Raw genomic sequence first — 259,547 nt, 5'->3', positions numbered from 1 at the left:
GGTGAACTGTCCCTTTAAAAGGCTCCTGGTTTCAATGATGTGTGCAGCCTGGGGGCACAGGAAGAGGGTCAGAGGGTGAACGTGGTCTTAAGAAGTGTGTTTCTCCGGGAAAATTCAGAGTCACTTTGCACTTTGATAGCTTGTTAACTAACAGATCTCTGAAGCTTTGGCACTCATATTTGGCCTGTAAAAACCTGTGGAGACAGCTGACTACAGTCTTTTAGCTCCCCGCAGTCATTCCCGTCAGCTTGGGCATATTGGCTTTTGGGTTTCTTACTGCTGTACTTCAAATCCTCAATTCAACTTGGGGCACATGCATCTTAATCTATCATCCCCAATTAAGCCTAAATGAAGGGGGCCCCCACCAATGCCAGGCCTAATTTCTGTCTTCCCTGTCAACCTTTTTGATCCTCACAAAAATGTATTGCAATGAAAAGCAACTATCACTGCCATGCACTTCTGCAGTTGTCTACAGTTTGAGCACAAGTTTAAATTAGTCATGTTTGCTCAGGCATCATTACTTCTATTGCTCATAGTTAGGGTTAGAGATTCGAACAAACCCCTAAACCATACTTTGTCACCTCACCTGCCCCACACTGTTTGGCTATGGACAGGAATGATCTGAAATGGTGCAGCTTAATGAAAAAAGGTGTGCTATTAAACAACCACCCAAAGCATCCTAGAACACACTAGCAATCACATAGGATGACACAAGTACTCAGAACTCCTGAGCAACTGCACAGCAATGCCCTAGTAACCACCCCAACCCCTAGTCTCATAGTGATAAGTTAAGCAACACTCAAATTTTCTTCTAAAAAATTTAAAAAAAAAATCTAGTTAGAGTGATGCAGATTCTCAAGACTCCCGAACAGCCTGATGATAATAGTAATGTTTTCGGTGAAATAGTTTTTGGAAAGTCAATTGATAACATAATACTTGTAGAACTAATGTCTACATTGAACTATGCATACAATAAATGTTTAGTTAAAAATCATATGCCTAATGTGTTCTCTTTGTGAACCTAGGATGTTGTTTACTGATTGAATAACAAGTGCACCCTTTCATGCAAAACTATAAACAATCTTGTGCCCTTCCAGAACACTTAACCACCCCAGAAGTAATAAGAATAATTTGGGGCAATGTAAGATGTTTCACTTAGAAGGCCTGTGTGACGAAGCAGGCAGAGAATGAGGATCTAGACACAGCAGTTTATTCAAAATCATAAAGAAAAACTCAGAAACAAGCAAAACAAGGGAGACCTGGCAGAGAGCATCAAAAACATGCAAGAACTAACAAGGAAACGAATCGGTTACTAACGTAACCTCGGTTCTCTCTAGATGAGGGAACGAGTATTGCGTAAGCTAGCTTACGCTACGGGAAAGATTCATCTTTTCTGAGATATTGAAGCCAAAAAATTATCCTTAATTTTGTATCCATTGTCAACGCAGTGCGGCAGCTGCAGACCTTGAGCGGGCTAGCTAGCGAGCTCATTGGTTGCTCTGCGGCAACTGCTGCAGCCTATAGACGAGCTTGGGCGAACTCGCATCCAATGAGAGGCGTCCGCGCTCACTGCATCAAAGCCCGCCAAAAGGGCGTGACTAGAGTGCATATAAGCGTAGTTCATAGGCTGGAACCATGGTTTTCATTGAATGAAGCGAAAAATCGCTCATGGCGCGAAGCACGGCCGGTTACGCAATACTGTTCCCTCATCTAGAGAGAACCGAGGTTACGTTAGTAACCGATTCGTTCTCTTACGAGAGGTTCTCTCGTATTACGTAAGCTAGCTTACGCTACGGGAACCCTTTGTCAACGCCGTCGCGCCAAGCATCCACTGCATGAGCCCCAGGGAATTAAGGGGACCCGGGGAGCCCTTGTGAGTGGGGAATTAATATTTGGCCGGCAAGAGTGCGGGCCAGTGTGTGTGTAGTACATAAGCACATAGACAGAGCGGCGGTGCCGGTCTGTGTGGACTGTGTCCCATTAATGCAGCTCACCAGGGGAGCTGTAGCGTATTAAACCGCTAGCAGTTTAGCCTGCAGAGCGGGTACTTCCAGATTGCAAAATCTGACAAAGGTGGAGGGGGAAGCCCAGCCCGCTGCCACACATATGTCATGAATGGAAATCCCGCTGGACCATGCCCACGAGGAGGCCATGCCTCTAGTGGAGTGAGCCTTAATGCCTAGCGGGCATGGTAGGTCTTTTGACGCGTACGCGGCAGCAATAGCGTCCACTATCCATCTGGACAGTGTCTGTTTCGAGGCAGCGAGACCTTTGGTGCGCCCTCCGAACGAAACGAAAAGCTGCTCGGAGCTTCTGAAAGATGCGGAGCGCGTTGTATACAATCTCAGTGCTCTGACTGGGCAAAGGAGATTGGCGTCGCGTTCGCTATCAGATGCTGGTAGCGCCGACAAGGAAATGATCTGTGCTCTGAAAGGAGTACCGACCACCTTGGGGACGTAGCCGTGTCTAGGCTTTAAAATGACCTTGGAGTCACTTGGTCCAAACTCAAGACACGCAGCGCTGACAGATAGCGCGTGAAGGTCTCCCACCCGTTTAACTGATGATAGGGCAGTTAGAAAAACGGTTTTAACTGAGAGGTGTTTCACATCCACGGATTGAAGCGGTTCGAAAGGGGGGGCTTTCATAGCTTCGAGAACTATAGAAAGGTCCCAGATAGGAACCGATGGGGGGCGCAGAGGGTTCATCCTTCTAGCTCCCCTGAGGAAGCGGATGACCAGCTCGTTTTTACCCTGTGACTGGCTGTACAGGGGTTCAGCGAACGCCGCGACGGCCGCCACGTACACTTTGAGCGTGGATGGGGATCTGCCCTTATCCAGCAGCTCTTGTAAAAACACGAGCAGCGGCGACACCCCATATGTCCGTGGGTCCAGGTCTCTGTCGGTGCACCATTTTGAAAACACAGACCATTTTGACGCATAGAGTCTTCTCGTGGAGGGTGCTCTAGCGTGTATGATGGTGTTTATTACTCCTTCTGGCAAAGCGACGGGTAGTCGTTGATCACCCACGCGTGTAGCGCCCAGCGCTCTGGGTGGGGATGCCAGATCATTCCGCGAGCTTGCGAGAGGAGATCTGCTCTCACTGGGATGGGCCACGGCGCTGTCAGTGACAGCTGCGTAAGCTCCGGGAACCATGTTTGATTCTCCCAGCGCGGGGCTATGAGGAGCACCAAGTGGCGCGTTTCCCTGATCCTCTGCATTACCTGTGGCAATAGCGAGACGGGAGGGAAGCGGGCGAGTCCTGGGCCAGCGCGTCCTCGCTTTTCGAGAAAAATATTGGGCAAATAATGTTTGAGCATGCAGGGACCATTCCCCTGGGGGAATATTGTCTCTGGACAGTCTGTCTGGGCCGTCGTTCAGGTGGCCTGGCACGTGCGTCGCCCTCAGCGAGCACAGGTGGCGCTGGGACCAACTCAGTATGCGTTTCGTCAGATGGAAGAGGTTCCTGGATCTGACACCGCCCTGACGGTTTAGATAGGATACCACAGACCTGTTGTCCGAGCGGACCAGGACGTGGTGACCCTGAATGATCGGGAGGAAGCGCCGCGGCGTACTCAACCGCTATCATTTCCAGACAATTTATGTGAAGGAGCTTTTCCTGAACTGACCATAGGCCAAAAACCGGAGAGCCCTCGCAGACCGCGCCCCAACCCGTGTTGGACGCGTCTGTCGAGATGACTTTTCGGCGAGATACAGCTCCCATCATCACTCCCCGCTGATACCACTCGGCCACTGCCCAGGGCTGCAGAGCTGAAATACAGGTCTGAGTCACTCTGATTGGCTGGCGGCCTGTGGCCCAAGCCCGGCGAGACGCGCAGGTGTTTAGCCAATGCTGAAGCGGGCGCATGCGCAGTAAACCCAGTTGAAATACTGCTGCGGCTGAGGCCATGTAGCCTAGCACTCTCTGAAACTTCTTCAGAGGTGTGAGGCTGTTCATCTGAAATGACGCGGCTAGTCGCTGCACACGGCGCGTGCGCTGTAGATAAGCGAGCCGTCATTGCCACTGAGTCTAGTTCTATTCCAAGGAAGGAAATTGTCTGACTGGGCTGTAGTGAGCTCTTGGTCCAATTGACTGCAAGACCCAAACTGTTCAGATGACTGAGGAGAACTGTCCTGTGAGACAGAAGCTCCGTATGTGATTGTGCCAAAAATCAGCCAATCGTCCAAATAGTTCAGAATTCGCAAACCCTGACTCCGCAGGGGTGCGAGCGCCGCGTCCATGCACTTCGTGAAAGTACGGGGTGCTAAGGACAGGCCGAACGGAAGGACGGTGTATTGATAAACCTGGCCGTCGAAGGCGAATCTCAAGAATGGCCTGTGACGGGGATTTATCTGAATCTGAAAGTATGCATCTTTCAGATCGAGAGAAATAAACTAGTCCCCATGGCGCACATGCGCGAGGAGTTTGCTGGTTGTAAGCATTTTGAACTGTCTTTTTGCAAGCGCTTTGTTCAAAACCCTGAGATCTAATATTGGTCTGAGGCCGCCGTCTTTCTTGGGGACAAGAAAATAACGGTGTGGCACCGGGGGCATGGTCAAGCGCCCGTCCGGGAGAGAAAAGCGGTAAGGGCGCTCACACCTGAGCTAAATTATGTCTAACACCTGTGTCTAATTGCAGTAAGCATGAGGAGAGCGGCATAAAAGAGCAGCAGCCACAGAGCCTAGAGAGAGAGTGCCTACACCCAGACCAGCAACTAGGAAGAAAGTGTGCTGTACAATTGTGTGTATTGTGTGTAGAGTGTGTTAATTAAAGAACCTGACCTTGAAGCAGACGCTGGTTCGCGTGTCTTCCTTAGTGGAAAGCTCCACACTGGTGCTGAAACCCGGGAATTAGCTGGAAAAATTCCTGCAAATTATGGAACAGGGTCGCCCCATAGAGTCCTCCCAGCTGGCGGAAGTCCTCCAGTCCCTCGCTACACTCCATCAGGGCCACCAACAGTCTCTGCTTGAGCTCCGACAGGACCAGGATCGTCGGTTCTTTGAGATCATGCGGGCTCAGGCAGAGGACCGACTTGCCATCCGGAGCCTCCTCAGCCAGGAGGCTGCTCCAGTCGCAGCTGCGACCCCGGACACCCGTGCCACACTGCCCCCACCCGCGCTACAGAAGATGGGGCCGGCAGATGATCCGGAGGCATTCCTGGACCTCTTCGAGCGCACGGCGGAAATTTGGGGTTGGCCACGCGACCAGTGGGCAGCCCGCCTCGTCCCTCTCTTGTCCGGGAAGCACAACTCGCGGCACAACAACTTCCGGCGACAAGTCTCCTGGTCTATACCGACTTGAGGCGAGCCATCCTGCAGCGGGTTGGTCGGACCCCGGAAGAAAGTCGCCAGCTCTTCCGGGCCATGAAATTGGATAAATCCGACCGCCCGTTTGCGTTCGCCCAGCGGCTCCGTGATGCCTGTCGGAGGTGGCTGCTTGCGGGGGACCGCGACGTCGAGGAGCTCGTCGATCAAGTGGTACTGGAGCAGTTTGTCCAGCGTTTGCCCCGGAAAATGGCGGAGTGGGTCCAGTGCCACCGCCCGGCGTCGCTGGAGGAAGCCGTACAACTCGCGGAGGACCACATGGCGGCGATTCCAAGGGCGGATGAGCCCTCTCTCTCCCCTTCCCCTGTGTCTTCCCCTGTTTTCCTCCCCTCTTCCCGCTCGCTCTGCTCTCTCCCCAGGGTCCGTTCCTGCCCCCCGCAGGCGCGGAGGGTTCATGAGACCAACTTCCCGGCCGTCGGAGAACCCGCCTACCCCTTCCCCGTCCTTCAGCCGCTCTCCTCCGCAGGTGGGGGCGCCTGCCAGCATGGGTGCGGCCGTGGCGCCTGGGCCGGTCTGCTGGAGGTGCGGAGACTGACCACTTCCGGGATCAGTGTCCGCTGATGGAAATAGGGACGGTGGTGCGGGTCTCCGACTTCCCGCAGGCTGCCCCCGATCGGGCTGGAGCGTACCGTATTCCTGTAAGGATCCAGGGGGGTACATACCAAGCATTGTTGGATACCGGCTGTAACCAGACCACCATCCACCAACGCTTGGTTCAACCCGGGGCTTTGGGTTTAGCTAAACTGGTGAGGGTGAGGTGTGTGCATGGGGATGTTCACAAGTATCCCATGGTGACTTTGGCGATTAAATTCAGGGGAGAAAACCATAGTCTGAAGGCAGCGGTTAGTTCGCGCCTCACCCATCCGCTAATCTTGGGTACTGATTGGCCGAATTTCAAGGATATTTTAGAGGGGATTTGTGCGGATGGGCCCTGCATAAAGAGGTGTGCGGTGTGCAGTGCTTTGGCAGGGGAGGCGGAGCCTGGGCCGTCCTCGGCTGCTCGGAATGACGAGGGAAGGGGCGAGGTGGCCGCCCCTCCTCTCAGGGAATTCCCTGAGGGGGACTTCCCTCTAGAGCAGTCGCGGGACGAAACCCTTAAACATGCTTTTGACCAAGTGAGAGTAATTGACGGTCAACAGCTCCTTCCGGGATCAGTGTCCGCTGATGGAAATAGGGACGGTGGTGCAGGTCTCCGACTTCCCGCAGGCTGCCCCCGATCGGGCTGGAGCGTACCGTATTCCGGTAAGGATCCAGGGGGGTACATACCAAGCATTGTTGGATACCGGCTGTAACCAGACCACCATCCACCAATGCTTGGTTCAACCCGGGGCTTTGGGTTTAGCTAAACTGGTGAGGGTGAGGTGTGTGCATGGGGATGTTCACAAGTATCCCATGGTGACTTTGGCGATTAAATTCAGGGGAGAAAACCATAGTCTGAAGGCAGCGGTTAGTTCGCGCCTCACCCATCCGCTAATCTTGGGTACTGATTGGCCGAATTTCAAGGATATTTTAGAGGGATTTGTCGTGGATGGGCCCTGCATAAAGAGGTGTGCGGTGTGCAGTGCTTTGGCAGGGAGGCGGAGCCTGGGCCGTCCTCGGCTGCTCGGAATGACGAGGGAAGGGCGAGGTGGCCGCCCCTCCTCTCAGGGAATTCCCTGAGGGGACTTCCCTCTAGAGCAGTCGCGGGATCGAAACCCTTAAACATGCTTTTGACCAAGTGAGAGTAATTGACGGTCAACAGCTCCTGCCGGGCATCGCCATTGCATACCCATATTTTTCACTTATTAAAGATCGGTTGTACAGAGTGACGCAGGACGCTCAAACAAAGGAGGAAGTGACACAATTATTGATTCCACGGAGCCGCCGGAAATGGTTTTCCAGGCGGCTCACTATAATCCTATGGCCGGTCACCTAGGGGAAAGAAAGACACTTCTCCGTCTAATAGCCCGTTTCTATTGGCCGGGCATTGGCGGTGACGTCCGCAGGTGGTGTGCAGCGTGCCGTGAATGTCAGTTGGTAAACCCACCGGCCACCCCAAAAGCGCCTTTGCGCCCCCTTCCATTGATCGAGGTCCCCTTCGAAAGAATTGGAATGGACCTCATCGGGCCATTAGAACGGACAGCACGCGGACATCGCTTTGTGTTAGTCCTAGTGGATTACGCAACGCGATATCCGGAAGCAGTGCCCCTGAGCAACATCTCAGCACGTAGTGTGGCAGTCTCCCGGGTGGGGATTCCGAAAGAAATCCTCACCGATCAGGGCACAACGTTTATGTCACGTACACTTCGCGAGCTTTACGAACTATTGGGCATTAAGTCGATTCGCACTAGCGTTTACCATCCGCAGACTGATGGCCTAGTGGAGCGATTTAATAAAACACTAAAAAATATGATTCGTAAGTTCGTGCACGAAGACGCTAGGAATTGGGATAGGTGGCTCGACCCCCTGTTATTCTCAGTACGGGAGGTCCCACAAGCCTCCACGGGGTTCTCACCGTTCGAGCTACTGTACGGGCGACGCCCACGCGGGGTCCTCGACGTCATCCGCGAAGCTTGGGAGGAGGGACCTTCTAATAGTAAAAATGAAATTCAATACGTTCTTGATCTTAGAGCAAAACTCCACACACTGGGGAAATTAACACAGGAGAATTTGCTCCAGGCCCAAGAACGCCAACGCCGGCTGTATGACAGGGGTGCTCAGCTACGGGAATTTGCACCGGGAGATAAAGTGCTTGTATTACTCCCAACATCGAGCTCGAAATTACTCGCCAAGTGGCAAGGACCCTTTGAGGTCACACGACGTGTAGGGGATCTCGATTATGAGGTTAAACGTACCGATAGAGGGGGCGCGCGTCAAATATATCACCTCAACCTCCTGAAATTGTGGAGAGAAGAGGCGGCCTCTGTGACGTTGGCAACGGTAGTTCCGGAGAGGGCGGAGCTCGGACCAGAGGTAAACAAAGCCCGCAATCTCAACACCCCGGTTCCTTGTGGAGACCACCTCTCACCGCGCCAACTCGCAGAGGTTTCCGAATTACAAAAGGAGTTTGCAGACGTGTTTTCTCCTCTACCGGGCCGCACAAACATCATACATCACCATATCGAGACCGAGCCGGGCGTGGTGGTACGTTGCCGCTCCTATACGCTTGCCCGAACATAAAAAGAAAGTAGTTCGAGAAGAATTGGATCGCGATGCTTGAGATGGGAGTAATAGAAGAATCCCACAGTGATTGGTCCAGCCCGGTCGTCCTTGTTCCCAAGAGCGATGGGTCTGTACGCTTCTGTGTGGATTATAGGAAAGTCAACGCGGTGTCTAAATTTGACGCGTACCCAATGCCCCGTGTTGATGAACTGCTCGATCGGTTAGGTACAGCTCGATTTTATTCAACCTTGGATCTAACGAAGGGTTATTGGCAGATCCCTTGACACCAATTTCCCGTGAAAAACGGCCTTCACCACGCCGTTCGGATTACACCAATTCGTGACGCTTCCTTTCGGGTTGTTCGGGGCACCAGCCACGTTTCAGCGCCTCATGGATAGGATCCTCAGACCGCACTCTGCTTACGCCGCTGCCTATCTAGACGATATCATCATTTATAGCAATGATTGGCAGCGGCACATGCAACATCTGAGGGCCGTCCTGAGATCGCTGTGGCGGGCGGGCTCACGGCAAACCCGAAAAAGTGCGCGGTTGGGCGTGTGGAGGTACGGTATCTGGGGTTCCACTTGGGTCATGGCCAGGTGCGTCCCCAAATTGACAAGACCGCGGCGATTGCGACTTGCCCTAGACCCAAGACCAAAAAGGGGGTGAGGCAGTTCCTGGGGCTGGCGGGCTATTATAGAAGATTTGTGCCTAATTATTCGGATGTCACCAGCCCGCTGACTGACCTCACTAAAAAGGGGGCTCCAGATCCGGTCCAATGGTCGGAGCAGTGCCAACAGGCGTTTACACAGATTAAAGCTGCACTTTGTGGGAGGCCGCTTTTGCATGCACCTGACTTCTCTCTCCCTTTTGTTTTGCAGACGGATGCTTCAGACAGAGGGCTGGGGGCCGTACTCTCGCAGGTGGTGGAGGGAGAGGAGCGCCCGGTGCTGTACATTAGCCGGAAGCTCTCCTTGAGGGAGACTAGGTACAGCACCGTAGAGAAGGAGTGTCTGGCCATCAAGTGGGCGGTCCTCACCCTCCGATACTACCTGCTGGGGCGGGCCTTCACCCTCTGCTCGGATCATGCCCCACTGCAGTGGCTCCACCGCATGAAAGATACTAACGCCCGGATCACCCGTTGGTATCTGGCCCTCCAGCCTTTTAAGTTCAAGGTGGTCCACAGACCGGGGTGCAGATGGCTGCCGCTGACTTCCTCTCCAGAAATGGGGGGGGGGGGGAGTAGTAGGCAGGCCGGATGACGCCCCGGCCTGAGTCGGGCGGTGGGGGTATGTGGCAGCGGGGGCATGGTCAAGCGCCCGTCCGGGAGAGAAAAGCGGTAAGGGCGCTCACACCTGAGCTAAATTATGTCTAACACCTGTGTCTAATTGCAGTAAGCATGAGGAGAGCGGCATAAAAGAGCAGCAGCCACAGAGCCTAGAGAGAGAGTGCCTACACCCAGACCAGCAACTAGGAAGAAAGTGTGCTGTACAATTGTGTGTATTGTGTGTAGAGTGTGTTAATTAAAGAACCTGACCTTGAAGCAGACGCTGGTTCGCGTGTCTTCCTTAGTGGAAAGCTCCACAAATGGCTGTAAAACCCCGACTCGCTCAGGGGAGGCGGCACTCTCTCTATGGCCCTTTTGCACAGAAGGTTCGCTATTTCTGAACGAAGCATGCACGCTGCTTCCGTGTTCACAGTAGTATCGAGCCGCGCTCTGAAGCGAGGAGGATGGCGATCGAACTGTAGCAAATAGCCCTGTTTTATTGTGCTTAACACCCATTCGGATATCCCTGGAATATCTTCCCACGCTTTGAAGCGTAATGTTAGAGGGTGAGTGGCCAAATCGCTCTGATTGCCGCACACAGCACGCTGAACAGAATGTGTGAGCCGCTTACTGTGCTTATGCTGGACTGCTCGCAGACAGCATGGACAGGCTGTTCTGTGAATGACTTCCGATTGAGGTGAATGGGGAAAGAGTCACGTCTGTTAAGTGATACGCAAGCATAGTCACGGGCATGGGACTTACATACAGAGAAGTGTTTGCTGGCCGTGTGACAGAGCGGGCAGAGAATGGGCGCGCGACGTATTCGTGAGCGCATTTATTGACTCTAACACTCGAGTGGTTCAGTAACCGCTTTTGAGTGTGCTCTGATGGGGACACGGAACGTGTAATGCTTGTGTGTAGAGGTGAACACTGGATTGTGGGCACATTTTCTACACATAAGGCTGGTCGTGTGACAGAGCGGCCAGAGAATGGGCGCCGCACGGATTCGTGGGTGCATTTATTAACCCTAACACTGGAGCGGTTCGTAACCGCTTTATGTGAGTGTGCCGTGATAGGGCCACGGGATGTGTAATGCTTGTGTGTAGGGGTGAACACTGGATTGTGGGCACATTTTCTACACATAAGACATGTTTGCTCTCTGGTATGGACACGGGATGTGTAATGCTTGTGTGTAGAGGTGAACACTGGGTCGTGGCCACATTTTCTACACATATGGCATGCTTGCTCTTTACCAGATTTATTTGGGTCGCCGTGAAAATGCTGTTTGAGCGCAGGCAAGCTGGCGTTAACACCGGCTTGTTGGCTGCTGAATCTACCACTGTAGTAGCCTGAAGGAAGGGCACTGACAGGGGGCGAAGCTTTGACGGTGGTCCGGCCGCAGCGGGACTGATCCATCATTTTGTCAACAAAGCTAGGAGGACTGCGGTTGTTCAGGTTTCAGCGCAATTCTAGTCCGAGGCCCGCGGGGGGGCGGCGGTCTGCGGCGGCTGTCTGAGCGCGATCGAGGGCGGCCGCCCTGTCGACGCTGAGAAGTCTGGCTTTGTTGAGCTGGGCACTGTGAAGAGGCTCGTGCAGGAGGCTCACGTGGGCGGCCTGCAGAGGAGCTAGCGCGACGAGGCAGAAAGAGATTCATGGCTTGTGTGGCTTTTTGGACCTCTGAAAACCGGTCAATGATACCACTCACCGCGGAGCCGAAGAGACCGGATGGAGACAGCGGTGCGTTGAGGAACGTAGAGCGCTCTGCTTCTCCCATGTCGGCTAGCGTTAGCCACAGATGTCTCTCGGTCACAGTCAGCGTGGCCATGCACTTCCCTATAGCTTGGGCTGCAGCTTTGGTAGCGCGGACGGCGAGGTCCGTAGCACTCCGTATGTCTGCAACCGCCTCTGGATGCCTGCTTTCCTCATCCCACTCCTGCAGAAGGTCCGCTTGGAGGATCTGTAGGACGGCCATAGAGTGCAGAGCAGATGCAGCTCGGCCGGCGGCGGAATAGGCGCGGCCAACACAGGCTGAAGTTGTTCTGCAGGCCTTAGACGGGAGCACTGGTTTAGACCGCCATCTCGCGGAGGGCGGGCAAAGGTGTGCTGCTACCGCATCCTCGACCAGAGGGATGGAAGCGTAGCCCTTCTCAGTGGCGGCGTCCACCGAAGCAAGAGAGGTGGAGACGTGGGATCGGACCCTGGCCGAGAAAGGCGCGTTCCATGATTTGGAAAGCTCGGCGTGGAGTTCCGGCAGGAAGGGAGCGGCCCGGGTAGTGGGTGCTGTGCGGCGGCGGCTCTGTAGAATGCAGCCGTCAAGTCTGTTGGGTGCCTGCTCAAGGGGCGGTGACCACTCGAGCCCGAGGGCCTGTGTGAGGTTGACGGCCTGTGTGAGGAGGCGTGTTAGTTCCCCTTCGACTCCGGCGCGGGTCCTGCTGGATTCCTGGGCCGAGGAGGAGGCGTGTGAGCCTGACCACTCCTCGCTGTCCGAAGCCATGATGGAACAGCCCTTATCCTCCGCTTCTTCGTCCGAGATGGCAGCAGAGCAGCCGCTCGGCGGCAACTGCGCATCCCGGGTGGGCGGGGAGGGTGAAGGCGATGCTCGAGGGATGGGCTCCGGCGAGGCAATCGCTTCTACCACTGTTTCCGGCAGCCTTTGAGAGCGGCGTTTTTTTCTGCGCGGCTGAACGGAAGGCGGCGCGGCGGCTGCCTTCCGCGAGGGCGAGCTCTGCATGCCCCAGTCCCAGGCAGAGAGCGCAGATGATGTGGCGGTCTCCGGTGCTGAGAGGAGCGCGGCATGAGGCGCAAGTGGAGCGAGGCATCTTAAAAAAGACGCTCGTACTCTTTTGTGAAGTTCTTTAAGAACTAGCTTGCTTTTAAAAAGGATACGTCGCCGGATGGCGTAGCTCGCAGGACGGCTGAAGGTGGCGAAGATGGCCGGCTTCTTCGAGCGCTGTCCACGCTTGCTTGATGCCCCTCGAACGGCGACGCAGCTTCCGGTTCAGCGATGCGAAGAGCTTCGCTGAAGAGATGAAAATCAGGGTTCCAGCCTACGAACTACGCTTATATGCACTCTAGTCACGCCCTTTTTGGCGGGCTTTGATGCAGTGAGCGCGCGGACGCCTCTCATTGGATGCGAGTTCGCCCAAGCTCGTCTATAGGCTGCAGCAGTTGCCGCAGAGCAACCAATGAGCTCGCTAGCTAGCCCGCTCAAGGTCTGCAGCTGCCGCACTGCGTTGACAATGGATACAAAATTAAGGATAATTTTTTGGCTTCAATATCTCAGAAAAGATTAATCTTTCCCGTAGCGTAAGCTAGCTTACGCAATACGAGAGAACCTCTCGTAAGAGAACTAAATGGGCTTATATACAAAAAGGAACAAACAAGGGAATAAGGAACACCTGGGGAAATAATCAGGGAATGAGAACTAATCAGGGGAAAACCAATCATAAAATGAAACTACAAAAGGACTAAAAAAACCGAACAGGAAACAGGAACTAAACTTCAAAATAACAGCACAAAAACAAAAAGACAACAGAGAACATGACAGAGCCCCCCGCTTTAAGGAGCGGATTCCAGACGCTCCAAAAAAGCTAAATAAAACAAGAAAAACAAAAAACAAATTGTCCAAGGGGGCAAACAGGCAACCAAGGGGGCACAGGGGGCAAACAGGCAGTCCAAGGGGCACAGGGGGCAAACAGGCAGTCCAAGGGGGCACAAGGGGCTGACAGAGCAGCCCAAGGGGGCACAAGGGGCTGGGAGGTGGCCACAGGATGGGGACTGGGTCAGGGGGCCTGGGAGGAGGCCACATGATAGAGACTGGGTCAGGGGGCCTGGGAGGAGGCCACAGGACAGGGACCGGGTCAGGGGGCCTGGGAGGAGGCCACAGGACTGGAACAGGGTCAGGAGGCCTGGGAGGAGGAACCATGGAAGGCCCTGGAGGCGGAGCCGTGGGGGGCTCAGGAGGCGGAGCCGAGGGAGGCTCAGGAGGCGGAGCCGAGGGAGGCTCAGGAGGCAGAGACGTAGGAGGTGGAGCCGTGGAAGGCTCAGGAATTGAAGCAATGGGAGGCTTGAGGGGCGGAGCCCTGGGAGGCTCGAGGGGCGGAGCCCTGGGAGGCTCGAGGGGCGGAGCCCTGGGAGGTGGAGCCGTGGAAGGCTCAGGAATTGAAGCCATGGGAGGCTCGAGGGGCGAAGCCCTGGGAGGTGGAGCCCTGGGAGGCGGAGCTCTGGGTGGCTCGTGAGGCGGAGCCCTGGGAGGCTTGGGAGGCGGAGCCGTAGGAGGTGGAGCCGTGGAAGGCTCAGGAATTGAAGCCATGGGAGGCTCGAGGGGCGGAGCCCTGGGAGGCTTCGGAGGCGGAGCCGTAGGAGGTGGAGCCGTAGAAGGCTCAGGAATTGAAGCCATGGGAGGCTCGAGGGGCGGAGCCCTGGGAGGCTCGGGAGGTGGAGCCCTGGAAGGCGGAGCTCTGGGTGGCTCGGGAGGCGGAGCCCTGGGAGGCTCGGGAGGCGCTGGCTCTGGGGCGGTCGAGGCTACTGGCGCTGGCTCTGGGGCGGTCGAGGCTACTGGCGCAGGCGCTGGCTCGCTGACCGTGGCTACTGGCGCAGGCGCTGGCTCGCTGACCGTGGCTACTGGCGCAGGCTCTGGCTCGCTGACCGTGGCAGGCGTAGGCTCTGGCTCGCTGACCGTGGCAGGCGGAGACTGGGGAGCAGAAGTTTTTCCTCTTCTCCTCCTCCTCCGAGCGAATGGAGCTGGCAATGCTGGCTCGGTGGCCGTGGGCTCTGGCTTGCTGACCGTGGCAGACGTGGGCGTTGGCTCGTTGGCCGTGGCAGGCATAGGGGGACGAGCCATGGAAGTCTGGGGGGTGACCTCAGTGGGAGGAGATGATAAACCCTCCTCCTCTACACCCACAGTGAACGGCGAGCCGCTCACTCGTAGAGTCTCCTCCACAAACTCAAGGAGCGTCCAGTGAGGTTCCGCCGGAGGCAACAGCTCCTTTAGTGAACTACAGAGACCTGCTCTGAAGAAAACCACCAAGGAAAATTCTGGGTAGTCCACTAAATTTGCCAGATCTAAAAACTCACGAACGTGAACCTCAACTGGACAGTCCTCTTGACTGAGGAGGAGAATTCTGACAGCTGCTAGATCCATAATGGTTGTTTAGTTCTTCTGTGACGAAGCAGGCGGAGAATGAGGATCTAGACGCAGCAGTTTATTCAAAAACATAAAGAAAAACTCAGAAACAAGCAAAACAAGGGAGACCTGGCACAGAGCATCAAAAACATGCAAGAACTAACAAGGAAACAAGGAAACTAAAAGGGCTTATATACAAAAAGGAACAAACAAGGGAATGAGGAACACCTGGGGAAATAATCAGGGAATGAGAACTAATCAGGGGAAAACCAATCATAAAATGAAACTACAAAGGACTACAAAAACCGAACAGGAAACAGGAACTAAACTAAACTTCAAAATAACAGCACAAAACAAAAGACAACAGAGAACATGACAGCCTGTCCTGGGATCAAGAACAAAGTTCTGTCCACATATGAATGTCAGATGTGGTGATAAACTTTCTCAGGCTAACATTTAGATGCTGGACCTCAGCTACTTGCAAGCATGTCAACAAGACAACTCTTTCATTCAGGACATACAGTAATTGTGCAAATGCCGTGATCTGAATCTTTCTGAAATTATCTGCATGGCAGTGTGGCTTGGTGGTGCAAACTCATTGACTGATATCACATATACAAATAATTTTTGTAATTTCACAAATGTAATGAGCTATTTTGTAGGAATGCACTGAAATTCTGGCCAGCAAAATGCAATAAAACAACATTTTGGCCAAAAGAGAAAACTTTTTAAGAAATTTTATTCAACCCCGTTAATGGTTTAAAAGAGCATTTCAAAGTTACTGAGATTCCATATTTGTGCTTAAACATTGATTAATAATGCATTGGAAGACATGACCTCACATAAAAGGTTGTGACCATCACTAATTCCACACATCGTTAGCTGTCAATGGGCCTTTACTTAGCTCCCATGCTATGCCAGTTGCACCCTGAGCTGAGAAAATCTGTGTGACTATGTGGGATGTTCACTGGTCTAAGGAACCTAATCTTTCCCAGCAGGGCTCCCAGCAACTTTGGAAGTGTATGAATGGAGATAATATCTCAGTAATGAGGCCTGTTTTGTACAATCAAAGTCGTCCAAAAGGGCCTGAAACCTGACCTCCCTTTTTGCACTGACGATCTCCCCCAATAGTTCCCATTATTAATTGTTTTCTCTCTCCTGCTAACATGTGGACTCTCCCCCAACCCCTCCTGCATAACCCCCATTCAGGCAGGTCTCAATCTCACATTCTGGCTCTCAACTACTTTAACTGACATTTAAACTATGATAAACGCCATCATCCTACATCTTACACACACACACACACAAACACACATGCACAAACACAATTATCTTTCTTTAATTGCTTTCATGATGTAAATTCTGTGGCCTGTACATTTTCTTAATATCTGCAGTAGCTTACATGGACACTTAATATTCTCTCATGATTTACCCTCCTGTCATCCCAGATGTGTATGACTTTCTTTCATCTGAAGAACACAAATTTTAGAAGACTATTTCAGCTCTGTAGTTCCTCACAAATCAAGTAAATGGGTGCCAAAATTTTGAAGTTCCAAATTCAGAATCAGAATCAGAATGAGCTTTATTGCCAAGTATGCTTACACATACAAGGTATTTGTCTTGGTGACAGAAGCTTCCAGTGCACAAACAATACAGCAACAAATACAGAGATAATAATAAAAAAAATAGAATAAAATAAAAAGTGAATTGAAAATAAAGTATATATAGAAATACACAATAGGACTATATATATATATGTATATTGTACATATATATATATATATATATATATATATGTACAATATACAAACGCAATTCTGTTATATACAGATGCGAGGGAATATATGGCAAAAGAGGTAGGGTATGTTGGATGAATATAAATAGACTAAGCTGTGTATTACACATTCATTATTGCTCAATGGGGCAGTTTTATCTGTTCATGTGTTGGATAGCCTGAGGGAAAAACTGTTCCTGTGCCTGACAGTTCTGGTGCTAAGAGCTCTGTAGCGCCTGCCAGAAGACAACGGTTTAAAAATGTAGTGGGGTTGGTGAGTGGGATCCAGAGTGATTTTTCCAGCCTCTGGAAGTGTACAGTTCTTGAAGGGAGGGCAGGGGTCAACCAATAATTCTCTCAGCAGTCCAAACTCTCCTTTGTAGTCTTCTGATATCCGATTTCATAGCGACACCAAACCAGACAGTTATAGAAGTACAGAGTAGAACTGGATCAGCAGCGCCTGTGGCAGGTTGAACTTTCTCAAATGCAAAGGAAGTCCAACCTCTGCTGGGCCTTTTTCACAAAGTCAGTGTGGATCTCCCACTTCAAGTCCTGTGAGATGGAAGTGCCCAGAAACCTGAATGACCTGAATGACTGCACTGCTGCCACAGTACTGTTTAGAACGGTGAGGGGGTCAATGTTGGGGTGTTCCTCCTAAAGTCCACAATCATCTCCATTGTTTTGAGCGTGTTCAGCTCCAGGTTGTTTTGACTGCACCAGTGAGCCAGCTGTTCAACCTCCCTTCTGTATGCAGAATCATCATCATCTTGGATGAGGCTGATGACAGCAGTGCCATCTGTAAACTTCAGGAGCTTGACAGATGGGTCCTTGACGGTGCGGTCACAGGGAGAAGAGTTGTGGGGAGAGCACACATCCCTGGGGGGCACCAGTGCTGATTGTACATGTGCTGGAAGTGATTTTCCCCTGCCTGTCTGTCAGAAAACTGGTGATCCACTGACAGATAGACATGGGAACAGAGAGTTGGTGTAATACACATTTCCACAAAATCCACATAAAGGGAGCATAAATGTAATCCATATGACCCCAGTGGTAACATCAATATGTTCAGATGTGATAGGTGTGGGTGAGAAACAGATCAATGTTTAAGTCAGTTTTTACCATAAATTATCCTCCCTGCCCCGTAGGGGGCGATTTGAGTGAAGAATGTGAATCACCATAAATAGAAGAAGAATGTGAAAGTGAAGTGGAGATTGACTGAGGATGTATGTGGATTTAGGAGCTTCAAAATTTTGACACCCATTCACTTGAAATTGTATGAACCTACAGAGCTGAGAAATTCTTCTAAAAATCTTTGTTGGTGTTCAGCAGAATAAAGAAAATCATACACATCTGGGATGGCATGAGTGTAATTAAATGATGAGGGAATTTACATTTTGGGGTGTACTAACCCTTTAAGGTGAGGGTTCTCTATGTGATACTCTTCAGTACAGTCCACTGTTGCCAATTTAGCAACTTGGCAACTCTAAACTCTCCATTTAAATGAGAAATGTCAGCCTACTATACAGTGATAGAAGAGCATTGAGAATTTATCTAGCAGCACAAGAGAGAGAGAAAGGAAATTAACCCCTGATCTATTATAAAGTATAGAGTTTAGTGAAATTAACATATGATGCGTCACTGTCAGAAATCATTGTGACACAGTAACACTGGCCAAAATAATAAACACTGATGGTTCAGCATCACACAACAGATATGTTAAAAAATCTGATATTTTACATATTATCTCCAAAAAAGCTCCACGTGAGGCATTATTACATGTGGATCTACACTGCCATCCAAAAGTTTGGAATAATGTACAGATTTTGCTGTTTCAGAAGGAAATTGGTGCTTTAAGTCACCAAAGTGGCAGCACCATCACTTTTTGAAAAATGTCATTTTTGATCAAATCTAGACAGTCCCCATTTCAAGCAGCCATCACTAAATTGCTAATTTGGTACTAGAAAATGACTTTTTATTATATCAAACACAGTTGAAAGCTATTTGGTATCTTAAATGAAGCTTAACAAGTCTTTGTGTTTGTTTTTGAGTTGCCACAGTATGTAATAGACTGGCACGTCTTAAGGTCAATATTAGGGCAAAAATGGCTAAAAAGAAACAGCTTTCTCTAGAAACTCGTCCGTCAATGATTGTTTTGAGGAATGAAGGATATACAATGCTTGAAATTGCCAAAATACTTTTCATGCAAATGTGTACACTACAATCTTCAAAGACAAAGGACAACTGACTCTAACAAGGACAGAAAGAGATGTGGAAGGCCAGATGTACAACTAAACAAGAGAATAAGTACATCAGAGTCTCTAGTTTGAGAAATAGATGCCTCACATGTCCTCAGCTGACAGCTTCATTGAATTCTACCCGCTCAACACCAGTTTCATGTTCAACAGTAAAGAGAAGACTCAGGGGTGCAGGCCTTATGGGATGAACTGCAAGGAAAAAGCCACTTTTGAAACAGAAAACAAAAAGAAAAGGTTAGATTGGGCAAAGAAACAGACATTGAACAACGGATAACTGGAAAAGAGTGATATTGGTTCTTAACCCCATTGAGCTTTTGTGGGATCAGATAGATCCAGCTTGTTCATGAATGTTCATTAAAATAGTTTTATTACAAAACACGCATAAAAAACACACAAACAAACAAATAATAAAAAAATAAAAAACATCTATCCCACTTGCTGAATGTTCAATTAGTGACAGCTAAATGATTAGTAGTAAAGTATTAGTTGTTAAATGATTTGTTCAATAAAAAATAAAAAAACACATGATGGTTCTTCAACACTACACCTTCAATTGAAAGAATTGACGTAGCTCTTTACGCCAATTAATTTACATATGTTAATTTGATGTCTTACATAATAAATCACGTCATCACATGATTTAGCTACATTTAGTGACATTTCAGAGAGCCTTTGGTGACTTCCCATGAGAAATAGTTGGCAACACTAGTACAGTCAATGGCAGACGCATGTGCTGATGACGTGGACTGTCCATGTCTAGACAGTCTAGAAAAACTGGGCCGCATGTACACACAAATTGTCCAGTGGCATGTGGAAAACCAAAGCATACTTTGGTCTTTAAATGGATTATGGGTGAGGACAGACCAAAATTTCCCTCCTTTTTCACTATAAATCATGACATCAGCACTTTCCTTGGTGACCATGATTTCAAGCTCGATTAAACTTTATAGTGCCATCTAGCACTCTGCATATGTTTCATGCGCTACGATGAGCAATCAAGCTTGAAATCATAGTCATGCCTAGAGACTGAAAAATATGTACACTGAAAAAGGAGTGACATTTTGGTCTGTTCTCACCCAAAACCGATTGATTAGCTTCAGAAGACATGGATGAATCCACTGGATTACTTTTATGCTGTCTTTACGTACTTTTTGGAGCTTCAAATTTCATTCCCCATTCTAAGTTTCTGTTTTGCAAAAGAGAAAAAGACATACTAGATTTAGACAACATAATGGTGAGTAAATGATTAGAGAATTATAATTTTTGGGTGAATTAATTATTAGCAATCAATTTCATAATAACATGATAGTCCTGAATCTCATAACAGACTGAAGTTATGCAACAATACTATAAACCTCTCATGTCAATCATAGACTTCCTGCTAGATTTCTCCAACCCAGGTGGCCAAGATAACCAGTGTGCCACACTGTGCGGTCTCCTCCATAAACATCCGTTTCTCATTCAGGATCTGTCCGCTGCCGCCACAACTGGAGATCAATCTACAGTAAGCCCATTTGAATTTCCTGCTTCGTGACCATTGTCCATTGTAGCTGAAATCGGTGATAAGTGTGTAGTCTGATCTGATCAACAGCTCATGAGAGTCTTCATCCTCTAGGGAAAGTTGAGAGAGATTTAAGAGTGATATCACAGACCGTTACATTTTCAAAGAAAGTCGATAGTCAGCGTGATTGATCAAACACTCATTCAAACACTGGAGATAATCTTGTTAGCGATAATCGGAGAGAGATATGGCTAGATGTGGGATACTTTCGGTGCTTACTGTGCAAACTCAAGCAAATCTGTCGTCCAGTGCTGTGGTTTTTTTGTTTCTTCAGATTTTTTATGCATATTGACTGAATTATTGGTATTGACAGGTACGGAGAGATTTTCCTAAATGTGTTGCATGAGGGTATGCTAACCTACTGTGTGGTTGTAAATTATACCAAGCATTGGTGGGTTTGAAGTACCAAAAAAGGACTAAATTCTGAGAGAGTATTTTTTCCTTTCCCAGGATTTTTCATTTTCCCCTTTTCCACAAGCCTCAACATATAACACTGTGTGTGTGTGTGTGTGTATATATATATATATATATATATATATATATATATATATATATATATATATATATATATATATATATATATATTAGAATAGCTAATATCACCTAATATTATACTGAGAAGAATAGCTTCTCAGTATAATATATATATATATTATACTGAGAAGCCATTCTTCTTACCACAATTGTACAGAGCGATTATCAGAGTTACTGTAGGCTTTGTCAGTTTGAACCAGTCTGGCCATTCACCATTGACCTCTCTCATCAACAAGGCATTTCTGTCCACAGAACTGTCGCTCACTGGATGTTTTTGGTTTTTGGCACCATTCTGAGTAAATTCTAGAGTCTGTTGTTTGTGAAAACCCAGGAGATCAGCAGTTACAGAAATACTCAAACCAGCGCATGTGACACAATCATCCATGCGATTATCTAATCAGCCAATCGTGTGGCAGCAGTGCATAAAATCATGCAGATATGGGTCAGGAGCTTCAGTTAATGTTCACATCAACCATCAGAATGTGGGAAAAATGTGATCTGTGATTTGGAACATGGCATGATTGTTGGTGCCAGATGTGCTGGTTTGAGTATTTCTGTAACTGCTGATCTCCTGGGATTTTCATACACAACAGTCTCTAGAATTTACAGAAATGTCTTGTTGATGAGAGAGGTCAACAGAGAATGGCCAGACTGGTTTGAACTGACAAAGTCTACAGAAACTCAGATAACTGCTCTGTACAATTGTGGTGAGAAGAATACTATTCTGAGATGCAGGTTGGTGCTGTTTTGGCGGCATGAGGGGAACCAACACAATATTAGGCAGGTGGTTTTAATGTTGTGGCTGATTGGTGTAATCAATCAAGAAGCTTTCATTGATGTTACACCGATGTCTCATAAATCAAATTGTGCCGTTTTTTTAATGTGTTTTAGATTGTTTTTCATGACGTAAGCGCATGTAATACAATGAGCAATAATGAGTGTAATAGGATGAGACTTTTCAGTACGAGAGTGAATCTGCACTGCATTTACAGATGATTGTACTATATTAAACTGTAAATAATGCTGAATATAATTTATAATAATGCTAAGGATCCTAATATTTGAAAGTCCTCCTGAAGGTGCCAAATGTAATGTCTAATTTCACAAGTAAATTTATACTAATGTATACTGGTACACATTATTTTACTGGATAAGCATACACTACCATTAAAATGTATTTTTGAAAAGAATACTTTAGAAAAATGTAGTCAGTGACAATACTATTTAAAAACCTGCAATATTAATTTTAAATACTTCAAATTTACATAATCAGTGACGTTGTACAAGGGTGTGTGTCTGACATAATTATGTATTTTCCAGCTTGGCAGAATTTCTATTCTGGTGTCACCATTGCCCTCTGCTGGGCTGATTTTTGTCCCACTCCATCCCTGATGGATAATTTTACTCTTTAATGAACAGTTCTTTTTGTTAAGTTTTACAAGTTAAAGGAAAGGAACTGTTTTGCATATGCCCTGAAAGTAATTTAGGCTAATTCAAAATTCAAACTTACCTTTTCAGGATTCAAGTTTGTTCAACGTTTCATGAGAGTACATAATTGTGAATTCATTACAGTAAATCAAACCAAATCTTTACGCCCTTTATCATTTCAGGTTTTTTTTATTTTTTATCACATTTTAATAAAATACAAGAAATAAAATGTAGTTATTTATATGATTAATCAAATAAATAATCAAAGAATAATTGATATTCAAAATAATAATTAGTTGCAACCCTATATTTCAGTGCTTTATTTCTTTCTTTCTTTTTTACAATAAATCTCCATTTCCAAACAGCCCTCATAAGCGCTCCATAGACTGCATCAGTGCCCTGCCCACTTATTCAGTGCCTGGGTTCCGGAAGTATTTTTCCCAGTAATTTCTTCCATATACTTTTCAAAAAACCCTCCATTACATAGTTGTAAAGCATGAACCAAACCAACAAGCTCCAAGGTAAATCGCAACGCTACAGACTTTATTTGAAGACAAAAAATTATTTGAAAATCCAATAAAAAAGTCATATATATATAAAAGTGTACTTGTCGTCTTTTACAAGGGTACGAACTACAATCCCATGAATCATTGTGAATGAGATTATTGAATATAAAACTATAGAAATGTATAGAACTATTTATTTTTGGTTGTTGATTCTAAGTATAGAAACAATATAGTTTATGATTATTGCGAAATATTCCGATATACACAAATATATAAGTGCAGAGAGATCGACTCGTTTGTGTCAAAACAATTATTTTCCATATACTAAATACTAAGGGGAATTAAAAATAATAATAATTTTTTTATTATCAGTCTGGGATATGTCAATGATTAGCAAAACATTGATTTTGATACATTATTATTTTTTGTGAAGTGTCAGATTTAAAATAATTAAAAACACACTCAGGGCATTAAAGGACAAAAATGTCCACGTCACAAAATTGCCATAAAAATATTAGATATTAATGTTATTTTCCACTTTCACTGACTTTTTTAACCAACATCAGTACTGATCATTTTCAGGATTTTAACCCATTAAATGCCAGTTTGTTTACATAATGCCATTGTTGTTTTTTTACACACACACACACACACACACACACACACACACACACACACACACACACACACACACACACACACACACACACACACACGTCGGTTTTACTATACTTGTACTTCATTAGATTTAAAGATAAACATAATTAGCTGATCTATGGACCTTTTTTCCTGATGAGGACTAGATAGAAGGTCCTCACAAGTCAGTTTTCTCAAGTTTTACTATATTTGTGAGGACATTTTTCAACAAGTAGGCTATAGCTAAACCTGCTTTTTTTTCCATTACTTTTTATATTACCAGCATACATTTGAATTAAAAGCTTAATTGAACAGTTAACACATTCATTTCATAGTTAGCAAGTCTCGCTTTTGCTTCTAAAGTGAGTATGGACCAGCATCGGAGTGGTTAACGACAGAGTTATTACATTTGACATAAAAAAATAAAGCCCTATATCTTTCGATCTTATAATCAACATTTTCCATTCCCACCCATATAGATTTCTTTATTTTTGTCCTATTTTTGCGTTAGGGTTCCGTTTCCCAAGATCGTTCAACAGGCTTAAGTTGAGCTAAAATAAAAGTTAGTACATGTAATTAACTTTCATGAGATGTAAGGGCTGTTTCGTTCCTACTTCCAAAATATTTGGTTGATTTCATTGTTACGAGAACAAAAGAAGGAAACTAAGAGAAGCTCTTAAAGATTTGATGCTTAACTTCACCTTAAGGTAGGCTACTTCCTTGGAGTAGCATTGTGACAAATAAATGGCCAGTTAATGATATTCTTGAATTTTGTTTTTTTTCCCCACTTCCTATCTCGGCTAATCTCCTGGTCCACACTTCAGTTCAGTAGGTGACGGTAGTGCACCTGTAAGCTGGTTTGCCAACCGCCAATAAACCATCAAGGAAGAAGAACAAGACGCTCGTGGCTCGTTTGAGTAGGACTCAATTCATTGCATCGCCTATGAACTAATCAGGTCTGAACAAACATGGCGGCCTTCTGCACGGGATAACGCGGTTGAAGAAAACTATTATGTCAACATGTCACTTTTGAGACTATGTGCCTATTCAAAGAGTTTAACTCGTGGATTTGCGGTCGAGAGAAGCGTTCGTCCAGTTGTGGATGCCGATTATTGCCGTATGTGTCTCAGAATACGGAATAATGCAGGGAGACAAATGCAAGGTAATAATGAAACAGTCCTTCAAATCACATTTTTTACTTTAGCTGCTACTAATTCATTTTAAATAAGATTTTTTTTTTTTTTTTTTTTTTGGTTTATACATACGCAGAATGTTTGTCAATCGCAACATAATTTAAAAGCTGAATCATTGGCTGTTGTTACATTTTAGTAATGGTGATTATTAATGTTGTGAGTGTCCACTGTCACAACAGGTCACAACATTAGGTGATTTGTATTATTTGGCGCCACGTCGGTCTAAAACAAAAGTAGAGTTGTGTCTGCATTTACTCTTTTATGTATTTGCGTTATGTCTAGATATGCAGTCCAGCTGCAATAATAAAGAGCATAGTTAGACAACTGTTTTATCCCACCCTTTGATCTACACTTTGATCCATCGTTTCTCAGATAACCCATGGGCAACAATTTACCAAAGACACTATTCAGCCATTCCTAAGAAGGAGGATGGGAAGAAAAGATTCTGGGAACAGTCTCAATTGTTGGATGGTATGTATGATTAATTGACTTATATTCACAGATCATCCATAGTTACCCATTAAAGTGTTCTGTATTACAAAATGGCATTTTCATTTTATTTAGGCTATTCAAATTTGCACTGTGGTCTTTGGAAGGATGACATTAAACATTTAAATTTCTGGATTGATTTGGTTAAAGGTGCACTCAGTAACTTTTGTCTTTGTGTCATCTTGGACTTAAACTGACACCTAGCGGCATGGATGCAGCATAATTTAAAATCAATAGTTTTCAGTTTCAGATGACATTATAGAAATGAAGTATTTACAGTCAGCCATGATTACTTTAATCAGTGAGTTAAAGTGTCCAATAGCAGGGCGGTTACTGAGATTAAGCGAGTAGTATTCAGCTGGTCATGCGATTCTAAAATGGCAGCCCCCATGTGCGGACCCTTTCCATGTAGAATAAAACAGCTTTTATAAGGTTACTGATATGACTATGAGTCTTCATATTAATGTGAGTATTAATGAATTCCTATATATATTGCAACATTCATGTCTTAAGAAGTTAAACCTTTTTTTAATTAGGAAAAAATGACATCGTGCACCTTTTAAGTTTAAGGAATAGTTCATCCAAAAATTACATTTCTCTTATCATTTACTCACCCTCATGCCATCCCAGTTGTGTATGATTTACTTTCTTCTGCAGAACACGAAGATTTTTAGAAGCATATCTCAGTTCTGTAGGTCCATACAATGCAAGTGAATGTTGACCAAAACGTTGAAGCTCCAAAAAGCATGTAAAGGCAGCATAACATTTATCCATATGACTCCAGTGGTTTAGTCAGTGTCTTCAGATGCGTTCTAATCGGTTTTGGGTGAGAATCTAGGCATGATCATGATTTCAAGCTCCATTACACTTGGTCCAAGGTGGTGTTATCGAGCTTGAAATCATGATCACTAAGGAGACTGCTGATGTCAAGATTTAGTGAATAAGGATTTATATTTTGGTTTGTTCTCACCCAAATTTAATTTGATAGCTTCAGAAGACATGGATTTAAACTCTGGAGTTTTATGGATTACTGTTGTGCTACATTTATTGCTTTATTGATCTTTAAAATGCACTTGCTTTGTATGGACCTACAGAGTTGAAATCTTCTTCTATAAATCTAAATTTGTGTTCTGCAGAAGTAAGAAATTCATACACATCTTGGATAACATGAGGGTGAGTAAATTATGAATAAAATAGTTTTGGGTGAACAGTTCCTTTAAGGTTAAACAATTACAATTTAATTGCATATAAGTTTGCAATTGATATGCTTCTGGCTAGATGCACAATGCTGTTTTTGTTGTTGTTGTTGAAGCACTTCTCTGACTTACTGTTTCAAAATTGTTCTCACAGTTCTGGACGCCAGAATCCAACAGCTACAATCTGACGTCGTTGTAGGCGTCAAACATTCAAAAGTGCAAATTGTCAAAGTTCAGCAAAGAGGAAAGGAACTTTTACATGGAAATACTCAAAAGAACTTGCCCAGTGACAAAATGGAAATGGCCAAAAGTGGGGCATCTTATAAAAAAGGAAACGCTGAATGTGGCGTGTCTTTCAAAACTCACGCAAGTCGCTGGATGGAGAAACTCAAGCGTGAAAAGTGGAATCAACCCAAGAAACAAACTTCACAAAGGATTCACGATAAGCCCGTTACTAGTAAAAGTAGCAAAGGAAGTTTGATGGTTCCTGGTACTTCTACAAAGACAATCACAACCGGAAAAAAAAGTAAGATAAAAACTAAAGTAGAAGATCCCAAATTGACTGCATCTACCCCAACCACCTCTAAAGACATCCCAAAAAAGTCTAAAAAGAAGATCTCCAGAGTCCCTGAAAGTTCAGCCAGCTGGTTTCCAGTAATGCAGAAGGTCTTAATTTCTGGCAGCGAAGTTGACCGGGTTTCCGAGATGTCTACAGAAGAGGAACTAGTGGTGCATGCAGGAAAAGAATTGGCAGAGGAATTGGAGCTAGATGTAGACCACCAGAGTCTGACCACCCCAGAAAAGCTTCTGGAAGATAAGGAGGGAAACCGCTATGGCGATCCACAGCTCAGAGTACGCTGTTATTTAGAGGCATGTGTGTTCAATGACGATGTTATTCGAGCTCAGAACTGCCTTATGTCTCATCACCGTCAACTATCCAGACGGAAGCAACTGTCTATCAGTGCCTACAACACTATAATGAAGATGTGGGCTAAAAAAGTATGTATTCATATATTGATATTTAGGGTTGGGTACTGAGAACCGTTTCCATTCTTTAAAAATACCTGAAATGTGACAAAATACCATCATGACTAACTACATTTCCATCCAAAGATTTGTTGCGATTCAAAGAAGTTTAGCGCATCAAAAATAAAGCTGATGGAAATGCAAATTATCGCTAAAATGTAACTAGTGCATAAACTCTATGTCGATACTTCAAATGTTGCAAAAAACTGGTTTGGAAACAGTTGGCATTAATGCAACAATATAGTGTCACATGAATTTACCCCAGTTGTTTGTTTGTTCGTTTAGTTAGGAACAATTATTGGATTCCCTTTATGCCTCTAAAAAGTCTTCAAACATTCTTTTTACAAGGATTGTATTACATTTATTTTCTATGTTTTGTAGGGTTCCATCAATCACATTCGTCGCTTGTTCATTCTGATTGAAGAAGCAGGTCTGAAACCCAACGCTGCATCTTATTGTGCTGCGCTGGAGTGTATGGGCCGCATGACTGACTGCTCAACATGGATCATTCACAGGTAACCACTGACAAAATTATTCAATCAACAGGTTCACTTTAATGCGTTCTAATCATAAGCTTTTTTAAGTTGGGGCTTACAGAATGTCAGTCATCACTCGCCAATGCATATTGGTCTGGAGGAGGTTTCTTTTAAGCTTTTTATTCACATCTCATGTTTTTATAGTGATTTGGCTGACTGTGTCATCAGAGCTTACACACAAAAATGGTTGTACTGGTTAATGTGACCAAGAATTATACATTTTACCAGACAAATTGGGAAAACAAATCTAATCTTATTGCAATGTTTAATTTGTGCCATTTTTGCACGGTGGGGATAACAGAACATTTGCAGTTATTTGCCAATTTTTTTTAAACATTAATCGATAATTCCAAGTATTTTCGGTTGATTTCTTTTTTTTGGGTGGAACATGTCCTATCACAATGACTATCAAATGATCTAGAAATGTGCGATGATGAAATTCAGTTTTAGTGTTGAAACACATTTGATAATAAAATGAATGTCTCAATGGTGAATCGATTGATAATTTATACACAGTTCCAGAATGTGTCTCTAGATGTCAGTGTTGCAGTGTGCAATTAAGTCACCTAGAGCAGGGATTTTCAAATTGGGTGAAAGTGAGCCTCCCCCTACAGAACTTGAAGACAGCCGTGACCCCCCAATACTAATATTAGTATTGCTTTAGGCTATGTTCTTCTCAAAATTAGTTTCATCAATATAAATAATTTTTTTATTAAGATAAACTTTTTTATTAAGCTATCAACATTTCATTTTAATTTCAGTTTCATTTTGAAATAGATTTCAAACACGTTTGTCTTTCTTTTTAAAACAAATTGTGAACATATACTTTGCAACACATTTTTACCACATACAAGCAATTGGGAAACGTAAAATTAGCCTTCTGAACAGAATCCTCCACAGTCAAAAAAACAAAACTAAGTATTCTCAACAGCCCTATAACCAAAGAGCCAACAAAATCAGACAGAACGAAATCGGCAAGATGGACAGCTCTATTTTCTGATCACTGAACATATAATCCTCAATGGTCAAATAACTAATTTTGAAACATGTTCATTAACAGTCACAGGCTACTAACATTATCTCAGTTGAGTGAGCTCTTTTAGAGATTTTAGGCTACTTAAGCCAATTCATCTTTGAAAACATCAGACATCAAACAACATCAGTTATGGGCCGCGCTGTTTTGTCACAGTATCAAATGCGTAAAAATCACTTCCACATAGGCCTACGTTAAGCAAAAAATGTTTTTATAAAAAAATCTGATTGCCGATTTTGCCTCTTCAATTTCATCGCCCCTACATAAGTGGGAACAATGAGTCTGACTTTTTGATGTGCATAGGTGATCGATGCGAGGCTGCACGGTAGAAAGGAATAAATGTAAATCGTCCTCCACCTGCAGCTTTGATCTGTATTTGTTTTTAAGCAGGGTCAAAGCGTGAAGGGGACGAGGACTTTCATAGCCTTTCGATAGAGGTGGGGAAACTCAGTCCTATACGTAAAGCAACATGATATGATGCTTCAGTCGCCTTAGTATTAACAGAGATTAAACTCTCTTTTATGTTTGCAACTCTTTCAGCTTTCTGTCAAAAAATTCAGTTGGCTTGGCCTCCAGACTAGAGTGCTTGGCCTCAATTTGACGCCAGAGCTTACTGGGTCTCATACTATCATTTGCTAGCACCTCTTTGCAAATAACACCGTGGCAGTGGCGCATCATCTGGACCGGTCGATGAAAATTCCAACTTTAAATATTTGTGATCGTACTTCATGTTTTTTTTTTGCTTGGCCCAGAATCTGCCACCTCTCCTGTAGACATTTGTATTGTAAACACTACAAAGTGATCCATTTTGCAACACATGTATGCATCACACGCACTTTAACACGCAAGCTAGCAGGACAGATGTGTATGCAGGGGAGGCGTGCCTCACCAATTGAAAACCTCTGACGTAGAACATAGACTACTGTATCCAGTCAAGACTTAGAGAAACTTGTTCATGCATTCATCACCAGTTGGGTAGACTTTAAAAAAAAATATCTTGTATTTTCTTTATCGTTTTTAAGTAAAGCACATTGAATTGCCATTGTGTGTGAAATGTGCTATATAAATAAACTTGCCTTGCCTACCGATAATTCTACTTTCTAGATTCCATTTAAGAATCCAAATTCAAAGTTGCATAAACATTCAAATTTGTAATGGATGTGATGGCGCACATTTATATGCTTTCTTGTGTATATATTTCATGAGCTTATCCATTCATGCACATTACTACAGGATTATTCTAAGCCAGCCTTGACCGTGTCCAAAATTAGAAATGTAAATTGTGGTCATTCATCTAAAGAGCGTTAACTCTGTGCTCTGTCATTTTCGCTCTGGTCATCTATTTGTTTTGTGTGCTGCTCTTTTCATGGAGGAATTTAGCAGAGAATACATACTCCCTGTACCTCACCTTGCATTTTAAAGGAAGCTCCTTGACAGAATGAGGTCAGATAAAAAAATAAAACAAAATTGCTAGACATTTCCCCCCGTTCTTGTCTCACCTTTTATACTGCTGCACATATTATATATTTTTTTATCGAGAAGAGGTGCCTGTTTTAATATTGTCATACAACTGTCTAGTCTGAAGATGATGTCTAGGATTCTTCTAGTAAGCAAAGTGCTGTATTTGCACAAAAATATATACAAATATACAAAAAAAATATGTTGAGATGTTAATCATCTAGTTCTGTGTTGGAATGAATCTGTCAAGAAGCTGCCTGGGTCATATTTTACCCCAAATCAAAAGAAAGAATTGCGCTTAAAGATGAATGTCGCATAAACGTTAAGATTTTTTGCATTGGGACATTATTTTAATTACGTTATTTAATTGAATTAAGTTCCCCTCTCCCCCTTAATTCTCATACAGTAAAACAAATACTGTATTACAGTAATGAGAATCTAATCTATTGAGAAAATATACACTGTTTCCAAACTATAGCCACCAGGTGTGAACAAAATGCATGTTTACATGATTTTACTGTGATAAGATCGCTAACTAAGCTTTTGTGTGTAAAGTTGTATCCAACTTCATTGCCACAATGTTATAACTAAACATTAAGTAGCTAAAACTACTGGAAAAACGTATCGGTTACCTAACGTAACCTCGGTTCTCTCTAGATGAGGGAACGAGTATTGCGTAAGCTAGCTTACGCTACGGGAAAGATTCATCTTTTCTGAGATATTGAAGCCAAAAAATTATCCTTAATTTTTGTATCCATTGTCAATGCAGTGCGACAGCTGCAGACCTTGAGCGGGCTAGCTAGCGAGCTCATAGGTTGCTCTGCGGCAACTGCTGCAGCCTATAGACGAGCTTGGGCGAACTCGCATCCAATGAGAGGCGTCCGCAGCTCACTGCATCAAAGCCCGCCAAAATGGGCATGACTTGAGTGCATATAAGCGTAGTTCGTAGGCTGGAACCCTGGTTTTCATTGAATGAAGCGAAAAATCGCCGCGGTGCGAAAGCACGGCCGGTTACGCAATACTCGTTCCCTCATCTAGAGAGAACCGAGGTTACGTTAGTAACCGATTCGTTCTCTTACGAGAGGTTCTCTCAGTATTGCGTAAGCTAGCTTACGCTACGGGAACCCTTTGTCAACGCCGTGCGCGCCAAGCATCCACTGCATGAGCCCCAGGGAATTAAGGGGGACCCGGGGAGCCCTTGTGAGTGGGGAATTAATATTTGGCCGGCAAGAGTGCGGGCCAGTGTGTGTGTAGTACATAAGCACATAGACAGAGCGGCGGTGCCGGTCTGTGTGGACTGTGTCCCATTAATGCAGCTCACCAGGGAGCTGTAGCGTATTAAACCGCTAGCAGTTTAGCCTGCAGAGCGGGTACTTCCAGATTGCAAAATCTGACAAAGGTGGAGGGGAAGCCCAGCCCGCTGCCACACATATGTCATGAATGGAAATCCCGCTGGACCATGCCCACGAGGAGGCCATGCCTCTAGTGGAGTGAGCCTTAATGCCTAGCGGGCATGGTAGGTCTTTTGACGCCGCACGCCGCAGCAATAGCGTCCACTATCCATCTGGACAGTGTCTGTTTCGAGGCGGCGAGACCTTTGGTGCGCCCTCCGAACGAAACGAAAAGCTGCTTAGAGCTTCTGAAAGATGCGGAGCGCGTTGTATACAATCTCAGTGCTCTGACTGGGCAAAGGAGATTGGCGGCGTTCGCTATCAGATGCTGGTAGCGCCGACAAGGAAATGATCTGTGCTCTGAAAGGAGTACCGATCACCTTGGGAACATAGCCATGTTTAGGCTTTAAAATGACCTTGGAGTCACTTGGCCCAAACTCAAGACACGCAGCGCTGACAGACAGCGCGTGAAGGTCTCCCACACGTTTGACTGATGACAGGGCAGTCAGAAAAACGGTTTTGAGTGAAAGGTATTTCAAATCCACGGATTGAAGTGGTTCGAAAGGGGGAGCTTTCATAGTTTCAGGAACTATAGAAAGATCCCAGATAGGAACCGATGGGGCGCGGGGGTTCATCCTTCTAGCTCCCTGAGGAAGCGGATGACCAGCTCGCTTTTACCCCATGACTGGCCGTGCAGGGGTTCAGCGAACGCCGCAACAGCCGCCACATACACTTTGAGCGTGGATGGGGATCTGCCCTTATCCAGCAGCTCTTGTAGAAATACGAGCAGCGACGACACCCCACATATCCGCGGGTCCAGGTCTCTGTCGGTGCACCATTTTGAGAACACAGACCATTTTGACGCATAGAGTCTTCTCGTGGAAGGGGCTCTAGCGTGTATGATGGTGTTTATTACTCCTTCTGGCAGAGCGACGGGTAGTCGTTGATCACCCACGCATGCAGCGCCCAGCGCTCTGGGTGGGGATGCCAGATTGTGCCGCGAGCTTGCGAGAGGAGAGCTGCTCTCACTGGGATGGGCCACGGCGCTGTCAGTGACAGCTGCGTAAGCTCCGGGAACCATGTCTGATTCTCCCAGCGCGGGGCTATGAGGAGCACCGAGTGACGCGTTTCCCTGATCCTCTGCGTTACCTGTGGCAATAGCGAGACGGGAGGGAAGGCGTAAAGCGGGCGTCTGGGCCAGTCCTGGGCCAGCGCGTCCTCGCTTCGAGAAAAATATTGGGCAGTGAGAGTTCTCTTTGGACGCAAAGAGGTCTATCTCTGCTCTGCCGAATAGGTGCCATAACGTCTGGACTGTTTGAGCGTGCAGGGACCATTCCCCTGGAGGAATATTGTCTCTGGACAGTCTGTCCGGGCCGTCGTTCAGGTGGCCTGGCACGTGCGTCACCCTCAGCGAGCGCAGGTGGCACTGGGACCAACTCAGTATGCGTTTCGTCAGATGGAATAGGTTCCTGGATCTGACACCACCCTGACGGTTTAGGTAGGATACCACAGATCTGTTGTCCGAACGGACCAGGACGTGGTGACCCTGAATGACCGGGAGAAAGCGCACGAGCGCGTACTCGACCGCTATCATTTCCAGACAATTTATGTGAAGGAGCTTTTCCTGAACTGACCATAGGCCGAAAACCGGAGAGCCCTCGCAGACCGCGCCCCAACCCGTGTTGGACGCGTCTGTCGAGATGACTTTTCGGCGAGATACAGCTCCCATTGTCACTCCCCGCTGATACCATTCGGCCACTGTCCAGGGCTGCAGAGCTGAAATACAGGTCTGAGTCACCTTGATGGGCTGGCGGCCTGTGGCCCAAGCCCGGCGAGACGCGCAGGTGTTTAGCCAATGCTGAAGCGGGCGCATGTGCAGTAAACCCAGCTGAAGTACTGCTGCGGCTGAGGCCATGTAACCTAGCACTCTCTGGAATTTCTTCAGAGGCGTGAGGCTGTTCATCTGAAAAGATGCGGCTAGTCGCTGAACACGGCACGCGCGCTGTGTAGATAAGCGAGCCGTCATTGTCTATTCCAAGGAAGGAAATTGTCTGACTGGGCTGTAGTGAGCTCTTGGTCCAATTGACTGCAAGACCCAAACTGTTCAGATGGCTGAGGAGAACTGCTCTGTGAGACAGAAGCTCCATATGTGACTGTGCCATAATCAGCCAGTCGTCCAAATAGTTCAAAATTCGCAAATCCTGACTCCGCAGGGGTGCGAGCGCCGCATCCATGCACTTCGTGAAAGTACGGGGTGCTAAGGACAGGCCGAACGGAAGGACGGTGTATTGATAAACCTGGCCGTCGAAGGCGAATCTCAAGAATGGCCTGTGATGGGGATTTATCTGAATCTGAAAGTATGCATCTTTCAGATCGAGAGAAATAAACCAGTCCCCCTGGCGCACATGCACGAGGAGTTTCCTGATTGTAAGCATTTTGAACGGTCTTTTTGCAAGCACCTTGTTCAAAACCCTGAGATCTAATATGGGTCTGAGGCCGCCGTCTTTCTTGGGAACAAGAAAATAACGGCTGTAAAGCCCCGACTCGCTCAGAGAGGGTGGCACTTTCTCTATGGCCCTTTTGCACAGAAGGCTTGCTATTTCTGAATGAAGCATGCACGCTGCTTCCGTGTTCACAGTGGTTTCGAGCCGCGCTCTGAAGCGAGGAGGGCGACGATCGAACTGTAGCAAATACCCCTGTTGTATTGTGCTTAACACCCACTTGGATATCCCTGGAATAGCTTCCCACGCTTTGAAGCGTAACGCTAGAGGGTGAATGGCCAATTCGCTCTGATTGCCGCACACAGAGCGCTGAACAAAATGTGTGAGCGCGTTTAGTGTGTTTATGCATGATTGCTCGCAGACAGCATGAACAGGCTGTTTTGTGAGTGACTTCCGATTGGAATGAATGGGGAAAGAGTCACATCTGTTACGTGATGCGCAAGCATAGTCATGGGCACGGGACTTACACACAGAGGAATGTTTGCTGGCCGTGTAACAGAGCGGGCAGAGAATGGGCGCGCGCACGTATTCGTGGGCGCATTTATTGACTCTAGCGCTCGAGCGGTTCGTAACCGCTTTATGTGAGCGTGCTCTGGTGGGGACACGAGACATGCAGTGCTTGTGTGTAGAGGTGAACACTGGATTGTGGGCACATTTTCTACACATAGGGCTGGTCGTGTGACAGAGCGGGCAGAGAATGGGCGCACGCACGCATTTGTGGGCGCCTTCATTGACTCTGACGCTCGAGCGGTTCGTAACCGCTTTATGAGAGCGTGCTCTGATAGGGGCACGGGATGTGTTATGCTTGTGTGTAGGGGTGAACACTGGGTTGTGGGCACATTTTCTACACATAAGACATGTTTGCTCTTTACAAGATTTATTTGGGTCGCCGTGAAAACGGCGTCTGAGTGCAGGCAAGCGGGCAGTGTCACCGGCTTGTTGGCTGCTAAATTCACCACTGCAGTAGCCTGAGAGAAGGGGACTGACAGGGGGCGAAGCTTTGACGGTGGTCCGGCCGCGGCGGGACTGAGCCGTCGTTTGTTCAACACAGTTAGGAAGACTTCGGCTGCTCGGGTTTCAGCGTTACCTTAGATCGAGGCCCGCGGGGGGGCGGCGGTCTGCGGCGGCTGTCTGAGCGCGATCGAGGGCGGCTGCCCTGTCGACGCTGAGAAGTCTGAGTTTGTTGAACTGGGCGCTGTGAAGAGGCTCGTGCAGGAGGCTGATCACGTGAGCGGCCTGCAGAGGAGCTAGCGCGACGCGGCAGGAAGAGGTTCATGGCTTGGGTGGCTTTCTGGACTTCTGAGAAGCGGTCAACAATGCCACTCACCGCGGAGCCGAAGAGACCGGTCGGAGAGAGCGGTGCGTTGAGGAACGTGGAGCGCTCTGCTTCTCCCATGTCGGCTAGTGTTAGCCACAAGTGTCTCTCGGTCACAGTCAGCGAGACCATGCACTTCCCTAGAGCTTGGGCTGCAGCTTTGGTAGCGCGAAGGGCGAGGTCTGTCGCGCTTCGTAGATCAGTAACAGCCTCTGGGTGCCTGCCTTTCTCAACCCACTCCCGAAGAAGGTCTGCTTGTAGGATCTGTAAAACGGCCATTGAGTGCAGAGCAGATGCGGCTTGGCCGGCGGCGGAATAGGCGCGGCCAACATAGGCGGAAGTCGCTCTGCAGGCCTTAGACGGGAGCACAGGCTTGGAACGCCATCTCGCGGAGGGCGGACAAAGGTGTGCTGCTACCGAGTCCTCGACCGGGGGGATGGAGGAGTAGCCTCTCTCAGTGGCGCCGTCCACCGACGCGAGAGAGGTGGAGACGTGGGAACGAGACCTGGCTGAAAAAGGAGCGTTCCACGACTTTGCAAGCTCCGTGTGTAATTCCGGCAGGAAGGGAGCGGCCCGGGCCGCGGGTGTAGAGCGGCCATGGCTTTGAAGAAAGCAGCCGTCGAGTCTGTTGGGTGCCTGCTCAGGGGGTGGTGACCACTCGAGCCCGAGGCGGTCGACGGCCTGTGTGAGGAGGCGTGTTAACTCCCCTTCGACTCCGGCGCGGGTCCTGCTGGATTCCTGGGCCGAGGAGGAGGCTTGGGAGCCTGACCACTCCTCGCTGTCCGAAGCCATGATGGAACAGCGGCCCTTATCCTCCGCCTCGTCATCCGAGATGGCAGGGGGGGCGGGGAGGGTGAAAACGATGCTCGAGGGAGAGGCTCCAGCGAGGCAGTCGCTTCAACCACAGTTTCCGGCAGCCTTTGTGAGTGGCGCTTCTTCCTGCGCGGCTGAAGGTAAGGCGGCGCGGCGGTTTCTGCTTTGAGCGCTCGAGTCGAGCCCGCAGGGTCGACATCGGTAGCTCCTCGCAGAAATCGCATCCGCCCTCAGTGAGGGCGAGATCTGCGTGCCCCAGTCCCAGGCAGAGAGCGCAGATGATGTGGCGGTCTCCTGTGCTGAGAAGGGCGCGACATGAGGCGCAAGTGGAGCGAGGCATCTTGAAAAAGACGCTCGTACTCTTTTGTGAATAGTTCGTGAGAACTAGCTTGCTGAATAAAAGGATACGTCGTCGGATGGCGTAGCTCGCAGGATGGCTGAAGGTGGCTGAGACGGCTGGCTTCTTCTAGCGCTGTCCACACTTGCTTGATGCCCCTCGAACGGCGACGCGGCTTCCAGGTCAGCGATGTGAAGAGCTTCGCTGAAGAGATGAAAATCAGGGTTCCAGCCTACAAACTACGCTTATATGCACTCAAGTCACGCCCATTTTGGCGGGCTTTGATGCAGTGAGCGCGCGGACGCCTCTCATTGGATGCGAGTTCGCCCAAGCTCATCTATAGGCTGCAGCAGTTGCCGCAGAGCAACCTATGAGCTCGCTAGCTAGCCCGCTCAAGGTCTGCAGCTGCCGCACTGCGTTGACAATGGATACAAAAATTAAGGATAATTTTTTGGCTTCAATATCTCAGAAAAGATGAATCTTTCCCGTAGCGTAAGCTAGCTTACGCAATACGAGAGAACCTCTCGTAAGAGAACAACTATTTAAACAAATTTGCAGCTCAAATACACAAGTTTTAATAGAAAATTAATGTAAGGGCTTTTGTAAATGTTCCCATGTCAGCCTTTAACCCTTGCATCAATTAAAAAAAGTTACACATAGGTTCATTATGGACAAAAATGGCCATGTCCAAAAACTGTCATAAAAATATTATAGATTTATATTTTTTTCCACTTTCACTGACATAATTTTTTTAACCAGCATCAGCTCTAATCATAATGACCAAACATTCATTCATTTTTGGAATTTTAACCCTTTAAACGCTGGTTTGTTTACATAATGCCACTGTTGTTTTTTTAGGAAAAAATGAAAAATAGTAATTATTTTCAATTTAATAGATGCTAAGCAGAATTTTTTTTCTTTTATTATTAGAGCCTCGGATAGGTCAATGATTAACAACAACATTCATTTTGATGCTTTCATATTTTTTATGCAGTATCAGATTTAAAAAAAAGCTACCACTTAGGTCCATAATGGACAAAAATGGCCATGTCAAAAAAGTGTCATAAAAATATTATAGAATAATATTTTTTTCTACTTTCACTGACTTATATTTTAACCAGAATCAGTTCTAATCATAGTTACCAAACATTCATTTATTTTCATAATTTTAACACGTTAAACGCCGGTTTGTTTACATAATGCCACTGTTGTTTTTTATAAAAAATATAATAATTATAATTATTTTCAATTTAATAAATGCTAAACAGAATTTTTTTTATTTTTATTATTAGAGCCTCAGACACATACAAACCACACTCTGAAATCCATACCAACACACTCACACAATTATATATTCATAATGTATCTAATTGGCTCTATAATATGCATAAGCCAAAAACAGCAGAAAACAATAACAAAAGCGATGATATGCCAAACCTGAAAAAATGGCACGATCTGGTAAAAAGTATTTAAAATGTAAATTTTGAAGCCTTGCCAACATAATGAAAGCATGTTAAACAAGATTGCATAATTTTATAGTTAAATGGCACTGGGATTAAAAATCGCATTTTTAATGGGTTTCAATGTGCCATTTTTGTCCAAAACGACGCTAAGAGGGAGTATTTTGTGTAACTAGTGCAAAAAAATATTTTTTTAAAGAAAATAGGGTGAAATATTAAAATTCCAATAAAAATTCACACCTGTGGAAAATTTTATGCAGTTAGCATTAACACAGACAAAGTTATCAAAAAAACAAAACTGAAAAAGCCAAAAATGTCCACAAGGATGCACAAGGGTTAAACAGTGCAAAAGTTGCCCCATTCTCTTCCATTGTAAGTGCATCACTGTAACATCGATTTTTGCTGCTTTTTTATTTTTTTTTAAAGAAAAGGACAAGTTGAAATAATTTTTTGTGGTAACCGACAATAATCAACATTATGCCACAAATACTGCTGACTTAACTTGTATTGAATATTCCTTTAATAGACCTAAGAATAGGCTTATTTATTATGTAGAAAAATGTTTTTCCTTTCGATTTTGGGATGAAAAACGACATGCACAGGTTTTTCATCATATTCACCCTTCTAAAAATTTATTAAAAGGGGGCAATCAAAAACAATCAATAAAACTTCACAAAACATTTGTTGAATGTTGTTCTAATATCTGATAGGGAACATTTTTGCACATTGGCTATTGAAAATAACAAAAGCTCTACATTGTATGCATACATTACATCGAATAGACGTCTCTGCGACTCTCTGGGATACTTGATTCTGATTGATCAATGATGGCATCTAGGTCTGATATTGCTCAGTAACAACTGTACGTCCACATATCAGACCGTTCATCGGGGTATTTGCCGGCCATCATTCCTGCTTCTTGGATCACTGTGCAATCTCAAAAGTTAAGCTAATAAAATAATTTCTGCTCAAATGTTTCATGTGCATTTAATAATTTTTTTTGCAAGTAGTCTTCTAATAAGATAAACAATGAGCAGTAAGGTGTTAATTAATTACAAAACAAACACCAACAGAACTCCGATGCAAACCGGAGGTGGATTTCAGCTGTTCAGCTATTTATTGCTTCACACATAATTACATTATTTCAATGAAATCAGTGTATGTCCATTTATTCATTTATTTGGCAAAGTAGTCTTGTGATAGGCTGGATAATGAGGAGTCCGATGGTTATTTTCACAAAATAAAGTCCTGATCACCCTGACTCGACATTATGACGGCCTATAATGCCATGTGTATCAAATAAGATACACAATGTTTGATGGCTCCTGTCTCGCTCTCTGTTCAAGCTGAAAAGCAAAAAAACTTATGTTGTGTAAGTTTCACATGCTTATGGCCCCATCTAGTGGTTATTTTGAAAAAATGGTTTCAATCTTTCTATCGATCTATTTAAAATATCAGCGGATTTCCGTGACTTATGTTGGGATGAATGACCGCTTATTTTAATAAATTAAAATTGACAGTAATGATTATATTGTTATTGATATTTTAAAATGAGTGTTTACTGAATATAAGCAGCTCATTCTTGGTTAAAAGTTTGTATATTATTTTATTGAAAAAGCATGTTGAAATTACATGTATCAAATATGATTCTCTAGGCTTTTGATGTATATCTCTCAATCACCATTCTATTCCATTCATTTCCACCACAAAGATAAAAACACAGAGCTTTGAAAATTCTGACATATACTATTTAAAGTGTGAACTAATATTTAAGTATTTTCATACAGTATATGCAGCCTTTTCTGTCATTATTTTACATTACAAGCTATGATGGATACCATCTTACCATGAGTTCCTGAGACCCAGTGAAATTTTTTTTACACTTTCCCTTGTTTAAATGTCCAATATAGTGTTTGGTGCATAAAATGGATATGATAAAAATTATAGATTTTTTTTAAATATTTTATTCATATTATATTTGATGTGCTGAATTTATCTGATATATATATATATATATATATATATCAATCCATATTTATAGACCAAGGAGAGGAAGTTTTCATGGCCAAACTCAAACATTTGGGATCTCTGAAAAGCTCAGGGGGTCCTCTGATAATACCCCAAGATTTACACTGTAGCATGTATGGGCTAAGAAAACTTAAATATCAAATGTCCTACACAAAAATCAATGGTGGGGCTTAGAAGGATAATGACCTTTTATAGCCTAATGTATCAAATATGGTACGTACATAATAAAAAAAAATATGTGCAAGATTTTTTTAACAATTTCTTTTTAAATTTTGTCTAATAGTACAAAAACAATTTAATGTCAAAAGAATTTGAAAAAACAAATGTCAGGCTTTACATGGTTAATTATTCTACTCACACCCTTACCTTCCCTTCTTGAAGAAACAGACTCTACTGTGCATGCATTTCTCCTCCTAAGATTTGTAACCTGTCATTAGCGACTTGTGTTACCATACTGTAACAGGACTTGAAAGAGATCCACCTGATTTTATCAGGCCTCATGTGCAGTTGGTAGATGCTGAAGGTTACTGCTAAGGCAATGTGGTGTCTTCCAATAACAAAACAGAGGGACAGGTGCTGGGTTGCATTTGGCAACTGCTTGGGAGATCGATCGCTGTAAGCTGATAGCAAAAACAGACTGTTCTGCTCTAGAAGTCTTCTTTCTTCAAACCCCACTGGAGCCTTTTATATCCTGTCCTCCCTTTTCAATTTGTCTTCTTGCTCTCGTCTGGCATGGCTGTTGCAGCCTTCGTTGCAATCCAAACTTCCTGATGTGTCTGTCTTTTGGTTTCATTAAGGTCTTTCCTTTTCCTCATTCGCCTTCCTCCCATCTTGCTTGTTGGACCCTAGTCAGTGTTGAAAGCATTATGTGTCACTAGCATCACCAAATGGAATTGGAAAAATTCTGCCGTATGTTGTTGGCGGATAATGTAATGTTTAGCGTATTAAATGTGCAGAAACTGCTGAAAAAGCATGGCTCCATAGTGCCGATTCTTTACAGAGTCGCAGTAACCGTCTTTTGACAGTGCCTCAACCATCAAAGTTTGAGGAGTGGGTAGATGACATGAACCGGTAGCACGAGGTTAGTTACGCTGATATCGTTTACTACTTGGGCCCGAACAAATTTTTTCCCCTACTTACACTTAAAATAGTTTTTGTTCTCCACCTTGATCACCCATTTCGGTGGTTTTTACATTGCTTTTCATGGAGAAAGGAACCAGAAAACAATCCAGCGGCAATCAGAATCGTGGGGCTGTCCAGTGCTTGGTCAGAAAACCGTGGATATGTTGATTGTTCTGCTGATGCAACATTGACAAATATGCCACAAATATGCCTTTCTTACACCATGGGTTTTGAAAATTAAGGGCAGTTAACACTGAACACATTATTGTGTCCATCTGCATAGTCTATTTTTCCTTCTATGTAAAGATTTACTAAATGGAAGTTTTTGACCATTGCGCAGTGTCTCAGCTGTTTTTTTAAATGTCTTGCACAGTAGCGCCACAATTTAGTTGCTATACCAGGTAAAAAAAGAGCATAACTTTTAAAAGCATGTCTCAAAACACTCGTGTTCTGCAGCCTAATCTAATGAAATCTACGTGAACATGAGACAATTTTTGCAATTAAAAATGTACGTGCTGTATAACACGTTTGGCTGCGGTTTTCCAGTGAAATGTCCAGCTGGGAGCGCCAGAAGCAAGTAAAATTGTGTCGTATTCAGAGGCGGTTTTAAGGTGAATTTTATAATATATATATATATATATATATATATATATATATATATATATATATATATATATATATATATATAATTTGTTTTTTAAAGCATTCCTCCCTAACCTAAAGGTTTTGCCTGAACCTAACAGATAGTGTTTTAAAATGCAGAAGCGAAATGAAAATCAAATTTTCTGAAGTAACCACATCATTTTGAACTCTTCTATGACTTTGTCATATCACGTGTCAGCTTGAGTTCATAGCTGGTCTTGAACTGTGGTTCTTCCGTCTTTCAGACCAAAATTCTATCAGGTGAGCTACTGCGCAAGCTAATCGTGTTGGAATAAGTATATATATATGTTGGTGGGTCTGTTGTACAAGCATTAAAATGTATTGTTTTTCAAATGATGCGTTTGAGTAAAAGTGCCGATATCATAAAATAGCAGGGTCTGAGTAATAATATTATATAATAGACAGAAAACAAGTATTGATAAAGCCGTAATCAGCCAATAAAGTCATGATTTGAATGAAAGTGAATAAAACACACTTGGAAACTGCAGGAAATTGTATCTGGAGACAAGTATTACAAGTTTTGCAAAAATTTACTGGTATGTATAGTCACGGTTTCACTATGAGACCAGGTTGGCATTCTACTAAATGTGTTGCGCTGCATCTAGCTTTTTTTTAGCGCAATATATTTTCAGTCTGAGCACCCCCCTTGACACATCTCTAGACATATCTTCATAGGGATATCCAATTGAACAGACTGTACTTCTTTCCCTTACAGCCTCATATTTATTTGCCTTTAATTAAATATGCCGTCATCTCTGCACAGCAATCATAGACATTAATTTGCCAAGTGAAATTAACAAATGCTCCAAAGAGAACCTAAGCAGAGAAGTCAGTTCAGTGCACCCTCTATATTTATCTGCTTTCCTTTTCTCCTGGCAAGAGATCAGCTTTTCAAGAATGATGTTGAATACCATTATAATAGAGTTTTCCACTCCTTCTCCTAATTGCATTTGCATCAGCTAAGGGTTTAAAATTTAAGACTGTATTGAATGTAACCCCCAGGAGGTAATGATGCGATTGTTTCTCAGTCATGCACAACATTGAAATGGTAAAGGATGTCTTCGTTTTCATAGCCTCATCACCGTCCTCGATGAATTCATTGGCTCAGTGTGCGCCCACTAGAGGGCACTGATGGCTCGCCATCTTTGTTCTGCTCCCAAAGGAGGCTGTTACTTTGGAAACCATTGAGGCATCATTACATTCTCAGACAAGCCTTAGGAATAATCAAGTCTGTCCTGCAGCCTCCCAGCAATGTAAAATATCTCTGTGGGTTGCAGGAGAGAGAGAGAGTGTGCTATTTGGCTATTTATTCAATCTGGCTTTGCATTAAATTATCCAACCATATTCACATTGCAAAGTTATGGGAGTTACAACCACATTGAAATGCTGGAGTGAGTCCCCTAATTTTGTGTGTGTGTGTGTGTGTGTGTGTGTGTGTGTGTGTGTGTGTGTGTGTGTGTGTGTGTGTGTGTGTGTGTGTGTGTGTGTGTGTGTGTGTGTGTGTGTACAGAATACAGGAGAAATTCTTATGGTTGATATAGTGATAACCATAGCAACATTTGTGCATCTCACAGCTGTAAATGAGAAGCATGGATGCCAATACTGCCATGCAAAGGCAGAACACAGTAACTGACAAGACTAAGAAAAATTACTTTTTGGGGATTTTGGTTTAAGATTTTGTAGTTTTGTATTTTTTAAGCTCAACTTTCTCTGAATCTGTGCATAATTGAGCCAAACCCATCTGTCAAGCACAGATCATGGTCTAAGAGTCCAGATTTTGGTTGTAACTCATTTTTACAAAATGTGCTGTTACTGTGTCGGCAGAAATAAATGAACCCATTTGGTGTTTGATGTCGACATATAATTTAAATTCTGTTACAATGAGAAGGTAGTTTTTTTGTGATATTTAGGGTTCACACAATCATGGAAAACCTGGAGATATCAGGGAATTTTTACATTGTAATTTCTAGGCCTGAAAAAGTTCTGGAAATTAATAAAATCTTGATTATGTATTTCTTTTTTAATGGTTCATAAATTTGTATTTATTATGCTCTGTCCTAAAATATTGAATCGGGGAGTTACATTGCACTGGATTAAAAACACATGGTGAGGAGTTTAAAATATGTTATTTAGAATACCTGACCAATTAGAGACAACGATGTGCCGCTAATCCCCATTCATTTTAGGATTAACACTATGTGTTTGTATGGATTACATTTCAAATTAAATGTTTTCAGTTGAATTTTTATCAAACAATGATTTATTTATTTATTTTTAACACATTTTTTATTTCTGTGCCATTTTCAGAATGAAAAGCTAAATGTGTGTGCATGGAAATTAGCTTTCAAGCCATGGAAAAGTAATGGAAATTCATTGGTTGAACCATCCAGTTGTGTGGGACTATGACTTTATTCACACATTTTCCATCTGAATAAACACGGTCTTGTAATTGTTGGACATATCTGAAATTATATTGACTACTAGAGGGAGAAGATTATTCTGTTATATTCATAGGTGCTCCATGTCAATGCAAATATTTGGTATTCCGCTCCAACACCCTGCCAGTCTCAGTGTCCAATTGCTGTGGTCGTGGAAAATGTCTCATTATAAAGGTTCCCCACTACCTTTGGATTATCAAAGTCCTTTTTCTATAAACGAATGGCTTGCACTATTTGAAAAACTGGAAATTTAGCCTACAACTGAAAAGAAGCTTGAGTGGATGAGACTTGAGAATGCAGAAGAATACTAAGTATTTTCTCTGAAGGTTAAATATCTTCCACAAGCAGACATGTAAAGGTTTATCTAGCCCTTCTCTTAAGCAGAGTAGACAATATATTTTATTTCATTGCTGACTGAATTCTCTCCTCTGATCCACACAGGTGCCTGGAGCAGATTGTGGTGGATGGTCTGTCAATGGATGATGTTTTCAGAGAATGTATTTTTAAGCAAGATGAGAGAGACATGGTTCTGAGAGCTGTACGAATTGTGCAACCTGACTTCGAACCCCATGTATCCAAAGATCAGCCGATCTGTTCACTGCCACTGGTGGAACAGTTTTATGCTGAGGTACCATTCTTTTCTCACCCACTGTATATTTGTATTGTTCTGTCCAATTCTGTTCTCTATTCTGTTCTGTGCTTTACTGTTTATTTCTGTTTTGTTCTGCTCTGCTCTATTCTATTCTTAATTCTTTCCTATACGGCTTTATTTGTTTATTCTATTCTATTCTGTCCTGTTGTATTCTATTCTGTCCTCTCATGTCCTCTCTACTGTTCTATTCAATTCAATTTATATTCTATTTTGTCCTGCTCTATTCTGTCCTGTCCTATTCTAGAAATAGAATAGGACAGAATAGGACAAATCAAAATTGGAAATGAAAAAAACACACAGCAGTTAGGGTTGTGCCGATGGACGATATCATCGTCCATCGTGATGGCTGACCAACATCACGATGTAGAGCCACCATCGTGATGCCACGCCCCCTTTTGCGAGTCTTGCTAGTGTGACTCACTAATCGTAGTCTCTTCTATAGTTAACCTAAAAACTTTGCAGGGATTGCTCTGTAAATTAAATTGAGAATATAACTAATGCATATATGCTATTTTAAATACTGTAGTATATGCCAGAGACGTGACGTGTTAGTCTGTGAAAATACCGTGTCAGGCAGGCTACACAAATATTGATCTTGACATTGTTAGCTTCTTGTCTTTTTTTTACATGTCTTACACTGTACATTTAGATTAAAATATTTTATGTTGTAGGCTACAAGAAAATAGCCTTTATTAATTAATTATTAGTAGTTGTAGTGTCACAAATCTTGCTCATTGTCACAGCTCTTGTACACTGAAGCGGCAGTTTAAGATAAACCCAGACCAGCGAACGTCAAATAACTTTTGTCTGGTTAATACTTTTAAAGAAAAATTTCCTTGGCCATAAATCCATAATGTCAAATCAAATGAAAGAAACAAGGTGAATATGAATAACACACATTTATTAAAACATAGAAGAACAACAAGTAAAGAACAAGCGGAACAACACTCAGACCGAAACTCGGCATTAACATTTCACTTATAATTAGCAGCACAATTAACTTCAGCACAGGCTACAAAATAAATTATGTTATTGAAATATAGTAAAGCAGTCATATGAACTACACAAATAATAATTTTTTAATAAATTAAAAAATAATATGCAAAATCGAATAGCTCCGCAACGGATGGCGAAAAATGCGTAAAGAAGTCTAATATCTTTCACCATAGACCATGTTTAAATTTCGATGTTTCTGGCCAGAAATACCAACATATTCACTTTATCTGGTTTTAATAAGCTGTGGATTGGAGTAACTACACTACCCGCTGTGCTGAAGACCCGCTCTGATGGAGTACTGGTAGCACATATGCACAGATATTTCCGTGCTAATCTTGCCATGAACGGAAACCTTTTGTCGTTCGTTTTCCACCAAGTCAGTGGGTCCTCTTCCCCATCAATGGCCATTTCCTGCAGGTACATGGTAATTTCTGCCTCAACCTTTTGCTCATCAGTGAGTAAAATAATGAAATTATAGTTTTTAAGTGGAAAATAGTATTTATGTAAAGAGATATATTAAAATAAAACGTGCACAACTCTTCTTAAATGACAGCTAAAAAAAAAAATGCTTCACGTGTCGTGCAACCTACTGATAAAGCGCCGACGAGTCATTAGTTGGGTTAGTAAAATAACGAAATTATAATTTTTCATATAATTTTTGAAAATTATATGAAATTATATAATCCCCCGCCCCACCCCACCGACGATATCATCGTCCATCGCGATGTTTTACTGTCAACATCGTCAACTGCCAATTTAGGGGACATCATCCAACCCTAACAGCAGTCGCTCTTGGGACTCAGGAGGGTAGAGTCTTTTCCAGAGGTGAGCAAAGACAAAACAGGAAAAGCAAAAATATATCGTAATAGGAGCAAGACTTTGTGCTGCACTCAGACAAATTGCCCTTTTGGACCCCCTTAGATGTCAAACATGTCCTTTCTCCCCACAACCTCACAGAAACATGTGCCTCTTGAATTGTACCCAAAAGTGGAATAACACATTCCTAACGTCGAGGTCGCCACACTTGTTTCTCGCTGTCAGTCGGTAGTTCTATGGAAATATGGACCGCTGCTGAGCTGTCCTTATACACAACACTGAATCTTGTGTTCTGCCTGGCTAGGCTGTAGTAGTCATCGCAATGGGCATGATTTATCCCTCCATAACCTTTTTGCTTACTCTGGCCGCTGTCCATGTGATCTCTATTGAGGACAGTTTCAGCAGTCTCTCCTTGTAAGCGTTCTCCCAAAAATGAAAATTCTGAAAAAACTCGCCCTCATGTTTCTTTAAACCTGTATAACTTTTTTGTTTTCCATGTAACACAAAAGGAGACGTTAAGGCAGAAATGTTCTATCTTAGCCCTTCTGTGATGCATTTGGTGATAATTCCCAGATGTCCGTCCTGACCGACAAAGCCTCACTTCAAATAATAAATGACTGCACATGTCAACACATAACCCATGTTAACGTATTCTCAGCATCACTTAGCAGGCTGTTGCTGTAATATATGCCGTATTTACAGTTCATATTTTATGCAGCCACCCATTTGGCTGCCAGCCAGACCATTAGCTTGTTCAGAGAGAAGGTTGCTGAACAGGATTTTCATTAAATTTGATCCTAGCTATGGATCGGCTTGATAGTTTGGTTGGTTCTTTCAAATTTTACATGGTCAAAATGTGTTGAAACCCCCATCTGATTATCAGGTTTGTAGACGACAAATTTTAAAGTGATAGTTAAACAAAAAAAAAGAGAATTCTATCATAATTTACTCATCCTCCTTTTCATTCTAAACCCATCTGATTGTTGTCTGTGGGACACTAAAAGAAAATGTATTGAATGTCCTGGTCCATTGTTTCAGAACAATGGCAGTTGTAAATACTGACTTTAAAGCTTAAAAAGGATCTAAAAGTGTCAAATATGTAGTTAATGCGACTTGTGTGTCGTATTCCAAGTCTTCTGAAGGCATACGATAGGTTGCGCATATACTAGCATGAAGGTGAATAAATGACAACTGAATTAAATTTTTTTGTGATCTATCACTTTAAATGCACTGTAATCATGTTTAATTGGGCCATAAAATGCAATGTCTACTTAGACTGTGAAAGGTAGAAGTAAATAGTCTCTGTCGTAATTGGTGTCTTTGCTTCGGTCAAATGAATGGTCGTTTTTATGTTTGTCCTAATGAGATTTATACCCTCTCAGCTTTCACATCCAGTTATAAAGAGCCAGTGATATTCAACATTGAGCCGCTGGCTGTGTGGTTATTCTCAGCCCTCATTATTTAACAAATCGTCTTGAGCTTACTTATCACTACACACACACACACACACACACACACACACACACACACACACACACACACACACACACACACACACACACAAACTCACTGTTTCTGCCAGAAGGCTTCAGAAAAGCATTATTGTCCTATAAAGTCCAGCCTTTGTTGTAATAACACCCATAAGGTTGCAATGGTCACACAAAAATTGAAATATTAGGGCTTCGCCATGGTATTTCATTTGCGAAAGTTAAGACACCAGCCATGCCGCTGGGGGAGGCATTTAGAGGAGCATTTAAATATTAGGATGCTCAAGACTATATGTAAAACACCAACTAAAATTATATTAATGAGTATTCTAATTCTATGATTATAATTCACACAAGGTCAGTAAATTAAGCAGTTTTAACATATATCTGCTATAGATAATGTAGTTATCTAATTACATTATGATAATGTAGATGTGTAATTTGTCATTTTTTCTTTCTACATTCATGGCGCTAATGCCAAATGTCTTACTATGGGCAGATGTGTGAATGGCTTTCACTGCAGACGACACATGAGTAAAGCAGCATATCAAACAACAGATTGAATGGGCTCTTAAGAATTTTTGAGTACATTTACATTTATGCATTTGGCAGACGCTTTTATCCAAAGTGACTTACAGTGCACTTATTACAGGGACAATCCACCTGGAGCAACCTGGAGTTAAGTGTCTTGATCAAGGACACAATGGTGGTGGCTGTGGGGATCGAACCAGTGACCTTCTGATTACCAGTTATGTGCTTTAGTCCACAGTGCCACCACCTCTCCACAGTAGATTAGTTCCTTTTGAAAGGCTAATAATAAAAAAATAAATGCATTACATGTTCTGGGAAAATGTCTCTGCGTGGACAAACGTACAGATGTAGGTACATTTGAACCAACTCGCTAATAACTTAGCATGCTGGCATTTTCATGTTGACTGATCTTAAATGCCCAAATGGGAATTAGTTGTCAGCCTCAAAGTAGGTCGAGCTCCAAGTCACACCTACCGATTATGTGGACCAATGGCAGCAAGAAGGTGTTTAGCAGCCGGTACAAAGTTTTCCCATAAGATTGTGCTGGCGAAATTGTCACCTGTTCCTGCACCTTTAATTAAGTGTCCTGAAAGTAATGTCCCAATGCAAAAATCTTAATGGTCCTAAATGAAGGCTTCTATTAATAATTGATATATTAATGTATTTAGTTTGTCAATTCACAGCTTGAGTACTGTTATAGTACGTTTGACTATACTAATATTAATGCCTTAATTCCTTGTTGTTGATATACCCTCCCATCTTGTGTTTTAGAGGGAAGGTGCCACATATCCTAAACTGGACTTCAGTCTGAAAGAACTTCAGGATCGGTTTATTCATCAGCTGAATATGGAGAAGGCCAATACCCTCACCATCAACTCAGTGGAGGCCATAAAGCCTGTCACCGAACACATGGCCAAAATGGTATGAAACCAAAAATACATCTAACAGTAATGAAAATCATTCAAACGGTCTGTTTTTCAAGTTATCTAGTTTTTATGAAGGATTTCATCTTATTATTCAGGATGTTAATTAGAGGATATGGGTAGTTCACATGTAATAGTTTTGGAAAATTGAAAATGTCCTGCTATTTTATCATTCTATACTCCATCTAAAATTATTTTAACTATATATTTTAAGAAATGATATTGTGCATTAACATTTAGCTAATTCTTTGCTTTTATGACTGCATATTAATTTAGAGACTACATGTGTAGTGTTAGTGTTTTACTTTTAAAAATGTATTTGTCATGGCGCAGGTCCAAGTAACGGTGAATACATTATTAAAATAAATTACCAGTCACAGCACACGAAATATACACTTTCCCATTTACATTTATAGAAATGTTTACTTAGAATCTTGATATTGATTAAAACAATCTTATGGACATATTATGAAACCGGTGTTGGTCAACCACCCATACAATATTATTTATGTCAGTTTGTAGGCTAGTTTTGATATTCGGGATGTCTAGCATAACTGAAATAAACACAGTGGGAATCTTAAAACATGGGAAACTAGCATAAAGACGCCTTTCATATTCAGATGCTTGTGTGGAGACTCCAAGATTTTTCTTTCAAAAGTTAGCACATCATATATTTTTTTTCAACAAAGTTTTCAACTCATGCATTGCAAGTAGACATATTTCCACAATCCAAATTCTTTTGATGCTGGCATTTACTTCACTACCTTAGGTACCTGTGCTTCTTTGCTGTAGAACAAGGAAGGTCCCCTGTGCTCCTGCAACATTTGCGGTGGAGTTTAATGGAATAGAAATGCATTGTAATGCATTCCCGTGAGCCCTGTGAGAGGGTCACCTTTCCATTGCAGGGTCAGAATATCTGATTTGTGTCATCCGCCTGCTCTGCCGGCCTATCGGGTACAAGAAAAGCCCTCCCTAATAAAGAGATGACCCACTTTCTAACACGCAGCAATGAATACCTGCTAAACCCAATTGCTGTTGTTCATTAAATTCACATCTACATTTATATGAGATTTTATTTTGGAAGCCATAGGCAGCTTGAGATGAGAATATGTGTATGTGATGTAATGTACCGGCCACAAACAATAGCTTTGTGAATCTGATGAAAACAGGTTATATTTCAACCCAAAATCTAAATAATAAAATAAGAATTATAAGATTCTCATTTAAAATAATTGTAAAAACTAATTTATGCTGATTTAAAAAAACAAAACAAACAAAAACTAGTTTATTGTTGCTGGACAGAGTGAGTTTGCAGTTTTTGCATTACATGATCTGTCCCAAACTAGCACGAAATAATAAGGCTATTTCTTCCATGTAAATCTGAGTTTTAGTCTTAACCAACATTTTAGGTCATAAGGACACTAATAGTGTTGCACATATTGTGTGCTCTGAAATAAAGTAAAATGTACGTTTATATTTTCATAGAGATATTTACTATCAACGCAGCGTTCACACTGGGAGAAAGCGCTCCTTCAGGCATTGAAAGAGAAGAAAAAGATATTAGCCAACAACAGCCAGAGGGCCTGGAGCACCTGCTTATACCCTTACCTTTGTATCCTGGATGATCAGGAGTATGTGAACATCATGCTTCAGGTACCTACTGAACTGAACCAAACATAAAAAGTACCTGAAATTGTTCTTTTGCAACTCTTGGGTCTTAACATTAAAGGTGCAAACATACTCAAATTTTCTTACAATTCAACAGTGCTCTTGAATTTTAAACAATTGATTGATCAATATGCTATAACTTGTACTTCTCACCAAATTATAGTTATATGGTTGAATATCTTTCATTACAAAGTGATTAATACATTTAGTGATTAAGAGATTGGAGCTCTGCCAAGCAGCTGTATGGCAGCTGCATCTCTGCTCTGCTTCTGATGAGTTATCTTGTTTAGAGTTTAGTCAAATTATCACCCAGCGGGGAATCTTTACTCATCATGGCGGAAGAGATGGGAACCAGAGTCCACAATATGTACTGCATCCGGCAGAAAAGCCACAGTCGGATGATTGAGAAGCTCGGGAACATCTACAGCTCATACGCTGAACTCCTGGCAAACGATACCAAGGTAAATGCTATGCTTTCACCAGACACGATATAAAATGACTGCTTGTTTTGTCCTGTGGCACATATTGCAATGAAACCATTGTAAAGTCAACAAAAAAAGTCCAAATGTACGGTATTTACTTTCTTAATACACATTCTTGGTCTTAATGTGATTATGAGTCTTCATAATCTTCCATCAAAATGAAGTTTTTGAAATAAAGGTTATTTTTTGATGATGTCACCAAGCAGTCATGCCAGTTGTTACGATCCAACCAATTCCCAATGGATAAAACCGTGCCTGCCCAAAATTCATTGAATGTCTTGTTTCACTCTTTATTCCCTCAATACGCCACAGCAAGAAAGTAAAATATGTTGAGAATGCAATTCAGGTTGATCTAGTATCAAATATTCGGTCTTTCTATCTGGATTAAAATGCATTTGCTCTTACATCGTTTCCTGATTCATTGCAGACGAATGATGTGTTGCCGCGGGAGTTTTGGGCGAGTCTTGAGATTGAGAGGAGTAGCGGCCCCTCTCTTTTAAGCGATGACACTCCTTGGCCACTGGTGCTGATGGTGCAGCTTGGGAGCTTCTTGGTTGACCTTATGGTGCGAGAGCTAAAAGTCCAGAGCAACATCCTGAATCCTGCTCAAGAGGAGAAGCCCATTCCTGTCCTCTACCACATGTACACGTTCCGTAGCAGTCGGAAGGTAAGTGGCGCAGACAAGCCAGAGAGCTGACTTCCTCCTTGACAGTAACTGGATATGAGAGGGATTGATCATTTTGTAGCAGTTACTTTACAATGATCAGCAAACTTGGGATAGGTATTTCGAGTAATTTTGGTGTCATCTGTAGAGGGGAGATGAGAGAGATCGATCCTCTCATTGTGTTTCACAGTGTTCCCAAGGCAAGCTTGCTATTGCTCCAATGATAAAGTCTTTCCATGGCTAGACGGCCTTCATTTGAAACCAGGACTGTCCATTAACAGTCATGTAATACCCCCCCACCCCCAAAAAACCTCTTATGGGCATGCATGTTTTCATGAGTTATGGAATAATATTTCCTGAGCGAGTGATCGCGGGGTCAGCCGAGGAAGACAGATTGCTCCAAAACTAATCTCTTTTTACTGTCCGCTTAATTGCCCAGTTGATTAACAGCCTTTGGATTGCAAAGGGGGTGAGGGCAAGAAAGAGAGGAAAGATCAGGAGAGTTTTCCATTTTGTCCTCAGAGTCTCATTCCTAAAGCCGCTGCTGTGTCTCAGCATGGCCATACTCTCTGACAGAGACCTCCACTATGGGCTTCAAAGACTGAAACTCAATTCCCATTCCTCTGCTGAGCTTGCAGATGGCCCATGCAGCAGGGAAGAACTCTCAGTTTAGCGTGTTTGTGGATTATTCATGTGGCATGAATGCTGTCAAATCTCTGTTATCTGATTTTTCAAGGATAGCGTTTAGCTAAAGCTGAAGTGTGTAATTTCTGTGACCCTAGCATCAACATACGCAATTGCAAAAATAAACATTGTTTTCAAACAGATTTCTGAATATGTCCTTCGTCTGCCTTTGGTTGAGCAAACAGATAGTCCCACCCCCAACTCACACCATCGTTTAAGCCAATGTTGCTATGTCAGGCTCAAATAAATGTATTATCACTTATGCTTGCAACAAGAAAAAACAATTGCCAATGGTGTAAGAAAGATTTAAAAGAAAAACAAGTTTGCAGTATTTTTCTTACCCCATTGGCAAACAGTCTTTTCTTGTTTTAAGTATACACCCCACTAAATGTTGTTACATTTCTCTGAAAACTAGATTTAATGTAATTTATCCTCAAAGTAATTTTTTCTTGTTTTAAGGATGTTTAAATATTTTACTGTTAATTAAGACAAAAATTTGTTAAGTCAATTATATTTTGCTGTTTACAGGGAGTCAATCTACAAATGGTTTACTTATTTTTGTCTCTTATTTGATTTATTATTTGAGGTGTAAAGTTGTCCTTTTAGTGGTGGTACTACTGTTGTAGGCTGATGAAGTTGCGATTATGCGTTACTTACTGACATAATTACAGAGTTTTCTCTGTGTAAACTGATCTTTGTGGATAGATATATTTTCCCGTATAAAGCAGAAATGACAGATTTTAACGGTTTTACATGGTCAAGAGTTGAAAGATTAGCTAGACAAGAAGCTATATAATCATTCTAGTCACATGTTAGCATGTATAATGTTTAAGTCTTACAATACATTCAAAACTGTGTGTAATTTACTATGATTCTGGAGCAATGCTTTGTTCCATAGATTTCAATAGTAAATGTATCACAATACATGCATCTTTTTTAAACTAAATTGTCTGAATTATTTTCTGTTGTTTTCGACTGCAAGCCAGAAAGTTTCTTTAGGATCTTAACTTTGAAACTTGGTATATAAAGTTTCCATGCAAACGTTGATGTTGGCTTGACAAAACCTTTTCTTAAAGTTAAAACTAGTTATAAAATGTTATGTTTGATTATACATTACAGTTAGACAAACAGTGGCTTCCTAGCTAGATAGTCAGACACAGACAGTCTGTCACATAGATAATCAGATCAACCATCATAGAGAGAGAGAGAGAGAGAGAGAGAGAGCAACTTAAAGCAGATTAAATGCCCTTTTATAGATTTGTTTTTATTTGAATTTGGACAGTTGGGGTTTTAATTAACAAGCATTCTGTTGGCCCATTTAAAGGGATCATTCACCCAAAAACAAACATTTTCTCATAATTTTCTGACCCTCATGACATCCCATGTGTATATGACTTTCTTTCTACACTGGAATACATTTGAAGAAAAATAGAAAAATATCTGCACTCTGTAGGTCCTTAATATGGAAGTGAATGTAGATGTCTCTTTTCAAGCTCCTAAAATCAGACATTTAGCATAAAAGTCATCCATACAACACCAGCTGTTATATTAATGTCTTCTAAAGTGACACAATCCCTTTTGGTGTGGAAAAAGATAAATATTTAGGTACTTTGTACTCTAAATCATGCTTCCGTTAAGCATGCACATGTAATCGCATTGGCGTTTTAATCACGCAAGAACTGACTTATGTGCATCATAGCCGGAAGAGCAGAGCTGTTAACAAGCAAGGAGGAGGAACGCTGTACCAGTAGCTTGGTTGGTTTTGGTTTAGATCTTTATTTATCTGTTTCTTTACTCACAATGGCGCATTTATGTGATTATCCTGGATCGTGAACGTGAGATTACTTCGGTATCATGGCAACGCAAATACGTTGCATGAGAGACTGCTTGGACTCCACCTTCTCATGAACCTCAACCTAGGTTGGATTATAGTTAAAAAGTACGTAAATATTGATCTTTTATTTTCCACACCAAAGTGATCATATCGCTGGAGTCGTAGGGATGACATTTATGCTGAATGTCTGTGATTTTTGGAGCTTCAAAAGAGAAATCTCCACTTGCATTTTAAGGACCTGCTGAGCTAAGATATTTTTCTTCAAATGTGTTCTGGTGAAGAAAGAAAGTCATAAACATCTGGGATATAATGTGGGTGAGTAAATAATGAGAGAATTTTCATTTTTGGGTGAACTATCCCTTTCTTTTCAAAACATCGTCAATTCAAGTCTATGAGATTTTTCAGAATATTGATCGCCTGCTGTGTCCAACATTTTTAACAATTTTAATTCTCTCAGTTAAAGTGAACAGATGCAGTGCTCTACCTGTGTGTACTTGGTGCTTATCATTTAAATTGCATGTTGAATTACAAATAGACAGCATGCTTAAGCTGTCGGTTGATTCGCCATTGTGTCCATTTGTATCTATGGTACTGTTTAGTCTAGCCATTAGCATGTGTATATTTGCTTTCTTTTTCTCTTTTAATAGAAGTTGTTTATCTAGCTGTCAAATACAGTTACATCTGTTGTGCTCCATACGCACATTACAAGCAGCACACATGCATCATCTCTTGTTTATTTAAGATGGGTTACAGGGCTGCTGCAAGCCAATGATGGGGGATGGTTATTAATGTAGATCTGTCTTGGCAATAAAAGACATGTTTACTGTCCATTTGATGGCATGCCTTTAAGGTAAGTTCTTGATTCTCATGTATTCTCCTCCTCTTTGTCTACATTAGATTGGTTTTATCAAGCCACACCCTATTGTGACGCAAATGCAGAGGGAGGCGATGGAAACCAAACTTACTTTCGACTCCTACGTCATGCCCATGCTTTGTCCGCCAGTGCCTTGGACATCCCCTAAAAGTGGCGCTTACCTGCTGACTCCAACCAAGCTGATGCGTGCAACCGATGGAGCCATCCAGCACCAACTCCTTCTGGAGAAGAGCCGAGATGAGGATCTCCACGCCGTGCTGGACTCCCTCAATCAGGTGGGCAACTGTGCTTGGAAGATCAACAAGCACCTGTTGGACGTCATCATCTCGATCTTCAACGACAAGGGAAGTGACAAGCTCTGCATCCCACCGCCCTTGTCCGAAGCCCCCGATATTCCACGTTTCAACCCTCACGACCCTACGTACACTCAGGCGGAGAAGGCCTACATGAAACGAGAGGGCATTAAAGCCAAGAAGAAGGTTGCAGAGATGCACAGCCTCCGAATGGATGCGCTCTATAAGCTGTCTATCGCCAACCATGTAAGAGACGAAATCTTCTGGTTCCCTCATAATATGGACTTCCGTGGCCGCACGTACCCTCGACCACCTTATTTTAACCACCTGGGAAGCGATGTGACCAGGGCCTTGCTGCTCTTTGCCGAGGGAAGACCTCTTGGTCCCAAAGGTCTCGACTGGTTGAAGATCCATCTGGTGAACCTCACTGGTTTAAAGAAGCGTAGCTCACTAGCTGGAAGATTGGAGTATGCAGAGAGCATCATGGAAGATATTCTCGACTCAGCAGACCAACCTCTTAACGTAAGCATTAAAAGTATCATCAGTATCGTCCAATGATAGTGTATTTTTTTAAATCGGCTTTGTTTTGAATTTGCCGATATTGGAACCAGATGATATTAGAGAATTTTTAAAGCTAATTTCAGTTTATGCTGTTTTAGATTGGAGCTTTATTTATAAAAACTAAAAAAACAGTAACAGACAAAAAAGTATAGATTGAAAATATGTTGTCCAGATTATAAATTAGCCATAGCCCTGTCCCAGATGGCAACCTAAGTCCTTGCGGTCCAGTCTTTGGTGACGTAACCGACAGATGGGGCGCTAGTCAGACTTCAAGAGTTCAATCAGTTAATGGCATTTTCATACATTACGTTTTTCATTTGCATTCAGTTTTACAACTTATTATTTGAAAAGTCATGACATTGATAGGGTAACGTTAACACACTAACTCTTTGATATTTATATTTTATTTAATAATTCCAAGCAACATACTGACAATAAAGCATTCGATATTTTAATCAAGAACCCTCTAAATATTTACGATGGGATTACGATGTTGTTGCTGAATGTGCACTTTGTTTATCAGAGACAAAGTGCACATTCAACAACAACATAATCCCATCGTAAATATTTAGAGGACAAATAAAAGGATCCAGACACATGGATGGTTACCGGCAGGTGCTTAGAACACAGTCATATGTATAGAAAGAACATATATACACGCCGCTGTAGATTGCAAAAAGCATTAAAAACAATTCACATGGCCACACCTTTTCAGGTTAAATATCACTATTAGACCGAACGCTGGTATATAAATACATTTAAAAATAAATGTATTAAATCCTCTTTGAAACAAGAATAACAAAGGTTTAGTGTTAGGTTTCTTTTATGAACATTACGTTTTTACAGTCAGTAAAAAAGTATTATTAAAATAAATATTTAATCTGCAATTGTCATCGCATCGTCCGCCGTGATTTTTTTCTTCCAGCTCGGAAACTCCAGTCCGCTGTGATTGGTCGAGAGCATCAGCAGTGGGGACTGATTTGTAGTAGTCCACTGTGGAGCTCGCACTGATGCGGGCTCAGCCGAAGGGTGCATTGATGGTGCAAAGGGGGTGCTTGTGAGCTCCCCTCTGAGTGTTAAAATATCAAATGGGACACCCTGCGGTCTTGTAGACTTCACAGGAACACGCAAATGAAGGCCACGAGACCGCAAGTCCACATCAAATGTGCCATTTGGGACAGGGCACATATTAGCCTTAATGAAACGATTATTGGCTAGTGTATCTGCCAAAATATCTACATCAGTGCATCCCTACCAATGACATAAAAATATTATTCATAATTGATACATTTATTTCTATACATTAAATATGTTACTTTGCACCATCTGCTTACTTATTATTTCTGTGCATTTAGACTTTGTAAATAAACTATAATATAATCCATTCTTTGGTATCTGATCCAAATACAAATGCATCACTGGCTTTTAGTGTTAACTGAGCCAGATTTCTTTTTTTTATTAAAATGTTTGTCACACTCCTTGGTGCCAAGAGTCACAGCTCTATTTTACAGGGTCGGAAATGGTGGATGAATGCAGATGAGCCGTGGCAGGCACTGGGTTGTTGTATGGAGATAGCAAATGCCACTCGATCACCTGACCACACCAACTTCATCTCCTATTTCCCTGTGCATCAGGTACTGTCTCTGCTGATGCACTGGCTACTGAATGTATACCTTAATGTGTGCAGTTGTTTCTTCAACTATGGGCTTTTATTTTTTTTAGCCCATTAGCTAATTTTTTTATCTAAGAAATGTCATTTCAAATGTATTTGATAACATTCTGTTTTGGAAATTTGTCTGCGCTACTACATATTTATTACCAAATATTTTTCAATGCCATCAAACATGGTGGATCTGTCTTTTGAAGTCTTATTTGCTTATGCATTAACTCGTTCATCCACAATTACTACAATACCCACACTTTTTCTTTCATGAATCTTATTCTTTCATGAATCTGAAGCTTTTTAATCATATTTTAGTGGTAGTATATGTATGTATCCTTTAAGATAAAATCTGTGACCTTGTTTGTCTTGTTGGCTTTTACTGGCGTCTACTTATAGGAATAATCACATATACAGTATCTCTATGTCTCTCTCTCATTCTATCTCTCTTTCCATTTAGGATGGCTCTTGCAACGGCCTCCAGCACTATGCTGCCCTGGGGCGTGATGTGATTGGTGCTACTTCGGTGAACCTAATGCCCTGTGAAGTGCCACAGGATGTGTACAGTGGTGTTGCTCAGCAGGTCAGTTATACTCTGGCACCAGGGGGCATCAGTTTGTCTTTCTCCATGAGGCAAAAATGTGTATTTTTGATATAGATAATTTTAATGTGTCATCTAAATGTTAAATTAAAAATAAGGATGTCATCACAGTTTATTTTTTGTACATTCTCTGGACAGTTGCAGAACAGTTGCAGCCTGACAAAAATATCATAATGACTTATAATTGAGCTATTGAAAACATGTTCATCATAGATGAATATTAAAGCCATTTTCTTCTGAATTGCATTTTTAATATATGCATTAATGTATCCAGACAACAAAATAAGGGTCTTATCATTGACCCATATATACATGTATTAGGAATATATTTTTGAATATTTTAAATCAATATAAATATAAATATTAACATTAACTTAAATGTATATTTAAAAAAGAAAAATTCAGCAAGAATAAAAATAGTTTATGCTATTCCCCCACTTAATTTACTGCTCTCCTGGTGCATTTGAAAGTTCTAAAATAAAGCTAATTGTAGCTGCTTATATATTTTAAAGGTGTGGATACACACATAAAACCTTGTTCTAGTCCATACACATTGCATTGTGTGTGCATCTAAAACATTTTGATTTTGGAATGCCTATTTTGTGACACTTGCAGTACATGTAATGTATTTAAAAATTTGCAATTATTTCAGTTTGGAAAATATGTTTCTTTCAACCATACTATATTTACAATATATTTCAAAAATATTTTGCAATATGTAACTGCACCCTGCACATCCAGCATTAGCTTTAATTATTTTGATTGTAATTAATAGATTTTATTATAATTGATTACTTATTAGATTTTATTTGTTTATTTAGCTGATTATTGAAGCTCTACTAAGCACAGACTTAACTCATGGTCACAAATCTCCAGTATCCAGTTCTGGGAAGACTGCATATTTTTAGAGAATACCATCTGGGAGGTATTGAGTTACCTATTGATTTGCTAAATTTGGGAATGCAGTGTAAGCGAGTGTAAACTCTAAAATAAAGTAATGAACAATTCTTGCCAAAAACAATAGGTTGATCTTACCATAGCAAGTACAATGCAGATTCTCAATGAACTCTGAGCTTGTCACAGTGCTGATTCAGAGTTTGGCTTAAACACAGCTTCATTGTTCCTTGACTCTTCACGAGCTGAGATCAGACCTTCAGTTTCATGGGGTAATCTCTCAGTAGCCCCAATAAGACAACTTTCACACCTCATGTGTGATTAATGGACCTGTTCAACCCCTCCGTGCATATTAAGCTATTTATATTTTGTGGTTGATAATTGTTGGGGATGCACAAATATGGAATTTCTGGGTTTATAATCAACAGCTTTTTGTGGCTGATACTGATAACCGATAATTGTACTTCTTGAGTTTTAACCCTGTCATCTGGAGCACCTAGCTAATTAGCCAAGTAATTAAAAATCACAAAATGTTTAACAATACACATTAGAAAAATGGGTGTTGTTTAAAAGCTTAGGAACTGAACTCTACAATGCATATTAATCCATAAATCACAGCGCAACATTGAGTGTAGTAGATCTCGAAAATGACCTTTCGCTAAGCTCCTTGGCTACTGATGATTGCTCTGACAAGCTTTGCAGAACTTCCCTTGCTGTGAAGGGTGCGGTCTTTTGAAAAATATTCTCATAAATTGAATTGACAATATTCTTATGTGGGCTGGAATGAAGAGTGAAATTGTAAAGTATATTTATCTCTCATGTTGTGTAAAAGAAATTAAATTACACAGTAATTTGATTGAAAACTGTAAAGACTGTAAATCAGAATTGAGGCAAACCATTATCACAGTCACTTGAAAAGAGAAAAGCATCATTTGATACCGATTGCACACCTGATAACATTAGCATAAGTAAACAGAACTGCCCATAACGTCTCATAGCAGACTTCCCATGATGCTGTGAACTCTATTACTATTGCCTCTACTATGACCTGAATCAGTGCATAAATTAATTAATGTTGATTTATTAGCTTTAATTTATCTGTGACAAATGTACAACCCCAATTCCAAATAAAGTTGGGACAGTATGAAAAATGCTAATAAAAACAAAAAAGGAGTGATTTGTAAATCATATTCACCCTTTGCGAAATTGAAAACACTACAACTACACATTATTTTTTACCTTGTGAATTTCATTGTATTTTTATGTAGAGTAATTTCAAATCAGATGATTGCAACATGCTCCACAAAAGTTTAGACAGGCAATTTAAGACTAATAAAAATTTATCAAGTTAAAATAACAAGGCGATGTGAAACAGGAGATGTTAAACAGGTGAGACTATCGTGTCAGTATATAAGGAGCCTCCAAAAACGGCCTAGTCCTTCAAGAGCAAGGATCATTTGAGACTTGTCAATTTACTAACATATGCTTCAGCAAATAATCCAGCACTTTCAGAACAATGTTCCCCAAAGACAAATTGGAAGGATTTTGGGCATTTCACTCTCTATAGTGCACAATATAGTTAAAAGATTCAAGGAATCTGGTCAAATCTCGGTCACTAAAGGACAAGTCGAAAACCACTTCTGAATGTGCATGATCTCCAATCCCTCAGACGCCATTGTCTTAAAAAACATCATTCATCTGTAATAGATATCATGAACACGGGCTTGGGGTTACTTTAGTAAACCTTTGTTAGTCAACACCACTCGCCGCTGTATCCACAGATGCAAGTTAAGACTTTACTATGCAAAGCAGAAGCCATACATCAACACTGTCCAGAAGCGCTGTTGACTTCTCTGGACTCAGTCTCATCTTAGATGGAAAGAAGAACATTGGAACTGTTTTTTGGTCTGATGAGTCCACATTTAAATAGCTTTTTAACACAGATGTCTTGTTCTCCATGCCAAAGAGGAAAAGTACCATCCAAGCTGTTATCAGCATCAGTTCCAAAAGACAGTGTCTGTATGGGCCAGGGGTGTGTCAGTGCCAATGGCACTTTGCAAGTAATTTTGAGCCATTGTTGGGAGTAATACAAGTACTCTATCTCTCGGTGAAAACTCATATAGTCGAGCTCCCCTGTTATACAGCCAGTATTGACATTCTTGCACCTGTAGCAAATTCTCCTGTGATAGTCGCCCCAGTGTGTGGAGTTTTGTATTTTCCTTCCTGTAACAGTGTAGTACGCCCCCAAAAAACACTACAATTTAAACGAGAGGGAAAAGGCCAACGCGGAGCAGCCGTGAGAGAGAGGAGAGAGATAAAAAAAAAACATGCTCGCCAGTTCTCCGATATGCCATAGCTTTTCCTCGGCCACTCCTCCACCCTCTATCGGACGACAGCCGTGCCTCTCCGGGCAGATCGGAGGCAGACCTCCAGCCCCTGGTGGACGGAACGCCCAGCTGCTTTCTTGGAGAACAGGAGGGGTCTTCCCCGCCGCTGGCAGCTGCTCTCCCGCTCCAGGCGGTCGGCAGCGAGCCCCTCCCAGCTCGCGGTTGGCGGTCTCAGACCCCGCCGCGTTTCAGCGGCTGGTAGGCGGCGACTCCGCCCCTGGCAGTGGCCCTGACCGCGCAGTGGCCCTGACTGCCCCAGACGGTCGGTTAGGAACCCCTTCTCCCCTCGCGGTCGGTGGCCGGACTCCTCGTCTTATTATAAATACTAAAACTAAATGTACTGAAAACTAAAACTAAACTTAGACTAGAAAATATTTTAAAAAGAACTACGCTAAAACTAACAAAAAACGAACAAACAAAGGGCATTCTAAAGTGGATTGTCAAACTGAAAACTATTATTATCTTGGTGTATCCTCTTTAGGTACCTTGTGCCACTATTACAAGTGACTCCGCAACTGTATTATTTTATTTGAATTTTTTCGGTATAATTTCTATAAAATTCAGTTTAAAATTACTCAAACACCATTACTCCAAATGCTTGTCAGAGACATGGTGGGCAGCAGTTGCTAATATATCACGCACCCCTAATAATTGTAATATTTCTGACATCCTTATAGAAGGCAACAGTTTCCACCCACTTTTTTAGCCATCTGTGTTCAGGAACCATTTCCCCCATTAATTTCTTCCATAGGAATTTCATAAAATCCTTCAGAAAAGAGTTCTAAGCCATGAACCAAACCAACCAGCTCTCAGGTGACTCACAACATTATAAACTTTTATTTGAAGCAAAAAGTATTTGAAAATTTGACAAAAAGATAAAGGTAGAAGACTTACCATCTTTCATGAGAGCACAAACTAAAATTGCAGAATTGCGAATGATGTAATCAAATTTAAAGTGATGGAAAAGTATAAAACTATAAATTTTAAGTTGTTCACACACATGTGAAATGCAAGTGCATTGAATTGATTCTCAAAGAGGAATTTGCCTTGAAGACGGTGCTTCCTGCCAGTGCCTGGCTCTATTATAGAGTGTTCTGTCCTGTGTCTCATAGGTGGAGGAGTTTAGGGCTCGGGATGCAGAGAAGGGTTTGAAGATCGCACAGGTGCTAGAGGGCTTCATCAGCAGGAAGGTGGTGAAGCAGACTGTGATGACTGTGGTCTATGGCGTCACTCGCTACGGGGGCCGTCTGCAAATCGAAAAGCGACTCAAGGAAATCGATGATTTTCCTAAGGTGAGTTTTCACATTTTGGTAAAATAACCATAGATGGTGAAATAAACTCTTGGTATACAGCAGGGGTGTCAAACATACGGCCAGCCAAGGAGTCATCTCAGGCTTGCGGGATGATTTGTGGACAAAATTAGTAATGCTTGAAAACATTCACGTTGATTTAGCCTGTAACTTGGGTAAGATGTATACATACTATTACTTTATTTGCAACAGCAGAACATATAAACATTTAAATTTGTGGTGTTGCATGTAGCACTGTTATAGATTCCATGATCAGAGGAATTTATTTTAATTACGCAGGACATTCAGCGCTCGCAATGTCATGCGTATCAGTGAATGCCACGCATGTCTGAAGGTGACACAAGTTCCTTGGCATCACATTCCCACAGTGAATTTTCTCTCACAGAAATAATGACAATATGGACAGGTCCAAGGAGAAATATTATATGTAATAACTGGTGCATTGTTTCCATCCCATTGAACTATTATTCATTTTAAGGAGGTTTCTTGGCATTTATGTTGGTTTTCAGATGGTTTATTAAGGCTAAAGCTCTAGCCAAAGAGTGAGTGGTTCTCTCTTTTAAATATTATTGCTTGATTACATTTAAGTAATTGTGTGTATTTGTGATATAACCTTTGGTTAATTAAATTAGTAAATTCAGTGTTTTTCCTTTTGTTCAGAAAAAAATTAGCACCCACCAACCTTCCAAATGTGGATATTTTATGCATAGTGGTGGGATATTTCTGTGTCGGGCAACTTGTAAAAAATCTTGGTGTGACATATGACAAGAAATGCTGTCAGACACAAAGACGTGTGTTTGAAGAAACGCACTCGATTATATTTTGAAGAAAAGACGAAAGAAAAGCCACTGATTTGCTGTGTATTCAGAGGCGCTCTGCCGCATATAAGCGCAGCGCTTCTCATGGAACATGCACATGCAGAGTGTTTCTGCTGTTTCAGTCATCTGAAAATACAGTAGTGTGCAACTGCAAGAACAATGTCGTCCATGAAAACGCTGCGAAAGATTTCAGACCATCTCAGGGGTTGTTCTAAGTTTAGTTCAATTTCTTTCCATGGAGCAGTTCATGTTTACATGCATTGTGAATTCAACATTACTTAATTCCATTTAAAACATTTGTGGCTGAATACATAACCATACAAAGCAAATTACATGAAGGGACATTAATGAATTGTCATGTGTGTTATCATAATTCACTACTTTTTCAGAAATGGTGTTTTCTATACCATTATGAATAACCAAATGAGCTGGAAAAAAAACAAAAACAAATTGGCTGGTGAAATTGGACATTCACAGCCACTATGGCTGGTGGGCAAAATAAAATTGTATCCTTTCAACCCAGTGTTAGCTATGAAAACAGCATTTTTTCTATTTTCCTGCTCCAATTTTCCTTTGCTCCACCACTGAACTATCAGTGTGAAATATGATAATATATGATGATAACATTTTGTTAAAGATAATTAATCTTTTTAATACATTTAATACAATACATAATTTATTTAAACAAAGTTCAAGAATATACAGTTGAAGTCAGAAGTTTACATACACTTCGTGTCATTTAAACTCATTTTTAAACCACTCCACAGATTTAATATGAGCAAACTATAGTTTTGGCAAGTCTTTTAGGACATCTACTTTGTGCAAGACCAGAGTAATTTTCCAACAATTGTTTACAGACAGATTGTTTCACTTGTAATTGACTATATCACAATTCCAGTAGGTCAGAATTTACATACAGTAAGTTAACTGTGCCTTTAAGCAGCTTGGAAAATTCCAGAAGATTTTGTCCATCCTATAGACAATTAGATTCTGATAGGAAGTGTACTGAATTGTAGGTGTGCCTGTGGATGTATTTTAAGGCCTACCTTCAAACTCAGTGCCTCTTTGCTTGGCATCATTGGAAAATCAAAAGAAATCCAGCCAAGACCTCAGAAAAAAAATTGTTGACCTCCACAAGTCTGGTTCATCCTTGGGAGTAATTTCCAAATGCCCGAAGGTACCACATTCATCTGTACAAACAATAGTACACAAGTATATACACCATGGGACCACGCAGCCATCATACCATTCAGGAAGGAGACCCATTCTGTCTCCTAGAGATGAACATAGTTTGGTGTGAAATCAATCCCAGAACAACCACAAAGGATCTTGTGAAGATGCTGGAGGAAACAGGTAGACAAGTATCTATATCCACAGTAAAGTGAGTCCTATATCGACATAACCTGAAAGGCTGCTCAGCGAGGAAGAAGCCACTGCTCCAAAACCGCCATAAAAAATCCAGACTACATTTTGCATGTGGACAAAGATCTTACTTTTTGGAGAAATGTCCTCTGGTCTGATGAAACAAAAAGTTTACTGTTTGGCCATAATAACCATCGTTATGTTTGGAGGAAAAATGGTGAGGCTTGCAAGCCGAAGAACATCATCCCAACCGTGAAGCATGGGGGTGGCAGCATCATGTTGTGGGGGTGCTTTGCTGCAGGAGGAACTGACTACACAAAATAGATGGCATCATGAGAAAGGAAAATTATGTGGATATATTGCAGCAACAAGACATCAGCCAGGAAGTTAAAGCTCGGTGGCAAATGGGTCAAATGACCCTAAGCATACCTCCAAATTTGTGGCAATATGGCTTAAGGACAACAAAGTCAAGGTAATAGAGTGGCCATCACAATGCCCTGACCTTAATCGAATAGAAAATTTGTGGGCAGGACTGAAAAAGCGTGTGCGAGCAAAGAGGCCTACAAACTTGCCTCAGTTACACCAGTTCTGTCTGGAGGAATGGGCCAAAATTCCACCAGCTTATTGTGAAGAAGCTTGAGGAAGACCACCCAAAATGTTTGACCAAAGTTAAAGAATTTAAAGGCAATGCTATCAAATGACTTACAAAGTTTATGTAAACATCTGACCCACTGGGAATGTGATGAAAGAAATAAAAGCTGAAATAATTCATTTTCTCTGCTATTATTCTGACATTTCACATTCTTAAAATAAAGTAGTGATCCTAATTGACCTAAGACAGGGAATGTTTTCTACAATTAAATGAATTGTGAAAATTTGAGTTTAAATGTATTTGACTAAGGTGTATGTAAACTTCTGACTTGTGTGTGTGTGTGTGTGTGTGTGTGTGTGTGTGTGTGTGTGTGTACACACACAGCCTAATACAGAAAGAACTACATTTCAAATCACCAGCCCTATTGGCAATATTTGCTCAACCAATGGTGTGTTTTGGGTGGAAGAAACTTGTTTGCAAACAATCTTTTTTTTTTTTTTTTTTTTTTCCATTTGGAATTGCTAGTAGTGCAGAAATTACATACTTCACCTTTAAGCTACATTTAGTGGTCTTTATGCTATATAAGATTTACATTGTAGGTTTCTGCATGTGACATGAACAATAAGGATTACATTTCCCTCTGTTTGCGTCAGTCTTGATTTCCCCAAGTGCGATCCTCTGTGGGCAACCATAGAAACAAGTGATGCTTTTCTCATCTCTCTCCCAAGCAGGGATAGAATTATCACCTCGTAGAGTCAGGGGAGATAATATCCACGTACTGCTTGCTAAAGCAAAACCAATGTTGAATAACATTGTAATCATTCAATTGTTGCACTTTTAATGTTATTTTTGGTGATTTTTCTGTTATTTGTATTGCCGTTTCTATTAGCAAACACTTTGTTTTTGAAATCCCAGCCTGATGTAGCTGTGCAATTGCTGACTGTTGCTGGATACACTGTTCAGTCACAGTGCCAATGTGTTCCCTTGGACAAACCAAGCCATCCAAGCCCAATAATCTACCATCACAACCCATTTCATTAATGTATCATATATCTGAGTGCAATATGTAGGGTGGGGCTTGATTTTATCCAACAGGAATCGATTGGATTGTTAACAATTTGGTGGTTAGTGGGGATCTGAAAACGAAAGTTGTTTCAAAGGTGGAGCAAGTTATTGCATTACATTTGAGGAAAGATTACGATAGTGCACCAATTAATTGTTGCAGTAAAATCAAGAGCATGTATTAAGAAAGTAAATAGGGTTGTGCTTTTTAATTGACACTCTTTTGGTTGTTTATGCTGTGTCTAGTAATGTGCTATTTTCTATCCACAGGAATACGTTTGGGATGCTTCACATTACCTGGTGCAACAAGTTTTCAGCAGCTTAAAGGAAATGTTCACTGGGACAAGGGAGATTCAGGTATACAACATAAAATATTGTTTGTCACAAGTTTCCCTTTTATATAGTGTATAAAAACTAAAATTAAAACTCTTGCCACTCCAACACCTTATCCTTGAGTAATCATGCTAATTTGGTACTAGAAAATCACTTGCCATTTTATCAAACACTGCTGAAAGTTGTTAAATGAAGCTTAACATTGTCTTTTTGTTTATTTTTGAGTTGCAGTATGTGATAGACTGGCATGTCTTAAAGGAATAGTTCACCTAATAATGAAAATTTGCTGATAATTTACTCACCCTCAGGCCATCCAAAAAAACTATGTAAACAATGACGCGCTTCCTAACTCCTCCATGTGACGTGTGACCTTACCTACATGCTTGCATCATCCGTCTCATGAGCGTATGTCACAGAGATGTACGGAAGCGAACATTTATAGTTATGAAGTATATAAGTATTGTTTTGTTTCTCACAATAATCAATCGTTTGCGTTCAGAAGAACTTTATTTGTCAACTGGAGTCGTGTTGATTATTTTTATGCACCCTAAATATGTATTTTGGACCATCAAAAAATTCACTTTCATTGTTTAGGGGAGGAGGCCTGAAATGAAATCCTAAAATTCTTAAATTCTGTTTTGATGAAGAAAGAAACTAAGATGCATCTTGGATGGCCTGAGGGTGAGACATTTTCATTTTTGGGTGAACTATTCCTTTAAGGTCAATATTAGGTCAAAAATGGGGAGCAACGGCTTTCTCTTGAAATTTGTCAGTCAATCATTGTTTTGAGGAAAGAAGTTTATGCAAAGCTTGAAATTGAAAAACTGAAGATTTCATACAAAGGTGTACACTACAGTCTTCAAAGACAAAGAACAACTGGCTCTAACAAGGACAGAAAGAGATGTGGAAGGCCAGATGCACAACTAAACAAGAGGATAAGTACATCAGAGTCTCTAGTTTGAGAAATAGATGCCTCACATGTCCTCAGCTGACAGCTTCATTGAATTCTACCCACTCAACACCAGTTTCATGTACAACAGTAAAGAGAAGACTCGGGGGTGCAGGACTTATGGGAAGAACTGCAAAAAAAAAAAAAAAATGAAAAACAAGAAGAAAAGGTTAGAGTGGGCAAAGAAACACGACATTGGACAACAGATAATTGGAAAAGTGTGTTATGGATCTTAACCTCATTGAGCTTTTGTGGGATCAGATAGACTGTAAGGTGCGTGAGAAGTGCCCGACAAGACAGACACATCTATGGCAAGTGCTACAGGAAGCGTGGGGTGAATTGTCATCTGAGTATCTGGACAAACTGACAGCTAGAATGCCAAGGATCTGCAAAGCTGTCATTGCTGCACATGGAGGATTTTTTGATGAGAACGCTTTGAAGTAGTTTAAGTAATTTTTCACATTATTAATGTCCTGACTAGATATTGTGATCAGTTGAATGCCACTTTGATAAATAAAAGTACCCATTTCTTTCCATAAGAGCAAAATCTGTACATTATTCCAAACGTTTGGCCGCCAGTGTAATTAAAGATATTAATCCTCTTTTCTTTTTTTTAATCTTTTAACATGTAGTGATTTTAATGCTTAATGATTTGCATATTGGATAAGAAAAATTAACTTGTTTCAAAAAGAAGTTTTTTTCTTACCCCATTGGCAAATAAAAAAAAAAAAAATTGTGTGGCTCTGATTTTTTTACTGGAAAACAATATAAGTCCTGGAGAAACAACCAGATAGGTAAAGCAAATGTTAAATATCCCCCACTTTGTCTACAGAAACAGCCAGCTTCCTAAATGGGTCAGATCATAGAGAAAGAGAGGGAGGTGGGGCTGGTTGAGCCCAGGTAGTTGGGTAATTCCCTCCTGATACAGAAGTGGTGGGGGGTGGAGGGTAGGGGGCTTCAGGCCCTGAATGTTGGAGAACATACTGATGAATGGATCCACTTCAGGCCCGGCCTGCTTCCAAAGGAACAGAGGAATTTATCTCTCACAGAATGTTCTGGTAGAGCACTTGGGACCTTGCGACTCTGGCATATCTGTGGCAGCCAATCTGTGAATCCAGCACTGTTGCTGTGAATCATCAGGTTTTTTTTAAACTGTTCAACTCTGCAACAACTTCCCACCTGTGCATCTGGATTTTTCCATGCAGCACAGCCGGAGACTTATGTTAACTTTTTTGGGTGGCTACTTTTAGCATGCTATTTTTCAGAAGTTAGCAGAGCGGACAAATAACAGATGGTTTTCTTGTCGCGGATAGTGGTTTTAATTTCAATTTAGAATGCTTGGTGGATGGGTGCAATTCCTTATGCAAATTAAGTTTGACATCTGAAAAGTCTAATTTTCAATAGAATCAAGCTGTTCTGTGTTTTTTGTTTGACGCTGTTGTGACCCCTTATCTTTTTCGTCTCAGGACTGGCTGACAGAGAGCGCTAGGTTAATAGCGAAGTCAGGGAGAACAGTGGAGTGGGTGACACCTCTGGGACTTCCTATAATTCAGCCCTACCACAGAATGAAAAACCAAATGGTAAGTTTAATTATCGAAAAAACTTAATTGAAATGAAATATTTTGTTAGCATAATTGCAGTTTACTATTAATTCCAATCCCATGAATTGAGGCTGTTTTATTATTAAGAAGTTGCTAAGTTGTACTTTCCCCATGAAATCAAAATTGTGGCTTTTAGTCCATATTATTCAACAATTCTCAAATCTGATTGGACGAGCTCTGATTGGACAAGCTGGGTTCCAAGCACGGGGTGCTGATATATTGTCCAACACCACTGGGACTTTTTGATTCATCATTTTGATTTCATTCAGTGATTCCTTTAGTGGATCTCCATTTCTGGAGATTTACTATTTATGGCAGTAGTACAATGTGGCATGGGGGGCGTGGTCGTGTGTCGGTCTGTGGGAGAGAGAGAGAGAGCAGTAAGGCTTGTCACCTGGTTTGTAATTACCTCTAACACCTGTGTCTTATTAAAAGATTAATTTCTCAGTTGTTTCCAAGTATTCACTGAATGATTATTAGATACATTGTTGTCAGTTATGGGTTGAGATGGGTGAGACATGTCTTCACCACTTTTTGAAATCGCTTTCGTCAGGTATGTGTATAATCCACATGAAGCATTTCCAGTTCTTGAGTTGGAGTTTCTATGTCATCTGTGTGTGTGTGTTGACTGGTGATCTGGAATGTACTATTTTGAATGTTATGATAAGTGTTCGTTGCGACTGTTATCAGTGTCATTTAGTGTTGGCAGTTTTTCCACAGCTTGTGCTCTTTTCCGTGTTCCGTGATGGCCTTCTTGGCCGTATTGTTTGTGTGTATGTAGTGTATGTAGTGTATGTGTGTGTAGTGTATGTGTGTGTAGTGTGTGTGTGTGTGTGTGTGTGTGTGTTGTCTTTCTCTTTATCTCCCTCTCTCTTAATGAGGGAGCACACCGGTGCACTGTGTTTCCTCCCTATATAAACCTATGCTGGGTTTCGAATGGCATACTACCATACTACTCATATTATTTCTGCCATACATTGATATGGCAAAAGCAGTAAGAGTAGTACGGCTAGTAAGCCATTCCGAACTCCGTCTGAATGTTTCATGGCTGGGTTGTGTGAAGGGAGACTTTTATTTGTGAACTGTGTCAACTCATTCACAGTCGCTCAGGCACATTCCTTGTTCCCGCTGCTTGAGCGGAGAGTTTGTGGTTGCCGCTGTCTAAATTTCAGAGTTCGCTGTACCGTACAGAAGTTGTGTTACAGTACAGAAGTGTTACACCCATCCACTGACGTACAGATTCAATCATGTTTTATTAATATAAAAAGTTATATTTGAGCGAATTAGAATCCAACTAAAGGCAAAAAGTTACCACTAGATCAATCAATCATGTTCTTAATCCCTGCCAGGACTCCTAAGCAACCAAATTGGCCCAGTTGCTAGGGAGGGTAGAATCACATGGGTTAACATCCTCATGGTCGCTGTAATGTGATTTACTCTCGGTGGGGCGTGTGGTGTTGTGCGTGGATGGCCTCCTATGTCTCCGCGGTGGTGGTTACTAAGTTGTATCCCAAATTCATGGACATTTATAATTTGCCCTTTGACATGTCCTACCTCAACTTCCTGTTTCAATAAGAAATGTCAAGTGATTTCATGGGGTCTTGAACAGGAATGAAATTAATTCAACAACATTTTTCCTTGCAGTAAGAAATGGTAGGTCCTCTCGGTTTACTTTCTCAGCAGAATTTAGCAGAGAATCCAACCTGTCTCCTCACAGCAGGCGCACTCTCCTGCCTTCCACCATGACATGAATCTCAGTAGCATTGCTTGTCAGAAAGGTCAAATGCAGCTGAGAGTGAAACAATGGAGTAATACGATGGAGGTTTTGCATGCAGACGGCTTGAGCTGCTGTCAGATAGCATCAGCAACATAGCTGAGATGGCACAGTGGTGGCCTGTAGTGTATGGGGGAATCCAGCAGAGAGCATCAGGCAACCCATCTGCTTCACAGTCGCTGAGCATTTGCTGCTGCTACTGTTGCTGGGCGTGGCCTAATACCACGTTTACTAGAAACATTAATTTTCAGGATTTATATGTGTGTGTATATATATATATATATATAAGTAAAAAGTAAAACTGACATCAATTTAGCTGAGGTATTATGAATATAGAGGCATGTTAATGCATGGTTAGTGATCTAGCGCAGAATCTGGAAGATTTTCTTTGTGTTCTTCCCTGCCTTTGGAAGTCAGTTACAACACTGACTGTAAAAGGGCTTTACTGATATGCTTATTTGCATCTGAACATCATTTGTACCTGAATGAGTTGGGTGTGCAGGGTTTGTCCTATTGAATATTTTTCGACAGTCACCCAAGCAAAATATCAGTCATTTTAATTGCATCGTATCACTTCACGAATCATTGACTACATGACACAGAACACAAAACCTGAATTTTCTTATAAATTTTTAACAGAAGACCATTTTTAACTCTCAAAATACCCTCAGGTTGCACAGATTGAGGGCTGTGGTCCACTTTTGTGAAGAACCGGACCCATTCTTTCTCCCATCACTCTTGGGAACATGTTTAGTGTCATGTGCCTAGCCTTCACTTTCATCCCTAATGCACATGCAGACAGTGGAAATAATGTGTAATAGCACCCTAATGGCTTGTGTTATCCACAGTTGGGTTCTGCTGATCCGAAGGTGCCATTGATGGCTCCTCCTTTATAAAGGTGTCGATTGCCCTTTTCCCAGTGTTGTCAGTTGTCAGCATCTAAGGGCATTAGCCAAGTTGGAAGGACCCCACACTATTCCATTCTTATTCTCGAAGCTAGCGGACATGAGTGTTGATCCATACTACTGGTAGCTTCTGAAACTAAAGGGAATTATTTGTTTGAATTTTCCAAAACCAATGTAGTAAGGATCTTGTATTGAGAGGATATCCTTGCTCTGTAGGCTATATAGTCTGGTCTTAAATACTATAACCCAGTCCAATAAATTAATGTAATTTCATTTTATTGGACTTTTATGGAATTTCTGATGAAGGTCATCATTAATCAGGGGCTGGTGCACCCTCATAAATTTTCCACTATTTAAGCCATTTTCTTTTACTCTGCAGGAGTTTAGAAGGCCATTTATGGCATTCAGCAAGTAAAACCCTCCTCATCTAACCAGTGGCTGTTTTATGACAATATATAATGAATGTATTCATTGCTTATGTTTCAGCTTAATTATGATGATCTTCTAACTGTAATGGTCCATTTGCTAAATTTAGCATGAAAACACTGGCTTAGCTCAAAATGTATGCAGAGTGGCACAGTTTTGTGCCCCTCCATGTATTTTGAGTTATTACAAAGGCTGGGCTGCTTTTCCTTTCCCCTTGTGCAGAATGTATCGATTGTTGGCAATACTACAGTAGAGATTGGTTGTAATGGTCGAGTAGGTCAACTACTTTATCTATTTTTTTAATTATTATTTTATTATAGATTTTTTTTTATTTTTTTTTTTTAGCAGTAGTGTTTAAATTAGTTGGGGACGGCATGCTGCAGTCCTTTTAGTTTTTAGACCATTTGAACGATAAAAAAAAATAAAAAGTTGCGAAGTGAACATTAACTGAAGCTCCTGACCCATATCTGCATGATTTTATACATTACATTGCTCCCACATGACTGGCTGATTAGATAATTGCATGAATAATTAGATGTAAAGGTGTACGTAATAAAGCACTGAAACTCATCTGATTAGGGTCAGGTGTATCCGAAACCAGACTAATCATTCACAGCTTCCTTAAGAGAGATTTGTCAATTAGGCAACCAAACAATGTAGTTTTGTACATTCCTAACTACACACACACTTACCATGAATCACACACCACTTTATCCTCAACCGATGATTGATGGGTCAAGGTTGATAGTCAATGATGTACAACACCATTTAGAGCATCAACCACACTATAGCTAGTCTATTTTATTTCATCTAGCAGTGGAGACTACCCTTGGTTGGCAAACATACCAGCGTTTTGCAGTTCCCTTGTAAATGTCACATTGACCAGATTAATGTTGCACTGTCAAAACTCCTATTAATCACCACAATGTCCATGCTCTACCGCCACCTGCTAGCCAATCCGCCCCCCTACATGGATGAATCAGCATGATGGATCTTAATGACCCTTAATAGTGTTGTGTAAAGGAAGAGTATTACAGGCACTTTTTTGTGATCTGTTAACATAGTTTTCATTTAGTTATCATATTAAGTTATTTACGTCTGGAGGGGTACTTCTCTTCACACTTCTCAGATTGTCAGTTTTGTGGTTTTAAATAGATCAAAATTCTGTTGTCATTTACTTACATGTCATTTCATACGTTGGCAAAATTGTTTGTTGCTGTTTTTCATGCAGTTACAAGAAATGCGGACAGATGCTTTAAAAAGGATGCAAAAGCACCATAAACGTGCTCCATATGACTTGTTCAATATTAGAAGTTGTAAAAAGGCTTCTGAAGTTATACAATCGCTTTCTGTTAGTCATTTGAAAAACTTGACATCCACCATAGCGCTCCTCAATGAGATCATGAGAGAAGTATCAATGTCATGATTGTGAATGAATCATATCTTTTCAGTGGATCAGTTGATTCAGTTCACAATACCAATATGAACGATTCTTTAAAGAATTGGGCTGATCATGACACAAAAAGCTATAGTATGGCTTCAGGAGATTTGAAATATAGTGCACAGGTAATTTAGGCTTCTTTATTGTGCATTTGTACAAGTCTTTTGTTATCTGAATTTCCCTCACAGTGCTGTTTGCTAATGAGGGTTTTTATGTGTAGGTGTGTTGTGATTCAGGGTCTGGTACGTGAGGAGCATTTAAGAGGTCATATCATGAGGAATTACGATGTCCTTGTTCTTTTGAGATTGAGGTTGATGCACTATGAAACTCAAAACTTTGCAAAAAGCGGTTAAAAAAAAAAAGGTGGTGATTTCAGTGACTATGACGTCACATGGATGAATCCATCAACACATGATGTGCTTGCTCATCAATGATGGCTAGAGAAACTAGACCCATCCAATCAAGATGAGGTAATGAAGTAGTCCAGCTGCAACTATCATTGAGTTAAACTGAAATTCCAATTGCTAGCACAGGCAGGAGTCTCAAGTTTTTTTCCTTAAAAAACTCTACATATTTTTTTTTTCTTTTTGCAGTTAGTCGATTGTATTATAACGTGGTGTTTGGCACATTTTGCATATTTGTTTTTGCTGATACCATTTATCAGCGTCAAAGTGATTCAAAACCTCTTTCACTCAACCTCTCTCTGAGGTTTTACTCCCTGAACACCTTCTTTTGCAGTGTGACTCTTAAAAAATGTATCTCAGCATTTATCTCAACCCCCTACTTCAACTGTTATCAAGGAAATGTTTTCTCATGGTGCAGCAATGAGACATTTCAACTGAGGTCACCTCGCCATGATTCAATCTATTCCAAACCACCCTTAATCTTTCTTTACATGGTAAATGGTGTATTAATTAGATGCTGGGGAAATGGGAGAATGATGCTTTCATAACAAAGTAAACAGATAAGCTAGGGTGAAATCTTCAGGATTTATTCAGGCCTTGTTTCTGTTGAAAGACACTTGGGAGAGAACCAGATTATGGATATGCATTAGTTAAGCTAGCTAATGTAATTGTTTCCTGCTAATCAGTTTAGGGGTCACTTCTGTGAGGCTGAAATTTTTCTTTCACAGACTACACATAAAGTTGAAAAAAACATTCTGTTAATACTGTAAGGAGGAAAATGGGCAGGGAGGAAAGCTATGGGGAATAATTTGTTGCCTTTGCTTAAGTGGCCCATACTTGTGGTACCCTTGGAAAGGGCAAATATGATTTCCCTTGGGGGTGCTGTTGTATCCCCAGTCTACAATCTGATCACAAAGGATGTAGAGCCAATGCTCAGGCTTCAGGCTCAGACACATTTACACTTGCACTGCAAAATTCCATGGGCAAAAGAGTCATCTCAATGGAAATGGGGATCAGGAGTTTTACCTGATGGACGGAAGTTGCTTGGTTTGGCAGTGACCTTTGTTTGGGCAATGCTTTGTGCATTGCTACGCTGAATATTCACAAAGGAAGAGGACATTATTTTAGCGTTGAGTTTCTAGATAACTTCATAGTAAAGTGCAGCATAAAAAAGAGGCTGCTCGGCAAGTAGTTATGCAGGTTTCGTACTCGTTTCACATTTGGTCAGGGCCTCTTCACCTGTAAAATTTCACCAGAAGATTTCCACATCCTGCTAATTGGTTGAAGGTGAAGTTTTGTCTAGTCTGAAAGTTAGATCAAAAACAAGGTTGCCTTAATTATGTATACCACAAGATATTTATTAATATTGTGAGCATCAGGGCTATGGCCTGCATTGCAGTGAAACATGAATCATCCATTTTAATTGATCTTTCAGCAAAAGATGCCGTTGTTTTTGTGGCTGGTGAATACCGTGGAAAAGATTCCCACAAGACTTAACGTTCAAGAGGTCAGCAGTGGTATGGCATGGAGCTTCTCTCTTGAGGATGCTGAATAATTAGAGAATATTGTACCTAATACCCTGAGGCTCAGATGAAAGCTTTCAACAAAAGCCCACTTGGTGTTCCAAAGCTTGGATGCTTGATGGCCTGGCCTGTGACAATATGTCTTGGGTTTAAAGCATTTTTTATTGATTTGTGTTTTTCAGTGGTAATTTACAAAGAATGGACAGTAGAGCGGTTCTGTCATGATGTCAATTTGTTGGCCAACCTGGAAGCTAATTTGTTTTGATATTTTTTTTATTCATTTTTTTTTTCTTTTTCTGGAAGCTAATTAGCCATGAGCGACCTCTGAAACTTCCAGTTGGTTTTTATAAAAGCAGTTTTCAATTTATTAGTAAAATACAGTTTTGTGTATTTCTGTGGTTACCATTTACTTGATGAGACTTTTGTGTTTACTGCTGCATAAATTACCCACCTCAAATGTGAATTTGGAAACTGCTCTATTTGCTGTGAGATGTTACCCCACTCTTCCACCAAGGCACTGTGTTAGTTGTTAACAAGCTGCTACATAAAGACTGCAACGGTTGTTCAATTCAAGCACACAAACACACAACCTTGTGGTGATTAATGTAATGTTATACACCTTATTACATCAAACCTTGATTAATGGAGATCAGAATATTGAGGATCAGTCACAGAGAATGCACATGTGTCACTTTTGTTTCACTGTTGCAACCATTGAAACTTTGCTATATTCATTACTGTGTAATAATGGATCTCTGCGCCAGCATGTTTGATCAGGTGTCCATTACTTTCACCTGTATATGCAGGTGAAATGCAGGGGATTTATGTATTTGACAAGTCTTAGTATGCTGATTTGAAAACAGCCATTTTCTTGTGGCACACTTGCGGTCTTAGCATTTACATTTACTTTAGCATTGTGGGCAAGTAATTTCAAGAAATGTAAATGTTGGAAAACAGTTATATTGCATTTGAGATTTTTAAATGTCAAGACCTATGGTCTATATTTAGTGTAGTATGTCTTTGGATGTAGCTTTAAAAATACAAGTAAATGCCGGAGTCTATTTTTAATTTTTAATTTTTTTTTACGTGTGCTTGTACGTCTTGCACACAGTACAATTGATGCAAATTCCATCTTCAGCACAGTACACGCAAACTGCCCACATGTCTAAAAAAACCTTGGCTGCACACAGACAGTCTGAGCGTACTGCGCTGCACGGACATCCCGGAATATGGAAAATGCTTTTTTGAGTCATTGCCCCATGCACCTGCCATTTACTTCCTTAAGATTATCACCAACCAGTCATAGTGCACATTCGTCGAACATGTCCATGGTTTCCATATGGGTTAGTATACTTTGACCACTCAATCATGCATGAGACCGAATGGGACATGGACAAAAAAGTATACCCTAGCCTGAACATGCAGAGCCATGGCCTACTGGTTAGCACACATATTCCAGACAAATTGAGCTATGGTGCTCATGCGGTTGGGTTAGAATTCAACCTTTGTCTTGCCCTGATCCCATTCCGTCTTCCTCCTATAATTTTCTGGCATCTCTCTACTTTCACTCTCAATAAAATGTTTAAAGCACCAAAATAGTACAAATAAAAATAAAATTGAAGTGTGTTGATCCATTGTTTTGTTTTTGAGGTTTGTGTAAGGTATGTAGGTTGCCTTTATTTGTTTAGACTAAGAAAAAAGAGGGAACAAGTGAAGGTCAATGGTCCTCCAAAGTGTGTTCTGATCAGGAAAATGGTAAGCACAGGCAGCTATCCAAGCAAGGAATTTGTGTGGACAAACACTTCAGATAGGAATCCCCTTTTCACATCATGGGCATAAGCTTGCCATCCTCCCCTTAAGGTGGCAAAGCAAGGTCAAGGATCTTTCGAGGATGTGCATAATTAACTTTGTACCTTTTACATGCACTTTTAAAAGTTTGATTTCAGTCAGACTAAAACAAAAAATGCCTTTTTAAAATGGCAACACTTTAGTTCTTGGGTCTGTTTTTGCAACATTGGACTAGCAGGCCTAGATCATGCGATTTGTAGCTCGGCTTCATCCACCATGTACTGAATACAGATTAGTCCGTCCGATTGGGATTGGTATTGTGCTCATGCTCCGATAGACAGGTGGCGTGTGACGTGTTTCACTGGTATTTCCTCAGCTGATGTCCTTCCTTCAAATAATTAATTACAGACAGAAGACTAACTCAACTACTTCACTTGCTGTGGCTTGCTAATAAGCGCATGTGTAAACATACTGTGTAATCCATACTTTTGTTTATTGTGTTATAATGCCTGCTGTTTCATGTAGCTTTTTTAAAGAATAGCTCGTAGTCTACAGTGTATACTTTACTGTGTGTGGTAAATAGTAAGCTAGTATTTAATTCCACACATAACAAATGCTTCTTTTGGAATTTCTTATTTGGAAGTCTTAAACTAATGCTATAAAAGTTTTCATTGACTGCCACATGTCTCATTTCACCTTACATCTTTACCCCACATCGGAAATCCAGAATGCACACATTAACCCTTTTCAGATCATTCTTACTCTGGTTATGATCTCAGCACGTCCCAGTGAACCTGCAGTCCAATGCTAATTTACCACCAAAGCCCTTTATCCCACTTCCCCGGTCAGCACTTTTTGTACATTGCTCTCTGGTTCATATCAGTCCATCACTGTCCCAGACTTCATTCACTGTCACCATGCACTTAAAGTCTCTGCTGAATTGTACTGAACCAGGACTAACTCCTGGTGCACCGGACAGACTAATCTTAGAAGTAATGTGACGGAAGTGCCCCTGGTGCTGACAGCTCCCATTCCGAGAGCAGTCACTCACTCATATGTTAGTGGCTTTACCTTAGTGTCTACATGATGAACTACTGTCCTCTAATGACACCTGGTCAATATAAGAATTTTTTGGGAACGTTGTTCTTGATTGATTAGCCTCTTTGCTCATAACAGTATGATCTCACTCTGATTGGTAGTCTTACTTGAGTTTCTGTCCATGCCTCGAAGGAGGATCAAAAGGAAACTTGATGGTCAGTGTGGTGCTTTCAGAAAGGGAAGGAGATTGATTGATTGTAAAATTCTTGTTCATTAATTTATATTAGAAGTCAAAGAGGCCAGTTGGATAAAGGCCAACAAACTGTGTGTCTTATTTAATCCTGTATATGCAAATGAACTCCGCAAAAAAAGAAATATGCCTTTTCACTGTATTTTAAAGATAATTTTGTAAAAATCCAAATAACTTTACAGATCTTTATTGTAAAGGGCTTAAACAACATTTTCCATGCTTTTTCAGTGAACCATAAACAATTAATGAACATCACCTGTGGAACGGTTGTTAAGACACTAACAGCTCACAGATGGTAGGCAATTAAGTTCACAGTTATAAAAACATAGGACACAAAAGAGACCTTTCTACTGACTCTGAAAAACGTCAAAAGAAAGATACCCAGGGTCCCTGCTCATCTGCGTGAACGTGCCTTAGGCATGCTGCATGGAGGCATGAGGAATGCAGATGTGGCCAGGGCAATAAATTGCAATGTCCGCACTGTGAAACTCCTAAGACAGCGCTACAGTTGGACAGGAATTATAGCTGATCGTCCTCGCAGTGGTAGACTATGTCTAACATCTGCACAGGATCGGTACATCTGAATATCACACCTGCGGGATTGGTACAGGATGGCAACAACAACTGAATACTTAAAGTTCTGCATCTATTTAGACTTAAAAAATGCCTGAGAAAATACAAATGTGTAATACATGTGTACATCATGTGTTGTGTGTAGCTCAATATGTGTTTGACAGTCAGTTGCATATCATGAAATTTCAGTGTGAAAATAATGAATCCTGTTCTAGATGTATCCTGATTTGTTACATTATCTCTATGATTTATAAAAAATATTTCAAAATGTATTTGATTATTTTCTAATTGTTTTGAGAATTTGACACTATTTTGACATTTTGCCTTCCAATCCATTTTTGATAGAGATTTTATAAGTGCCGGTCCTCTAAAGACCTGAATATGTACTGTAAGAGTGTTTGAGAAAATTCTCATGCATTTAAGACAATGTGTAGGCGATTGTTACACTAGGTTGTGTAACAGACCCCAAATCTTTGAAAATACCTAGAACTTTGCACAATCCGCTTGCTGCTTTCTTCACTCACTAAATATTCCTTGTCTTGTGTTTCCACAGCTCAAGAGCAGCATGCAGAATCTCAACATCAACATCAGCCATGATGCAAATGAGTAAGTGCTGCTCCTATTTCAAACTCCCACATTCTGACCTCTGCATTGATGCTGGCCAGACCTTTGACATCTCCCCATGTTTCCATTCACTTGTGTGATTTGCATTATTTACATGAAACCATTAGCAGATTTAAAGTTATTTATCTACTTTTAATATTGTCATGAAATGTTCCACAGTTATATTCAAATTATCATTTATCCATTCTTTTGACACTTATTCGACACAACACTTATTATAGGAAGAGTCCACATGTAGCAACTTGGAATTAATTCAATAATCGTAAATCATCGCTTGTGGGGTTAAACCTACAACGTATTGCTAACCAGCCTAGATTTTTAAACCACGACTACCACACTGCTTTTCACTTGTTGCTTTGTAAAAGTGAAACTGGTCTCATATCAGTTCAGACATCCAGTTCCCACCTGTGCAGTATCCTTTAAGTGCAAGAATAGCAAATTTAGGAGTAAAAGGAAATATTTGCGTTCTCTAGGCACTTAGAAGGCAGCACCTGTGCCAGACAAGTGTTTTGAAGCTTTGTTCTTAGCCATCAATGTGGCTAGGCAGTATATATGGAAGATTAGCAGATATGGAAGACCCTGGTGAATTTGAAAGAAGCAGAAAGTCCCTTAGATGAGAAGTGGCATTTCATGTTGAAATGTCAGTGCTGCACATCCTGCATGTCATTTACTGAATGGAGGGCCTCCCAGAATGGACAATGAATGAACATCAGCTCTGAATTTATCATCTGTTGACATGCGTTTGCATCAGAGACCAACTATGTTTTGAAATGTTCATGATGGAATTTGAAAATCGTAACTGATTTGCTAAGCTGGACACAATAGATTTGTTTTTATATTTAACCCTTTCCCCGCCAAACACGGAATTTTCCGTGTTTTATGAAAAAACGCTTCCCCGCCAAACACGGAATTTTCCGGGTTTCCGTGTTTTAGGTGTTATACGGTAAGGAAGACCCCTGCGCATGTTTTGAAAGAGTACGCAACTCTTTGATCAAAGAAACAGACTGCGATCGTCTCAAACATGAAGAAATGGAGTATTGAGAAGCTCAAAATATCAGACATAAACATGCCTTTTTCTCAGCTTTTTGTCTGAAATGTTGTTTTTTGACAAAACCGACCTCTGTTCAAGTCGCAATAAAAAAAGAACAAATGAAGATAAAATAAAATAGTTTTTTTTTGCCTAAAAGCAGAGGCTCAGATCTTTATTGTGATATATAGCATCTTCATATATTCATGGAAGAAAATATTCTGCGGGCCATTAAAATTTAGCAAAAATCATCAAAAACCCTGGCGGTGGCTGGCAACTTTTTTTAAATAACGCTGGCGGGGAAAGAGTTAACGCATTATTAAAGGAATAGTTTTCCCACCAATAAAATATCTGTTACCTTTTACTCAACCTCAGCTAATATAAAACTCTTATGGCTTTTTTATATTCTGTGGAACACAAATGAAAAATTTACTGGTCGCAAATGGGGACAGCTGCGTAAGCTCCGGGAACCATGTCTGATTCTCCCAGCGCGGGGCTATGAGGAGCACCGAGTGATGCGTTTCCCTGATCCTCTGCATTACCTGTGGCAATAGCGAGACGGGAGGGAAGGCGTAAAGCGGGCGGTTGGGCCAGTCCTGGGCCAGTGCGTCCTCGCTTTTCGAGAAAAATACTGGGCAGTGAGAGTTCTCTTCTGACGCAAAGAGGTCTATCTCTGCTCTGCCGAATATGCTCCATAACTTCTGGACTGTTTGAGCGTGCAGGGACCATTCCCCTGGGGAAATATTGTCTCTGGACAGTCTGTCTGGGCCGTCGTTCAGGTGGGTGTTTAGCCCATGCTGAAGCGGGCGCATGCACAGTAAACCCAGCTGAAGTACTGCTGCGGCTGAGGCCATGTAACCTAGCATTCTCTGAAATTTTTTCAGAGGCGTGAGGCTGTTCATCTGAAAGGACGCGGCTAGTCGCTGAACACGGCGCGCGCGCTGTGTAGATAAGCGAGCCGTCATCGCCATGGAGTCTAGTTCTATTCCAAGGAAGGAAATTGCCTGACTGGGCTGTAGTGAGCTCTTGGTCCAATTGACTGCAAGACCCAAACTGTTCAGATGACTGAGGAGAACTGTCCTGTGAGACAGAAGCTCCGTATGTGACTGTGCCAAAATCAGCCAATCGTCCAAATAGTTCAGAATTCGCAAGCCCTGACTCTGCAGGGGTGCGAGCGCCACATCCATGCACTTCGTGAAAGTACGGGGTGCTAAAGACAGGCCAAACGGAAGGACGGTGTATTGATAAACCTGGCCGTCAGGCTGAATCTCAAGAATGGCCTGTGACGGGATTTATCTGAATCTGAAAGTATGCATCTTTCAGATCGAGAGAAATAAACCAGTCCCCTGGCGCACATGCGCGAGGAGTTTCCTGATTGTAAGCATTTTGAACGGTCTTTTGCGAGCACCTTGTTCAAAACCCTGAGATCTAATATTGGTCTGAGGCTGCCGTCTTTCTTGGGGACAAGAAAATAACGGCTGTAAAACCCCGACTTCGCTCAGAGAAGGTGGCACTCTCTCTATGGCCCTTTTGCACAGAAGGTTTGCTATTTCTGAACGAAGCATGCAGGCTGCTTCCGTGTTCACAGTAGTTTCGAGCCGTGCTCTGAAGCGGGAGGGCGGCGATCGAACTGTAGCAAATAGCCCTGTTTTATTGTGCTTAACACCCATTTGGATATCCCTGGGATAGCTTTCCACGCTTTGAAGCGTAACGCTAGAGGGTGAATGGCCAAGTCGCCCTGATTGCCGCACACAGCGAGCTGAACAGAATGTGTGAGCGCGCTTACTGTGCTTATGCATGACTGCTCGCAGACAGCAGGGACAGGCTGTTCTGTGAGTGACTTCCCGATTGAGGTGAATGGGGAAAGAGTCACATCTGTTAAGTGATGCGCGAGCATAGTCACGGGCATGGGACTTACATACAGAGAGGTGTTTGCTGGCCGTGTGGCAGAGAAGGGGCGCGCGCACGGACTCGTGGGCGCGTTCATTGACTCTAACACTCGAGCTGGCTGTCCCCGCTTTATGTGAGTGGGCACTGATAGGGACACGGGAAGTGTAATGCTTGTGTGTAGGGGTGAACACTGGATTGTGGGCACATTTTCTACACATAAGGCATGTTTGCTTTTTACAAGATTTCTTTGGGTCGCCGTGAAAACGGCATTTGAGTGCAGGCAAGCGGCAGTATCACCGGCTTGTTGGCTGCTGAATCCACCACTGCAGTAGCCTGAGAGAAGGGGACTGACAGGGGGCGAAGCTTTGACGGTGGTCCGGCCGCGGCGGGACTGAGCCGTCGTTTCCTCAACAAAGCTAGGAGGACTTCGGTTGCTCAGGTTTCAGCGCAATCTTAGGCCAAGGCCAGCGGGGGGGCGGCGGTCTGCAGCGGCTGTCTGAGCGCGATCTAGGGCGGCCGCCCTGTCGACGCTGAGAAGTCTGGCTTTGCTGAGCTGGGCGCTGTGAAGAGGCTCGTGCAGGAGGCTGGTCACGTGGGCGGCCTGCAGAGGGGCTAGCACGACGAGGCAGGAAGAGATTCATGGCTTGGGTGGCTTTCTGGACTTCCGAGAAACGGTCAACAATGCCACTCACCGCGGAACCGAAGAGACCGGACGGAGAGAGCGGCGCGTTGAGGAACGTGGAGCGTTCAGCTTCTCCCATGTCGGCTAGCGTTAGCCATAGGTGTCTCTCAGTCACAGTCAGCGCGGCCATGCACTTCCCTAGGGCTTGAGCTGCAGCTTTGGTGGCGCGAAGGTGAGATCCGTCGCGCTCCTTAGATCTGAAACAGCCTCTGGGTGCCTGCCTTTCTCATCCCACTCTCGAAGAAGATCCGCTTGGAGGATCTGTAAGACGGCCATGGAATGCAGAGCAGATGCGGCTTGGCCGGCGGCGGCATAGGCGCGGCCAACACAGGCGGAAGTAGTTCTGCAGGCCTTAGACGGGAGCACTGGCTTAGACCGCCATCTCGCGGAGGGCGGGCAAAGGTGTGCTGCTACCGAATCCTCGACCAGGGGGATGGAAGAGTAGCCCCTCTCGGTGGCGCCGTCCACCGATGGAGACATGGGTTCGGTTCCTGGCCGAGAGAGGCGCGTTCCACGATTTAGAGAGCTCGGCGTGGAGTTCCGACAGGAAGGGAGCGGCCCGGGCCGCGGGCGCCTCGCGGCGACGGCTCTGAAGAAAGCAGCCGTCGAGTCTGTTGGGAGCCTGCTCAGAGGGCGGTGACCACTCGAGTCCGAGGCGGTCGACGGCCTGTGTGAGGAGGCGCGTTAGTTCTTCTTCAACTCCGGCGCGGGTCCTGCTGGATTCCTGGGCCGAGGAGGAGGCTTGGGAGCCTGACCACTCCTCGCTGTCCGAAGCCATGATGGAACAGCAGCCCTTATCCTCTGCCTCGTCATCCGAGATGGCAGCAGTGCGGCCGCTTGGCGGCAACTGCGCGATCCCGGGGGGGCGGGGAGGGTGAAAGCGAGGCTCGAGGGAGAGGCTCCGGCGAGGTAGTCCCTTCTAACACCGGTTCCGGCAGCCTTTGGGAGCGGCGCTTCTTTCTGCGCTTTTAATTGTTCATATCATTCAGATCTTTTCAATGAATTGGTTGATCCGGTTCATGAAACTGGTCTAAATTATTCATTCATGAATCTGACATTTCTACTTCTCTCTTGAGTGTGCCAGGGAGATCTTGGCACATATCGCGATTTTCAGTTAATAACATTTATGTCAATTTCTCACACTAAAGCTATTGTAGGACTAAGACTTGGAATCTAGCACATAAGTCGCGTGGACCATTTTGCAACATTGAAAGCTCCAGGTCTTGTTCGTTATAATTACAAGGAAAACAGCAACCAGAATGACATTTCATTTTTCATTACACGCAAGAAAGTCATACAGGTTTGGAATGACGTGAGGGTTTTCATTTTTGGATGATCTATTTTTTGAAGCCTCACTGGTAACAGGTTGACACTGAGAACAGTGTCTTTTGCCAATTCAACTCCCAAATTTTCATGCGTTAACAAGGTCCTGTCATCCATCCACCAATTTACCATATGTTCACAAGTCAACATCATCTTTTATTAAACAAACTCTTCTGTTGGTCCAAATAAATCTCTGAATGTTCTGTCTATACCCCAACATCTGGTCTTTTAATACCATTACATTTCACAGTTGTACTCAAACTGCTTACAGAGCTTTACCCACAGCTTGGTTAATACCACACAATTGAAATATCTTCTAAACCCAGTCTGCTTGCTAAATACGACAGCTATCTCTTTGACCTTCCCCCAAAAGCTGTAAGGACATGATGAAAAGCCACTTACGATGGGCCTCACTTTTGCGCCCTTATACTTCTCTATCACTGTATGTGATAGGCGACAGCCTCAACGGAACTTGCTTTGACAGGAATCACATTAACAGAAGCTGGGGTGACAAAAAGGGAACACACCTTCTCCAAGACAAAGTGCTCATGGCTAGATAGATAGCCACAACTACAATTGTACATCCCTCCCAGGCTATGAGAAATAGTTAACCCTCTGGGGTCTGAGGGTGTTTTGGGCCTTGGAGAAGTTTTGGCATGCCTTGACATTTGTGCTTTTTTCAGTTGCTTAAAAACATATTAATGTCTAAAGTCTGATAACACTGTCTTCAGCACAAACTAGGCTACAATAATATGTGAGCAACATGTATGTACAGGTTTGTATTTTTGAGAAAATTAACGTTTATGCGTGGTTTTTGAAAAAACGACAGAGAAAATGTTAAGTCACTGAAATAAGGCCATATAACACATACTAAACATTTGTCCACAAGACTTTTGAGAACTGGATCTTGTAGCCTTGAGTTTTTGCTACAAAATGATGTGAAAAATCATCCTGATCACTCATTCATATAAAACAATATAGTCATTTAACTTTTGTGTGACAATTTTAGTGCTGAATGGTAATATGCGAGGAGGCGTGAACGATCATGAATATTGATGTGATTCACACCTGAGGACACAAAGACCACTCCTCTGGGCCTATCAATGAGGAATGTGACAGAGAGAATTAATGTGAGGAGACTTAATGATCAAAATCAAGTTTTGAATTAAAAGTAATCTGACTATATATTTTCTTTACATAAAGACTTTACTTAATTTTAGACCTACACTACCATTAAAAGAAGTCTCTTCTGCTCACCAAGACTGCATTTATTTGATCCAAAATACATATGATAATATGCTGATTTTCTAATATGGGCATATTTAAAGTGCATTTTACTTATTTAACCTAAACACATATTTGCAAGCACAAGCTTTGTTGATGATAACGAGTCAGCATACACACATTAAAATATAATCTAACATTCATATTATTTTTATATCATATTACATATCATATTTATATCATACAGCATACAATGTAAATAACAACATTTACATGTAACTAAAACTTGCCTATTAGGACATGTCAATACTTTGAATGTCAAACTCTGAATCCTGTCTGGAAACAGTCCCACTAGTAAAATATGTACATGTTTATATAAAATAGCATGTCAGCTAATGAAAACTAAACGACTTACTCGTTTGAAATTGTATCCTCTGCTGGATCAAGTCACTCTTCAAAATACAAACGTTCATCGGAGTCCTGCTCTTCTTCTCAGAAAAATGTTAACTCTTCCTTAATAGCCAAGAGTTTGATCGCCTGTGTATCGTTACAAACATGCAGAAAAGTTGAGTTGTGTTGTGTTTACATCAAATCTCGCAGTTGGGGGCGTGTACTTTTCCCTTGATCGCCTCAGCACATTAGCGTATGAATGGCGCGCTCTGCTGGTGGGTGGGATCACATTAGAGATAATGAAGCTGTGCCAGGAAAACCGTACATCGCTTTGTTTCATACAGATTACATTGCAGGAGAATATTTGTTTTAAATTTGAATTGTTTTATTTAAAAGTAGACATTTTAAGCTTTCTTTAGACATATGTTTCATGTTTGTGTGAGAAGAATTCGCGGAGTTTAAGTTAATTTTAGTGACGTGTTTCTGAAATATGATCGTGAACACAGAGACTGCTGAAAGCTCAACCTTTTTATTTTATTTATTAAAACAAAAACACAAGGTTTTGATGTTAATATGAGTGTACACAAAAAAAGAAGACCCTCTATAGTTTATAATCATGTATTGATTGTATTTATATGACCATAAATGACGGAGTATTTTAAGTCTATGTTGCTGCTATGTGAAAAGAAAACAGCAAAACGCGCCGGCGCGTTTGCCGACCCCAGAGGGTTAAGAGCCTCTGGTGTAGCTTCAGAGAAAAATGCGACCATCCGATTACACTTGAGACCAAGTGACGGGCTGTTCGGTCAGTTACGCCTTCACAGTTAAGTTTGTGTGTAGGATGTATAAAACAACAACACTTTCGAGCATTTTCCATAGCTATTCAAGGGCGCTGCCCAGTGATTTTTGGAATGTTAGACTACTTTTGGAATCCCCACTCCCTAAGGAGAAGACTTGGTACAGACCGCCCCCAATATCTTAAAGAGAGCTAGTCTATTGCTCTGTGCATTTGCAGCCAAAAGACAAAAAAGACAACCAAATGACATTCTTGTTATTTATAGACACTTTTATTGCTTTTACATTTGACTGTCAACTTAAGTATTACCATATTCACATTGTTACTTGAAGAACTTCTTTGTGGTATTGCATTTACAAGCATGTGAAATACAGCCTCTTTTTGTGACATACTAACAGTGGATTGGAAATAGGGATGGAAATCTTAAGGAATGATCGATTCTGGTTTATATTCAGTTTTTTTACTTTGACGATTCCATTTCCTAAATGATTCCATTAACAATTATTTTACTTTACCTGCATATTCTGTTACTTTACCTACTCCAGACCGATTCATTCAAAACAATTGTCTCAGAAGTCATTTGTTTTCCAGTCGGACTGCACTGGTCGCACATTCATTGAAAATATCTGAATCAAAACCACATTGTTAGTGGAAAACGCAGTCATAATTTAGTACATTGTTCAGTTTGCATTCGTAAAAGAATGCAGAAATTCAAGAACCATTAACTGAAACAAATGTTATGAAAATCATTTCATTGTTTTTCTTTTCTCTTTAAATCTTATATATTTTTCTTTCTGTTGAAATTATCTTTCAGTCTTTCTCTTTTTCATTTTTTCTTTCGATCTTTTTAATTTATCTTTTTTTCATTCTTTCATTCAATCTTTTTCTTTGTCTATTTCAATATTTCTTTCTATCCTTCTTTCAATATTTTTCTTTTGATCTTTTTTTATCTTTGTTTTTCTTTAAATCTTTCATTTTTCAGTCATTCTTTTGATCGTTCAGTCTTTCTCTTTCTTTTGTTTTTCAGTTGTTGCCATTTTTATTGATTTTACAATCTCTTTCAATCTTTTTCTTTAAATAATTCTTTAGATTTTTTTTCTTTCAATCTTTCACTATCTTTCAGTCTTTTCGATCTTTCTTTTTGTTTCAATCTTTCAACTTTGATCTTTTTTATTTTTATCTTCTTTTCATTTCAATCTTTCTTTAGATATTGTTTTTGTTTTTCTTTGGATATTTTTATTGTTTGATAGATGTTTCTTTTCATCTTGTTCTTTCTTTTTAACAGAATTTAGTTTTAAACAGAATAAGTACACACATTACTCTCTGCTGATCTAGTAGATTCACTGTGTTCATGTGTGTCTCCATCTTGGATAATAATTAAGACTGACCTACCTGTTCAGTGATGTATAGCTTCAGGTGCTACAGGTGTAGGTATGGCTGTGTTAATTAGTCTCGTGTGTGTGTGTGTGTGTGTGTGTGTGTGTGTGTGTGTGTGTGTGTGTGTGTGTGTGTGTGTGTGTGTGTGTGTGTGAGAGAGAGGAGAATGACCGAGTGCACTCTATACCAAGATAGCTTTTCTTTTTTTTTTTTTACCTTATTTAGGAAACCAGACAGTGTGAAGCAGAAAAACGCCTTCCCTCCTAATTTCATCCACTCGTTGGACTCCACTCACATGATGCTGACATCGCTGCATTGCTATAGGTGATGAACCAACTGTTGTTTTACATTGCACACTTAAAACGACTGTTATGTTGTCATGCATCATTGTTGGATTTAAGGAAAAGTAACCCAGATGAAGACTTGTTTGCAAGATATTTTTATATATATATATACACTCACCTAAAGGATTATTAGGAACACCATACTAATACTGTGTTTGACCCCCTTTCGTCTTCAGAACTGCCTTAATTCTACGTGGCATTGATTCAGCAAGGTGCTGAAAGCATTCTTTAGAAATGTTGGCCCATATTGATAGGATAGCATCTTGTAGTTGATGGAGATTTGTGGGATGCACATCCAGGGCACGAAGCTCCCGTTCCACCACATCCCAAAGATGCTCTATTGGGTTGAGATCTGGTGACTGTGGGGGCCATTTTAGTACAGTGAACTCATTGTCATGTTCAAGAAACCAATTTGAAATGATTCGAGCTTTGTGACATGGTGCCTTATCCTGCTGGAAGTAGCCATCAGAGGATGGGTACATGGTGGCCATAAAGGGATGGACATGGTCAGAAACAATGCTCAGGTAGGCCGTGGCATTTAAACGATGCCCAATTGGCACTAAGGGGCCTAAAGTGTGCCAAGAAAACATCCCCCACACCATTACACCACCACCACCAGCCTGCACAGTGGTAACAAGGCATGATGGATCCATGTTCTCATTCTGTTTACGCCAAATTCTGACTCTACCATCTGAATGTCTCAACAGAAATCGAGACTCATCAGACCAGGCAACATTTTTCCAGTCTTCAACTGTCCCAATTTTGGTGAGCTCTTGCAAATTGTAGCCTCTTTTTCCTATTTGTAGTGGAGATGAGTGGTACCCGGTGGGGTCTTCTGCTGTTGTAGCCCATCCGCCTCAAGGTTGTGCGTGTTGTGGCTTCACAAATGCTTTGCTGCATACCTCGGTTGTAACGAGTGGTTATTTCAGGCAAAGTTGCTCTTCTATCAGCTTGAATCAGTCGGCCCATTCTCCTCTGACCTCTAGCATCAACAAGGCATTTTCAGCCCACAGGACTGCCGCGATACTGGATGTTTTTCCCTTTTCACACCATTCTTTGTAAACCCTAGAAATGGTTGTGCGTGAAAATCCCAGTAACTGAGCAGATTGTGAAATACTCAGACCGGCCCGTCTGGCACCAACAACCATGCCACGCTCAAAACTGCTTAAATCACCTTTCTTTCCCATTCTGACATTCAGTTTGGAGTTCAGGAGATTGTCTTGACCAGGACCAAACCCCTAAATGCATTGAAGCAACTGCCATGTGATTGGTTGATTAGATAATTGCATTAATGAGAAATTGAACAGGTGTTCCTAATAATCCTTGAGTGTGTGTGTATATATATATATATATATATATATATATACTAGTAGGTTTTTCCTCTAAATATATTTTTTACCTTTCGCTGTCTTTGTGTTGTAGGGCTGGGCTCACATTTGTATCCGTACATGACTGTTATTGGACTCACGCTCTGACGGTGGACACTATGAACCGGGTGTGTAAGGAACAACATGTTCAGTGCAGGATGTATTTCAACTGCTTTTTCTTTCAACAGGAATAGATGGACAGTCCAACCCTGTCAGCTTAGCTGCCAGATGTTTGCATGTTCAATAACTAACCCTGTCAGCACAGGATATTTCGGTATTGAATTTCTGTACATCTCATCCTCTCACCTACAGCAATTTCTGGACAGTTGCCATGAAGCAGACTTATCTTTTAGGTTTAGCCTGTTGTTTTATTTACCTTGTTTGAGTTAAATTTCACAAATCTGTTTTTAGGCACAGATTTGCTTGTTTCACATTACATATGCAATTGAACAGAGTTGAGGATATAGACATTGTTACAGTTTACATTAAATCAAAATTGACACTTTCTTGAAGTTCCTTGGTCTTTTTGTAAACGATTCATCAGTGCATTTTCCTAAAAAATATTTGTCTGAGATCTCAAATATTACTTCTAAATGTAATTCTCTAACTCTGTAAAAAAAAAAAAAAAAAAAACATTCTTTTTTGGCTGACATCACTAAGCCCTCCTGTTTTTCAACCCCTCCAACCAACACATAATTATCACTTTTCATGATTTAATGAATTTCAGATAGATAATTTCAAGTCCAGGTCTAATTTTGTCATATATTACAGAATTAAAATGGGTTGTGAATGCCATTTAATGCTGACTTTAAGTTGCCCAACATCACATCTTTATAAAAGCAGCTCGAACCTACATGAGTTACCTTCATTTCTTACGTTTCACTTCCATTGTAACTTATGAGCTTATGAAGTTTAATAGCTCCATCTATCCCTTTAAACCATATTCCGCTGTCTGAATTGCGACTCTGCTTTCTCATTTTGACTTCAACCTTCTCCCATCCCTCTCTCGACTTCTATAAGGGGTCTATTGTCTGCAAGTCTTTTCCTGTCATGCTTTGTGGTCACAGATTCCTCTTAAAATGGGACTGTTTAAATGAGAGAGAGGTGAAAGTCAGAGACGAGCATGAGAAAAGGGAAGCTAGAGGAAGATAGCATTGAAGCCGGTGCATAAGTGTGCATAAAGATTGACTGAGTTCTCCTTTGTTGCTCCTCAGGTGTGTCGTGAGCAGTTTGTGGCTCTGCATTGTCAGCCCATTCTGGAGGATCTGTCCAGGTTTCTCCTCCAGAAATATTGTAGCAGACCACCGTAAGTCCCAATGTACATCTGTGCTTTTAACTGATCAACAGTATTTAACTACTTTAGTTCATAATTAAAGGTGAAGTGTGTCATTTTTTCGATGTTTAAATATGTTATCCTACCCCAGCTTAATATGCAGAGGCAGCTAGATGTGATCCATTAGTGCATTGATTCCACCAAAAGTGTAAAACCTTACTAAACATTATTGCAATATTTTTAATATCATATATTTATTAAGAGTAAATGGAGGGTTTAATTGCTGTGTAATTGGAAAGAGTTGGCCTGTAATTCTCAGTGGAGTAGAGTGATGCCATGCGCCTGCCTGATTTTGGCCACTATTTTGGCTAATGAACCCCAAAACACTCATTCCAAAACAACACAATTACATAGGCCTATTACTTTTAAATCCCACAGTGATTTTTCCAAGCCAAAGAAGTTTCAAGAATACTGGAAGATGGCGGAGCTTTTGGCCAAGGTTCCTCAGACAGGTGAGTTTAACCTATTAACCATCGCAACCTTTGCCTTCTGCCGAACAGATCAGTGGTTTGACCTTATCTAATTAACAGAGTGTCAGGTTTAAGGCAGCTTTGGGCTCTTGCATAACAATCCTGCAAAACCACACATTTCATTAAACTGATGACAATTAATTCTGTCAACTGCCTAATCTGTTTACGTAACTCACGCCGGGAGGAAGTGCACTGGATAACATGGGAAGAAAAACACATTCTTTGCCAAATCACACATCTGGCTCATCAAGTTGTTGAGGCATTGTTGAGTGGCAACTTTTCAGTGTTTAAGAGTGAGTTTCAGTAAAAAGAAACCATTAATAAAAATGTATTCACTGTGGAACTGTGCACATTGATTTTTTTCTTTCAGGGATCTTACGGTAATTTGGAAATCTGGAAATATCAGTTCATTTAAAACCTTTTATTTCAAGACTTAGAAATTTCTGTTGTGAAGATGCAGTTTTCTATATGTGCTCTAAAATATTTTGTTGGCTAAATATTGTACTCCAAGTAATTCACAGTTTTGCCACATTCAAATCTATTTTTTTGTGTGTTACTGGAGACATTTGAACAGTAAGATGAAAGCAATTAAATAAAATAAATTGTAGTATCTACAGTATATATTGCCTTACTAAGGCAAACGCAGTAACTACTACACCGAATCTAAGAAAACCGTCTTTGGGAAGTTAGGGACTGTTCGCACTAGATGCCTTGTTTTCTTAAATATCCACATAAATCTATAAATTCTATAGCATTTTTAATACCCTACATAGAAAAAAACGTAATAACTACAGCGACACTGAAACTAAGAAGAATTTGCTTCAAAGTTAGTTCACACCAAATGCATTCCTGCATTAAAAAAATAGCCATAAAAAAATAGCCATTTGAATCTATAAATTCTAGTATATCTATACTGTCCTACAAACTACACCAATATTGAAATACAATATACTGAAGCTGAGACAAAATGGCTTTAAAATCAAGGACCATGTAGAGCAAACATGTTCTTGCATTTGAAAAAGGCTAGACACGACGAATGGAAATGTACACAGGTCTCTCGAAGTTTAAATTGATACTGCATATTTATTGGACTCATTTTACTGTGGATATAGATACTCGTCTACTTGTATCCTCCAGCATCTTCACAAGGTCCTTCGCTGTTGTTATGGGATTGATTTGCTCTTTTCGCACCAAACTATGTTCATCTCTAGGAGACAGAATGCGTCTCCTTCCTGAGTGATATGATGGCTTCGTGGTCCCATGGTGTTTATACTTGCTTAATATTGTTTGTATAGATGAACATGGTACCTTCAGGTGTCTCAAAGTTTAAATTGATTCTGCATCTTACAACATGACACTAATGTGTGAGATGCAATCAAAAACAGCTATATGGGGTGCAGCAGCCAAAGATGTCTGTCAAGTGCTATATTTACATAGATAAACAATTAAAAACAGTGCAAATGGATGCAAAAATTAAATCCTGCAATGGCCTCTTGCTTGATTTAAGTGTCGATTTTGACATGCCGCAATTTTTGTAATTGCTGCAAAGTTTTATCTATCACGGACAGATCATAGTCTATTTTGGCCATGCTTCAGTTTTGACTAAATGTGTAATTACTGTACTGCCTTTTTCCTTTTCTGGGCAATATGCATCTAAAGAATTGGTACCTGACACACAAATGGAAATCTGCCCCAGCAGTCTGAAAAAAGAATCAGATGAAAAGAATCATTGAGTAATCAAGAACAACTGGAAAGGTCACAGAATAAGCAAGGAAATTAATTGGTCAAAAGGTTGAGGGAACCCTTGTTAAAGAGTCAGAAAGATTTGTTAGAATCATGCATTGCTAGAGAAACCCAGTGAACAGACATGCTCAGTATTTTTCCAGGACCCCTTATTGTCACTAATGAAAGTGGCTCCCTGAGGGGACAGCTGGAGGCAATGTATGTGTGTCCCAGAGGCCTGATTTCTTCTCCTCTGTTCTTCAGAATGAGTTGACATCTTGTGCCTTGGTGCACAAGCAAGATCACCCATAATTCCCTGCTTCAGTCAATAGTTGCTGAAAATGCTTAATTTATACTTCTATGGGGATTCATTTCATGTTTCCGAGTGCAAATTAAATTGATTTGAAAATGAATGAGTTGATTAAATGGAATGACATGGAACTCTTTTCAAAATGCCAAACTTCATATGTATTTATTGATTTTTTTGGTGGCGTAGTGGTTAAAGCACAGGGCTGTTAATCAGAAGGTCACTGGTTCAATCCTCACAGCCACCACTATTGTCTCATTGGGCAAGGCGCTTCACTCCAGGTTGTTCCGGGGGGATTGTCCCTGTAATAATTGCACTGTAAGTCACTTTGGATAAAAGCGTCTGCCAAATGCATAAATGTAAATGTGTATATATATATATATATATATATATATATATATATATATATATATATATATAAATATATATATATATATATATAAATATAATTAGGGCTGTCGATTTAACACGTTAATTCAGTGCGATTAATTTTACAAAAAATAACGCGTAAAAAATATTAACGCATTTAATCGCAACCACCAGGACTCTTCCTAGAGCTGGCCGCCCGCCCAAACTGAGCAGTCAGAGGAGAAGGGCCTTAGTCAGGGAGGTGACTAAGGCCCTTGGTTTTGTTTGTAGAATTTTGAGGAAAATTATAAATTTAATAAATTTTGGATTAAGGCTGTAACATAACAAAATGTGAAAAAGTGAAGTGCTGTGAATACTTTCCAGATGCACTGTATATATATATATATATATATATATATATATATATATATATACACACACACACATATACAGTGCATACGGAAAGTATTCACTGCAGAAGTGTGTGTGAGTGTGTGAGTGAGTGAATGATGTGTATATGCAAAGTGATATTGCTTAAGTATATATAAACACACATACATACACAGGATCACTTTAATTACTGTAGTACATAATAAGAATGATTTGTATTTATTTTTGCATTACTGAGAATTTGTTAAAAGTGTGTAAAATGTGCTTAATTCTCATAAATAATGTTACAATAAAGGAAAATCTTAATGGGCCTAAAAATAGGCTCCGTATTCTTTCATCCTTTGGCATCCTTAATTCCAAACAGCACTACAGTGATTTCCTTGAATTGACGCCTCTGATGACTATATAATGATGTGCTATCATTGTTATATATCTTATCCTAAGAGTCCAAGCATCTGTAATCATGTAATTGTTCTCTTCTAGGTGATTTTGATCTGGCGAAGGTTAAAGAATCCATCTATTTCTTCAGCTGAGAAACGTATCGCAAAACTGATGGACAGCTTTCTTGAGGAACCTGAGAGCTCTCCACGGACCTCATCAAAATAGATTGCTGCTTTTTAACTACACTGAAAGTGTGCGTGACGGGATTGGTTGATATGGTGGATAAGTACTGTACATACGAGAGTGTGTTTGTGTGTGTGTGTGTGTGTGTGTGTGTGTGTCTCTCCCTGTCTTGTCTTATTATCATAAAGGCATCACTTAAGCACTGAAGCAGAGTCCAAGCATAGGCAAACAGCAGGAGTCGCCCTTGTGTGTCTATGTGTAAGCACATCGGTTTTTCCTGGTATGGAGCGAGGGCGCTCTCTCGGCAGGGCTCTGATCCGCTCTTGAGTGCTTGCGCTGGCTTGATTAACCACATGATCCAGGCTCTCATCGATTTCAAGGCAGCCCGTCTGAAAGGCCCTCTCTGACATTTCCACTTGGACATGATTTACCTCCCAGCATCCCTCCGCAGTTGACTACTCTCACATTTACAGCCTGAGATGGAACGAGGGAACATTTATAATAAATCACCTTTCTGAATGTTTTGGAGCCACGCTTGTGGACAATGTTTAAACTTGTGGTGCCCTTTTTAAGGGCTTGAAAGCACTTAAAAGGATAGTTTGTCTAAAAAAAGAACATCTTTCATTATTTACTCACCTTTACAGTTTCAAAATGACATGAGAGCAAGTAAATTCTGACAGAATTTTTATATATTTGTTTTTGGGAGCGGGGGGGGGGTATACTATCCCTTTGAATGACTCTATAGAGTGTGTTTTATAAACCGTGCAATGTAAAGTCTTGTAGAATGTATACAAGGCATCGGTCGAGAAATAAAAGTCAATATTTTTGGACTCTGGGACTGTGAAAGGCTAATTGCTATCAAAATTTCAAGACCCAATGCATTCCTTCAGCAGCTCTCTCTCTCTCTCTCTCTCTCTCTCTCTCTCTCTCTCTCTCTGTTCTCAATTATTCTTTTTTTTTTACACAAAAAGCTAAATGAATACAATGCAAGGCTACACTTGACTTCACAAGCACTGACATCAGCAAATCTGTTAATTTCCTTGGAACAACATAAAGATCCGTAAATGTAACAGCATTTTTGTTTTTCTGTAAACTGTCCCTTTAAATTGCATTGCTGTTGCCATAAAATTTATATTTCTGTATCCTTTGAAAGAAGTTCTCATCAGTATCCTGTTAGATGTAAGATGGCTAAAAGTCTCGAGACATTGCCTGAGAAGTCACACTTAAAAAAGACCAACATATGACGCCACTTTTACAATCACAGTAATAATTCTGTCATCATCAAAATGTTATTTAAACTGATGAATGCATGTAGAATATAGTGTATAGAGAGTAGTTATAACTCTGATTGGATGAGCCATGTTTAAAAACATCTATGATCCCATTAAATTGATACTATATCATTAACATGCCAAGTTGCTATAGGCAACGGTTGTTAGCCTACAGTTAGGCTCACAAGCTATATAACTTTGCAAAAGAATTGTTTGTGATTTATAGTATATATTTATATTTGTTACACATTTTGTACAAATAAACATGAACTGTTAATAGTTGTGAAGTTTAACAAATTAATGTAAAAAGCAAAGAGTAAATGGTTAACGACTCCAAAAATATTATCATGTTGCTAAGCGTAACAACATGGAGTGATGGTGTAGTGGGCTAAAGCACATAACTGGTAATCAGAAGGTCACTGGTTCGATCCCCACAGCCACCACCATCGTGTCCTTGAGCAAGGCACTTATCTCCAGGTTGCTCGGGGGGGGATTGTCCCTGTAATAAGTGCTCTGTAAGTCGCTTTGGATAAAAGCGTCTGCCAAATGCAAATGTAAAATCTTTATTAGCACATTGCAAAGCGCTACAAGTTAACTTAAAGTTTAAATAATGAATGCCTCCAACTATAATAGCATGTTGTAAAGCGTCACAAGTTAACTTAAATATTTAACACCTACAGCTATATCAGCATGTTGTTAAATGTAAAAAGTTAATGTAAATAACAAAGCATAAATAGTTAAAGGTCCAATCAGTAATTTTTGAAGTATGGCTTACACTGACACTTTGTGGCCTGGGTGCTGCATCATTCAAACAGTAGTTTCAAGTTACCAATGCTGTTGTAGAAATTCACTGTGCACAGTAAACCAGGATTAATTTAATCCATGAAGGAAAGTATCCAATAACAGGACAGTTACTGAGATTAAGTGAGTAGTATTCTGCAGGTCATGAGACGCTAACATGACTGCCCCATGTAGAATAAAAGAGGTTTTTGAAGGTTACTGAAATATGATATACTTCTATATTTATCCCTGGAGGGAAATTGAGGCAATAAAAAAAAGATAGATAGATGGATAGAACACCATCATACTGCAGTAATAATAATAGAATTTAAAAATATAACTTGCAGAAATGTTATGCAAGCATGGCGGACAAATGACTGAACTCTTCATCTCACAAGTGGTCATGATTTTAAACATACATTTCAAAATTACTATTAATGTCTTTAGAAGTAAAACTTTTTAAATGAGGAAAAAATTAGTGCACCTTTCATGTCTTTCTATTCCCATGTTGCTATCCGTAAGAAGTTAATATAAATAACAAAGTGAAAATAGTTAATTGTGCCAGCTAGATAAGTAGTTGCAAAGCATAACAAGTTAATGTAAATAATGGAGCATAAATAAAGTCTAAAACTATATTACAATATTGTAACGCGTTACAATTTAACGTAAAAACAGAGCATGTCTCCAACTATAGTACCATGTTGCGACGAGTCACAATTTAATGTAAATAAAGGAACATAAATAGTTAACATCGCCTACTAATATTAATATGTTGTGATGTACAACAAGTTATCGTAATTAACAAAGTGTAAATAGTTAATGTCTCTAAATATATTAGCATGTTGAAAAGCATAACAATTTTATGTTATAATGGAGCATAAATAGTTAACGTCTACAACTATATTAGCATGTTGTGATTATTGCTTTTTAAGGTTATTGAGGTAGAAATAAATGTTTGCGAGACTCATGTATAGACATGGGACAAGCTGGTATCTTCCAATCTTGCCCAATGATTATAAAGTTATGTCTCGACAGTTGTGGCTAAAAGACCATGGACAGAAGTCTAGCAGGCCTCAGACACCAGTCATCTAGTTAAGTTTGAGACGTTCATTCTTATATCCTAGTCGATCTGGTTTCTGCTGTAATGTTTCCAAATTTTACGAATGGAACTGCGAGACGTCTGCATGCCTGAGTTAATTGTGATGGCTCCATAGTGCTTGGAGCCCCCATGGATGAGGGATTTTGTCTGTCTTCCTCACAACAATTGTCTGAGATTGTTTGACTTCAATTTAAGGGCTGAAGATGACTTGTTGTGGCATCCTTGAACATTGAAGTTAAACTTAACTTTAAATGGACACAGTCTTGCATAAACATTTCAAACCATCTGTAGATCTTTGCGGCCTTGAATTGAGTATCAACTCTTCATTAAAAACAAATCTAACTAAACTTTTATAAAATAATGTTTCAAACAAAGACTTTCAAACATTTTGTCATATTTTCCCATCAGTGTATTGTCCTACGCACCTACCCGCAACCTCCCAGATGTTTGACCGCTGGTTGGTTGTTTGATATTTGTTTTATAATTTTTTCCTCTAATAAGGAAAATGCATCTCAAAATGAACCAAAAATTGCCTAGACATCAGTGAAGCTCTCATACGAAAATATGTCAAAAAAAGATACATACTTGGGGAAACCTCTTTAAAATTGGATTTTTGATATTTTTGTGACAGATAATACTCAATACAGGCTTCCCATTGTCATGAAGAAAAAAAAATTGTTTTTAGTATTTTATGATGAAATGATGAGTTAATAGAAATTATTATTTAAATGAGCCTTTTATTATACACATTTTATTTCAGGAAAAGCTGTAAAACAAACCCAGGGTCTTGTAACATCCGACCTGATGGAAATACTGTATGTTCAGTAACTTCATCAAAAGGTGATTTGAATGTTTATTCAAACAAAACAGCAGGTGTCCTCTTGAACCGATTAAACCACAGATAAAAACATGGGTCTTTATTCAAGGTAATCAAGAAAAATATCTACAGATGGTATGGATAAACATAAAAATCTATGTAGTGTGTTGAAAGTTAATATGAAGCATGTAATTACAAAGATATTTCACAAGTTTCTCACACCTGGCCCCATAGTAAAACAAACCAAAATTTCAGTAGAAAAAAAATTCTGATACTATACTGGATAGCAAAACTTAGTGTTGCTTTGTGGTACATAAAAACAATTGAAGTCAGAAGTTTACATACACTTAGGTTGAAGTCATTAAAACTAATTTTTTAACCACTCCACAGATTTAATATGAGCAAACTATAGTTTTGGCAAGTCATTTAGGACATCTATGTGCATAACCAGAGTAATTTTCCAACAATTGTTTACAGACAGATTGTTTCACTTGTAATTGACCATTGCAATTCCAGTGGGTCAGAATTTACATACAGTATGTTAACTGTGCCTTTAAGCAGCTTGGAAAACTCCAGAAAATAATGTTAAGCCTTTAAGCAGTTAGCCAGTTAGATTCTGATAGGAAGTGTACTGAATTGGAGGCCAACCTTCAAACTCAGTGCCTCTTTGCTTAACATCATGGGAAAATAAAGAAAATCAGCCTAGAACTCAGAAAACAAATCATCCTTGGGGCAATTTCCAAATGCCTGAAGATACCACATTCATCTGTACAAACAATAGTACACAAGTATAAACACAATGGGACCATGCAGCCATCATAACGTTCAGGAAGGAGACACATTCGGTCTCCTAGAGATGAACATAGTTTGGTTTGAAATCAATCCCAGAACAACAGCAAAGGACCTTGTGAAGATGCTGGAGGAAACAGGTAGACATGTATCTATATCCACAGTAAAACAAGTCCTGTATCGACATAACCTGAAAGGTTGCTCAGCAAGGAAGAAGCCACTGCTCCAAAACCGCCATAAAAAAATCCATACTACAGTTTGCAAGTGCACATGGGGACAAAGAGCTTACTTTTTGGAGAAATTTCCTCTGGTCTAATGAAACAAAAACTGCACTGTTTGGTCATAATGACCATCGTTATGTTTGAAGAAAAAGGGTGAGGCTTGCAAGCTGAAGAACACCATCCCAACTGTGAAGCATGGGGGTGGCAGCATCATGTTGAGGGGGTGTTTTGCTGCTGGAGGGACTGGTGCATGTCACAATAGATGGCATCAAGAGAGAGGAAAATTATGTGGATATATTGCAGCAACAAAACATCAGCCATGAAGTTAATGCTCGGTCGCAAATGGGTCTTCCAAATGGACAATGACCGCAATCATACTCCAAATTTGTGGCAAAATGGCCACAACAAAGTCAAGGTAATTGAGTGGCCATCACAAAGTCCTGATCTCAATCCGATCAGACAGAACTGAAAAAGCATGTGCGAGCAAGGAGGCCTACAAACCTGACTCGGTTACACCAGTTCTGTCTGGAGGAATGGGCCAAAATTCCAGCAACTTATTGTGAGAAGCTTGTGGAAGGCTCCCCAAAATGTTTGACCCAAGTTAAACGATTTAAAGGCAATACTATCAAACACTAACTAAGTGTACGTAAATATCTGACACATTGGGAATGTGATGAAAGAAATAAAAGCTGAAAGAAATAATTATCTCTATTATTATTCTGACATTTCACATTCTTAAAATACAGTAGTGATCCTAACTGACCTAAGACAGGGAATGTTTTCTATGATTAAATGTCAGGAATTGTGAAACACTGAGCTTAAATGTATTTGGCTAATGTGTATGTAAACTTCTAACTTCAACTGTAGATAATGTTATGGGTAACTACAACTGAGACAAATATTTCATGGACATATCATGTAAACTTTATTGCTTAATATTACTTTGAATTTGACAACAAAAAAAAAAAAGTAACACTTGGCATGAGTTGAATAAAATCAACTTTTTGGTGAATCATAAAAGGAGTCATTGTGCATCATATAAAGCAAGCTAAATAAATGATTTAATCAGCATGTGGGGGGAGAGATTGGATTGTGGACTATAGATTCCACAGGGGAATTGATGTTAGTTTAAAATTTTTACAAGGGAGAGACAAAATTCAGTTCAGAGTAATAAAACCGAACTTTAAACCCTGAATACAAACAGTATGATGTTATTTTGAACTATCTGCCAATTTTGTTCTGTTTAGAAATCATAAACTATCAAATTCACATTTGGCTTTGTCCTAAGCCAGGACTTGAGAATCCATACTCTGCGCATTGCTCAGAACAAACTGGAGAAACTTAAATAGAGTTTATAGCCAGTCGCGTTTAAGCATTGAAATGGTACGTAACAGTGGATTATAAATAGTGTTACAAGGATTCAAAGACCCAGAGGACATCAGTACCTCATTAGGTTGCCATGGCTAGCGAGTTAAATAGCACTGCAAAACAACCGATTGTGGAGAGACTTGATACATCCCATCACATTTCAGAGGGGAGGGGTAATCACTGCCAGTGTACTCACTCAAAATCTGCTTGCATAACCTCATTAGGCCTCTAAGATGCCGAGAAAATGTCCTGGTCATACGTAACCCCAAATAGAAAAATAAATCTATATATATATTTATATTTATATATACAGGTGCGTAAATATACACCAATCAGCAACCTTATAATATTGCCTAACATTGCCTAATATTGTGTTGGTCCACCTTGTGCCGCCAAAACAGCACCAACTTTTCTGATTCTGAGATGCTATTCTGCTTACCACAATTGTATAGGATGTTTATCTGAGTTACTGTAGCCTTTGTCAGTTCAAACCAGTCTGGCCATTCTCTGATGACCTCTCTCATCAACAAGATGTTTCCATCCACAGAACTGCCGCTCACTGGATGTTTTTTGGCACATTTCGGAGTAAATTCTAGAGACAGTTGTGTATGAAAATCCCAGAAGATCAGCAGTTACAGAAATACTCAAACCAGCACATCTGGCACCAACAATCATGCCACGTTCCAAATTATTGAGATCAGATTTTTTTCCCCCCATTCTGATCGTTGATGTGAATATTAACTGAAGCTCCTGACCCGTATCTGCATGATTTTATGCACTGCACTGCTGCCACACGATTGGCTGATTAAATAATCACATGGATGATTGTTGGTGTCATATGGGCTAGTTTGAGTATTTCTGTAACTGCTGATCTCCTGAGATTTACACACACAACAGTCTCTAGAATTTACTCCGAATGGTGCAAAAAAAACAAAAAACATCCAGTGAGCGACAGTTCTGTGGACAGAAACACCTTGTTGATGAGAGAGGTCAACGGAGAATTGCCAGACTGGTTTGAACTGACAAAGTCTACTGTAACTCAGATATGCTATTCTGAGATGCGGGTTGGTGCAGTTCTGGCGGCACAAGAGGGACTGACACAATATTAGGCAGGTGTTTTTAATGTTGTGGCTGATCGTGTGTGTGTATACATATATGTATATATATATGTATATGTGTGTGTGTGTGTGTGTGTGTGTGTGTGTGTGTGTGTGTGTATAAATATTGCATATAGATTTTTTTTTTTTTTACTTTTCAATTTATTTAATAATTTGTTTTTTGTTGTTTTCATTGCTGTAATGAGAATATCATAAATGGGTGTAGCTATCATGAAAATAATACAATATAAAAATTTGTAATTGCCCAAAAAAGAAAAGGCTTCATTTTATATATGGCAAATATATTGTATTAGTTTCTTTTGATTTTAGAGTAAAATAGGACCAGGACATTTTGTTGTTACCCATGTGTGATCCCCTCAGAATTGCTCAAGCTTTGACCAATGAGTATTTTGTGAAGAAGAACAAATTTAAATATAGGACAGTGCCATAGTCTTTTAAAAACTCATTGAATCTTTTAAATAAATTCATAATTGATTTTTAAAAGCTGACCTTTGTGAAGAAAGCTACTTAAGTCCATTGGAATTAAGACTTAAATGCATTTGACTCCACCAGATAAGGGCAAATTATTATCCCAGTCATTAGACTTTGTACTGCACCAGTTTAATTAGTTAATAATCTGTGATATTCACTTTCATGAACCCTAATTACAAAACTATTAGTTCATTTTGTGTCCTAATGTTAAAAAGGGCATGAATGAAATGTGCTCTTTTGTGGAACTTATAGCTAAGAAACACAAACATGGTCACACAAAGTTTGTCAAAATCAAGGCAAGGAAATTATATTTGATTTTTATCCTTTCATTTCATTTGACACCTATACATGTCACCTCATGTTAACAATTTTCTTTTGGCCCAACTTTGGTCTGATGGAATAAGAAATAAAAACACGGACTGCAATTCCATCCCTTTTCAGAACCTGGATTCCAATGACCATCTGTCTAATACAGCATTGTCTTTCTTCCTATAACAATTCTAATATTGTGCATTATAGGTTAAATATATATTGTCTAGCTGGTTCATGTTGAGAAGAGGGAATAACCTCCTACATTATGAGCAGAAGCAAACTGGTATTCATGTCAGTTTGCATCATTTGGTCTACAGTATATAAAAAAGAGTGGGTACATTTTGTAATGTTTGTGAACAGCTACAATAAACAAAACCATTTAAAAGAGGCAAACTGTTTGGGTGGCAGCTACAGTGATGTTTATATTATAGGTACAATGGAAATGTCCCAGTCATGTTTAGAAGTATACAGACATGTTGTTCATTGTATGCTATCAAGTCTGAGAGTTTTTGTGACCGGTCACACTACATACATTCTGAGAGTCGAATCCAAGGTGTGACAAAGAAATGGGAAATGTTCTTGGGGAGGGAAAGTCTACAGGTACACCGGCTGTGCCCACCAGCTCATCATGGTCACAAATTTGACGACAATCTAGATCTCATGTGGTGGTCAGTTTCTGGCAGGCTGATTATTGAATCCTTCTTGGGCTGTCCTGAATCCAAGCTGGATCTCATCTGGGGGAGGGAAGCGGGAGGGAATGCACCTACAGACATTTGGTGGGGCAGTGCCATTCTGGGAGGGATGCTACCTCTAAGACCTGCAGGGCCTAGAAGATTCTGAGGGGGCCCAATAGATGTGGAGGAGACTCTGGTGGACTGGGGAGGACTTGGGGCAACTGGTTGCAGCAAATCTTGGGGCAATGATAGCTGGGAGGCGGACAGAGCTCGGGCATCCTGGCTTAGAGTGCTCCTGGGGCCTTGTGGTCGATGTGTGGGGCTGGGAATGTGTTGCTGTGCAAGGCATAGCTGGGAGCCTGAGGGTGCACCAGGAGGGCTGGACCCATACTGGAAAGTTCGACCAGTTGTGGCCAGAGGGCTATGGACAGGTGTGCTAGCAAGAGCTGAGGCCAGGGCTAACGTGGAGTACTGGGAGCCTGGGGGAGTCTGGCTCTTGACCACCTGGAAGCGCCGCACCATCCGGGGAGACTGGACGGCACCAGATCCCACTAGAGAGTTGCCCATCTGGGGGCAGAAGCTCATGGCCACAGCCTGCTGGAGAGTGGCAATTGCAGAACTGGTGGAGGGTTGGCTGGAAGGTGCAAAAAAGCTACCATGGGTTGAAGGAGTCATTGACATGGCCCTAGAACTCTGCATGTCCCCTTGTTTCACCAATTTAACCATTTCCCGATCATACTTTACAATCTCCTGAATCATCTCGTTCTCGTGGTTGTTGAAGACCCCAGAGTTGAGATCGTGCTGTACTTTGTGCATCAGGATGGAGTTCTTCTTTCCTGAAAGAGGTACACATTTTAGGTATATGTTACACATACAAAAATACCAAACAGTTAATAATATTGCAGTAAAGGATCTGTAATAATGATGCAATTGTACAAATTAAATATTTCATAATGCTATTACCCTCATTGCCTTGTCAGACACAATTAAGTATTGGATTAATCTGAAACAACATACTGCAATTAATCCTAGACTTATTAGATTTATTTTCCAGACCTAGAGGCTGTAAAGTACTGAAAAACAATTGCATGCACATTTGGCAGATATATATTATATAGAGAGCATAATTTTGTCTTTGGGTTTTGACTGTATTTGCTGTGTTACATGGCACTTCCCTTTGGTTTAAACTGATAAACCTGATGAAATAAAAAAGCAGCTTTAACCAAATGTCTTTTTGTTGGTTTTAGCTGGGTTACGGTCTACCTGGTCACCCGGCCAGGCCAAGCTGGTCTTCAACTGGTCTCCCAACCTGGCAAAACTGGTGCTCAGCTGGTTGGCCTGCTGGTCTTCCAGCCTGAATAACTGACAAATGCCCCAAAACCAGCAAACCGATAAGCTACTATCAGCAGATTTAAGATGTTTTTTCATTCAGAAGGGAACTGCGCATTCATCATTGATGGGTCACCCAGTCCCTTGCGAACAGTATGAACCAGAGCCCTGCTGAGACCTCTGGTGAGAGGAAGCTATCATTTCTGTCTCTGGTATCATTCTGCTGAGTCACGGCACAGCTAACACTAACTTGCGATACAGCACGTGCCTATCACCTGCACCCTGCTGCTAGCAGAGGCCAATTTGCAGCTAAAATGACACAAAGCTCCTGCTTGCAGGGCCCCAACATCACCTCCAATTTCTCTCAACTCCATCTCCAGTAGCACACACAAATAACACTGAAAAGTATCACTTTGTCTCTTAGTTTGGGAATCCAATTTTGCAAAGCCGTCTTCCAGATCCATGGCTATATGGAGAATATCAAGAGGATGTGCGGTCGAGATTTGTGTCATCCATTATGTTCAGAACTACGACTAAGGCAGTGGGTCATAATACTGGTATTGGAATAAACCAGCACTGTACATTTTGGATGACATCCTGATAAAATTGTGACAGTTCCTTTGCAGTGGGGACATCATTTTTCCTCATAATTAGTCTTAGACCACAGCTTTCTGTTTCCTGATCAATTTTAAAGCTATGCAGTACTAGAGAGCATTTTCAAGTCTCCATTTTCAGAGGAGGAAAACACTGTTCCAGTGTTGAGAGACATAAATGTAGCAAAACCAAAGTGTTGTCAAATGAAAACAGGTTAGTGTAGATTACCATAGCTCAGATTTATTCATATGAAGAAACATTTTAAACCAAAATAATTGCGATTCATGCTTTTTCCCTTGCATTTTAAGTCTAGGCCTTCACTGCGATTCATCGTATTGCAATAAATAAGACACCTAATTAACACTTTGAAAATTCTGATAACAGATGTTGCTATACAATGTAAAAAGAACTTGCCAATTTACTTTGAGTGAAAATCAGCCCTCCTTTCCTGTTTAATAAATTAAATAATCACATGGTCATGCAGAACATCTCAGGTGAGTGAGAGCCTAGCCGACTGGTCAGCTTGATCTCACGCTCTTTGCTTTTCGTAAGCGGATGCTCTACTACAAAGTGTCTGGAGTCTGAACTCCTCTGTGAGCTGAACTGATCATTTATGGAATCTGGCTGCTATGGCAACAGCAGCGCGTGGGGTGGCTGCATGGCCCATATGTAAACAACAAGGTGGCCATGTGATTGGGAGTGACATCAGCAGCACTCTGACCTTGGGATATAAGGGAAGGATGCTGAATGGATGTGATCAGGTGGGAGGGCAGGTGGCCTATTTTTGGAAATGTATGTGCTGAGGATTCAAACCAAGAATGGTAAAACAATTGTGTTGAATGCAAACTAATTTTTGAGTTGACACAAATCTGCCCACAGATATGACCAATGAATGTCCAAATGTGATGAAACACATGGAAGATCTGAATGTGTGGACAACAGTTGCTGGCTATTGTATATCTAATACAGGTACTGTGGCAGTACCATGGTAAAGTGGTGGTATCACATGGCAATACCATGGTACTTAAAATGGTACTCCAAGATACTTAAAGGTACTACCATAGTACGTGTTCAAAACACTATCACTTACCCTAGCACAATAATTTTTTTTGGACATTGTACTGTGGTACAACCATGGGATTTTTATAATGTTTATATAAACGTAGTACCATGTTACATACATTTTGGTACATACCAATGTACCATGGTATTACTATCTGATACAATTACTGTTCAATTGTTACTGCCACAGTACTTTTCTGAAAGGGATATCAGTACGATGGTACCCAGAAAAACATGGTATTACCATGGTACCATATAAACAAAACCATGGTACTGCAAGGCAGTTCAAAGAATTCCATGGTATTAGCATAGTACATGTCCAAAACTATGTTTTTTTTAAGACATGTAATGCAATGTGGTGCCATGGTATTTATCAAAGTGCAATGGCTTTACCATCTAATATTATTGCCATGCTTTGTTAGTTTCACTATATTTTGTTTTTAGAGATGTTAGTACCATAGTACATGTCCAACAAACATGATATTATGATGGTACCATGTCTATAAGACCACGGTATTACCATTGATCTTTTTTAATAAGTGCAGGTACCCATTTTATGTATTTATTCTATAAATTTTACTTTCTAGGTGGCGGACATACCTATGCGGTCAAGGCGGTCGATGGCAACTGTCTCAAATGCTCTCCTCATCATGGGGTACTCCTCCAGTACTTCATTGAAGTTGTCTACAGAGAGTGAGTACAGACGGCAGTAGGTGTCTGCGCGAACGCTGGCAGTTCTTCTTCCGCGGGTCAACAGGCAAATCTCTAATGTGAGAGAGAAACAAACAGGACTTACAAACTGAAAGATAAAACCACAAAAACAGACTAGCTTGGTCAGGCTGGGAGACTATCCCTTAAACAGTGCAGTCTCGAACTACCAAAAATAAGTCAGACTGGTACCTCTAATTATAATCCTGCAAAAACAGCAGACTGCCAAAAAACTAATTTTCACAACATGCCCAGTTTGGATTGATGCATTCCAGCACGCAAAACAGAACTGTCAAATCTTTGATTAAGTGCCTCTTAACACAAGTGCAGAGATTAAATTTAGCCCTAGCTCTAACAAGGAGGCTAAAGGCTACAAGGAGGCTAAAGGCTACAGCCTCTAGCGTCAGTCGCTAGAGCACCTCTTGAGGTCAGGAGAGTGAGGTTTACACACTGCACAGCTATCTACCAGCTGGCTCCCGTTACACTCACACCCCTAAGCCTCACTCCCATCCGGGTCACGGCACCAATGTAACCGGTCCTACTCGCCCCGCTCCGAACGGGACTCGAACCTGGGTCTCCGGTGTGGGAGGCGTGTGCTCTAACAAGGAGGCTAAAGGCTACAGCCTCTAGCGTCAGTCGCTAGAGCACCTCTTGAGGTCAGGAGAGTGAGGTTTACACACTGCACAGCTATCTACCAGCTGGCTCCCGTTACATGAGGCGCTGTGATAAGCAGACAACCATAACAAATCAGTCTGGCATCATGAATAAGCCCCTCTCATCCATGCGACGTAAGAGGTACAATATAATTATCTTTAGCCAGGGACTCTCCACTGTCAACATTATAAATTGCTCTGCCATTGATGTTCTGCTCTACTAATTAGGTGTTTTTAATTAGCCACATTTTTCTTTATCTGTGGCACTCCTTCAGCCTATGGCTCCTGGAGTATTCGCATTCTCAGTGAACTCTGCTCTTGTCCGGCTGTGCCCCCTTTCCAGACCATACCCTAAAGACACTGGAAAAAGTACTGGCTTTTTTCTGGATCATCAACACCGGCCCCTCAAAGGGGGGAGAAGGATCTTAAATGGTACAAAGCTCACTGGAGGGAGAAACAGTGGAGTCATGTTGAAATCTCAGTGATATTCATCAGTATAAACTGCAAATGAGCAGTTAGGGTTTCAGAGGGAGCAAACTAACATGCAATAATAAGAGACTGTAAAGATGGAGCAAGCCTCCATGTTTTAAAAAGCCACTTTTGAAAAACTCTTTCCTCTTAAAGGTCTAATTTCTGGGCCACTAGAAGCACCAAACATAATTGCAAAAATAATGTTATCAAACAGGTTTCCCCAAACACATCACCGTGTTCCACTGGTTGCCAACCCAAACTCACACTGCTGGTTGAGCCAATGTTTAAAGTGTTTTCACATTTTATAGAATTAAACACAAATAGCTTGTTTATATTCATTTCTACATTTTATGCTAGGATAGGAGAAATGATTTAAACGTGTGTAAAAGTTACAAAACTCTTATTGGAATTTATGTCATATCCTTTTGGTATTCATAATAGTCCTATTGGGAACTTTGGGAGTTTTAAAAGATCCAGTTTTTGCTTTAAATTGGATTCCTTTGAGAGAATTCCCATTGGATTGGTCCTATATTCTGAGAGAAATTACATATTTGACTACGGGATGTTTAATAACAATGTTTAAGTATGGTTATGACATTTACACTGTACATCTCAGCGGAAGAGTAATATGTCTAAAGAATTTATATAAAAGTCATGCCACAGCATGACATGGTCCTTACCCCCAAAGTAGGAGCCATCAGAGAGCTTCATGCCAATATTCCCTTTGGTCAGAATGCTGACTACACCATGCTGAATGAAGTACATTTTTTTGCCTATAGTTCCCTCACGAACGATGTAATCGGCTGGTTGGAAGACCTCGAAGCGAAGCTTTGTTAACATGGCTGTCACAAAGTTGGGATCTGCATTGGCGAAGAGCGGCATGGATGCCACCAGCTTCCGACAGTTAAAGTTGACTATTTCCTGCAGGTGAGGAAGTTATGTGGATTAGTTTATAATTAAAAAATAAAGGTACACTACAATATATATTTTTTTTCCAGTAAAAATATTTAGACATCCTTAAAACAAGATGCATTTACTTGAGCAGCAAAACAGTTTATTTATTTTATTACCCCATTGACAAATAGTTTTTTTCTTGTTTTATGCATAAATCTCACAATTTTTGCTTTTGGAAAAAAAAACTTTTTGGCAATATGGTCAAGCTAACTGGTACCTCTCGCAGTGGTTCGTTCAACTCTTCCAAAATGCTTTCTTCATCAAACATCTTGCCCTGGTATCTGTGCTCATAGTAATCGTGGATCTTCTGACGGAAATCGGCCGGAAGTTTGTGGAAAGACATATACTGCTCAACTTGCTTGTACTGAAAAGGAGAAAAAAAAGCTACAGGATTAAGATGCTAGCAACATTTCACAACTGTTTCAATTACAAAAGGTTACTACTGCTAATTATATTTTTGGACATGGTGCCATTATAATTATTTGGGCATAGAGTAATATGTAAAATACCTTGGAACATGAATTGCAGTAATTTAGTATATATCAAAGTACAACAGTTTTACAAACTGATACTTCTACAGTACTTGTTTGAAAGGGTTGACCCAAAATGTACAACCACCAATCGGTGGTTTGCACATATCAGTCCAGTGTGCCCTCTTTTGTGGAGATGTGATATGCTGGCAGGGATCACTATATACAAGCAAAAGTAAATAATTAAATATGTTTTCCTGTATGGCCATTCCTGCTAACATAAAAAATTCCTGAAATATCAAAGGAAGTCATTAACGGTGGATGTGATATAATCAAGTGCATATGATGTTCTCAAAGCAGGAACTGTATGATGAAACTGAAGATAAACTATTCATAGCACAGCCTAAGAAGTTTCTTCTGCATTGTCTGTGTTGTCATGGCATTCTGGTTTATTTCACAAGAAGATACAGTACATTCCTTTAAATTGACTTGACCATGTATACATACAATTTTATTGTCCTAGGCAAGGAGAAATTAGGTCAAACTAATCTGCCAATTCCAAGTTCTTGTTTTGCTGCAATTTATTCACATTATTGAAAAGTCAGTAATGTATATGTCTTGTGATGGTGAATATATTTCACAGGATAGCTAAATTGATTGAGTGTCAAATTCTGAAAATCACACCTCCTGACTTTACAGACAGAAGGACAGACAGACAGAGAGATAGATGGACAGAGAGACGGATAGACAGACAGACAGAAGGACAGACAAGAGAGATAGACAGATGGATAGAGAGACAGATAGATAGACAGACAGACAGAAGAACAGACAAGAGAGATAGACAGATAGACGGATAGACAGACAGACCGACGGATGGACAGATAGACAGACAGATAGATAGATGGATGGACTGATAGACGGATGGATGGATGGATGGATGGATGGATGGATGGACTGCAGGCGGACAAATGGATAGATGGACGGACAGACAGAAAGACCGACTGATGGTCAGATAGGTGGATGGAAAGATGGACGGATGGATGGACGGACAGACGGATGGATAGATGGACAGACGGACGGATAGTAGTCTCATCTGTCCATTATGGCTTCTCAGGATTTGTAGTTTTTTTAAAGGGTTTTAAGGTGACACCAAGGTTTATTTTGATGACATGTCACTGAAGCAGTCAAAATGTCACATTTCATCACAGTCTTATTATAGTGGAAGGCGCTATATACAGTATAGGGGTTCGCTAAATTTGAACCTTGTGTCAATATTTCTGAAGCATCATTGAAACTATGATAGGCTTTCGTGGCCTCTCAGACCTCATTTTCCAACATAACTCAACTAGAGAGGGTCATGTGCACACAGGGATAATGATGTGGGGGAAGGGTGATGCTCTTTAGTGACCTTGCAGCTGGATGGATGTGTCGGAAGGAGAAGGTGTGTGGATAATGACTGTTGGTATGTGCGTTGTGACATATGCTCAGCTCGACATGCCTTAGTTCAATTCTTGGAGCTTCTAACACGTACAGTCTGTTGCACTGGTTACGAACAGGTGCTGTCTGTTTTACATGGCATGATGTTATAATATTTGTATAATATTTTTTGGGGTGAACTACATTTACATTTACATTTATGCATTTGGCAGACACTTTTATCCATTACAGTGCAATTATTACAGGGATAATCCCCCCGGAACAACCTGGAGTTAAGCGCCTTGCTCAAAGACACAATGGTGGTACGCCAACACCACTCCAACTATCCCTTTAACATAAAAAAAAAAAAAAAAACATTTTTTGATTGAACATGAAAAGTTTAATGTTTAATTAAAATAAAGTTGAATTAAAACTAATCTTAACTAACAATTAACAGTAGTATATTTCTAAATTAACATCAACCAACATACTGTAAATAAATGCTGTTAAAAATGATTGATCATCGTTAGCTCATGCTACCTAATGCATTAACTAATTGTTAACATATACAGACTTATTGTGTTCCCAAATAAAGCTTATACTTCCTATCAGACACAGACGTGCTATATACAATAGACACTATGTCACATGTGTGTTAACATGCACACCGTTACTCATCGTCCCTTTGGCAGTGGGTGGGAAATCATGGGAAGTGAAGTGACTGACTTTTATTAGCTCAGAGTGGAAATCCCTCTCGTAAACCCATTTCATGAAAATCTTTTGTTCTGTAATCCGCCCCAAATCCTAAACTCATTCAATCTTAATTAATTATGATCGGATAAGAGAATTATACAATCGCAACTAACTGAATTAAATAACCAGGGAGGTCCCAACACGCCCTGTATCCATTTCCATGTTCACCTTGTTTTACAACACAAAGGGGCAAATTTACTGAATAGCTGCACAACTTTTGTGCACAATATTTCAGCACAAAAACCTGCATCCTATTCACTAACCACCCGCAATCCAGTTTAACCATGTGCTGACATAGCACTGCACCATATTCAATTAGTTTATTTATTTAAATTGTACATTTTTCAGTTTAAAACATGCCTCCTTGCGCTGTATTCACAAAATGTTTCATAATTTATCGGGCACAATTAACCTCACACTACTACTGTACATGGAAAGATGGTACTCTAAATGAATTTCACTTAAGAAACATGTTTGTACACATTATGATCATTCAATTATGGAGAATAGCCAAATTTGTGTTCCACTCAGATTTTATAGGAGTGTTTGTGCAGTTGCTTGAATTGCATAATTCATTAAGTGAACTGGGTGCTAAAACAACGTAGACCATGCATGCAACAAAGACCATGCATCCAAATAAACAGCGCTTTCAGTGGCTGCAATTCTTCTCCCCCCACAATTTAATAAAATAATAAGGGCAAAAGCAGTGTGTCTGTCCATGGTTACCATGGATAAAACTATAATTAACCACTCAATAGTACAGGAAAGTACCTGAAGCATCCTAATGCACACTAACATTTGGCCACCACAAAAAATCCCTGTCTGTCTTGTCTAGCTTTACAAACTCTCTGTAAGTCACACTTTGTCACTTTTGATACATTTTCTACTCTCTTCAGTTCATTCAATCAGCCTTGAAGTGAGACAAACAGCTAAACTTAAAAGTGGGACCTTTTTCTTGGACCTTATTGCAATCAATGTTTGAGCCTCCTATTACGTATGGCCAAGGTCTGTGTATTAACATTGAAAACACTTCGGGAAACTTTTAATTGTGCCAAACCCTGGGCTGGTTTGTGTAAAAGGGCTACAGCTGAGGAAGCTGCCTGTTTATAGTCAGGACAGGGCTTCCTTGTCTTTTTGTTCCCTAACATATCCTTACTCTCCCTAGGCCCATTAGTCTGTTAGATCTAGCTAAGCTTCATACACCTCAGGATCAGAGTGAGTCTAGGCAAAAGAAATGAGGAAAAAATGGTGAGAAAGACAAAAAAGACAACAAAAAAAGACTGACCTGAGGGAAAGACCAGCGAGACGACAAAGAATGACATGACAATAAAAGAAAAACCAGAAAAAAAGACAAGACACAAAAAAATCACAAGATAGACTAAAGAGACTAGAAAAAAAATAATAGAAATACGAGAAAGAACAGAAAAAGAATGGAAAGACAATAAATAAAAGAACGAGTTGTGAGACAATAATGACAAAACAGTATAAGATCAGAAAAAAGACTAGTAAGACAATAAAGATGAGAACGATAGACCAGAAAAAAGGTTAGAAAGACTTGAAAGAAAGACAATAAAGACCAGAAAGACAAGAAAAAAACAAAGACCAGGAACGAGGACTAGAAAGAGAGAGGAATAAGATAGAAACCTACATGAATCTGCAGTGACAGGACAGAGCTAGCATTAGCATAGCGACAACAAAATAAGCTATGCATCTGGTGACCTACACTGAATCCTTTGAACAGGTATATCAGATTAACCAGATTAAGCTTCCAAACACGAGTCATCAAACAAAGAGTGATGCCATGTTGCGTAATATATGAAAGATAATCATCTTTGCCCTTCAATATGAACGGACTGACTGGTTTATACACACTGGATTTGATCTATTACTTTTTTAAGACTCCCAGATGTTTCACTAAATATTAGCTTACACAAGATTGCTATCTAAAAAATGGTTTCCGATATTTGTTTAATCGGTATTATTAGTTGCATAGCAACTAATAGCAATTTTTGAAATTTTTATTTGGTTTCAATTCAAATTTGTGACAGAATCACTTTTGCCAGATGGGGGAATGACAAAGATCGCATAAACACATGAAAACAAGCAATTCATTTATAATGGATAAATGGAATTGTGTAATATATTATAGAGCATGTGTTTACTGCATGAAATCCTATGGGGGTTTTTCCACAGGGGCATGCAGTTGATCTTCAATGGCATAAAGGGATGATATATCTCCCATGACCATCTGCCAAAGCATCAAGGTCAGCATGGTCACCAAGGAGAGGGTATGAAAGCCTGATTCCTGTGAACCGTATATCAATCCTATCGGCAGATACAGTTAAACCATAAGTGTCCTGGGCAAACTGGGATTATGATGGTTTATCGTATAATGTGAGACCTCTACAGCCCTATAGTCTCATGATATTTTCTGTAGTGCAAAACTTTACCATTAACACAAAGATCAGGGGCCGGATTCACAAAATATTCTTAACAATAAAAACTATTCAAAACTACTATTTTCGAACGTAAAGAAATTATGAATTTTTTTGTATTCCGAAATCATATTCCTGAATATGTATAACTTCTAAAGAAGGTTTTTTTTTCTTTTGAAGATTTTCGTTAATCCGGCCCCAAAACTATTAAAATTACAAGGTGTAAATTTCTCTAAAGACAACAAGTGTGACTTTCGAATGATCCTGTACATATTACAGCTAACAGGAATGACTTCGAAAACATCTTTAAAAAAAAATAAAAATCACAGTTGGCATGTTATTTAATAAACATGAATGCAAGGGTTTCGAGACAAATGTTCAAATCTGACGTTTATTTTAACATGACACGGCATGTAAAAACACTGCTCTGCTGTGTGAGGCACAAAAAAACAGTAAGACGCATAGTAATGGTTAAAAATATCCATCTATAGCTTATTTAAATAGAAAAACATTTGAAAAAACAATGCAAATGAATGCCTACTAAGTCCTTAAAATTAATGGGAGTAAGTTTGGTTGTAAAAGCTGTCATTCTTGTTTGAACAGTGAGTAAACTCTCAAAAGTGCCCAGCATTTGTGTTGCGCTAGATGCAGCACAATAAATAAAATGCAGGTGTTTTGAGTTTTTAAAAGTGTAAGTTCTGTTTAACTTGACACCACTCCTGTGCAAGATGCTGAAAACAGAGCAGACCGACAGAAAATTTGTGAACTGTATTTAGCACTCTAAAATGGGACTAAAAACCGAATTCTGCTGCTGTGTGAATGTAGCCTCATATCAAGTGGTTTTTGTACATGCCAGTATTAGAAGTCTATTTATTGTCATGATGGAGAGAATGGGTCTTTTCCAAAAACCTAGTGAGTGTTCTCAAGAAGCAGCATTTTAAGACATCATAGGCACGCTCCAGGCTGTTCCAAAAGGTAGATATTTTAAATATGCTGCCTCCTATTTCATTTTGGCCAAATTCTAAGGTATCATCGTAAGTATCCTTGTGATCCCAGAATGCACTGTGATGATCTCAGTGGAAAAAGAAATCAAAGATGGCAGATGAAGCAAGAGAAAATAAGATTATAAATATACTTATAATCCATTCAATACTGAAAAGTATCGATAAATAACAGTTTAATATTATAAACCAGACTATTTACCCAAAATGTGTGTGTGCTGTGCTTCTTTATGCTCATTAGAGGATTGTGTTCTCGTGTCCCTGTGTTGAAATCAGTTGTGAATAGAGTCTTGCGCGCTATGCAAGAGGAGCGCTATTTGAATGATGTGAGATCAAAATCACTCTCTATGGAGGCATCATTTCAGTAAAGATGCTGCAAGAGAAAACAGCTGCCTATGTAGGAAGGAGACAGTGATGTAGCTCACTATGTTTTGGAACAGACCCTTAGCGTTCAATGTTCTAAAGTACAGATCGGAGCAGACACAGTGGTGTTTAATAGTCGATTGATACAACTGGATCAGAACATCTTAGCAGGCCTAAATGTACAACCACAACTCCCTAGGGTACAGCTGATGGAAAACTGATCCAAGACCAGTGTCGTTCTACTCTATAATTTGTTAGAGGCTGAACCTAAACAGGTGCTTGAAAGTCAAAGATAAGTAATGTAATGCTCATTATGTAATGTTCCATAATGGCTTATGTCCCTTTCATCTGTCTTTGTCTGGCAATCCTTTGGTTTTCACTCAAAAGGAGAGACGGACATGTGTTGGTACGATGGGGGAGGTACTCTGGGACATTGCACAGTTTGTTTATCAGGGCCAAAAGTGTGTGGACATCCCCTACTAATTGACAGGTTTGGCAAGGCCCCTTAGTTTCAGTAAAGCCTTAATGCTACTATGACATTTGGGAATTGTGTGTTTCAAACTTTGCAGCACAAATTTGGTGTTGAAGACTGTCCTGCACGAAGTCCAGACCTGAACCCCACTAAACATTTTTGTGATAAATTGGAAACAGACTGCAAGCCATATCCCATTCCCCAACTTATGTGCCTGACCTCACTGAAGCTCTTGTGTCTGAACTGGAGGTGTTGTGTTTGCGTTTCCACATACAGTACTTTTGTCCATATAGTCTAATACAGCAATCCATGACTTCCATTCCACCTCAGCAATCATGAACTACTCCCTAATCAACTTCAATGTGTGTTTTAGCACAAGGCAACAATACATGTTTATTCTGGATCATGAGTGGCACATCCACAAGCGGCTTCCCATGTATCATTTATCTTTTGCAAAGAATGGCTTTGGTGGGGCTCTTTAGCACATTCTACTCCCCTGCTACCGTTACGCCGCTGTTATCTGGCAGTAAGCAGCTCTGTAGCTAATGATTAATGAAGAGGAATGTCTGTCACCTAAGGCGAGATTTGATGAGCTCCAATGACAGTTCCTTTGTGATGCACTACATTACACCATTCCTTCAAATGTTATCATAATATATGTAAAGTTAAATTAGAAATCCAATTCTCATCTTGATAATAATAGTTAGGAGGAAGATGTGCCTTAAAATGTTGAGCTTAAAGAACTAATTGCTAAAATACTTTTCACTGTAATTTAGTTTAATGTACAGAGACAACCATCAGTATGCCATTTATAGGTTGACTTCCAGGAAAGTGTAATCAATTTGGCTCTATTGTGATTTCCAATTTCAGGCTGAGCCAATGGCATGGTTTTAGAGCATGACTATCTGTTTGTCCAAACAAAGGGAGACTTAGGGTGGGTGGAAGGGTCAGTCAGACTGTTTGGGAAGCAAATTTCCTAAACATACCATGGTGGAGAGTCATTTATATTCATGAGTAAAGTGATGCCTGATTATACGATTCGGTAATATTCATCAGGACAGCACTACCTGATTTGTTCTGAAAAACTATAACCCAACCCTTACCCTACACCTAACCCTAACATCTCAGGTAGCACTTTACGCTTAAATATATTGTATATGACACATCCCCTACCGTTTTGGAAATGCGAGTTTGGTAAACCCGTTTAGAAACTATTATTTTTGGCAGTTCCATTTGCTACCACTAGTGGCACACATTCCCTTGAAATGAGCTAACAATACAAGCATGCATGCAATTTTTCAAAGTTGTATAGCTGATGCTGATTTCTGAACATTGATGCAGAACATTAGGACTTGCCTGTGACTTCTCATTGTCTTACATTGTTTATACCACATCTAACGGCAATGCCCTATTTCCTGTAGAAGAGAACAATCTCTCGCCCTTTTATCTGACTTGTCTATCTCACTGTCATATCTTTATTGTGAACTGACTGTCAGCCCCAAGGGACTCTCCAATAATGTAAGAACATGCCAGCCTTTTTACTTAGGTGACCATATACCTCACATTTCTAGAACTAAAGTCTCCCCAAACCATGTTTTTTACTGAATTTGTCACAATTCAATATGTAAAAAAAAACTATTCTCTAATTTCCGGAAAGAAAAACAGTGCAGTGGTCTGCACTCAATGGAAACAATGCAGACCTATGACATTAAACCAAACTGTCAATGACAACAAGATACCTGTTGCAAACTAGGGTTTCCAAACACCAGATGCCATGATTAGAAATCAAAGAGGGCCGAATTACAGAAGTGGGAGGGGCTAACAACTGATCAGATGAGAGGGAGACCAGATTGCACAGAGAACACCTAGAATCTCAAACAGACGATCAATACCGACTTTGATCTTGCAAGATCAAATAAACGTTGACACATAAGAAGGTCATCTGCAGGTGCTGCAGTGTGTGTGTGTGTGTTTGTGTCACTCACCTTTTCCTGGTACTGGCGACGGGAAGAGTCCAACGACTGTATGAGGGCAGTGGCATGGCCAATGAACATGGCGTAGCAGGTGGCTCCCACAATCATACTCAGCATGGTCAACCAGATATCAGACATACTCTCAGGGGCCTGGCGTCCGTACCCAATACACAGCATATGGCTCATGGCTTTAAACAGGGCAAACGAATACAGCTCACTCCATGAGTCATTCTGCAAAGTGGGAGGCAAAAAATTACACTTTATGAGGACAAGATACACTCACTTTAGCATGCTAATACTTGTGTCAAAAGCTTGGCTCAGGAGGGGTGCATCAGGATGGTTCAAGGGTTTGTGGATATTCCGAGCTTAGCCAAGACCTCTGTCGGCACATATGAGGCCATTATTTGATAAATTATTGCAATATGACTTTATAATAAATGTTCATGTTAAATGTCATTGTGAATAAGTAAGTCTTTAAACATTACTGGAGCAAAGACTAAAAAGGTCCCACTAACTATAAACCAGTTGCACTATATGATTTTTACGGTGCTTTACGATTGTTGCTTGTCAGATTGTACAATATGATACCATTGAGATCTTGGGAAAAGGCCATGGCACTGTGTGCAAAATTTTGTCACACTGTATGATAATCAATGTAGCCAAGACATTGGTCCCAATCTTCCTGATTGACAGCACTGACTTGATGTTTAATGTAATCTGGCCATCATAGGAGTAGTCACACTACACAACTGTGACTCTTTGTTTGAGGCTAAGATTCTTTGAATATGTCACTACACGATCAAAGATTGCTTATTTGGCACTACGACAAGAGGAACCATTTACAATCCAAGTATCAGATGGCAAAATTGGTCCCAAAACCATAGTGTTAACCATCCAGAGGCTGTTCATTTTTATCATTGTATATAGATTACTCTACAATGTGGTAGCTAAAAATACCAACAGTCAATTTCAGCTTTCCAAAGCCTGATGCATATCGTGTACATCTTACAATTTTACATCATTGGTTCACAGAGAGTTTTTAGGTTTGTTTAGAAGTTAACAGTTTGTTAAAAGGAGTACCTCTAAGAAAACAAATTGTAGTTGCTGGATTTGCAGAAGTTTGTGAGGTTTATGAATGGACTGCAAGAACTGCAAGTTGTTAGTATCGTGTCTAAACTTTTGCAAATTCCTTGAGCATTAATGTATATTCTGCTTAGTTTTCATCTTTATGTATCTGAAATATAAATGTATCATGCCTGAATGGAGGGAAACTGTTCAGAAATTCAACAAGTGTTTTCACTTTGTTGCAGAATAAGCCAGACTTTAGGCTAGTGGTCAAATGTCTGGCTTTTAAAACTGTCCCATATATAGAGAGGAATTACAGGTCTGAATAATTTATTTAGTGACAAACATAAACAGATGTAAAATAGGCCGGTTGATAAAAAAAAACATCCAAAAATATTAGGGGCTAAAGTCCTGGAAGCCCACCCCTAGTGCCAACCATGGGATACACATCAGTCAAATTCCTGACTATGAGTCTGAATGACTAGCGTCTTCCAAAATATGTTTGATGGATGTGCTATGAACCTGTGATAGTTTCATAATTCAATTCACTCTCTTGCCATTTAAAGGCAGCTAATGAGCACAGGCTGTTTATTGCTCAGCTGGGCACATGTTTTAAAGTCTTTCCTACCCTCACAGGTATCTGCATGAGACTTCAGCTGCTGCACCGAGGTGCCTAGTCTCTATTCATAAGTGACTGATTGTCCAGGATTAACCTGATGGGTGCCTGTGAAATGTGCTTAACCTGATTTGCATTCTCTTCGAGCAGGGTTTAGACAAGGCTATGAAAATTCTGAATCAAAGAGATAAAGTCAAGGAGGCTGCGGCTGACTTTGAATGACGAAGCAGGGTGAGTCGGCGGTGGTAATGAAAGAGGTTGATGTGTAATCAGTGGAATTACTATGTGGAGGAGATGAGATAAGAAGTGGCTTGCTGGGGTTGGAAAGGAGGTAGCCCTTTTCAAGTCACTATGGCAAAGTTTTTGAGTCTCCAGCTTCTGTCAGGGCAGGATCCACTGGATTGATATCATCAATAGGCATGTTGTGTGCAGTGCACACTCTATGTTATATACAGATGGAAAACAAAAAGCCAAGACATGGTTTGGAGTCTAACCCTTGAGTCGGGTTACTGCAAAGATTTGGTTTTGCAGAAGGTATGCAGTGTGTAAGATAGCTTTGTTTACAAGCATGTCTACTTTCTTTGAGCCTCTTTACATGCATCTCAACTTTCTGAAACTTACACTTACCATACTTACATTTGACATTTATGCACTTTTATCCAAAGTGACTTACGGTGCATTCAGTGTGTACATTTTATCAGTCCTGGGAATCAAACCCATGATCTTGGCATTGCTAACACCATGCTCTACCAGATGAGCAACAGGAACACAGACAAGAACAACAAATCTATTTTAAGTTAACTGGAATATTTCACTAAGCATGCAGGTAAACAATAGAACATCGAAATAATACCCGAAACTGCCTCTATTGTCACCTATATGAACCATCATGAGATCTGAATGGCAACCCTGCTAGGGAAAAAATGTAATCTTAAACCAGCCTAATCAGTTTGTCTGGTCTTAGCTGGTCTTTCAGCCTGGAAGATCAGTTTGCTGGTTTTAAAGGGGTTAAGAAGGGTAACTTTCATCTTGTCAGGCTGATAGACCAGTGAAGAAGACCATATTAGCCCAGCTTAAACCATCTTAGACCAGCAAACCAGGCAGGTTTAAGATGAACCCTTTTCTCCAGCTGGGATAAAAACTCATGTAATTAAGACCTTTATTGTTTATTTACATCGTGAGATAGATCCGAGTCGCACTTTCAACGGTGAGACTGATTCTGTTGTTTAAAATTTAAAGGAGAAATGGAGATCAGTTTGATACTTGTAAATGCTCACATGCTATATGAACACCAACAAGCTGTAAGTACAAAGAGTCGCTTGGCAGTGGCATGCTTACAGAGGTCAGTATGCAAATGAGTGCATTAAACCATTTAAAGGCCATCCTTATGCATCAAAACAATCACCATTCAACACACTATCATGTGCGCTACATTCAGTCACTGCTAGAATTTGTCACCAAAAAGATAAATAGTTTTTCAAAAATATTTTTTCCCCTTGACCCTGCTTTTATGAGAAAAGAGAAATGTTTACTTCTGTGTAATCTGTTTGAACAAGTATGCACTGTAGTGCTGCTAGCATGTTTTGAAGAATGCTAAATGCTAGTCAAGCTTCCAAATTAAGTTATCTCTTATTCTTCTTTATGCTTGTGGGGGCGAGTAACACGCATTAAAAGTGTGTTAAGAGCATTAACTAGAGCCTTAACTAGACAATTGCACAGCTTGCCTTACACCCTCGAACCATGCTAATCTTGCATAGTATATGCTAGTTGCTGTAAGGCTTTTCCTTGAAAAACTATTAACAACACTTTATCGCAGCTACTGGCCAAGGGAAAAATTATCCTGACATTCACTGTCCATTACTCTAATACACAAGACGGCTGGCTGAGGTATTGAAATAAATAAAGCTAGTGCAAATTAGCTGAAAATACATAAAGGTTTCATGTGGCATTGCTTGTTTTATTCAGATCTCTCTGTTTAAGGGTCTTTTACAGTGGACAGTGTAGATCAGGGTAGATACTTATTGACTCTATAAAGATATTTACACTTAATCACTTCATGCCTTTTTACTAAGGTTGCCAACTGTCCCATTTTAGGTGGGATGTCCCGAATTTTGGCAAAAATGATACTCTAGAAAGACCCACCTACCCCATGGATGACATGCAAGACCCTTGAAAAACTGACATGTGTGCTTATACCTGTGAATTGCACAAGCTATATTTAGGATTCAGTCAGTGCATGGATGGATTTGACAGTGCTAGGTCATGGATCACAGGGCACAGCTGGATCAAAAGGGGGATCAAAGGCTTGTATTTCAGTGCATTGATCTATCAGAGGCTGCAAACACAGCGGCAGGTGAATTACCGTTAAAAAAGCTGTAATACATTTATGTGAGTCTAAATAGAACTTTAATTTGATTTTGGTGCTGTATTGATGAGTCTTTGCATTGGTGGTCTCAGATGTTTTTCCTTCCACTGCAAAAGACACACATAAATTGTTTTTCTTGTGCTGGGCATTCTGCACCCAGGGTGAATGCAACTACAAGCAGGGTTGGGAGGGTAACTTTTGAAATGTATTCCACTACAGATTACAGAATACATGCTGTAAAATGTAATTTGTAATGTATTTCATTAGATTACCCAAGGTCAGTAACGTATTCTTAATACTTTGGATTACTTCTTCAGCACTGGTAGATTTTTTTCACTTGTTTTGACTATAAAAATTCTGTCAGTATAGTAATACACATGTTAAAAATAAATTCTCTGAAAAACCTAAATATCTTATGCAGTGTTGTTTTTAAAACAAGATCAATCAAATTGATCTTGTTTTAAGGATTTTTTAGATATTTTTACAGGAAAACAATAAAAAAATTATTATCAAAAATATGATTTTTGCCCTAATATCAAAGATCACTCCAACGTGAATTTTCTTGATAAATAAATATGATCATGTCTGGTAACATGTGCATGTAAAATGGCTAGAAATAGCATTTTAGCTTAGCATAAAGCTGACAATTTACAAAAGGTTTATTTCTATTTCTTCTGCTCCAAACTTACTTCAAACGTACTTCTCTGTCTGCTCGTATGAATGTAACACATCATAAGAAAGTGTTTCACCGCTGTTCAAATGCACTTCGGATCATTTATATGTATAAATGTTTTCCATCTGAAAGGACTAAATATTACATGAAACAAATGACAATAAAATGCAAAGTAATCTCTTCAGTAATCAAAATACTTTTTGAATGTAACTGTATTCTAATGACCAATTATTTAAATTGTAACTGTAGTGGAATACAGTTACTTATATTTTGTATTTTATATACATAATCCTGTTACATGTATTTCATTACTCCCCAGCCCTGACTACAAGCTAGTTTGTTTTGATTTGGATCTCCATATGCTCTCACTACACACCTTTAAGTTTTCTAAATGAAATTCTTCTAAACCGACAAAGGAGAGTACATATGATGATACTTTTTACAACAGTTAGTTCTGGTCCTCTAAATAGACATTGAATATTTACTACAACTTAACAGTGAAAAAATTATAACAGAATTTATTTTTTTGGGTGAACTAGTCCTTTAAGCACTGGTATATTTGTCCCTTTATCTGAAACTTTTTTGAATTTTTGGTAAATGATCTAGTTTTTGATAGCACCATTGTTGAAGCTTAACAACACCTGAGTGAGAGTGACTCAGAGGCTTCATTACTGTGCAAAGTAGGGCCTGTTGTGTGACCAGGCGGACACTTGAAATAAAGTGACAGATCATTTAACGCTGGGTCTTATATTTTTCGTTAGCACTGGCAGCGACTACAATGACTGCACTCAAAGCTATTGCAGTACAAAAGCCAATGAATAATCTGTTCCCATGTCACATGGTTTTTGACAAGTGAGAACATGTTGCCTAGAGAGCGTGGAAAAAAATTAACAGGCAGGGAAACGCCAAATAATCTGCACTTATTAGAACAGCTGATGAGTTATTAATTTCTCCTGTAGAAACATGATTTCTTAGGTTTCATTTGTAAATTCAATTAAATAAAAAATCTGTTCACTTTTCATACGAAAGTGGGAGATAGGGTTGCTAACTTTTCATTGTGAGAATACAGTATGCTTGAGCACTGAGCATTATGAGCGCTTCAATGCCGGATATTTCGTCGCCAGACCCGGGGTAGAGAAGTGGTCCCCCTTGAGGATTTTGGCACTTCAGGACATGATTCCTTCAATACGGGACATTTTGCCATTTGAACATTGTGTAGGAAGTATTAATTTTGGACGAAATATAGGACGTCCCAGCTAAAATGGTACAGTTGGTAACCCTACTGGGCAAAAATTATTATCAACCAATCCAAACAACCAGTCGAAAGTCCCAATGAGCAGTTTCCTGTCCTGGATTGATATATTTAATACGTTTAGTTTTAAGTTGAGTTTTTCACATCACAAACATGAACCTACTTGATAGTTGGTGGCAGGTGGTGTTAGGAGAAGTGACTCTCATTCTAAAGGGCATTAGATTTGCCAAAATCGGTGTAGTGCAGGATGAGACATTGATATTTTTAGTCAGTTTTTGCTGAAGAGAAAGTCTGAAAACTGTAAATGTCAATATTTGCTCTTTGACAACTTATAGCAGCACACTAGCATGTAGATGCCTTCAAAGCTAAAAGACATGGACTAAAAGCCACAGAGCTTCACACAACATGCCAACATCTGGTTTTCTGATTGGCTTTGTGCCAAAATGTGAATCCCCAAATGACCCAAGAAAAATCATACATCTAGTGGAAGTTGATTGACACTGTAGACTTTTGTCAAGCAAGTAATTGGTTATTGTCCACATCATTGTATCAAATGTCCAAACAATGTCTTAACTTCAGACTAGACTAAACGGTAGGGTGAAGTTCTAGAGCAGATGGATTATGGCGGGAATTGATGGAGGGGTGGGTGTAAATGCCTACGACAAGCAGATGACAGAGTCTGCTCCCCAATGTTCCAGTGTGGATGAGAGAAGTAACCATACAAAATCAAATACATTAAATATATTAAAACATATTAGTGTGGATGCAGCCTAATCTGACAAAAATGTTGAATCAGTGTGTTTGTAATTCCAATTATTAGCTCATAATCCTGTTCTGTACACATGGATGCATGCCACATTCATTAAACTTTTTTAAATATAGAGGTAATTTGGGAAAAATGTGCACATGAAACCGACCTCCCTGGAAACGTTCAGCCAGATTCACAAACGCTGATGTTTGTAGCTTAAATGTGTTTGTTAGAAAATTCCAAATATTGTAAATAGGGCACATGTGCATTTACGTGCACAAAACATTTAGATGTCATATGCACGATTTATGCATAGTCAGCAACAGGTGTAGATTTTGGTCGTACCAATTAACATTTTGTAAATACGAAAACTTTCATAAATATGACAATTTACGCAAAAATGTGTTCTCCTTGTGTTTCATGAATGAAGCCCACTGAGAGATTTACGAGGTTGACAACTAGCCTACATTCTCCAACCAAATTCACTCCCGAAAATTCACTCCCGTTTTAGCCCAACTGGTGGAGCATGGTATTAGCAAATCCAAGCTCTTATTAAATTCTCAGGGAACACACAAACCTCTGAAGTTGGAGCCTTGAATGCAATGTAAGTCTCTTTGGAAAAACGCACCTGCCAAATTCATAAATGTAAAACCGAATTTCCGTACTGCGTACAGAACTGAACTACAAGTTGTCATCCAATGGTGTCACACTGTTTTGGACAATGACAATACAAATTATTTAAAAGTGTGCTTCAGCTGTGTTTCTTTAAAATAAATGCCACTTGGTTTGACATTTTGCTATATAATGCAATTCATATATTATTTTCAAGGGTGGATAAACTGTCTGAATTCACCAAACTTGAACACCACATGAAATCCAGGAGTGGTAATTCTTTGAAGTATGTAGTGTGGAATTCACAATCATGTGGATTACCATTTAGATGACTGTATTTCACTCACAGAAATTTGCTATGTAAAGTTAAATGTGACCACGCTTTAAGACGGCAAGACTTACCACCATCTTGTTCAGGGACACCCAACAGTCCGAAGGGAAGTCCTGCAACATGGGCACCAGGAACTGCAGACAGCCGTCCCAGTGGCACAGCAGCAACATCATGCCAATGAGATTGATTATGCGCATAACTGCGCTGGCCAGGTCATAGGTCATGTGAAAAATCTGTCAGTTGAAATAAAAGCAACATTACACTTGAGTAGCACCGTGCAACAGGAATCTCTAGGCCAAGTCAGAACATTTTAAGGAAAAGTTCACCCAACAAAAATCCTTTAAGGGCAACTAAACCCAACTTTATATTTTTAGATTATATTTTATAGAAATTATCCAAAAAATATGGTAAAACCTACTTGTCGGTCACTTATAACAGAGACACAAAATAGCCAGTGAGGAAACACACCATCTTTTTTTCTCTTTATAATAAAAAAATATTTTCTTCATGTTTCTTTGAAGAAAAACGGCAGAGCTTTTCAGGCCATGTCCACACTAATACGTTTGAAACCTCTTTAATTTCATTACGTTTATGCCTCTTATTTACATTTAAATGTTTTTCTCAACTGAAAACTATCTCCATATTCACATACTTTGGTAAACAATGACGTTAGGAAACTGAAAACTGAAGGTTCAAACGAAAATGGATTTGTGTGGTCAATCTCCCTTTCATTGTTATGGGATGTTCTATAAAGCGAGAGTAAGCAACAGTAACCGAGGAGGGGGGGGGGCAGAGCTTAGAAAAGGGTAAATTACAAGGAGTTTATCTTTTTAATTTTGGAGGGATTCCTCTAACAAGCAATTGTTTCAAAACCCTTTTGATCTGTTGATTATTTTGTGACCTCTAGATTTGTACGAGTCAACATCTGGACATCTTTTCCAAAGCTTTATGTAATAGGTATGGTCATCCTAAAACTACTCAACCTGTCTCAATTAGATTCAATATCGGTGTCTGCCAGGTCAAGGTGATACGAGCATGTTTGCGAATGATGAAAGCGTTGTGCCAAACAGATACCATGTTCTTTCTAGAAGGATTGATAAAAACTAGAGACCTGAGAATTTGTCTCTAGGAGACAGCGGTGTGTGTACCGTTTGTTTGTGGTTACAAAGTGCAGAAGACTGATATTGGAGAGTGATCTGGCGCCAGTCCAAGATAATGTCTTGTGTAGTTCTGCGAGACAGCACTGACACTCTCTTCCCATAACAGTAACAAGGCTTGTCACACCTGAGAAAAGCCAAGTGCCCTAAATAGCAACTAGGCCAAAAACAGCGATAGAAGAAGATGAAGCGGAGACATAACATTGGCTCAAGTTGTTAAGATCGAAGATGGCATGGGTTGTTTTTTCTAGCTTGAGTAAAAGCAGCACAATTTACATGATCTTTAAAACGAGACAACACAAAACATAAAACTGACTGGAGAATAATTTTTAAAGAGAAACATTATGTTTGTTTAACATATCATTGTCACTCTGCAGTTCTTGGTCTGTTTCCAATCACGGCATCTACAGCAAGTCTCTTTGATCAGGTTCAGTGCTCTTAAGACATTGTGGAAGCACTTAAAGTTCTCTTTGCACCAGGAGAAATTATTTTAACATTGAAAAATTATAAGCTAATGTTTTTAAAATGTGGGTTTTCCCAGTGATTGCCGAATTAATCATGAATACTTGATTGCTGAATATGAAAAATAATCTCAGCTTTAATTAACTCACTTTATAGCAGGTACTATTAAACTAATACTTAGTTTACATTATCATTGACAGATTGGTTTTACAACCTGGAAGTAACCGTAATCTCCATGTCCCTGCCTAAGGAATCAAGAGCAATAAGGAGGCCAAACACAGTGCCGAGTGTATGCGACACTGCTGCTTTGCAATGTTGATTCAGTAATTGAGGACCTTGCCTGGCTCACATTACCACTGTGTAATCAGGAGCATAATTGTGACATTTAGTGAAAAAACATAAGTGAATCATTGGAATATGCTTAACTAAGACATATCGTCACATTGCTGTCACTTTGAACAGCTGGTCTTCAAGTCATCTCAAATGTTCATAAAAGCTGGTATTTTAAAATGTCGGTTTCAATGCTAATACACTGAACTGTTTTTGCCATTGTGGTCAATCAGTTGCTGTTATTACCATTTGTGATGGTTACTAACTCTGGGCTATGTTAATTAGCCTTTGAGCCTAATTAGTCACCCACAACAAAACACCTGGAAATCAGCATTGGCAATCAATGAAGAGAATCATTGATCACGCTCTGCAAGAAAGACAAGAAACTGGACATCAACAGCTAAATAACAGTTTTGGGGACTTATTGTTCTGCAAACTGTTAAATGTTGGACTTTTATATATGGCATTTTTCAGTGTTTCTTCAACTTTAAGCACTTTTCTATAAAGCAAAGTTAAACTGTTTTTTTACACCGGGATGGTATTAGCATGCAGTCTTTGGTGGGACACTTGAATGTTTGAGATATGGGTGTAGGTTTGGTTTGAATGTTGGTAGGGACATATTGCAAGCATAAAATTCTAAATGTTGGTAAACATTTTGTAAAAATCTTTTAATTTCAAGGATTGGACATAAAACCCCACTGCAAATCTGTCCCTGTAATCGCCAGAAAATTATTTTCTTTTTAATCTTACAAATGAATGTAATTGGTGCGTCCTGCACAGCACTGAGAAAAGTAACAGGTGCCATGTGACAACACCATTTATGAGCTGTTTCAGAAGAGGTAGGACAATCATTTCCCATGAATAATTTTACTAAGGACTTAAATAGTTTATAAAAGGAAAATGAAAAACATAGTAAAGTTAAAGTATTTTCTGTGTGGTAAAACTGCCCAAATTTTGGTTGGGACATTTCCAATTTTCTGAAATTTGGTAGGGACATGTCCCTATCATCCCTACCTAAATCTACACCTATGGTTTGAGGTGAGGGACTAATGTTTTGCCGTCAGTCCGGGGCCATGGTTTGACTCAGGGTGCTCAGGGTGGCTTCAGAAGTGTCTGGAGAGAGCCTCAAGGCAAATCTAGGAGGCCAATATATTCAAATATATATTATAAGAAAAAAGTTGAAATCTTGTTTTCTTTTTTAATTTTTTCTTAAATCAACCCCTGACACATGAAACTGGACAAAGTTGAAGAAACACCCTTTTAATAATGGTAGAAGTGTGAGAATCACACCGGTGTGATTAAGGGATAGCACTCTTCAAACAGATCCTGTTTGACTTCAACTATAAAGACAAACCGTAAAATTGTCCGTCTTACCTCCTCCCATTGATGGATGTAGCGAATGAGTCTGGACAGTCTAAGAAGTCGCAGTAGACTGAGGATCTTGGTGAAACGCACAATCCGCAACGCCCTTGCCGTCTTGTAAACCTCCGAGTCGATGCCTTTCTCTACGATGAGAAAGATATAATCCACCGGGATGGATGAGACAAAGTCCACCACAAACCACGACTTCAGGTACTTCTTCTTGATCTTTTCAGGGTCCAGTATTATCTCTGTGTTTTCTTCATAGACTATGCCTGTACGAAAGTTCAGTACCAGGTCCATGAGGAAGAAAGTGTCAGACACTACATTGAAGATAATCCAGGGAGTGGAGGTCTCCTCCTTGAAGAAGGTGATGCCCACAGGGATGATAATCAAGTTGCCCACCATAAACATAAGCATTGTGAAATCCCAGTAGAACCTACATAGATTATATGTGCATGAACAAGTGCATTCAACATTATTTTTTTACTTAAATTATATTGAAATGACTAAAATAATAGAACTTGTGTTATGACTGCATGGGTGACTTAAAGCCTGAAGTGAGAATGTCACAGAATTCTGAATATTATTTTTATAACTATTATCTAAAAAAAAAACAAACAAAAAAAAAAACAGGCATTTAAATGTCTCAGGTGCAACATCTGAAATAAAGTCAACTCATATCGTGTTATAAAATAAAAGTGGTTTCAGAGCAATAATAAATTGTCACAGCAGTCCTCAAGGCAGGGTCATATGAATGGATTCATAATTTGGCACATTTTGATGCATTTTTTTATATTTATATGACAACGTATTTTGGGAACTATTCAGATATTTCATTGACAAATTGGATTCACTATAACAGGCACACCCTTACAATAATGAAATGAGATTCAGTCCTTGTGCACACTGAGACAGGGATACACCCTATAAATAACCTGAGCCTTTGGTGGCCCAGGAGTGCAAAGCAAACAAAAGTTGAAAACACAATGGAAATAAACCACAGCACAACTAAATTAAACCACAACACAATGTAATAAGCCACAAGACAACAAAATTTACAGAAAATAAAAAATGTTGAACAATTTATTTTATGTTATGTTGTGGTTTAATTGTGTTATGATATGGTTTGTTTCTGGTGTGGTGTTGTTTTTCTGTTGTGTTGCAGTTTATTTTCATTGTATTGTTGTTTTGAGGCTTGTTGTCATTGTGTTGTGCCTTTTCTGTTGTGCAGTGGTTTATTTCTGTTGTGGCTTATTTCCATTGTGCTGTGACTTCTGTTTTGTTGTGGTTTATTTCCATTGTTTTGTTTTCTGTTGTGTTGTGGCTTTTTTGTTGTTGCCTTTTTACATATATAAAATATTCCAATTAAAACATTGTTCAACTGTGTATCCAATTGAAAGTGCATTAGCAGCTTCGTGAATTCAGGTAGTAGGCTAATAATCCTATAAAAATAGGCTTTGTTGGACTAATGAAAATCAACCTGTTTGTCAAGGTATGTAAAGGAACGCCATCTTTGTTCTGTGTCTAGGGAAAAATGTTAATATAGACCACAGAGGAGCAAGAGAAGTGATTGCCTGGAGAACAACATTTGCATTCTACAGTTCATGTGCATTTTTGACATATACGACTTGATTATGGTTTAAAATAATTAATATTAAATGGTTTTACTGCGCATGTAAACAACTGGTAAAAGTCAGGTCTGATCTGTCTGTTTTAGATATCTTCATCTGGAAAGCATTATATTAAATCAAACATCTCAAAGACATCTGCTGAATGTCTTAATGACGTCCGAGAGGAAACGTCTTATAGACATTAACACATACATCATACAGACGTCTGGGTGATGCATGTGTGCTATCAGGGGTCAGTTCTGATGACGAGATACTTCACTTATTGTTTTAAAGTACATCAACCAGACGTCTATTTAACGTGTGTGTTTACATCTGGAAGGTGTATTTATTTTTTAGGTTTTCCTCTAATCTGCAATACGCCTAGATGATGTTTCCACATGGATGTCTATAAGACATTCAGCAGATGTCTTTGAGACGTTTGTGTTTAGCAGATGTTTATAAGAATTTGATGCTTTCCAGATGTAAAGATCTAATCATACATCTCGGAGACATACGTTTGCTATCTAGGAATGCATGAACAAAACCTTTAGGCATTGAACAAATCCTAACCCAGATAGCACACGTATGTCTCCAAGATGTCCGGTTTAGATCTTTTCATCTGTAAAGCATCACAATCGAATTACCATCTGATAAACATCTTAAAAGGATCAGATTTACAATCATCCTAAATCATAAACATCTCAAAGACATCTGCTGAATGTCTTCTTGACGTCTGAGAGGAAACATCTTGCAGATGTAGTGCAGATGATCAAACAACCTAAAAAAACTAAAAACATTCCAGATGTAAACACACACACATCAAATAGACATCTGGGTGATGCATGTGTGCTATCGGGGAAAGGTATTGCTAAAGAGAGAAATGCAAATAGTTTCCATCTGGAAAATATTTGTACTTGTGATAGGCAAGTTTTATTCCATTCTGAATTGCATTCATTCTTTTATCCAGAGATGCCAGAATGATAATTCCTTAATATTGGGAAAACTGTCCTGTCCTGTTATCATGGTTTAAAACACACCTGATGACACGAACCATGACAGCTTTAGTTCAGCTGTCAAACTGGCCCAAATATTAGAGAAAGTTCTTACACCCACGAATCATTACTATTGATAATGTGTATGCTTAACATTCAGTCTTGTGCAATCTCCATTGACTTCACTCAACTTAAACATACCTGAAATCACTGTAAGGATGAATAATCCAATTGCCGGCCGATTTGACCCGTTCTTGCTCCTTCTCCACTGCCTTTTGGCTCCCAAACATACGCAGGGAGAATTTATTAACCCCGGGCTGTAGCATGGAACTGAACTGTCTCTGCATGTAAGTTTGATTGTCTCTTGATTCCCCATCGTCTGCCATGATCTGTCCATCCTCAAACTTGGGAAAGCTGGCAGAATTCCCTGTCTGCTGGTTCGGGGTCGCTCCGTGGGCAGGTGAGGACGACTTTCTGCTCGGCGCGTTTGTGAAGGCAACTCTCGAGTCCTTCTCGTTGGGAACATTGGAGGTTGGGGCCCCTAAACTCGCCGTCTCAGCCCCTGGCCCCTGTGCTAAAGGAGTGACCGAGCCATCCATGCTGGCGGTGGTGGAGTGACCACCTCCACCTGTCTGCTTCTCCTGTTTAGAGAGGGTCGAGGACAAGCTCGCGGCTCTTCTGCAATCTCCGTTGATTACGCATCTCCGTCCGGTGCCATCCTCTCCTTCAAACGCGGCTGCTCCAGAGGACTTGTCCACGCCACCCCTGGTGACCGGGGCGCAAAAGCCGGAGACATCTCCCTGGCACAGGAGGAACGCGGATTCCGTGGCGCCTTTACACAAGACAGAGGCGAAGTCCTTGTCGTGCGCTACGCGGAGATCATTGTTGTTGGAGTTCCTGCGCGCCCCTGCTGTTGCTCCCCCTCCTGGTGTTAAATTCTTCATTCTTCTGGAGGAAGAGTCAAGCATGTCGCACCTGTGAGTCTCTTTGTGGTCTTCATCGCCGTCCTCCACCTCGTCCATGATGGTATTGCTTAGAGATGAACCCTAACGCAGTCAGATTGCGAAAGCGCAGACGTGGGCAGTAGGATGTAGTCCTTTGCACCTCTTCCCAATGTCACTAATGGACTACTATGCTACTACAGCAGTCGCGTTGCTATGGCTGCGGTGTCAGTTGCTCACTCCCTTACCTGGTAAACACATCACAATCTCTTCATTCCAATTATCTGATAGGCTAATGAATAGTGCACATTAACAAAAGTAAAAAATAAGTACTAGAAAAGTAGATTAAAGGCCCCCTGAAATTATTTGCAATTTTATCCTAGAACAACTACACTGGAAAATGTTTCAATTTCCTCTAATAATTATCATCCTGATATAAGCTCAGTTCTAAATATGATGCAATTTATTAGTAAATAAAAATAAGTGATTTCCCCATCTAATGCCTCAGTCCTCCAGTGCAATGTCAAAGTGATTTCTAAATGCACTTATTATTTAAATTAAGATTATGGCTATTAAATTGTAAATTGCACTATTTGTGGGTAGTTTTATTTACTTTAGAAAAGTCATAAGGTTTTAAATCCTGTTGTTGTTTGCGCGCTCCTATGTTTAAGATTGTGGAATCGCTCCTTGGTTCCAGTGCAGCAACAATGCTGTGAGCGTTTTGTCACGTATAGTGCCGCTCCCAGAAACTGAATAAGTGAGGGAATGTCGCCACCTGCCGGTGGTTTAAAGAATAGGCAGCTATAAATCCTACTACAGGAATGTTTTGGGTTCAATTTAAGTTGAATGAATAGTTCACCCAAAAAAATGAAGATTCTCATCATTTACTCACCCATATGTCATCCCGGATGTGCCTTTCTTTCTTCAGCGGGACACAAAGATTTTTAGAAGAATTTCTCAGCTCTTTTGGTCTTCACAATGCAAGTGAATGGGTACCAAATTTTTGAAGCTCCAATAGCAGCATAAAAGTAATCCATACGACTCCAGTGGTTAAATCTATATCTTCAGAATAGATATGGGTTAGAAACATAAATATTTAAGTACTTTTCTAATTTCAATCTCAACTTTCACTTTCACATTATTCTTGGCGTTTCACATTCTTTCTGCATATTGCCACGTACTGGGCAGGGAAAAGGATTTAAATATTGATCTGTTTCTCACCCACAACAATCATATCGCTTTTGAAGATATGCGTTTAAACACTGGAGTCGTACGGATTACTTTTATGCCACTTTTATTTGCTTGTTGGAGCTTCAACATTTTGGTCACCATTCACTTGCATTGTATGGACCTACAGAGCTGAAATATTCTTCTAAAAAATCTTTGTGTTCTGCAGAAAACATTATTATAAATCTGGGATGGCATGAGGGTGAGTAAATTAGATTTTTTTTATTTTTAATTTTTTTTTGAGTGAACTATCCCTTTAATCTTAGAATATACAGCATTTTGTTTTCCACAAAAAATAAATACAAAAATAAGCAAAATCGCAGTTACAGTGAAACGCTTATAATCAAAAGTATAGCCTCAATCTGTACATCAAAATTGTTAATATGATTTTAGTGTAATAAAATCCCAGATGTGTATGACTTTCTCTCTTCGGCAGAACACAAATTAAGATTTTTAGAAGAATATTTCAGCTCTGTAGATCCATACAATACAAGCGAATGGGTGTCAAAAAATGCTACAAAAAGCATAAAGGCAGCAATAACCCAATCCATGACTTCAGTGTTTTAATCCATATTTTCTACAGTGATACGTAGGGTTGCAACGGTATGAGATTTTCACGGTATGAGAACCGTCCCAGAAAATATCACGGTTTCATGGTATCACAGTATACGGTATTACACAATTACTATTATCAGTAAAACAGGTTTATTTATTTTGAGCAAACACTTTATTATAATTGAAACCATTTATTTTATTGAAGTATGTGTAAAAAAAAGTCTCCCTTTTGAAAATAAAATAAATAGAAAAAATAAGAAAGCTAACAGAATTATTATAAACAGAATTATAAACATGATAAAAATGTTATATAACTAAAGCATGTTAGTTTATATGTTCAATTGGCTAAATGAAAAATAACATCAGCTGTGTGAGCTTTTGAATTAATGTCCTATGATTATTAACAGTTAACATATACTGTAGATGCACGACAGTGAGGCCAGACTGTTCCGGTCTGTACCTTTGAGTGATTCTCAACTGGTTTTACTTCAGGAAGATTTTACATTAGAAATCAAGTGTCAAACTGCCATAGATTAAACATAACCTGTATTTAATGTATCCTGGAAAGCTGAATGCAGAAAAATACAGATATCCGTAATGAAAACCTGGTCCAGAGCACTCTGGACCTCAGACTGAGCTGAAGGTTCACCTTCCAACAGGACAATGACCCCAAGCACACAACCAAGACAACACAACAGTGGCTTAGGGACAACTCTGTGAATGAGGTCCAGGCAGAGCTCGGGCTTGAACCCAATCAAACATCTCTGGAGAGACCTGAAAGTGGCTGTCCACTGATGGTACCCATCCTACCTGACAGAGCTTGAGAGGATAGGCAGAAAATCCAGGTGTGCAAAGCTTGACTCATCATATCCAAACATACTTGAGGCTATAATCGCTGCCATAGGTGCTTCAACGAAGTACTGAGTTAAAAGTCTGAATACTTGTCAATGTGATGTTTCAGTTTTTTCTTTGCAAATTTATTAAAGTTATAAAAAAAATAAATCAGTTTTTTGTTTCGTCATTAATGGGGTATGGAGTGTAGATTGATGTGAAATATAAATAATTTAAAGCATTTTAGCATAAGGCTGCAACAATGTCAGAAAAATGAAGGGGTCTGAACACTTCATGAATGCACTGTATATATTATATATTCAAGAGAACCAATGTTGAAATCAAACAAGTTTATTCAGATTGTGCAAGTTAGTACAGTGTATTAGATTTCCTATGGCAAAATAATGAATACACTTTTAATAAGGTTTCAACTTGGAAATGGCACACATCCAGACACTACGCATCGCAATGTATTGGGCATAACTTCTGAACTGTCTATAGTACAGTATCATTACGCAACAAAATAAGCCTTCACTATACATTGCTTTCACTGACTTATCTAAATAATATTACCATCTCATTGACCTAAATATTAGATTTTAAACATTTTGGCAACAATTTACATATTTGATTATCGGAGTAGCAAATGGCAAGCCTTTCTAACTCTTGGTCCTTACAGGTTAGTAGCAGCTTAGGAGTCAACATCAAAATCTACTCAAGCATCTTTAAAAATAAGCCTTTGAGATTACTGGAAAAAAATTGCTAACCCAACAGAAAAAAAAAAAGTGGCATTCGACCATTCTGGTACAGTGTGCTTTCAAATGCAGAAACACGAGTACTGCACACAAAAGGTGTTAAATTAAGTTGTTGCCATGATTAAAAACGGCATGTTTTTACAATCCAATAAAGTGGCAAGACATTAAGGCTTACAGAAATGAAAAATCACAGCCAAAAAGTGAACGACGGGTCCTTTGACTCCTGCCAAAGAAACCTTTTAGCCATAGTTTCAGCTACAGCGATCTGTGTAGACATGGAACATTGTCAAACTACCATGCATCTGAACAGTGAAAAGGTAGATGTTTTAGAAACAGTTGTACACTCATGAGGAACATTGAAGAAAGCCAGGACAAAACCCCAAAAAAGTTTATTCCCACATTTAGAGATCTTCATTAAACACATCTACAACTAGAATACAATCATCTACAACCCCCACCCACCCACCTACTTTTAAAAACATCTGCTGGCAGCACAATACAGATCAGAATAACAAGTAAAACTAGACCAATTAATCTCAATACATTTAAGCTCAAGCAAAAGGTTGTTTAACTCTCAGGGTGCACTATAATGTGCTACTCAGCAACTCAATGCTTATCTTCAACAGTAGTCATTAGGATACCTGACAAGAACAGAACAAGGAAATCAGATATTTTTGTTGTGAAAATGAAAAGAAAGTGACATTTGTCAAGTTTGTCTTGCCTCTTGCCTCACCTTTTCTCCAATCTCAGTTGGGGTTTCTTTGCCGGACGTTTTTGTCTTTGTGGTTCGTGGCAGCATTGCTCTTCCTGAAAAACACGATTTCACATAAGTTCCCTCTTTGATGTGCTCAAGGATTTCCTGAGCTAGAACCACAAAGAGGAGCTTTTGTCTAGATTTCAACATGGCATTGAAATTCTTTTGAAGGAGATCAAAATCAACCTCGAACATTTTTTACATTGACTAACGTTACTGTGACACAAAATGACGTGGTTGCTTCAGCGTTTACGTTTTTGTCTCACGTTTGATTTTTATGACACTATAGGTTAGGTTTTGGTTTAAGGTAGGTTCTGTTGATTTAAAACTCAATGAGCATCAACCTTAAAATCCTTATCCATTTGGGAGAACATTTAATTCTCTTTCAGCATCACACAATGGACATTTTGCCTCATAACTTTCACGATACTTACAAAGAACCACATCATATTTGTAAAAATGTTGTCACTGTCAATTTTCACAAGATCAGGCTGTCAAGAATATATGTGTAATGTAAAAGATTAGAAAACTTACAGTGGGGATACTGTGTCGTCATCTACAGGCAGCAAGAGGGCACACATGGAAAGACGAAAACAAAGTTAAACTCATTTTACAGGTTTATACACACACACACACACACACACACACCCTGTCTACTTTTACTCTTAGCTTGTCTAGTTCTGACAGCCTCAAGAGACAATGAGATAACCAAGTTACACGAAGAGCACTGTACCATTTGATTAGGGGACTGAATTTTCTTTTATGTAAATTCATAATTCAGTCCTTCTACTGGCCACTATCAACAAGTATACACTGCAATCGGCAAAAATCCACACTGATAGTTTTTACCCATTGCATCCTGTGCTGGAGCGGCTAGGAAGGGTCACCTCTAGAGGCAAAATAAAAACTGGAAGGTTGCAAAAGTGTTCAGTGTGAACAGCCCCTTACAGTTGGTGGAGGTCTTTGGTCATTGCATCTTGCTCTCTTATTAACATTTCTCAGATTAAGCAATGAGTTGTTAAATGTGCTTTGCCGGGAAAGATGTTCAACTTGGAAATGTGTGTCTTGAGACTCTCGCATTCGGTTCCAGACTGTTGTGTTCCGTCTGTTTGAACTGCCCCCTGGCCTGGGCTCAGTCTTGAGCCACTTCACAACTGAGTTCAGCCAATCCTATAGAAAATTTGTGGGCAGGACTGAAAAAGCATGTGCGAGCAAGGAGGCTTACAAACCTGACTCCGTTACACCAGTTCTGGCTGGAGGAATGGGCCAAAATTCCAGCAACTTATTGTGAGAAGCTTGTGGAAGGCTATCCCAAATGTTTGACCCAAGTTAAACAATTAAAAGGCAATGCTACAAATACTAATAAAGTGTGTATGTATACGTCTGACCCACTGGGAATGTGATGAAATAAAATCACTCTCTCTACTCTTATTATGGCATTTAAAATTCTTACAAAAAATGTTTCTCTAAGTCCTTCTGGTGGCGAAGTAACTCTCCTCAATCCAGGTGGCAGAGGACGAATCTCAGTCACTTCCGCATCTGAGATCGCCAATCTACACATCTTATCACTTTTTGAGCACGTTAATTCAGAGACGTATTCTACGTGGCATCTCCGCACAACTCACCACGCCCCCCACCCAGAGCGAGAACCACATTATAGCGACCGCGAGGAGGTTACCCATGTGACTCTACCCTCCCTAGCAAACGGTCCAATTTGGTTGCTTAGGAGTCCTGGCTGGAGCCCTGGATAAAAACTCGCAACTTCAGGGGTGGTAGTCAGCGTCTTTACTTGCTGAGCTACCCAGGCCCCCTCAGCATTTCACATTCTTAAAATACAGTAGTGATCCTAACTGACCTAAGACAGGGAATGTTTTCTATGATTAAATGTCAGGAATTGTGAAAAACTGTGTGTGGAGAGCGGGGCGGGCCGTGTGGCGACTGTGCGGTGCGAGGCCAGGTTGGACACCTGCAGCTGATTATCAAACAATTATAAAACATGAATGGTCCTAAATGTAGGCATTATTTTCTTTTTGAAAATGTTTCGTATTAGACCTTATTCACAGTAGCATCTCTTCAATGGAATGTACGGTATACAGCTGTAAAAAGCTTCAAGATCCTAATGGATTTTTCACAACTCGTGTTCTCTGGAGTTTTTTTTGTCTACTAAAGATTTTTGAAGATATTTTTTAAATGTTTTGTGCACGGATTGATCCAAAAACACTTAAAACTGTGGTACAGCCCATTTAAGAGACTGTACATCTGTCACTCACAGCCTTGTCATTCCAGTCAAAAATCAAACATGGGTATGCGGTGAATAAGGTCTATTGATTTGAGGTTAAATATGACAAGGACATTTTCTTGACTGGTTTCGTGAAATTCCACCAAAGGTTATTAAAGTTTAAAGACACTTTTCTGTTTAAGGATCAGTCCCAGTGTAAGCTGTCAAAAACCACTGCAGTAATTTAGCGCTGAAGAATATCATACAATGAGAAAATGATGCAGAGAGCATGCAAGGAAATATAACATGATCCTTCGGAAATGTCATCTTGGTTATTGTACATAATACCTTGACATTTAAAACCCATTCTATACTGCAACATGTCAGACTCAACCCTTTCACTGGCTAAGAGAGAACAAACAAGTCACTTTTCTTTTTGCATGTATTTTATCTTCTCATTTAAGACCAACTGTCATTGAAAGTTATAAGTCCACTGCAGTCTGACAAAGTTGAGCACTGACCACAACGTAAAAGCAGCAGCGAACAGAGAAATTAACAACTTAATACAAAAAAAGGCACAGCCACACACTGCTGCCAATTAAAATAAATGTACAAAATCATACTGAAATATCTTTTTAAATTTACATCCACTAAACATTTGTAAATTCTGATTGTGAAAGATCCCTATGATGTAAACGACTCCCTTCTCTTACCGTCACTGATTTCATCAGGCTTTCTCCTCTTCTCATAGACAAAAATTATGGTGACGAGAACGATGACCTCAGCGACTATGCCAAGGAAGGGCCACAGGGCAGCAAAGCGGCTGCGCACATGCAGTTGAATCTGATCGTGGGCTGATCCCAGATCATTAAGACCATGGCACTGGTAGTTGCCCATGTCGTTGTTGATATTCAGATCTTTCACGTACAGTGTGGTCTTGTTGGGGGTGTTCTTGATTTCATACTTGTCGTCAGTGCCATTGGTGATGGCGACCTGTGTGTTGACAAGGACACCCAAGTAAATGCTCACATAGTAAAAAGTAGGAAATCACTTACAAGCTTCAAGCTGATAGATTAACATATCAGTTTCACAAGTTTCTGTTTCCATTTTGAGATAATTACATAAATCTCATGATACATTGAATATGATAGGACTGCTATACATCATTTAAACTGTATTGTATTCATACTATGCCAAGTGAAGTTTGGTACGTCTTTGCAATTTTAATGTCTGCATGCATTTAAAACTAACGTCAAACCACAAGGCCAGGCACCTGTTCTTGCAACATGCACAGTCTTTTAAAACCTTTGTGTACCTTTATCCCAGTTCCATCTTCGGAAATCTTGTACCAACTCCAGTCAGTAGGCAGGGGGTATCCAAGGCTCACACATGCAAGTACAGCCTTGTCATTCTCATTACCGTGTTCAATGTGTTTGTAGGCTGCGACGTGTGGGAGAGCTAATGGGAAGGGCATTGAGCACAAAGTCAAAAATAAGGATAAATACGGTTAATAATATTATTATTATTATTATTATTATTATATTTGTGTCAGTGGGAATTTCATACACTAATACTCACTTCAGTTTGGCCTTTTTAACCAATTTGCTCATTTCATTCTACTAATTGAGACCTTTCCAACGATATATAATACTTGGCTCTCATCTTTAAGGTTTTATCAACCGAATATAATTGGTGTGATTGCAAATGGTGTGAACGAAACAGTTAAAGCAATTAAAAAGCATTATTTAAGAATTGATAGGATCAGCTATATGCATTGTAAAGCACAGATTCTAATCTGTAAACTGACACCTATTTGGTTCAGATAAAGCAAGTGGTTTTTAAATTATAATTTTTATGCATCAGTGAGTGCACTCCAGCTCTCGGTTCAATGAATCCTATCAATAATAAAATAAAAATGCATATATATATCAATAATATGTTCAATAGGAATACAAAACCAGTCATAATCTAAAGCAATATCTTGTAATAACATATCCAATATGAGAGATTTATGAACAATCTTAGTGAGTCATTTTTGACTAGGAACAAAATGTGTTAGCACAAAACAAACACAAGGGTTAATGTCTTCTTACGTGAATTTAAGTTCCAACTGTGTTGGATGCAGATAGACTCAACAGTTCTTACCTTTGACTTCAATGGTTTTATTAACCCGAGGCTCTGTTAGGAAGACGCATGAATATATTCCAGAAAAGTGGTAATCAATCTTTTCAATGCTGTTGTGGGGAGGAGAGAAAAAAACAAACAAAAAAAAACAGCAGTGAGTCCAAATCAAAATCACCCCCCAAACAGTAACCACCTACTACAGCTCTTACTATTGCTTCAATATATGTATTAGGGCTGCACGATTATGACATATCAAAATTGTGGATTGTTCCACTTGATATTGTAGTTGTGATTAATTTTGATATAATTTACATTAAAAATACTTATTTTGGGTGGATCACATGCACATGCCATATTTTCTATATACAGTGCTTCCTTTATCTTCTATTTTTGTGTATTTAATCTTCAAAAACAAGATATTAGGGCTGCCCCCGACCAAAGATTTTCCTTGTCGACTAGTAGGCCTTAATTTAAGCCATTAGTCGACTAGTCATATGTTTATGATATTAATTTAATTACTTAAATGTATATATTTTGGGGGCATCAGAAAATGGTTTGAGTTCCAGGGCTGAGAAAGAATGGTTTAAGTAACATTGCTAACACTGTTCTACATTACAGAGAAAAACTAAACCGTAATAATGAGCCTTGCATGAAGCGAGCCGCAGTCAAACATTCAAAAGTGGTAATGATTCTGAATGTGTTGGAAAAAGCAGCAAAGAGACTGTCTGAACATTTTAATTTATAGAGAGAAATGCACATTAGGGTTGTGCCGACAGACAATCTCGGGGATCGATGATGGTCAGAGTGATCACCAATAGCTGATTCCTTTGGTGATGTCAAGACGATATTTGGCTTGTTTTTCCAATGTATTAAATAATTGTTAGGCTATTATTATTAAATTAATATTACAAATAATTTGCCCGTAGAGAGACAGACATGCACTTGAAGAAACACACTTTATTATATTATTAAGAACAGATGGCAGCTGTCTATACTCATATGTTTGTTCGGAGGTGTGCAGGCTCATGGAACACGCGCATGTAAACGTTTCTCACTCTAGAATATTGTCTATGAGTGCTGTAAACGACCTCAGACATCTCAGCTCAGCTGTTTTTTAGTTCAGTTCACTTAATTTCCACAGAGCAGTTCATTGTGACCACAACTATGAAGCCTATACATCTGTGAATAAAACATAAAATACAAAAACACATTCATCATTATCATCATCATCATCATCATACTTATTTTAATTACTAGCATGTCATTTTCCACCTGCACGTTTAGACGGATACTTGCCTGATGGTAAATGGAAAGGTGTATACATTTATTTTTTATCACCAATCTTTTATTTGCTTTTTAATTTCATTTGGAGTGCAATTTGAATTTAGAAATGCATTTGATTTAAGTTTAGTTTTTTAAATAAATACATTTTATTTTCAATGCAAAATCACAAAAAAAAGAAGAATATTCACCGATCCCTCATGCCAGGGGATCTAATTTATTCACACAGATGATGTATTTTCCCAGACATTGAAATAACCGACTAGTAGAGAATGCACGGATGAAGCAGGGTTTTTGCCAGAGAAATGTTGTCCTTCACAACTGTTGTAAAGCCATCTTTCAAAACGTTGAACACATTTTAATTGCACTTATTTTTTTTCCAGTTTTATTTGAATTTTGAAATCCAAGTTTGAAATCAAGGTGTCTTGCTTTATTGCGTAGGCTTAACCCTAACCCTTCTTAACGAATATTACCCTCCTAGTACCAACCAGCGGTAATACCGGTGTTTGTCGTCAGATAAAAAAAATAAATGAGAACTGATTTCTGAATTTGATGGCTGTTTTATCAGTAAATGAAGTCTTGCCTAAAATAAATGCCTAAACAGTCAACTTCAGATTGGCCCTCTTAGCAGTATGAAAAACAAACTGTAGCTCAAATTTTGAATAAAGGATACACACATGCGAGTAATGCGCTTGTGATTGGATACAATGCTCAACCACTGCAAAAATACACGTCAAATAGAAAATGACATTGAAAATTCACACACTTAAGATCGAAGTAAGATCTGGCTGCAATAATTGACACTTTTCACAAATACTTAAATGATTGAGATTACAATTAAAGCTGCCACAATTATTTGATTAATTGTGCAGCCCTAGTACACTAGGGTTGTAATGGTGTATCGAGAAACTATTTATCACAGTTCTAAAATATGATATGCATTCTGGAGACTGGATGGATTTTGTAATTATTTTACAAGCATCCATCACACGTGATATCCTAAGCCTATGTAAGTGTTTTGTCATCAAAGTCTTCAAAAAGTGTTTCTACCATCAAACGTCGCTTTTCTTCATTTTGTATCACTAATTAATGTAGCGCTTTAGTTATGTTTTATAGTATTGAAATGTGACTGTAACCGTTGGCTTTCAAAGTATGTTTTCAGTTAGGATGCCAGTGGAGTTGTTAAGGATTTTTGGCAAATTAGTAATCCTTATGTAATGCTCTTTTCCTATCTAGGGTTAAGACAGGATAACGCATTTAGAAAATATTATTCTTCAAAAGCTTTTGTCCTGAATGATATCCTAACTGGATTTGCCATGGTTACCAAACAGAGAAGATAGGATTCTCAAGTTAGGATCTTTCTGTAATACGCCCCCTGTCCGTCTGAAGTTGGAGTTAACAGTTTGCAGAGGTTTAACCCTCTGGGTTCTAAGGATTTTTTCGTCATTACAGCAGAAACAAAAATACTCACATTAAAAATACATTTTGGGGGATACTGATAAGTGTAAGACATCATTAGAGACTATAAAGTGTCTACTTTTATTTGTGTACACTCACAATAACAACAAATCCTTGTGCTTTTGGTACAGTAGTGCTATATTAATCTACTATAAAATAATGCTTTATATGAATGATAATGCTTGAAATGTCAGATGTCTGATTTTATTTAATCAGTACAGTACAGTAGGGTTTAAACTAGGAACACTTAACTGAATAAGCATGCACTTCCATGAAATATGCATTTTTGTAAAATAATATTTAGATGTAATCAGAGACAATAATATTTTAGAACAATACAGCTTTAATTTAAATATATTCAGTGAAAGTGTGTAAGAGAGACAATCTAACATTCCATATTTGCTGCAAAGCAAATTATTAGCAATTTTTCTCATTTGGTGTCACTTTTGCCCTGTTCTAGGATGGCTTTTAATCCCAGTACATCTCTAATGGATCATAATCGCACTTTTAATAACAGTGCTAAATTATAAATGTTTTGCATATGTCTTGTAAAGTAATACATATTTAAATCTTAACTTGTCTTGATTCAGGCTTAGTTTAAAGAATTATAAACTAAACCGTGAGCTCAGTATCGTGAACCGAACCGTAATAGTGAACCATTACACACCTAATGTATACAGAGTACAGTACGCAAATATTCTATATGCATCGAATACCCAGATGACCTGCTATGTTTGCCAAGGCAATATAAAACAGTGCGCATTGGTCGCCATCACCAATGCACTTCACTTGACCTTCCATTTCCAGTGTGACGAATGAACCAGAATAATGATTTTTAGAAACGCTTTCTTTACTTAGTTGATAAGCAAAATAGCTGTTTTTAGCTGATAATAATTGGACATCACTAGAATAATTAAACTTACAATGAAAGTTTGACAATGTAGCACAATACCATTTTAAAGACTTATTATGGAATGAAGCCTACTCTGACTTAATATTTTAAAATAAATGGTGTGTGCAGTATTTAGCAAGTACTGAGCTAAAATTCCAATCTGAACAAGAAATGTGAACAAAAAATCTTCCTGCATTCTTTCATGGGCCAACAGATGCCTTCAATATAAAAGCATAATCATACCTATAAAGGTGGAAGGGAGGTAAATAAAGCAAAACAAACAGGTATCTGTAAATTAAACTGCTTTTCCAGTATGCTGCTAAAGCTTCCACGTGGATATTTTTTTCCGCCCCAGCAGCTCTGCCTCTGCTCTAATGGGAATTAAGGTCAGTGAGTGTGGAGCGTCAGAGGATTTTATTTGTGCTAATGCTTCTGACAGAGCCACGTGTCAACTCCATCTCAATAACTATGACTTAACAAAGAGTCCGCACAATACTTAATGGATGCTTAAATTCTAAATCTGGGAAGCTGATTATTAAAAGAAATTACATTGAGCACTACATTTAGCTCGTTTTTAGTCACATATTTATTTAAGATTAAGGAACATACGTGTACTCCGTGTAAAGGCCTGAACTGGATGATTTGGAGTTGTCAATGATCTTGCCATTCCTGGTCCAATAGTGGCCTTTAACTGGAGAAGTGGGGTTGGTAAGGTTGCAGCTGAGAGTTGCAGAGGTCATGTTGTTCACCACAGTTGGAACAGTCAAAATGTTGGCATCTGCACATGCATAAATTTAGCAAGTTACAACAAATACACAAACCACAGATAAGCTTTTAGGCTATAATATTATATCTTTTCAGGTTCCCACATCTTTTGACCAATGAATTTCCATAACTTCCATTTGTGTGTGTAAAAATCATTAAAATAATTGTATGTAGCTGAGCATAAACTCATATTCACAATAGAAATTACCATAACTGTTAAGTAGTGACAGATCGATCTATTGGCCAAGCAGATTAATCGAGCCGTATTTGGCTATTTTATGATATCGCCATTGGCTGATAAGTGTTAACTTGGCCAATTAAAAAAATGATAAAGGGATAGTTCACCCAAAAATGAAAATTCTCTCATTTACTCACCCTCATGTCATTCCAGATATGCATGATTCTTTCATCTGCATCTCTTAAGATTAAGATTTTTAGAATGATTTCTCAGCTCGTTTGGTCCATACAATACAAGTGAATGGGTGCCAAAATTTTGAAGCTCAATAAAATCACACAAGTTAGCATAAAAGATTCCATAAGACTCCAGTGGTTAAATTCATGTCTTCAGAAGTGATTTGATAGGTGTGGGTGAGAAACAGATCACTTTCACATTCTTCATGCTAACCACCCCCTACTGTGCTGGGAGAAGAATTAAGCAAAACATAGATCCGTTTCTCACCCACAACTATAATTTGAAGATATGGATTAAACACTGGAGTCGTATGGATTCCTTTTTACAAAGTCTTTGTGCTTTTGGAGCATCACAATTTTGGCATCTATTCACTTGCATTGTATGGACCTACATAGCAGAAATATATAAAAAAAAATTATCATTTGTGTTCTACAGAAGAAAGTTATACACATCTGCAATGGCATGAGGGTGTGCGTAAATGATGAGACATTTCATTTTTGGGTGGACTATCCCTTAAACTTTCCCTTGAGTCCAAAATCTACCAATAGATGTGTCAATGTAGATAAAACAATTTCTCTTTTCAAGTTTCTTTCCTCACAAGTTAATGCAAATTTGAATAAATATTGTATATGTCTCCATTTCACATCGTGTACATCTGATTTACGGTTGTTAAACTGTATGGCATTTATATTGGTATTAGTCATTGAAAAATCCACATTGGTCAACCACTACTTTCAAGACTTCCCTCCCAAAAAAAATGTATAAAACTGCTCACCAACCTAACATGTAATTCATACAAAGTGTCATTGAAACTCAAGTATCCTTTAAAATGAATCACCAACCTCAAGATGAAGTGCAGTGGTACTCTGAAATTAGTATTTGCAAAAAAGACAGGACAGAATAGACTGGAACAATGCTGTCCAGACATGTACCACAATGTGCACAAAAATGCACATTGCGCTAGAAAAGGGAGAAGTGAAGGTAGATTTGGGCTGTGAGCTACAGGTTAACATTTAAGGAATAGTTCACCCAAAAATTTTAATTTTCTGAATTTACTCACCCTCATGCAGTCCAAGATGTATATGACCCTCTTCATCAGAACAGGATTTAAGATTTTTAGGAAAGTATCCCAGGATTTTAGCTTTATCCAATGCAAGTCAATGGACACCACTTTTTGAGTCCAAAAGGCACACTTAGTCAGCATCAAGGTAATCCACAAGACTCCAGCCAATCAAGTAATGTCTTCTGAAGTGAATCGATACGTTTGTGTGAAAAACAAATTGCGCCAGCTCTTTGTAGCCGTTTAAAATGACCCAACTCTTGTGTGAAATACGTTACACTCTGGTAAACAGAGCGGAAGTTCTGAATTCTCGCGTGAGTGTGCCAACAAGTTGACGTCACGTGACAGCGACATTGAGTGTTTACAGGAAGTGATTTTTTTAAAAGTTACACGTTTTAATTAACGATTAGTTTAACACAAACGTATCGATTCACTTCAGAAGACATTAATTGACCGGCTGGAGTCATGTGGATTACTTTGATGCTGAGTAAGTGTGCTTTTGGACCATCAAAAATTGGTATCCATTCACTTGCAATGGATGAAGCTTAAAAATCTGGGATACTTTCCTAAAAATCTTAAATCCTGTTCTGATGAAGAAGGTCATATACATCTTGGATGGCCTGATGGTAAGTAAATGATCAGCTCCTTTAAGGAGTGAGCAGTTTGTAATGAACATAGACAAGTCAGGATAGAGGGGAAATAAACTCATTAAATAAAAAGCTGTAGTTTATAGGAAGAATTGTAGGTTTTCTGCGGTTGTGTGCAATTAAAGAATTGCTGAGTGTACTACTCTTTAGACCATGGGTCGGCAACCTTTTTGACATGGAGTGCCATTTTTTTTTCTTTCTGGTCAATGGCTTTGCTGACAATTTTCACAGAGTATCATGTGAACATAATTTACATTCATGTAATGCTTTAATGAAAGAAAAACTGTCCCTTTGTTCAAAATGAGTTAACATAGCTAATGTTTTTTGCTTATTTGATTACTGATCACAAAACTGTGTGGAATCTTAAATATTTCTTATATTTTATACATTTCACTAAATCAGACAGAGGGATAAATCACAAGCTCCAGCTAGAGAGGAGCAGGCTATTTTATTTATATGACTTTTTCGCACCTGCATTCAAATCTACATCTTGATGTAATCCTTCCTCATGATCAAGCAGCGTTTTCATAAGCTGAATGGGAGACTAAACACTATTAAAGTGTGATGACACACGCTGCACGTGCATGCAATTCACACGTCACAAACCGATCAACTATTTAGGCCTTTTCTGTGGATCGCACCCACAAAATCCTAAAACTTTATTTCCAGGTTTAATTTATATTTTATTAGACTCCACGATGCTTTTATGTTTCTCTTTTCATCTTTTAATGTAATTTTTAATGTGATGTAATAAGAAAAACACCACACGTGTTGTTCTGAAAGCAAAAATAAACAAATGTTACACGGAATGTAGGTAGGCTGTCATCCACATATTCTAACCGAATCAAAGCGAGCGCCTTTACTCACGCGATTAACCAAAAGTGCTGCTGGCTCGCAATTCGCGAATGGCTTCCACATGCTGCACGAGTCTGTTGGGTCTACTGCAGTCTTGTCACATTTTTCATTTAGCCTCCCATTCAGCTCATGAAAACACACTACGTGATCATAAGGAAGGATTACATCAAGATGTAGATTGGAATGCATGGACGGAATTTATATAAAATAAATCTACTCTCGCCATTGCTGGCATGCCACTGATTAACCCTCCGCGAGCCATAGGTTGCCAACCCCTGCTTTAGACATTGGGTGCCAAATGGTTAAGCCACATATCTAAAGAGCTTTTGGATGTTCCAGTACATGCTAAACATTTACTGAAGGAAAGCCAAGTTAATGAGACATAATCTGAGCCCTTTTCAGAAATACATGCCAATTAGTACGTCATACACCTGACCAGCAGTAACATAAAACGATCAATGCCATTTCTTTTAAAAGGTTCCCCTTATGGCCCTATTGTGATGGTAATCATAAGGAATTTAACAATTCTGGTTCCTATTCTGAAATCTCCTAAAAATTACAGTTCCAGTAACAATTTGTTATTCTTTTAGTACTTTAAGGATAATTTGAAAATAGGAAATACATTTCTTATTGTATGTACTGTCCTCTGCAGTCTGTTGCCAAACCATGAGATTTCAGATTTTTACAAAGCAAATTTAAAAAAAAAAAAAAAAAAACATTTTCAATTACATTTTTGTAAAAGGTGGATTTGCAGACTGAGAGACATAAATTAGCCAATACATGATTCTAACTATATTTTAATTAATCTAAACAAACAAGAAATATGATGGCACATTTCGTTTATTCTTTTATAAAATGGCACTCATTACAACCAAATAATCAGACCTGTGAAGACTCAAAGGTCTGAAGTAATATTATATAACTGTCTCAGGAACTGTTAATGTTTAGTTTATGTAATCTGATGTTATACTTCAGGCTTGTGAGACTTCAACAGTTCTCATTTCAGTTAGAAATTCATAACTTGCGCTTGATACTTCTATACTGGAATTGCTGTGTTTTGAGCTATAGATTCAAAAGAACAGTCTCATTAGAATCATTCTTTATGGATTCGGACTATACTGGAAGCTCTGCATAATAGATTCAAAAGAGTGAATGAGAGTAATTTGTTTGGGAATTAAAATGCACTGACCACATGAGTCAGTAGAAGGCAGTGCTGCTGCTGAAATGTACTGCTGGGAACAGAGTATTTTTGCACTGTTTTCCATCCTTGTCAACGGAAAATTGCATGTAGGTGAACCATGAATGGAACCGAAAATCGTGAAGCTCATATGATTCTGGAATTTTTTTTAAAGAATGGAATTAGTTCTGAACAACAACTGGTTCTCTGTACCCAACCCTACGCAAGTTTATGCTCATAAAAAGGCATTGGATTACTTTAAAGGAACAGCCAGTGCTAGAGTAGAGATTACGTGGAAGCAATGATTCTGTGTTGTGTTAAGCCAGGTTCACAATGTACGAATAAGGCAGTGCTTTTGCCATCTGAGGCCACATCCAAACTAATTCATTTCAGTTTTCAAATGTCATCGTTTTATAGTATGTGGTAATGGAGAGCTTTTTTGTGAATGTAACAAAATCAATGCAAATACTAAGTGTGGACGTCACCTGAAACAAATTTCAGGGATTCTAAAAGATTTCTTGTCAAAGCACAAAATCGTCAGTCTTTGATCGATTAGTGTGAAATGTTCACTAATCTCGGATTAATTACTTTTGCAATGAATCTTTGTCTCTGACGAAGTTCTGCAAGTGTCAGAATTTTGGCATCATAGTTGAGCAGTATGACTAGATCTACGTCGAACAAATACCTAGCAAGCACTGCCAATCAGGACAATTGGGACCAAAGTGTTGACAATGTGTTTTGTACGGTCTGACTGGTCACATAGTGTACCATGGATTTTAACAAAGATCTCACTAGGATCATATTGCATGGTCTGACAAGCAACAATCGTTAAGAGTTTTGAAAATCGTACAGTGTGCACCTGGCTTTAGCAGCTGGTCCTGGTTTCTAGTTAAAGGACAAAACAAGGCAAAGGGCAAGGCCAGGGAGAGTCTGAATCTATGGGAGTGTCTTCCGCTACACTAGGGGAGACGTGGGGTTTCCGTCTCCACAATGTAACTCACGTTCAAACACTATAACATTCGCTTGCGAGCGAATCCACTTGACTTTGGGTGGGGTCCTGAGGTCGTTGCGGTCAGGGTCATTGGATGCGCGGCACTCGTAAACACCCGTGTCGTTGAGCGTTAGGTTGTTGAGGATGAGTATGCTTGCGGCGTGGTGGATATAGGTGGCATTGATGTGCACACGTTCCTCTCGTGCGCCGTCAAAGAGCTGAGTAACAAACTCATCTGGTTCCTCGCCCTCTATGAACCACCACTGAACTTCAGGGATGGGATTGCCAATGACTTCACAATGAAGCTCTGCGCCGTCTTCGATCAGTTTCATCTGCGACAAGGGTGATTTTATGAAGCCCGCTGGACATTTGGATTTGTCAGATGAATGGGACCAGTGATTAAAATGGATTTGGTTTCAAAGTAAACGATTCATTGAGATGATATGAATAATGATTAGAAGCATACAGGCAGACAAAGAGAAAAAGAAGAAACAAAAGAGGAGAAAAGAAAGAATGTTACAATGGAAGACATAAAACAGGCATAAATAAGAAACAGATGGATTTTGAGTAAGTCCAAATCCTAGCTCACATGAGTGGTTTTTGGCACTTTATGATACCAAAATCAAAATGTTGAAGCTTTTAAAAAACAATGAGTTAAAGCATGCTTTCAAATCATTAAAGCTTATTATATCAAGAAATGAAATTTGATAAAGTATGAAATTCATAATTTGGAATAAATAGATGAAAAGCAATGTTGATGACCAATGAGGCAAAGGAATTGTTATTGATGAATGTAAAAATTCTAATTCTCAGTAAAATATGATGAATATATACAAATAAAAAACTCAGTACATTTACCTGTAAAGTTAAAATTATTCTAAAGCTGGGTAATTTTGAGTAGTTGAGCTAGTCTTTCTCATTCTGACAAAATATAACTGACAATGCAAAAAATTTATATTTGAAGGAAGGACGAAAAATATGGCAGGTTAAATACACATTGGGCATCACCTGTCTTTTAGAACATGCGCCGAGGCAAATTGTGATCCAATTAATATTTACATTCACTGCAATTATCTGAGTATTTTTGTCTTGTTTTCCAGTAACAATATCGGTTCATTATTACACATATTATCAGACATTCACTTGAAAATCAAAATGACAAGGCATTCGGTCATGTTTTCAGAGAAATATTAACAAAATGGGAAAAGCTCATAACAAGAACAATATTTTGCCAATAGGGTAAAAAAAAAAAAAGGAAAAGTTTCAAGGGTCAGGGTATTTTTTTTTTTTATTGCTTTGAAGCATAAACCATGCCAAATTTTGTTAGATTTCTCTGAAAACTAGATTGAAGGATGTTTAGATATTTTTACTGAAAAATAAGACAAAATTACTCAGTCCAGCACACTGCAAATAAAATTATATATATATATATATATATTTTATATACACATACAGTATCTCACAAAAATGAGTACGCCACTCACATTTTTGATTATATCTTTTCATGTGACAACACTGAAGAAATGACACTTTGCTACAATGTAAATTAGTGAGTGTACAGCTTGTATAACAGTGTAAATTTGCTGTCCCCTCAAAATAACTCAACACAGCCATTAATGTCTAAACCGCTGGCAACAAAAGTGAGTACACCCCTAAGTGAACATGTCCAAATTGGGCCCAATTAGCCATTTTCCCTCCCCGGTTTCATGTGACTCGTTAGTGTTACAAGGTCTCAGGTGTGAGTGGGGAGCAGGTGTGTTAAATTTGGTGTCATCGCTCTCACACTCCCTCATACTGCTGAAGACAAGCAGACTAAGGGCATGGATTACTTGGTCCGATGAGACCAAGATAAACTTATTTGGTTCAGATGGTGTCAAGCGTGTGGGGTGGCAACCAGGTGAGGAGTACAAAGACAGGTGTGTCTTGCCTACAGTCAAGCATGGTGGTGGGAGTGTCATGTTCTGGGGCTGCATGAGTGCTGCCGGCACTGGGGAACTACAGTTCATTGAAGGAACCATGAATGCCAACATGTACTGTGACATACTGAATCAGCATGATCCCCTCCTTTCGGAGACTGGGCCGCAGGGCAGTATTCCAGCATGATAACGACCCCAAACACACCTCCAAGACGACCACTGCCTTGCTAAAGAAGCTGAGGGTGAAGGTGATGGACTAGCCGAGCATGACTCCAGACCTAAACCCTATTGAGCATTCGTGGGGCATCCTCAAACGGAAGGTGGAGGAACATCCACCAGCTTCGTGATGTCATCATGGAAGAGGATTCCAGTGGCAACCTGTGAAGCTTTGGTGAGCTCCATGCCCAAGAGGGTTAAAGCCACACAAATGGTGGCTACACAAATATTGACACTTTGGGCCCAATTTGGACATTTTCACTTAGGGTTGTACTCACTTTTGTTGCCAGCGGTTTAGACATTAATGGCTGTGTGTTGAGTTATTTTGAGGGGACAGCAAATTTACACTGTTATACAAGCTGTACACCCACTAATTTACATTGTAGCAATGTGTCATTTCTTCAGTGTTGTCACATGAAAAGATATAATCAAATATTTACAAAAATGTGCGGGGTGTACTCACTTTTGTGAGATACTGTACATATTTTTACTAAGACAAGCTACAATCACATTAGGTTTGTTAAATCATATGATTTAAGTCAGATTATAGCATTTACATGACATTTTAAAAATAAGAATTCTTGTTTCAATCTGACTGAAAACTTTTAAATGCATATAAACATTTTCCTTGTGAGCATGTAACTCCGAGAATAACATTCAAAGGTTGTTCTGTGCTAATCCCCATGGAGAACTTTCAATGGAATTCTTCTGATCACCTCAGAACAATACACACGGCGGACAACATGAAGTACGTGCATTGCTTCTTGAATAACAACACTCCACATCAATGACAAGAACTGTTTGAGATCTGCTTCAGATCTCCAGTTTCTTCCTGTAGTGTAGCACATGTATGTTTTCAGAGCATTTTGTTTTGAAACAAGAGTAAGGCATTCAATCCCATTTATCCCCACTGTTGAGAAAATGTTTTTGCATGTTAGCTAGGGAGGAGTAAAATAAAAAGGGTGGATGTCAACAAAGCAACGAGACTCCACACATACCTTGAGCCTGAAATAACATAATCTGCCCTCTGAAAGGGAAAAGGCCTCATCCAAGAGAATATCATGAAAGGTCACCTCTACAATTTTCACTTAAAGGCACTCCTCTAATCTAAAAGACATACTAACTCTTCTGACAGGAATATTAGCATGTACTTCAGTGCTTGGATTTATTGTGTTATAATTTAGATTTTAATTAAATAATATGGCATTTCAGCTAAATATCCAAAGCTTAAATTCTAAATAGCAAAATTGAATTCTCCAGAGAGAATTATCTTCTTCTTCATTTTCCAGAGTGCAAAATGACTGCCAAATCAAAACACCTTCACAAACAAAACACATTTTGATGGCTATTAACCTGGTAAAAAAAAACATCTGCCTGTTCGCTCATAATGAAGTTGAGCTGGGGGAGCTGTCAGCTCAGGTTTTGCCACAGCATATGTGCCACAGTGTTCAGGAACTCAATAATTAAACCTGTTGCTCTTTCAAAGTACAAACCTGTTCTGGTGACAGGTCATAGCGAGCACAAAAAGGAATCAGTAATTTCTTGAGCAGTTTTGAGGAAGAGTCGAAGCTTATGTGTAGAAATCCACCACCTACAGCTTTAGAACTCTATTTCTAACTGCGAATGAGAAGCTGATTAGGTTCGGATTTACAGACATTACCAGACAATCATTTAGCTGCTGCTCGGAGACGAATAATGTTATGATGTGGGGCAGTGGTGGCTCAGTGGTTGAGGCTCAGGGTTACTGACCAGAAGGTTGGGGGTTCAAGCCCCAGCACCACCAAGATGCCACTGTTGGGCCCTTGAGCAAGGCACTTAACTCCAGGTTGCTCCAGGGGGACTGTCCCTGTAATAAGTGCACTGTAAGTCGCTTTGGATAAAAGCGTCTGCCAAATGCATAAATATAAATGTAAATGTAAATGATGTTGCCAGGCCCTAAAACAATCTCACATTATCCTGCTGCTCTCCATTTTCATTTATCATGCAAAGCACCATTAATTTACCTCAGGGGTTGGAATGACTTATTTAAATATTAGAACAACACATTGGAGTATATAATATTTGTGTTACCAAGTGCAGGGTACACTTCTATAATGAAAATAACTTACTACCATAAGAGTAATGGTGGTTATGGCCTACTAGGGCTGGACGATAAAACAATATCGATATATATCAAGATAAAGAAAATCCATGATAAGCTTTTGAGGAATTTCCGATATTTACTGTGTGTCAAGCAGTTCGGCTTTCTCAGGCTCCACTGGGGCAGACGAAATCTGCTCAAAGGCGCTCACAGTGCTAGGAGAGAGCTTGCTCCGCACTGCTGCCAATCCTACGATCCATCTTGCGAGCATGATGCTCGGCTTTCAAAGGAATTAATTGAAAACACTCTCAGCTTCGATTACAACGCGCCAGTGGTAACGTAGGGTCAGATTCGATGAACTTGCTAATGCTAGATGCCTTGCTAACAATTAGGTTACGTCGGACACCGGATTGATTCCATCCGCACCGCAAGACTTGATGAGAGGTCGCAACCGTTGTCATGGTCTCTAGTGAAGAGCGCAACAAAACAACAGTGATGTGGACAACAGCTCTGATCTTTCTGCGCTGTAATCTTGCAAATTGTTCTCTAGCAACAAACATGCATAATTTCTACCCTGTCCCGCTCTGCACGCATTGCCTCTTTTCCCTGCATGTGTGTAGACATTAAGTGCAGCATGAGTTAACATGGTTTCAAAAGCACCTTTTAGACCATAACGTTTTCCCCTTTTAAATGTATCTTTATTAATCAGCATGTTACGAGCCTTTAATAATAAACAAATCAATTTCTTTAATAAATTTGTGAGAATAAATTATGGAATGGATAAGGAAAGACTAAAATTACTAGTTGGAAGACTAGTCTCTCACTTGAATGAAAATATACAAATGTTTTTTTACATAAAATAGAAAATAAAAAAAAAAAACCTTTTCTACATTTTCTCTCGGGACACCCCTGAACCCACATTCAGCATCATTCCACAGTCACAAGGGCTTCTATGCCTCATACTTGGGTATTTGAATCTAAAGAAATGTAAAAAATTATTTCATTTTAATGTAAAAATAGTCCAACAAATACTGGACTGCTGTCACTATGCTTCAGAACAAACAGATTATCTTTTAACGTTCATTTTCAATTGATAAACTGTAAAAGACGGTAAAATTTGTAAAAGATCCCGCAGACCCACTGCTTTGGCCGTCTCTGGACCCCCTGTGCATTTTTGTAGAGACTATTTTGACTGTTTAGAATTTATTTTTTTCTTCTCTTCTTCCATCAACTTTGAAAAAAAAGTGCAATGTGTATTGTGATAAATATCGAACAATATGAAAAAGATTATTGTGATAAAAATGTTGGCTATATCGCCCAGCCCTAGTGCCTACAGGTTCAGAGGGTTTGTGGAGATTTCTGAGCGTGGGCCATTTACAGTGATGGAACATTATAATGAGCTTAGGCTAAGCTTTTTATGGACCAAGGATAGACTAAAAGATGAAAATTGTTTAGGCCAGATGATTGGACAAAATACTGATGCTTTACCTTGTCAACTTCCATTATATGATTACATACCCTAAATTCGAGAATGTAACTACAGGCTCACCTAGTTGTCCCATTGCTTTCTCAACTAACGTTTCATAAGACCTGCAAACAATGACAGAATGCTGACTGCAGGCCTCCAAATCTAGTCTGCACCGGTTTTAATGGTGCCTGCTGCTTACTGTGTTTAAACATAATTTACTGGAGTAACTGACCTGCCAGGGAACAGAACAGACATTAATATTAAACAGCAACGTCTGGCTGAGACCTGCTGGTTGTTGAGCCCCATTGAGAGATCACATGAAACTCGGCAATAATTAGCCAAAATGTCAACCAAGAAGCATGAAAGAACAATTGGAGAGAAGATACTGTCCAATTTGGAAAATGTGTAACTTAAAAGCTTACAACACCCTTTGGGTAAGGATTAGCGGTTATTTTCATTAAAGCAAAATAAGGCAGATAATCAGCAAATGGTTGTTTAAGTACAGTACTTTACCTATAATACGTTCATGGTCTATGCTGTTGCTAACATCTCACTGGTCAATTTTCTCAAGATTACCTCCATTTACAAATTTTTCTCAAATCTTTCCAGTCGTTCATATTTTTACAGTTTTTTTGTGAGAAATGATGCATGCCTTCTGATATGCAACGAGAGGAGAGAACGTGTATTTTAAAAACACATCAGCTTTTGCTATAGCTTGATGAGCGCGCGCCCACAAAACGACGACGGTTTGAACGGTTAAACGTTTGAAAACATTTAAATCAACCAGTAACTACGTATTTTGCTTTATTGTTGGCTACAAACGTAAAAAAAAAAAATAAAAAAAAAATACTGCCAGTTTGTTGTCTCGGACAGTGTTTTTCTCAGCAGTCCGGTTAGTGGAAAAAATGGTCAACAGAAAAACGCGACGCCTTACCTGTCAGAGCCTCGGCTTGAAAAAAACACACCAAAAATGCAAACGTTCCGACGAACAGCCACATGTTCCCCCTTCTTTTCATGGTGACGTATTAAAATATGTGTAGCCGTTAAAAATTAGGCCTGTTTGTAAATATAGAGACAGCACGGAGCAGAATCCTCGATGAAGACTCGTCGTTCTCTACTTGTTCCGAAACTACTCGAGAACGCGCACGTATACAGGGGAAAGCTCTTACGTCATCACGTCCGGTCCTGAGCGGCATCACTGCCATCGCTGCATGTGCCTTTACATTTCAACATACCGATTTGTGATTTTTGTTTTTTGTATTTTTATTTTTTTGTTAGCCCTATGCTCCCCTGTTATTGTCTGCCTTTGTGAATTATATGTTTTCCATACTGTTTATCAATGAATGCATCAAAAAAATAAATAAAAACACTTTCTTTTGAGTGTCTTTGCAGAATGTGCATGTCTTACTTTAAGGGCAAAAGGTGATTTGGAAAACAGTGTGGACATTAATTCTGTATCAATTCAATTTATTTGTACAGTGCATTTAATAATACTGTGGGAATGGGGTGTGTGTCTGTCTGTGGGAGAGGGAGAGCCGTGAGGCTCCTCACCAGGGTTTTCATTATCTCTAACACCTGATTCTTGTTATAGTGATGATAGAAGGGAGACCTGAAAAAGCGCACGCATGCATCATAGCGGGAGAGAGAGTGACAGCAGAGAGTGTTGCCTGCATGTGCCCATCATATTATAGAGAGAAACGCTGAGAGTATTGTTTGGCCACTAAGAGCCCTTTATCTTCAAGTTTTGTCTAACCCTGAATGAGTAAATAAAATACTCACATTGATAGTTTGCTGCCTCCTTACTTTTCCATTGCCCAGAAACCACAAACCTGTCACAGTGGTGTTGAAACTCAGGAAATATCAGAGGATTAAAGGAGTGGAGTCTTTACCACTGGACAAAATAATCAAGTGCCTTGCCAGCATCCAGCAGAACCAAACACCGTTTCCAACTCCTGCTCCAGGCCCAATCAGAGGACCGTCAGGCGTTCCTGAGCCTGACTGACAGATATGGGGCTGCTTTCTTGAAACCTGCATCACTCTTTACCCTCATTAAAATTGGGCCAAACAATGATCCCGAGGCCTACCTCAATCCATTTGAGAAGACCACCGAGGTGTTACCTTTGCTCTCCGGGAAGCGCAGCCTAACAACTTCCTGCCACCAGCCTCCTCGACTACAGAGATAATAAGAAGGCCATCGTGCAACAGGTTGGCCATGGTACTGAGCAGAACCACCAGCGTTTTAGATCCCTGAAGTTCGGAAGGCATGGCCGCTTGTTTGCCATTGCACAACAGCTCCAGGATGTCTGTCAGAAATGGTTGCTGGTTGAGGGAACCCGCGGCATCGTGGACATCATCGACCTGGTGATATTGGAGCAATTAATCTCCCAGCTTCCTTGTGGGTCCATGACGGCATTTCCGGGAGTCAGTGATACAGAAACTGTATCTTGTTACGGGTCCCCGGAAGTGAACAGGAACACCGGCCAAACCCCTGTGTGTTTTCGGGATATTCCCATGTATCCGGTGGTTACCATTGAGATACTATTCAGGGGGAGAAAGCATAGAGTAGAGGCCATGGTTTTGGGAATGAATTGGCCTGATTTTAAGAATTTATTAAGGGAAGTATGTGTGGATGGGTCCTGTCAAATCAGGTCTCGGTGTGTAATGTGCAGTGCTATGGCTGGAGAGGCAGTGCCAGGGCCGTTTATGTCTGCTCTGCATCAAAGTGACGCAATGGTGGGAGTTCCAGTCCTCAGGGATTCCTTGAAGGGGACATCCCTCTAGAGCAATCATGTGAAGTGTCCATCAAACACGCGTTTGACCAAGTGAGAGTAATCGATGGTCAACAGCTCCAGCCTAATGTCGTGCTCGCATACCCATATTTTTCAATCATTAAAGATGGGTTGTAACGAGTGATGCAGGACACTCAACAAAATAGAATGCAACCCAATTATTAGTACCAAAGAGCCATCAGGAGACTCCCCTCCTGGCAGCTCACCATAATCCAATGGCTTGCCATTTAAGACAGGAAAAAACACTCAGCCGAATAATGGCACAGTTTTTTTTGGCCGGACATTCACAGAGATATTTGCAGGTGGTGTGCAGTGTGCCGTGAATGTCAGTTGGTGAATCCACCGGCCACCCCAAAAGCGCCATTGTGCCCTCTACCACTAATCAAGGTCCCCTTTGAAAGAATTTGGCATGGACCTCGTCGGACCATTAGAATGGGCCGCACGCAAGCATTGCTTTGTATTATTTCTGGTGGACTGTGCAATGTGATATCCAGAAGCAGTGCCCCTGTGCAACATCTGTTGCGGAGGCACTTTTCAGAATAATCTCCCAAGTGTGGATTCCAAAAGAAGTTTCTGTCATTTTTAATGCTGCATTAGTAAATAACGTTTGTTTATGCTTATCCGGAAGGTATGCCCACATCGCCCACAAAGCATCATGGGAATATTGTGGATAGACTCTGGCTCAAGTCCTCTTCAAGCAGCATTGCAGTCTGTTTATATAGGCTATTCCTTGATTCTTGGGCCAACTAATCCCAGACACAGATTAAATAAAATGCTGCCTGATACAGTAAAAGGTGGAAAGACACAGAGAAAACAAGAAGCCACACCAAACAACACTTTCTATACATTGAATAAATTGCATTACTGGACATAACGAAGCATATTAATAACATTGAAATTAACACATTTGACCAAGAGATGACAGAAAACATAAAAAAATAAAATAATGTATATAATTTGTATTATTATAACACCCTCCCACCTTTATTAAAAAATAAACTGCCGGAATATTGCTTTAATGCTTTTTGAGCTATGAATTCAGTTGAATGATATGAATTGTGATGACATATTATCAACAGCAGGTGGCGCAATTGCTAATAAATATTACAAAGCCAGTGATGGTGCTAGTATTTTGTGCTGCCCAATATTTTGTCATAACAAATCATAAAGAAATACATTGAGAGACATTAGACTTTTCTATAAACTGCAAAAAAAAAATAAATTTTAATGTTTATTTTTACAAGATCGGTGGCTTGACGCTCTCCTAAAAACACATAAAACCAATCAAATTCCAATGGCAGTTTAATTACTGTCAATGAAAAACAGATTACTACTTTCAAGGGACTGTGTCTGCATTTCTCTTTGAATTTCTACACTTAAGTATTATTTCATATTTAAAAGAAACCCTCGAGTAATTTGGGGAAATTAAGGCAATAAATCCTTTCTGCATAAGAACCTTAAGTACAATCCCATGTGTACTGTTGAAATTATGATTTATCAGTCTGTAGAGCGATATCCAGACCTCATAGCCAATGAGTGTGTTTGCTACCTATTGAAATACCTCCAGTTCTCAAGAACAGATCAGAATCTTGGGGAGTAAGTAGGAGTTTCTGCATATTTGTCCCTCAGCCAATCCCTGCTCCCTGTCCACTCGCCTGACCGCGATTATCATTTATAATGTGTGCTCTAAACATGACCTAGAATAGCACTGTAAGCAAAACATGGGCCACTCAGATTTACAACTGGGAATTAGTGTTGTAACAATTATTCAGAATGAGTTTGGATATCTCTTTATTATGTTTTTCTGTCTTTTCAACAAGCCATAGTATTTCAGTAGGCTATTAAGCCTGTTACACCTATTATCTGAACAATAAACTATATCTGGTAGAATTTATTATAGGCCCTATGTATTTATTTACCTATATAGTATATATTGGAATGCCATTGCCAGTTTGCATAAACTTATTGGCTGGGGTGGAATAATGTTCTTTGGGCCAAGCATAATAAGTTAGAGAGTTGTTGTTGTTGTTGTTTTTTTAACACCTAAATACTTTTGTAACACCGAAATTGCTGAAGCTTTTAATTCCACATGCAGGTTAACATACAGTATGTGTCGAAATGTCATAAAGTCATATTTACTATGTTACCAAAGTTGCTCCGTTCATGAAGTCTTCAGTTGTTGTAGGCCCTTGTGTAAGCTTTATCTGATGTGTGTGGGAGATGTGACGGGAGGAATCCGACAGTACAGACGTTGCTATGTTTGTGCTCATTAACTCAGCTATTGTGTCCACTCTCACGTGTGACTCCCCCACGTCTGCCTGGTGTCTCAGTTGCAGTATTTGCGTCTGGAGTAAACAGACTGTTGTTCATGACTATAGATTCCTCTTTGCATTGTAATTTCTCTTCACATGTGACCTCACCTTGTGTTTTTCTTCTCTTTTTTATTTTGTGCATTTTATTTCATTGAATGTATAATTTTATTAAATGTAATATTTTATTTATTTTACACATTTTTACATATTTTGGTTAGATTTTTAACTTTGTTTTGGCTTTTTTGGAAGAAGGGGTGATTTAATTTAAAACTTTTACTGATGATTGGATTACATGTATAATTTTGTTTTATTTTTTTTATGTCATGTTATGTTAGGTTTTGTTCATTAAATGTACAGTATTTATGTTTTGTTATGGTTTAGAAGAAAAGTTAATTGTATGTTTTAGACAAGGTGAGATGGGCATTTCCAAATGGTACATTTGGTTTTGTTTTGTTTTTACGAGGTCATTAAATGTACAGTATTTTTGTTTTGTTATGGTTTAGAAGACAACATGATTACATGTTTTAGATGAGGTGAGATGGAAGTTTCCAAATGGGAAATTAGATTTTGTTTTGTTTTTTGGACGAGGTAAGACACTTGACCATCGATCATCATGCCAAGTGAGTGACTTGAAAGGGAACATAGAACCCATGAATCTTGCTTTTTCGACAAAGAGCTGTATCAGTCACTGTCAGTAAATGTACATTTCCAAACAGTTCTAAGATTTGTTACATTTGAGTCCTCTGTTTAGAGTATGTTGTTGACATATGTGTCATCCTCACTTTGAGCATATCCAGATAACACTAAATATAGAGCTGATAAAATACACTTCCCTTTTGTCTCCAGGCAAAAACATCAGTCTAGAACTTCCTATGGCCCTGATCACCCAGTAGTTTAGGTTTAGACAACTAGACTAAACACTCATCAACACTCAGCATGCGTCAGACAGAATAGTAATATTTTGTGGAAATAAGTTATCCACACCAGCTGGGAAGATTGCTTCATAGAGTGTGAAGAAACACAGTGTTCCTGATAACATCATGAGACCATATGTAAATAAGCACACTTTAACACATGCAAAAATCAGCCAGACATTGTACAGTTCAGGAAATCTTCTGTCCGGAGTGGTACATTTTGGTAAAATCCACCTGTCTAAGATTGTCAAAAATGCTGTTTGCCACCACATCGAGGTCTCATGTCAAAGTAAGAATCTATTTGTTTAATTGATGTGCTATGACTATGACTGATGACACTTATTCTGAGTTGCATCAGAGTTTGTACCCTGTTGCAGCCAGACACATCCATCGTTGGTGGTACAAGGCCATGGTGAAGTGAAATTGCAGCTTATTGTAAGGTATTAATCAGAAAAGATTAGTCAATTAGAGTTGGTCAAGCCTCAGTGCATTCAAAACAATGCTGCTGTAGACCAGTAATGGCATTGATGGTGGAGATAAGAGCAAATGCATCTGGCTGTCTTTGTGGTTCTCATGCACAACAGAGGAAGACGTCAGTTCGGGGGCTTGTCCTGCAGACAGATCATGTATCATAAGCAAGCTCTGTGACTGAATTTCTGAGAAAATGGACCCCATATGGGCAGATGAGAACAAAAAACAAAGTATTTTCAGAGGTTTACAATGTGCCTTATGTAATATACATAACCATTTATGATGACAGCAAAAAGGTTAAAGTGACATTGCAAACAATGGAAATGGGACAGTTTAAAAGTACAATCTTATTTTAAATGGTTGAATTAGACATAAAGTGTCACAGTGTGTCAACCACATAATTGAACACTTTTTTTTGTCTAATTACTGTATGCTTTGCCTACACATTTACTTTTTTTAAATCAGAAATATCCTAATTTATCAGGGAATCTGGATATTCCTATGGGAAAACGTGGCTTTTAATACATTGGATTAAAGATTTGAGAGACAGTAAATCTCTGTTACCTCTCTGCATTAAAATCTATTTAAGCATACGTGTATAGTTTTAATTGAAGATGTGGTAATTTTTTTTGTACTGTAATAGAATCCTTTCAGAGCCAAAGTACCAAAGTCTCAAAGTCTTAGACCATACAGAGAGATCGAGTGAGATCAGGCAGTCAACAGATACCATCTCTGCTCGGTTTGCTGTTCACCACATTTAATCGAGACGCAAAGAGGTTGCATTATTTCTGATGTCTGTGTTTTAGTCCATACTGTTGTCTTAATCTATTTCCCTCAAAGCTAAATTCAATCGTTCGCACCCGTTAACCATTAGCCTGTGGATTGCTCCAATTAGGTCACTCATTGGCAATCAAATTACCAAATGAAATGGTTTTAGTCCATTTGCTGGCTGTCTGTTGCATATTGCACTCAAAACTGGAAAGCACTTTCTCAATCTAGAAAGGTGTATTCTGATGGGCTTGGCTTCGATGCTTCCCTGGTATTTTGTTTTGCTAAAACAACACCAAAGCGCAAATTTCCGGTGACTTTGAGATTGTGTGAATTCATGTAACTATTGGCTACAAAGCATTTCTAAAAGACATAATCACAGGATGTAACTAGTTGAAGTTTCTCAAAAATACAACACTCAAAAAAGTGACATTTTGTTTCAGTTGATTATAGGTAAATATCCAGTGTGTGAGTGATCTGTCCAAACAAAACCGAATTGCGAATTAAATTAAATTATCTGAATTAAATTCAAGGTTTTTTTTTTTTCTTCGTGAATTGGCCCCTGCTAGTTCTGTAAGCAATGCTGTAAACTTAGTTTTTATATATTTGTACTGTACACATTTGATGCTCAAGTAAATGTTTTTAATGTTTGTAAGTCGGCTGCTGTTGTCATCGTGTTCCCTTCCCGTATTCATTCAGGAAGTGTAGGCTGCCATACTTAATGGATTTCAGAGCAGATCCCATGTCATGCTGACAAATTACAGCACTTAACTGTACTGCAACACTTGTGTCACTTAATTACCAATGCTTTTATACCCCTCTGCAGAGCCAGCCCAAGGCATAAGCGAACAAAGCGGCTGCTTAGGGCCCCGGTGGCCACCCAAGAGCACATTCATTTTTTTAATTTTTTTTTGTGATTATACCAATGGACAATGGTAATTATACAAAACACAATATTAAATGCAATATTATGTTAACAGGCTGCAGGATGCAAGCACATTCAGACAGCAAAACAGCAATGTCACAAAAAAGGACATATCCTCTGGTGCAAAGAAAAGGAAAAAGAAGAAAACAGAGGAAGAGAAAAACAGCACGATAAAGGTATGTTAAGTAGCTAGGCTGTTAAGAGCTAACATTAGCTGGCTAGTTAGTTAACATAGCCTTTGTAGCATATCTGCTTTTTTAGGAAAGTTTGATTAAACATCAGTAAATAGCCTTGACATCTTAATATATTATAGTACAACATATTACTTAGCAAGTTTAGATTAAAGTTTTTGTCTTCTGTGTAAAAATAACTTTCCTGTGTATATATTCTTTGTAATAAAAATAAGCTTCTGTTCCATAAACTTTGTACTGATAACAACTTAACATTATTAACATTAGTCTACCATTTGCGGGTCTTTGCTAATATATTCCAATATCATTGTGCCTCAGTTAGCTAGTTATAGATTAAGAGTTGTTGTTTAGGTGTACAGATGGCTTGCTGCTGAGTATAATAATTTGTGTTGGAAAAATAACATATTTTGTCAAATATTCTGTCAAATATGTACTCTTATGAAAAATCCCTAGGAGCACTGTTGAAATATTTTGGACATGGGGCACAACGAACGCCACCTGCCCCAAGTGCCAGTGCTACAGCTGATGATGATTTTTCAACAATCCCAGATCAATATATTTATATGGATAAACCATGCCTTTGTTTTTGACAGACAGTTGCATTACATCTAACATGGCTAGCTTTTATTATTCTTTTCATCTTTCATCAGGTCCATCCTCTGCATGTGAGGAGCACTTCCCAGCATGTGCATCCACTGATGTTGTCATCTATCCTGTCTGACTCAGAAAGGACTGATCTGGTAAGCAGAGGGTCACTGCCTATGAAGGAAAACTTCACATTCCCTGAAAAACCTGATGGCCGAAGCTTCCACTACACCTACAGAAAGTTCATTAATGGGGAAATAATGTAAGAGGAGCTGCTCACTTATTCAAAAAGAAATTATACTGTCTACAGCTTCTGCTGCTAATTGTTCTGTAGGAAGTACACAAAATTGGTAACAGATGGACAGCAAGATTGGGTAAATATAGGTGTGCTACTGTCAAATTTAAAACCATAGAAGGGTAAAATCATGCCAGGCAGACATTGGTATGATGTAAGCAACACAGCTACAACTAATAAAATTGATAAGGGGCGTGTTAGATTTATAGTGTGCGAATAATCAAGCATTGACAATATTCAATCATATTGGCGGCACCGAGGGGCCCCCAAATCAAATTCTGCTTAGCGCCCCATAAAGGCTTGGGCCGGCCCTGCCCCTCTGGATTGTTTTTCCTGAAGCAATACTTCCTTTGGAGATAGAGAAAACATGTCCATCATGAATAGGTAAACTGGGCCGTAAATGACACACCATGAACAAATTAGTAGGCGCCACTCTTAATGTCTATGACAATACAACTGACACACAACGGTGATTCTCTTGCAGTGGAATTTTAAACAAAATGTGAAATCATTCCAGGATGTGCTGGACACAACAAAAAATCCCCTTCTTTTATATGGAGTACAACAGGGGTTCTCAAACTTTTTGATGTCATGGGCCCCCAAATATGATCAGTGAGGAACCCAATTTCTACAATGGCAGATACAAATGAATATATATATATATATATATATATATATATATATATATATATATATATATATATATATAAGACCTCTGAAGGTGTCCTGTGGTATCTGGCACCAAGACGTTAGCAGCAAATCTTTAAAGTCCTGTAAGTTGCAAGGTGGGGCCTCCATGGATCGGACTTGTCCAGCACATCCCATAGATGCTCAATTGGATTGAGATCTGGGGAATTTGGAGGCCAAGTCAACAACTTTAACTCTTTATCATGTTTCTCTAATTCCTGATTTTTTTTTTGCAGTGTTCCATGCAGGGAACATTATCCTGCTGAAAGAGGCCACTGCCATCAGGGAATACTGTTGCCATGAAGGGGTGTACATGGACTGCAATAACCTTTAGGTAGGTGATACATGTCAAAGTAACATCCACATGAATGCCAGGACCCAAGGTTTCCCAGCAGAACATTGCCCAGAGCAACACACTGCTTCTGCTGGCCTGCCTTCTTCACATAGTGCATCATGCTGCCATCTCTTCCACAGGTAAACAACACACACGCACCCGGCTGTCCACATGATCAAAAAGAAAACATGATTCATCAGACCTGTTCACCTTCTTCCATTGCTCCATGGTCCAGTTCTGATGCTCATGTGCCCATTACGTGCCGAACGGTCAGGTCTATCACATTCTCTACACGTTCAGCTCAGGTCTCGCTCTGGTGATTTAGCTTTTGACACTGATTCCGCTGAAAGTGTCTGAGCGTATTCGAGCAATGCAAAGAGATACAGCAGTTTGCCCATATCTCTTTTACGACTGGTTCACTGGTTGCTGGTGAAGTCTTCTTTCTCTGTGAGGTTAATCTGCTTCCATGTTTATTATGACCGGGACATGTGATGCACATAATGAATAAAGGTGTACTGCTCCATACAATCAGTTTCTGTGCTAGGATGTCAAGTTCGAGCGTACACCTCCAGACAAATTAAATAAATGCCAGTGCTTTGTCAAAGTGGGGAAAAACATTAGTGTAGTTTTGCCTATTGTACAAAGGTGCCTGTGTTTGTTCCTGGGAGGCAGCAGATGCCCTAACCCCACCCTAACCGCTGAGACACCAACTCACAACACAATTCTCCCACTGCATGAAGTGTCAGGAAGTAAGAAAAAAAAAAAAAAACGGCCACTGTGTTAATTGTGTAAAAAAAAAAATGTAATGTAAAAGAGTAATCGCAGAGATTAATGCATTACATTTCTCAGCCCTAACATAATTACTATAGATAGATAGATAGATAGATAGATAGATAGATATAGTATGCATACAGTGTATATGGTTTAATTAAGATTAAATAAATAAAATAGTTTTTTACAAATCTTGACAAAATGTTTAAACCCAGTTTGAAAACCCTTGATGGATTTTGTGGAACACCCAAATAAATACCACTTCTTTATTTGTTTATAAAGCAAAACATTGTTTCATAGGCTGATTACCTGACAACCTCCTTTTGTAATAACAAGAAAATTAAATCAGGCCCATAAATTGCTTTCAGGATCACTGTGGACCAACAAACATTCTAGAACAACAAAAACAGCTATTTATCGAGATGTAGAAACAATGCACTGCAAACATTTTTATGGAATTGTTATGGCCTGTTAAAGCAAACAATTAATTCCAGTTCCAATGTAATAAAAGTAACTTGGATCAGAATCTAAACATCTCTCAAATTTAAACCAGATGCGGAGTGCAATCGGGAGAAGCTCCTTTTTCAGACAAGAAATAACCCCTATATTCCTCACTGCTGCCACTGTTAGTTAAGAGGCCACCTCATAGACAGTGGACTGACACTTCTCTGTTTGATTATATAATAGGGTGAAACCTATATTGAAATGACTGAACAACTATTGCAACTAAACCTTCTAAGAAATTCTTGGATTAATGTGGTCAATCCTGTTTTTGTATTTAGCATTTTGCACATTGCTGAAATTGAACAAGCTGCAAAGATGAATTATCAGTGTTGGGAAAGTTACTCAAAAAGTAATTGGCAAAAAATAACTAATTACTTCTATAAAATGTACTGATTACTACATTGAAAAAGTAATCATATTACATACTTTACTTAAAGTTACTTTCTAAACGCTATTTGCAGAAATGTTTGTTTTCTGCTCAAAGAATTAAAAAAATATATATACAAAACATTATTTTCAATAAAAGTCATATACTCAGCCCCACACTTTTCTCCATTACAATGACTTACTAGGGGACGCTCGACCTTCAGCAGTTACAAAAACACAAAGAGGCCAACATTTGAACATAAATAGTGTTTTAAATGCAACCTTTATTTATTACTATAAATACATTTTAGCAACCTGAGTTTTACGTCCCATGTTCTATATTTCACTGCAGTTTCCTGGTTAGGTTAGCACTAGAGGCACTACAACAACTTTGCGTTTTATTCACTTTCGCACAAATCACAACTACAATGACTGATTATGACTTTATAAACACTTATTTTTCACTCTGTGCTTTGTTATGATATCTTAAAGGTGCAAAAAAAAAAAAATCCCCATTAAAAAAAATTACTCCTAAAGAAATTCATTGTAATTTTTAAACATATATTGATATATATATATATATATATATATATATATATATATATATATATATATATATATATATATAAATCATGGGCACTCACAAGAGATGAGGACTCTAGTCATATCAGTAACTGTATAAAAGCTGTTCACGGGGGCTGCCATTTTAGAATCACATGACCAGCTGAATACTACTCGCTTAATCTCAGTAGCCATCTTTTTATTGGACACTTTCACTCTTAGATTAAATTAATTTTGGCTTATTGTAAATAGTTAATTTCTAAAATGGCATCTGTAACCGAAAACTATTGATTTTGAATGATTCTGCAGCCACACCACTAGTTGTTACTGTAAGTCCAAGATGACAAAAAGATACCGAGTGCACCTTTAACACTCTAAAGCATCATTTGAAAAACATCACAATTTAACGCTTCATTTACAGACACTCCTGCATTTACACATGTATTCAAACATGATTAGCTTGCACGGTAGCTCAACTGATAGAGCATGTTGGGACTATGGAATCTGAAGAACATGGTTCAAGCCCTGAAGTTGACATGTGACACAAAAGTGTCATAGAAGTGACATGCAATGAAGTGGTTGCTTCATAAAATGTGCTTTTATGTAGAATTTGCTTTTAGAACACTATTGGTTAGGTTTGGTCAGGGGCGTCGATTCAGGGGGATTGGGGGCAGGTAACCACCCCAATAATGTAAACAAGCAAGGTCCTTACCAGCGTGATGATCGGCAGGAAGGTGATTCTTGGGGGATGGAATTCGGATGGTACGCCCTCATATATTGATAAAAGTTTAAAATGTAATTTAAAATGTTACGCTATATAAATATAATATTCAATAAATAGGACAATAGATAACAGGAAAACAATAAACATTTAGGCTACTTTAAACCTTACTTTCTATCAACATAACAACAATTATTTTCACACATTTTTAATTTGATTATCATTTCTATATTATCAATTGCAAAATTAATGTACAGTAATATTTTCAGTTTATTTATAGTCTTGTTTATGAATATCATATATTATTATTTTTATATTATCAATATAATTAAATGTTTTATACTAAAATGTTTAATTGATTTATCAATTTATCAATGACACATGAATAAACAAGAATCTTTAGAATCCCATTCCACAATATTAATTTTGTTTTTTAATTAAAAATCAAATGTCAGTAGATCATTATAAAAATAACGATGCATTGATAAAAATGAATTTCACAGTATACATTCAAATACTGCAAAAGGTCTCTATTTACAGGCAGGTTAAAATCTCTTATGAAAGGTTACGCATTTCAGTACAGTTTGTAACAAACACAATGATCATTTACAAAAATACAACTGTTGAAACCATCTGTCACTTATTCACATAACACCACACCATTTACTACTGGGAATTTGAATTTCTTCTTTTTGCCAATTCAATATATAACAAGGTCAATTTATCCGAAAACTTGGGATAGAAACAAAATAAAATTAAATAAAAAAAATAGCCCAACAATGTGAAAATCATTAAACAGTGGAATGTACTATACATTCTTTGACTTTCTCAGTGTTCTTGTAAAAACTGCTGCCATTAGACTGTGACTGGTAATTTCATTGCTTGGTGGGTGGCTCAGTTTGGTCTTCACGCCAATGTAGCATGCACTGCAGCACAAGGTCTGGAAGTGTTGCCGTTTTGGCTGTGTAATCCTTCAGAACACAAACAGTACACGCATAACACTATCTCAGTGAGTAAATAGTCTCCCATGTCCATAAGAATTTCATCCGTGCAGCTACATGGTTTCCTTCAGAGAGGCACATTTTAGACATTTATCCATGTACTCAGTCTGGCATACATAGGGTTGTATCATGTGCGTTGACATTATTCACTTCTGATATAAGTGTACATGAAAACTGAGACAAAACACACAATAAATACCTCGATATAGGCAACTGATCTATGGATAATATGGTGTCTCAAATGTGTTAAACATAAATAACACTGACTTAGTTACTTCAGTACTTTTCACCAATAAATAGTAGCTTTAATATATTTACAATATACACATTGTCAGTTCATCAGTTCAATTCTCCTTGTTAAAACAAATGCAGGTGAAGCAAAGGCATACGTTTCCGTTTAAATATACTACTGCATGCGTTTATAATACTAGTAGCAGTTCTTTGGTACAGAGGACCCTGTTGTGAGACTATATGGTTTCAAACAGGGTCTTTCATTTTATATGTGCCTTCATTATACGTACATGGAGCAGAATTTCTTTTGAGTAAAGCTGGCATCCTCAGAAAAGTGAATTTTCCTCACTGCCTTCATTACCTGCAAGACACAGCATTAAGTAGTTAAATTCACATCTCAAAAAAACTGACTTTACATTTTGTGAAACAATTTTGTGACACCACTCTTAATGCATATAGAATAAAATATCTAATTTTAATATTTACAAACAATGCAATTAGTAACACGTTAAAAATACATTAAAACAGCCCTAAGCTGGTTGGTTGATTTTAGCTATTTGTCAAGCCGGGTCAGGCTGGTCAGTTGGCTAGTATAAGAGGGGGTTTGGGCAATTTTTGGTCAGCAGGGAAATCAGCTGGCATCCCAATTAAACCAGCTCAGCACCAGCTTGGCAAGGCTGGGTGACCAGATTAAGCTGAAGGTATTCTTCAGTCAGACGCGAACACTTGGCATCTGCATACAGGACACGTGCTGGAGCACTGAACGCGTGTGACTCGATTTTTCTAACAGCACATACTCTGAGAGCACGGTATTTGCATGCATGTTAGTGGAAACAAACAATTGACCCATTGCTGTCACAAAGAAGCGCTAAAAGAAGATGTAATCACTGCTAAACAGCAGGAGACGAAAGTAGATACAACAACAGTGGATGTGCACATCAAGAGAGCGTGAGGTGGTCAGGAGATTCCTGCATTTGAATAACTCGAGTCTGAAGGAATACAAATACATCTTTATGTGTCTAAACTCCTGAAGAGATATTGTCCAGTATCCTGTTGCAGTCGTAGCATGCATGCGCCAACCGCCTGTGTGTGTGGGCACAGTCAAATGTAGTACACTTTGAAAGGCTAGCGTTCGACTGTACGCATATGCTATTCGCATCAAAACTGAAGTATACTTTGGGCTTAAGTTCAGCTGACCACCTTACACCACATGGACCAGCATGGAAATTCATTTTGGTTTAAACTAGTCTTTTCAGCATGAATAGCAGTGCATGTCTTTCGGGGCAGAACCTAGGTTGCTGCTTACTTCGGCAGTGTCCATAGTGGCGGACTCCTATGGAGCGACCCAAAAAGCAGGTAGCCCTACGCAGGTGGCAGGCACTAAGGTAAGTGATGTTATCATTGCCGCAGATGGTTTGCTCAGTGACCATGGGCATTGGGCATGGTGCGGTTCGGCACATAACACAGTGGGCGCTGTTGGTCTGGTCCGTCACACAGGTGTGTGTACCAGGGCATACGACATTGGAGCAAGACTCTGAAAGAAAAAGGGTCAAGGGTCTAGGAAACATGTTGAAAATACAAAACCATTGATTACAACAGATATCACCTATAGAGTAAAGGGTTTAAGTGCACAGTGACGTCACAACTGGTTTAAAATCACAACATGATCACACAGTGAAAATTGACATGCTGTTCTGTCGACACAGGGTCTGGTCCCATGGAAACCAGAAAGTAATTGTGTTCACTCTGAAACATAGATTCTTGTCCTGTTGAAACCAGGAAGTAATAACATTCTTAAATTGGCATGTGTGATTAAAAAGTTACATTTTAGTCACCTTAAAATTTGATTTTTACTTCACTTATGTTTAGGTTTAGGGTTGGGGTTACGGCATATGGTTAATAAAATTAGCATTCTTTTTGACTGTATTACATCATTTACAACTAAATTACAATTTGCTTTTGACACCATCCTATGTAAAAGATTTTGTGTGGATTTTCTCCCCTTTTCTCCCCAATTTAGCATGCCCAATTCCTAATGCGCTCTAAGTCCTCGTGGTGGCGTAGTGACTCGCCTCAATCCGGGTGACGGAGGACAAATCTCAGTTGTCTCCACGTCTGAGACAGTCAATTCGCACATCTTATCACGTGACTTGTTAAGGGTGTTACCGTGGAGACCTAGCACGTGTGGAAGCTCACGCTATTCTCTACGGCATCCACGCACAACTCACCACGTGCCCCACTGAGAGCAAAACCACATTTTAGTGACCACAAGGAGCTTAACCCAACATGACTCTACCCACCCTTGCAACCGGGCCAATTCGTTGCTTAGGAAGCATTTCTTACAAATAATAATAAATATAAAATGTTCATAAATAGGGGAAATAGTGTCCAGGGGGAATGGTGATCAAAATATAGAGGAATCTAGCATCCTCGCGGTGAAACTGGGTTCCGTGAAGTTCAGGGTAGTGTCCAAGGAATGGCCCAGGCATAAGCGGGGTTTGACAGCCTCAGCACTACCCTCCTGGATCCGTGGTGCGTTATCGTCTTCAATGGCCTGTCCTCCTAGGCCTGCGGCAGGTGTGAGGGGAAGCAGCCCGGACTTGAGCCCGTTGGCTGCAACTGCATCTTATTCAGCCGAACCATCCTCGCTTTGGTCCTGGCCATGCGAGGATGCCAGTGTGTGCACGCATGGAGATTTGAAGCCGGCTTCCCGAGAAGAGGTGCGCTCTGCGTATTAAAGACAGCGGTGATGAGCAGTATTCACATAAGGTGTGCTTCATCCACCACTGTCAAAACAAGGCTTATTAACTATGCACCTCTTCTCGCTCTCCAGCCCACTCCCATTGTGAACCTGGCTGAAGGACGGCCTTAAGAGGCGGGGTGACGATAACGAGAGGGAGGGGTGGATCGTTCCACCACATTAATCATACATGAGGGTGAGTAAATAATGATAGACATTTCATTCCTGGGTGCACTTTAAACTTAACAAAATAATGGACTGATTATATGGAACCTAAAAAAAACAATCTTACTTTTGCATTCTCCCTGATACATAATCTCCAGGTCAGGGTGACCTCTGCAGCGAGCCATCAAGAGCGCACACTCATCTTTGTACGAGTTCCCATCACTCCCACACACGCCATGTTTAGTGGAGATGTTGGAACAGTCTGGAGAGCATACGCACTGCGGACGTCCTGCCTTCATCCTGCACACCTTTCCAGGGCTGCAGTTGACCCCTTCACAGTTGTCTATAAGAGAAAGATAGAATATGATGTAGTAATATAAATGTTTAAGGATGTTAAGCACAGTATTTCAATATTGATTCAGTACAGTAAAACTGTGCTTACCACTTGGGTGGTAATAGCATGGTGTTAATTTTGGCATAGAAATATCGCTGAGTTTTATGAGCAAGGTGCAATCACCAAAAAGCCTACTTTACATACAGAGGAGGCGTGTTTGGACTAGAAAAAAAAACAACTTAACTAAAATCTTTTCAGCGCATTTAGCCCGTTTAAACTGGATTGAAGGTTTTAGTGAATAAGATGCACATTTTTGTGCTGAACATGCCAAAATGGCGCAACTGTAGTGAATTTACCCCAGAGTGTTCTGTGTTATTACTGTAAGATTTCCACATACATGGCAATTGACTTGCTGTCAAATAATTGCCTATTCTACTTCATTTAACTGTAAACAAAACACATCAGAAACCCATTGAGCGAGTCTGCACTTCTCCCTCATATTGAAACCCTTATCTCCCTACTCCTGGTTCCCATTCCTCCAAGTCCTTTAATTTCCTTTTGCTCCCCTTCCCTGTGAAGCCAAATCACTCAAATCAGATACCTCCACCTCTACTGGAAATCCAAACTGGTCTGCCCTTCGAAGAAAACTAATGTATGTGTCGGTTAGATACAAAGAGTGAGTTGAGATGTCAGGAATGCTTTGAAGCAGTTGACATTGAGAGCACACTGGAGAGGTCACTCAGTAGGGTTCACTAGTCCATATAGTTTTATGACAATGAAAGGCAAATGCCATGGAACAAACAATATAATAGGCTTTCACTTTTTCCCAATTGTCTAATGATACTGATTGTGTTTGAGGCTTATGCGGACCAGACCTCCAGCATGTGGAAGGAATTTTTCTTTGTGGTGAGCTGGAATTCAAGAGGGAAAGGCAACACAAGCCTGCTTTCCAATAAGCATTGGGAAAGAGTGAATGCCTTTCCCAATGGGAAGAGAGAAAAGGTCAGAAAAGAGCTTCTTTTGTGTCAAATATGATTGATTAATTTCATGCACAGTAAAAATAAATTTTTATTCATAGGCTTTATTTTTAATGACCATGTGCTTCATAAGTGCCATTTTCGTGCCGGCACAACTTGCCATTGTGCTATCTGTGGGCATATGTGTGCAAACGGTGTATGCTAATGAAGTGCTGCAAATCGAAGTTTGCTATTGTCCTGAAAAATAGGTCATTTTGCGCTCAGACGTCTGAGAACCATGTCTATTCTGGGTGCTAAGTCTAAACTCAGTTCCTGCATTTGCAGTTTAGTGATTCCACCAGCAGATGTTACTGTAACAGAGTTATCGGCCACATTTAATACTAGCCTCTAGCCATGATTTGTGTGTCAGTAGATCAATATGATTAATTATACTTACATTCTTTATAATTTAACACAGGATACATCCAATATGCCTGAGCACCACATTTTCAATGCGTATATAAGGAGCATGTTATAGAAATATGCCTAATATTCAACAAAGCAGAATTAAACTGCACTTGACCAAACCCATTCATGCTTAGCACGCTATTTCGCTAACCCACATTAACGGCTAAGACTTAGCTCAAGCACGAAAAATACCAAAACTTTACCGCCATGCTCACTGACTTTGTGCGTATGACGTATTACATGGCACTGCGCTTAAGACATAGCGGTCTTAAAATAGGGCCAGATATAGTGGATTGAATTAAAAATAAAATAAAGGGATAAATTAATGCAATAAACACACTGTAAAGTGAAAAGAAAAATGTTCAATTGTTAATTTTAAGAGCTATTTCTACCTAATATGATTCAAAGATCAGTCATGAAATTCTACTAGACACAAGCTGTTAGGTCCTTTGACATGTAATCTGTTAAGCCAATCAGCTAACAAGGTGCAGCTGATGGGTCCTTTGAAATGTTTTTTTGTTAGCCAATCAATTTGCATGCATTCTCTTTGTCTAACATTTAAATGGCCTCAGTTGTTTGCAGGTATTCACTGCAGCATCATATGAGTTTTTTCTCTGAAATCCTCCTCCACCCCAGCATCACTTGTCTAGATCTGCTTCAACGGAATTGTATGTATAATTGTGAAGCAGAAGCCTACATGCTTGATGCTACATGTATCATGTTTGTTGAATTGTGCAGCACCAGAAGCATGTCTTACATGCTCAACGTGGCATATCTCTGTTTTACCAGTAGCAAGTCTTTGTAATTGCTGTGCAACAGCAGCCTAATAAGTTCTAGTCTGCCATGACCAAACTTATTCCACCAAGACCAAACCCATCAACTTAACACTGGAGTTGTCGTGATTGAACTGACCAGTGTTGCCAACTATTTTCAATGGAAAGTAGCTAAAGCCTGCTCGAAAAGTAGCTAAATGTCGCCAGATGACATCATGCGTCATTAGCATATTAATAACGTCATCACGTCGTATTTGAATTCTGCCTAATTTGTCAGTGTATAATAACGGTTATCTCCCCTAAACCGTGCTCATACTGTTTTTATATAAGTATATAGCCGAATGTCCAGTAAAACGGTTCTCAATTACACATTTTCTGTTAGACACTGGAACGGAACTTAACGTTACATGTTTATGAGTTTGAAGAAGGTTTATTGTTGTGTTTGGATAAGTAAAATGTATAGAGTCTGTAAATATACGATCTGAAGTCTGAGAGTTCAGAAACCGAACCGGAATGAACTAAAACTCTGATTAGTAGTGAATATAAGCGCATGCCAAGAAAAAAACGGTCAAATTAAATGTTTTGAATTAAAACAAAGGAGAAGGCAGCTGCTATGTGATCACTGATTGGTTCCTGCTAACACAGCGTGCACATGCGCAGCTCATTCATGTCTATGTCCGCTGGCGTGCAGTCAACAGAATGTGCTGCTCCTCTCAGCCGCTCACTGAACAGAGCAGACGCAGCGGGGAAGTAAGACCTCACGCTTGCAGTACTGGCGATATTTGGAATTTGGAAAGTTGCTAAGGTTTGTCGAAAAAGTCGCTAGATTTGTCGCTAGTCGCTTTTTTGAAAAAATGTCGCTAAGGGGTCTGAAAAGTCGCTAAAAATAGCGACAAAGTCGCTAAGTTGGCAACAATGGAACTGACACATTAGTGATGGGAAGTCTGATTGATTTCTGCGAACCAGTTCTTTCAGACAGTTCGTTTTAAAAAAAAAGTCTAATAAAAAATACAAACACAACTAGAAAACGTACATTATTGATCATTTGTATTTGTCGTTGATTAAAAATGCCTACTTAATTCTCAGGGCCTTCATTTGCAAAGATTTTTTAAATACTTAAAAAATAAACATCTGTAGGTTTATAAAGGTTAACTGACATTAACATCTCAACACATAGCAAGTCCTGACAGTGGGACCAGCTCATTCTGTTCTTTTTGAGTCATTAAGTTTGACGTGCTGTGTAGCCAGTAAGTGCTTCAGCTGTGGGTATTGCATCATTATCGCAGAATTAATGTTCAACAAAATTAATGATTTTTTGAACCGGGTCGAGAATCTCACTTGCTGTGAATCGTCTCAAAATTATTAATTTTGAGAAATTAATATAACAAAATTATAGTATTTTTGTAAAGCTTTATTAAACTATATGCGCAATTGCTTTTGTAAAGAAAACACTCCCAAATCTAGATTTGGCCAAAGGTACAATTTTATCTTTTTAAATAAAAAGGATCTCAGCCCTAATTTCCAAGCAAGGAATGTTCTCTAAGAATGTTCTACAAGTTTAAAAATGCTAGTAACAGTATGAAAAGTATCAGGTGTCTGCGTGTGGTTGTCTCTCATTGGTATTAACATTTTGGAACATTACACAGTTGGACAACCCAGCCCTACTGAGATCTTAGTACAGAGGGTAAATATGAGTCTGAACCTTTGCACGGCTTGCAGGAAACTATTCCCAGGAATCCCAGCAGGCTGACTTCATTGATGGGCAGACTGGTATTGGACCAGGCAGTGTCCAGACGGCCAGCTGCACAGCACTCCTCCCTGCTCACGCCCCTCATGAGCACCATATCACAGTGGTGCTCTGGTCCCTGCTGCAACCAGCACATGCCAGCTACACACACATAGATTAAAAACATACAAAATCCAGAACAAAAATCAACAACACAGCACTGCCGTCAGCTATAAAGGACGTTTTCCCCTGTTCTTTCTCAGATGCACATGTGCAATTACAAAGTTTTTGATACAGATGCTAATAAAGTACTTCCTTTCACTTTTATTGGCTGTTACACAGAATTTGCCACTTCACTTTCACTGTATGGACAAAAAGATGCAATGAACGTGAATGATGACGGAGGCTGTCAGTCCCTAAAATTACAGCCAACTCTTGAGTAAACTATCCCAATATAACAATAAAAGGAATAGGAGCATTACACAGAAGCACAATCATTTTCTTGTGAAACTTTGAGAAAATATTTTAACTTAGGCTAGTAAATATAAGCATTGTTGTTGTGTGTGCATGCGTGTGTTAAGCATGTTTTATTCTCAAATGTTAATCTGACAGTGTGCCTGGTGAATGTGGACATGTTTAAATTATTAACGTTTAATGGGGCTTTGTTGTGCACAGCAGTTTGAACAGTGCAATAAATCTGAAATTAATTAACCCTTCTGGTGACACATGCAATATTAACATAACATCCTATTTGTTAAGATTACACTTTCTATTGAATGAGATTCCTTTCTAATACAAACATTGCCCTTTGATGTAATCATTTTCATGTATCAACCGTTCACTGGGCAATTAAAGATGGCAAACTGCTGGCAGGGTAAATCAAATTTAAATAGCACTGCTTCACTAAAACAATTAGTCTTTCGGTTGCATGTCCTCTTTACTGAAGCGTGTCCACCTGCGTGCGCAGCAGATATTTAACTAGCACTGAAATTAGTTCATTTGATTAATTTATTAAAATAAATAAATAAATAGCGACTGGAAAACTGTAGTTTCTGTGAGTTCAAAGTGTTGTTTTGTTCTAATTAACACGCTTTAAACCCGATTAAAAACTTCGTAATAATATATGAACGAAAAACTAAATTTTTAGATTTAAAAAAGCGTCTGGGTTTACTTACCGTTCGCTCGATGTTTTCCTAGTATTTCGCACAATGAAATAAGTACCACACAGTTTAAAATAGCCAGAAAGTGCATCATCCTGTTAAACAAATCTTCTTTGCACAGATGTTTGGAGTAACCAGCCTCTTTCCTTAGAAATACTTAGTTTGATATAAAGTCAGCTCAGACTTTTATTTTCGCGGGTCGTTTCCACTCGGTTTCGTGAATGGGCTTGTTGTGAGTGATTTCGGTCCGCCTCTGTATAAATATTTTGTTCGAGTAAATTATGCTTCTGGGATGGGCGATCATTCCAGCCAGTTACATTGCTGATGGAAGGGGTCTAGCTTGTGTAACTGAGTCAGTTCTCGGATACCAGGCTGAAAAACTCCCACACTTCATCCCAGACCTGTCTGAACTCTCTTAACCAGATTTATCATGAGCGTTTAGTGTGACGCTTGTCTCTACACTTTATTGGCTACTTACAAAGTCAGATACTCTTTCATTCTTTTCATTGTTAGCCTAAAAATGTGCTTCATGTGGTAACATCTACTTGATGTATTTAAGTCATACATATTGACGCTAATGAATCGACCTGAGTACACTTGGTTGCAAGAAACTCATTTTTAAGGGTTATATCGGTTATAATAGCACAACATTGTATGATATAAAAGTAAATTATAATCAAATATTAATATTGAACTTATGATGATAATCAGATGACATCTGAGGCTAATCGTGCATCTCAAACCTTTACATTTACTTGAGAGATGTAGCCTTAAAACACTAACTTATGATATTTTCAATGTATTTGTTTACTGCAGTACCCAATAACCAGATAGCACACATACATCCCAGATATGTCTCTTTTATATCTTTTGATCTGGAAAGCATCACAATGTAATAACCATCTGCTAAACAGCTTAAAAAGATCAGATTTACAAACATACCAAGGCCGGTATAGGGTGTGATCTTTAGTGGCCCTTACAAAAACCGAGAGTTCTGTGCTGATTTGCCACTCATTATTTTCACATGAAAATTAGATTAGCTGCAAACCATTGTTGCAAAAGGTTTGCAACAGAAGTGTTTTCCAATAGTGGCAAATTGTCCATTGTTGCCAAAGGTTTGCCACAGAAGTGTTTTCCAGTAGTGGCAAATTGTCCATTGTTGCCAAAGTTTTGCCACAGAAGTGTTTTCCAGTAGTGGCAAATTGTCCATTGTTGCCAAAGGTTTGCCACAGAAGTGTTTTCCAGTAGTGGCAAATTGTCCATTGTTGCCAAAGTTTTGCCACAGAAGTGTTTTCCAGTAGTGGCAAATTGTCCATTGTTGCCAAAGTTTTGCCACAGAAGTGTTTTCCAGTAGTGGCAAATTGTCCATTGTTGCCAAAGGTTTGCCACAGAAGTGTTTTCCAGTAGTGGCAAATTGTCCATTGTTGCCAAATGTTTGCCACAGAAGAGTTTTCCAGTAGCTGCAAATTGTCCATTGTTGCCAAAGGTTTGCCACAGAAGTGTTTTCCAGTAGCTGCAAATTGTCCATTGTTGCCAAAGGTTTGCCACAGAAGTGTTTTCCAGTAGCTGCAAATTGTCCATTGTTGCCAAAGGTTTGCCACAGAAGAGTTTTCCAGTAGCTGCAAATTGTCCATTGTTGCCAAAGGTTTGCCACAGAAGAGTTTTCCAGTAGCTGCAAATTGTCCATTATTGCCAAAGGTTTGCCACAGAAGTGTTTTCCAGTAGCTGCAAATTGTCCATTATTGCCAAAGGTTTGCCACAGAAGTGTTTTCCAGTAGCGGCAACACCCTTCACGCTATGGTATGATATTGCATACCAGTTAGTATTTTGCAGGATGTCTTAGCTCCAATGTAGGGTCTTATCTGTTGCCTATAATGTGAATGGAGATAGAGGAAAAAAGTTTAAGTATCGCATGATTGGTCTATATTTAAGCAATATCAAACAAGCAAGTTGTCGTTTGCTTGCTTTCACTGGACAGAGCTTCCATCTAAAAAAGGTTAAGCCTCAAGATAAAATGAATACTGAAGGTCATTTATTACAGTTGGGAACAGTTTTGAGACGCAAGGTGGCGCCAGTTAGCTATTCTAGCTTGCGTTATGAAAAGAGATTGTGGAGTCATGTGAAAAACATGAGAGTAGCACCGGTAAATATATGACGTCTTGACAAATCATTATCAGAAAACCTTGAAATAGGGTTATTTCAGAATGGCATATGTGTCTATGGCAGAAATAGTAAGAGTAGTATGTCTAGTATGCCATTCCGAATACAATACAGTAATCCCCATACTTTTGGTTTGAATGCTGAATTTGAGATGGGTGATGTGGGTGGGCTCGGAAGCATTTGCTCAATAACTGTCATGGTTAGATCATGAGCGCTCATCATTGATGACAGAGCAACTTATGGGAAGCAACCTAATGAGAAGTTACCAATATTCATCTGACACTTATACTTACAAACTGTGAATATATCTTAAAGTCCCTATGCTTAAAGATGTCTGACATGACAAGAAACACACTGTGACTGTGGTGCCAGTGTTTAAAAAACAGCAGATGAGATGTGTGTCTTGGTAGGAACAATATGTGACTTGAAAAATATATTTACAATTCAATTGAAAATTAACAAGAGAAACTAGAATATTACTAATATGTCAAGTCAAGCTTATGTTTACCTGAAATACTTAGGAGACAAATTACAGTAAACTGCTGTTCAAATGTGAAACTCAGTAACTACTCATTCTGTAAAAACTATTTTTATGACCAAAATCAAGTCTCTGATGGTTTTTTGTTCAGCTATAGTGTGAACATTGCAGTAACTACAAATTCTCATTACAACCAGTCAAGGCAAATTGTAGTAATAACAAAAAAAAACAACTTTTGTCAATATCAGTGTTTCTGCATATACTAATACATTAAAGGCTGTATATGTTAACATGTGTTTTGCATTATGAACTAACATGAGCAAAGAATGAACCATTTTAGTCCTATATTTAAAGTAACATTAACCAATGTTATTAAATGCAGTAAAATATGTCCATAGTTAGGTCATGATACCTACCTAATGCATTCAGTAATATTTAACCTTATTGTATAGTTTTACCATTTTAAGGCTCATAATTCAATCCTTTACAGTATTGTAGGCTTACCTTAAATACTATTACAGCTACAGTAATTTAGGCCTCATTATTTAGCAATGCTGCTCTCTAGTGGTGGTTGTATGATGCAAGATTGAATATTTCACTCTTGTCAAGACATAGGTGAACTAAAAATACATTTAAATTCTATTCTTGATGGCCTGTGGCAAGGCCGTCAGTAAAATTCAAAGGGGCCAATACATTATTTGAATGGGTGGGCCACAGCCATGTGCTTATCTAGATAATTTGGTTAATGATGATTATGATGTTTGCAGTTTGATTTATTGGAGTCTTGCAGAACAGAAAAAAAACACACATTTTGTCGCATAATGACATAATAGCATTAATTTACATCTGTGTTGCTGAAAAAAATGGCAACAGATACATAAACCTGTAATGGCATAGTATGCCCTATGAAAGCAGACAGAATGTTCCAATGTAGAGTTACTGTTAGAGATATTTTGCTTTGAATAACTAGAGTTTTTGATATCCACTTTTCCTTTAGCTTTCTCTGCCTCAGAACCACTTGATAGGTCATTCAGTTATTTCCTGCCAATGTGTGTTGGTGAGGAAAAAAATAGGTGAAAATAAAATACCAAAGAGGAAGTGACTAATTCGTTTACCACCCTCACACCTACACACCTTGCCGCCCTCTTAATGGCCATTCAAAGTCCCTCCAGCTGTTCATTGATGGGTTAGTTAATCCCTCTTTGCCGGCTACACAGTAGGGTGCCGATCTTGCTGCACAGGATGTGCTCTGACGCAAGAATAGCTAAAAGAAGAATGCACTGTGGTATAAACCTGGGAGCCTCAGGGCGATGGGAAGCATTCTACTCTGATACTATTCAGGCCTATGCCAATAAACAGGACACAAACAAGCAACATGCACATTTAATAGTTAGTAATATATAACAGGTGTCAATTGGGCGGCTGTGGCTCAGATAGAGTTAGAGCGGATCGCTGCCAAGGGTTGGCGGTTCGATTCCCGGCCACACGACTCCACATGCCGAAGTGTCCTTGGGCAAGATACTGAACCCCAAGCTAGCGCCTTGCATGGCAGCACTGCGGCCATTGGTGTATGAGTGCAAGTGTGAATGTGTGTGTGAATGGGTGATTGGGACACAGTGTAAAGCGCTTTGGTAACATCTAAGGTTAAAAAAGACCATTTACCATTTATAGAATGCAGTTGTTACAGCCATAAGTAACCATCCTGTGTGTGAACGCAACCACATTAAGCACTCAAAACAGGTCTGACAACCATATTCTGCTGCTGTGTGTGAACGTGGTCTTTGAGTTTTCATCGCATCTGTACTCTTTGAACTGTGTGACCATACAGAAAATAAAGTGATTTCTACATCAAATTTTACTACATCAAATTTTTCCCGGTTATGTTGGATATAAATAACCAGATGTTTATCGAGAGAGGGTAATTTAACCCTATTATACTAAACATCATGAAATCTAGTTTGCATGAGGGAAGTATTGTGTGCCTGTCACTGCGTGGTTAACTTGCATAAAGACGTCTTTTATAAGCCAACGATCAGTATTTCAGTACATTAATTTATGTTGAGTCATAAAAGCCTTTATTGTAAAAGATCAGGTTTATAGTGCATTTTCAACACTAAATTCAGTGCCTTCAACATTCCTGTTGGGATGTTCAAGGGAAGGAGGTTCTCTCTTTCAAGGCCAGACTTTATTCTCTCACAAACACAGGCTCCACGGCCAGCCAGTAAATTAGTTTCACAATTAAGCTACACAATTCAGCTTCACAACACTAAGGCTTCAGGGCCACACAGTGAATACGTTTTAGGCAGTTGGTACAACAGTCGGCTGCGTTCTAGCTTGCTCTCTCGCTCCCATCTGGCGGTGGCGTGGCCGTTTATATGCCACTCTCCCCATGCTCACTGAATTAGAGACAGATGTTAGACATAAGGGTTATGTGAAAACAAATAAATGTCGCTTTATATATGCAAAAATGTATGTATAATTTGTGACCAAAATAAAGGCTTCTATTCTATTCTATAATTTAGCTCAGGTGTAAGCACCCATACCGCTTTCTCTCTCTCTCCAGACGGGCGCTCGACCACGCCCCTGCTGCCACAACTCCCCTCTCCTCTCACTCCAGCTGCAGTAGCACGGAGCTCCAAACGCTCAGCTGTCATGCCCAGTTTAAACTGTAACCCGAAGACACCTGCATCAGAAAATGGCAAAGTGCTGCCTTTGGAGGCTGTATAATGAAGTAGGATGAAATAAGGTGCTTTTTAAACTGTTCAGAGACCAGTTTTCTTAAGACTTCCATTCAATCAAATACACTATTGTTTAAACCATTAACTGATTAGGCAGCTGCCTACATATTTAGATGCAGCCAAAGCTCGTGTAAAACAGCCCTAACAAAATTGTAACTCTGATCCGGCTTCCTCCGTCGGTGTTGTTGTTTTCATTGTTGTTGTTGTTGCTATTTCATTGTGCATTCCAACCACGTCAGAAGATAAATAGTCGATACTAGATGACGTCACTACGGGGGTACGTTTAGGAATGCAAATGCAACAGGGGAAAAGTCTCCTCAGGTGTCCCGTTCCTCATAAGAGTTCTCATCTAGAAAGTTACTAAAGGAAAAGTACCAGGACTGTAGGTGGGAAAGGGCCTAGTAGGTTTATAGTTCATCAGTTGAAATCGGTCCGTGTTTACCAAAATTCGAACCACTACCCCCAGTGGCCAAAGCAGGAAGTGTTGTTGAATGTAAATAGGCACATGTGAGCTCCAGTGCCACAGGGTGGCACTAAAAGCGAGTTGTCTTTTAAGTTGTAAAGGATGTAATACACTCAACAGTAATGCATATTTTATTAACACTACACCCTAACCCAACCCTAAACCTAACCCTCAGTGGAGTTTAATTTTAGAATGAAAACGCAACTCCAAATCATGTTTACCACTATTTATGTGTACACAATAACTTCCTGGTTCCCACAGGACCAGAACCTGTGTCTCTGAGATTGCTCGCGCAACACACTGTCAGTAGCGCCGGAGGGGAAAGTGATCAAATTTGAAATGGTGCAAAATGCCTGATGGGGGATGCCATATTTAATTAATTTGACAATAAGGAGCTGATTTAAGGGTACATATACTTTCAGAAGTTACTTGTTGTTTTGCAGTGTAATCATGTTAGTCAAAAGGGCCCCAATATAATATATTAATATTAGAATACTGCCCTAAGACAAGTCTTTAGGGTTTTTCGCCTGACTTATGTATAAGAATGTCAATTAAATGGTAAATTATGTTGACTGTAGTATGAGTTATAGTTACAGTAACAGTTGTACTTGCCTAATCAGAAGTTACCTTGACTGAGACTGCACTAAACAGCCATGTGTATTTCTATTTGGCTAGTAAACAGATTGTTTGTCTTATTGTGTAACATTGCTCACTGAAAATGCAATCTGCTTATTGTAATAAGGTTATCATATGGCATTGAGTCTCCATTGGAATAAGATGCAGAAAATTTATGGGTTTAATACTATGTCCACATATTACTGGCTGTACAGGAGGTGGTACTGTTATGGCACTTGCTGTAACAGTTGGCAAACTGAACTACTGTATGCTGTTCTTGCAACTGAAATGAGTGGGTGTAGGTTGAGAGTGAGTCGTGATGTGTTTATCATTGCACTGGTCTACAGCAATAGAATTAAAGATTGCCTTCATATGCCGGTGAGCAGATGTTTCAACATGTTTCCCAGTCTTTCTGCATCAGTTTAACATAAGTGGATAGGTCAAGGGCGCCGAGACTACTTTAGCAATTGCATTTTAGCTCTTGGCGTTCTTCATTGCTAACAATGCTTTTATTTGTTTATTGTCAAAATGTGTTATTCCCCAGGTGATTACAATTGATGGACCAAATAATAATGACTAATCAACTAATCTCACACAGTGCTACTAAAACGTTGTAATTAGCAACTTACTAAATGTTTTTATGGAAATTATTGGAGTGTTGTTTCACATTTGATCAACAGACAGTCATAGATGACAATGAGAACCAATTTAGATGAACTACTGTTGTGCATTGATGGGATATCACGACATGTCTTACTCATGATGTACTTGAAAATGACCTTCAAACAAACAAGAGGAAAAACACTGAACTGGAATTAAAACATTGTTTGTTTTTTATGAATCAGTATAACCCTGTGGTTGACCCAACAAACAATTAAATGACATGTTGGCATTGTCATGACAATCAACCGTGTAAGGAGTATTTGCATATTCACGTTTCATAATTGCTTTATCACGTTTGCAACATTACAGTGCTGAAAGTTCTGCCTTATGTAGATTTAAAACCAATTAATCTAACAGTTGGATATTTAGAACAGTTTGCTAAATGAGGGTGGCTCTTAGAAAATACAAATAATCTTATGTTTACATTTATGCATTTGGCAGACACTTTATCCAAAGCGACTTACAGTGCACTTATTACAGGGACAATCCCCCCGGAGCAACCTGGAGTTAAGTGCCTTGCTCAAGGGCCCAACAGTGGCATCTTGGTGGTGCTGGGGCTTGAATCCCCGACCTTCTGGTCAGTAACCCTGAGCCTCAACCACTGAGCCACCACTGCCCCTAGCAGTGTTTTGTTTTGATCTAATATCCTCCCCTTTGCAATGATAAATAACATGTTATATTCATCAATAACATATTTCCCCATGTTTCATTTAGCATGCATTTCCTGCTGGGCTGCATATTTGTTCTGGACATCACAGATATAAAATTGGATTATTCATCCAAACAAGCTCACAGACAAGTAAAAAACAGCAAATTTTGCAGACAACTGCCAAAGGTAAGAGCAGATATAATGTTTGTGGCTACTTGAGGCTTATAACAGCAGTGATCAGCACATAAAAGAGATGCTTGTATTTGATGTCTTCGAGAAATCATATTTCACTTTGTGTTTCTTTTTAAATCTTTGGAACTGTGGTATTTGGGCAACAAAATAAATCATATAGTCGCACTCCTGAGAATGAGAGCTCTCATTTGAAATTCGACTTGTCTGTTTAAAGCTGCACTAAATATTTTTTGTTTTGGACTTACACTGATACCTAGGGGCCTAGGTGTAGCATCATTCAAAATAATTTGTTCCCCTTCTGTCACTCACTCGAAGTTGTGTCGATGTATTGACACTAGGAGTCGATCTTGAGAGCCCCAGACACCTTCAGATCTTTGAAAAAAGACCAATGAGAATTGGCGAATAGAATTTGCATGCCACTACCCCTGACATACGGGTATAAAAGGGAGCTGGAATGCGGATTCATTCAGATTTCTTCTTCGAAACCGAGCGGTTGTATATCAGCAGACTGAGTACTACTACTATTCCATTCACCTCTTCATAAGCCTGTGCTGTTGGATATGCGGCACATTCCAGCTGCTTTCTCTCCACTCTGCACTCCACTGCAGACTATGCCCCTGGGCTCTTCGACAGCGCTTTAAAAGGGTATATATTTTCTCTAAAGCGTATATTTCCTCTATTAGAGCAGGCACATTGACGTTGAACATCTTTTTAAAGACAAGTCTTTTTAAAAATGCCCTTCCGTCTCTGTGCAGTTCCTGGATGAGGTCGTTACCTCTCTGACGGTCACAATCACTGCCTCACGTGCCTGGGCCAAAATCACGTTGAGGAAGTATTCGTGGATGGTTCATGTTCTCATTGCGAGAACATGACTATGGCAACGTTGCGGTCACGGCTTTCCTTCTTTCGAGGGAAAGCCACTTCAGCTGTCCCTCTCGCCGGTCCTTCTACCTACGGGTACGAGGCCGCACTGGTTGGTGCCAGGTAATCCCCCACGGACCACCCACTCCCTGGTACGCTCGTTTGCTCCTATCCAGTTCTGGGATGAGACAGGCAGCTCGTCTCATTGCCTTGCGAGCCGGATGAGATGTCCATCGCTGCATTGGAGAGCACCATGGTGATGTCGGACTCTTAGGATCTGTCCACCATGCTTACCTGGGCTACCGCGAGTGTTGGGCTTGAGTGGAACTCTCCACAAGCCCCTGAGCACTTGCGGCTTGACAACTGGTTTCTGGGAACGGCACGACACCCCCTCCAGTCCCCTTCTTCCCGGAGTTGCACGGCGAGCTGACACAATTGTGGAGGCACCTTTCGCTGCCCGAACCCGATCCTTCAGCTTGTCCGCTCTCATTACCCTCTACAGTGGGGCAACCGAGGGATATGCCACGATACCCCAGGTGGGCCTCCTGGCGTATTTGCCCGGCACTCCCTTCCCGAGCCTGTAGGACGACATCATCTCTGGCAACCAAAGCCTACAGCGCTGCCGGTCATGGCCGGGCAACTCCCTCGTAGTCAGACCCATTATGTGTGCTAACGTGCCCTGTACTGGGGTAAGTGCTCTACAGGTCTCGGTTACCCCGGTAACCTCCTGCAATGTATCTTCTGTGGTATGGTCCTCCTTTTGGGAGACCCCCGTCTTAGGAAGGAGAAAAAACACCTTCCCCGGCGCATTTAATGAGCATTTATCAGAGATAACTCTTACCATACCACGCGCCTTACTTTTGCATGAGCAGGAAGTGGGAAAAGGGGTCCTCAGAGTTATAGGTGACCGTGACATTGTCTGATTTATTCAGGATTATTAAAAAATCTGAGTTGAGGCAAAGTGAGCACACAACTTTGATAGACAGTTTTTTTTTTTTATGGAAAATGTCATTTAAAGTTTACTTTATGTATTGCTTAATTATATATTTATATTAATGAATTTTTTGCATTCTTAAACACTTGGTTTGGCAGTTTGACATTGTGACCTCTTGCTGAGGACAGGTTAAGTAACATGTGCTTTCAAGTATAGAGCATAAATTAAATATTAGTAATAAATGCCCTGAGTATACACATTTCCTTTAGATATAACTTTTCCAGTACTTTTATTATTCTTTAGTTTTAAGGCCATGTGTTATAGTGATTTTATCATGGAAAATGGGTTTGTGGGTACGATGTGATTCTTCAACCCCTTACCGTGGTAAAATCATTGTAATTCAAAGCCTCATGGCACATTGCTTTTAAAAAAATGCTGCACCAGATATATGATAAAGGTCAATGTTCAGCAATAATCAAAATAAACAATTCTTCTGTGGAGTAATATTCTGTAGCTCATAAGTCAAACTACAGGCTGTTTTTGGTTTCCAAGCAACATAGCAATTATAGAATCAATATCAAATGTGTTGTCACTGGTGTACATTTATTGGGGTTTTAAAACATGGCTCATCCAATCAGAAACTACAGTCAGAACTACCTGTTTTATAATCAAAATGTTTCGACTACTTTTTTATTGGTAGCATTCATCCAATGCAAATCTTAATTTCCATTTTACAGGATGAGGAAGTTTGCAACCATTATTTACTCCTCCATAAAATAAATTACCCTTCAATTACAGGGGCGCATCAGTACTCAACATAAAGCAGGATATGAGCCAAAGGTCGAAAGAAAAAGAAGAAAAAAAATTGGTATAAATATTTAACCATAAATATTTAAACGACCTAAAGGGCAGACAGGTCTTTAGCTCCATGCAGATATTAACATTAAGGGGATTTACCATGGGATGTTGGCAGACTTGGCACCATGCTGTAACATATACAAATTGAATGACTCTTTTCAGAAAACGACCTTGTCTTGAGGAGTAATAAAAGCCAATGTGTGTGTTTTGTCTCCTTTAATGTTATTTTGGACATAATGAATTGCGTTGAACGTACTTGACCAGCATGCTTAAAGGGATAGCTAGCTCAAAAATACAAATTCTGTCATCCAATACTTACCTTCAAGTTCTTTCAAACCTTTATAATTTACTTGGGCCTTTTTTTCTAACACAGAACTTATAATGAGACATTAGGGAGACCATTTACTCTTATTAGGGTTCATAATTACATTTTTCTAAATCTAGAGCTTTTATGCTCATATTACTTCATGACTATTTTTGCATATTTGTGAAAATCATGAGTACAGTTACATTACTCATGATTATGATGGATCAGGAGTAGTCCTTTTCATATTAATTTAGATCAGTGGTTCTCAACCTTTTTTTGATGAACGCCCCCATACTTCATTCCCAAATTCAAATGGTTTCCACTTCTCGCGCCTCCACAGATTCTCGCAAAGCTGTGAGTTTAAGAGCTTGATTTTTGAGAGCTTTGTGCTTGCGTTGCTCTGCACATACAGGTGCATTAGCCGAGATTGTGCCTCTGCTTGTGTATTTGACGCTGCTAAACCAGATACTTCAGATGCGTCGCTAGACATCAAAATCAGATTAATGGTGGTACGAATTCGTACCACCATTAATAACCAGTTTAAACAACTCGTTTAATTGAGAACCAACTGATAAACCAAGTCTAGATAAATGCTTTAATTCAAAGAGCAACTTGATGATAGATTTGATTATTATGACTGATAAACGCCCCCATTTGTAACCTAACGCCCCCCTTCTCTACTAATTTGCTCTCAGCACCCCCTGGCATCCTTTGAATGCCCCCTGGGGGGCAGTACCGCCCTTGTTGAGAACCACTGATTTAGATAAACACATATCAGTGAATCAGCCGTTAACTAGAATTCTTCATCAAAAAACTTTCACCTTACACCATATTTGCATCTCCTTGGATCAGAGAGGCAAGATTTGATGACTCATTGTGAAACTGCCAAAGTCTTTAACTTTAAGAAGGCAATGTTATTATGAATCATAATTATATACAAGCATTCTACTCTTTTTTATTGCTGAAGTTAGAGACTAGTGAAAATTACCTCTTTACTTACCTTTGCGTACCTTTATTCGTCAGTGTGAAAATCCTTCAACAAGTGACTCACCTCTATTTATTCTCATGCTAAATATGCTAATCTATTCTCCTTGAACTTTTTCAGCTATAGGCACAATTAGCCTGTCCTTTCAAAGGACATCTGCTAGAGCAATCAGTTCAAGCAGTAGACTGTAGTTTGACTGCAGCTTCTGAGCTGTCTATATTTAACTTTGAAAACCTACAGTGCATGTCCACAGTAAAGGATTTATCCAACAAATTAAATAATTTCTTTCTCTCACTTTCTCTCTTACAAACACCCTCACCCACTGATGTGTCTGAATGTGTCCTTGCTGAGGAATCTAAAAGGATTTTTCCAATAATCTTCTACCTGCTTATTAAGGTTTGTATCAGAACATACACCATTTCAGAAAAGTATTATTTCATAACATAATTTGTAGCATCTGATTGGATGACACAGGGAGCTCGATTCCCCGATCAAGAGGTCTCAGACATTGAGAGTTGGCTGAATCTGACTTTGTGCTTTTGAAGTCATGACGCATGAATTGCAACCGCAGCAGTGATTCACAAGGTAAACATTTAAAACTTTTGCAAGGTGATGTTGGACGTACTTTAAATGAATGTCTTTGACACCTTTTAAGAAAGCCAGTAGTGGTCCCACTTTCTCTAAGTCTAAGGGCCCTATTTTAAGAGTGCTATGCCTTAAGCACAGTACTATGCTGTGCAACATACATGTCAGCCAGCATGGCCATTGAGCCAAGTCTAGGCGCAAGTGGGTGGGTGAATTAGCAAATAGGCTGTTTTAAGTGCAATTTAACTCAGATTTTTTTCTCCGGTTATTGCACCATCTGCATCCTATTATATATTCCATTCTCTGTCGAGCAACGTCAATATAAATGACAAAAGCCGCTTCATAAGAATTTGGTTGTGTAAATGGTCTTTATGTAATGCATTACTAGTGTAGCAATATGGACCATTTGTGTCTTACGTTCCTTTGCGCAGTAACAACGTCCTTGCTGTGAACTCGCTCTAGTTTTGTTAGTGGTGAAATACTTCAGAAGATGTTTGTGTTTCCCCCTGTCTCCGGACCACGATATATATGTTCATTATTTCCCTCACCTGTGATCCTAACAGTGTTACGTGAAGCTAGAAACTTGCTTGGAAGCTCTCCCATTGTTCATTTGTAATGCATATTTGTGTTTTGTTTCTCTGTTTAAAGTTTTATGTTTAATTTCTGTGCAGCGTCCTTAAAGGGTTAGTTCAAAAATGAAATTATCCCATAATTTACTCACCCTCAAGCCATTCTAGGTGTATATGACTTTCTTCTTTCAGCCAAACACTGAAATAACTCATATCCTGCTTTCTCACCTCCAGAGCTTACGCTTCACCTAAGTCATACGCCGGAACTCGACTCTCTCGTGAACGTGCGGACGGCCGTTACCGGAAGCCAGTGATTATAGTTTATAAAGTTATAAATATGGACATTTTTATTACAAAAATGCATCGCTTTGCCTCAGAAGGTCTTTATTATCCCCCTGGAGCCATATGAATTACTTTTTTGATGGATGTGTGCGCATTTTTGGGCTTCAAAATCGAAGGTACCATTCACACCCATTATAAAGCTGGGAAGAGCCAGTTCTGCACCGCGACTGGACAGGGTGCTTATTTGGAGAGCGAGATGATGCACCTCCATTTTTCCCACATCTGTTTTGAAAGCATCGTCACGTGGTTATACCTACGTCGTTACCAAAGCAACCCATGCAGATAGGTTGGTTATGTCTGAACGCGCAAATCTGATATGATCACTTACAATTAATAGTGTGGACAGTCTGCCTGGACATAGCTCATAGCTAAATTAGAGACATAGCTCACGTCAAAGCACGTAGCACTGCGCCTAGAGCAGTCACAAAAATAGAGCCTAAGTCTCTGATTTATTCTTGGATAGATGGATTCTTCAAATGGATCTGCTGCTATATATGCAACCTATAAACTATAAGCATGTTGAAGTTAACTAACTAACTCAATGAGATTCTCTTCAAACAGTTGCTTTACCATGACAGTAGCTAACATGAGAGAGAATTCTAACCATAGAAGAACGGAGTTATGAATTTCTTTTGCACTTTTTCTCCCAAATATACTTATAATATATATGTACTTATATTTGTATTATATTATCCACTTTTTTTCTAATTGCGGAAGTGTTCCACAATTCATAATAAAAGCATTTCGGTGTCCAATGTTTGCACTCACATCAGCGTACATTTTGTCATGTAAACAAAATGGCTCCATGGTGTGGATACTTTATAGAGTTGCGATGACCGTCTTTTGACATTCCTGGTACTGTACATGTACCGATCAACTGAATGAGAAGGGCATGTTGTCTGTTCACTTCTGCATCAGCATGTGAGTCTACCTTGTTCATCAAGAGCTGGAATTATGAGACATTCAATATTTCTTCATATATTAAACGATTCATTATTACCTTATCGACTCCTAGTATCCCCAGTTATTGAACTACAGTTATTACATTCACCAAGAAAACGTTCAGACCTAAACAGGGACAAGTCGTCTTTTTACTCTCTGCAATCAAAGCAATTTCCCTTGCGACCAGAAGGGGTCACTGAACTAATCACTTAATAAACCTGAACTAATTTGTGAAACAGAAGCAAGCCACACGAAAACACCATTTATTTTTGCAGATAATTTGTGATACTTGAATGATTCAAATTGCTGGAATCTTTTTACTTTACTTTACTTTATTGTCCAGTCTGTTTTCACAGAGCGGAAATTTTTCTTTGACACTGTAACATAAGACACATCACATATCAACAACACAAATACAAAAAATAATATAGTTAAACACTATAAAAAAGAAAAATTTAAAAATATTAGCAGTAGATATATTGTTTCAATTAAAACACTGTACGATTTAAGATAATCACTGCCATAGGAAGAAACGATCTTTTGTAGAGATTTTTTCTAGCCAAGGGTATTTTTAGTCATCGTCCAGATGGGAGCAATTCAAAAGCAGAGTGAAGAGGGTGAGTATTATCTTTAAAAATTGCAATTGCCATTTTCCCCATAAAATGATCAAATAAGCTCTGTAGTGGCTGTTGTTTTTGTCCAGTAATCTTATTTGCTTGATTGATTATTTGTGAGAGTTTGTTCTTTTGTTTCAGTGTTAGATTGCTATACCATAAAATAATGTTATATGTGAGAATACTCTCAATCATTGATCGATACAACATAGTTAGGGTCTGCTGACTAACATTGAAGCTTCTCAGTTTCCTAAGGAGACCCAGGCGTTGTCGTGCTTTTTTATGAATATACTCCACATTACTTTCAAAATTAAGTTTCTCATCTATAATTGTACCCAAATATTTGAAATTCGAGACTTGCTCTACAGTTTTTTCTTTTATGACAACTGGTTTATATTCAGATGCAGTATCTACTCTTCTTGATTGATTTCTCAAACATAACTCTTTTGTCTTTTCGATATTAAGATGTAAAGAACTACTCTCAAACCAACGGATGATACTGTCGATGTACTAAAAATATGAGGTGCAGTTCATTTCTTTCTGACATGAGACCAATGCTATATCATCGGCATATTTTATAAGGGTAAGGTTATCGTTATTGCACTTCAGTTCATTTATGTATGCGGAAAAAAGTATTGGAGACAGTACACATCCCTGCGGTACCCCAGTATCTAGAACCAAGCAATCCGACATAACATTATTATTAACACAAACTCGCTGAGGGTGACCTTTTAAAAACTCCTTAATCCATAAAATCATCCAACTGCTAGCACCTAACTCATAGAGGCGCTTTAGAAGAAGATAATGTTGGACAGTATTAAAAGCGGATGAGAAATCCATAAAGAGTATTCGAACATAGGAATTTGGGTTGCCTAAATGATTTTGAACCTTATTTAAAAGAGTAAGGGAGGCATCCACAGTGCTCCTATTGGCCCAAATTGCAAGGGGTCTATGCATGTCTCAATTTTAGCTTATTCTTTTAAAAACAAAATCCCCCCAAAATATGTTTGTATGTGTCATCTTTTTTGCCCCTGATGAGTTTGCATCCTTGTATATCATTTTAGTGTAAGGTGACCAGATTTCTGAAATGAAAAACGGGAACATTTATAGTTTAGTGGTAAATATGTCACTGAAATTTCACTTATTACTTATCTGTGATTTAAAAAGGGGACAATTCGGAGGTTATGTATTTTGACCAGGGACTAAAAACAGTTTAAGCAATGAAAATGAAATACGAAAACGAACGAAATGTTTAGCTCAAGTGATTTTCAATTGTTCCAGAGTGAAACGTTATTTTTAAATGCTGGTAAATGGTTAGAACTGGTTAATTCTGTTCCAATAATTTTTACTGAAACTAAAGGCCAAAGGGTTTATCTCAGTACATTTTTGGAACGACACCACTTTATGTTACCCGAAAAAAATTAAACTTGTGCTTTAATCTTGAAGGAAACTGCTGCATCACACATTTGCTTGCCTAACTGCCCATTGTGGTTGTTGCATTCTCTGAATGAAGTCCTTTTTAACAACTTTGTATAATTACTACATATACATGCACTGCTAATCCAGATACAAGGAACACATTATTACAGGTAAAAGTACATTTCTCAGTTGTTGTTAGATATGATGCATTAATACAGATTTGATGCTGTCTGGGTTTGACTGAAAAGCAGATCTGTAAACAAAATTATACTTGACTGTTAATTAATTGCTTGTTATGATTTCTATGCTGATAAATGAACCACACACACATACACATACAAATGGCTTATTTTAGCTTATTTAGTTAGCCAAGTGGCTTATTTTGGGCTTGTTTTTTCAGACCATGTTGCTTGTTTCTCTGGCGAGATCTGGCAACACTACAATTGGTATTTCACCATCCCATAGGGCAGAGTACTGTCACTTTAAAAAGAACGTTATTAACCATTCTTTTATTTTGTTCTAATCGGTAACCTTTTGGAAAGGAGACTGCAGAACTTCTGAACCGTAATGAAAAAATACTGTTTTTGCTCAGAACAAACCAAGATTTTCTGGACTGTATACAGTAGATGACACTGTGGCATAAAAGTGAACATAACAAATACTGTATATAAACAATGATTGAATATAGGGACTATTGCAGCTGACTCACAGGGACAACTGCCCTTGGTCACTCTTTACATCACTCTTCTTACTCTCTTTTCCTCTTTTCCTTCACCTTTACCTGACAGTTTCCTAAAAGTAAGACGATAGGATGCTATCTTGCTTGCTGGCAAAATGGCAGAGGAAGTCACTTGACTACCATTTCCTTCAGCATTACAACATAAATTATATGAAACACTTACACTATGGACAATATCAGGGCCAGAAATTCATTTCTGAAGGGGGGGATTGCCCCCTTAGATCATAGATGCCTCATATTTTTGGGGATTTTTTCCACTTTGTAGTCATGAAAAAGATATTCATTGTTGTATCATAATAGTAATAATAATAATTATTATTATTACACTATTTCACTGAACTGTTTCTATCAGTTATCTCATATGAAAACGGGGACCTTTCCGGGAACAGCTCCCCAGATAACGGGGATGTCTGGCCACCCTACAGTACACTTATAATGTGTTGATGACGGAATTTGCAAAATAACTGAAGTATAACTCGGCCTTTACAATGCAAATGCAATATGATCACACACTGTATGCTTCTACCTCTGAATGTGGTCTGAGTGATCAGATCACATTACAGCTTGGACCATGTTTACACTTGTATTTATTGTCGTCCACAGATTTAGTGGGCAAGAAAATCTTTCAGAGGCAATTGCATCAGTTTCCAACACATTCCATCAAACTGACCTCTTGAAGACTTCACTAAGATCACTTTGTTTTTATTTTCACTGTCCATAATTATAAAACAGTACTGCACTGTCGATCAGTGCCATTCATTGTAAAAAATGTACGTCTGCCAATACAGCCTGGCTCCGGTCTTTTGGGCCTGTCTGTCCAGCGCCGTGTGGTGATTATTTCCGGCATATTGCATTTTATTCAGCTCCCACTCTCTCCATCTGGCTGTTGAAATAGCTGATCAGAAAGTGGTAAGTGGTAAAGTTGCCATGGCAACTGTGAGTCATTCTGCGGCAAGCAGAATAGTCACACTTCTACAATAGAATGTGCTCCACAATACAATGTCTTTTTCCTCTCTCTTCAACACATCCACAACTCACTATGGGTTAGCATTCATTCTTTTGTGTCCGTCATTTGTCAGTGTCAGACACAGGGAAATAACTTCCGTAACCTGTACCACAGGCACAGAGGTCAATGGGAATTAAATGGACTTGCTGTGAGTGGCAGTACACACCAAAAAGGCACTAACAGGCATTTGCTGTTTGTGCTAGACAAGCCAATAATTCATGGTCGACATGATCTATATGTTCACATTGATTCTATATTATTTATTTTGTCTGACCTGTTTGGAAGGACTTGATTTTTTGTTATTTGAGTCTAATTAATAAAGAGTCTTATTAGTGGTGTTGCTTAGTTACACCCACAGACTACAATTGTAGTGCTGCTATCATTGCGGTCCTGTCATTTAAAGTGGCTTATTATGAAACGTCCTGATTGGGTCTTCATAATCATGATGTATTCCCATGAAGTGTACTTATATCCCTCTGTTTTGTCTGATTGGGAGGTTGTATCGTGGTTTTGACATCATTGAGAGCCATTCATTAAGTTGCTAAGCCATGTTTTGAACGTTTGATTCTTATAAGTGGTGCTTGCTAAGACAAGCATTCCTATTACTATTGCCTATACTTATGTTTAGGGATTTGAACAAAACACTCAGTTTTAAACTTTGTGTGTAACTTGTCATGCATTTTTTCTTGTTTACCTCAAATTGTGTGGTTTGTTGAGGAGAGGTTTGCCTTTAATTTCTCATCTGATCAAACCTAGTGGACAGTACAAGGGAATTAGGGTTTGGCACGTTTGTCTGGGACAATAAGCAACCACCTAGCAACCACCCTGAAAACCCTAGCAACATCTTAGTAATGCACTAGCAATCACTCAGAACACCTTAGGAACTCCTTAAATTAGCATGGCCCTGACAACCACCTACAATACCCTAGCAACTGCTTTGAAATGCACTAACAACCACTCAGAACACATTAGCAACCACCTACAGTAGCAATGCCCTGGCAACCTCCTAGAAAGTCCTAATAAATAAACAGCAATGCACTAACAACCATTCAGATTACTTTAGCATCTACCTACAATAGCAGCACCCTAGCAACCACCTACAACACCTAAGCAACCAGACAACAAAACACTAACATCCATTCAGAACACGTTAGCAACCACCTACAGTTGCAATGCCCTAGCAACCACATAGCAATGCACTGGCAATCACCTACATTAGCAAGACCCTAGCAACCAACTACAACGTCCTAGCAACGGTAAAGCAATGCACTAACAACCACTCAGGACATATTTGCAACGTCCTAGTGTAGCAACACCCTAACAACCACATAGCAATTCTCTAACAACCACACAGAACACCTTAGCAACCCCCTACAGCAAAATCACCCTGGCAACCACCCAGAATGGCATTAGCAACCACTCGGAACATCTGATCAACCAATGGGTTACTGGTGGACTAAACCAGAACTTACCATTTTAGACCAGCATAGGAATTGCATGCTGGATAAGCTGGTCTTTTTAACAGGATTAGCAACCACCTATAACACCCTATCAACTGCAGGGCAATGGACCACTCAGAACACCTTGGCAACCACTTACAGTAGCAATGCCATGGCAACCACCCCAACACCAATGCACTGTGGTGGCAAGTTTTGTACAGGAAAGCACGCCTCGCATTTTCTTTAGGTAATTTTAAAATGTAGTTGTTGAGTTTTTTTTCGTCATGAGAGATTGCACAGTTGACGATTCACTATTCAGTGATGACTTTGTATGACAACACTGAACTCAACAAAAAGCTCTGTGAGGAAAGGTCATGGTTTCAGAGATGCGTAGTTCTCCCAGTAGACATTCTGAAGGTCAGTAAGATCTTTTTTTCTCGATATAAAAATAAATATTAACCTATATACAATAGCCCTTTTCAAAGACTTTTTAAGTCAATCATTGCTCTTTGGTTAAACATTTATGTGGCTTTGCTTCTTTAGATTTGTCATTCAAGAGTTCTTTTCTTGTGCTGCAGACCACAGATAAAGACTATCACAGCAGAGTGACGCAACAGGGGTGTTTTAGAAGAACCCATATGTTCATCATCCTCATAAGAGAAGGAAGAGAGGTGGAGGAGGGAGAGTGTGTGGGTGGAGTGTGGGCATGAGCTGGAACCTAATCAGCTTTCCATGGATCTATCTATTTTTTTTCGAACTTCCTCTCTCTCGCTCTTCCTCTCCTTTTTCTACTTTTTAGAATCAAACAACTTTTTGATTTATCAAGTCAGCAAATGCTTTTATTTTTGGGTCAGGGTAAAATCAAAATATACACTTAAAAAAAATACAATTACTTTTTGTTGGTGTATCTTTATTGTCATGTTGATGTAGTCATATTTTGACTAAAACTTTTTTTTAATTGAATGAATGTAGTAACTTTAGAATGATGTTGTAAAAGCATTTAAAGTCCAGAATCATTGTTAAATTTAAGTATGATAAAATAATGAATTACATTTAATTGTTTGAACAACAATGGTGCTATAATAATTATATATTTTGTACTGTGGTAAAGGGAGAATTATAATTTTTTTAAATTATAGTCCCAATTTTTATATTTTGTGGTTTTGTGTTTTCTTGAATGATTAATGAGTTTTCTGAATGTGTGTCTTAGGCTCGAAACATACTGAACACAAGTGCGTGAGCACAGACGCTTAGCTACACATGCTCGATTTTGTGTGTTTTTGCGTTTCAAAATTTGTCAGATGCTCCTTAACGCAATACAAGAATGCGTTGCATTCTCAACATTGCCACAAGAGGTGCTATATCCAACAATATGTTACTTTTCCACTACCATTTACGAATGTTTGGAATTTGCTTACAAACACACAGTTAACCAACAAATCTGGTGGGTATGAAGCATTCGTGAATCCAGAGGAAATTTTTCAGGAAGGTCCATTTTACGCGTAAATAACTCCAAATTCACTCATATGTTTACGAATGTTGAATGAATGAGGCCCAATGAGCGCATTTCGAGGGTTGCGTTTTTGCTCTAAAATGAAAATTCATCAGGTTCTGGTTAGAGGTAGGGAGTAGATGGAATAAAAATGGATTCATGTTAACTGTATTACATAATTTACAAATACAGGGTGGCTTTTGGTGCCACCCTGTGGACATTTTACCCAGAAACTGGTAACACATTTCCAGTTTATGCCACTGGGGGGCAGTGATACTCATTTTGGTGAGCACAGGCCAATTTCAGATGCATAGCTTTAGACCTACTGTTGGCGAATTCACAGTGAGATCAGTCTGGAGGTTACTGGGATCTTGTTCTCCTAAGAAAAATCTTGGATGCTTGAGTCTCTAATTACTTTCCACTTAATCTCATTGCTATCTAGGAGAAACAATTAAGATGCCAAATAAATCTCATTCATTATTTATATTTCCTATGGGAATATGATCATATTTGAAACCTAAATTCTAATGCTTCTGAAGTTTGGCAGTTGAAAATACCAGTTACCAGTTTTTCACATTTTCAGCCAGCTTAATTGGCGAGGAGAGCCTGAGTGACCTACCAATAAAAGTGTGTCAGACCTCCCTGAGTCACCAGAGTCTCCCACACATCCAGTCTTTCTCTCTCTCTTTCTGGAATTGGGCGATTGAAATGTTGATGCTGTGCTCTTGCAGACTGCCATTCTGTCTTTTGATGGGCTGAGGTGGGGAATGAGTTATATTTCATATCTATTAATTTGTGCATTGCTGGTGACTCACTGGCCATCTTCACTTAATGGATTTCACTGGATATTGTGTTTCATGAAGCGCATAGATTTCAGACTCTATTTGTTCCTTTGACTTTGAATCTCCTAGTGGTTCTAGGCACATTTGCAGCCAACCCAAACTTTTGACGCTTCCGTTACAGGAATAAAGAGACAGTATGCTTTTAGTAAACCACTGTAAAATGACTTCCACTGAAACCATATTTGCTGTCTCTACAATGTTGAGAGACACATAGTACACTCTAGCCTCGAGCGGTGCATATGTATACCAAGCATGCATCACTGGGTACAGTCATCCTAATGATTGCCAAGCTCTGAAGTGTGATGTCATAGCGGTTTGTCTGTTGCTTCTTCTCTTTGCTTGTTTTCCTTGAGTAATGAATGAGGTTTCAATTAGTTGACAATGCAATAAATTACATGTGTATCCACGCAGAAACTATTCTACTTAAAAAGGATTTAATGACTAGTCTTGACAGATATGTAGAATAGGAGGTCACCGGAAGTGTTCGATCGGCCATCTTGGTGTGCCCAAACAACCATAGAGCATCAATGACTGACTGTTTCACCATCTCTGATCTCCAGAGACAACAGATGCATTTTTCCCACTAGTGACAATCAGGTTTAATGTTTAATATGATTGTTCTGGATAATATTCGTTACGAGGGAGAAGATTTCGATGTCAGAGCATTCACCTGCCTGGGTTTTCAGCCTATCAATGCAGCACAATGATCACCAAAGGTAGGAAAAGATGTAGTATCTGCTTGTTTAGGGTGACAATACGTCCTTACCCCCGAACAGGACTTGAAAAAAGTCAGACCGGGATTTCTAAATCGCTTTAAATGCCCGAGATTTGCTTGTTTTCATATTGAAGTGCTCTCTGTATCATACATGGATACATGTCATAAATACGTGTTTGTCTGCCATTTAAACCTAGCATAACAGTTTAATTTCAACCACCTCACTATCTGCGTGTCCACTGCGCTGTGATAGAGGGAGAGGGATGAAAAATGAAAGACTTTAAATAATTACATGTGTCGGACGTCTGCGTTGTAGGGATGTACAGTACATACAGATTTCAGATATAAAATCTGTAATCGAATGACTAATGTTTACTAGCTGAAATGAGATAATTTCCTAATAAGTCAATAGGGACATTGGAACGTTTAGGCATAGCAATATGGTGGTGCAGTGGCTTCACTTTTTTTAACGTCATGAGCAATCCAGTTCTATATTATATATCAGTGAATGCAGAGATTTCTGTTGTCCATTTTAGCCTTTAACGGGTTACAGGTTTTCTTTAATTTAGTTGAACACGCTGGTCAAGTTTGGACATTTCTTTGGTCCAGGAGCAACATTCTAAACGACCAATAAGATATTTTAGGGTAGGTTTTTTTTGGATATGCTGTGTTTCAGGCAGGGTTGGGAGGGTTACTTTTGAAATGTATTCCACTACAGACAGGACTGATGTTATATTGCTACATTAACATTTTTGACAACAAATAATTTCTCTGTGTTAGGTGTAGAGTTTGGCTTGGGGTTAGGGATAGTGTTAGGACTATATTTGTTTGATAAGAATGTTTTTCCAGGACCATCAAAATTATTTGATCTAGTAATATGTCCTACTTGGCAAACTCACTGTCACGTGACTTTCTACTACATATCTTTCACTCACAACATCATGATGAGTTGCGTGTATGCTGATGGTTGAGGCTTGTGTTTGACACTCAAGTTTAGATGTCAAATTAACTGATGATCCAGCATTCAGTTGTCCATGGAGAATCTCCAAAGCCTCTACCATCCATTGACAGGGAACACTTATGTCTGTTTGGTCATCTTTAATTTAAAAGATGAGAATGATCTGTCACAGGGTCAGACATGAATAGGATGTGTCAATTCTGTCTTTTGTTTGCATTCTCATGCGAATAATTGATAGCCACTATCACAAGAGTAAAGGCCCTTCCCTTTCTCCCTGGTTACCAGGGGTTGCTATTGATTTTGAATCATAATGACTGTACAGCCATCTTTAATTTATTAGCTTGGCTGATATGAATTTTTGATGTTCCCAAAGGGATATTTCAGCACCTAAGATGGACAATAGCAGGATGGAACAAAGACAGGTGCTGATAGCAATATAGTGTGCAGTTTATCTTTCGATCTTGAGATGAAATAATGAAAAGGACACAGGCAAAGTCATAATGCATCATACTTTATTGACTAGTTGGAAAACTTAACATGAAAATAAATGTTTAGATTGGTTCATCCCTCAAAGCTCAATAGATCTAGAATAAAGAGATAAACAAAACAAACAATTCATGCATTCTCTTTTCAGTTGTCTCACCTAAAGGAGTAGTTCACTTAAAAATGAACATTCTGTCATCGCTGACTTTCTTTATGGAGGTGAGTAAATGATGACCAAATTTTCATTTTTGGTTGAACTACCCATTTGACAGTAATTTAAATGATATATTATTCAGATTTTATTTCTCCATGGAAATATACCTTACACAGAAATATATTTTCTCTTTCATCGAAATATACCCAGCAATAGTCATTTATCTCATTGGTCAGCAAAGCATTACTTCAAGTCTGTAAAATACATCACAATATTTTACCAATCTTTTCATTCTCTGCTTGACAAACAAAAAATATCTGTCACATCTCATTTGCTGCATAATTTTGATCTACTAAACAACAATATGTTGGTACATGCAAATCTATGCACAGTAATCCATCAACAGACAGGCTGTTTGATAGTGCATACATCACCCAGCAGTCCCAACTATGTTTATGCCAAATCCTAGACTATTCCAATGCCTGCAATGGGACATGATTGTGCTTAAATACAACTCTACTGTATCCTTTGTACAAATGTACTGATTTGGTGGTTCCTGACATGAGGATTACTGTTATTCAAAACCAAGTTCCAGTTAGTTTAGTGTACATATTGTATTTGACAATGCATATTATATAAAACACATTTCAGATGTTCATTTTCGCAATAAAGCATTATGTTTGTTTTCATATAGTTTTGTAATAAACTTGAAAAGGTAATATTGTCTTTTCAATTACAGTATGCATGTACACTCATACTGGGTGATGAGAAATAAGTGCTTTGCAGAAATCTTATTATAACCTTGTTAACACGCAAGAAGGCATTGTATTAATCATGTGAGATCCAGAATCAGTCCACCAACAATATCAGCTTGGGTGACAATACCCCTGCTCTCTCTTTTCTTTAGCATTGTTAACTACTCCTTGCACATCACTCATTGTTCCTTTAGATAATTAAAGTCTTTTATTTCCGGCATATCAGCTGCAGCCTAAACATTACAACAGTTTTGTCCAAACTGTCTTGAACCAGTAAGCTTACTACTCAAAAGCCCCTAAAATGGGCACTAGTCTTAGCAAAACCAACAGGTTGTACACATTACATCACAAGAGACTCGATTTGTCACCAATGGCCTTTTCTCTCACATACTACTAAGATAGACCTCCTAAAAACTACCATTGAGTGTGATTGTGAGTCGGTTTGTGAACCTTTTTGTGTAGATGTTTGCATGCTCTGGAGATCAAACCCAGAAAGATTAAACCTAGAATGATCAATACAGAGCAGCAGCTGACACCGTTCACTTTTGCCAGTAATTCTAGATGAGGGTTGCATCTGGTTTTATTGGAGCCTTCATATTGCCTAGAAGCACGATCCACAATAATGGCTTATGGGCAGTGGAAGATGTACTAAATTAGTATTTTATTATTTTATTCCCTCAAAGGCAACATGTGCAGTAGTCCACATCTTGGGATTCTTCACTTGGTCATCTTATTACTACACTTCACAATACAGCCCCAATTCAGAAATGTTTGGGATAGTATGAAAAATGCTAATAAAAACTAAAATGAGTGATTGCAAATTATATTCACCCTTTGCTATATTGAAAGCACTACAACTAAACATTAGATGATGTTTTCCCTTGTGAATTTCATTTTTTTTTTTTTAATGTGCAGTAATTTAGTAGTGGAGTGGTGGTGGCGTAGTGGGCTAAAGCACATAACTGCTAATCAGAAGGTTGCTGGTTCGATCCCCACTTCCACCACCATTGTGTCCTTGAGCAAGGCACTTAAATCCAGGTTGACCCCATTCATCCATTATGCAGGTCTTCAGCTACACAACTGTGCAGGGTCTCATTCCAGTAATGTGCGCTTCATAATGCACCACACATTCTCAATTGGAGATGGTCAGGACTGCAGGTAGTCCAATCTAGCACCCGCACTTTCTGCTTTTTCGGTCAGTGTGTAGTTTGAAGTTGTCCTGCTGAAAATTATGGGACATCCCTGGAAAAAAAAGGTACTGGATGGCAGTATATGCTGCTCCAAAATGTTTTCATATTTGTCTGCATTAATGGTGCCCTCACATGTGTGCAAATTACCCATGCCATGGGCACTGACATACCCCTAGGCCATTAAGACACTGACTTTTTGCTGATAACAGCTTGGATGGTCCTTTTCCTCTTTGGCCTGGAGAACATGACGGCTGTGTTTTTCAAAAACTATTTTAAATGTGGACTCATAGGACCAAAAACACAGTTCCGCTGTTCTACTTTCCATCTAAGATGAGACCGAGCCCAGAGAAGTCAGCAGCGCTTCTGGACAGTGTTGATGTATGGCTTCTGCTTTGCATGGTAAAGTCTTATCTTGCATCTGTGGATACAGCGCCAAGTGGCATTGACTAATAAAGGTTTACTAAAGTAACCCCAAACCCATGTTCATGATATGAATTATGTTTTTTAAGACATTGGCATCTGAGGGATCGGAGATCACACACATTCAGAAGTGGTTTTCGACTTGTCCTTTACAGACCGAGATTTGACCAGATTCCTTGAATCTTTTAACTATATTGAGCACTGTAGAGAGAGAAATGCCCAAAATCCTTCCTTTGGGGAACATTGTTCTCAAAGCGCTGGATTATTAGCAGAAGTTTCTGCTGGCAAATTGACAAGTCTCGAATGATCCTTGCTCTTGAAGAACTAGGCAGTTTTTGGAGGCTCCTTATATACTGACACGATTGCCTCACCTGTTTAACATCTCCTGTTTCACATTGCCTTGTTATATTAACTTGTCAAATTGTTATTAGTATTAAATTGCCCCTGTCTCAACTTTTTTGGAGCATGTTGCAATCATCTGATTTGAAATTAAAATGATAAATTGATTGATACATTAAAAAATATATAAAATTCACAAGGTAAAACATCATATAATGTTTAGTTTAGTGCTTTCAATATAGCAACGGGTGAATATTATTTACAAATCACTCATTTATGTTTTTATTAGCATCCCAGCTTACCAACTTCTTCAGAATTTTGGTTGTACTAATGAACACAGAATTCAGAGAAATACATGCAAGACAAGACATGCCCCCCTCAAATTAATGAAAATGTCTCAGGATGGCACAGGCCTGATTGAACGCTTAGAGAGACATATCAGTGTGTACAAAAACAGGAATGCTACAATCCATATTTTGCAGGACTGTGTCAGTGACAATTTGGCACTATGCACTCAAAAATAGTTCACTCTAAAAGCAAAATAATAATAATGATACAATGGACATAAAATTAGCGTCTCTCACAAAGAGGCAGTTTTAGCCATTCAGTACTTCAATTATAAAATGATGATTTATAATTATATAATAAAGGACACTTAATAATGTATCGAATTTGGGGAACAAGCTAACATACCTCATGTTATAGTGCAGATAACCCCACACATATTCCATATAATTTTACTCATAATTCAAACACTGTGAAGCAAAAGCTATATTTGATAAGGAACTGGACCTATGCCATGGTGTTTCAGATAAATAAGGACATTAATCAACAAGGAGTATTTAGAACAAAGGTAATGCTGTTGTTTTTGAATGGTGATCACATTGACAGATTGTTAATCATTTGGAACACAGGCTGGATAGGGTGCATTGCAATATAATTCATGCACTGAAATATAATTAATCTTAATTATAATAGCACCCAATTTCACAGTGGATTATCTAGTGCAGAGAAAATATTGGCTGTTAATGGATCTAAATGGAGCTTTAAAAACAAAGACTTGACATTTCATTTGTTAAAGACTTGGTATGTTGAGCTATGTGAGTTATGAGCCATAATCTCCACATATTTAACTTTGGGCATGGAAGAAACGTCTCTACCACCATTTAGGACATGACAATGATTAAAATGACCATAGCAAACCTGTTCCAGATCGAAGCTTAAAAGCAATCAAAACTTTGGAACTGTAGTTGATGTGAAGTGTCCCTGTATGAGGAGGTGAAAGGAGCCATATGCTACACTGGACTGTGATCAGGCGATGTGTAGGTCACAGTCACCGCACTACACTCAGGCTGTGCCCTGGTTCTGCAGAGATCAGAGTACAGCCGTTCATCGAGGGTAGCTGCTAGTTTGTCGCTCAGCTCTTCTGTGATTGTCTGCGGGCCGTAACTTGTTTCAGAAAGCTGTTTGGGCAGACATTCTTCCAGATGCTCAGGGGGTAGTGGCGCTTGTCTAGAGTTCTCCTGGCCCAATGATTGCTCCCCAGCAGTGTCAGTCATTGAAGGGGTCAGCGATGCCTCAAGAACTTCCTTTTCATTAATGGTACAACTGCTGTCAGTGATGAAATATAGCTTGGTGTCCTTTGCTGATGCAGGGTCAATATCAGTAGAAGTATCCTGACTAGCAGTGTCCTGATCTGCCTTGGGTGTTTTGGGAGTGCTGGTCACACCTTTGCTGCTCTTTTCATTGGGTGCGCTAATAATTTGTGGGAGTGTGCTGTAGTAGCTAGTCTCTAGAGGATAGTTGACAGTTTCACCACGACGGAGAGGAGTGCGGTACCGGTCAAAAGAGGACTGGAAGCGCTGGCCGGGGTCACTGTACTGCTTGGAACGCTGCCACTGTTTGCGCAGATGCACGTGGGAACGATGCTTGGAACGTAGCGGAGACTCCTGCTGATCGAATTGCGGATCATGCCGCAAGAACTCATGGAAAAGTGCATCTGTTTTCTCACCAATGCTGTAGTCACGCCGAGAGAGGGCGGGAGGATGAGGCTGAGTGTCACGTTGAGTGAACATCTGGCTGGTTTCCACTTCATCCACGCCACCACTAGCACCTGCAGGTTCCTCTTCTAGATCTTCATCAAAGATGTCCGTATCAAAGCTCTCACAAACCGTCCCCTTGCGTCCAGAACTGAAGAAGTGCCTGTGCTCCAGGGCCAAATCATCTTTACTGCTACTGCTGCTTCCAAACAGCCGTAGCTCCTCAGGAGCTCGTAAAGGAACTTCTATAGATGTATAACCACTGTCCATTTGTAGAAGCTTGCGGGTTCCTGACTCGCCATCACTTCCCCATTCAGAATCTACACTATCCTGCTTGTTTCCTTTCTCCAGAACTTCATCTACAAGCAAGTCGGCATCTCTCTCCATCTCATCTCCAATATCCTGTGAAGGGTATTTAGGCAGCACTCCCATCTCTGTTTTACCCCCTAGAGAACATACACTGTCTGCATCACTACGGACTGATTCTTTGTCATTGTTGCTGCTCTGATCGGAGGAGACATACCGCTCAAGAGAGGCACGAAGATTCCAGATATCACGGTACAAGGTCTGAGGTTCTAAGCTGTCCTGGCAACAGCCCATTCCAAGACTCTCATCTGGAGGGGGCTTGAAGGGGAGGCTGATCACCCCTGGGCCCATTACTCTGCTGCAGCTGGGCTCCACCATCACCTCCACCTCTAACCTGCAGATAGCAGCACATTTACAAAGTAAAAAAAACCTCGTGTTCTGAAACATACACTTTAAAAATTAAAAGATACTCGAAGTACCATTTGGGGTTCTTCATCTGTCACATCGGCAGAACCTTCTGGAGATCTTGCATAGCCTTTTTTGACTGAAATTGCAATGGTTCTCATGCCGAGCCTGTGCTCCACTGGTTCACGACTGGGGCAATGTGCTTTTCCACTGACCAGAGAGCCGAACGGTGACGTAACGGGTTTCTGTCTACGTGGTAGTTTCACATGACTACCTCAAACATAAACAAACATAGCGTGTCACAGTGTGTTTGTATACAGCTTTTACGCTTGTTTTTTGAGGACATAACATACAGATTAATGCAATCCATTATTACATTGCACAACAAGATTGCCAGAGACAACATCTATGCTAAAGACGACAGGTAATGTTATTACATTATATTGTATAAACTATGGCTTAACTTGCTAAGTTCTGTAAACTGTTACAGTTGAATCATTATTCATATTGGTGTAGCAGAAGGTTGTATTTGGATTTTTGCCATAGCATATAATGTTTTTATTATTGATTGAAAATCCCACCATGTTACTTAAAAGATAGCTGCAATCTTCCGAACTTAGTGAGTAGCTGGTCAAAAATCTGTAAATAACATATTGCAAGTAGAGCTCTCGTTTCGTTGTGTTACCTGAATGCTTTTGATGTAATTTTCAAGTTAAGACAAGTAATTTTTATTTGTATAGCGCTTTTCACAACACACATCGTTTCAAAGCAGCTTTACAGAAAATCATGCATTATCAAAACTTTAAACTGTAATATCTATAAAGTCTTAGAGTGATCATTCTGTAGTTTTATTAAAGATTATTTTAAATTAAATAAATAAATAATAATTGTATTTAGAACTTCTGTGAGCAAGCTGAAGGTGACTGTGGCAAGGAACTCCATAAGATGTTGGTTAATGGAGAAAAAAACCTTGGGAGAAACCAGGCTCACTGTGGGGGCCAGATCCCCTCTGGCTAACCAGCATGAATATAATGCCAATATTAGTTATTTATGTGCAGTGCAGGTCATGGTTTAAGATTAGTAAACTAAATAAGTGTTAATGTCCAGTGTTTAAAATATATTTTTTTAATGAAATGTAAGATTAATGACAAATGTCTTTGAAGTCATTACCATTGTGATGAAACATTATCCCACCCTCTCTCCCCTGACGTAATCGGTTCCTGCGTAGAGACCAGCAAGCTTTTGGGGTCAGTGCAGAACATGGTTTTTGGCCCCGGAATGGCCTTTTCTGCAGTGGAAATGCACGGAACATTACGAGAATTTGCACTGGCCCAGGAACCTGCACCTGAACCATGTTGGTGGAAAAAGGCTAGCAGACACCCTATCAGTTCTCTGAAAAACGTACCCTTAATTCCTACAAGAATTCTAAAGAACTCAAAGGACTGTCAACAGTTCTGTCAGTAACTTCGTCATTTGGGAAAGGCTTTGAGGAGCTTGAAATATATAATTAGATTCCTTAAGGACATACTGTAAATAGGATAATTGAGGGTTTAGTAGAATACCATAAATATGATACCTTTTAAATGGTGTCTGGAGGATCTCCAGATAGTTCCCCCAGTGTGGCAGCTGAGGAACCACAAATAGTGCCTCGAGCATCTTTTAATTTTAACAGTGTTAGAAAATACCACAACATACAGTAGCTTAACATCTTGTTCATCATGTTTGTGTCAGTGTGGATCTGTAAAATATATTTTGTTTGTTTATTTTTCTATTTCATGAATCTTTGTGCCCAGACTCAGAGGTGTTAAAACAGATGCCTTGATTAGTGCACAGATGGTAGTGACTCACTCTGTGATGGTTTATTCGAGGAAACCACTATGCAGCTGCAAATATGGTCAAGTCAGTCTCAATAAGTAAGCAAATATAAACAAATATTCTAATGGTGAAAACCATACAAATTGATTTTCCTGGACCATTATGCAGAAACATATGGGAAAATGCAAACCAATTGCTAAAATAACCAAAAGGTACCCATATGGTATTTACCTAAATTCAAGAAATCAAAATGCTTGATAAACAATCTCTCTCTTCAAGATGTAACTGTAAATAAGCTGATGATGCCATGATAAGGCAATGCTCTCAGCACACTGAGATCAATCCAGCATGGAATGTCTGCTGCATGAGGTATGAGGAGGCAGATGGTTGCTATAGTGAATGCATGGGTGAGGCAATTAAAGATACCTGCCGAGGGAGGATGGGGGTGTGGAAGGGGAAGATAGGAGACGTGGGCTGGGCCGGTTTGGGCAGTAGGTAACATCCTTGGTGCGAGCAATGTACTGGATGAGGTCGATATGATGGGCTTCATGTTCTTCCTGGTCCATGCTCTCGCTGGCTGCACGTTGCCTCTGGAACTGCCTTCGTTTGGGAGAGCCTTTGGGGACGATAGGTATACAACTTATCAATTCTTGTATTTGTTGAATGTTTGCAACAAGGCAAAAAGCAGCCAGACTGCAGGCCCACAGTTGATATGAACTGTCTCCGAAAACAATTCTACTAATCATTCTCCCTCCCACATTGATTTTTAGAGACAACACAATATAAACCAGATTACCAGTCTACTAATCAGAGGAAAAGTCATGAGTGCACATTGAACATTTTCAAAATCAAATTTATTTCTGGACATAAACAGAATATTTTAGGATAAAAACATTTACATTTTTAAGATTCTGCATTAGTTAACTTTTCACTCAAATTATTATGCTGATAACATAATTTGTAATTAAAAAAACGATTAAAATCGGAAAATGCGGGGGTCTGGGTAACTCAGCGAGTAAAGATGCTGTCTACCACCCCTGGAGATGGAGTTCGAATCCAGGGCGTGCTGAGTGACTCCAGCCAGGTCTCCAAAGGAACTAAATTGGACCGGTTGCTAGGGAGGGTAGAGTCACATGGGGTAACCTCCTTGTGGTCACTATAATGTGGTCCACACTATTTACAAAGCTATGTCTCCGTGGTAACACGCTCAACAAGCCATGTGATAAGATGTGCGGTTTGACGGTTTCAGACTTTGAGGCAACTGCGATTCGTCCTTCGCCACCCAGATTGGGGCAAGTCACTACACCACCACGAGGACTTTGAGTGCATTGGGAATCGGCCATTCCAAATTGGGGAGAAAAAAAATTTGAAAAATGCAAATTTAGAAGCATTTTCATTAATGACATTTTTGACCCCACAATATATATTTTTCCATTCAAAATTTAGTATTAGGTCTTAATGCATTCAGTTCATCTTTAAAAAAGCAATAATCTAAATATCTAATAAGTTAGCATTGGCTTCTATATGGGTAATTCATAAAACAGAGAGCATGGCTTTAATTAATGTAACTGTATTTTTCTTTTAAAGAATTAAACTATAAAAAATCTCTTGGGGTGCTTTCTTTCTATGTCTCTCATTTAAAAAAAAACATCTTTGGAAGGGAAGAGCCTTGCGTCAACCGGCCATCTGCTTGAGAGCGAGTCTTGGCATCCAAATACAGCCTTGGCTGAGAGAATATTCTATAGTTTGGTACATGCGCACTCAAAAGCCAAACTCTGTGTCTGACTGACTCTGCTACATAAAGGCAATACACATCTATTAAGGTCTTCAATCATTTTCCAAGGTAATGCACAACACACAGGCTAAATGAAAAGTAAAGAAACATTCAATATTGCTTTGCATCCCCTAAGGCTAGGAAACGGATCGCAGTTCAAAGTTTTATTACACTTTCTGTGCTTCCATTTCTACAGCAGTGTTATCTTACTTCCTTTTTTGTTGACAGACCAGAGAGGGTATAAATCAATATATTTAATACTTAAATACTTTAACCAAAAAGCAGCATATTCGTTCATGTTTGTTCATTCATTCATGTTCATAGTTGTTTTATTCATGTATGATCAGTCACTCACTCATTCATGTTCATTCATGTTTATTAATTAATTCAATTATACATGTTCATTCATTCACTCATTCACTCATATCCATTAATTCGTGTTCATTGATTCGTCTTCATTCTTTCATGTTCATCCATTCATGTTCGTTCATGTTTATGTATTCATGTCCTTTCTGTTCTTCTAATTCATTAATGTCTGTTTGTTCATTCATTCTTTCATTCATTCATGTTATGCGTTCATTAATTTATTCATTCAGTTATTCATGTTCATTCACTCATACTTTCATGTTCATCCATTCATATTCATTCATGTTTATTTATGCATGCCCTTTCTTTTATTCTTATTCATTTATTGATGTCTGTTTGTTTATTCATTCATTCATATCCATTCATTCATGTTCAATCATAGTCATTCTTTCATATTCATCCATTCATTTTCGGTCATGTTTATGCATTCATGTCCATTCTGTTCTTCTTATTCATTCATGTCTGTTTATTCATTCATTCATTCATTCATTCAATCATGTTCATTCATGTTTATGCATTCATGTCCATTCTGTTCTTCTTATTCATTCATGTCTGTTTATTCATTCATTCATTCATTCATTCATTCATTCAATCATGTTCATTCATGTTTATGTATTCATGTCCTTTCTGTTCTTCTAATTCATTAATGTCTGTTTGTTTATTCATTCATGTTATGCATTCATTAATTTATTTATTCAGTTATTCATGTTCATTCACTCATACTTTCATGTTCATCCATTTATATTCATTCATGTTTATTTATTCATGCCCTTTCTTTTATTCTTATTCATTTATTCATGTCTGTTTATTCATTAATTCATTCATTCATATTCATTCATTCATTTACAATCATAGTCATTCTTTCATGTTCATCCATTCATTTTCGGTCATGTTTATACATTCATGTCCATTCTGTTTTTCTTATTCATTCATGTCTGTTTGTTAATTAATTAATTAATTCATTAATTCATATCCATTCAATCATGTTCATTCATAGTCATTCTTTCATGTTCATCCATTCATGTTTGTTCATGTTTATGTATTCATGTCCTTTCTGTTCTTCTAATTCATTAATGTCTGTTTGTTCATTCATTCTTTCATTCATTCATGTTATGCATTCATTAATTTATTCATTCAGTTATTCATGTTCATTCATTCATACTTTCATGTTCATCCATTCATATTCATTCATGTTTATTTATTCATGACCTTTCTTTTATTCTTATTCATTTATTCATGTCTGTTTGTTCGTTCATTCATTCATTCATTCATATCCATTCATTCATGTTCAATCATAGTCATTCTTTCATATTCATCCATTCATTTTCGGTCATGTTTATGCATTCATGTCCATTCTGTTCTTCTTATTCATTCATGTCTGTTTGTTCATTAATTCGTTCATTCATTCATTCAGTCAGTCACATCAGATAAGATACTACACAGATTATGTCATATAATACATATCCTCAAAATACGTATTTTCGTGTTTCACGGACAAAGGTAAATTTAGGGCGGGGGGGGCTATTCCTTTAAATACAATGATATATTTAATTTGTAATAATGTAATACAAGGCATTTTTTTAATACAGTCTATGGCACATTCATTGCCTGCCCATCTGACACAACAGCATGCATATCATTGTCTGTAAAGAGCCAGCAGAACTAGTTTACCACATCTTTTCAATATCCCTGTTTCCACATATCTATTGATGAAAAATAAAACCAATAATCCCATGAATCAATTCCATTATTACTGCCTGTTGATTTAAATTAGTGACCTAGACTTTGGATGCCCTTGCAAGAACCATGGATGTGTCACTCACCTCTCATGTCCAGACTTGAAGCCCTTTGGGTGCTGTCAAACTTCCATTTCTTGATCTTTAAATAGGGACTCGCTCCCTCCAGGCTGGCATGCCGACGGAGCTTTGTGAAGAACTGCAGCATGGGCCCCTGTGGGGCCCCTCCAGAAGACGACAGGGCTGTAGCTGAGGCAGACGTGCCATCTCTACCATTGCCGATGATGCCTGCGTTCCTAGCGACCCCTCCTCTTACCTCCATCTGTTTTTGTTTGCATTATTACATAACAATTATATAATATCATTTATCAAATTAAAACCAGTGAAATAAAACACTTTCATCTCTACAGCAACAAAAATATATTTCTTAATCTGTATTTGTTTCTTGTTTTCCTGTAAAAATATCTAAATATCCTAGAAACCAGATACATTTACTTGAGAAGCAAAATGATGTAAAATTTTAAAGGGGAAGACACTGATGATATACTGTGCCTGGTAAAAGCGTGATAACGTTTTCTCCACCATTTGATCATTGTTTGATGAATTACTGTTGCCATTATCGAGAGAAAATGTACACATACATCTCTTTTATAAAAAATTCTGTTTACCGCCTGCTTTCCTCGGGCGGTAATAGCGCAGTGTTTATAGTGGCAGGCATGTAGCACTGTTTTGTGAACAAGCACAATATAAATTGAGCCTAATTTACATTTAAAAAAAAATTGTACAGAAAGAAATGACAATGAATTAGTTGAAATACTCAAGACGCAGCACTTCAACGCTGATAGCGTCTTCTTAAACTAGATTACAGGTAGTTGCTGAATTAGACACAGGTTTTGTTCTGAAGTACTATATGCAAAACTACCGCAACTGTTCAGTGATTCACCGTTAAGTCTTTCTTTCTGAGAAATCTAACAAAACTTTGTGAGGTTTAGACTTAAAATGGGCACATCTTACCCCATTGGCACATCTTACCCCATTTGGATATTTGTTCTTGTTTAAACTATAAACCTCACTAAATATTTTAATAACGTACCTGAGAACAACACTTAATGCCTTATGTCATGATTTTCAAGTAAATGTCAATTGTTTTTAGTATGTTTAGATACTGTATAATTACTGGAATCCCAAGATAAAAATTCTGATTGAATAAAAAACAAAACAGTTGTTTAAAAAAAAAGCTGCAAAATTATTTAGGCCATATTATGCAGCTGCGACTCAAATTAACTTAATGATTTTGTATTCATGTGGACTGCGTTTTGTAAGTATCATGCAGAGCTGCATATGATATCAGTCTCAGTCTATCACTGTGTATATGTAATGTTACTTACTAGACATGGGCTGGTGGGCTCAGGACCGGGTACTGCACTGCTCTCACAGAACTTTGTGCCCACTATAGAATTGAGAGCGTCACCAGGAAGAGCAGAGCTGGGACTGAGACTCCGGCTGGTCAGGGCAGTCTTGGGCAGTGAACACACTGGCGGCTGTGATTTATTATGTGTGATTTATTAAATACACCAAGTGCTGTTTTATTATGCAAGCAATAACTACACACAAAGGTAAAAAACACAATTATGCAGTCTTTCAACTAAAGATTGGCCTACACTCTCAAAAATAAATGTTCTCCAATGACATCACTCACAGCCTGATGTCATAGTAGAAACTTAAGTTCTATGTAAGGGATATTGTACAATCAGATGATCTTGTACCATCCTAAAGAGATTTATTTTGCAACAATGACCACCTGACTGTACAAGTAAATGGGTGGGAAATCTATCCCTATAAGACCATCCATCATGACCTCAACATTCTCAACTGACCTAGAAAAAAATGAGATCTCATGCAGCCCTTGTAATAAGTGGCATCATATTCTAACTCCTTTTAGCAAAGCAATGTGGCTGTCACCTGAAAAATTGAGAGGCTGGATTTAGTGGCGGGCGCGTTGCCATGGCAATATTGTTCTCTGATGACTCACACTCATGGATGGTGAGTATCTGGAGGGAGGGGGGAGGGATGTGGAGGTGGGTGAGCCGTGCATTCTTTAAGTGATGGAAGTCGCCCTCCGTGAGCGTGTACCTGAGGTCAGACAGAACGGGGAGGGGTTAAAACATATGCAAAAGCACGTTGGCGGATTGAACAGCACGATATTTCCTAGAACAAAGGGACTGTAAATGTGTACGTTCTATATACTGGATTAACATGATGGTGACTGGTATGTTATGAAAAATCTTCAAAAAAATAGGTACAGTATGTTACAAAAGTAGGCTATACATGAATTCCTATTTATTTTTTAAAGGTGCTTTGTGACATTGCTATTAAATGAAGAAGCAACGTGGAAATAAACTATAGCAAGTGTAACAAGTGGGCGGCTGTAGCTCAGGGAGTAGAGCGGGTCGGCCACTAATAGCAGGGTTGGTTCGATTCCCGGCCCACATGACTCCACGTGCCGAAGTGCCCTTGGGCAAGACACTGAACCCCAAGTTGCTCCCAATGGCAGATTAGTACCTCGCATGGCAGCTCTGCCGTCATTGTTGTGTGAATGTGTGTGTGAATGGGTGATTGAGACGCAGTGTAAAGTGCTTTCAATACCGCTTAGGTGAAAAAGATGCTATATAAGTGCAGGCCATTTACATTTAACAAATGAACAGTATGATTTGGGTGTACTACTGAAATTATGTAAGTCATGTATCCATTTAGACTAAAAAAGGGCATGTGAATATACATATGTGAAGCTTATGTGTAGGTGTAGCTCAATATATGTTTCACAGCCAGTTGCATCTCATGAAATTTGATTGTGGAAGTAATGAATCTTGTTCTATATTTGTTGTATTATATTATATTTGTCGTTACACATCAGAATATACAGAATTCTGTTCTATTATTTTCAAATTGTCTTGAAACATTGTTGAAAATGTTACACTGTCTGGGCATTTTGTAGATCCACTTGAGAAAGACATACATTCTGGGTCACATAAAGACCCGAGGTATGTAATAATGTTTGGCAAAACACCCATGCATTTAGAGGTCAAGTGAACTGCAAAAAAAATAAAAATAATTAAACATTAAAAAATAACCATGTTCTAAGTCAACTACCAATAGACTTTGGATTGCAAAATGCATATATGAATGAATTATGAATGCTGTAGACTGCTGCGGCAGTATCTGCTGTGAATAGAGCATTCTGTGTGTCTAGAGTGGGTGGTATAAGTGAGTGGGCGGCTGACCTTCGACCTTTCTCCAGCGTCTTCTTGCTGTGGTCGAAGAGCGCCGCTTCGTTGAAGGAGACCCGCCGGCCGGTGGTGCCTGTGGAGAGGAAACGCTCCGTCTCCATGTCGTGGGTGCTGGCTGCCGATAGGCAGTCTGACTCATCAATGCGAATTGTAATCTCTGTGTGGGGAGAGACATTGACTGCACTGTAAAATGTGATAAAGTGCAATGGTGTAAGGAAAATGAGGGCATTAGGAAAATCTAGAGGGGCAATGAGTGGCAAATGGCTGCATCAGTGTCATCCCATTCTAGTTTAAGATTAACTTAATAATGAATTTTAGAAATGGAAAACGATTGATGATTAAGCTTGAGTGTTGTCCCACTATTCCTGTATTCACCTTGGAGTATTAGTATTTAACTATTTACAAGAACATACTGATTATAAAGTATTATAAGTCACTATGAATTAATGCATTTGGAATACCATTATAATGCATTATATATATATATATACAGGCTTCAAGTAAAGTGTTTTTGAACAGACGCTCTTGGATTAGCTTCATATTTTGCAAGGAGCATCACAGAGCACATGCAACTGTGGTCATATTTAAAGCATAAATGATTGTGTTGGTTTACATTAACATTTTTCATGTGCATGTGAAAAATCATAACAATCCTACCTTTGCTTGCTATGTGGTGAATGAGGTGGTGAAGTTCTTACCATGCACTGGCTGAGCCTCCTCAATATACGTGGTATTACTTTTCTCTGCGTCATCGCTAGCCCTGAGGCAAAGAATGAACCTTCAATGCAAACATGTATATGTCAAATTGACATTCATTTCAATCTCTCTTAACTCATTCATAATTAAAAACCTATGCTGACATCAAAACAAATGACATGTGATTGGGGCAATAATAACAGCCCCTTTATTACAACAATATACAGTTTCATTCGCCATAAGCCATTGCATGGTAATGAGAAACTGGAAATTACTTTCCAAGTCTAGCCACTGTGTATGGTGGCACTGTGAGTGTGTTTTAAAGGGTGTCTGTCGGCTACAGTGCACTCTCCCGCACCAGGAGTGATTTATCGCGGCTGATGGCTGCTATGAGATCTCATTATACTCGTCATTTGAGCAAGTCTGCACTCCTTCCGGCTGCCTGGAGAGCAGGCAGACTCTAAACCTCACCAGCCATGCTGTGACGAATGTGTGGAGAAAACATTTAATGGGCTGAGCATTGAAAGCTTCACAGGAGCATCAGTTTATTCTACCTGTACCTGTACTTTATGGTTATATATTATGTGTAATTTATTGTCGGCCATGAAAATATACATCATCTGAGATAATATACACGTAAAATTGGTTTCCGATTTTAAACAGCATTTTAAACAGTTTTCTATGTAAACAGCAAAACCGAATCTGTCCACAACTGGTGCACATTGGCCAATAAGAAAACTTGTGAGGCGACTCTGTAAATGACATGTGTTAAAGTTTGGACTGCCAGTTCGACCAAACAATGGTCTCCTATTTTTAAGACAAATAGGATATGGTCTTGGATAAACATCCTTTGTTGGCCCAACAAGACATTCAAGCTCAAAAGGAAATCGATATATTGCTTCCGAATGTTCATGTACCCTGAAATCGACCCTATTCAGCCGAATGACATTTGGCATCCCCAATCAGAGATTTCCTCATTAAATCTACCTCAGAGACACAAGTTTTTGGGAAACCAGAAAGTAATTGCGTTCACATGGTGAGCGTGGTTCAAAGTTGCCTTTTGGCTCTAAAATTATTTTTTACTCTATTTAGGTTTAGGGTTGGGGTTTGGGTCGAGGGTAAAGTTAATTAAATCAGCATTCCTGTTGACTGTCTTACATCATTAAAAACTAAAAATATTCCTCACTTTTGGTGCCACTTTGTGGAAATATCACCATGAAACTGGAGCATATACATGCCCATACGTTCAACAACACTTCCAGCTTCGGCCACTGGGGATCAGAGATTTTGAATTTCAGTAAGCACAGTCTGATTTGTTATAATGGAGTGTTCTATCAGACCCAACAAGGATGTTCATACAGGAACATGTCATGGTATGACAATGTATGGGTGGCTGAAAGAGGTTCTTCTTACCATGCATGATGCCTGTCCCCCTCACAACAGTGGCGACAGAAAATCAGAAGGATAGACAGCAGGACCAGTGTCCCCCCAACAAAGATGGACAAGAGGACCAGCAGGAGGACATAGCCATTCTGTGACCCTGTTGACAGGGGGACTTCCTAGGAAATCACCAGAGAAAGAGCGATCAGTTCGGCAGCTTGATACCCAAGTCTGAAGACAATGGATTCTTATAAGGAAATTCCCCCGGAAAATAATATCCCATGACTTCAATTTAGAATTCGAGATTTTCCAAGTTACTCCAATTCCATAAATGGTTGAAACTGTAGAAATACAGAGGTACTGAATGGTCTAATGAAATGAAGATTTTTTTTGCTGAAATTTTACTGAAATAGACATAAGCAAGAGACAGTTTCCACATGAAAGCCCCTTTGTTCATTATGTGCCCCTATAGTGATCATGCAATTGGGCCCCTGAAGAGGAAGATCCAGGTATGGGGGCTTTTGTTTCCAAGTTGAGATGTTAAGTGCAGTGTTCACTATGCCAAAGGTTTAGAAAGATCTAGAGGCAGAGACCTACGCCACAGAGACAAGGGATACAGAGACAAAAGGATTCCTTCTCAAAGACATCAAAGCACAAAGGCATACAGCACTTCTTGTCTCACCACCTGGTTAATTGTCAACTTCACCCATCCATATATGGTGGCGTTCAATGGGCAGAATGCTAAATAAGTGCATAAGAACAAGGTCTGAACAAACCTTTAGGCTAGACATGTAGCACCATACAATTACTCTTATATTATACAATTGTATTATTGGTGGAGAAGAATATAGTCCTAATTACCCAGGCGTCATTGTTCAGATGAAGAGCAGATAGTGCCATAAAAGCTACTGTTTATTAAGAGCAGGTCTATTCGTTTCTAAATTAGACAATTAGGATGACTGATTTATCCACGCTAGATTTGCACAGCATTAATCTCTAAATGCCAAAGCGCAATTAATCCCTTGTGCAGTATGCCATTAACATAGCTGAGAAAGATGTTTTCAAAGGAGAACTGAGGAACTCTTGAAGATGAACTTAGTCATTTTTACTTCTAAAGAATTTATTGATTTTTTTTTTTCATATATATATATATATATAAAATCATGACCACTCACATGAGATGAAGTTTCCAATCATTTCAGAAACCTTATCAAAGCTGTTTTATTCTACATGGAGAGGGTCCCCTCATGGGGGCTGCCATGTTAGAATCACATCAATGTTGGTGAAGCTACTTTGAAATGGTAGCTTCCCATGCTACAAGCTACTCAAAGCGTAAAGTAGTTAAAACATTACAAACTGCTAGCAAAGGTTGCTAACTACACTGAAGCTAATTAAAGAAGAAAATATTTTAGATCTTCAGTATAACAACTGGATGAAATGATTGTAATCTGCAAGTTTATCAGTTCTGATAATCATGAAATGAATTAGGGTGGCATTCACTTAGGAATTTTAAGCATGGTTTTACTACAGTAACTAGAGTTTAACCATGGTATAAGTGGTAAAACCATATTAACAACAAAATGTACGTTGGTTACTTCTATATTAATGTAGTAAAATCATGGTTAATTGTCATGGTTACTAAAGTCGTGGATACTACAATATAACTATAGTAAACCCAAGGTTAATTTTGTAAGGGTTAGACAAAATGTAGATTGTTACTGGAATATTCCCCATACTTCCCCAATATCCCCCTACTCCACCAGCCATCTAATTTACAATCTTGTAATTTACAATTCTGCCGATTTGCGCCTCAGTGCACCAATGTGTGTGTGTGTGTCTTGTTCATCATGCTACTGACTGTGTGCGCGAATATCAGCGAGGACTGCTTGTGATCCAATCATAACACGAATCAAGAGTAGCAAAGTAAGTGTTATTGAAGAAGAATGGGGCAGTTAAAAACACTTTCCAACGAGCCCGGCCGGCAAAATCGTGAGTAAACATTTTCATTCCTGAATATTTCAGATGTCATGACTGTTTAATAGCTATGGTGCTGACATGCTTGAGTGAACCGTAATATAGACGGATGTAATGTGTTGGATGTGCGTAATGTGTAAACCCTTTTAGAATGTTGTGGGGCTTGTTTATTCTCTTTCGATTGAGTTTCAAATATGGCTGAATTTGAGAGGCTGCACAATGTTAGCCAATCAAAACAATGACATTTAATCTGAAGTTTAAAGAAGATGCTGAGGCTGAAACCGAGCGTTTCAGTCAGAGGGCCAGAAAGAGGGTGGAAAATATTAATTTATTATTAAACTATGACAGTTTTGGTGCAAAAGACTTTACTGACATTATCAGTGGACCTCAGGGAGTAGCTTCACTACTTTTTGGTCACATTAGTTTACTCCTCAACACTTCATCACTTGAAAAGCCAAATTCTATTCACTTAATCTCAGTAACCACCCTATTATTTAAAACGTTCCCTCATGGATTAAACTAATCATGGCTGACTGTGTACGGTACATTTCTACAATGGCATTGACACATCCACACCACTGGGTGTTGCCGTAACACAACACAGAAGAAAGAAAGTCATATGGGTTTTGAACAACATGAAGGTGAGTAAGTGAGGGCATTTTCAATTTTGGGTGCAACAAAAATGGTTCTAAATAAAAAGTGCAAAGAAATATTGAAGAACCTCAATTGTTTTGAGTGCCGAGGAGAGTCAATGCCAAAGCCATGTGATCTCTCTTTGTTAAGCCACATCAGCCTTGGATGTAAGCTCCTAAACAATTTGATCTTTTTGAAAGCACAACCCTGAGTTAGTCACTGTCCGTCCACTTTCATGATGTATTTCTGACTAATCAAATGATGCTGCTTATGCCGGTAATTGAAGTTCCTGAGAGTAGCACTGGGTTCGGAAGCACTATCACATTGACTGACTGTGCGATGGATTCGGCCTGACTCAGAGTTCTCTTTCAGGAGCTAATTTGCTTAGATCTCGCAGTGGATCCAATTAGGAAGGACACAGAACAGGATATTTTCTATTTGCATGTCTGGAGATAGTGCTGTGGAGAGAGACAATGGAGTAACCAGCACAGGAAGGAGAAGCAAAAAGGGGGTCTGTCGACTTACTGTAGGGTGTTCTGTTAGGTTTGTCCATACGGCAGACTCATTGCTCATGGTCCAAGCCAGAGAGAGTGTCCCCCCTGAGAAAGACATTACAGGAAGTCATGCAACTGCTTTGAAGCTGGTTATGGCACTAAAGAAGGAATCTGAACTCCAGGTCTGCATTAAAGGAATGCTCAGAGTTTCAAAACAATTTAAGCTCAGGAGACAGCATGACAGTGATTACCACAAAAAAATTATTTAAACTCGTCCCACGTTTATTTGTGATTACAGTGTCACTTTCAATGGAAGCAAATGGGGCCAGTGCATGTTTCAAATGTATTGCCACAAGACATAAACACCATACATATTAACATGATTTTATTGTAATATAATTGAATACAGGGTTTAATGGTGTTATGTCGTCATGGCCACAATGTTAATATAGGATATAACTTTACACAGATAAGGTTATAAAGCGATTTTATCACACTAAAACCATGTAACTTGTATAAGGTTTAAGTCTTACGACTATACTTTTGAAACTGAGTATTTTAACGTTTACGGATTGGCCCCATTCAATCCATTGTAAACGCCTCACTGCCTTCCTTTCTTGCTTGGAACACAAAATGTTTTAGTCATTCCAAAACATATGACTTTCTTTTTTCCCCTGTACAACACAAAAGGAGATGTTTAGCAGAGTGTCCAAGCTGCTTTTTTCCCAACAATGAAAGTGAATGGTGACCATGCTGTTCCTGGTCCCTATCCACTTTGATTGAAAAGAGCAGCTTGAACATTTTGCTAAATATCTCGTTTTGTGTTCTACCAAAGAAGAAAAAAGAAAGTCTTTGGAATGACATGAGGGTGAGAAAATAATGACTCATTTTTTGCGTGTAGAATGTAGAACCAACTGTTTAGTTACAAAATGATCATAAAATACTAGAAACATTCTGCATCCAACAACAGTATTTTTCATAATTCATGCAAATCTTGCACATGAATGCTTATAAACATAGTACATCTGCAATCCTGGAATATAAACATGCAACAGTGGCAAAAGAAAGCAGTTTGCATAACAATGTCACCCTTTCCCTTCAAAAAGCCCTTTCATTTCCTCTTTTGTCCTTTCCATTATCTGGTGATGTTTCTGGCTTCCAGCGGCAAAGGCCCGGCAGCATATGTTCCCCTTCTCAGATAATACCATTAACGCCACAGCTTTCTGGCGAAACCACAAAAACCCTCTCTGAGTCACACACTCACCTCTCAAGCAGACAAACAGAATGCTGATTTTGCTTGTCCTTGTTTCTTCAATGTTGCAATGCTGCCTTTTCTCCCATGTCTGAAGGCAGTGTGTGTGTGTGTTTGTATGTGAATGAGAAAGAGCAGGTTCTGACTGTAAAGTCTTCAGCCTCTGCTGCATACACATTCAGCTTCTGCCCACCTACCTGTTTTTACAGCATCTCTCTCTCTCTTTCTCTCTCTCTCTCTCTCTATCTCTCTCTCTCTCGCTCTCTATCTATCTATCTCTTTGAATCTTCACTATTAAGCATTCCAAAGATTTTGTTGAAGCATAATGCTGCTTATTATTTACAGTAGTAGTAATAGTTATTCAAAACAAACCCAAGGGACTCATTTAAATCCCCCTTGAATGTGTTTCAATGCATTTGATGATGGTGGTCTTCTCTTGCATTTATGATTTTGTTTTATTAATACACTTAACAGCCATTTCTCTTTATATTTCAGACAAAATGTACTGTTTTATTTTGGTGTACTGATCCATATAACTGCATTACTTATCCATATAAATCCATATATTATTTATCTTTGTATATTTCAGACTTTGCCTTTTGTGACACTATGAATATTGAAAAGGAGCTATTTATGTGATCTGACTTTTACAGATTACTTTAATTGGTGTAACCCAATGCAGCCACATTGATTCTGCCATGATAATTTTCTTTTTTTAATTTAAAACCAGTTAATTTACACTGATGAAAATAATAATAATAATAATAATTATTATTATTTAAAATTATTTAAAATGTTTAAGATTTACACATTTCAATTTCACATCTAATATTCCATCAAATTGAATTGTTTAACAAAATTAATAATTAATAAAACTTAAAACATTTAGGTTTTTAACAATTTTGCATTAAGATTACTCCAAGCCAAATTGATGAAATGTTATTCTGACACTGTAAATCTTAAAAAAATTTTTTAAAAATTCTAACAATTTTTTGAGTGAGTCGATTTTGTAAGTTAACTGTCAACCCATATTTTACAGTGTTTTCTCTTCAGAGGACAGTTCAAGATCATCTTGCATTATAACTCTACACCACGAAGTCCATATTTTAAAAAGATAATACAATTTCCTCCTTAAGCCACAGCAGAAAATAACTATAATGATCAGCAATATTATGCAACATATGCTCTTCTGATTCTTCTTGACCTGATATACCTATATATATATATATATATATATATATATATATATATATATGATGATATAAACGCTTATTAGGAATATATATATATATATATATATATATATATATATATATATGCATATATATATATATATATATATATATATATATATATATATATATATTCCTAATAAGCGTTTCTCATAGATTATTCGCTGTTTGTCTATGCTATTTTGATTGTTTTTCATATCGGTTAACGTTATCCTACGCATTCGCGAGTTTGAGCATCCATAGATAGGCGCTCTAAAGCCATAAAGAAGCCTTTCACTCTAATTCCTAGCAATGTTAGGCTATTTTCATAAAAAAAACAAAATTTAACCGAGACCGATTTTAAAAACACAATAATCAATGCCTGTTTGCGACTACTGCTCATTGGCTTTTCGAACTCGCTCTCCGTATTTTAGACGATCATTTGCAATAATGCACGATGTCATTTTGAGGTCGCGCAGCCTTTGACAAGGATCACAGAAACAATAGAGGAATGACGACCAAACTGACCAACTCACCTAAGTATAATTCATGTGGTCCATGAGACAAAGAGCTCGCAAGCGATTCCTCGGTCTTCCCTTTAATTTGGAGGTTTTAAAGATATTTGTATTTATGAATGAGCACACACCCACTCGCCCATCACCCAGTGAGAGGAGCACTTTATGACGTCAATATGAGGTATAGCGGTACTTCAGAAGTGTCTATCACGCCATCATCTTCTGATCATGTTATGGAAATCAGGTAATTCCCCATTTGAGTCAGTGAAAAGTCCTTATTCAACTAACGGGTATCCCTATGCGGTCTGAACAGAACGCATAATATATGTAGCATTATACGGCGCTGGTTCGTAACTTTATAATACAGACAGGCCACGTTAAATGCAAAGCACAATTACACCAAACATGTAGCAAGGTATACGCATGGCTATGCTGAGAGAAGAAAAAATGGGGCAAAATATTTTTCGGGTTGCTGATATGACATTTTTATGTGCTAAACTACATTGATATATTGAGCTGAATTATTATTAATTTCCATAAAGTATTATTAGTATATTAGAAGGCAAGTAAGATATAAATTAAATTCAAATTTATATTGGCTTAGCGCCCCCTCCTGGTCGTTAAATTATTATTTAAAAAAAATGTCCTCTTTAAAAAAAAAAGGGGATAAAATAAAATATTTTCTATATGCAGCTATATAGAAATTATTCATGAAAAATAAATAAAAAATACAATTATGTATGCATCTGTGTACAGTACATATACTGATTTATTTAATCTAAAACTATATAAAACAACACTTTTATAATTTTATATAATTACATATAAGTGTATATATTATCATACATATGTGAATTATATTCTATATATAATTATATAAATGTGTGTAATTAAGAGACTCCACATGTGTTTAAACTTAATGCTTAGATTAACTGTTAAAAATGCTAAAGGTGTTTAAAAAAAACGTGAGCAGTCACAGATATGATGCACATGGTATGTGGAATATTTATGCTTTTAAAAACTCATTTGTGACACTGCAGGGTCATATAAATGCAAAAAGGTGATTATAAACGGTGGGAAAGCTTACCTAAGACCTACACACTTTGATTATATACATTTTAAAGGGATAGTTCACCCAAAAATGAAAATGTTCTCATCATTTACTCACCCTCATGCCATCCCAGATATGTACGATTTACTTTTGCTGAACACAAATGAAGATTTTTAGAAGAGTATCTCAGCTCTGTAGGTCCTTATAATGCAAGTGAATGGTGGACTTTCAACATTGAAGCTCCAAAAGCACATAAAGGCTGCATAAAAGCAATCAATAAGACTCCAGTGGTTAAATCCATGTCTTCAAAAGCGATATGATAGGTGTGGGTGAGAAACAGATCAATATTTAAGTCCTTTTTTACTTTAAATGTCCACTTTCACTGTCACTTCCACATTCTTCTTCATTGTTTTTGGCGATTCACATCATTCATGCATATAGCCACCTGCTGGTCAGGGAGGGGAATTTAGAGGAAAAAGCGACTTAAACATTTATCTATTTCTCACCCACATCTATCATATTGCTTTTGAAGACATGGATTTAACCACTGGTACATATGGATTACATTTATGATCCCTTAATGTGCTTTTTGGAGCTTAAAAGTTCTGGTCACCATTCACTTGCATTGAGCCGGCCTACAGTGCTGAGATATTCTCCTAAAATTTTTTGTTTGTGCTCAGCAGAGAAAAGAAAGTAATACAAATTTGGGATGGCATGGGGCTGAGTAAATTATGAGAGAATGCTCATTTCAGGGTGAACTGTTCCTTTAAAACTACAAATCCCATCCGGCGCACAAATCTCGCGAGACTTGACTGTTAAAGTTATCGGTGTCCTTGTGTTAGCAGTCGCGCACTGTATGCTGGTTAGGACAGGGAAGCCTAAGCTTGTGCATTACAGTCCTGTAAAGGCCGGGTCGGTGTTCAGTTTTAAAAATGATGGCAGCGAGGTTTCTCCTTCGTCGCGCGGCTCCTGCGCTGAGACACGCGCGCTGCTATGCTGACGCGCCCACATCGCAGATGTCCTTCACTTTCGCATCGCCGACACAGGTACTGAGGATCCGGGCTTGGGCCTACATAGCCTGCTAACACGCTAGTGAAGGCATAGACGCCGAGTGTCTTTGGTTATTTCATTGCTTATGTTACACTATGCATTTGACTGACGCTATCGCGTGCTTGTTGCTCGTGTTACTTATCTGGATATAATGTAAATATTTTAAGATATGTTTTGGTTTTTAATTGCAGGAAATGTATTTAAGGTACCGTTAAGGTTACAATATATAGAAATAAGTTGTTGGCGTGCAAAATAATAAATCATGCCCACAAGTTTGAATGACATGGCTCAGCAGGCTGTTCGTATCGCCACCAAACACAGTGTCACCTTGAATTTTTTATTTTTATTTTTATTTTTGGACAGATCACAGTGACAGCTCAAGTTCAGTCACCTTTAAATATTTCAGGACATTTTATGTGGCCTACTTTCTAATCAGGCGTTTTGAGGTCTCCTTAATTCTCTCCGACTAGCTTTTTTTTGCTTTTTGTGGTGTTTTAGTGCGGTGTGTATGATGCATGTGTCCCTCACACCATGCAACATTAAATGTGCTTTGAAAAGAAAGTGGAAATTTTTACAAGCAGTTTAGGTTAGCATTGCTTACGTTTCTTCATTTAAATTATTTATCTGCGTCCAGGGGTCCCACAGTCACTTGTGCATCTCTGTATTGACGTTTGCCATGTTTGTTTCAGGTGTACTTCAAGGAAGCCAGTGTAAGACAGATTGATGTCCCAACACTGACAGGCACCTTTGGTATCCTCCCGGCCCACGTTCCCACACTGCAGGTGCTCCGGCCCGGTGTAGTCACCGTCTTCAATGACGATGGTTCTTCTACAAAGTATTTCGGTGAGTTCTAGCTACAGTAGCCATACTAGTTTTGTCTTGGCTGACAAAATGGTTACTATCATTGCACACATTCAACTCTGAGAATTGAGTGGACAAAGTCGATTTGGCTAATACCGATTTTGACTGTGCATCCATAGTTTCAGAGTAAGATATCCTATCAGTAAATTACTTAACAGGACAGCGTTTGCGTACAGAGGTACCTGGTTTTGGATTTGTGTCTGAGTCAACTCTTTGTCACATCGTTGCTTGGATACCAGAATTCATTCAGTCCAACCGAACCACAACGGACTATTAATCTAGAACAAAACCTAACGTTAACCCAAAATGAACATTCTCTCATAATTTACTCACCCTCAAGCCATCCCAGATGTGGATGACTTGCTTTAATCTGCTGAACACAAATTAAGATTTTTAGAAGAATATTTCAGCTCTGTAGTTCCATATTATGCAAGTGAATGGGTGCCAATATTTTGGGCAACATAAAAGTAATCCAGGTGGTTAAATCCATATCTTCTGAAAAGATATGATAGTGTGAGTGAGAAACGGATGATATTATATAATTACAATATTTAAGTCCTTTTTTAGTATAAATTCTCCTCCCAGCTCAGTTAATCTCCACTTTCACTTTCTCATTCTTTTTTGATTTGGTGATTCACATTCTTTGTGCATTCTGCCACCTACTGGGCAGGGAGGAGAATGTGATAAAAATGACTAAATATTGATCTGTTTCTCACCCACACCTTTCATATCACTTTTGAAGACATAGATTTAACCACTGGAGTCTTATGGATTACTTTTATAATGCCTTTATGTGCTTTTTGGAGCTGCCTCTTCAGCAACCATTTTTTATTGAGCTCAACCACTGTGGATCCGCACGCACAGTGTTATTAGATTTGATAGGCAATGACGGATATACAGTTGAAGTCAAAAGTTTACATACACTTAGGTTGAAGTCATTAAAACTGCAAACTATAGTTTTGGCAAGATCTTTAGGACATCTACTTTGTGCATGATACAAGTTATTTTTCCAACAAATGTTAACAGACAGATTGATTCACTTTTAACTTACTATCTCACAATTCCAGTGGATCTGAAGTTTACATACAGTAAGTTAACTGTGTCTTTAAGCAGCTTGAAAAATTCCATAGAAATATGTCAAGCCTTTAGCCAATTAGCTTCTGATTCGAGGTGTACTGAATTGGAGGTGTACCTGTGGATGTATTTTAAGGCCTACCTTCAAACTCCGTGCCTCTTTGCTTGACATCATGGGAAAATCAAAAGAAATCCAGCCAAGACCTCCTTGTGGAGGTCCACAAGTCTCCTTGGGAGCAATTTCCAAATGCCCGAAGGTACCACATTCATCTGTACAAACAATGGTATGCAACTATAAACACCATGGGACCATGCAACCATCATACCGCTCAGGAAAGAGACACATTCTGACTCCTAGAGATGAACATATTTTGGTGTGAAATCAATCCCAGAACAACAGCAAAGGATCTTGTGAAGATGCTGGAGGAAACAGGTAGACAAGTATCTATATCCACAGTAAAACGAATCCTATATTGACATAATCTAAAAGGCTGCTCAGCAAGGAAGAAGCCACTGCTCCAAAACCACCATAAAACAGCCAGATTACATTTTGCAAGTGGGGTCATGGGGACAAAGATCTTACTTTTTGGAGAAATGTCCTCTGGTCTGACGAAACAAAAATGTATCTGTGTAGCCATAATAACCATTGTGATGTTTGGAGAAAAAAGTGAGGCTTGCAAGCTGAAGAACACCATCCTAACCGTGAAGCATGGGGGTGGCAGCATCATGTTGTTGGGGTGCTTTGCTGCTGGAGGGACTGGTCAAGTCAATTTTATTTGTATAGAGCCTTTCACAACACACATCGTTTCAAAGCAGCTTTGTGCACTTCATAAAATAGATGGCATCATGAGGAAGGAAAATTATGTGGATATATTGAAGCAATATCTCAAGACTGTATCTACACTGCCTTTGAAAATCTATCAGGTGAAGTTATAGTGTCTCAGTAGACAGGATGTGATGCAAACATTGGATTCGGATGGCCTTCATCCCTTTCCATGTCCACAGCCTCCGAATGCAGCCTTTGAGCAAACTCTGAAATTGTGGTACCTGTAAGGTGGATACCGTTAGGCTTCCATCGAGGTTCATCGCCATTGCCAGATCAGAGATCTCAGAGATATTGGACCAATCAGCTGTGAGCAAAGTTATAGTCACTCCCACTGTATCTCTCTCTAAAATTTAAACACTTAACCCTAAAGAAGCCTGATTGGATTTGATTGGTTTTGTGAAACTAAATCCAGTCCTGGAATCCTGAATTTGTTCAACTTTTTTTGTTTTTATACATGCACAGGTCATGGAAATTGGTTTTATAATCGTCTTTCCTCCTCAGGTGCATGTTTTTACAGATGTCCAGCCATTGTAGAGATTAGAATGAAATCTAATTAGTCAAATGGGACTTATAGCAAGTGCATCTGACTGTAATCTGGGAATTATATTCCTTATTTGGGCATTTGAGTAAGTGATGAAGTTTTGTAATGTCATTAAGTGTGGTGTTTTTCTATGGCGAGGTAAATTAACTGCCTTAAGATTGTCCTGATCAGACATTGCATATAATTTTAGAAATCCATCCAGGAGGAGGCAGTGTTGTCTAACAAATAAGACCAATACAGTGTATCCTTTCTGCTCCTGTTTAGTTGGCTTTGATTTGTTTGTTTTGCAGTGAGCAGTGGATCAGTGACGGTCAATGCCGACTCTTCAGTGCAGCTACTGGCAGAGGAGGCTTTTCCTCTCGACACCCTCGATCTTGCAGTGAGTACCATCATATCATCTCATTAAAATGAGCACTGATAATGAGAGGGAAAAGACAGAGACCAAATTAACCTGTTTTAGATATTGCTTTGTGTATTCTGCCCTTACTCACCCGCATGCCATCCCAGATGTGTATGACTTTCTTTATTCAGCAGAACACAAATTAAGGTTTTTCTCAACGCTGTAGGTCCATACAATGCAAATGGATAGTAATCAGATATTTGTAGCTCCAAAAATCACACAAAGGAAACATAAAAATAATCCATAAGACTCCAGTGTTTAAAGAGATTTAATAGGTGTGGGTGAGAAACCGATCAGAATATTCACTTTTACATCTGAAAGTTACATTTGGTGCCTGTTTAGTTTCACTTTCACATCTGAAAGTTAAAGGGGAGATTTTGAGTTAAAAAAATGACTTCAATTATGATTGTTTCTGTCTTCGCTTCTGAAGACATGGATTTAAACACTGGAGTCATATGGATTATTTTAATGTTTCCTTTGTGATTTTTGGAGCTACAAATATCTGGTCACCATTCACTTGCATTGTATGGACCTACAGAGCTGAAATATTCTTCTAAAAATCTTTGTGTGCTGCAGATGAAAGTAAGTCATGCACATCTGGGATGCCATGAGGGTGTGTAAATATGATGATAGTTTTGGTGAACTAACTGTTTTAAGGTCAAAACACACTATGCAAGTATGTGAGCGCAGAAGCTTCTTGCTTCACAAAATTGATTTTGTGCATTTTGCGTTCCTAAGTGTGTCAGACTGCAATTCGTATCAATGTAAGTACCCGTTGCATTCTCAACGTTGCCACAAGGGGCGCTCTTTGACATTGAACCTTCCGCTTCTATGGTGTTTTCTCTTTCATGTCAACTACTGTCATGGTGGAGCAACAGTTTAAAGACAATATTGCTGAGCAATATATTTACAGCAATTTACTTGCATAATAGCACTTTCGGTTGAATGGTACAGACTTTTGAAGGTAACTCTATTGCCCCCTTAAGTACTATTGTTTTGTTACCGCCACAGTAATGCAAAAATGCACTTTAAGCATGTTCAGCTGGGCCGTGAACATTTGCGTACATGTATTTTCATAAAGCATGTTTTGTGGGTTTCAAAATTGGATGGGTTGCAGAATTGTTTGTATCAAATTGTAAATGGTTTATTTAAAATAAAAAAAAATGTGATGGAACATTTGCAATTGCAAATGCATTTTATTGATATTTGGCAAGTAGGATGCCCCAGCTAAGTGACGTGCTCATCCATGGTTAAGCTCCTATTGAAATGAATGATGGGATGCTTTTCTGTGTATTCATAATTTTAGAACACAAGGACTGTGTACATTATAATAGAGGCCTGTGGGTGTTTTAATGATGCTGAATCTGTGGTTGTGTAATTTGAGAATGCGAAATTCAAAGCATTGTTACAGAACTGCCCTATTCTCTATACGGTGAAGTGTCCTTAAGTATACATGGCTATTATGGAATTATCATATAAACATATTCAAAACTGTGTCAAGCTGCCCTTTTGATTGTATTCATGTCCTGTTTCTCCACACAAAAACAGTAGGATGGAATACAGTGATATGAATTTTCTATTAGTCACCACGTTTTCAGAACGAGTTTAACAATGACGCATCGAAAATTGGCTCATTCCAAACTGGATGTTCTTCACGGAAATGACCTTTTTCTGACAAGAAATGAAGAGCAATTTCGAGTTCATCCCACAGAAGTAGACTGCTTTTTTTAATTCTTTCCAAAGATAGCTGTGCTCGGGGGTCTTGCTGGTTAATATGGAAGGAAAGGTCAGTCACCGCTGAAGTAGTGCAGATGTGTCAAATCCCCGCTGAGAGACCTTAAACTCCCAGCAATGTTTGGCCTTTACACTGTGTAATCGCATCTGTGACAAATGTCCTTCACAGGAACGAGGCCACGTTTATTTGCTTGCTCTGTCGCGAAAACGACCGTTCTAGTCTGAGGTTGCGTTACAGCAAATCAGGATAGGGCAAAAACATTTCCATTGTTTTGACAGATAAACATAAGGGCTATTAACACTTTAACAAAAGACCACTATTCTATTTCAAATTGCAGAAAGCAAAATAAAAAGTAGCCAATCCATAATGCAGTGCTTGGTAAGATGATTTTGTGATAGAATCATGTTACTACTATACCAACATTTTTGCTATATTATTTTTATATGGCTTGTTGTACGGTATCGTGGCAGTTTCCTGGTGAAATGAACACTAGAGATGTTACAACAACAATGAATTGTATTTCCTTTCACTCAAATCATGACTAAAAGGCACTTTATCCATTTATAAACATGTACTTTTCGCTCCGTTCCTCACATAATCAGGCTTCCCACGTGTCCTGGAAAATCTGGAATTTTGCAATGCAGTTTTACAGTCATCGAAAATGTGAAAGTCTTAATGTCCTTAAAAATCATTAATTGTACTAGAAAATATTTGAGTATACTAGTATCACTAATATAAGAACTTGTCTCAAAGGTTTTTGTACAAGTATTTATATAGTGCTTTTCTCCGTTCCAACACTACTGTAGTGTTAACTCCAAAAACACTTGAGTTGTTAACTTTAGACCGTGGTGACAGTCGGACTGCAGATTTCAATATTTTTATTGAATTCACACCCCAAGGTAGTAGTGAGATGATGCTGAGGTGTAAACGCTGCATGTACATACATTTTCAATACTTCAACGATCCAAACCTCCTTATACTGCCGTTTCCACATGTAGGGCCTTCTGATTACTGTCCTATGATTACATGTAGGATATGTTGCAGATTGCTTATCCATAGGGTAAATACCATCAAAAACACAGAAACGCCAAAATAAATGCAATGCAATTAAATGATAATAATGTATTAAAGCAATATCTCACATCTGTGATGTTCTGTTGTGCAGCACTTCATTTGACAAATATCTCTTCAGTATTGTTTCGGATTGTGCTGTGAGCTTTGTAGAAAACCACTTAATTTGAGAAAATAAAGTAATTCTATTTTTATTTGATTACAGTTGTAATTTGATTAGACACCATTTCTATTATGGAATGTAATAAACTGTCGAATACAGAATTTTGAAAAAATTAACCCTCCAATAATAATTTTATTGACCTTGTGTTTTTGCTGAACTATTACAAGACAACCATGTGGCACGTAAATATCCTGGAAAATTGTGGCTTGTAAAGAGTGGGAACCCTGATAATGTTATCTTATGACATATAAACACTTTTACTATAGCGTATGACTAAGGCAGTACATTTTTACTTTTGCATTACGTTACTAAATACTTCACAAGCTTGTTTGAGAGCTATCAAACTGCACCGTAAATGATAGAGCATTGAATTTGCAAGGCAAAGGTCTGGGATACAAGTCCTGAAGAGGACGGGAGTTGACTCGTAGCCCCAAAGTGCCATAAAAACACAACAAAATAACATTGTTGCTTCTGTTTTTCATCTCCCATTTTCTTTTTATGACACCATCGGTTAGGTTTAGCTTTTTGGTTTAGGGGAGGGAGGAGGTTTTGTTGATTTCAGATCTCAATCAATCATTAACCTGATCTGTTCAGGAGAAAGGTTGATTCACTTCTAGCACCACACAGTGGACATTTCACCTCAGAACTGACGCGATATGTGTAATGAACCTCTATTTGTGAATATGTCACCAGTCACAACATTTTCATGAAATCAGTTTAGAGTTGAATTAATATTTTACTGATTTACTAGTGTAGACTGCAGCTCCTTGCAGTTGCATTGATTTCTGAGGACGAGTTTTTTCACTTATAAGGTTCTTCAAGATATTGAAGTTTTTGGATCTGTATGACACGTGTTACAAATGATGGAAAATTTTACATTGTCAGTTGTTATAGATTGATTCCTCAACCGATCTGTCAAGATTACAGTGAATGAACTTCATGCCTATGATGTTTTGTGCAGGCAGCGAAAGCTAACCTCGAGAAAGCCCAGTCAGAACTGGGGGGAGCTTCAGATGAGGCAGCCAGGGCAGAGGTTCTGATCAGCATGGAGGCAAATGAGGCTATCGTCAAGGCACTAGAGTAAACACCTGGTATGTATCCCATCATGACACTAGCATGCTTCAAATGAAAAATATAGAGATTCTGGTCTTATTGTGGATGAGTCACCAATGATCACTATTCCAAAGAAATCCTATTCCAATGAAAATCAGTTCCCACTCTCAGTTAACAAATTATCCAGAAGTACTTCACGATTACAGAATTAAAATGGGTTGTGTGTGCTGGAACTTTTAGAACGGCATATGTCTGTATTTTATTCATCTTGTCAAATCTCGAATTAATATCAGTTTGTATTTTGTTTCATTTGTTTCTAGGTTGGAAATTCTGTTGGTGTTTTAGATCTCCAGCTTTGTGTTCCCCAGTGAAGTCTGAAACCATAAGATGTAACTGCTTGATTTGTACAGTGGATGAAATTACCAATAAATGTATTTGGAAGTAATGGATTTTGCCACTTTTGTTTTCTTGGTCCTCCACACAAATCACTTAAGATTTTTCATCATGTTTTGCAAGTTCTAATAAATTAATAGATGGATTCTTGCAGTACTTTTCGGTACAGAAAGGGGTCAGTATGGTACTTTTGAAACCTAAATGATCACCAAACCTTTCATACAAGGCATTGGTGTGAGTGAATCCATTCATCTTTATTATTCAGTCAATGGTACCAATTTTAAGATACTATTTATGCACACATCTCTTTATCTTCTTTATTTGGGCATGCGTCAAACCTAATAGTAGCTGTTTTGTAAATTTTTAGTAGGCAAGGTTGTTTAGTGACTATTCAAATGGCCTAAATCATTGAAAACTACAGCTAGTCTGCTCTTTCATAAAATACCTACTGACAGTGCATATTGTGGTGTAAAAATTCCGAATTTGATTAAGAAGAGGGTAAAAGTACAGAGCTGCACCAGAGCAATAAGCATGTGCCGACTGGAGTTTTACGAGACTAAACGTGTGCTTTTATGAATGTCATCTATTGTGGCAGCAAGCTGCAGCTTGCTCCAGTTCCACATGTACAGAAATGGCAAGTATCGCATTCAACAAGGAGTCATTAATAACTTTCAAAATAAAAAAAAACTAAATTCTCGTACAGCATAATTTACAGAAACTTAAAACCATATCTGCATAATTCACAGTTTTTTTGTGTAAAATATGAAGAATTGATGCATGATAGCATGAAATGCCAATTTTACATGTCGCCAATGGTGAAAGCATGTGCTACAGAGCTAGTTTTTGGCTTTTCGTATGGGCAGGTAGAGCAATCTGTGTTGCTAGAACTGACATAAGATTTTAAGGATACTTGTGGTTTGTATAAGGAACCTGCAAGATACTATTCGTGTTACAGGATGTTTCCCCTGTTGGTAAATTTTTTCCGTACATTGCAAGTGTGAGTATTGCCACTATTCTTAGACTTCCTCAACAGGATAGTCATAATTACTGTCTCTGCAGTTTTGTGAAAGAATGTTTTAAGATTGGAGTTTTTGCAATTGCAAAACATTTTATAATCCATTCATATTAAATAAGAGCTCCATACAGAGATTATTCATGGGTGAATCAAGATCGGCTACTGCACCATTTCAAAATGTTAGGAAGAAATTGTATCCCAAATTTAGGGTGCCTATGGTTAGTCAAAAAGTGTGGAAACCCTGCAAATGGCTGACAATGAGAGTTGTAGTACTGAATTTACTCCCTGTATCCTTATGTTTAGGGGTAGGTGTGGAATTTAGGGATAATGGACAATCAGGTAGAAGGGAGTCGAACCTGGTGGGCAGACAGATTTCAGCAGAACAAACATGTTTACATACACACCAATCCGCTTCAAATATATAAATACTTCAAAAAATAAGCTTATTCAAAACTGACCAAGCAAGAAAACCTTGATTTCTTGACTTTAAATGACTGGGTTATTCTTTGCTTTTGACGTCAAAACATAAACATTGAATAAGTTTGTTAAATGTAACACAAAATCGGGGTAATGGGCAAATATCTATGTGTGCTGATCGGTTAATACTTATACCGTCTATGACCATACCCTGATAAAGAAAAAAAAAAAAGTAATTCAAGGCATTTGCATGATCTTACAGATTGTAGGCTTAAGATTGTACATGTAAATGCACTCAAACTGTCTTCATTATCAGGCTCCACATTTAATGCATCAATTCTGTGCAAGGGTGTACATGAAGGACATCAGCGAGAAAGTGCTTTGGGAAGCTCTGACCTTCTTTCGCTTGCAGTGTGCTAAAGGAGGCTGCAGACTCTAAGGTGGCTGTGAGATACTGCACATAGGCCGGGAGTGGGCGCAAAGGCCTGACACTCCCGCCTACACAGACATGTGGACCGGCGCAGATCTGAGGCCAGTTGTGCAGTCTCTGAAATTGAATAAGGCTGGAGTTTGGAGTGAGAAAGCTGGTCGTAGATCAGTGTTGAAGGGCTGTTTCTCGAACTTGACCCCACACCACATCCTTTTTTGTCATTCTTACCCGCAAGAGCAAGGTGTCTACAAATATAACATAAAGCAAGCATTTCAGAGAAACCTGCAAATCCACAACACACCTCAAACCTGCCGGCTGAATGCTCAAGTAATAAATGAACCTGATTGTCATCTCAGGTAATAACCTATAAGGGTGAGTATACAATAGGGCATCCCAAAACTATTTCCCACTGTATGAGTCATAAAGGCAATTGTTCCATGTCCTGGTAAACTTGCTATTTTAGTTTTTATGAAGCTAACTGTGTGTGCATTTATAGTACAGTACATGCACGTTCTGACACCAATTACAAATCATAAACCAACAAAGTGTAAGGCCATGTAAAAGCCTTAGTTGTTTTCTTTTTTCAGGGTAAGTTCAAGCAACAACAACAACAACAAAAAAGCATTGGCGTATAGATCTTTCCCATTACCCCAGTTTTGTGTTGCATGTCAACAGCTTTATCCACATTCTGGTGGCTTATTCAACAAGTGTATTTACGTTTGCATGTTAAAACGACATTTACATTAGATATTCTCTGTTTTTGATGACAAAATGTAAACAGTCATACGCACAACACTTGCAAACATTGGATAAGCCTGTAAGAATGGCAGTAAAGTGGTTTACATGCTGTGAAAAAACAGGATATAATGGGCAAAAAAGATAATTCCATTTACGCTTAAACCGTTTATGACCTTACCAAGAAAAATGAAACCCATTTAAAGGCCTGGGTATACTTAGTTTTAGTGTTCGGGATCGGATCACAGACGGTCAACTGCGTTGCCTTTCAAAGTATACTCTTCTGATTCGCGAATGAAAACAAATGTGTTTGAGGCATGCACACTATGACTGCTTTGCAGTTCTCTTTTAGGTCAGTCAATGGCAGGCACATATACCGGCGCTAGACAGGATTGAGAAAATCTGGGCCGGGTACTAACTGCACAAGATGATAAAATGTCCGTTACGCATACTGTGTGAGGATTGATCACCAATGCCGGCAACCAATGTATACTTTGGCCTGAAGACGATTACTTGACCCTACACATCAGAAGATTTCAAAGGATAGTTCAGACTACTGAGAGGATTATTGGTGCTCCCCTACCCACCCTGCTAGAACTGTACACATCCATAGTGATGAAAAGGGCTGGTAAAATCACTCTTGACCCCATTCACCCAGCACACATCCTCTTCGAACTGTTGCCCTCTGGATGGCGCTACTGAGCACCAGAAAAGCCAGCCACAAGAACAGTTTTTTTCCTAAGGCCATCCACCACATGAACAGTAAAAACTGCCCCCCAAATACTATTCTTTGGTCAATACAACCATGTGCAATATTCAATCCATCCACTCCTACTTGTATCCATATTTAATTTATATTCTTTAACATTTCCTACTTCTTCTTTAATACATTATATCACCTGCACATAACTGTATATCTGTATATAAAATATCCTAACAACATTATTGCACAATTTTTTTTTATGTCACTATATGTATATATTTTTAAATGTAGATGTTTTTATACATTGCATTCTCTTGCACTAGAAACTTCTGTCACCATGACAAATTCCTTGTGTGTGTAAGCATCCTTGGCAATAAAGCTCATTCTGGCATTGTCGGCTTATTAAGCATAATCGGTGTAAAATTGTGCATGTAAATGGACACAGTGACTGTTTCCAAACAGATTTCTGACAGATTCACAACTCTGGAAGAGAGCCACCTCCAAGTCTTCTGAATGGCAAACAAGCGTGGGCAGTAGTCTGATTCCTTTTTGCTGTTTAAAGAGTCAAGGATATTCACAAGACAACTGATAACTGTAGGTAGCAGGGAAATGTTATGCGTGGTATACCAGAAAAATGTCTTACAGCAGCTTTCAAAGATAAAACATTGACTCTGTAGGCATATTAGCCTTGAAGAGGCTCCAGATTCTTGCAAACTTCCCATGCTACTGTATATATTAGCATTTTGATGCCCACAAGTGATTTGTATAATTGGATAAGTGCACAAATGTTATTTGACACTAGTAATATTAAAGTATTTGATAGGCACTGATGCCACTGTGTCAAAAAAAGTAAATTTTGTTTAATACTGTCTTTATAAACCAGTATTATAGACTAAATACAAATTCATATTGCAGTTATTCAAGCATATTGTGGCAACAGCTGGTTCTATCAAAAATATTTTACAATATTCCCTAATGTGTTAATTCATATCTCCCTCAGGCATCTAACAGTGATGTTTGTGCCGCTCTTGCGTTCCACAGAGCAAAGTGTCACATTCCAGAATGGTGAGGTTGTTAAATCAGCCAGCTGGGAAAGCAAGAGAGAGGCTATTGGCACTGGGGAAACCCTGAGTGAAACCCTGTACACCAACACCACAGTACAGTTTCAGTAGAACTGTATTTGTCAGGCTTCAGATCATAATGCCTTCAATCAAGTGGTGTACTGTACTGTAAGGTTATAGATAACATGGATGCTTTACGAAAGCATGTTTCAAGTGTGCTCCTGCTAATGCAACATAACCCTGCTGAAACACAAAACAAACAAAAAAATCACTTATGCTGGTTTAAGATGGTTTCTCAGCCAGACCAGCTGAAAAGTGCCTCAAACCCCTATAAAACCAGCTAACAGATCAGCCTGGCCAGGCTGGTAGACCATTTAATCCAAAATCTTCATGTATGATCTCCAATGGATGATCCAATGTCATCTAGGACTTTCCGGCATTAAACTTATCAGTCAAGAAGCAATTTCCTTCTCCACCCGCCTTCACTTTTCCTTATGTAATGAATCCAGTTGGAAAACAGCTCTGATTTTTACCCTTAAGAGCAAAGCATTTCCTTGAATGCATTACATTGCAGAATCAGTCCTGTAGCACTGCATGGAAAACCAATTGGGGAAAACCCAATGGTTGCATGGACCTACTCTTCCTGTAAAACAAAAAGTACTCACATGTCTGTGCATGCATCTCTACTCTCAAAGTAGCACCTCTTGTTTGGCAAGAAGTCTTGATGTCTGTGCACATTATATCAGATATTGTTCATTTGGTTTAATATTTGAATACAAAGATCATGCTAAGTCTTTGAATAAAGATTAAACAATGAAGTATTAGCAACTTAGCAACAAACAAGAATCAAATTCTTATAGTTACTTTTGCTCAATCCCAAGGAATACACCAACTGATCAAATTTACACCCTTGAATGCACTGTAAGTTTCTTTTGATGAAAGTGTCTGCCAAATGCGTAAATGTTAAATTAACTTTAAGTGTCCTTCATATTACTACTTCTGTCCTTACCCAACATAGATTTACTGCACTGTTTTCCAAATCACATGTCTTTGTGCTGAAGCACTAGGAAAATATGCCATCAAGCTAGTTTCCATCCAGCACTACCCAAGCAGACATAGCTCAGTTTGCATGCTTATGCCATTTCAGACAAGGCCCGGACTGTAGCACAAGGCCCCACACCCACATGCAAATGTGTGACGCCTTCTAGTTCTGGCAGACAGCAGATTAAGCATAAGTAGTAAGCCGAGCCATTCTTCTTATTCTGTCAGCTGGCCCAATATTAGCAGCTGGTGGTGGGGTAGTTTGGGAAGTTAGGCGAGATCATGAATGTACTGACTGTAGTTGCTCAACAGAGAGTGTGATGTCGGTTGGTCACATACATTTATGGTGGACACTGTGATGACAAACAATGACAATGATACCTGAACTACTAGCCAAGTCTTATATGCCAAGAGGAGAGGTGAGGCACACTTGAGAGTGACCTTATTAATTTGTTTACCACCTTGGCCATGTTGTTCCTTTAAAGATTTATGCAATGACGATCTCTGTAAGGCAATGCTCCCAGGAACTCCCATGTTGTTCGTCACCATTCTGGAAAGGTAACATGTATGCTAAAGATAGCCTTAGCATTTTCCATGCTAGCATTAGACAAGAGGCAAGAGAATCCATTAGAGATATTTACAATTGGTCACACTATGAGCTTTAACTGATTGTATACTGATGAGCTGTTTAATCATGAAAAGACCAAATGTAAATATCCTCCAAGATGCATTCAAAATGGATAGCAATCTGATCAGAGCAGCTACAGGTGGTTTGATACCAAAATAATCACAAAGAAATTGACAGGTTGCTTCCAAATGTTCTTGTACTCTGAAATCAATCACATTCAACTGAATTACTGACAAGTGCCATACCCCATCAGACATTTATGCATCAATTTAAGCATGATCATATACAGATAATGTGTTGCGAGAGCAGCCTCAGATACAGAAAGTAATTGCGTTAACATAAACAAAGTTGAGCGCGATTCAGAGGCTGGATTTCTGTTGGATTTTTATTCCACTCACGGTTAGGTAAGGGGGTAGAGTTAATATGCATTCTTGTTGACTGAACTACATCATTAACAACTAAAAATACAACTCGCTTTTTGCACAACTCTGTGGAAATTTCACATGGAAACTGGAGCTAAATCCCACCCAGATATTCAATAATATCCCGTCTTAAATTTCACTGGCATGCACCATTGTAAAGAAAGAAAGCAAGCCACGTCCAAAAATATGTTTTAAAATGTCACTATAGATTTCACCAAGATGATATCATGATTCCCTAATGCATTGCATAGAACAGCTATTTACCATTAAACTAGTCACTTCACAGTGAGCCTGCTCCTGATCTCCCAGAATGCAACAATTTTAATAGAAAACAACTGTATTTAAGAATCACAGTAGATTGCTGTAGGAATCTGACTGTAAATTTACAGCAATTTTTTACAGTGTAGCTGTGTAGCTGTATTATGTGGTTTGCATTTTGTCACACCAGAATTCGGATATGGTGAATTACGTGTTCAGAAAATACTGGGTTCAAGCTAGGACGAACCCCCAAATAGATCACCTCTTAGAATTCTTTAGGACTTCAGACTATGGGAAGATGCTACATGTAATACATAGAAGGCTGCTGGTATGGGTTAGTATCAAGATGTTTCAGCTATGACACCACACTTAGTGGACAATATCAGTGTACTGATGTTAAGAACACCTTAATTTGTCATGTTCCTTACTTGTAAATAAACCATGAGACCAACAATGATGCAACAATGAAAATTCATAAATGTTAAGATGCACCTACAATTTGGAGAACATTTGGTACTGTATATAGTTTCAGGATTACATTGGGGTAACTGTGGTAAACCATATTAGCATTGCATGTAAACATGTCCTTGTGTGCTTCATGCCAGATAGATTAACAAGAATATAAAAATAGACCTCTCCCTCTAATTAACTGAGAGGCACTAGTTGACCTGCTGCACATATCAAATAATCTGCAATGATACACTGACGTGACTAAACATGGACTGTAAGCCATCAGTCTCCATTTGGCTCACAGCTTTATGAGTTATTAATTGAAAAGTATGAGGATATTACAGGTTGAGAGTGTCTTTTATGATTCAGTAGCAATGATGTGAACAATGTGGTGTGCTGCTCTTCGGACATTGGATATTCTGATATTAGTTATGTTAGGCTTTTCAAACTATTGAGCACTCTGGATTGAGCAACATTTCACACTTCATTTTGAAAGAGCACTGCTTTTAACCCAGGCCTATGAGACCCGGCATTAAAGCAGTTTTAAGGGTGCCTAAAGGCTCTTTTTTCCTGTGTGAGTTCAGTGTGTGTGCAAATTTTTGTCATCAGCACAGTATGTGCGGACTGTACGCATACAGCCTAGTTTTTCTCATCTTTGCATGTTGTCGACACATACACCTTACGTTGACTGTGCTAAAAGAGTCACAAAGCAGTCGTAGTGTGCATGCGCTGAACGCATCGGTGTAGGCTTGTGGTCCAAAGTGTACAGTACACTTTAAAAGACTCAGCATTCAATTGTGCGCAAGACAGAAAGGCATGCAGAAAAATGAAGAATATCGTAGTCCCATGGCGCTTAAAAGGTACCATCTTTTTGTGGCCTGCATGGTGTTGTCATCATAAGACTTACTAAATGTGCATATATTTTGAGGTGTCAATTTTAGAGCATTTATTGTAATTCTCAGTATCTGTGAATTGAAGAAATGGCAAACGGATGTAAAGAAGGAATTAAACACAAAGACGCAGATATAAATGTATTTATAGGTTTCTTAATGTAGCGTGAGTGTGGTGTCTCAGCCTGCGCACATGTTTATAGAAACCATTTGTGTGCACTTAGTGACTAAAAGTGGGGTGGCTGTGGCTCAGTTGGTAGAGCGGGTCGGCCACTAATCGCAGGATTGGTGGTTCGAATCCTGACCCACATGACTCCACATGCCAAAGTGTCCTTGGGTAAGACACTGAACCCCAAGTTGCTCCCAATGGCAGGCTAGCGCATTGTATTGCAGCTCTGCCACCATTGGTGCATGAATGTGTGTGAAAGGGTGAATGAGTCATAGTCCATTTTCTTTTCCTAACGTCATCGTTTTCCAAAGTATGTTGGATTGGAGAGGCATTTTCTAAAGTTTTTGGTGGATGTGCAGATGAGAGGCATAAATGTAAAATAAATAATTATGCATTTTCAACCAAAAACGTATTAGTTTGAACATGGCCTCAGTCGGTTTTGGTGCAATGAGTTTTTGATTCTAAAATTCTTGCCTTGTAATACCTTTGCAGCTGTTCAACTATCAACAAATGAGGAACTGAGAGGCACAGAGAAGAAAATATTTGCATGAACAAGTGACATTTTTCCTTCTAGATGAACTGATAAAAGAACACTCAGAATTCTATGTTTCTAGTTTAAGCACTGGCTAACTGCCCACACAATAGTCTTAGATTACTATTCTTTTAAAAATATGTATTGAATTATTAATTATATCAGTGTATAGCACTATTAACTTGACCATTTCTTGAGTCTTAATGACCTTGATCAAGTGTTGCAAAATTTCAGAGCTCAATCTTCACTGACAGTGGAGATCTGGATGCAGATTTATTTGTGTCTAGGGGAGAGAAAAAAATCAAAGCTTTAGTCTTAGATTGGTCCAGCCTTTTCCAAGAACACCTAAACTTCATAGAGGTCATAAGCTGATTCCCACTGCCACTGGGAGGGAAGTCACAAAAGTAACAAGCTCATTGGCCCACATGTAAATGCTTTACCGGACGAACACAATTGAACTCTCTGTGGTGAACTCCACTGACACTGTGAGATAAGGAAATAAGCTACGAGCACGCCAGGAAAAGCCAGCGAGCGGACGAGGGGGACTGCTGCTCTGAGAGCAACAGGAATTAATGACATTCTTGTAAAGTGTACAGTTCTATTTTTAACTTCTGACTGGACGCAAGATGCCCAAGCCTCCTACGTCACAGATGGAACGATTTGGCTGCAGTTGAAAGGGCCAGAGTGACCTTCCATATCAATGATTAGATTACTGCAGCCAGCCAAAGAGCAGATACAGGTGAAATGTCGGTACTGCCACGCAGCTCCCGTGCACTGCCACTCTCCAGAGGCTATGTTCTGATTAAATTAGCCTAATGTGAGAGGTTGCTAATCTAAGCCAACCCAGGATTAAGCCTGCAGGACATCAAGAGTACATGGGAGAATGTGTATTTGAGTGTGGGCTGCAGTGGGCGGTGGATAACGAGGGTTTGTGGAGAACAAACAAACCTTCCAGAATATAAGGCCAACAAAGGCACATGTGAAATTCTGTTGTAATGTAATACTGCATATAGGCTATTATAAAATAAAATGTGGATTAATGACAACCACTATTCACTTAATTTTAATTTAGCACATGGGTTGCTCATGTAAGATCTAACAAAGAAAAAAAAAATTGGCATCACTTTTGGGCGGACTATGCCTTTAAGGGTCGAATTCTGTTAACGTGCCAGCTCTCATTTTTCACACAGAAGTGCCTTTGAGAACTGGTTCATTTATAATCGTGTGGTCAGGCTCTGCAGGTGGCTACTTGTGCAAGACTATACAAAAGCAATATGACTAAGCTACTTATAACAAAAGCCTGTTACAAAAGATGCAATATTATGCTATTATCTAAAATACCTGTATCGGTGGTCTTATGATTAACTATAGAGTGACCATATCTCTTTAAATAATATGAAAGAAATTATTTACATTAGGTACTGGAGGTTCTATAAGCATTTTGGGATATATTATAATATCATCAACTTAAAGAAAGGTAGGCTACTAGATGTAATCAGCTCTAGGACTGCACTTCTATGCCCTGCACAATGCTTATAATTTCTTTGCTAATGGTTTTGGATGTTCTTATGAACTCATACATTGGTTTGGAAAAATGAAAAAAATGCTGCATTCACATCTTTTCAGAATTACCGTAATTACGAGATGGCAACTCAAGAGATTCTACCCTGTACTGTTTATGTCCTCGGACCGTGGAAGTAATTTATTAATAAATGGCACATCAAGTATGTGTTCACTACCTTCAACAGTTGAGGCTGCTGACATAATGTCATGACTGTCAAGTCGGAGCTTTCATAGAAGTCAGAGTTTACTTCTTGTAATTACGAGATCTACAAAGACATAAAAAAAAAATTCAAGTTGGAATCTCATAATTGCGATGATGTGAACGCACATTTAAGCTTATCTCAAAAGTCTGGCTGATGTAAAAACTCCCTTCATTCCTCTTCATTCAATACAATATACTGATGTTTACACATACATGAACAGAGAGCGATTTAACATGCACGCTCTTACACCGATTAAGATAAATAAAATGTAAACACCATAAACCGTTTTCTTTTTAAAAAGTGGTTTATGTTGATTTTTGTGCATAAACACGATTTCATGTTGCATGTAAACACATTTACCGCCGTTTTACTGACATCAACACAAGAAAACCGTGCTCACGTGAGATTTGAAATCATCTGGTTATTCTCAGCTTTTGACATCAAAACGTAAACAGACATGCGCCCAACACTTGCACCAGGAGCGTAACTGTGCCGGTCGGTTGCTGAAATCGTTCTTATGTTGTCGTTTTTTTTTTAAAGCATGTGCGTGTAAACACACTCAGTGTCTGAGTCAATATATTGTAGGCTTTTCAATAAAATATAAAGTTTTTGAGAGGAAATACACCAGCAAAAGTGATTGTGCTGTGTCAACTTCTTAACTTTATAGTTACTTTACAGCCTCTGCACCTGGCTTAGCTGTAACTTTGTGGTTGTGAAAATGGCTCATGTATAATTTCTGTATTTCCACAATACTTATCTATCCCCAACTTCCCGTAGATAGACCTGCGAACCATGACCATAAGCTCTGACACGGGCGCGTTCTTACTTCCCCTCCTGTTTCAACAAAGGATCGAGGTGAATAACAACTGTAATGAGCTGATGGACATGGACTGTTGAGAATTACTCAAACATGAGAATGTGAACGTGAGTGACTTTGGTGGTCTGGAATGCAGTTCACCCACACATGAAAAGACGCCCACATATATCCCACACATATGAATACACATAGGTGCACACATATTATATATGACACTTCAGATCCTTGACATCCACCCATTGCATTTATATAGATCTAACATGAATGGGACTAATTGATTTAACTGAATACTGTACAACTGGCTGGATCAAAAACCTCCTTGACCTACTTCACATTAGGGCGGGAATGCAGTTTAACACTACATCACTTTGTGTCAGCTTTGTTTAAGTACTGTACAAAGACCTAATTAATAATTTAGAAATTGTAAATCAGGTTCAGGTTTATGGCCTCCACCTTGCTGTGTCAGTGCTTCAAAATATGGTGTGATTACGTATGAAACCGAATATTTATGGAGTATATGAAACAATAAGATACTTCAGTATTGAAGTATTTAAGAACATTTGGATGAAATCAATCATGTGTTTACAGATGTAAATGCTTTGATATGTAAAACTAATAATAATAACAGGTGATTAAAACCTAGCACTTTTAATTTTAAGACCACATTATTCTTTTTAATTAATTCTTTTTGTACAGTGAATATAGGGCTAGTTGTTGACTGAATCGGGCTAATTTTAATTAAAATGTTTACCTGGGTTCTCGGGACAAGGGTATTGTCAGATCAGGACATGTTGTCGCGTGTTTTAAGTATTAAAATATCTGACAATTTCTTAATTACAATATTTGTTGACAAAAACAATGTGTTTTAAAGTTGAGTTTCATAATTGTTTATATTTTGCTAAAGGTCTATAACAGGCTGTTTGGCAGGTTCCACTGTGACAACTTACCCCAATGTAGTGTCAATGTATTACATATGACGTGTACACTTTTATTTGTTGAAATACAAGTAGCTATTTTATCATCAAATCCCACGTAAGTTTTGTTTACCGTCGGGTTCTCTAGTATCCAAGCAATGTGTTTTCCTAGACTGGTTGCCCAGTTACATCTTTATGTCGTCAGAAAAACGTTACACCCCTCTTGTATCAAAGGCAAGTTTACAGTTGTTAAGGTGGCACGGATCGAATTATTTCACTATTTCAATAGTCACCAAATCAGTCCCTTTTATAATTTTACATATTACCTGATAGGGATAACTGCTAAAAATGCATACAAAGTTAAGACATTCATGTAAAATAAAATAAAATAAACACAAAAATTTAAATCGTCGACGATTTCCGTTGTCTAGAAGGGAACCCTCGGGATGGGAAAAGTCTCGCGAGCTTTGCGCGCGACACTCATACACGGTGTTTTATTTTGTTTATTTGGAGTCACTAACTTTAGTAACAGCTCTCGCGAGACTTTCACTATCTGGTGGTTCTCTTCTAGACACGTGCGACGTCTGAATTCCTCCACCTTAAATCACATGCTGACATCGCAGGAAGCCCAGTCTCCACCCATTCTGCGAACAGCTTTGTAAAGAGGTGTAATACTTCACCTTCGACGCATGAATGCTGTCACACGACGTAGTTTCGGATGGCAGGAGCATTGGGATAGAATTGGGATTTAAACTGGTGTCTGAAGGAGGACTGCCGATTCATGTAACACACCTCACGCGGGCTACACGATTATAGGAGCCACATAAACTGATTTCCTGGGATTTTTTTTTGTGGACAAATATAAACTACACAACTAATTATTTCTATACATGCCAAAACTAGGAAACATTGTGGAGGATTCTGAGACATTGTCGCGAAACTTTGAGGTTTCCGCCACAATAATTGGTAAGTTACGACAATTACTCTCAACTTTCTTTGCAGCATCTTTTGGGTTGTTGTCCTTTCCTAATAGAGTAAAATTAGCATATTTGACTAATATATATATATATATATATATATATATATATATATATATATATATATATATATATATATATATATATATATATATATATATATATATAAATAAAGTGGATACAATAGATCGCATTATAGTATTTAAATCTTATAGTTATTTTTAAATGACAAAATGTAACATATGTTTCAATATTACGCCATATATATATATATATATATATATATATATATATATATATATATATATATATATATATATAACATATGTTACATTTTGTCATTTAAAAATAACTATAAGATTTAAATACTATAATGCGATCTATTGTATCCACTTTAAACGCGAATGATTGCACCGATATAACTCAAAATGTGTTGTGTTTCTGCCTGGTCTGAGCTCTTAGATCACCTACATTTGTAAACTTAAATATGAAAATCATCAATTGTTTATACGCTTCCGAATTCTAGGCTTATTTGTAACTTATACACAAAATATGTTGCTAATGGGCAGTGGTGGCTAAGTGGTTGAGGCTCAGGGTTACTGACCAGAAGGTTGGGGGTTCAAGCCCCAGCACCACCAAGATGCCACTGTTGGGCCCTTGAGCAAGGCCCTTAACCCTATCTGCTCCAGGGGCGCCGTATCATGGCTGACCCTGCACTCTGACCCCAGCTTAGCTGGGATATGTGAAAACTAATAAATTTCACTGTATATATGCAAAAAACTGTGTGTATAATGTGTGACCAAAATAAAGGATTCTATTCTATTCTATTCTATTCTATTCTAATATGGACTTGCTACGATTGAAAAATTGGTGTGGCCGATGCATCGTTTCACCACTGGTGGGCACTCGAGTATTTTGCCACTTTCCTGAAACCAAAAGCGATCAAGCACAATACACAGAGATTATTGCCAACGTCTCGCAATGCAAATCTGCTGGGCAGGTTATTTTTGAAAGTCGGCAATGTGTTTGATAGCCTTGTTATACAGATAAGGTGGTATATCAGAGCCACCGACGTGTGCAGAATGTAGCTTACAGCACATTTGGCACGAGACTTGGCGAGTGACGTAAGTGTCAATTTGTGTGTCGCCTCGAGCGCTACTTATTTTACTGTATGGCTGGGACGTGACGTTTGCTTAAGAGCATATTGTCTTTTACGGGGTCTATTTGAATAGAGATAATTATAAACTTAATACATGCTTTCAAACGTAAACTACACGCAGGCTCTTAGTTCATGCGTGTATATAATGTGTATTGATTTATATATATATATATATATATATATATATATATATATATATATAATTTTTTTTTTTTTGCATGTATGAATGTATGAGAATAGAATTTTAGTGCAATGCAACTACAAAAATATTCAATTCTAAAGTACTTTATTGGCATAATTTTGTTTTCGTACAATATTGTCAAAGCATACATGCACACCACAAAATAAATAAAAATTATAACAAATAACAATATCATATAAATAAATAAAAAATACAATACCAGTGTAACAATATGCAATATACGTGTATAGCAATATACACTCCAGAAATACATTGTTCATTATGCACACAATAACGTAAGCCAATATACTGTATACAGTAGTATGTATTTTGCAAACAGGCCAGCTAACTGTTGCTACCTAAACATTCAACGTTATATTTGGGAGACTTTTGTTACTCTCTGACCGTGGCTTGAAATTGGTAAGAGCAGGCTGGAACTCCCGTGTTTTAAGCCGCTTTACACCTCGTTATGTCCGAATCGTTCTTTTGAACTGATTCAGCCTAATGATTTGTTAGAAACGATTCGCAAAGCGTTCGTGAATCCCTTAACTACTAATGGAGAACTTGATGAGAAATGTGAGCTATCAGCACAACATTTGATGCGACGTTTCTTTTTCCAAGCGCCTTTATTTAAAGATTTGAAAAAGTATCAAGCAAACCAGAGTCTCAAATTGAGTGATTAAAAATAACTTAAAACGCACACTCACTTATTTATTATATAACTTAATAAAAAAAAAAATGTGATAACCAACAAATGTAATTTACTGCGAGAAAAAAAAATGAGAGTAAAATTTGACTTCTGGGAATACTTTTGAGTGACGAATCAAATGAACCGGTTCATTAACATGAACTATTTGAACGAACCGATTCGTTCGAATTCGACTACCCAATGGTATTTAAACCTCGCCCACTCAGATTGGATTCGTTCTCAATGAAGAAATCGATGTGAGGGAGAGAAAGGGGGTGGGGTTTCTGTTTCACGTGGGTAAGCATCCCGTCCTCTCATTGGCTACTTGCAAAAGACGTCATCGCGTACGCCTCTTCTGGTAGGATATGACGGCAAAGCTTTTGTGGGTGTAATCATAGAGCTCAGTGGAAGCGAGATACGGCGAAACAGCGGTCATTAGTATGCGCGTTTCTCTTTGCGATGAGGGCTGCGCTTTAAAAACGTCGCACAGTCGGTTGTGTTGTTCCTCGCGAGCACTGTCAGCGACAAAGGACTCGTTTGCAGCACATTCCTTTTTCTGTACAATCGGTAAAGCAGCGCAAAAGCCTACAATTAAATAGTCTTATTGAATTGGAGGATAGTAACATCACCACACAGGAATATTCACTGGGAAATCAACTGGGAATATTTGATAAAAAATATATATTCTCCTCCTAATAATAAACAAACATCGGGACCCAAGTGAGGGCTCCAGTCCTGTCCGCCCGGCATCCATCGACCCTGTCTCCTCTGTAACGCAGGCTATCGAATGGACCAGCATCCGAGCGCCCGGAGCTGCAGCAGTCGCGGAGCTGCGCCGTCCTGTGAGAGCGTCTCCGGTGAGCACCCCATGAATTTGTACATCCACTCGACCACCGGCACACGCTTCGAGCTCTCTCTTCCCGTAGAAGAGACTGTGGAAGGGCTTAAACGAAGACTTTCTCAAAAACTGAAAGTGCCCAGAGAAAGACTCGCTCTGCTGTACAAAGAAACGTGAGTATTGCTAAGGATTGCTTAATCTAGTCCACTGTTAGGCGTTTTTAACAATGGGTAAGAGGAGGTCAGAGGGTGGGTTTTAATAATAAGCATCCTAATGGAGATTTTCAGCCACAGAAGACTGCAGAGACCCACATCTTAGAGCTGTGGTTCATGTTTTTGCATATACAGCACAATGCAATCCATGTTACATATATGTACCATGGTATTTTATTTTACTTTGGCAGCCCACAGCCTCTTTGATACAAATTAAAGTCACCCATGCTCTTGATTGTGTGTTGTTGGCATGCACAATAAACCTGCATCACAAAATTTCACCAGAAACTGATCTTGAGCTGACATTTGATGAGGATCAATCAGAGCATTTCTGATTTCTACAGTTTGCAAAGGCTCAGAAGTGTGCACTACATATGAATACGCTGCACAAATCTCTGAATTGAACTGGCTGCTTTGCATGATTACATGCATTGCATTTTAAACTGGATGCTGATGAATAAAGCTGCCCTGGTGGGACTCACACTGGTGTGTTGGAATAACTACATGTTAAAGAAAACTAGGGGCGATGTTAGTTTCAGTGCTGTTTCCACATTGCCTAACAATTACGCTTGGGTGGTGGAGCTGGGGAGGTGAGAGAGAAGCTCTTTGTCACTTGCAAATGACCCTAACAGTTGCATTGTTTGTGCTTTGAATTGGGTCGATTGAAAAGCCCTCACAAGTAATCACCACCAAATTACATCATCCATTTAAAAACTAAGTGAGTTCGCTTAATCTCCTCTGTTTGGTTTAGCTGCCTCCAGGCCAACTGCTCAGTGCCTTTGTTTCGGCAGGAGGTGGTGACATTTAGCCCAAGCACATGTGCACACATTTATGCAAGTAGGACAGATTGTATTCAGGGATATGTGAGTTAAATATATATTTAGACAATCTATTTTAAGCACTTTTTTATGCAGGTGTTTTTCAACTGAATATACCTTTTGTGATTTCTCTCTGTTGTTGTTTGGGGCTTTAATTTGCATACAGATATGACGATGTATATACGTGTCATATCCAGGTCAAAATGTTATCATATTGTTATCAGGAGATATTATTAAACTACAGCCTCAATCACCATTCACTTTCATTGTATTAGTCATATGGGTTTGCCACAAAATGAGTCTAAATGATGGTAGAATTTTATTTCTACATTGAACTACATTTAATTAACTGTATAATCTGTTTTTCGTAAATGTGTTTTTTTCATATCGGCAGATTTGAATTTTAATAAAGTCTCTTTCTGCTCTTTAGACGCCTGAGCTCAGGAAAACTTCAAGATTTGGGTATAACGGATGGGAGCAAGTTAACATTGGTTCCAACAGTTGAAGCAGGCCTAATGGTAAGGATAGTATGACTGATACATTTATCTTGCCATTATGTGAGATTGAATGAGAAGTTTACCCTGTCATATGTCTCTTTCTCAAGTCTCAAGCATCAAGACCTGAGCAGTCAGTAATGCAGGCACTGGAAAGCTTGACGGAAACACAGGTAAGGTTTCATTGTAATAAGGTCATTACAGTAGATGTTGAATTACACAGTGGCCTATTACATTGGACAGTTGTGTGCACACTTAATCTAATTGCTAGGGCAGCGACGAACACGCCTAATGTATGTTTTTGAACTTTCTACTTGGGAAGATGATACACCGACACGGGGTAATGGGATACAGGTGATGCCCTCCTTGGCTTTTAACTTCAAGACCTCTAAACACTTACTACGCATATTTTAAGAAACACCTTCCAGTTTCCTGGCAACATCTTCATTTCATTTAGACCCACACCTCACTATTCATATGAAAGAATATCTGAGACTACTATTTTATATTTCAGGTGGACAGACTATCATTATTTTGCTGTTTAGTTTGTATTTTCATTGAAAGCTAATGGATTTTTATCAGCTTAAACCTCATTATGCTAGCTAGCTATTTCTTTCCTGATTACAGTATTTAGGGGCATATATTTCACTTACAGTTATGACTTAATCTTTAGCATTTTGTACCCATTATTATTACACCATGACCAATAATATCCTTCAAAAACTATTGAAATGCACAGAAATTGTTTGTGGCACCTCTCATATAAATCCTCCTCTTGTCTTCACTACATTGTCTTGCAGATATTTTCGGAAATCCTGGGTTATATGTGTGTGCGAGTGTAGATATGACTGTGCATTTGTGTAAGAGAGGAAAGAGCCTGTCTCGAGTGACGAAATAGAAGAGGCTGTAGCGGGGGGAGGGTAGAAAGGGGAGTGCACCATGTTCAATAAGCCTTCTCCCGGCAGCTGCAGTGTCTCCTGTTTCTATAGAAAAGCTTTTTAGCCAGTTAAAAGCAGCTTGGTACTTGCTTATGGCCTTTCCTCATCACAAAATGCCTTTTTTGCAGTTACATGCAAATGATAGTTTGCACTATTCTCTGATCTAATGTACTATTGTAGGCAGCTAAGTGTGTCATCTGGTCTCATGAAGGGCACTTTTTTGGAAATCATTGTGGTGAATTTTTTTTAGTCATCGTTTGTGTAGCTTCATGGTAAAAGGCACAAACTTAGTCATTAACATTAACCTAGTTTCCATCCACTTTCCGTGCTGTTTTGTTATCTATAAAGTGAAAATGCATAAAAAATGTTTTGAAATTTGTGGTCTTCTGCTTGTTTTCATTCAAATAGCCTTTTATCGCAAAAAATTGTGTGCGGGATGACGTCATGCTTAAAAAAACACTTTGTTGCATAAGTTTTGGTTTATTGCAAAAGAAATCTGCCTTAAGCCGTTTCCATACAGAAATGTGTGTATTTTGCTAATTGTGTAGCTTTGCCTCCCAGATGTCCCTACATTCTTTCCACAAAGTCTTTGTAAAATGGTGAGATTATTGAGACAATTAATTGAAAGTAAACCGCTTACTGTGATTTTAATTTCACAAATAAATGAAATCAGAATATGAGGAATTGCAATCAAAAGGGAGCAGTTGCCCTTCTGATAGGACTGTAATATTGGTCCTGATGTTGCGCCATCACTGGTTGCCACCAGTTCCGCCCCAAAAGCAGATCATCATGGCTCTTTTCAAGATAGCAACCAGCACCAAGTAGTGGGTTAAACTTTCGGTCTTAGTATAAGGAGCATACATCGATGTGCACAGCTGTTAAAGAAAAATTGATGCAGTGTAAAATCTGAGTTTCCAGATGTATGATATATTCCTGATATTCAATATTTTGAAAAATCATCTAACCTAAAGCATCACCATCACAACTGCATTATGTCCAGCAACATTTAATGACCTAAAACACCAACTGAACTTGAATGTCATCTTAAATTTATTTTAGAGTCATAATGCAATTGACATTTTCTGAAGATTCTCAGCAAATGCGATCAGAGGTAAAGAGGGTCAGATTTAAAATATTTAAAAAAATTTTTAAAATGTTCAAAAGCTAGTTTTCTGAAAGTGAACTCATTGGACAAATAGTTCTGATCAGTTAATAGTCTTGAAAAAAAGTGTAGAACATTCTGATGATGTCATTCTGCCATCTTTTTTTCGTCTTCAGAACAGGGTAAGGCTAATTTAAGTTTGTGTAAAGAAAAGGCAATTATTTAGCCCTAACAATATATTTTTTTCATTTGGTAATTTTTATTTTAATTGAATACAGGTAATTTTTTCAGCATTTATTCAAAAGTAAGCTAAACGATAATTTTATAGAATTGGGCTAGAAGTGTTCCAAAAAAGCACATTGAAGCTTTTAGTATTGTGTATTTATTTTTATTTCAAACATCTTTGTGCACAAAAATTATATTTTTCTGTATTGTGGGCTAATTCCATGGTCTATTATTGTGAATGATGTGGAAAAGCAACTTTAATAAATAAACTGATGTCTACCTTGATTAAATTAATTGCTACACAAAGACATGGACTGTCCACTTGTCTATAAAAATGGCACTTTTACCGTGCGCAATTTATTCTTCTTGAATCTGCCCTTGAATAACTATCCAATTTTTTCTAAAGAATTTTGAAATAAACATGAGAATCCATAAAATTATCTCTAAATGCACACATATTTTGACTACAACTTCTGGTCTTGTAGTCTGATTCTGAGCACTATATAGCAGAGGACGTCACTGACCACCATATTTGACACACCCTGCCGGGACTGTACATCATCTCTGTAATTTAAATACTCAAGACGCAGCACAATTTCAGTGCTGGTTGCACCTGCTAAAATAGATAAGAGTTGTCAGTGAATAAGATGTAGTTATTTACGCTGAAATTCCACGCTCGAAGTAGTGCAACTGTTTAATGCGTTTACCCGCGTTCTGCACACGATGGGTGTGTTTGCGCTGTTGGCTGATCTGCATAATTCATTTAGTGAATGGGGCACTAAACCATCGCAGAGAGTTCATGGTTGTGTGTGTGTGTGTGTGTGTGTGTGTGTGTGGGGGGGGGGGGTTGGTTGTTGCAGAATGGCCCACTTTTATTTTTTGCCTAGGGTCCCCAGAGTCTCTAGAATCGCCTCTGAACCAGACAGTGTTTTATGGAAAGAGAAAACTGGCAGTTATCGGAATGGCAGTTTTCCTCTTGTTACTTCAGCCTAACAGCCTTTTCTGGTCTGTAATTTTAAGCCATTGTGGTTTTCCATGTCTCTCCATAATCTCCAGCTTTACCCTCTCCGTTGTTAAAACGGAAGAAAAGAATGACATCATGGAGGTTCTTCGTTTAATATCCATTGGCTTAAAGGGAATTCCATTAATTGAAAAATACATTTCTCAGTATTTTAGTTTACAGATCAACCATCTTCTTGAGCATTTACACCGCACTTTTGTATTTCAGCAGTGCTTTGTTGCGGGTAACTCTGCCCATC

The 259,547-nt window shown here is 39.4% G+C and overlaps 7 protein-coding genes across 9 annotated transcripts in view; 3 read left to right on the top strand and 4 right to left on the bottom strand.

Moving 5' to 3' along the window:
• Positions 1-24,522: 24,522 nt before the first annotated feature.
• polrmt (polymerase (RNA) mitochondrial (DNA directed)) lies at positions 24,523-98,411 on the top strand. The gene is made up of 21 exons (XM_052122368.1): positions 24,523-24,710; positions 25,114-25,212; positions 26,581-27,425; positions 27,834-27,967; positions 44,989-45,175; positions 49,801-49,950; positions 51,438-51,605; positions 51,911-52,081; positions 52,530-52,769; positions 56,182-56,973; positions 58,524-58,646; positions 59,133-59,255; positions 63,667-63,846; positions 67,969-68,055; positions 70,447-70,560; positions 81,257-81,309; positions 90,262-90,360; positions 91,803-91,875; positions 92,962-93,053; positions 93,459-93,532; positions 96,801-98,411. The coding sequence occupies exons 1-21, from the start codon at positions 24,569-24,571 to the stop codon at positions 96,848-96,850; spliced, it is 3,996 nt and encodes a 1,331-aa protein (XP_051978328.1). The 5' UTR covers positions 24,523-24,568; the 3' UTR covers positions 96,851-98,411.
• Positions 98,412-104,332: 5,921 nt separating this feature from the next.
• Positions 104,333-135,056, bottom strand: LOC127639756 (potassium/sodium hyperpolarization-activated cyclic nucleotide-gated channel 1-like). Its single transcript, XM_052121967.1, has 8 exons — positions 134,232-135,056; positions 131,441-131,864; positions 128,189-128,350; positions 120,468-120,686; positions 111,790-111,936; positions 111,299-111,539; positions 109,387-109,551; positions 104,333-106,637 (listed from the first exon to the last, which is right to left on the bottom strand). Exons 1-8 carry the CDS (start codon positions 135,050-135,052, stop codon positions 105,760-105,762), a joined length of 3,057 nt encoding a protein of 1,018 aa, XP_051977927.1. The 5' UTR covers positions 135,053-135,056; the 3' UTR covers positions 104,333-105,759.
• Positions 135,057-137,919: 2,863 nt separating this feature from the next.
• LOC127639705 (basigin-like) lies at positions 137,920-159,799 on the bottom strand. Of its 2 annotated transcripts, XM_052121874.1 has the most exons (9): positions 159,588-159,799; positions 152,984-153,334; positions 147,676-147,844; positions 143,457-143,545; positions 142,627-142,769; positions 142,025-142,304; positions 139,628-139,649; positions 139,073-139,146; positions 137,920-138,980 (listed from the first exon to the last, which is right to left on the bottom strand). In XM_052121874.1, exons 1-8 carry the CDS (start codon positions 159,667-159,669, stop codon positions 139,086-139,088), a joined length of 1,197 nt encoding a protein of 398 aa, XP_051977834.1. In that variant the 5' UTR covers positions 159,670-159,799; the 3' UTR covers positions 137,920-138,980; positions 139,073-139,085. The 2 variants fall into 2 exon arrangements, with proteins under 2 accessions (XP_051977834.1, XP_051977835.1); XM_052121875.1 differs by lacking the exon at positions 152,984-153,334 and having other exon boundaries at positions 159,588-159,795.
• A 12,459-nt stretch (positions 159,800-172,258) lies between these two features.
• LOC127639938 (follistatin-related protein 3-like) lies at positions 172,259-181,691 on the bottom strand. Of its 2 annotated transcripts, none has more exons than XM_052122285.1 (6): positions 181,417-181,691; positions 180,218-180,403; positions 176,112-176,327; positions 174,386-174,613; positions 173,370-173,440; positions 172,259-172,913 (listed from the first exon to the last, which is right to left on the bottom strand). In XM_052122285.1, the coding sequence occupies exons 1-5, from the start codon at positions 181,493-181,495 to the stop codon at positions 173,406-173,408; spliced, it is 744 nt and encodes a 247-aa protein (XP_051978245.1). In that variant the 5' UTR covers positions 181,496-181,691; the 3' UTR covers positions 172,259-172,913; positions 173,370-173,405. The 2 variants fall into 2 exon arrangements, with proteins under 2 accessions (XP_051978245.1, XP_051978246.1); XM_052122286.1 differs by having other exon boundaries at positions 172,259-172,818; positions 181,417-181,690.
• A 23,781-nt stretch (positions 181,692-205,472) lies between these two features.
• Positions 205,473-228,352, bottom strand: LOC127639332 (voltage-dependent calcium channel beta subunit-associated regulatory protein-like). The gene is given in 11 exon segments (XM_052121265.1): positions 205,473-211,046; positions 213,299-213,488; positions 216,836-217,070; positions 218,137-218,289; positions 218,711-218,742; positions 218,745-218,881; positions 220,030-220,192; positions 220,734-220,795; positions 222,145-222,290; positions 225,244-225,317; positions 228,212-228,352. Coding segments are annotated over 10 exon segments (2,610 nt in total). The 5' UTR covers positions 225,292-225,317; positions 228,212-228,352; the 3' UTR covers positions 205,473-209,602.
• Positions 228,353-230,059: 1,707 nt separating this feature from the next.
• LOC127639884 (ATP synthase subunit delta, mitochondrial-like) lies at positions 230,060-238,464 on the top strand. The gene is made up of 5 exons (XM_052122185.1): positions 230,060-230,287; positions 230,981-231,134; positions 233,884-233,972; positions 237,924-238,053; positions 238,336-238,464. Exons 1-4 carry the CDS (start codon positions 230,174-230,176, stop codon positions 238,044-238,046), a joined length of 480 nt encoding a protein of 159 aa, XP_051978145.1. The 5' UTR covers positions 230,060-230,173; the 3' UTR covers positions 238,047-238,053; positions 238,336-238,464.
• A 12,895-nt stretch (positions 238,465-251,359) lies between these two features.
• Positions 251,360-259,547, top strand: part of LOC127639699 (midnolin) — a 25,196-nt gene continuing 17,008 nt past the window's right edge. Inside the window, exons 1-4 of the mRNA XM_052121863.1 lie at positions 251,360-251,622; positions 254,441-254,672; positions 255,960-256,047; positions 256,134-256,196. Coding sequence (XP_051977823.1) covers positions 251,547-251,622; positions 254,441-254,672; positions 255,960-256,047; positions 256,134-256,196 — 459 coding nt within the window. The 5' untranslated portion in view covers positions 251,360-251,546. The remainder of the gene's footprint in view (positions 251,623-254,440; positions 254,673-255,959; positions 256,048-256,133; positions 256,197-259,547) is intronic.

This window comes from Xyrauchen texanus, chromosome 48 (assembly GCF_025860055.1).
Source record: "Xyrauchen texanus isolate HMW12.3.18 chromosome 48, RBS_HiC_50CHRs, whole genome shotgun sequence".
NCBI classification, from domain to species: Eukaryota; Metazoa; Chordata; class Actinopteri; order Cypriniformes; family Catostomidae; genus Xyrauchen; species Xyrauchen texanus.
This window is presented reverse-complemented; position numbering and strand designations above follow the sequence as displayed.

Excerpts from the sequence above, each read along its gene's own strand:
- LOC127639938 (XM_052122285.1), bottom strand. The coding sequence starts at position 181,495 with ATGATGCACTTTCTGGCTATTTTAAACTGTGTGGTACTTATTTCATTG. Across the intron at positions 180,404-181,416 it reads AGGAAAACATCGAGCGAACG|CTGGCATGTGCTGGTTGCAG; the intron begins GTAAGTAAACCC and ends ATGTGTGTGTAG. Across the intron at positions 174,614-176,111 it reads GTATCAGGGAGAATGCAAAA|AGTCTTGCTCCAATGTCGTA; the intron begins GTAAGATTGTTT and ends TTTTTCTTTCAG.
- polrmt (XM_052122368.1), top strand. The coding sequence starts at position 24,569 with ATGTCACTTTTGAGACTATGTGCCTATTCAAAGAGTTTAACTCGTGGA. Across the intron at positions 45,176-49,800 it reads TGGAACAGTTTTATGCTGAG|AGGGAAGGTGCCACATATCC; the intron begins GTACCATTCTTT and ends CTTGTGTTTTAG. Across the intron at positions 58,647-59,132 it reads CCTATTTCCCTGTGCATCAG|GATGGCTCTTGCAACGGCCT; the intron begins GTACTGTCTCTG and ends CTTTCCATTTAG.
- LOC127639756 (XM_052121967.1), bottom strand. The coding sequence starts at position 135,052 with ATGGACGAGGTGGAGGACGGCGATGAAGACCACAAAGAGACTCACAGG. Across the intron at positions 109,552-111,298 it reads TGATGGCTCCTACTTTGGGG|AGATTTGCCTGTTGACCCGC; the intron begins GTAAGGACCATG and ends CTCTCACATTAG. Across the intron at positions 106,638-109,386 it reads CGACCGCCTTGACCGCATAG|GAAAGAAGAACTCCATCCTG; the intron begins GTATGTCCGCCA and ends TACCTCTTTCAG.
- LOC127639705 (XM_052121874.1), bottom strand. The coding sequence starts at position 159,669 with ATGAAAAGAAGGGGGAACATGTGGCTGTTCGTCGGAACGTTTGCATTT. Across the intron at positions 153,335-159,587 it reads TCAAGCCGAGGCTCTGACAG|CGGGCTTCATAAAATCACCC; the intron begins GTAAGGCGTCGC and ends CCAAATGTCCAG. Across the intron at positions 142,770-143,456 it reads TAAAACCATTGAAGTCAAAG|CTCTCCCACACGTCGCAGCC; the intron begins GTAAGAACTGTT and ends CCTTCCCATTAG.
- LOC127639884 (XM_052122185.1), top strand. The coding sequence starts at position 230,174 with ATGATGGCAGCGAGGTTTCTCCTTCGTCGCGCGGCTCCTGCGCTGAGA. Across the intron at positions 230,288-230,980 it reads CTTTCGCATCGCCGACACAG|GTGTACTTCAAGGAAGCCAG; the intron begins GTACTGAGGATC and ends TGTTTGTTTCAG. Across the intron at positions 231,135-233,883 it reads TTCTTCTACAAAGTATTTCG|TGAGCAGTGGATCAGTGACG; the intron begins GTGAGTTCTAGC and ends TTTGTTTTGCAG.